This window comes from Oncorhynchus mykiss, chromosome 28 (genome assembly GCF_013265735.2).
Source record: "Oncorhynchus mykiss isolate Arlee chromosome 28, USDA_OmykA_1.1, whole genome shotgun sequence".
Lineage (NCBI taxonomy): Eukaryota > Metazoa > Chordata > Actinopteri > Salmoniformes > Salmonidae > Oncorhynchus > Oncorhynchus mykiss.
Genome location: NC_048592.1, coordinates 17167418 through 17440000, shown reverse-complemented (window position 1 = coordinate 17440000; position 272583 = coordinate 17167418). Strand labels below are relative to the sequence as shown.

Below are 272583 nucleotides of genomic sequence, written 5' to 3'. Positions count from 1 at the left end.
CATTGTCCATTTGTAAGACTCATTGGCGATCAAGCTTCAACTTCCTGACTGATGTCTTGCGATGTTGCTTGAATATATCCACATCATTTTCCTCCCTCATGATGCCATCTTTTTTTGTGAAGTGCACTAGTCCCTCCTGCAGCAAAGCACCCCCACAGCATGATGCTGCCACCCCGTGCTTCACGGTTGGGATGGTATTCTTCGGCTTGCAAGCCTCCCCCTTTTTCCTCCAAACATAACGATGGTCGTTATGGCCAAACAGTTCCATTTTTGTCCTCTGGTCTGATGACACATTTCTCCAAAAAGTATGATCTTTGTCCCCATGTGCAGTTGCAAACCGTAGTCTGGCTTTTTTATGGCAGTTTTGGGGCAGTGGCTTCTTCCTTGCTGAGCGGCCTCAGGTTATGTCGATATAGGCCTCGTTTTACTGTGGATATAGATACTTTTGTACCCGTTTCCTCCTGCATCTTCACAATGTCCTTTGCTGTTGTTCTGGGGTTGATTTGCACTTTTCGCACCTAAGTACGTTCATATCTAGGAGACAGAACGCATCTCCTTCCTGAGCAGTATGGCAGCTGCATGGTCCCATGGTGTTTATACTTTCATACTATTGTTTGTACAGCTGAACGTGGTACCTTCAGACATTTGGAAATTGCTCCCAAGGATGAACCAGACTTGTGGAGGTCTACAATTATTTTTCTGAGGTCTTGGCGGATTTCTTTTGATTTTTCCCATGATGTCAAGCAACGAGGCACGGAGTTTGAAGGTAGGCCTTGAAATACATCCACAGGTACACCTCCAATTGACTCAAATTATGTAAATTAGCCTATCAGAAGCTTCTGAAGCCATGACATAATTTTCTGGAATTTTCCAAGCTGTAAACTTCTGACCCACTGGAATTGTGAATCAATTAATTATAAGTGAAATAATCAGCCTGTAAACAATTGTTGGAAAAATGACTTGATTCATGCACAAAGTAGATGTCCTTAACCGACTGCCAAAACTATAGTATGTCAACAAGAAATGTGGTTGAAAAAAACGAGTTTTAATGACTCCAACCTAAGTGTACGTAAACTTCCGACTTCAACTGTATGTACTTGAAAATGTATAAATTGAGAAATACAATGGTTCCGAAGGAGATTGCTGCCGTTTTACGATCCTATAACAATTGTGCCATTGTGTATTTTTTCACATTGTTTGTAAATTATTTTGTATATAATTTTTCTGCCACTGTGTCTAATGACCGAAAAGTGCTTCTATATATCAGGACAGAGATTACTCACCCCATACTGGAGGAATCATTTTTCATCAACGAGTTGGAACGGGAAAGATTTACTTCAGACGCCCGACAAGGCCCTCATCCCCGTAATTCGCAGGAGAAAGAGACGGAGGTATTGTGGACAAAGATTTGGGTGCCTTGTTAGGATCCGTCGCCGAGAGGGTGATCTACCTTTACCATCGGTCCTATTAGCCAACGTACAATCAATCGATAATAAAATAGACAAACTATGATCATGTATATCCTACCAACGGGACATTACAAACTGTAATATCTTACGTTTCACCGAGTTGTGGCTGAACAACGACATGAATAACATACAGCTGGCAGGTTTGAAGCTTTTTCAGCAGGATAGCACAGCGGCATCTGCTAAGACAAGGGGTGGCGGTCTATGTGTATTTGTAAACAACAGCTGGTGCACGAAATCTAAGGAAGTCTCGATGTTTTGCTCACCTGAGGTAGAGTATCTCATGATAAGCTGCATACCACCACAAACCGATGCTGGCTATAAGACTACACTCAATGAGCTATATATGGCCATAAGTAAACAGGAAAATACTCACCCAGAGGCTGTGCTCCTAGTGGCCGGGGACTTTAATGCAGAAAAACTCATCCGTTTTACCTCATTTCTACCAGCATGTTAAATCTGCAACCAGAGGGGGAAAAAAACTTGAGACCACCTTTACTCCACACAGAGAGACGCATACAAAGCTCCCCCTCACCCTCCATTTGGCAAATCTGACCATAATTCTATCCTCCTGATTCTTGCTTACAAACAAAAACTAAAGCAGGAAGCACCAGTGACTCGGTCAATAAGAAAGTGGTCAGATGAAGCAGATGCTAAGCTACAGGGCCGTTTTGCTAGCACAGACTGGAATATGTTCTGGGATTCTTCAGATGGCATTGAGGAGTACACCACAGTCACTGGCTTCATCAATAAGTGCATCGATGATGTTGTCCCCACAGTGACTGTATGCACATATCCCAACCAGAAGCCATAGATTACAGGCAACATCTGCACCGAGCTAAAGGGTAGAGCTGCCGCTTTCAAGCAGCGGGACTCTAACCCGGAAGCTTATAAGAAATCCCACTATGCCCTCCGACGAACCATCAAACAGGCAAAGCATCAATACAGGGCAAAGATTGAATCGTACTACACTGGCTCCGATGCGCGTCGGATGTGGCAGGGCTTGCAGACTACAATGGGAAGCACAGCCGCGAGCTGCCCTGTGACACGAGCCTACCACACGAGCTAAATAACGTCTATGCTCGCTTCGAGGCAAGTAACACTGAAGCATGCATGAGAGCATCAGTTGTTCCAGATGACTGTGTGATCATGTTCTCCATAGCCAATGTGAGTAAGACCTTTAAACAGGTCAACATTCACAATGCCACAGGGCCAGACACATTACCAGGACGTGTACTCCAAGCATGCACTGACCAACTTGGATGTGTCTTCACTGAAATGTTTCATTCTGTCCCTGTCTACGTCTGTAATACTAACATGTTTCAAGCAGACCACCATATTCCCGGTGCCCAAAAAGACTAAGGTAACCTGCCTAAATGACTACAGACCCGTAGCACTCACATCTGTAACCATGGAGTACTTTGAAAGGCTGGTCATGGCTCACAACACCATTATCCCAGAAACCCTAGACCCACTCCAATTTGCATACTGCCCCTAGAGATCCACAGAAGACGCAATCTCTATTGCACTCCACTGCCCTTTCACACCTGGACAAAAGGAACACCTATGTGAGAATGCTATTCATTGACTGCAGCTCAGCGTTCAACACCAGTGTCCTCAAAGCTCATCAATAAGCTAAGGACACTGGGACTAAACACCTCCCTCTGCAACTTGATCCTGGACTTCCTGACCGGCCGCCACCAGGTGGTAAGGGCAGGTAACAACACATCCGCCACTCTGATCCTCAACACAGGGGCCTCTCAGTGGTGTGTGCTCGGTCCCCTCCTGTACTCCCTGTTCATTCATGACTGCATGGCCAGGCACAATTCCAACACCATCATTAAGTTTGCCAATGACACCACAGTGGTAGGCCTGATCAATGACAATGACGAGACAGCCTATAGGGAGGTCAGAGACCTGGCCATGTGGTGCCAGGACAACAACCTCTCAATGTGACCAAGACAAAGGAGATGATTGTGGACTACAGGAAAAGGAGGACTGAGCACGCCCCCTTTCCCATCAACCGGGCTGTAGTGGAGCAGGTTGAGAGCATCAAGTTCCTTGGTGTCCACATCAACAACAAACTAACATAATCATAGACAGTCGTGAAGAGAGAACAACAAAACCTAAGACTCCAGCCCCCCAGTCATAGATTATTCTCTCTACTACCGCCCAGCAAGCAGTACCGGAGCGCCAAGTATAGGTCCAAGAGGCTTCTAAACAGCTTCTATCCCCAAGTCATAAGATGCCTGAAAATCTAATAAAATGACTACCCAGACTATTTGCATTGCCTCCCCCCTCTTACACTGCTGCTACTCTGTTTATTATCTATGCATAATCACTTATTAACTCTACCTACGTGTACATATTACCTCAACTAACCGCTGCTTCTGCACATTGACTCTGTACCGGTACCCCCTGTATATAGCCTTGCTATTGTTATTTTACTGCTGCTTTTGAATTATTTGTTACTTTAATTTTTTTGAGGTATTTTTTCTTAAAACTGCATTATTGTTTAAGGGCTTGTAAATAAGCATTTCACTGTAAGGTATTTCACTGTAAGGTACCAGTTGTATTCGGCGCATGTGACAAATAAAATGTTATTTGATTGACCAATTCGGCACATTTGGGCAAACTCGTGAAGGACACCTGGCAGACTTGATGTAGTTCTTCAATGGATCAGTCTGAAACTTCTAAATTACACCTAGAATCCCACATCACTGTCTGGCCGCTCTCTTGCATTACAAATATGATCAAAAAAAATATAGAAAACGTATGCTTTTTTTGTTTGTATTATCTTTTACCAGATCTAATATGTTATATTCTCCTACATTAATTTCACATTTCCACAAATTCCAAAGTATTTCCTTTCATATAGTATCAAGAATAGGCATATTCTTGCTTCAGGTCTTGAGCTACAGGCAGTTAGATTTGGGTATGTCATTTTAGGCGAAAATTGAAAAAAAATGGTCCGATCCTTCAGAGGAGGATTGCATGCATCAATCATCGCATTTGCAGGCTAATGTAAGTATAGGCTACTATTCCTAATGTAATGAGTAGATTGCATAAGAACCCCTTTCACACGGTACTAGTGTAACAGTTGTTAAAGTACTGTGTGAATTTCACCAGGTTTATATATTAATATGTCATGTTGATTTGTTATTATGCATTCCTGCATCCTGGGAGTAGGGGAGTGTGTACTTACGTTTTGCACTACGTGCTCAAATCATTTTAATGCACTATGAGAGGTAGGCAGGCTTTTTCTGTCGCCTTCAGGAAAGTTGTATTATTTTAAGCACAAAGTCATACACACAGTGTTTTGTTCATGAACAATTTTGTATATTTAGAGGTTATTCATAAGTGGATGGTATGGTTAAGATGTAATTGTACTTTTTAGGATGATATTAACATTCTGAATTCAACATGTGGTCAATAGCTAGCTAAGAAATTAGCAGGCTATTGTATGTGTGAACGATGGCTAGCTCCTCGAATGATCCCAATCCCTTGTATTGTGCATCTGCCTTAGAAGGAGGCGACGATTCGCAGAATGTATGTGCTCTACAAATGTTTTATTTTCTTTTGGGTGTAGATGCAGGATGCAGAGTGAATTCTGCTTAATTAAAACTACCTGATCTCCAAAGTCCACGTCTATAGTTTCAATCAACCACACACAACGCAGAGTTACAGCGGTGCAGTACAGCACCGGTTACACTAGTATTACTAGAGCATTTTGGTTATGTAATTATTACGCCAGAATTGTCAGTTATTCCAGGGGATGATTCGGACAGTCTTAGTTTTGACCAAACTGCCTCGTTATTCTAGGCGACAAATCTACACTGACAACTCCAGCTAGTTTCCCAAGTATATGGAATAGTATTGTAACGAGCCTGGTTTTTATAAGCGCGGAAATCGACTCTGCGGCTTGAGCATGCTTTTGCGGCACAGTCGATAGCGCCCCGGACCTCGGGCTCGAAGATCGAGACCTGCTCCCTGCTGTTTCATTACAGTATCGCCATTATATTTGAATGGTGGAAGTGTGCTCATACTCATTAGGATATTTTAGCGATCCGCAGTAGAAGACGTCCTAAATGCCCCCCAGCCTTCAACCTTTTAAGGCTATGGATGAGAAAGTGGACTTGTCATTTCCAAACGTTTAACTCAGTTGTATGCTGCTTTGCGATCTATTAACAACAAGGGTTGCATTAAATAGCTAACTAAATCATGCAACAATATTGCGCCTATGTTCAATTCATTCGCACAAAACGTATTAAGCATCCATTGTGAAAGTAGGCCCTTCATATAACGGTATAGGCTTTGCGCAGCACTTCGTTAACTTGATCGAAACAGTTATTTTCTTACGCAAACCGCGAGTAACACCTGTTAAACTTTGACATGTCTCTCAAAACACATGAACATCGATTCGCACGGGACTAGTAGTCTATTATCAGAGGACTTTCGTTTTTTTTCTCTCCAAAAAACAGTAGGTTATTCTGTCTGGAATTGTTACTCTTCTGCCGTGTACAAATTACTGGCATGGCAGATCCGGACGGGACTAACATTACAGATGTGGTGTTTTGCTCGTGCACATAATTACATCCTCCGGCCTCCCCTAGTGAAACTAATCCCGTTCATCTAAAGGTGACATTTTATGGTGAAAAGTTACTTCTTCAAACTCACCTGCCGCCGATGTATGTCGGCATTTGAAGCCAGCCTTCTTGTTACTTGATTGCGTGTGTTATTTCATGATGCGCCGTATGAGCTTTCCATAAGTAAATTAGTACATTTATGATGACGTTGAGTAGTGGTTGACATTATGCCGTTCCACAGACCTTTAAACCTAATATTGTGGTGATAATTAATGGGTAATTTGTTTGTTTTTGGTGTGCCTACACATATACACACACACACACACACACACGCACCTAGGTTTAGCTGAACTGACGCCACTGATTGTTTCTACAGCAGATTTCCGAACTGACGCCACTGATTGTTTCTACAGCAGATTTCCGCTTTAACCTTACCTGTGTTGCTCGGAATTTTCCCGGTTTTCTTAACGGTCCTCGCCGGTTGAAGATTACGATGTCGGTGGAAATTTTCGGATGTCTCGGCAAACATAGAAAATAGTGAAGTGTAATTTTCGTCCTAAAAATGTAAATTGTGTATCATAATTTATTTCCTAAATCCCGTGAGTTTGTCAGTTAGGTCTCTAGTGCGTTGATACCCGTAACGACTGGGAACTCATCCAACAGCTCTTGCAGTCAGCTTCTACTTTATTGGGTGGAGACTGGCAGGAGCGTGGGCAGGGATGTGGTCGGATTATATGTGAGACAGAGTGGAGGCTGCTGAGGGGAGAGACAGCTATAATAATAATGTGCGGAACGGAGCAAATGGAATGGCATTAAACACCTGGAAACCATGTGTTTGATGATACCATTCCCCTGAACCCGCTCCTGTCATTACCTCGACCCTTTCTCCCCGAGTAAGGTAGCACCACCTCCTGTGGTGTGATGGGTGTCTTGCTGGTTCCCGGGATTGAATTCCTTCAGCGATAATTTCTTCAAAAATCCACAAGACAATAGAAACTCTGTGTATTTTACATGGTCAAGACAGACTCCACTAAAGACAGGCTGTGTTTCCAGACTCCCCCTCCTCCTGCCAAGAGGGTGGATGAAGTGGAGGTACATCAAAGATGGTGGATAAATAAGATTGAGTGATTTGATTAGCTCATGTGCAGCACCTGTGCACTGACTGTGAAATTGATGACTGATTACTTCTGATTGTTTGTTTGAGGAGGTAGTCTTGTTCTGACTAATCTGTAAGAGTTTTACAGTAAGGATATGTTTTATTGTTCTTTCAGAGCTTTGCCACGTGTTCCCTGCTACCACTTCAGTCATGGTGCTCTGCCTCTGATGTGGGATGTGGGTTCTGATATTCTCATATGCTTTGCTGATTCAAAGTGACTTGATTGTCGACTTTCTCTTGTGTTCCAGCACAAAGTTGGACGGAGTGCAAAACAATTCCCCCCCCTACTTTCATGTAAAACATTTGGAAATGGTTTTGCCCAGTGTTTAGCTGCTTTTTTGTTGGCAGATGAGATTGATTTCTGTTCATTGTACTGCCTATCAGCCATCATATTGTCACGTGAATATGCTGACAGGCCGGGGAAAACTTTGTTAACGTGGTTGGATTGGGCCTTTTTCAAAGGTAACAGTGCAGTAATAGGTCAAACCCGCTTTTGATTGGACCCTTTTATGTGCTAAAAGTGCAGGGATTGGTCAAAATTGCAAGCTCTTGCATAATATGCACTGATTGGTTGATTCTGCATTGAATTATGCGGTCGTGGTGTCCTGGAAGAACTGTATAATATTCAGTGTACTTCACAGAACTGGTCCGATATACTGTCTGTTTCTAAGAAATGTTTTGTCCAAGCAGGACTGACTTATCTGAATGGTGTTAGGTTCTGAACAAACTGAGTAGAAACTCAAACGGAGGACTAGCAAAATGCTGAAACCAAGGTGATTCACCTACTGGGTCATACAGCTGCATTGGAAATTACTCAGACCCCTGGACTTTTTCCACATTTTGTTACGTTACACCCTTATTCTAAAATTGATTCAATGTTTTTCTCTCCTTATCAATTTACACAAAGCAAAAAAAGGTTTTTAGAAATGTTTGCAATTTTATTTAAAAAATACACTGAAAATATCACATTTAAATAAGTATTAAGTCCCTTTACTTTGTTAATCATTCCCTAGATCCTGACTAGTCTCCCAGTCCCTGCCGCAAACCCCCCCCCCCCCTCTTTACGAGCCATGACATTTATCAATAGCATGTTTTGACATAATGTAATCTTTCTGCACTCCATTGTGTCAGTCAGTAACTGTCCATACACCTAGTTGTTATCCACCCTCCATTGGCCCTAACATATACATTCCTTATACATGTAAAGCACCAATAAGGTCTAGTATGGTAACGTGAATAAGTGTATTTCAAGCTAGAACCCTACAGCTAGAACCCAACAATGGGCAAGTAGAGCAGCCCACTTATTGCACTGCAATGAGCAGTAGGTACTGTGAGGTCTCATGTTTCAGACTGGTGTTAGAGGGACCACATTGGGATCTAGAACCTCCTATTTTACTAAACAGTTTAGTGACATTTCCAAGGAGCTGTAACACCTCTGTGTCCATGGAAACCACATGTACTATCTGTTTCTGAGAAATGTTTTGTTCAAGCTGGACTGACTCAGTTGAAAAGGGGAAGAGCAGTCAGCTGAATAACAGACACATTTCCGTAGCCTCACCTGCCCTGTTCTCCTCATACAGAACTCACATTTATTTTCTCTCTTTCACTCTCTCTCTCTCTCTCTCACACACACACACACACTCTCACACACACAGCAGCAACTTACCCGTGGGCCATCCTTGGGAGACTGTATGGGTTTCCTGGGTGTAGTCATGGAGCTCTCTCCACACCACACTTCCTGTTTGTCTCTATAAGCTACACATTCAGGATATTACCATGTTTATTTGTTCTGATATTCACAGCTGTCTGCTCATTGTTTCCCAACGTCTCTGGCAATGTGAAAGTTGTGAGTGTAACGTTTTAGATTATAGTGGTGATTGTGAAGTGTGTTGATTCTTCTTTAAGCATTCGGCTCAGACTGTAGGTATACTGTGAGGTCACATGTTTCAGGCTGGTGTCAGAGAGGAGATCCGGAACCTTCTACTTAATTAAACAGTCTGGTATGACCGACTTGCTATGCAAATATACACATTTCCAGTTTCCCGTCTCCTTTCTTTCAGCGGGCTGTAACGATAGAGGACAGGATGATCAGGTGGCGGGTGGGCTCAGAGTGTGGTATGACTGCTGATCACTTCTCAGGAGGAAGGGGGGCAGGGTAGGGTTTTTCTAATAATATAACAGTGACAGCATACATACGAATAGACAACCACAACGCAAAGAAATACCCCTGCTAATAGACCAGCCAGAAATCCCAGCATGTATTGTGCCTAATCAGATCAAACTAAGGATGACATTTTGGATGTTATAATGGAGGTAGCTGAGGACCAGTAGGATATTGTAATGGCCTTGTCTCGGTGGATTCTAGTGGTGGAGTCTCTTCAGAGTTAATATATCAAGATGGTAGTAGATCCCCTGTGTTCAAGTGAGCAGTGTTGCCAACTCCTTTTCAGGGTATGTTGCTCGAGGCAGGTTGATTTGTTGCTAAAAGTTGCTAAATGACGTTGTGATGTCATTGCGTGCTAACGTAAAACTGCGTCATTACGTAGAATACACAATAACGTTACTCAAATTCACTGGCCAGCTCAGCAAAAAATATGATTTGACATTTGTTCAGGTACAGACTCTCCCCCACTCTTTTCTGTACAATTTTGATTGAGACATGTTGATTGATGTTGTTGGTTCTGTTCAAGATTAAACATTCGTGACCAACTATACTCATTGGGTTTGGCCTGTCGAATCTGTACTACTGCTGCTGCAGTCAGCCAACAATGGTTTGAAATTTTCTGAAATTTCTGTTGGCCTGCTGCTGCCTGGGCACGGGCTCAGCGCCTGCTGCTGACGTCCCTCACAATGCACTTTTGCAGCCAGGCACGTGTCTTGTGACAGAGAAAATGTGTGTGTCATTTAGAGGGAAAATCCTCCCGCCTCTGCGCTCTGTCTCTCTCTGTGCTTCTTCCCCCTCCCCCCTCTCTCTCTCTGTGCTTCTCCCCCCCCCCCTGCGCTCTGTCTCTCTCTGTGTTTCTTCCCCCTCCCCCCTCTCTCTCTGTGCTTCTTCCCCCTCCCCCCTCTCTCTCTGTGCTTCTTCCCCATCCCCCCTCTCTCTCTCTCTGTGCTTCTTCCCCCTCCCCCTCTCTCTGTGCTTCTTCCCCCTCCCCCCTCTCTCTGTGCTTCTTCCCCCTCCCCCCTCTCTCTGTGCTTCTTCCCCCTCCCCCCTCTCTCTGTGCTTCTTCCCCCTCCCCCCTCTCTCTCTCTGTGCTTCTTCCCCCTCCCCACTCTCTCTCTGTGCTTCTTCCCCCTCCCCCCTCTCGCTCTGTGCTTCTTCCCCCTCCCCCTCTCTCTCTGTGCTTCTTCCCCCCCTGCGCTCTGTCTCTCTCTGTGCTTCTTCCCCCTCCCCCCTCTCTCTCTGTGCTTCTTCCCCCTCCCCCCTCTCTCTCTGTGCTTCTTCCCCCTCCCCCCTCTCTCTCTGTGCTTCTTCCCCCTCCCCCCTCTCTCTGTGTTTCTTCCCCCTCCCCCCTCTCTCTGTGCTTCTTCCCCCTCCCCCCTCTGTGCTCTGTGCTTCTTCCCCCTCCCCCCTCTGTGCTCTGCGCTTCTTCCCCCTCCCCCTCTGTCTCTCTATGTGCTTCTTCCCCCTCCCCCCTCTCTCTGTGTTTCTTCCCCCTCCCCCCTCTCTCTGTGTTTCTTCCCTCTCTCTCTCTGTGTTTCTTCCCCCTCCCCCCTCTCTCTGTGTTTCTTCCCCCTCCCCCCTCTCTCTCTGTGCTTCTTCCCCCTCCCCCCTCTGTGCTCTGTCTCTCTCTGTGTTTCTTCCCCCTCCCCCCTCTCTCTGTGTTTCTTCCCCCTCCCCCTCTCTCTCTCTGTGCTTCTTCCCCCTCCCCCCTCTGTGCTCTGTCTCTCTGTGCTTCTTCCCCCTCCCCCCTCTCTCTGTGCTTCTTCCCCCTCCCCCCTCTCTCTCTGTGCTTCTCCCCCCCCCCCTGCGCTCTCTCTCTCTGTGCTTCTTCCCCCTCTCTCTCTGTGCTTCTTCCCCCTCCCCCCTCTCTCTCTGTGTTTCTTCCCCCTCCCCCCTCCCCCCTCTCTCTCTGTGTTTCTTCCCCCTCCCCCCTCTCTCTGTGTTTCTTCCCCCTCCCCCCTCTCTCTGTGTTTCTTCCCCCTCCCCCCTCTCTCTGTGTTTCTTCCCCCTCCCCCTCTCTCTCTGTGCTTCTTCCCCCTCCCCCCTCTGTGCTCTGTCTCTCTGTGCTTCTTCCCCCTCCCCCCTCTCTCTCTGTGCTTCTTCCCCCCCCCCCCTGCGCTCTGTCTCTCTCTGTGCTTCTTCCCCCTCCCCCCTCTCTCTGTGTTTCTTCCCTCTCTCTCTCTGTGTTTCTTCCCCCCCCTCTCTCTGTGTTTCTTCCCCCCTCTCTCTCTGTGCTTCTTCCCCCCCTCTCTCTCTGTGCTTCTTCCCCCTCCCCCCTCTCTCTCTGTGTTTCTTCCCCCTCCCCCCCTCTCTCTGTGTTTCTTCCCCCTCTCTCTCTGTGCTTCTTCCCCCTCCCCCCTCTCTCTCTGTGTTTCTTCCCCCTCCCCCCTCTCTCTGTGTTTCTTCCCCCTCCCCCCCTCTCTGTGTTTCTTCCCTCTCTCTCTCTGTGTTTCTTCCCCCTCCCCCCTCTCTCTCTGTGTTTCTTCCCCCTCCCCCCTCTCTCTCTGTGCTTCTTCCCCCTCCCCCCTCTCTCTCTGTGCTTCTTCCCCCTCCCCCCTCTCTCTGTGCTTCTTCCCCCTCCCCCCTCTCTCTCTGTGCTTCTTCCCCCTCCCCCCTCTCTCTGTGTTTCTTCCCCCTCCCCCCTCTCTCTGTGCTTCTTCCCCCTCCCCCCTCTGTGCTCTGTGCTTCTTCCCCCTCCCCCCTCTGTGCTCTGTGCTTCTTCCCCCTCCCCCTCTGTCTCTCTCTGTGCTTCTTCCCCCTCCCCCCTCTCTCTGTGTTTCTTCCCCCTCCCCCCTCTCTCTGTGTTTCTTCCCTCTCTCTCTCTGTGTTTCTTCCCCCTCTCTCTGTGTTTCTTCCCCCTCCCCCCTCTCTCTCTGTGCTTCTTCCCCCTCCCCCCTCTGTGCTCTGTCTCTCTCTGTGTTTCTTCCCCCTCCCCCCTCTCTCTGTGTTTCTTCCCCCTCCCCCCTCTCTCTGTGTTTCTTCCCCCTCCCCCCTCTCTCTGTGTTTCTTCCCCCTCCCCCTCTCTCTCTGTGCTTCTTCCCCCTCCCCCCTCTGTGCTCTGTCTCTCTGTGCTTCTTCCCCCTCCCCCCTCTCTCTCTGTGCTTCTTCCCCCCCCCCCTGCGCTCTGTCTCTCTCTGTGCTTCTTCCCCCCCCCCCTCTCTCTGTGTTTCTTCCCTCTCTCTCTCTGTGTTTCTTCCCCCCCCTCTCTCTGTGTTTCTTCCCCCCCTCTCTCTCTGTGCTTCTTCCCCCCCTCTCTCTCTGTGCTTCTTCCCCCTCCCCCCTCTCTCTCTGTGTTTCTTCCCCCTCCCCCCCTCTCTGTGTTTCTTCCCTCTCTCTCTCTGTGTTTCTTCCCCCTCCCCCCTCTCTCTCTGTGTTTCTTCCCCCTCCCCCTCTCTCTGTGCTTCTTCCCCCTCCCCCCTCTCTCTGTGCTTCTTCCCCCTCCCCCCTCTCTCTGTGCTTCTTCCCCCTCCCCCCCTGCGCTCTGTCTCTCTCTGTGTTTCTTCCCCCTCCCCCCTCTCTCTCTGTGCTTCTTCCCCCTCCCCCCTCTCTCTGTGCTTCTTCCCCCTCCCCCCTGCGCTCTGTCTCTCTCTGTGCTTCTTCCCCCCCCCTCTCTCTCTGTGCTTCTTCCCCCCCTCTCTCTCTGTGCTTCTTCCCCCCCTCTCTCTCTGTGCTTCTTCCCCCTCCCCCCTCTGTCTCTCCCTGTGCTTCTTCCCCCTCCCCCTCTCTCTCTCTCTCTGTGTTTCTTCCCCCTCCCCCCTCTCTCTGTGTTTCTTCCCCCTCCCTCCCCCCTCTCTGTTTCTTCCCTCTCTCTCTCTGTGTTTCTTCCCCCTCCCCCCTCTCTCTGTGTGTTTCTTCCCCCTCCCCCCTCTCTCTGTGCTTCTTCCCCCTCCCCCCCTGCGCTCTGTCTCTCTCTGTGCTTCTTCCCCCTCCCCCCTCTCTCTCTGTGCTTCTTCCCCCTCCCCTCTCTCTCTGTGTTTCTTCCCCCTCCCCCCTCTCTCTGTGCTTCTTCCCCCTCCCCCCTCTCTCTCTGTGCTTCTTCCCCCTCTCTCTGTGCTTCTTCCCCCTCCCCCCTCTCTCTCTGTGCTTCTTCCCCCTCCCCCCTCTCTCTGTGCTTCTTCCCCCTCCCCCCCTGCGCTCTGTCTCTCTCTGTGCTTCTTCCCCCCCTCTCTCTCTGTGCTTCTTCCCCCTCCCCTCTCTCTCTGTGTTTCTTCCCCCTCCCCCCTCTCTCTGTGCTTCTTCCCCCTCCCCTCTCTCTCTGTGCTTCTTCCCCCTCCCCTCTGTGCTTCTTCCCCCTCCCCCCTCTCTCTGTGCTTCTTCCCCCTCCCCTCTGTGCTTCTTCCCCCTCCCCCCTCTCTCTGTGCTTCTTCCCCCTCCCCCCTCTCTCTGTGCTTCTTCCCCCTCCCCCCCGCGCTCTGTCTCTCTCTGTGCTTCTTCCCCCTCCCCCCCTCTCTCTGTGCTTCTTCCCCCTCCCCCCTCTGTCGCTCTCTGTGCTTCTTCCCCCTCCCCCCTCTGTCGCTCTCCGTGCTTCTTCCCCCTCCCCCCTCTCTCTCTCTCTGTGCTTCTTCCCCTTCCCCCCTCTCTCTCTCTGTGCTTCTTCCCCCTCCCCCCTCTATCTCTCTGTGCTTCTTCCCCCTCCCCCCTCTCTCTCTCTGTGCTTCTTCCCCCTCCCCCCTCTCTCTCTCTGTGTGCTTCTTCCCCCTCCCCCCTCTCTCCCTCTCTGTGCTTCTTCCCCCTCCCCCCTCTCTCTCTCTGTGTGCTTCTTCCCCCTCCCCCCTCTCTCTCTCTGTGTGCTTCTTCCCCCTCCCCCCTCTCTCTCTCTGTGTGCTTCTTCCCCCTCCCCCCTCTCTCTCTGTGTTCTTCTTCCCCCTCCCCCCTCTCTCTCTGTGTGCTTCTTCCCCCTCCCCCCTCTCTCTCTCTGTGTTCTTCTTCCCCCTCCCCCCTCTCTCTCTGTGATTCTTCCCCCTCCCCCCTCTCTGTGATTCTTCCCCCTCCCCCCTCTCTGTGCTTCTTCCCCCTCCCCCCTCTCTCTCTCTGTGCTTCTTCCCCCTCCCCCCTCTCTCTCTCTCTCTCTCTCTCTCTGTGCTTCTCCCCCCTCTCTCTCTCTCTCTCTCTGTGCTTCTTCCCCCTCCCCCCTCTCTCTCTCTGTGCTTCTTCCCCCTCCCCCCTCTCTCTCTCTGTGCTTCTTCCCCCTCCCCCCTCTCTGTGCTTCTTCCCCCTCCCCCCTCTCTCTCTGTGCTTCTTACCCCTCCCCCCTCTCTCTCTGTGCTTCTTACCCCTCCCCCCTCTCTCTCTGTGCTTCTTCCCCCTCCCCCCTCTCTCTCTGTGCTTCTTCCCCCTCCCCCCTCTCTCTCTGTGCTTCTTCCCCCTCCCTCTCTGTGCTTCTTCCCCCTCCCTCTCTGTGCTTCTTCCCCCTCTCTCTCTGTGCTTCTTCCCCCTCCCTCTCTGTGCTTCTTCCCCCCCCTCTCTCTGTGCTTCTTCCCCCTCCCCCCCCCTCTCTCTCTGTGCTTCTTCCCCCTCCCTCTCTGTGCTTCTTCCCCCTCCCCCCCCCTCTCTCTGTGCTTCTTCCCCCTCCCCCCTCTCTGTGCGTCTTCCCCCTCCCCCCTCTCTGTGCTTCTTCCCCCTCCCCCCTCTCTCTCTCTGTGCTTCTTCCCCCTCCCCCCTGTGCTTCTTCCCCCTCCCTCTGTTCTTCTTCCCCCTCCCCCCTCTGCGCTCTGTCAATTCAATTCAATTCAAGGGCTTTATTGGCATGGGAAACATGTGTTAACATTGCCAAAGCAAGTGAGGTAGATAATATATAAAGTGAATATATAAAGTGAAATAAACAATAAAAATTAACAGCAAACATTACACATACAGAAGTTTCAAAACAATAAAGACATTACAAATGTCATATTATATACAGTGCCTTGCGAAAGTATTCGGCCCCCTTTAACTTTGCGACCTTTTGCCACATTTCAGGCTTCAAACATAAAGATCTAAAACTGTATTTTTTTGTGAAGAATCAACAACAAGTGGGACACAATCATGAAGTGGAATGACATTTATTGGATATTTCAAACTTTTTTAACAAATCAAAAACTGAAAAATTGTGCGTGCAAAATTATTCAGCCCCTTTACTTTCAGTGCAGCAAACTCTCTCCAGAAGTTCAGTGAGGATCTCTGAATGATCCAATGTTGACCTAAATGACTAATGATGATAAATACAATCCACCTGAGTGTAATCAAGTCTCCGTATAAATGCACCTGCACTGTGATAGTCTCAGAGGTCCGTTAAAAGCGCAGAGAGCATCATGAAGAACAAGGAACACACCAGGCAGGTCCGAGATACTGTTATGAAGAAGTTTAAAGCCGGATTTGGATACAAAAAGATTTCCCAAGCTTTAAACATCCCAAGGAGAACTGTGCAAGCGATAATATTGAAATGGAAGGAGTATCAGACCACTGCAAATCTACCAAGACCTGGCTGTCCCTCTAAACTTTCAGCTCATACAAGGAGAAGACTGATCAGAGATGCAGCCAAGAGGCCCATGATCACTCTGGATGAACTGCAGAGATCTACAGCTGAGGTGGGAGACTCTGTCCATAGGACAACAATCAGTCGTATATTGCACAAATCTGGCCTTTATGGAAGAGTGGCAAGAAGAAAGCCATTTCTTAAAGATAACCATAAAAAGTGTTGTTTAAAGTTTGCCACAAGCCACCTGGGAGACACACCAAACATGTGGAAGAAGGTGCTCTGGTCAGATGAAACCAAAATTGAACTTTTTGGCAACAATGCAAAACGTTATGTTTGGCGTAAAAGCAACACAGCTGAACACACCATCCCCACTGTCAAACATGGTGGTGGCAGCATCATGGTTTGGGCCTGCTTTTCTTCAGCAGGGACAGGGAAGATGGTTAAAATTGATGGGAAGATGGATGGAGCCAAATACAGGACCATTCTGGAAGAAAACCTGATGGATTCTGCAAAAGACCTGAGACTGGGACGGAGATTTGTCTTCCAACAAGACAATGATCCAAAACATAAAGCAAAATCTACAATAGAATGGTTCAAAAATAAACCTATCCAGGTGTTAGAATGGCCAAGTCAAAGTCCAGACCTGAATCCAATCGAGAATCTGTGGAAAGAACTGAAAACTGCTGTTCACAAATGCTCTCCATCCAACCTCACTGAGCTCGAGCTGTTTTGCAAGGAGGAATGGGAAAAAAATTCAGTCTCTCGATGTGCAAAAATGATAGAGACATACCCCAAGCGACTTACAGCTGTAATCACAGCAAAAGGTGGCGCTACAAAGTATTAACTTAAGGGGGCTGAATAATTTTGCACGGCCAATTTTTCAGTTTTTGATTTGTTAAAAAAGTTTGAAATATCCAATAAATGTCGTTCCACTTCATGATTGTGTCCCACTTGTTGTTGATTCTTCACAAAAAAATACAGTTTTATATCTTTATGTTTGAAGCCTGAAATGTGGCAAAAGGTCGCAAAGTTCAAGGGGGCCGAATACTTTCGCAAGGCACTGTATATAGTGTTTTAACAATGTACAAATGGTTAAAGGACACAAAATAAATAAGCATAAATATGGGTTGTATTTACAATGGTGTTTGTTCTTCACTGGTTGCCCTTTTGCCCTTTTCTGGCAACAGGTCACAAATCTTGCTGCTGTGATGGCACACTGTGGAATTTCACCCAGTAGATATGGGAGTTTATCAAGATTGGATTTGTTTTTTAATTCTTTGTGGATCTGTGTAACCTGAGGGAAATATGTCTCTCTAATATGGTCATACATTGGGCAGGAGGTTAGGAAGTGCAGCTCAGTTTCCACCTCATTATGTGGGCAGTGTGCACATAGCCGTCTTCTCTTGAGAGCCATGTCTGCCTACGGCGGTCTTTCTCAATAGCAAGGCTATGCTCACTGAGTCTGTACATAGTCAAAGCTTTCTTTAATTTTGGGTCAGTCATAGTGGTCAGGTATTCTGCCACTGTGTACTCTCTGTTTAGGGCCAAATAGCATTCTAGTTTGCTCTGTTTTTTTGTTAATTCTTTCCAATGTGTCAAGTAATTATCTTTTTGTTTTCTCATGATTTGGTTGGGTCTAATTGTGCTGCTGTCCTGGGGCTCTGTAGGGTGTGTTTGTATTTGCGAACAGAGCCCCAGGATCAGCTTGCATAGGGGACTCTTCTCTTCTCTTCTCCAGGTTCATCTCTCTGTAGGTGATGGCTTTGTTATGGAAGGTTTGGGAATCGCTTCCTTTTAGGTGGTTATAGAATTTAACGGCTCTTTTCTGGATTTTGATAATTAGTGGGTATCGGCCTAGTTCTGCTCTGCATGCATTATTTGGTGTTCTACGTTGTACACGGAGGATATTTTTGCAGAATTCTGCGTGCAGAGTCTCAATTTGGTGTTTGTCCCATTTTGTGAAGTCTTGGTTGGTGAGTGGACCCCAGACCTCACAACCATAAAGGGCAATGGGCTCTATGACTGATTCAAGTATTTTTAGCCAAATCCTAATTGGTATGTTGAAATTTATGTTCCTTTTGATGGCATAGAATGCCCTTCTTGCCTTGTCTCTCAGATCGTTCACAGCTTTGTGGAAGTTACCTGTGGCGCTGATGTTTAGGCCAAGGTATGTATAGTTTTGTGTGCTCTAGGGCAACAGTGTCTAGATGGAATTTGTATTTGTAGTCCTGGTGACTGGACCTTTTTTGGAACACCATTATTTCGGTCTTACTGAGATTTACTGTCAGGGCCCAGGTCTGACAATCTGTGCATAAGATCTAGGTGCTGCTGTAGGCCCTCCTTGGTTGGTGACAGAGGCACCAGATCATCAGCAAACATCAGACATTTGACTTCGGATTCTAGTAGGGTGAGGCCGGGTGCTGCAGACTTTAGTGCCCGCGCCAATTCGTTGATATATATGTTGAAGAGGGTGGGGCTTAAGCTACATCCCTGTCTAACCCCACGACCCTGTGTGAAGAAATGTGTGTTTTTTGCCAATTTTAACCGCACACTTGTTGTTTGTGTACATGGATTTTATAATGTCGTATGTTTTACCCCCAACACCACTTTCCATCAGTGTTTTTCTTACTCTACTCTACTCTACTCCAGCCACCCTAGTCAAATTGTTCTCCCTGCTACCACACTGCAAACAGTACCCGAGTGCCAAGTCTAGGTCCAAGAGGTGTCTAAATAGCTTCTACGTCCAAGCCATAAGACTCCTGAACATCTAATCAAATGGCTACCCATACTATTTGCATTGCCAATTAACTTTAACTGCAAAAACTATCAATAGTAAAAACAAAACACAAATAACTTCATAATTTACTTCAAATGTTTCCGACTAGCGCCAGAAGCTGTAGACATGACAGTCTTTGACAGCTTTAACTGGGTCTGGTGTTCCTGAGTGGACTTCTGAAGTGGACACTAGACAATACCTGTAAAGACATCCACATGAAAGACATCACTCAAATACATCTGCCAAAAGAGAGCGCATCAACGATACTGTATATTTCAGTCATACATATAGTTGAAGTCGGAAGTTTACATACACCTTAGCCAAATACATTTAAACTCAGTTTTTCACAATTCCTGACATTTAATCCCAGTAAAAAGTCAGTCTTAGGTCAGGATCACCACTTTTTATCTTAAGAATGTGAAATGTATAATGAATAATAGAGATAATTATTTATTTATGCTTTTATTTCATCACATTCCAAGTGGGTCAGAAGTTTACATACACTCAATTAGTATTTGGTTGCATTGCCTTTAAAATTGTTTAACTTGGGTCAAACGTTTTGGGTAGTCTTCCACAAGCTTCCCACAATAAGTTGGGTGAATTTTGTCCCATTCCTCCTGACAAAGCTGGTGTAACGGAGTCAGGTTTGTAGGCCTCCTTGCTCGCACTCGCTTTTTCAGTTCTGCCCACACATTTTCTATGGGATTGAGGTCAGGGCTTTGTGATTGCCACTTCAGTACCTTGACTTTGTTGTCCTTAAGCCATTTTGCCACAACTTTGGAAGTATGCTTGGGGTCATTTTCCATTTGGAAGACCATTTTGCGACCAAGCTTTAACTTCCTGACTGACGTCTTGAGATGTTGCCTCAATATATCCACATAATTTTCCGCCCTCATGATGCCATCTATTTTGTGAAGTGCATCAGTCCCTTCTGCAGCAAAGCACCCACACAACATAATGCTGCCACCCTGTGCTTCATGGTTGGGATGGTGTTCTTCAGCTTGCAAGCCTCCTTTTTCCTCCAAACATAATGATGGTCATTATGGCCAAACAGTTCTATTTTTGTTTCATCGGACCAGAGGACATTTCTCCAAAAAGTACGATCTTTGTCCACATGTGCAGTTGCAAACCGTAGTCTGGCTTTTTTTTATGGCGGTTTTGGAGCAGTGGCTTCTTCCTTGCTGAGCGGCCTTTCACGTTATGTCGATATAGGACTCGTTTTTACTGTGGATATAGATACTTTTGTACCTGTTTCCTCCAGCACCTTCACAAGGTCCTTTGCTGTTGTTCTAGGATTGATTTGCACTTTTTGCACCAAAGTATGTTCATCTCTAGGAGTCAGAACGTGTCTCCTTCCTGAGCGGAATGACGGCTGCGTGGTCCCATGGTGTTTATACTTGCGTACTATTGTTTGAACAGATGAACGTGGTACCTTCAGGCATTTGGAAATTGCTCCCAAGGATGAACCAGACTTGTGGAGGTCTACAATTATTTTTCTGAGGTCTTGGCTGATTTCTTTTGATTTTCCTATGATGTCAAGCAAAGAGGCACTGAGTTTGAAGGTAGGCCTTGAAATACATCAACAGGTACACCTCCAATTGACACAAATGATGTCAATTAGCCTATCAGAAGTTTCTAAAGCCATGACATCATTTTCTGGAATTTTCCAAGCTGTTAAAAGGCACAGTCAACTTAGTGTATGTTCACTTCTGACCCACTGGAATTGTGATACAGTGAATTATAAGTGAAATAATCTGTCTGTAAACAATTGTTGGAAAAATTACTTGTCTTGTGCACAAAGTAGATGTCCTAACCGACTTGCCAAAACTATAGTTTGTTAGCAAGAAATTTGTGTTAACCCTGTATTCTCCAATATAAAAGGGACATTTGTTGAGCCAATAAACCCTGTATCACCCCTGCCTGCTTACTCACTTGATTTGGTCTGGCTTCTGTATTAAGCGACAATGACAGCAGCTGCTAACATGCCAATAGCGATCATTGCTCCTTTGTATAAGCTCCCAGTGCCATCAGAGATTGAAGTGGTGTGTTTGGATTTGTGTGGGAGAAGAGGACAGGGAGAGCAGTTAAACACATAGAAAATGAATCGTCCAACACCGATATACACTACTACCCATTGCTGATCTTCAGATTTGATTTGTAGAATGTTCTCGACGAACAACAAAGTCTCTCTTGCACACACCACCACATCAAAGTATTCAGAGTTTGTATCTTTATTCTCGGTGTACACGCTGAAGCTCGAGTTGAGCATTGCTGTTCTGTGGGTTTTCTTTACTCACCAGGATGCCCAGCAAGACCTCTGACTCCACCTGTTAAAGACAAACACACTGAGAACACCCAGACTGCTGATCTCGGTGTTATAGAATTTGCTAATGTCACGGAAAATAACCATGACACGTTTTCGTTAAAATACGGTTTGAATATTAAATTAAAACATTGCTGGAGCAATCTGTAATGACAGTACAGGAATTATTACATACAGTACCTTCAGAAAGTATTCACACACTTGGACTTTTTCAAGATTTAGTCGTGTTACAGTCACTGGCTTACACACAATACCCCATCATGTCAAAGTGGAATTTTGTTTAGAAATTGTTACAAATCAATAACAAATGAAAAGCTGAATTGTCTTGTCAATAAGTATTCAAGCCCTTTGTAATGGAAAGCCTAAATAAGTTCTGTAGTAAAGATGTGATTAACAAGTCCCATAAGTTGCATGGACTGTGTGCAATGATAATGTTACACATGATTTTTTAAATTACTACCTTGTCTTTGTACCCCACAAATAACATTTTCTGTGAGGCCCCTTAGTCAAGCAGTGAATTTCCTTTCTAACTCAGTTGCCGGAGAGGAAGGAAACCTCACAGGGATTTCCCCATGAGGTCAATGGTGACTTTAAAACAGATATATATATATATATATATCTCACACACACACACATTAATCCCTTTACATTTGTGTGTATAAGGTTGTCGTTGTGAATTTGTTAGATATTACTGCTCTGTCGGAACTAGAAGCACAAGCATTTCGCTACACATCTGCATGTGACCAATACAATTTGAGCTAACCATGTATATGTGACCAATAAAATGTGATTTGTCATGGGCATGCTTATTGGTTATGTTCATGTTTTAAGTATCCCTATATTTCTGTTATTACGGTAAGGACTCGGGAGTTATTCCTTTTATAAAAAGTAATGGAATAGAGCGAAGCCCTGGCAAAATCCTAGAGGAAAACCTGGTTCAGTCTGCTTTCCAACAGCCACAGACAAATTCACCTTCCAGCAGGACAATAGTGGCCTGGTTACAGTTTTGACTTAAATCTTGAAAATCTATGGCAAGACTTAAAAATAGCTGTCTTTCAATGATCAACAACCAACTTGACAAACCTTGAAGAATAAAAAAAAGTGTAAATTGTACAATCCAGGTGTGCAAAGCTCTTAGGGACTTACCCAGAAAGACTCACAGCTGTAGTCGCTGCTTCTAACATGTATTGAATCATTATGTAAATGTTTTATTTTTGTATTTAATTTTTAATACATTTGCAAAAAATATATTAACTTCTTCTGGCTGGGGGCAGTATTGAGTAGCTTGGATGAATAAGGTGCCCAGAGTAAATGGCCTACTACTCAGTCCCAGTTGCTAATATATGCATATTATTAGTATATTTAGATAGAAAACACTGAAGTTTCTAAAACTGTTTGAATGATGTCTCTGAGTATAACAGAACTCATATGGCAGGCAAAAACCTGAGAAAAAAAATTCAACCCGGAAGTGGGAAATCTGAGGTTGGTCAATTTTCAACTCAGCCCCTATTGAAGATAGTGGGATATTGGTCACTAGTGGGATATTGTTGCACTTCCTAAGGCTTCCACTAGATATCAACAGTCTTTAGAAACTTGTTTGAGGCTTCTACTGTAAAAGGAGGGGCTAATAAGGGCTCTTTGCGTCAGTGGTCTGGCAGAGTGCCACAGGCTCGTGACGCTCGTTCACGTGTTAGGGAGCTCCCATTCCATTGCTTTTCTACAGACAAAGGAATTCTCCGGTTGGAACCTTATTGAAGGTTTATGTTAAAAACATCCCAAAGATTGATTCTATACATCGTTTGACATGTTTCTACGGACTGTAACGGAACTTTGACATTTCGTCTGCTCCTAGTAAAAGCGCTTCGTGACTGGATTTGTTTACAAAACGCCTTTTGGTTGGTTTGGGCTCTGAGCATTGCATGGTTTGCTTTTTCCGTAAAGCTTTTTTGAAATCTGACACAGCGGTTGCATTAAGGAGAAGTGGATCTAAAATTCCATGTATAACACTTGTATCTTTGATCAATGTTTATTATGAGTATTTCTGTAAATTGATGTGGCTCTCTGCAAAATCACTAGATGTTTTTGGAACTACTGAACAGAACACGCCAATGTATATTGAGATTTGTTTATATAAATATGAACTTTACCGAACAAAACACACATGTATTGTGTAACATGAAGTCCTATGGAGTGTCATCTGATGAAGATCAAAGGTTTGTGATTGATTTTCTCTCTATTTCTGCTTTTTGTGACTCCCGTCTTTGGCTGGAGAAATGGCTGTGTTTTTCTGTGACCTAATATAATCGTTTGTGGTGCTTTCGCTGTAAAGCCTTTTTGAAATCGGACACTGTGGTGGGATTAACAACAAGATTACCTTTAAAAAGGTATAAAATAGTTGTATGTTTGAGGAATTTTAGATATGAGATTTCTGTTTGAATTTGGCGCCCTGCACTTTCACTGGCTGTTGTCATGTCGATCCTGTTAGCGGGATCTCAGCCATACATTTTTAAACATGTTTTAACCTTGTCATTATGGGGTATTTGTATGTAAATTGGTGAGAACTTTTTTTAAATCCATTTTGAATTCAGGCTGTAACAAAATGTGGAACAAGTCAAGAGATATGAATACTTCCTGAAGGCCCTGTACAACAGATCAGCTAGGAAAAGCTCAGGAGTGACTGGTTGGAGACACTGCTATAAAAATGGTTACATTATGCGCTAACCTTAGCATGATGTAAGTACAGTGTACCAATGGTTAATTACAATACTTGTTACAATATGATTAAAGTAATAATTAAACTGTAATAAGTGCACTATACACACACATTTGTTTACTTACTAGGAAACTCACAAACACTGAACTTACTGTTGTGTCCAGCTTGACCAACAGCTCCAGGCGTTTTAAGTCTAGGGCATGCTGAAATGAGAGTAAAGAAAGCTTAAAGGAGTGACCTGTTGTGCAGATGGTACAAATTATGTATTACCCCCTAATAATGTCTTCATACATGCTTATTATGAACTGGGTGGTTTGAGCCCTGGATGCTGATTGGCTGACAGCAGTGGTATATCAGACTGTATACCGCGGGTATAACAACATTTATTGTTACTGCTCTAAATAAATGGTAACCAGTTTATAATAACAGTAAGACACCTCGGGATTTGTGGTATACGGCCAATATACCACAGCTAAAGGTTTTATATACAGTTTCTTTGGAGAGTATTCAGACCCCTTGACTTTTTCCACATTTCGTTAAGTTAACCTCATTCTAACATGGATAAAATAAATAAAAATCCTCAGCAATGAACACACGATACCCCATATTGTTTGCCAATTTATTACAAATACCTTATTTTCATAAGTATTCAGATTCTTTGCTATGAGCTCAGGTGCATCCTGTTTCAATTGATCATCCAAGATGTTTCTGTAACTTGATTGGAGTCCACCTCTGGTAAATTCAATTGATTGAACATGATTTGGAAAGACACACACCTGTCTATGTAAGGTCCCACAGTTGACAGTGCATGTCAGAGCAAAAACCAAGCCATGAGGTCAAAGGAACTTTCCGTAGATCTCAGAAAAATGATTGTGTTGAGGCACAGATCTGGGGAAGGGTACCAAAACATTTCTGCAGCATTTAAGGTCCCCTAGAACACAGTGGCCTCCATTATTCTTAAATGGAAGAAGTTTGGAACCACCAAGATTCTTCCTAGAGCTGGCCACCAGGCCAAACTGAGCAATCAGGGGAGAAGGGCCTTGTTCAGGGAGATGACCAAGAACCCGATGGTCACTGACAGAACTCCAGAGTTCCTCTGTGGAGATGGGCGAATCTTCCAGAAGGACAACCATCTCTGCAGCAGGCCTTTATGGTAGAATGACCGGACAGTAGCCACTCTTCAGTAAAAGGCACCTAAAGGATCCTAAAGGATTCTGACCATAAGAAACAAGATTCTCTGGTCTGCATGATGCTGCCACCACCATGCTTCACCGTAGGGATGGTGCTAGGTTTCCTCCAGACGTGACACTTGGCATTCCGGCCAAAAAGTTTAATCTTGGTTTCATCAGGGACTGAGAGACTAGTCAGGATCAAGGGAAAGATCGGAGAAAAGTACAGAGAGATACTTGATGAAGTCCTGAGCGCTCTGGAGCAGGTTCTCAGACTGGGGTGAAGGTTCACCTTCTAACAGGATAATGACCCTAAGCACACAGCCAAAACAACGCAGGAGTGGCTTTGAGACAACTCTGAATGTCCTTGAGTGGCCGAGCAAGAGCCCGGACTGAATCCGATCAAACATCTCTGGAGAGACCTGATAATAGCTGTGTAGCGATGCTCCCCATCCAACCTGACAGAGCTTGAGAGGATCTGCAGAGAAGAATGGGAGAAACTCCCCAAATAAAGGTGTGCCAAGCCTGTAGCGTCATATCCAAGAAGACTTGATGCTGTAATCGCTGCCAAAGGTGCGTCAATGAAAGTACTGAGTAAACGGTCTGAATACTTGTATTAAAAATAACAAAAATGGAAATATTACATTTACACATTTGCAAAAATTGCTAGAAACCTGTGTTTGCTTTTTCATTATGGGGTATTGTGTGTAGATTGATAAGAAAAAAACTGATTATAGAATACGGCTGTAACATAACAAAATAAAGAAAAGTCAGGGGTCTGAATACTTTCTGAAAGCACTGCAAGAACAGCTCTTAGGTATGCCAAAGCCATGGCATATTGGCCCTATATCACACCCCCTCTTTCCTTATTGCTTAATTATAACAGCACCATGCATTAGACATTCAGTGTCACCAAAATATGGTGACAGTTCTGTCCCCCCCATGTCATCCTAAACCATCTCAAAGTTGTACTCACTAGCTTCAGTGTTGGAAAGGGAGATGCTAACACTGCCCCACTCCAGGTCCAGTTTTAGATCCTTGGGCATGTCAAGGCACACAACGTAGACCTTGCGGTCCTCAAAACATGGCACACACTTCCCAGAAGAGGGAGACGAGGTCAGGGAACAGTCAAGAAGGGCAGACGTTTCAGTACTTTGCATCCAAAGTTTGTCATCGCTCATGGAATTGAAAATCTTTTTTACATCTTGACACCTCTCAGTCATGCAGATGAAACACAGAGACAAGTTGTTCTGAGCTGTAGAGAGAGATGTATTCACACCACCTGGGGGAAGAGGGATTACTTTAACAGAGCATTTGGAGGCTTGGGCCTAGACTCATCAGGCAGATCATTACAACAAGAAACAAACAAAAAAAAAGTGTCAATTGTGAGGTTTTTGTTTTACATTTATAATAAAAATGTACACCACAATTAACAATACAACTGTATAATTTTAACTAAATGGTGAGATCTCTGGGTGCCCTATAGCAGAGGCCTTGTAAATATTCAGACAGAGGTATTTTTCCTTATTGACTAGCTAGAGCATACTGTCTGGCTGATGTTTCAAACGTCTTGCTTTTCAATATGGCCCCCCTTATATGGGCTTCCTGTGGAGAACATTACAGGAATGTTCCAGCTAGACAGTATGCTCTAGCTAGTCAATAAGGGAAAGACCTGTCTGAATATTTACAAGGCCTCTTCTATAGAGCACCCAGAGATATTACATTATAATATTATTACACTGGTTGAATATATTATGTCAAGAAAAGCTACTTCAATGTCAATAACCATGAGGACAGCTCACCTGTGGCATAAGACCGTGACACCAGTGAAACATGACATGCTACTGCACAGACAAATAGAACTGAAATAAAGCAAACAAGAGGTAATGCACGTGGGTTTATGGAGTTATTGAAACAAGCCCATTTCCAATAACAATGTCAGCTTACTGGTAAACATTATTGGTAAAAAAAAAAAGAAAGAAAATGCATGCAGTGCATTGAAATTAAATAAGAAAATAGGAAATGAATCTCAGGCTAGTGCTTTTTTTACTATAGATCACAACAAGTAGTAGGACAGGGATCAACTACAGTACATGCCATTTAGTCAGAGGTGATGATGCGTATTTAAAGCCCTGGTGAGAAATCTAAGATGGCAAAACAGGTCAAAATATTGAGAAGTGTGTTCACTTACGTCTACAATGCATTTTTGTTTGAGCTGTGGAGAAAAGGATAAACATTAATTTGTTATATAGAAGTAGCCTACTACATTATCCAGCAGGTGTTTCATACAGGGAATATTCTCTGTGTTACATATTAATTGCCATACACCTCTACGTATATCCAATACTATATCGTGGTTTCCGCCAGTGTTGCCAATTTAACGATTTGTCACTATATTTAGCGAGTATTCAGACCCCTCTAGCGACCTCCCCGTCCCGTCCCAAAGCACTCACAGGCGGCCCAGTCCTCGCGCAGCAGTCCCTCTCAGGTGCAGTCAGAGCAGATGCTCACCCCTCCACGTCCAGACTGCAAATGAATCGCTCATGCGCCTGCTGGCTGATCCCGCCCTGGTTTACATATTATTTTTTTTTACATGAATTAGGGCCAGACTAGTTACCATAATTTTCTCACATTGCCATTGACAGTTTTTTTTCCTATGATCTCTTTTTGGTCAATTTAGATTGTTAATGTAGATTGTATACAAAAAAAATAATAACATGTTATGGTTAAAAATGTTCATGTTGTACTGTGACTTGTTGTAGGCTCCTAAGTGGACCATAAGGTTAAAAACCAAACCAAATGAAGAAAAATTAATAATAAAAATAAAATTGATTTACTTTTTTTTTTTTTTTTTTTAACTAAGTAACTCCGCCAGTGTCTCTTGTGGGTCACTTTTGCCGGGCCCAAGCCTGGATAAAGGAGGTTTGGAATTGTTGACAAAAAAAACAATATAATCGACAGAAGAAAGTTAATTTGTAGTTCTAAACATATTTAGGGTGTTTCCTCACTTTGTCTCTCCCACGACGTTATTCCTCTCTCATACAGCGTCCATCACAATTACCTGTTACTTTTAGGACAGCCAATAGCTAGCTACTTTCCTTACTGAGTAGTTGGCAACACTGGACTTTCCACATCCCCCAAACCATATATTTCCCCTCATCTCTGCCCTAAAAAGCCCAACTCCACTCAAATCAGCACGTGGACCAGCCCAATTGAATTACATAAAACGCATCAAACCTTCTCACGCAAATTAACACAATGACATTTTCGAAGGTTGTTAGGGTTGCGTCAGTTCGAATCTGGTATCAGGATAAATATGACATTGAGTCACCCGATTGTATACTATGTATTTTTTATTAGCTAAGCAATAAGGGGTAAATGCAATCCCCCCCAACTCATTGCACAGTTACTGTCTTCATGTTATTCTGTATTTTTCCATCATGAGAAAGGCCCATGGCCCAGAAACTGTTAACCACGTCTCAAGTCAGCTATGTTGCATAACACATACATCCACACAAGCCAACAGCAGATAATATTCAATCACATATATGGTAATTCCCCTATAGTGCATAACACAGAATCCTCATAAGTTGCAGGACTATGCGATAATAAAATAACAAAATAGAAGAGGTCATTTGGTACGACCCCATGATATGATTCAAACACATTCATATGACAATTATATGGCCTATACTTTACTTTAAAGGGGCAATCAGCGGTTGCTACATCCATTTTTGGACTTATGAATGATTGTTAGGTTCTTGAACAATATAAACAGGGCGGCGATAACGTGTGGATATTGTTTCTACTGCCGACTGCAGCTTTAAGCTCACCGTGTTGCTTGGAATGATTCCTCCGGTGTCCCTCGGTCCTCGCAGGTTTTAGATTTTACTTTCTCCGCGCCAGGGAATTCTGTGGCTGTCCTCGGGTGTCTCGGAAAAAAACACAAAAATAGTTTGGTTTCTTTCCTAAACTGAAAATAATGTCGCCTAATTTCTTTCCTAAATCCCGTGAGTCAGCTAGGTCGCTAGTGCGTTTCTCCGAGGAAAAACTGTCTGTGTGGGCGCCGCTCTCACCTGACAGCTTTTATTTCAAAGAGCGCGGTAAACCACACCTTTTATGTACCTGGGACACCAGTTTTAGCTTTGTCAATATGGGGTATTGTTTTGATTGACGAGGAACATTTCTAAAATCCATTTTAGAATCAAACCGTAATGTAACAATGTGGAAAAAGTGAAGGGGTCTGAATAGGCTGTATATCACTGTGTCAAGGCACATGAAGTAACAGGATGTATAGAGCAAACAACTCAATTATCACAACACATAGGTTGTAATATGGCTTTTTTTCTGGCTTGGCTTCCCCAGTGATTTTTCCCATGCACCGCTACTGGCACACTTATTATACCTACATGACCTGACAATAAGAATAATTATATCCTCCTCATTGTTGTCAAGTGAGAGATTGACATTCGTGAAGATTCATTTGAATCCTCAACCTGGAACTTCAGACAATACTTTACAAATATGTCAAATCTTAATATTACTTTTATTTACATATGCACGGCAGAGGAATTCTGATGACTTTTCCACTCGCTGATATACTGTATCATTCTCTACAAGACATGTTATACAGTAAAGTGAAGACCACACCAAAGACGTACCCAACACCTTGAAATTCTTAAGAATGCCAACACTAAGAGCAGAGATATACAACCTTAAAGCCAGTTTACATGAAATGTGCAAATATATATTCCATAGCATCAATGACAAAATACACAATATAGCTGTCTTAATGGATATCAACTTCCAAATAAAAAAAACAAACCAAACAAAAAAACAATGTATATGATCTTGCTACTTGTTTGGAAGGCACATGGTGTGCATTGCCACTTAAAAATGGCCACATCTTAAAAGGTAATAACCAAGTACCTGCTTGGGACTGCATTCCAATGCAATAACAAAAAGGACATGATGCCATGAGGGTGTTCTTTTGTGCCTAAAATGTCAATTTCAGGCTACCCACAAAATTCCATTCACACCAACATATCAGTCGCGTTGTTTCTTCAACACTGTTAGACAGTTTGACTGGATCTCAGTACGGCATCATCTCTTTCTAGTTCTTGTTAGGAAGATCAGCAAAAGGGTTACATGTAGAGTGTGTGGATGGTCAGGGGGAAAAAAAGTATTGAATCTGTGACTATATTATAAAGGTTTTTCTGGTCCAGTAATGTTGATGATCCTGACAGTTTGAATCATAATGACAATGAACAGAGTAGCCTTTCTTCTGGAGGGGAAAAACAAATGTATATATAAAATATGTCCCAAAGCAACCTCCATCCAGAGTGTGTAAATTATTCTAACCGTAGCCGAAGCCCCACAAATGTCTGTATGTAGAATGACATACAGACGCAGGATCTTAATATGACCAGTTCTTCAGAGCAGGAAAATAATCCTGCAACAACAGGTGTTGATACATTTTTCCTTAGGGCAAATCAAGTCTGACATTTTAAAGTGGAAATTACAAACTTGAGAAGTATTTAAAAACCTTAAATACACCAGAAGTTTGCATTTCCTGCAGCAACAGAGTGATCAAATTAAGATCCTACACCTGTACATTTGCTGTGCTTCAAGTATCCAAACCCATGTAATTCTCTTCCCCTTGAGACTGTCATAAATTCCACCAATAATATTTGAAAAATATCCTGTACAAAAAGAAGTGGAATATATGGGTGCTCACACTAAAAAGTTAGGTGCAATTTGATTGAAGGAAATTGGATGGGTAATTGGAAAATTAGCTCAGATATTTATTGGGCAAGTTAAATAAGCACTCTACACAAAGAGAAGCATTCTGATTTTGTTAACATGCTTGTATCGGCAACTTCCAGATCAAACTCTCATTGACTTCAAAGCATGATGTATGCAAATGCTCGAGTTGAGCATTGTTTACATATTAGGATTCAGCCCAAGGTGCTGCACCAATGTTCCTAATTGCCATGTAGCTTTCCATTCACCAATCTAGTCTACCTCAGACATGTGAAGAGATCCATAATCCTTTGGACATGGGGAGCATCTAAGAAAATACCCGTCTTTGTTTAACCCCTTGTGGCCAATGGACCAAGCTCAGTCGAGCCAAAGAAATAGATTACTTAAATGGAGAGGTCCGTTCTAGTAATTATATTTCTATTAGTAGAGCAGTCATGTGATAAGCCAACAGAGCCTGAGGGGGAGAGTGGGAAAAAGACGGAGAGGAGAGAAGGAACACTTGACAATCAATAATATTTGCTTTGGTTTGGCTAAAATGACCCAATTTAGCCCTCCTGTCCAAAGTCCTCTGTGAATTTTCTCAGTTTGTCCAAATCCTGATCATTGACTGTTGGCTTTGTGCTGGTCAGGGATCTCAGCATATCAGACTGCAAAGAATAAAAAGAGACATGATCAAAAGGTTATTCAACAGTCTTGTTTTCCCAGAAACAGATTACCATTGAGGCGGGGAAACGGATAACTGAATAATATTAATAAAGTATTATTAATAACTTTTTTTTTATTTTTATTTTTTATTTTTTTTAACACTCACCATACAAACAACTGGCTCACATAGCTTTTCCCCAGGGACTTCCATCCATGTCATCTCGATGCCATTCGGGTCTCCTGGAGAGCATGGGGTCAAAAGGTCATCTACCACGATGTTGGGGTTGTCTCTCGATGGCCCTCTTACCTTCAATAACAATGCAATTTGCAGTGTTACAAATTAATCTCAACAGCTGCACCATTGAGAGCATCTTGAGTGGCTGTGTCACCACTTGGTATGGCAAATGCTTGGCATCCCACTGCAAGGCACTAGAGAGGGTAGTGCGTACGGCACTGGGGCAGAGCTCCCTGCCATCCAGGACCTCTATACCAGGCGGTGTCAGAGGCCCTAAAAAGCGTCAAAGACTCCAGCCACCCAAGTCTGACTGTTCTCTCTGCTACTGCACGGCAACGGTACTGATGCATCAAGTCTGGAACCAACAGGACCCTGAGCAGCTTCTAACCCCAGGCCATAACACTGCTTAATAGTTAACCAATAGCTACCCGACTATCTGCATGGACCCTCTTTTCACTCAGCACATATGCTGCTGCTACTGTTTATGATCTATCCCTACCTCAATCACCTCGTACCCCTGCACATGGACTCGGTACTGGTACCCCGTGTATATAGCCATGTTACTGTTACTCATTGTGTATTCATTCCTTGTGTCATTATTTTTATATTATTTATATTTTTTTCCTCACCGTGTTGTTGGGAAGTAAGAATTTCCCTGTTAGTCTACACCGGTTTGTTTACGAAGCATGTGACAAATAAAATTTTATATAAAGATTATCACTGAAAAATAAATAGACAACGTTATTCAATGGTCGTCATTATGGAGACGTACCCGCTTGAAGTGAGTGGCTGACTGAACTTTTCTGACTGGTTGCATAAGCGCGTCTCTGACGATGACGCTGACGTCAGCCCCTGAGTACCCGTCTGTCTTCTTTCCCAGGGTGACAAAGTCAGAGTCGTTGAGGCTGGTGGGGGTGGCGCCCAGGTGGAGCTTGAACATGAAGGTGCGGGCGTGTTCCTCGGGCAGGGGGATGTAGATCCTCTTCTCAAACCTGAGATAATTAAGGATGAGTTGTACTGAATGTATCACACATACTCTACAGGAAGAAGAATACATCTACAGGAAGAAGAACACATCTACAGGGTAGGTCTGAGCAGCAACAAAAAAGCGAAGAAGCAGTGCTGCCGAGTTTCCTAGCTTCAGTCCAGTGTGTTCACGGTATCACCAATCACGTTCAAGCTGAGTGGTAAAAGTGATCATACATTTTTATGGCTTTGGTGTCACAGTCAAGAATCATAAAGGACAAGTTATTTGTGTACACTGTTGAGATGGTAGGCTAAGCCAGTGTAAGAATGTGACATTACCGTCTTCTGATAGCAGAGTCCAACGTCCAAGGGATGTTGGTGGCCCCGAGCACCAGTACACCATCGTTGTCATTCCCAACCCCTGTGGAAAAATTATCATTAACTATTTACAACCATTTTCACTTAATATGAGCAAAACACCAATACAGTCCACTATAATATCCAGATACATATCGTTTTCTGGCTCTCTCACCCTGCATCTGAACTAGGAACTCTGTCTTGATGCGGCGAGCTGCCTCACTCTCATTCTCACTCCTGGAGCCGCACAGCGAGTCTATCTCATCTATGAAGATGATGGAGGGCTTGTGCTCCCGTGCAAGGGTGAACAAGTTCTTTACCAACCTGGAGAGGAGAAAGGAGCATCAACATCAAGGTGAGCAGTATCCGGGACACCGATTAAACCTAATACTGGCCTAAAATAATCTCTATTAAATTAGCTATTTAGTCCAGGACTAGGCTTAATATTATGTCTAAATTACAAACAGATTAAAACAGCAGCATTGGACTTTACGTCTCTCCACAATTAATCCCCCATGTTTCCCTGGATGAAGAGTAAAATCTCACTTTTCACTCTCTCCCAGCCACTTGGATACCAGGTCAGATGAGGAGATGGAAAAGAAGGTGGAGTTGTTGGCCTCTGTGGCCACAGCTTTAGCCAGGTAGGACTTTCCTGTTCCAGGAGGACCGAAGAGTAGGATCCCCCTCCACGGCGTTCTTTTGCCTGACAGACAGAGGTTGTTGGGAGAGGTCGTGAATAACATTGGGGCAGAAATAGACTAAGCTTTTCATTAACAAATGAATGAAGGGTAATAACCAATTGACTGTATACTATACAAGAATGAATGGATTCATTTATTTTCAGTATATTCCTAAGGCTGATCAAATGTTCCAACAGTGGAGGTTTCAGCATGTTTTTCATACATTCAAAATTGTTCTTTCCTCATTAATTCTGTGGCGATCTGAGGCAGTAACACTACGTTACCTGTGAAAAGATGTGGGAATTTGATTGGCAAAATAACAGCTTCCTTCAGGGCCTCTTTGGCTCCCTCTAATCCGGCAACATCATTCCACTTGATATTTGGCTTTTCCATAACGATAGCCCCTGAAAAACACATCCAGTATGATGGGAACATACAAATCATTTTACAGTGAAGGAAAATGATCAGTCACCTTCATGTGAAAATCTAAAAATACAGTGCCTTGCAAAAGTATTCACCCCCTTTGGCGTTTTTCCTATTTTTGTGACATTACAACATGTCATTTGAATTGATTTTTATGTGGATTTCATGTAATGGAAAAACACAAAATAGGTGAAGTGAAATAAAAAAAATTACTTGTTTCAAAAAAATTCAAAAAAACAGAAGTGGTGCCTGCATATGTATTCACCCCCTTGCTATGAAGCCGCTAAATAAGATCTGGTGCAACCAATTACCTTCAGAAGTCACATAATTAGTTAAATAAAGTCCACCTGTGTGCAATCTAAGTGTCACATGATCTCAGTGTATAGCTACACCTGTTCTGAAAGGCCCCAGTGTCTACAACACCACTAAGCGGCACTATGAAGACCAAGGAGCTCTCCAAACAGGTCAGGGACGAAGTTGTGAAGAAGTACAGCTCAGGGTTGGGTTATAAAACAATATCTGAAACTTTGAACATCCCACAGAGCACCATTAAAGCCATTATAAAGAAATGGAAAGGATATGGCACCACAACAAACCTGATAAGAGAGGGTCGCCCACCAAAACTCACAGACCAGGCAAGGAGGGCATTAATCAGAGGCAACAAAGAGACCAAAGATAACCCTGAAGAAGTTATCCCTCAAAGCCCAGACCTCAATCCAATTGAGAATCTGTGGTAGGACTTAGATTGCTGTACATCAGCAGAACCCATCCAACTTGAAGGAGCAGGAGTGGTTTTACCTTGAAGAATGGGCAAAAATCCCAGTGGCTAGATGTGCCAAGAGACATACCCCAAGATACTTGCAGCTGTAATTGCTGCAAAAGGTGGCTCTACAAAGTATTGACTTTTTTTTTGGGGGGGGGGGGGGTGAATAGTTATGCACACTCAAGTTCTGTTTTGTCTAGTTTCACAGAAAATATTTTGCATCTACAAAGTGGTAGGCATGTTGTGTAAATCAAATGATACAAACCCCCCAAAAATACATTTTAATTCCAGGTTGTATGGCAAAAAAAAAGGAAAAATGCCAAGGGGGTTGAATACTTTCACAAGCCAATGTAAATGAGTTAGACATCAACAGGATATGGGAAAACTGAAAGTAAAGTGGAAATGAGCCAAATAACCTTTGTCAATTCTATAGTATGTCAGTATTGTGATACATACTGTGGTAGTTTCACTTTGTAAGTGATAACTAACCTGAAAGTTGGTTCTGAAACTTCTTTTTTTCTGGGTTGTCTCCTTCATCGCTCTCATTCCTGCACAATAATAATCCAAATAGGTTGACTCATCACATTCAAAATAACAGGCTAAACCCTTCTCACACATAACAAAGCCTGCTCCTGCACACACCCTTTGTCATCAGCTTGGGACTCCTTCACAGGCTTGGTAGGTGGAGCCTTCTCTTTCTTCTTTAGGTATTCTTTGAGCTTCTCTGCTCTGTCCAGGTACTCGGCACACTTGGCCCTGATGCTCTGTTTGGCTTTATCGCCCTGGGATTCATCTGGCAGGAGAGAAATGGACAAATTCTATTAAATACCATATGAAGAATCTGTTTTTATTTAGAAAATGTATGAATAAATCACAATTACAGTAAACTCCCCTAGACTATGAAATTCTGTGAAATGGAAAAAAAAATGATGCATTCTGCTGATAAGTAGAAGTAGACACTGGACAGATTCATCTGATAGGTTCCAATAGTTGCCCAGATACCTTTGACAGGTCACTACTGTAGTGAGATTCTAAAATGTCCCCATTAGCCTATATGAGACAGAGGTGGTGATAAACAACCACACAAACCAATGGACTGAACAATCCAGAGACTATTACAACCCTAAAAGAGAAAAGAGCATTATGCAAATATCCCGTTGTCTTAAAGCATACATTTCACTACGTGTAGGAGGTACTGAACAGCTTGTTGGTATAAACGCAGGGCCTCGTCGTAATTCTGAGCTTTATCCTCCTGGGCCGCCTTGCTGGCCAGATCTATGGCTTTCTGAAAAAAGGGATGAGAACATTATGAAAAAACAAAGACAACAGTAAAAACAAATTGAAAGGATTCACTGCAAGATAAATTTGATCTGGTCAATCACAATTAAATAACTCTTCGATGCAATGGCATAACAAGCACGTAGTTCTAATTACAGTAACTAGAAGCAAGTATAGTAACTGTTCCTATATATCAAAAACATTGACCCCATATGCAAGGCTTTATGTAGAGCTACAGCTGTGTATGTACATGTTCCATTAAGTGCTACATGGCACATACATAGCTCAAAATGTGACCGACCACCTGTAAGACAGAGTATGTTGCAATTTCACTTCCTACAAAAAGTTTGACATGACTAAATTAAATAGGCTAATCCAATTAACTAGTTAATTAACATATTCAGACAGTAAGCTTAGCTAACGTTAGCTATATCAACAATCAGCTCACGACACTAGCTTTGCTAATGGTAGTTAGTTAATAACATTATCAAGGTACTTGGTTGCTATTCAAATTTCGGATTGTCTCGTCTTGGCCTTGTTGCGGAGGGGAGCACATTTAGAACTAAAAATGAACCGGTCAACTTTGCAACAAGGCCAAGACAGCTATCAAAGCAAGCTGATGTTAACTAACCATCTTCAATCAGGCTTAAAATAACTTGATAGTGACTACTGTCAACATTAACTGCTGTTCTTTCAAGTTGGCGACCTCGAAGCAACAAAAAAACAACAATTCCGCTAGCTAGCGTCCGAGCTAACAAGTTAGCGTATTACCGTAGCCAGATAGATAACAATCAGTTAGCTAACGACACTTAGAAAAAAATAATCACAGTAGATCTACAAATAATAGTTAGCTCGCAAACGTTCGCTAACTAGTGCCATGCTAACTGGGTGGTTTGCCCTTTTGCTAACTACTAGCTACTGTAGCTAGCCGACGTTAGCTTTCCCAATTTACCTGTAAATTGTTGTTGGCAGCCATATGATTACTTGTAAAAAAAAAAAAAAAAAAATGCAACGAACAGGCCCTTTATTTGTTAATACTTAAATTGCAGCCCGGCAAAGTCGATATCCAAGCCTTTTATTAGATCTTTGAATAACTATACATTAATAAATACAAAATAATACACTTCCGCGTTAACAGACACGGAGTTGATTCTCTTAGAATTCTCACGTGACCGGGAAATGTCCGCGTCATTCATAGACGCACCCATCTCTGGGTGGCAATACAATATTGTAGAGGGATGACATGTCAAATGTGTAGGGTTAGGATCATGTTGACATGTGAAGGATATGCAGAGTGCACATCTCCTATTAGCTATATCCTTACCTCCATAGAGTTGCCAGGAAGATTAATGGAAAACTGTCAATCCAATTAGACTGACATAGGTTTAGGCCTACACTGGCATTTACATCGGACCATAGAATTAGGAATTCGTAATATAATTTATTATATGCATTGGACAACGTTAATGACCGACATTTTAGCATAAATTGTTTATATAATGTTCCACTGTCTAATTACCTCTTTATTTTCGATATACTCCTGTAGTTCTTCCACTCTGTCCAGGTATAGTTTACACTTTTCCCTGATCTTCTGGTTGCCCTCTTTACCCTGTGGTTCACCTGAGGAGAGGAGTTTTAAGTTGTTGATGGTGACACAGGTTATTGTAGAGACCATAGTTTCGGCTTGCCTGATGACTCAAACGGAATTCTTCCACTGCTCTTTGTTTGCTACATACTTCAGGCTGAGACTGCCATCCTTGTTTAAAAATGGACCAACAGAAGTATAAAGAGGGGTTCCTGCAGATGCTGGAATACCTACGTGCAGGAACGATCCGAATTGCTGCCACAATTGCAACCATCTCCTAGAGCAAGGAGTTTGGGTAGCCAGGCAAAGGGTAGGCTGCACATCACATGGTAATCACTGACATGCCAATATCCATCCTTCCTCTCTGTGCAGGCTACTACTGCTAAATACTCCCCTTATGGCTAGCAACGTCTCCAGTTATTTTTGAATCTCCAGCTAAATTATTTTCTTCAGTTTAACATTAATTCTGATACTTTGTTGACTTCATGTTGGCCCTTCTCGAGCTCTGTTCCTACAGGTCCTTGCGTGCCCACCCCCGGATGCTTGAGAAGTGTGTACCTCTTTTTTCCCCATAGTCTTCTGTCATTTTGTTAATGTATTATCATTTTCAAATATTTTATTTAGATTTATCAAGGGGTGCTGCAGGACCCTCAGCAACCCTACTTCCCATGGCTATGAGCCTGTCTCTCGTGTTGAAAATGCACCTACCGGTCTGCTTGAGAAAGGCCTGTTAATATTGTGTGACGTTATGATAGTCTGCTTCTAGATGTTTGTATAGTCTTTAGCTTGTAAAGGAGGTTTCAACCAATTCATTGGTTATGTAGCCTACACCTCTGCTTGTACAGTCCGAAACATAGCAATGCAAAATTGTCAGAATGTTGAATAAAATAAAATTTGAACTTATACCGGTTTTCTGTGGGGTCGGTCCTTCAGCAGCATGACATTTGAGACAAAAGACACCCACAAGAACGTATTGTTTACCCGACTTCTTTTAGTGTTGGTTCTGCCGTTTACATTTCTATCACCTGGTACATACGATTTGATTTGATTTGAAACCATGTAAACTCTTGCAGGCTTCGGTTACATGAATGCCTCACATGCATGTACTTCCGTCTTGTGTACGTGCCTTTGCCACGTAAATGTGCGTGGCCTTGCCTACATAATTTGAAAGCATCGCCACGTTTCGTGCCTACCACTAGTCTTGCTCAACTAAAAATGTAATCTGTCTAATAAAATCAGTCCAACAAAATGATTGAGGTAAATTGATCTAATATTTAATAAATAAGAAAAAGTTATGCATAATCCAATGAAGTTAGATCTATAAACTGTATAGATCTATATTAGGGGAGCCTAAAGATAAATAATCAAATTGCTTAGAGAGAAACATTTTAATCAGTTTTTAATAAAGTGTTACGAAACCAATAACTAGCCTACTGATTTTGCTGCACTTGTCATGCCTGGGGGTCTTAAAGCCCGTTTATGCTTGCTCCACCAAAGCAAACAGGAGACTCCGTACAGAGGGAATTGCAGTGCCTCGGGAGGGTAATTGGAGCTCTGTACCGCATCGCCGTGTGCTGCTCAAAGTTTGTATCTTCGCGGAGGGCTCTGTATCGCTTCGCATTGACATGATTGGTTGACAGTAGGTGGGGGCGGGAGGTCCTTGTATAAACACAAACTACCTTTCTTGACAACAGCTCTGTTCCGTGAAGGATGGATGCTTTGATTTATGCGGAGGCCACATCGTAGTAAATGTGCTGCACGGCCACAGCAGCCATCGGATTGACCATCAGAGCCTTTTAGGCCAAGCTACATGGCCTGTAACCTGATTAGAAAATAAAGGTGAGAAGTAAGCGTATGCAATGAATGTACATGACATTTTAGTAATTTAGCAGACACTCTTATCCAGAGCAACTTAGAAAGAACAATTAGGGTTAAGTGTCTTGCTCAAGGGCACATTGACAGATTTTTCACCTAGTCAACTCCAGCATTCAAACCAGCAACCTTTCAGTTACTGGCCCAACGCTTTTAACCGCTAGGCTATCTGCCACCCAAGGAGACCGCAACCTTAAAAGCCAGAATGTTGAATACAATTACATTTAAACTTACTCTACCGGTAACTCTCTGTGCGGTTTGTCCTTCATCTGCTTGAAATTTGAGAAAATATCCACAGAAAAGTATTGTTTATCCTAATTTTGTCAAATGTTGAGCAGCTGAAGTACAAACCCCACAGACAACCGGTAAAGTACGTTTAAATGTAATTTTATTCAACATTCTGGCTTGTAAGGAACATTTACATGATTTTCAGCCATTCGTTTCAGGCTGTACATACACATGAATTGTGTATTACAGCCTGATTAATCAGACTAGTCCAGGGCCAACACAGTCATGACTTCCATGGTCAGCCAGTCCAAGCAGATTAGTATTCGATCCAAAATAAATATATAATAAAGGAAACTACAAAAATGCATGCTCAAACTAAAGATTCAAAATCAATTGAAAGGCCTCAAGGCCACCAAACAAACCAGCAGCCTCACGGCTCTCCCACGTGGGACACTGACTGACAACAGAGAGGAAGAGGCAAAGTGAGAGGGTCGACTCCGCCCACAATCTGTTCACGCAGATTAAGCATTATAGAGTTAAGCAGACCAAGTTTTTGTTTGGGGAGCAATGAGAGAGTGTTGAATTTGGTCAAGATGAAAGTGAATTGCTATTTTGATAGGTGAGGCTTATTTGATTGAATATAAGTTTTATAATGCTTAGGTTGTTACGGGTGTATTGATATATTTTTCTACAAAAGATCATTGGCTAGAATGTTCCCACCTGATCTTGCCTCCTTCCCGATAGCTGGATGCCCCTTTGATTTATTTATTAAATAAAAAGACGTGTCAACTGTAGCCATTTATATTCCTTCATAGTTTGTTTGCCCCGTCCTTCATGGCCAACATCCACATGCCACATTTGAACCAAACTAAGATTTTTTTGTGTGTCAGCAGTTAGACATTTTGCTAAAGGGGGTCTAGTTGCCCCAAATGACCATATGTGATGCTCCATACCCCTCACATCTTGGCTAGTGTAAAGTTTAGCAATACAAAACGTGTATTTAATATCTTTCCCGATTTTTCTCTGTTTTTTTGAGAACCACATGCAACTGGATACGAACATTTATAAAATATTATTCTTCCAAATTGAGAATTAAGAAAGTATTGCCAAGAACAGGTTAGTTGAAAAATTCCTTGCTGAACTTTACACTAGCCATGCTGTAACGGGTTTGCAGCATCAGATCCCTTTACAATTCTGCGGCTACTGAATTGCATGTCCTGTCCGTATGACATTTGGTCCATTTCTTCAGGAGTGATGGTTACATACGTTTTACAATGTGCAGGAAGTACTTGACAGCGTGTTGGTAAGATTTGATAGCCTCCGTGTAGTTCCCAGCCTGGTCCTCCTGGGAGGCTTTCTGTGCTACAGCTATAGCTTTCTGAAATGAGAGTGTGGGAGGGATGAGTTGGGCAGAAAGGAGTGGAAGTGGGAGGGATGAGTTGGGCAGAAAGGAGTGGAAGAGAGAGGGATGCGTTGGGAAGAAAAGTATAGGAGAGAGAGGGATGAGTTGGGCAGAAAAGTGTAGGAGAGAGAGGGATGAGTTGGGCAGAAAGGAGTGGGAGAGAGAGGGATGAGTTGGGCAGAAAGGAGTGGGAGAGAGAGGGATGAGTTGGGCAGAAAGGAGTGGGAGAGAGAGGGATGAATTGGGCAGAAAAGTGTAGGAGAGAGGGAGGAGTATGGCAGAAGAAAGTAGGAGGAGTTGGGCACTGCTGCTACTCAGTCACAGCATCATTCACTGTCACTGTTCATCACATAGTCTCTCCTATTATGTCTACATTCATTGCTTAATTTGAGTGAGACATGTTTGTCATTTAGCAGATGCTCTTATCCAGAGCAAGTTTGGTTAAGTGCCTTGCCCAAGGGCACATCAACAGATTTTTCACCTAGTTGGCTTGGGTATTCAATCTAGTGACCTTGCAGTTACTCGCCCAATGTTCTTAACCTTTAGGCTACCTGACAAGACAGACTCATAGCATTCTTATGCTCTGATTAGATCATGGAATACATGGAGATGGAGCATCAGCATCACAAGCCACTACTGAATTTCTCTTAGCTGTGTTAAAGTGAAACACTATTTTAAGTGGCTCACAATGGCTTTATTTGGCTCTGGAACAAGCTGTTGTCCAGCAGATATATCTCAAATGTGGGAGCTCATCTTCGTTAATGAAACCAATAGCTGTAGTGTAGCGATTGCACGTACAGTACAAATTCACAATAGACCTTCTCTTTATAACATACTGTACTATTTTAGTTTGTTTGAATGTAAGTAAACAAGTTGATCAGCTTCTCAAAAGTGACAACACAACACTAATACAAGAAACACACGCTTGACTACAGTTCTATGATGACACTAGCCCCAAGACGGCTTGACAGTCTCACTCTGACAAGTGGAATCAAACTCATAGGCCCATAAACATACATTACTCATTTACAAGAAAGCATAGATGTGTCTACCAAGATAAAGTGCTATTTACATTAATAGTCAGTCACTTTACCTGTATATTTGTTGGCTCCATTGGAAGTTTTCAGGCAGTCAGTTGCTACTGAGAACCAACACAGTCTGAGACCCTTGATTTTTCTGTTTCGTTTACCCACAGAGCCATTAACTTGTTGCTTATCTCACAGGCTCGTCACAGCACACATGCGTCTGAGAGACTTTCCTGTTGAAAAGAATGACAACAATGCTGAGGGCTGAGACTGAAACCCGCCTGCCTGTGAGTCATAATTTACAAACTTGTTATGCAAGTATAGTCAACAGCCCAGGAAAACATTCACAGTAGGATAATAGGCTAACATTATTAACCTTCAGCCGTATCTGTCCTTCATTTCTTCTCTCCTTTATTTAACTAGGCAAGTCAGTTAAGAACAAATTCTTATTTTCAATGACAGCCTAGGAACAGTTGGTTAACTGCCTGTTCAGGGGCAGAACGACAGATTTGTACCTTGTCAGCTCGGGGACTAGTCCAACGCTCTAACCACTAGGCAACCCTGCCGCCTCAAAGAGGAAGTTTCATGCAAAGAGGAAGTTTAAAACTCCCCTAGAGGGGATAAAACAGAGAAAAAAGTCTACATCAAATCCAAATAAAGTGCCAGGGTAAAGGAATGTAGTAAGCAGTGGTGTAAAGTACTTAAGTAAAAATACTTTAAAGTACTACTTAAGTAGTTTTTTGGTTGTATCTGTACTTTACTTTACTATTTATATTTTTGACAACTTTTACATTTACTTCACTACATTCCTAAAGAAAATAATGTGCCTTTTAATCCATACATTTTCCCTGACACCCAAAAGTACTTGTCTCATTTTAATGCTTTGCAGGACAGCAAAATGGTCCAATTCATGCACTTATCCCTGGTCATCCCTACTGCTTCTGATCTGGCGGACTCACTAAACACACATGCTTCGTTTGTAAATTATGTCTGAATGTTGGAGTGTGCCCCTGGCTATCCCTAAATTAAAAAAATCAAGAAAATGGTACTGTCTGGTTTGCTTAATATAAGGATTTATAAATGATTTATACTTTTACTTTTGATACTTAAGTATATTTTAGCAATTAAAATTACTTTTGAGTTTGAATTTATTATTTTTTTACAGGGACAGTGCACATTAATCAACGTTTCAGTGAAAGTGTCTGTTTTAGCCATCCAGCTAATTTTCAATCGCAGTCCCTGGGCAGGTTATTAAAAACAATTACAATATAGACAATCATTGAGCAGTGAGCACACGCAGAGCAACATAGGACAAGCAAGACATAGCACACAGACAGAGCAACATAGAACAAAAAGCAGCAAGACAAAATTCATAAAAGCAACAAAGTGTTTCCACACCTCACAAGCTATAGACAACAGACAACATGGAAAGCGGCATTACACAGCTAGGGATTATGTTCACAAATCTGATTGACCTTTAGCCATGTCTTCATGCATTTTGTGAAAGTGTGATATGTGGTGCAGTTATGTGTGTCTGATGGCAGTGTATTCCAGACATGGGAAGCTCTCACAGAGAAAACGGATTTACTCACGGTGCTTTTCCTTAAGGGAACCATATAGTCACCTCTCATGGCAGACCTTGTAGATCTGCTGCCATATGTTTGGGTTTTCTGTTTAACAAAAATACTGAGTGGAGGGGGAGCCAGGCCATTTAGGATCTTGAATACAAGACATGCGTCGGTGTATTGCACAAGATTTTCCCAACTCAGGAGCTCATGCTTTCTGAGGATGTAACAGTGATGATGGCTATTGGACTTCCTATCAAGCACTTTGAGAGCTTGTTTGTAGACAGACTGAATAGGTTTTAATGTTGTACAGCAAGCTTGGGCCCAACTAGTCAAGAAGTATGTTAAGTGGGGGAGTATCATAGATTTGAAGTACAGTTTTGCTACCTCTGTAGTCAAACAATTTCGTATAAATCGGAAATTAGCTAGGTTGAACTTGGTTATTTGAATGACCTTTTTCACAGGCTTTTTAAAAGAGAGGTTGGAATCAAGTATGATGCCAAGGTACTTAAAATCAGATACCACCTGGAGCTTCTCCCCTGACACATAGACATCTGGCTCATTAGCATCTGTTGCCCTCTTTGTGAAGAACATGCAAACAGTTTTTTTTCACATTGAGATGCAAACACGAGTCACTGAGCCACTTTGTAACCTGGACCATTACAGTAGTGAGTTCTTGTGCAGCTTGTTGTTTTCTCTTTCCATGCACATATATCACTGTATCATCTGCATACATTTGAACTTCAGACCCAGTACAGACAGAAGGCAGATCATTAATGTACAGGCTGAACAGGAGGGGCCCCAGTATTGACCCTTGGGACACGCCCATATTATAGCTAAGAGTGGGCGACAGCTCATTACTCACTCTGACACACTGAGTTCTGCCTTCAAGATATGATTTCATCCATCTCAAGGCATTGGGGGAAAGATGAACTTGGACAATTTTGTGATGAGAATCTCATGGTTAACAGTATCAAAAGCCTTCCTTAGGTTCAGAAACACAGCCCCAACAATGCCCCCTTTGTCCATATTGGACTTCACATTTTCCAGAAGAAAGCAGTTGGCCGTTTCTGTGCAGTGTTTCGCTCTGAAGCCAAACTGCATGGAGTGTAATGTGAAGGGGCTGTTGTTGAGGTGGGAAATCAGTTATTATGCTACACACTTGTCAACAACCTTTGACACCACAGGTAGTATACTAATGAGCCTGTAGTTACTCACGTCAGCAGGGTCGCCTGATTTAAAGATGGCCGTTATTATGGCCGACTTCCATACCCTTGGAAACACCCCGAGACCAATAGATGTGTTGGTGACCTTAGTAATGGGGCCAATGAGTGACTCTTTGTAGTTTATAAGAAAGGTAGAAAGAAAGGAGTCCAGCCCAAACACATCTTTGGTTTTAGAGTTCTTCAGTGAGTTAATCACCTTGTTCACCTTTGACTCAGAAACCTCCCTTATGATGAAGACAGGTTGAGCGTCATTTACTAGCACTGAGCCCAAGAAACCAGTGGAGTGGTTCTGTGTCAGTACCCTGACAGAGTCAATAAAGTAGGAATTGAAGGCTTTTGATTCTTAAGTATATTAAAAACCAAATACTTTTAGACTTACTCAAGTACTATTTTACTGGGTGACTTTCACTTTTACTTGAGTCATTTTCTATTAAGGTATCTTTACTTTTACTCAAGTATTACAATTGGGTACTTTTACCACCACTGGTAGTAAGTACATAATATCATTTTTTATTTTACCCTTATTTTACCAGATCTACTGGTGTGAGGTCATCAACAGCAACAGGATTAAACACAGCGAGTGTCCTGATCTAGAACATGATATAGAAGCTCCTGTTGCCCTGGGATGTCAGGGATGTGACACTGCAGCAGTGCTGTATGTTTTGTGCTTGGGAGTGCTGTAAATCCCCCTCTTGTGAGACTCTTGATGTAGATTGATGTAGATCTCCACAAGGTGTCGCTCTAGGACCAGTGTTTTGTGATAACGATGGGTAGACTACTGCCTGTCCTGTAGTCTGGGTAATACAGTTAGTGAATATTGTACTTGCAAAGAATAGTCCACAAAGGTGGGAGCAGATAGGACATATTATCTAAATAGCACATTATTTCTGTTGCCCAATTGAATAGATGAGCCACATTTGTAATTTGACTAATTCGGTAGAGGATATAATCTGTTGATAATCCACTATGTTCGGACCCTGCACATATTCACTAAACCTGGCACTGGAAATAGCAAAGGTATGCAGGAGAAGGGAGTGTGTCTCTGGATGAATCTGGGTTGGGTGTGGCTCAGTACGGCAGTCTGTTTTTAGATGGGATTGATGGATGTTTTTTTTTAACATTGCCAGTTACATTCCAGTTTTTCTCTCTGTCAATAATTGTTCATGCAGTCTATTTTATTTGAAGCAAATCAAATCAAGACTCAGTGGTTCCCTGCAACTTTCATATAACTGTTTTGCATTAGGCCACTATAATTAGACTATACAATCTCACATTTTATTGTGAAACAAATCAGTGGTCAGTTGAAGGTTGGCCATGATTCAGGAATCACAATGATTGGTTAACGACCGCTGTATTTTGAAATAATTGTACACAAAAAAATATCTGTGAGCTGGTGTCAAAACTTTGTCTCCAAAAATGTCTAGTGAAATATTTTCTTGCGTTACTGATACTTTTTCTACTTTGGCTTGAACGTGATTTAATACGGGATAATTTATAGAGAGACCTTGGCCCCAAATCAAGTAGAGCCTAGGCTATAACTCACTGGTGACACCCAATGACTGTATTGACACTTGATACGGCCCCGGGTGGCAGAGTTTGATTAGGGAGAAACCGGAGCAAGTGCTTATTTCACGAGGGAACATGTAGAGGGGAAGCACATAGACAGAGGCAACAGCAGCAGCAGAGACACAAGTGAAACTTTTACATCAGCACACTTGAACCGCGCCAGGCTCAAGGGGACTGGATTGTTTTATGCGTGGAGATTGCGTATTATTCCACGGGGATCTAGATAACTTGAACTGCGAGTTGCAATTCTATTTGAGCATCTACAGAGATTATAGAGGTGAAAGGAACATGGCGAGGGGGGTGAAGAGAGCTCACCCTGTTGCTTTATTATTTACTTTGATGCTCTTATTTTGGCGGGACGTTTACGCGCAGGTGTCTTTTAACGAAATAACCGGGTTTAGTTTGAGCCCCCCGTACTTCAACCTCGCGGAGGGGTCACGGATATCCGCCACCGCAACTTGCGGTGAAGATGAAGCAGGGAGACCGAGATCTGATTTGTACTGTAAACTTGTCGGAGGACCTACCTTTGGACTTCCTAGTCAAACGATACAGGTAATGAGTGAACGACATTTTCGGTTTCATTATTTGTTGTTTAATTTTTAAACGCTTCGATCGCCACCTTTCTGCCTTTAATAATAATGTTTACCGTTGAAATGTTTGTTTTAGCTACGCAAAAGGTTGGCTGGCATGAGTGCATGCGTAAAAGACACATGTAGCCTATTAATGTGCACGTCTTAATAGCATTGTTCTGAAGACATAACATGGACAGATACCAACAGAAACACAACCCATAGCACAGAATAAATCGTATTTGTATTATTCAATCAAAGTAAGGAAGTTGTTTCCTTGCATGCAAGTGATTTTCTTGTGATTTTTTTCGTCCCATACATACATATGTTCCCACGTGAAATACCATATTTACAGTTAAACTGGTATAACAGTTGAGTGGTCCTCCATGCTTCCTTGCTTTTGCAGCCCGGTTCCAGAATGAGTCACTATAGCCCCCATGGGGAACAGTGGCAATTCTGCCTGCTCTGACCAAGTTGTCCACCTGCCAGAAATAGTTTTCACCATTGTGTTTAACTCCTGAGCTCTCCAATGAGAATGCCCTCTCAACAGTATACTTGCCCCTTCAGGAGTTTCAATACCTTTGGAACACGAAGAGGTTTTAAAACCTACACAAAGAAGGACCCCAATAGGCCTATATATTGCTTGCTATCATTAATGTATATCTGGAAATTGGTTTACTGTATTTCCAGATATCGCTATTACCATTGTTGCTACAATTCAAATCAGATCAAATTTTCTTATTCACATGCGCCGAATACAACAGGTGTAGACTTTACAGTGAAATGCTTACTTACAAGCTTCTAACCAACAATGCAGTTTAAAAAATATTAATAATAATATGAAATAAAAGTAACAAGTAGTTAAATAGCAGTAGTAAAGTAACAATAGCAAGACTATATACAGGGGGTACCGGTACAGAGTCGATGTGTGGGGGCACCGGTTAGTTGAGGTAATTGAGGTAGTATGTAGGTAGAGTTATTAAAGTGACTATGCATAGATAATAACAGAGAGCAGCGTAAGAGAAGGGGAAGGGAGGGCAATGCAAATAGTCTGGGTAGCCATTTGATTAGATGTTCAGGAGTCTTATGGCTTGGGGGTAGAAGCTGTTTAGAAGCCTCTTGGACCTAGACTTGGCGCTCCAGTACTGCTTGCAGTGCGGTAGCAGAGAGAACAGTTTGACTAGGGTGGTTGGAGTCTTTGAGAATTTTTAGGGCCTTCCTCTGACACCGCCTGGTATAGAGGTCCTGGATGGCAGGAAGCTTGGCCCCAGTGATGTACTGGGCCGTACACACTACCCTCTGCAGTGCCTTGTTGTTGGAGGCCGAACAGTTGCCGTACCAGGCAGTGATGCAACCAGATGCTCTCGATGGTTGAACCTTTTAAGGATCTGAGGACCTATGCCAAATCAGTCTCCTGAGGGGGAATAGGTTTTGTTGTGCCCTCTTCACGACTGTCTTGGTGTGCTTGGACCATGTTAGTTTGTTGGTGATGTGGACACCAAGGAACTTGAAGCTTTCAACCTGCTCCACTACAGCCCCATCGATGAGAATGGAGGCATGCTCGGTCCTCATGTTCCTGTAGTCCACAATCATCTCCTTTGTCTTGATCACGTTGAGGGAGAGGTTGTTGTCCTGGCACCACACGGCCAGGTCTCTGACCTCCTCCCTATAGGCTGTCTTGTCGTTGATCAGGCCTACCACTGTTGTGTCATCTGCAAACTTAATGATGGTATTGGAGTCGTGCCTGGCCGTGCAGTCATGAGTGAACAGGGAGTACAGGAGGGGACTGAGAACGCACCCCTGAGGGGCCCCTGTGTTGAGGATCAGTGTGGCGGATGTGTTGTTAGCTACCCTTACCACCTGGGGCGGCCACTCTGGAAGTCCAGGATCCAGTTGCAGAGGGAGGTGTTTAGTCCCAGGGTTCTTAGCTTATTGATGAGCTTTGAGGGTACCATGGTGTTGAACGCTGAGCTGTAGTCAATAAACAGCATTCTCACATAGGTGTTCCTTTTGTCTCGTTTAAGGAAGAAAAAAAAGCTGCCAGTTTGTGGTGAGTAATCGCTGTTCTGATGTCCAGAATTTATTTTTGGTCATAAGAGACGGTAGCAGCAACATTATGTACAAGATGTAATTTTTATTTTTTTTACAAGCAACGCAAAAAAAACTATAAAAACACAATAGGTTAGGAGCAGGTAAAACGTCAGCCATCTTCTCCGGTGCCGCCTTCTTGATGCATGTGATTACTTGCACGGTCTGCAAATGTGTGACTGTGGCTTATTCATTCTCTTGAATACGAGTTTACTATGCACTGAATGTGTGGCTTTGTGTTGGTGGGACTCTATTTATATGTGGTTATATGTGTTTTGGGCTCAGAGTAACACCATTTCATTGGCCCTTACCCTGCAGGGACAGTATTGTGACAGATGCAACTCCAATGAGCCAAACAAGGCCCACCCGGTGAGTAACGCCATCGATGGCACTGAGCGCTGGTGGCAGAGCCCGCCTCTCTCCAGGGGGCCTATGTACAACGAGGTGAACGTCACTTTGGACCTGGGACAGGTGAGTGATCCAAACCTGGAGGGCTTTCATTGATTCCATCCTACTCAGCCAAGTGCTATACCTTCACGGTGGCTGTTGTTGAGAGTATGAAATAAAACAGTGGGATGTCACAGGGTGAATATAGCCAAGCCTCTAAGTTTTCCTTGTCTGAGACAGACAGGCAGCGCTAGTCATGTGAGTGATGTCCCGCATCTGGCTGCGTGCCAGGAATCAGCCTCAGATCATGCCCCTGTGGCTAGGGGATATGCATCTATTATGACCCGTGGCTGCAGTGGGGGCTGCTGTGGGAGTTTGGCTCACAGCCCATGAAATAGCACCATATGCTCAATTATCCAGTGAAGGGAAAGAGGGTGGGATTCTGTCCAGGGATTAGGGATCAGAGGGATGTTAAATATCTGGGGGGGGGGGGGGGGGTCTGGGTGGAGTGGATGAAGAGGGTTCAGAGCTGGACCCTTTGTGATTGAGAAACAGGTTTCGTCTGCGGATCAGGGGTCGGCATCAAGTGGAGATCCATAGAAAGTAAATCTTTCTAAAAGTGAGGACCACACCATGTTCCCTAGGAGGACTGTGGGAAGAAGAGAATGGGTGACGGTTGCAGATTCTCCCATCTCTGTTTTTAGCTGGGCTGAACTAAGCTGAACGGAGCAGAGGGGCTGTGAGAAAGGATAAATATAGTACCTGCTCAGCTCGTGGCGGCTTGAGGGACGTCTGAGTTTAAGACATGGTAATGCTCTGTTTATATGTACTCAGGGAAAGCGCCATTACTGCATTAAGGCGTACTATAGAGTATGAGGCTGAAGTATTCTCTGAAACTACCAACCACATGCCTCCCCCTCTCCCTTTGGCCCGCCCAGCCTATCAAACAGCTACTGTGATCCAGTGAGGCTCCAGACCAAGCTCACCTGGCCCCACCCCCCTTATGTCATCCATTTGTTTTTACCCCCCCCCCCCCCAAAGCTTTTGTCAATGCCAAGAATGTGTATATGAGGCTGTGTGGGCTTTCATTAGAAAGTGTGCAGGTTTATTGGAGTGTTACCTTCCACGGTTGTTATTTCACAAATTGGATCAGACTGATTTGGCAGCATTGACCTGAGTCTTATCAATTCAATGCAAGGCAATCAAATCAGACTAGATTGGCTGCCAATAGCTAATTGGTTAAACTGCATAGATATTATGCTCTGCACACGATGATCCTACCTTCTAGATGCAGAGAAACACAGCGAAACTGAAAAACAAACTTAAAGCAGTCTATCAGTCCACGATACAAGGGAAATACTGTATCCCATAGAATGATTAAGTTTGGTAAAGTAGTACAATGTTATTAACCCTCTGTGTATGCAATCTTGTGTAGGCCATGTCTTCTTATCAGAGGTGTGTGTAGATAAGGAAGGATGTTGTCGATGCCTCTGAAATAATTCAGTCAACCACACTTCCGTGTGCTTTCAGCACAGATGTCTGTCAAATAGTGTTGGTTCCTACAACCCTTTGATGATTTTACAGTCATAACAAAGCATTTGTCAAAATAATTTAATGTGGAGGTCAGGTTTATGTCAGACTAACTTGCCACATGCTTGGTCACACCCTTTCCCCGTTAACACAATCTATGCCTACTCCTACTCAGGTTTCTTTCATGCTTGGGAGGAATTTCTCTGATTCATCTTCCCCAATAGAAACAGTCCAAAGCCTTTGTAGATTCTGTTAATGCAACGAACAGATGATGCGGTCACTGAAATTTGTAAGGGCTGAATCCAGTTGAATGGTTTTTGTGGTCTCTTCTAAGACTAATACAGGTGCCTCCCTCCCTCTCTCTGCCAGTCTTATCTCTAGCTCTGCCAGGGGATATATTAGATAATGGCACCATCATTGTTCATGTTAAATCGGACCGGTTCAAAGAGAAGCCGGGTGGTTTTTGAAGTGGCCATTTCCGACGGTTCTGTAAAGTGCACGTTTTGAAGCAGCACCAATCCGTCAAGGGCTGATTCCCGCTTTTGTGGAACATTGAATGATAACTTCTCTGTGCTATAAATGATAACCGATTTCCTTTGTGGATTAACATGGCGTGTTTAGAACAGGAAACAGTCCGAATTAGCCGGGAACTTTGTATTAGACAAAATATGTATTTGTATGTACATGTCCTAAATCTCAGGCAGTCAGTCCATGTGAAGGAGTTTACAACTCCCTGGGGTGGAGCTCCTTGTGCAAATCAACCCAACCACACCTCTGCTGGATCATGTTGCCTGAAGCGAGCAGCTCTCACACCTAAGTAGCAGGCTAGCCGCCTGCCTGTGTTATCTTGTGGGCTTTTGACCTGTGACCCGTGACAAAGCCGGCCATAAGTCAGGAGATGACCTTGAACTCCCTCATACTACGGCGGGATCCAGGGTGTAGGGGGACTTCTTTGTGTACTCTACAGTAACTGGACATAGTGGTGGGTGTTGCCTCAGGCAATTTGTCTCCAGGGCATTGGAGCAGTTCACCCAGAAAGAAAGTCAACACATTGATTAGAGGCTTCTGCTGTGAGTTTCTTGATGTTATCCAATATCCTACATATGTGTTGAGATGTGTATATTTTATTTTACTAGAGACACACATTTTATTAATTACCTTAGAAATTCTAACTATTCAAAAAAGTTATAAGCGGCAAAGTTCAAATAGTTTTGCGTTTTCATATTTATTTCTATTCGTTTTCAGACCTGATTATCTAGTTTTTATTTACACTGAACAAAAATATAAACGCAACATTTAAAGTGTTTAATGAGCTTAAATAAAAGATCCCCGAAATGTTCCTTAAAAAATAAAGAAGCTTATTTCGCTCTCAAATTTTGTGCACATATTTGTTTACATCTCTGTTTCAGTGAGCATGTCTCCTTTGCCAAGATAATCCACCCACCTGACAGGTGTGGCATATCAAGAAGCTCATTAAACAGCATGATCATTACACAGGTGCACCTTGTGCTGGGGACAACAAAAGGCCACTCTAAAATGTACAGTTTTGTCACACAACACAATGCCACAGATGTCCCAAGTTTTGAGGGAGCGGGCAATTGGCACGCTGACTGCAGGAATGTCCACCAGAACTGTTGCCAGATCATTTAATGTTAATTTCTCAACCATAAGCTGCCTCCAACATCGTTTTATAGAATTTGGCTGTACGTCCAACCGGCCTCACAACTGCAGATCATGTGTAACGACGCCAGACCAGGACCTCCACATCCTGCTTCTTCACCTGCGGGATTGTCTGAGACAAGCCACCTGGACAGCTGATGAAACTGTGGGTTTGCACAACCAAAGAATTTCTCCACAAACTGTCAGAAACCGTCTCAGTGAAGCTTATCTGTGGGCTCGTCGTCCTCACCAGGGCCTTGATCTGACTGCAGTTCGGCGTCGTAACCATCTTCAGTGGGAAAATGCTCACCTTCAATAGCCACTGGGATGCTGGAGAAGTGTGCTCTTCACAGATGAATCCCAGTTTCAACTGCACCGGGCAGATGGCAGACTGATGTCAACATTGTGCACAGAGTGCCCCATGGTGGCAGTGGGGTCATTTGTATTTATTATGGATCCCCATTAGTTCCTGCCAAGGCAGCATCTACTCTTCCTGAGGTCCAGCAAAATTAAGGCAGTTCTACATCTTTTTAAACATTACAATACATTCGCAACAGATTTCACAACATATTAGTGTGTGCCCTCAGGCCCCTACTCTACTGCCACATATCTACAACACAAAATGTGTACGTGTGTATCGTGTGTTTGTATGCATGTGTCTGTGCCTATGTTTGTGTTGCTTCACAGTCCCTGCTGTTCTATAAGGTGTATTTTTATCTGTTTTTTAAATATAATTGTACTGCTTGCATGAGTTACTTGATGTGGAATAGAGTTCAATGTAGTACTGTGCACCTCCTATAGTCTGTTCTGGACTTGGGGACTGTGAAGAGACCTCTAGTGGCATGTCTTGTGGGGTATGCATGGGGGTCCGAGCTGTGCGCCAGTATTTACAGACAGTTCGGTGCATTCAACATGTGAATACCCCTCACAAATACAAGTAGTGATAAAGTCGATCTCTCCTCCACTTTGAGCAGGATAGATTGACATGCATATTATTAATGTTAGCTCTCTGTGTTCATCCAAGCGCCAGCCGTGCTGCCGGGTTCTGAACCAATTGCAATTTTCCTAAGTCCTAAAAGACTGCTGAACCGTTCAATGCCACAATTTAGGGAGGGCAGAGGGCCAGATATTATGGGGAGTTTTTTGGTGTCAACTAGTGACCCAATCAGTTCTTTAAAATACATATTAGGCTGTTCTGAGCTGCCCTTCATAATGTAATTCGGCCCCACATGAACCATGACAGTATCAGCCCCTGATGACTGACTCAGAGCCTCGGGAAACAGCCTGGAAATATCCTGAACTTTTGCCCCAGGAAAACCCGAAGTCTTTGCCCCAGGTACAGATATATGCCTCACTATCACAATTAGAGGTCGACCCATTATGATTTTTCAACGATGATACCGATTATTGGAGGACCAAAAAAAATGCGATACCGATTTAAAAAATCTATATATATAGATATTTGTAATAATGACAATTACAACAATATTGAATTAACACTTATTTTAACTTAATATAATACATCAATAAAATCAATTTAGTCTCAAGTAAATAATGAAACATGTTCAATTTGGTTAAAATAATGCAAAAACAAAGTGTTGGAGAAGAAAGTAAAAGTGCAATATGTGCCATGTAAAAAAAGCTAACATTTAAGTTCCTTGCTCAGAACATGTGAAAACTGGTGGTTCCTTTTAACATGAGTCTTCAATATTCCCAGGTAAGAAGTTTTAGGTTGTAGTTATTACAGGATGATTTCTCTCTATACCATTTGTATTTCATATACCTTTGACTACTGGATATTCTAATAGGTACTTCAGTTTGCCAGCCTAATCTCGGGAGTTGATAGGCTTGAAGTCATAAACAGTGCAATGCTTTTACGCATTGTGAAGAGCTGCTGGCAAAACGCAGTAAAGTGCTGTTTGAATGAATGCTTACGAGCCTGCTGCTGCCTACCACCGCTCAGTCAGACTGCTCTATCAAATCATAGACTTAATTATAATATAATGACATAGCCTTAGGTCATTAATATGGTCAAATCCGGAAACTATCATTTCGAAAACAAAACATTTGTTCTGTCAGTGAAATATGGAACCGTTCTGTATTTTATCTAACGGGTGGCATCCATATGTCTAAATATTGCTGTTACATTGCACAACCTTCAATGCTATGTCATATTTATGTACAATTCTGGCAAATTAATTACAGTCTTTGTTAGGAAGAAACAGTTCGCAACGAGCCAGGCGGCCCAAACTGCTGCATATACCCTGACTCTGTTGCACAGAATGCAAGAGAAGTGACACAATTTCCCTAGTTAAAAGAAATTCATGTTAGCAGGCAATATTAACTAAGTATGCAGGTTTAAAAATATATACTTGTGTATTGATTTTAAGAAAGGCATTGATGTTCATAGTTAGGTACACATTGGTTCAACGACAGTGCTTTCTTCACGAATGTGCTTGTTAAATCACCCGTTTGTCGAAGTAGGCTATGATTCAATGATAAATTAACAGGCACCGCATAGATTATATGCAACGCAGGACAAGCTATATAAACTAGTAATATCATCAACCATGTGTAGTTAACTAGTGATTATGTTAAGATTGATTGTTTTTTATAAGATACGTTTAATGCTAGCTAGCACCTGACCTTGGCTCCTTGCTGCACTCACATAACAGGTAGTCAGCCTGCCATGCAGTCTCCTCGTGGAGTGCAATGTAATCGGCCATGATCGGTGTCCAAAAATGCCGATTACCGATTTTTATGAAAACTTGAAATCGGCCCCAATTAATCGGCTATTCTGATTAATCGTTCGACCTCTAATCACAATAGCCGGAATTATCCTGTGTCTCAAAGCTGATTTGGAGGCCAGAGCCACAGAACTCACCTGAGAAGAGGGCTGCTGAGATGCCGGCTGCGTGCAGGACACAACAGCCAAAGGGACAGAGCTCTGATCCAGAGAGCCCGGCCCAGCAGAGGGGTGGTACAGGCTGTGCCCAAGCAGTTGATTGACTAGGAAAGGGTCAGGTAGCTAGAGGGACATCCACAGCCACGGAGGGAACACCCAAGTCCCCGGCAGAAGATAGCTGGTACAGGGCAGGCATAAGCTACGGACCATGAACACAATTGCATTTTATCGATGGCAGTTTGAATGCACAGAGATACCGTGACAAGATCCTGAGGTCCATTGTCGTGCCATTCATCCGCCGCCATCACCTCATGTTTCAGCATGATAATGCACGGCCCCATGTCGCAAGGATCTGCACACAATTTCTGGAAGCTGAAAATGTCAGTTCTTCCATGGCCTTCATACTCAACAGACATGTCACTCATTGAGCTTGTTTGGGATGCTCTGGATCGACGTGTACAACAGCGTATTCCAGTTCCCACCAATGTCCAGCAACTTCACACAACCATTGAAGAGGAGTGGAACAACATTCCACAGGCCACAATCAACAACCTGAACTCTATGCGAAGGAGATGTCACGCTACATGAGGCAAATGGTGGTCACACCAGATACTGACTGGTTTTCTGATCCACACCTCTACTTTAATTTTTTTTTATCTATGACCAACAGATGCATATGTTTTCCTAGTCATGTGAAATCCATAGATTAGGGCCTAATGAATATATTTCCTTAAATGCACTGTAACTAGGGTTGCACATTTTGGGGAATATTCAGAGGTGGAAACTTTCCATGGGAATTAATGGGAATATGGGAATTAACAGAAATATATGCAAATTAATATTAATACCATTTAAATGTAAATGTTTTTTGCATTGGATATATTTACCATATCATTGTAAGTCGGGAAGCAAGTTCAGGGAGTGAGTGTTTTTAATAAATAAACGCAACTAAATACAAAACAAGAAACACAAACAACGCACAGACATGACACTGGAACAGATACAGCAACAATGACGCCTGGGGAAGAAACCAAAGGGAGTGACATATAAATCAAGAAGGTAATCAGGAGGTGATGGAGTCCAGGTGAGTGTCATTATGTGCGTACCGCTGGTGACAGGTGTGCGCCATAACGAGCAGCCTGGTGACCTAGAGGGCGGAGAGGGAGCACACGTGACAGTATCCCCTCCCCGGCGCGCGGCCACATCCACAGGACGCCGACCAAGATGACGATCCCGGGGATCAGGAGCGGACTGGTCAATCAATCAAATGTATTTATATAGCCCCTCTTTCATCAGCTGATGTCACAAAGTGCTGTACAGAAACCCAGCCTAAAACCCCAAATAGCAAGCAATGCAGGTGTAGAAGCACCTGCATCGGTCACCTCTGTTCTGGTGCGGGAATCTGTCAATCCGGCTGAGGTGCTGGAGCATGACGACCTAGAGCGCTAGAGAGAGAGCATACTTGACAGTACCCCCACCCCGGCGCATTCGGCTCCAGCCGCAGGACGGCCAACCAAAGAGATGCTCCCGGGGATCCGGAGTGGAACGGTCGCCAGAAGCCTGATGAACCGGCTGAGGCGTGAGAGCCTGATGAGACGGCTGAGACCTCCCCGGTTGCCTCGGTTGAGGCACGGGAACCTGTTCACCAGCTGAGGCATGGGAGCCTATCGATCCCCCTGAGGTATGGAAATCCGTCGGGCCAGCTGAGGCAGGGGAACCCGACTAACCTAAATCCTTGTTCATGATTCATTTTAGTATTAGTTTCAGTTTTCATATTAGTTTAAGTTTTAGTTTACTATAATAACCTTGGTGGGTGCTATCCACTGAATGGGCACTAATTGGTTTGTGTGAAGTTCTCATTGAACCCTGTTGCCGTTGATTGCCGTTTCAGGGGGATAGGATTTTTTGTGTGATATTTGGGGGTTGTTTTTTTATGTCATACAGTATGATCATGTACAACACTGATGTGAGGTGGGCTACGATTGGCTAGGTGAGAAGTACTCATGGCTCTGAATGGTGAGCGTGGGCATCTGACTGGAGAGTGTTGTGTTCTGTGAAGTCTCTGATAGGTGGGTGTTTGCTCTGATAGGTGAGTTGTAATGCTGGGTGTCAGGTACTTATTCCTTACTCTGTGAGGTTTGATAATGAGTGTGTGGTACCTGTTGCTGGATGGCTGAGTGTCTTGATGATGAGAAAACACTAAATCTGGAGCTGTGCTAGTTTAGGATGACAGCATTTCTGAAACCTGCTTGTAGTGGTTCATTTATTATGAGTTATATTATCTATATGTCAGTCATGTTATCTTTTTTTTCAGCAGAAGAATTCCTGTGGAACTTAATCCGCTCTCTCTATCTTCAGGCCCTGCTGCTTCCCACTTAAGTTTTGTCTGAATGTTTTATGCTGAGCTGCTGCCCACTTTTGTCCTGGAATCGATAGTAGGCTGTATTGTGTGCCATCCTTTCTGTGCTCTGCTCTCAGATGTTCACAAACAGTTGGTTCTTTTCAAGGCTTTTTCTGAAAGTGACTTGACCTTTTCTTCTAAGTGGGTACATGGATTGAGGAGGTGCGGTGAATTGGGCAGACTGTGTAGAAAATACCCCCCCCCCCCACACACACACACACACTAGGGCTGGGTGATATTGCCCAAATGTGATGGTATTTTATGCTTTTTAATAATAAAAGTTCTCAATTTGCTTTATAAGTAGTGTGTGATCCTAGGGTGGACACACATACATTCTAAGTGATTTCAATGGGTCTTTCTCCATTCTGATTGTTTTATACTGTTCAATTAAACTTCAACCCCAAAAAAGTCATAATTTTCTGCACTGAGATCATTTCTACACTGCCACATAGGGCTACACGATATGGGCGGGCAAGCAATCTGGGCCTTATTTTTAGCCAAATGTTGCAATTTGACTTGCAATCGCAAGCAAAACACTTGGGTTAACTGTTGGAATCATGGAAAGAAAATGTATATTCTAATTATATAGTTAGAATATAATAGTGGGCACTTTTAATACAGTGCGGTTTGACATGACATTGAATGAAAATGCCAGGGAGGAGTTATTGTGACAGAGTAGGAACTAAAGTGTTGATAGGTGTTTCCTAGGGGACAATAATATTTGGCTACATTTAATGTTTTCTCTTAGCTAACATATTCTTGCTTTGCGTTTACCTCTTTAATTTAGAAGATACTGTTGCACAAACAACATGCTAATTTAGGTCTACACCATCACTGGTATTATCAGGCTGTATAGCTAATTATGCTTTCTCTTACTCAGTACATTTATTAGCTAACTAGTGATTAGCATTAGCGGCTAACAAGATTTAGGAACAACTTGCTTAGAAAATACAAACTAGCTGTTTGCAGATGTAAAAAACACAAGCTAATAGTGTAACTATAGAATGTTAGTAGATTTATATTAAGGAGCAAAGTGACAACTGCATCGATGTCATCAACATTGTTGCATGTGTTACATAGACCATACAGACTGAACGCAAGTGTCTCGTGGTCGAGGAAAAACAAATGCGCTCCTTGAGTGGCAGGAGCCGGAGCCAGGGCTAGGTCTGTGTGGAGAGGGAGATAGTGGCAAGAGTGGAGAGAGATGACTCAAGTAGCGAAGTAAACTATCCAAATGGACGTTACACACTGCGTATCACATTTAACAAACCAAACATTCAAATACCGTTATAGAAGGTAAAAACCCAAACCAGTCTGTGCATCAATACCGGTATATAGCAAAATACGGTATACTGCCCTGCCCTGCACTAGCACACACACAAAGACCCCCAGCTTCATAATGAATTCGCTATCCCCGCCCCACCCTGAATACCTACATACCTTTCATGACATCTGAATATGATCCAGTAAAATATGATTACCTGTGTATCTGGGCCTGTGTTTGTCTGTTCAAGGTGCAAATGCCTCCTAATGTGATGCAGTAGCAAACAGCTAAAGCTAACAGTCAATATTAGAGGTTGACCGATTAATCGGAATGGCCGATTAATTAGGGCCCATTTCAAGTTTTCAGAACAATCGGAAATCGGTATTTTTGGACAACGATTTGGCCAATTTTTATTCATTTATTTATTTAAATGTATTTTTTTTACACCTTTATTTAACTAGGCAAGTCAGTTAAGAACACATTCTTATTTTCAATAATGGCCTAGGAAATAGTCCTATAAATACTATAACTACAACCTAAAACCTCTTACCTTGGAATATTGAAGTCTCACGTTAAAAGGAACCACCAGCTTTCATATGTTCCTTAACTTACCTCATTTGTACTCACTGTATATAGACTTTTTGTTGTATTTTGTTCTACTGTATTATTGACTGTATGTTTTGTTTATTCCATGTGTAACTGTGTTGTTGTATGTGTCGAATTGCTACGCTTTATCTTGGCCAGGTCGCAGTTGCAAATGAGAACTTGTTCTCAACTAGCCTACCTGGTTAAATAAAGGTGAAATAAAAATGTTCTCATGTTCTGAGCAAGGAACTTAAACATTAGCTTTTTTACATAGCACATATTGCACTTTTACTTTCTTCTCCAACACTTTGTTTTGCATTATTTAAACCAAATTGAACATGTTTCATTATTTATTTGAGGCTAAATTGATTTTTATTGATGTATTAAATTAAGTTAAAATAAGTGTTCATTCAGTATTGTTGTAATTGACATTATTACAAATACATTTTTTTTTAATCGGCCAATTAATCGGTATCGACTTTTTTTGGGGGTCCGCCAATAATCGGTATCGGCATTGAAAAATCATAATCGGTCTACCTCTAGTCAATATGATACATCTACAGTAATAAAATGTATTGCCCAGAGGAATGTGCTATATAGCATGTATGCGTATAACAGTATTATCTTATGTTTTTGCTGTCTATTTCCCTGACCTCCCTGGCACTGATTCAGCATGCATGGATCAACAGCATAACGTCTCAAGCAGGCCCTGAAAAGGACCAGGTGCTTATCAAACCACAGAAAATACTTTTATGCACAAGTGCTGTATCATATTTGGAATGGATTCACATATTTCTAATGGAAACACATGGAATCAATATTATTTCACCACTTTTTCAAATACAGTGTAATCATTATTTGGTTCTTAACAATGTACATTTGTCAGTGTTGACTGTATAGCTGGCTTACTCTAACTCTTGGGACACGTTTGGCTTCCTAGCTGTTGCTGTGGTGATGAGGGAGGTGATGTAAGAAGCTGTGTTTAGCCAGTCGGCTCTGCTTGGCGGTGTGCTGGGTGGTGGGGTGCCCGGCCAGCTCCAGCCAGGTGTCTGGCGCTCATATTTACAGCCCTGTTCCCCACTCCCTCGCAGGGCAGGCAGACAGCCCACACAGCCTGGTTAGCAGCCTCAGCCTGGCTTCATGTCTAGATCACGGGTCATTGTTGGACCGGAGCACCTGTCAATGCCTCCTAAACCTGGCGCTCCATTGTGGAAAAGCAGAAGGGATTTAACATAGGCTCTACCCACCTTTTCAAGGCCCGGGAGGCGATATACATAGTGCTTCATAGAAATGCTAAGTAGTCGATAAAGGTCTACTGGCGTATTGATGCACGTGTCGACGTAGATTTGTCCTAGGTGTATTTTTGATATACAGTACCAGTCAAAGGTTTGGGCACGCCTACTCATTCCAGGGTTTTTCTTTATTTTTCACTATTTTCTACATTGCAGAATAATAGTGAAGATGCCAAAACTATGAAATAACACATATGGAATCATGTAGTAACCAAAAAAGTTTTAAACAAATTAAAATATATGTTATATTTTAGATTACTCAAAGTCCCCACCCTTTGCAACAACCTCTCCCTCAATGTGAGCAAGACAAAGGAGCTGATCGTGGACTATGGGGAAAGGAGGGCCGAACTGGCCCCCATTAACGTCGACGTGCTGAAGTGGATCGAGAGTTTCAAGTTCCTTGATATCCACATAGACACCTCCCCCCCTTTGTTGTGTATTATCTATGCATAGTCATTTTACAAATGACCTTGGCTAAACTGTACCCCTGCACATTGACTCAGTATCGGTACCCAAGTCGTCATATATTTTGTTTAAATTATTTAGCATTTTGCTATTTGCCTCATGACTCCTGCATGCTTTGTTGACTACGAATTTTCTTTACCCAACCGTGGGACAGACTGTTTGTTCCCACACTCGGGACTCTGACTCTATTGATAGCATGGACTCTTGGCCTCCCATCCTATTCTAACCACCTCTCACCAGCTTTGTATTCATGTTACCTGATGAAATTGCTGTACAATATGATCTTGTTGCCATCTGATGCACATTCAGATGTCATAAATCAGCACTGTAGAGCTCTCCCTGTCCTATGCCGTGCCTTGATGGTATTACTGTTGATGATATCTGGAAATGTGCATGTACACCCTGGCCCATCTACTGTTGCTAGTCCCAATTCTGACTTGTGCTCTGACGTCTGCTTCACTGATTTCTGCTCTGGGTTTTCTGCACGTTAACACTAGAAGCTTATTACCTAAAGTGGATAAATTGAAAGTGTGGGTTCACAGCTCCAATCCAGATGTGTTGGTCATTACTGAGACGTGGCTAAGGAAGAGTGTTTTGAATACTGATGTTAACATTTCTGGTTCTAACCTTTTTTGGCATGACAGAGGTGGAGGAGTGGCAATCTTTACCAAGGATCACCTTCAGTGCTCAGTTGTCTCCACCTAGTCTGTACCCAAACAATTTGATTTGCTGGTTTGAAGTATTCAACTTTCAAATAGCTCTCTGTTGACTGTTGTGTTATCGTCCTCCATCAGCACCGGCCTGTACCCTATTTGCCTTAAGCTCTCTCCTGGCCCCTTACACTAAGTCTGAATTTGTCCTGCTAGGTGACCTGGGACATGCTTAAACCACCTGACCAAGTCCTAAAGCAATGGGACTCCCTAAATATTTCTCAGATTATTACGAATCCCACAAGGTATGACTCCAAATACCCAGAAAAGGCTACTCTTCTTGATGTTATCCTCACAAATAATCCTGATAGGTATCAATCAGTCTGGTGTTTTCTGTAATGACCTTGGTGATCACTGTTTTACAGCCTGTGTTCGTATTGGCTGCTCAGTGAAATTACTTGGCCTGATTTGTCATAGACGCTTGCTAAAAAACTTTAATGATCAAGCCTTCCTTCAATGAACTGGACTCTGTAAAATGGTATAGAATAAGCTTGATCCCCTCTGTCAAAGACAGACTTCTTTTTTTTACATTAAAAACGGGTCCAGACGCTGGTTCAACCGTGATCTTGCAGAGTTACTCCACCTCAAGAATTGCATTTGGCGACAGGCTCGGCACACGCATACTCAGGCTGACTGGCTCTCGTTCAGGCAAATGAGAAATAAGTGCACTCAGGCTATCCGGAAGGCCAAAGTTAGTTACTTTAAGGGGCAGTTCTCTCTCTGTGGGTCTAACCCCAAGAAGTTCTGGAGAACGGTTCAAGACCTGGAGAATAAACCCTCCTCCTCACAGCTGCCCATGTCCCTTAAGGTTGATGTGGTTGTTACTGACAAGAAGCACATGGCTTTAATCACCACTTCATTAAGTCAGGATTCCTATTTGAATCAGCCATGCCTCCTTGCCCATCCAACAATTCCTCATCTCCCACCCCTTCTAATGCGTCTATCCCTGATGCTTCTCCCTCTTTTTCCCCTGCCCCGATACAAAGTTTCTCCCTGCAGGATGTCACTGAGTCCTAGGTGCTAGAGGAGCTCCTGAAACTTGACCCCAAAAAAAACATTTGGGTCAGATGGTTTAGACCCCTTCTCCTTTAAGGTTGCTGCCCCTATCATCACCAAGCCTGTCTGACCTTTTTAACCTGTCTCTCCTTTCTGGGGAGCTTCCCATTGCTTGGAAGGCAGCCACGGTCCATCCTTTATTTAAAGGGGGAGATCTAGCTGATTTTAACTGTTGTCAATAATAAAAACAAGTCAATAATCAACTGACTGGCTTTCTTGATGTCTATAGTATTCTCTCTGGTATGCAATCTGGTTTCCGCTCAGGTTATGGATGTGTTACTGCAACCTTAAAGGTCCTCAATGATGTCACCATTGCCCTTGATTCTAAGCAATGTTGTGCTGCTATTTTTATTGACTTGGCCAAATCTTTTGGTACGGTAGACCATGCCATTCTTGTGGGCCGGCTAAGGAGTATTGGTGTCAGAGGTCTTTGGCCTGGTTTGCTAACTACCTCTCTCAAAGAGTGTAGTGTAGTCATAACATCTGCTGTCTCGGCCACTGCCTGTCACCAAGGGAGTACCCCAAGGCTCAATCCTAGGCCGCATGCTCTTCTCAATTTACATCAACAACATAGCGCAGGCAGTAGGAAGCTTTCTCATCCATTTATATGCAGATGATAGTCTTACACTCAGACCCTTTCTCCTTTAAGGTTGCTTACACTAAATGCGCTACAACAAAGCTTTCTTAGTGTCCAAAAACTTTCTCTACCCTTAACCTTGTTCTGAACACCTCCAAAACAAAGGTCATGTGGTGTGATTACTACCTCTGAGGTTTAGAGCTTGAGGGAGTCACCTCATACAAGTACTTGGGAGTATGGCTAGATGACACATTGTCCTTCTCTCAGCACATATCAAAGCTGCAGGCTAAAGTTAAATCTAGACTTGGTTTCCTCTATCGTAATCGGCCCTCTTTCACCCCAGCTACCAAACGAACCCTGATTCAGATGACCATCCTACCCATGCTAGATTACGGAGACATAATTTATAGATCAGCAGGTAAGGGTGCTCTCGTGCGGCTAGATGTTCTTTACCATTTGGCCATCAGATTTGCCACCAATGCTCCTTTATATGACACATCACTGCACTCTATACTCCTCTGTAAACTGGTCATCTCTGTATACCCGTTGCAAGACCCACTGGTTGATGCCTATTTATAAAACCCTCTTAGGCCTCACTCCCTCCGATCTGAGATATCTACTGCAGCCCTCATCCTCCACATACAACACCGTTCTGCCAGTCACATTCTGTTAGGTCTCCAAAGCACACACATACCTGGGTAGCTCGTCTTTTCAGTTTGCTGCAGCTAGCGACTGGAACGAGCTGCAACAAACACTCGAACTGGACAGTTTTATTTCAGTCTCTTCATTCAAAGACTCAATCATGGACACTCTTACTGACAGTTGTAGCTGCTTTGCGTGATGTATTGTTGTCTCTACCTTTGTGCTGTTGTCTGTGCCCAATAATGTTTGTACCATGTTTTGTGCTGCTACCATGTTGTGTTTCTACCTTGTTGTTGTCTTAGGTCTCTTTTTATGTAGTGTTGTCTCTCTTTTCGTGATGTGTGCTTTGTCCACAGGAGGCTTTTTGCCTTTTCTGTAGGCCTTCATTGTAATTACAAATGTGTTCTTAACTGACTTGCCTAGTTAAATAAAGGTTCAAATAAAATACAATTTAAATAAATAAAGAGACGCAAGAGATTGAACGTCACTGATTTTCGCCCAATTCGTTTGCACTATATAGATCACCGTTTCTTCTGTGATCGAATCAACATTATATCAGCCTCTTTTCAATGCAACACGCCAAATCTAAATGTTCAAGGTTGAGTGAGTTTGTTGTAGGCAAAGCCAGAGCGCAACAAAGTCAAATTCTATTGGCTGGGGTAGCCCATAAGCGGTCTTTCAATCACCCGCAAGTGAATGCGCTTTTCAGATCAGAGCCGCGCGTGTGCACGTTTGTTGATATTCGTAGCTAGTTAGTTATTAGCCCAGTTATAGATATATACTGTAGGTCAGCAATGGGGAGTTACGGCTTCCTACATCAGCACAAAATGTGTAGGCTACATTTCAAGCTGTCTTTGAAAAGCCAGCCAGGTAAAAATATTTTGTCTTAATTAAAGAGGCTATGTTGATTTTTGAGACAGGCTTGAAAATGCGTATAAGCCAATAGTCCGAGGGGTAGTCTACATTGTCTAATTCGCTGTATGGTAATAATAATAATACATTTTTATTTTATAAAGTGGTTTCTTGCATCATACAATACAATGCAATTTACAGTCACCTATTTGGCCCATGGTGGAACAGACCACGTAACAAATCATTAATGAATTTCAAACCTTCATAATGTTAAAACGTTTTTAAAAGTATCATGCAATGTTGACCTGCATTGAACACCACATGTAAGCTTATCATAGAAATCAAAAGCGTGAAAATGTTCTGGGATTTGCGCCATTGGTTTTGTTGGTAGGCCTATATTATGCTCAAATAGCCACAATAGGCTATTGGCTACTGTCTAAAACTGTAAGGGGACAGCCTCATTGTGCTGCAACGGTCTCTGTTTGTCTGGCAGGCAGGCAGGGCCTGTTCCGCTTCCAACAGAAGGTGATGGCACCTAGCTCTGCTTCGGTGCATTCCTCTGTCCTAATACCTAATATCTATCTTTAAGGCTTCTGCTTTTTACAGTAGCCCACCTGAGCCGGCCTGGCTGACTGGCTCCTTCCTGCCTACGGTTTGGAGATTCTTTGTTTCTGACCTGCAACTGAACACCTTGTCTGCCCTACATTTTCAGAATAACGAGCACATGTTAATAATAACAAGCACAGACCATAGACAATATGAGTAACATTCAAACTCTGTTAGTCGAATAAAATGAATGCAAAATAGAATGGTGTGTGAATTGTGATGCCCAGTAGAAGACCTATTGGCAGCAGACATTGTAGGTGTACTAAGTATGAAACAAATGAAAGAGTATATCAATCTAGTTCACTGAGCTAATTTGATAGACATAGTTAGATTACACTATGACTGGACAGATCCATGTGGCAGCCAGGCATAGCATTAAGTCATCAAGTCCCGTTATCAGCCTAGTTCTCGTAGGCTCTAATAGTGTATTAGAGCATAGCAGCGTAGACTATTTGTTCAGTGGGAGTAAAACCCTGACTGCCAGGCTCCGTTACCTGAAGCACAGGCATGTGAAGTCGGGGCAGAAATTCTACATGGAGGCAACAACAACGCGGCAGTTCACGGCTTACTGAACACATTCATCACGCCTGGGCTGTCGCACACAGTGGGCATGACTTGCCGGTCAGAGAGCAACACTACTGGGGAGGGTGTGTGGAGAGGCGCGTGTTTGTGTGTGTGACAATAATAGTGTCAAGCTCTCTGTCTATCTTTATGTGTGTGTGTGTGTGTGTCTGTGGGTCATGGTGTCAATCTCTGCTGTGCATGTGGTAAGAACGCTGGGGCGTGAGGGTGAGAACTGTGTAATGGTGTGAGGTCGCTGAGGCCTCGGGCCTGCTCCGCTCTCTTGGGTGATAACTGGAGTTTACAGGAGAGAGCCGGACACTGCGCCCGGGGTATATGGCTTGTTTATGGGGATCACTGGCAGGAATTTGGACTGGTAGTATGAACCGGAGAGGTAAGGTGTTCGGTCCAAACCAGTGACAGCTCAACCTCAGACCCTTTTGACCCTCCACACCCACCATCCACCATAGATATGACTAACAGTCTGTTCCTGTGGCCCAGGCCTGTAGATTTAGGGTGGGTATCCATTCAAGTGTTCTGATGAGTAAGACATATATCCTCGTTGCGTTTTAGTGCCCACTGGGCTTGTCTCTTCAGTTCTGCTTCATGTATTTGACAGCACATACCAGAATTCCTGGACTGGCACTGTTATCATGTCACCAAGATATTTCAGGCTGTTCCAAACAAAAGGTGCTGGATATAAGTCAAGTCTGAATGTTTAGACTGGCAGGGATGAAAACACACCTCTGAGACAGAACAGTGCCAGGTCTCTCTCTCTCAATGCCAGGAGACAGTCGTATTCTTCTGACATGTTCTCAGTCATATTTTTTTCTCTATAGACTCTCTCCTTTTGTATTTGATTAATTATTAGTAGAGTCAGGCATGAATGAAGGGGAGAGAGACGGAGGGGAAATAGTGTTGAAGAATGCCGGTTGGGCTGGGATTCAATCCTACGCATGCAGGGAGACCATGTATGTGCTGGAGTTAGCAGCCTTAACCATTCAACCATCATAGTCATTCTGAAGGGCTGGGTTGTGAGGTTTAGTCATGGTTTTAATGTCAATAGCCAGAAGGGGTTGAATTTGGTTGGCTTTTATTCTATATGGTGTAATGTTTTATACCTGGACTGGAATTAAGAATGTCGAGGAAAGGAGATAACACTTTTTCTTTCTGATTAGATCATTTTGTGGATTTGTGGGACTTTGGCGAGGTTTAATGGGCAGTTACTAGAGAATCACTTTGTGGCGTCTTTTCAAAATGTCTCTCGTTGTTTATCGGTTTGGTGTCTGTTTTCTGTGTGAGCTGCATTCCTCTGGCCGAGGAGATTGTCACTGTTGTGTGTCACTTGTCAAATCAAATTTCAAATCAAATTGTATTTGTCACATGCTTTGTAAAAACAGGTGAAATGCATACTTACGGGTCCTTCCCAACAATGAAGAGAGAAAGAAATAGAAATAATAGAAAAGTAACAACAATAAAACTAATAATAGGTACATAATGAGTAACAATAACTTGGCTATATACAAAAGGTACCCCAATATGAAAATAGGCCACTGTCACTTTCAATTGTGAATGCTGTTTCTTCCAAGCTGCATCTGCATGCAAACCATTTGATCTCAATCAGTTAGATAGAGGGGGAGGGAGGAGGGTGGAGGAGAGGGGTGGCCGAGACGTGCCGACTGGCATGTGGGCCAGTCTCAGATTCCTGCCATGCCGTCACATTTCTCCCTCCTCTACCCCCATGTCCCCACGCCAGGGCATGCCATTGCTTTCAGGAACCTGTCCCTGACAAAAATAATGTCAGACTCCAGCCACCCAAGTCATAGACTGTTCTCTCTGCTACCACACGGCAAGTCTGGAACCAACAGGGCCCTGAACAGCTTCTATCCCCAAGCTAATGTATTAGACTGCTAAATAGTTAGTCCTATCTGAACTGACCCTTTTTGAACAAACATTTTTTCTCATCACATACGCTGCTGCTACTGTAGATCACTTTATTCCTAGTTATTTATTTATTTAACTAGGAAAGTCTGTTAAGAACAAATAGTTATTTTCAATGACGGCCTATGAACAGTGGGTTAACTGCCTTGTTCAGGGGCAGAAGGACAGATTTTGACCTTGTCGGCTCGGGGATTCGATTGCGCAACCTTTCGGTTACTGGCCCAACGCTCTAACCACTAGGCTACCTGCCGCCTGGTTATATGTAGTTATCTACCTCAATTACCTCATACGCCTGCATATTGACTCCCTACTTGGTACCTAGGTAGGCTTTTGTTATTTTAGGGTATTAAAAATGTAAACGTTTATTTGAGGCAATGTGTTTAGGCATAGGCAGATGTTGCATTTGGAGGATGCATTTTATTCAAATGTTTTCAATTGGCTACTTGTCGGGACATACTTGATGATGTCATTAAAAAAAAGAGCTCCGGCCCCCCAAGAAAATTGCGCCATACTACTGGATGGGTTTTTTTGGGCGCCTGAGCTCTTTTTATTTCTTATGACATCATCAAAACGCATCCTCCAAATGCAATGTCTGCCGATGCCTAAACATATTGGCTCAAATAAACGTTTCCATTTTTAATGCCCTCAAACACCATCACTGTCATTCGCGAATGATAATCCTTCCAAGCTCATGAATGATGTAAGTAACCTACTGTATTTTCCACATATTTTGCCTAGTGGCGCGCACTTTTGAGATTTGGCGCATGAGAAAAAAATGTGTTAATTCATTCTAAAATGTACAAGATTAAATTACGTAATTTTGGTCTAACAGTAATGTTATACCATGCTATTATATTCGGTTTGTTATGTAGAATAACAATCATTCAATTATGTTGCGAGACATTGATTCAGCTTTGATCTAAACTTTATTAAACAAGCATCATTGCATTCTAAAAAGTTGCGGGAGGCTCACTCCACTGCACTCCTGCAGCGCAACACCCCTAATCCAATCCCAAAGCGTGTGAACTAACATTTCCCCGCTCCTCCTCAGCAGTTCCAGTCCCATTCACAGGGTCTATTGATAGTAACCTCTCTGCTCTCAGCCAAAACTTTTTATTGTTTCTGTTTTTAGGTCTGACGGTCTGCAGCCTACATTTTGTTTGTGTGTACAGGTTATCATTTTTTAGTTCCCTATGCATCCTGCAGCATAGTGGGTGGAAGTGTTCTCTGATTAGCTTTGAGATCCACGATATATGGAGGTCAGAACAGGGCATTTGCCAACAGGGTTAAGACATGAGCTGTAAGATTTCTCACAAATCATTGTCTTCAAGAATTCCAGGCATTCCTTTTGCTTTTGTACTCAAATCTTTGCGCACTTATCTATGTAGGCTACTTGTTGAAAGCAGAGTTTCTGACCAGCACTTGGGAGCGTTCTTCTGTAATGGCTTTAGTGTGTTGACGAGTCTCCGACTCCTCGGCCAAGCATTTGACTAGGCTTTGATATCTTTGTTAGCATACTGTAGCTCTGCTTCATGCAAAGAGAGAGGAGGGGAGACGGAGAACTTGAATGCCAATCACAAAAGCCTGCTGGGGTTTTGAAGGCTCGATAGGAACCTTGACTAGTGTGGACCTGCCTTTATCCTTTTCAACTCTGTAACACACTGTAAGAACTACTTTATAGTTACTATGTTAGATGTGCATACAGTGTATTTAGGTTTGAAAAGGAGACTGGTATCTAAAGCAATGTCATCGAATAAGGCAAGGAAAAACATTCAATATCAAGGAAGGGTACTGCAAGGACTCCGTGATATACGTTTGAAAGTTTGTGGAAATATATCAACTTTTTTTTCTCCAATCAATGCACAACAACCGAGTATCACAACCGCAATGACCATTCATTCACAATAACACCATTTTGTCCATTACAGTAATCAAAACTAGTGATGCACTGATATTACATTTTTGGCTGATACCGATATTCAATATTTTTCTTGCCCCCCCAAAATTATACCGATAACCGATATTAAAATGTTTAGCAGCCTTTAAGAGTTCTAGTACAGTTAAATAGTTAACACACACACATGGACGCAGCGGTCTAAGGCACTGCATCTCAGTGCAAGAGGTGTCACTACAGTCCCTGGTTCGAATCCAGGCTGTATCACATCCGGCCGTGATTGCGAGTCCCATAGGGTGGTCCACAATTGGCCCAGCGTCATCCGGGGTAGGCCATCATTGTAAAAAATAATTTCTTATTAACTGACTTGTCTAGTTAAATAAAGGTTACACACACACCACACTGACCAAAAAGTTATTTTGTTGGCATTTACGTATGTCCCCATTATCAGTAAAACATAATCAAAACCAATTTTTTTCACTTACTTGCTGTGCTGATTCATTGTTCATTTGTTCAGTCGTTTCATTCTCAACCAGAATTTCTATGGAACACCGTTTGGTTCTTTTCTATGGAACACCGTTTGGTTCTTTTCTATGGAACACCGTTTGGTTCTTTGCTATGGAACACCGTTTGGTTCTTTGCTATGGAACACCGTTTGGTTCTTTTCTATGGAACACCGTTTGGTTCTTTTCTATGGAACACCGTTTGGTTCTTTGCTATGGAACACCGTTTGGTTCTTTTCTATGGAACACCGTTTGGTTCTTTTCTATGGAACACCGTTTGGTTCTTTGCTATGGAACACCGTTTGGTTCTTTTCTATGGAACGCCGTTTGGTTCTTTGCTATGGAACGCCGTTTGGTTCTTTGCTATGGAACGCCGTTTGGTTCTTTGCTATGGAACACCGTTTGGGTCTTTTCTATGGAACACCGTTTGGTTCTTTGCAATGGAACACCGTTAGGTTCTTTGCTATGGAACACCGTTTGGTTCTTTGCTATGGAACACCGTTTGGTTCTTTTCTATGGAACACCGTTTGGTTCTTTTCTATGGAACACCGTTTGGTTCTTTTCTATGGAACACCGTTTGGTTCTTTGCTATGGAACACCGTTTGGTTCTTTGCTATGGAACACCGTTTGGTTCTTTGCTATGGAACACCGTTTGGTTCTTTGCTATGGAACACCGTTTGGTTCTTTGCTATGGAACACCGTTTGGGTCTTTGCTATGGAACACCGTTTGGGTCTTTGCGTGTCAAAAATATACAATTTGACATGTAAATAACACTATTTGACGTATTAATTAAGCTTATTGACCAATCAGGACCTGAATATGACTGCATGTCACATAATAATTTAATGCGTTCATAATTTTTTTACGTAGTTATTACACATTGATTACACTATAACTCGTATTTCATATGTCATAACGATTCATCGATACGTATGCTGTGATGCTGGTAAAGTTGTCTCGTGCACCTACAGTGCTTGTCATAAAAGCTCATGGATGCAAACAATGTTCTTCCCCAAAAACATAGGGAAACAACAATCTGTTTCAGTAGCTATTGTTAGCTACCTAGTGATATAGCTAGGTGTCATCATCTAAAATAACCCTAATATATAAGATAGGTCCGACCACCATTAATCAAATAAGAACTATCTATGTGAAGCTAGCCACAATAAGGATTAGCCTTCAAAATAAAGGTATGGCATAATTCTACTATTTGTATTCATTTGCATCACTGTCAATGACATACCTTTTTATTTTGAAGGCAAACCGCAAATTCCACTATTGTGCCTAATCCTTATTGTGGCTAGTTTCACAACACATAACCTGGTCTGGTCGAGCCTCACTAGCCAGATGAAGCTAGCTGGCTGCTTATAACGTTAGCTTTGGGCAACAGGGTTAAGTAGCTGGCTAACTGTTTATTTTCATCAACTGAAGTTACATTTCAATAGGCGAACAACAAGTGGAAACCTAGCTAATACTTACTCCACAAGGATTCCTAAATCTTTGCTAAGATTAATGAAAATGACTGTAGTTTCTACTGGTCATTGTTTTCAGGCTGGTTGTATTGATGCTAGCTAGGTACCAAGCTAAAGCTAGCTGCACCAGAAGTTGCGGTTGAACAAATTATGCTTTATTACCAATCCGGTATTGAAAACACATTGTTCGTGGCCGGTGTTTGCAAACTTTTTTGTACAGATTTGACAGTGCTACTGTATCTTTTTTGACTCGCAAAGACCCAAACGGCATTCCACAATATGTATGTCGTGAAGCTAATAGCAGTGACGCTATTACTGTGTAACTCCGGTAGGGCAACATCTGAAAAATAGCACACTTGGTAGTGTGTACCGGTGCTTGACCAGTCGGCGAAAGCCAACATCACCCATGACAGAGAACGGTTGATTATCAAGGGCAATGAATTCCATTATCTTGACTTTAATGGATTTCGCGTTTGAGTTGTCTCGCTGAAATGTTGTTACTCTTTCAAATGACTGCTTGACTTGTTGACTGCTCGATCCACAGCAGACATTGTGGGCTAGGTTAGGAATGCTGTGTTGCACGTGTACCGCAACATTTTACGTGGCGTCATTACATCATGTACCTACGTTATATAGGTATGCACATCAGCTTTGACATCGGCTTTGCACATCGGCGTTAAACTAGACATTGGCCGATACCGATGTTGGCATGTTTAGCTAATATTAGCTGATTCCGATATGCTCACCGATATATCATGCATCCCTAATCAAAACAAATAAGAAACTGGGTGGTCAATAAAAAACAGTGAGTGCACGTAATTATCAGTCCAGTTTCTACCTCAATGTACCAGTCAAATGTCCCTCTATAGAGATGAGGCGACGATGATGATTGTAGCAGTTGTAGATTATGAGCAAAGTAGGAAAAAATTGTGAGATGAGTGACAGTAAAAGATATTGAGACTCTGAGGGTGGCCAACAAACTCCCAACCCATACAATTAATGTAAAGAGTTAGGGACTGTCATAAATAACATGGGCTACACCTACAAAAGGCAGACAGTTTTAAAGCAGGACCCTTTTTTTGTTAATTTAAAGATACAGTTTTCATGCAGTATGTAAAGCTAATGTTTGCATACTCTTTTCCATTTCTCACTCATGGTTTAGGATCTCTGCCAATTAATAAAATCTTTTGGAAATAATTTAATCTTAAAGCCTTAAAATTTAATCACCTATGTAGGTGACTTTGAGCGGTTCATGACTGGTTCCGACCAACATTTTTGTGTTTTCCCGAGTGCTCTGTGAATGGCGTAACATCAATTATTGTGGACTCCGTGACGGCTCTGGTTGTCCCGCTTCACATGACATCCTCACCTATTATCTGACATGCAGTATGGGAAATATAACACCTCATTTGCATAGAGAGCGACACATCACATTTTGTGGCCTATCCAGACAAAGGATCAAACTTACCTGGCTGTGAACCTCGCAGCTCCGCTTACAATATGGCATATCAAATCAAATCAAATCAAATGTAATATGTCACATGCACCAAATACAACAAGTGTATCACCTTACAGTGAAATGCTTACTTACGAGCCCCTAAATGACAGTGCAGTTAAAAAAAATATGGATAAAAGTAACAAGTAATTAAAGAGGAGCAGTAAAAAATAAGACCGAATCAATGTGCGGGGAGGTACAGGTTAGTCGAGGTAATTTGTACTTGTAGGTAGGGGTGAAGTTACGATTCATAGATAATAAACAGTGAGTAGCAGCAGTATACAAAACTAATGGGGGGGGGGGGGGGGGGGGTTGTCAATGTAAATAGTCCGGTGGCCATTTGATTAATTGTTCAGCAGTCTTAAGCCTTTGGGATAGAAGCTGTTAAGGAGCCTTTTGGTCCTAGACTTGGCTCTCTGGTACCGGTTGCCATGCGGTAGCAGAGAAAGAAATCTATGACTTGGGTGATTGGAGTCTCTGACAATTTTTTGGACTTTCCTCTGACACTGCCTATTATATAGGTCCTGGATCGCAGGAAGCTAACGGTCAGATGCCGAGCAGTTGCCATACCAGGCGGTGATGCAACCAGTCAGGATGCTCTTGATGGTGCAGCTGTAGAACTTTTTGAGGATCTGGGGACCCATGCCAAATATTTTCAGTCTCCTGAGGGGAAAAATGTGTTGTTGTGCCCTCTTCGACTGTCTTGGTGTGTTTGGACCATGATAGTTTGTTGGTGATGTGGACACCTAGGAACTTGCAACTCTCGACCTGCTCCACTACAGCTCCATCGATGTTAATGGGGGCCTGTTCGGACGGCTTTTCCTGTAGTCCACGATCAGCTCCTTCGTCTTGCTCACATTGAGGGAGAGGTTGTTGTCCTGGCACCACACTGCCAGATCTCTGACCTCCTCCCTATAGGCTGTCTCATTGTTGTCGGTGATCAGGCCTACACTGTTGTGTTGTCAACAAACTTAATGATGGTGTTGGAGTCGTGTTTGGCCTCGCAGTTGTTGGTGAACAAGGAGTACAGGAGGGGACTAAGTACACACCCCTGAGGGGCCCAAGTGTTGAGGATCAGAGTGGCAGACGTGTTGTTGCCTACCCTCACCACCTGGAGACGGTCCGTCAGGAAGTCCAGGATCCAGTTGCAGAGGGAGGTGTTTAGTCCCAGGATCCATAGCTTAGTGATGAGCTTCATGGGCACTATGGTGTTGAACGCTGAGCTGTAGTCAATGAACAGCATTCTCACATAGGTGTTCCTTTTGTCCAGGTGGGAAAGGGCAGTGTGGAGTGCGATTGAGATTGCATCATCTGTGGATCTGTTGGGGCGGTATGCGAATTGGAGTGGGTCTAGGGCATCCGGGAGAATACTGTTGATGTGAGCCATGACCAGCCTTTCAAAGCACTTCATGGCTATCAACATGAGTGCTACAGGGCGGTAATAATTTACACATCCTGGTAATCCATTTGGCCCCGTGGCTTTGTGAATGTTGAGGTCTTGCTCACATTGGCTACCGAGAGCGTTATCACACTGTCGTCCAGAACAGCTGGTGCTCTCATGCATCAGTGTTGCTTGCCTCGAAGCGAGCATAAACGGCATTTAGCTCGTCTGATAGGTTCGCATCACTGGGCATCTCGCGTCTGGGTTTCCCTTTGTAGTCCGTAATAGTTTTCAAGCCCTGCCTCATCCGACGAGCGTCAGAGCCGGTGTAGTATGATTCAATCTTAATCCTGTATTGATGCTTTGCTTGTTTTTATGGTTCGTCTGAGGGCATAGCGGGATTTCGTATAAGCGTCCGGATTAGCGTCCCTTCCTTGAAAGCGGTAGCTCTAGCCTTTAGCTCAATACGGATGTTGCCTGTAATCCATGGCTTCTGGTTGGGATATGTACGTACGGTCACTGTGGGGACGACGGCGTTGATGCACTTATTGATGAAGCCGGTGACTGAGGTGCTATACTCATCAATGCCATCAGATGAATCCCGGTACATATTCCAGTCTGTGCTAGCAAAACAGTCCTGTAGTGTAGCATCCACGTCATCTGACCACTTCCATATTGAGCGAGTCACTGATACTTCCTGCTTTAGTTTTTGCTTGTAAGCAGGAATCATGAGGATATAATTGTCAGATTTAGCAAATGGAGGGTGGGGGAGAGCTTTGTATGCATCTCTGTGTGGAGTTAAGGTGGTCTAGAGTTTTTTTTTTTTCCCCTCTGGTTGCACATGTTACGTGCTTGTAGAAATTAGGTAAGTTTGCCTGCATTAAAGTGCCCGGCCACTAGGCGCGCCATTTCTGGATGAGCATTTTCTTGTTTGCTTATGCCTTTTTGAGTTGGTTGAGGGGAGTCTTAGTGCCAGCATCGGTCTGTGGTATGCAGATGAGAACTCTCTTGGTAGATAGTGTGGTCTACAGCTTATCTTAAGGTACTCTACCTCAGGCGAGCAATACCTCGAGACTTCTTTAATATTAGACATCACGCACCAGTTGTTATTGACAAATAGACACACACCCCCACCGCTAGTCTTACCAGACTCTGTTCTGCTGGTGCATGGAAAATCCCGACAACTCTATAGTATTCGTGTTGTCGTTGGAATATAATTTGTACTGTGTACTTCAGTTTGTGTCCTCAAATGTGACTACACCTTAGTGTAGAAAAGTGATATTTTAATCTTTCTGGCAGTGTAAGCATTACTAGGTAATGTTTATGGCCCTCTCATGATAAATAATTACATTGGGGTATGCCTATTTCGGCAGAAATCTACATTTTGATATTACATTTAACAAATCACAGAAGTGGGGGTGGGGGTGGTCAGGTGTGTTTGTTTACACTGCGATTGTCACGTGCCGTGTGGTCTGATGTTGTAAGTTCTAATTCCAAACTGGGAAAAGGCAATGTCAACCACCACAAAGACCGCTTTGACTGTTGAAAAAAGCAGCTTTTAATTCTATTCAATCGAACTGAAGCAACCCGCTCTTGAGCCCTGATGATGATGATGAGATAGGAACATTGAGTGTGGAAACATAGCCGTGAGGGCCTTAGAGATAGGGTAGTGTACACTGGGGGAAGGATAAGTCATCTTCATCATCAGGTGCTCTTGTGTAGCCTGTGTTGTCTGATGGTAGAGATATCGTTTCGGATGGCCGGGAGGGTGGGTATCTCAGAAGCACCTGCAGCAGTTTCATCCACTCCACACAGGTCTTGTCTTGAGCCTTTGTAATATCCGACTGTTGTATTTTACTGTACCATACATACTACACTGAACAAAAATATCAACGCAACATGCAAAGTGTTGGTCCCATTTTTCATGAGCTAAAATAAAATATGCCAGAAATGTTCCATATGCACAAAAAGCTTATTTCTCTCAAATGTTGTGCACAAATTTGTTTACATCCCTGTTAGTGATCATTTTGCCTTTGCCAAGATGATCCATCCACCTGACAGGTGTGGCATATAAATAATCTGATTAAACAGCATGATCATTACACAGGTGCTCCTTGTGCTGGGGACTATAAAAGGCCACTCTAAAATGTGCAGTTTTGTCACACAACACAATGTCACAGATGTCTCAAGTTTTGAGGGAGCGTGCAATTGGCATGCTGACTACAGGCATGTCCACCAGAGCTGTTGCTAGAGGATTTAATGTTAATTTCTCTACCATAAGCTGCTTCCAACGTCATTTTAGAGAATTTAACAGTATTTCCAACGGCCTCACAATCATAGACCACGTGTAACCACGCGAGCCCAGGACCTCCACATCAGGATTCTTTACCTACGGGATTGTCTGAGACCAGCCACCCCGGACAGCTGAAGAAACTGTGGGTTTCCACAAAGAATTTCTGCACAAAATAACCAGTCATAAACCGTCTCAGGGAAGCCAATCTGCATGCTCGTCATCCTCATCTGCAGTTTGGCGTCGTAACCGACTTCAGTGAGAAAATGCTCACCTTTCATCGCCACTGGCTAGAGAAATGTGTTCTTCACGGACGAATCCCGGTTTGAACTGTACTGGGCAGATGGCAGACAGCGTGTATGGCGTCGTGTGGGTGAGCAGTTTGCTGATGTTAATGTTGTAAACAGAGTGCCCCATGGTGGCAGTGGGGTTATGGTATGGGCAGGCATAAGCTACGGACAATGAACACAATTGCATTTTGTCAATGGAAATTTGAATACACAAAGATACCGTGATGAGTTCCTGAGGCCTGTTGTCGTGTCATTCATCCGCAGCCGTCACCTCATGTTTCATTATGATAATGCACAGTCCCATGTCGCAAGGATCTGTACACAATTCCTGGAAGCTGAACATTTCCCAGCCCGCATACTCACCAGATGTCACCCATTGAGCATGTTTGGGATGCTCTGGATTGATGTGTACGACAGCACGTTCCAATTCCGGCCAATATCCATTGTTGCATTTTGCATCTTTGTATTTTTGCCGGAGGTACAGTAGAGTAGATTATTGTTGTTGACGTGATTGTGCTCTGGCCTTCATGTAAAAGGAAATGGAGTATTGTCTGTGGCTGAGGCTCAGTCTTCTGCCAGGTCTGAGCTGTGGTTAGTGGACCAAGGCCCAGGAAACCACAGCGTTTTGTACCAACCACATCTAATGCCAGAATCCATTAACAATATGGTTGTTTGTAGCCCTCTGTTTCACACTGATCTGATCTTTGTGCTAATATTGTTTTCAGCTCTTCCATGTGGCCTACATCCTCATCAAGTTTGCCAACGCCCCTCGACCTGACCTATGGGTCCTGGAGCGCTCCCTGGACCATGGGAAAACGTATGCTCCATGGCAGTACTTTGCACGTAAGTATGACTGTTTTATTTTCCCATTCACATTCACATTCCCATTTTCCCATTGTTGTGCTGGTGCTTCTCAAGGTTCTTGGTTGGGTCTGGTAGTCAGCTTTTGCAGGACTTGAAAACTGTTGAAACAGTTGAAAACTGTGTTGATATAAGAGTTAACCTGTCGTCCGGTACATGTCGAGATTGTGTTGCTGCTTAATGCAGCCTAGAGGGAATTGACAAACATTATAGATTGTGATAAAATACCTTCGAAGTGAAAAGGATTTGTGAAGTCCAATGACATGTGCTGTTCTCCAATACTGTAATCCTAATACTTACCATAATTGCAAAGAGCTTGGTTTATAAATAACTTATGATCCAGTCAGTAGGCCTGCCCTCTCCAATATACTGTACCTCCCAATAGACCAGCCTGCTCTTACAGTGAAGACATGCTCAGTCCCTGTGAGGCACCTTTCCAGCAGAAACAGCTGTGCCTTAGATCTCCTTTTGAATTTCAGTTGAGGCTTTTCTTTGTCTTCTCCTAAATCTCTCAGTCTCTCGATCTCTTGAACTCTCTCTCTTAATGTGTCTCTGGAAAATGTATACATTCCTGGCTCTCAATATTTTATGGTCTTTGATTCTTGGTATTCAGTATATTAATTTTCAAACAAATGGCACCAATATTTTTTACTTTTCCGGGTATAACTCAGTCAGTGTTTTGTAATACTGCTCAATGTCAAAGAGGGATAAACCGGATTGCATGTATTATACACTACCATTCAAAAGTTTGGGGTCACTTAGAAAAGCACACTTTGTTGTCCATTTAAATAACATAAAAATCATCAGAAATACAGTGTAGACATTGTTAATGTAGTAAATGACTATAGTAGCTGGAAACAGCAGATTTTTTAAATGGAATATCTACATAGGCCCATTATCAGCAACCATCACTCCTGTGTTCCAATGGCACGTTGTGTTAGCCTTTTAAAAGGCTAAACTTGGATTAGCTAATTCATCATTAGAACACCCTTTTGCAACTATGTTAGCACAGCTGAAAACTGTTGTCCTGATTTTAGAGGCAATAAAACTGGCCTTAAGACTAGTTGAGTATCTGGAGCATCAGCATTTGTGGGTTCGATTACAGGCTCAAAATGGCCAGAAACAAAGTACTTTCTTCTGAAACTCGTCAGTCTATTCTTGTTCTGATAAATGAGGGCTATTCCTTGTGAGAAATTGGCAAGAAACTGATGATCTCGTACAGCGCTGTGTACTACTCCCTTCACAGAACAGCGAAAACTAGCCCTAAACAGAATAGAAAGAGGAGTGGGAGGCCCCGGTGCACAACTGAGCAAGAGGACAAGTACATTAGAGTGTCATGTTTGAGAAACAGATGCCTCACAAGTCCTCAACTGGCAGCTTCATTTAATAGTACCCGCTAAACACCAGTCTCAACGTCAACAGTGAAGAGGCGACTCCGGGATGCTGGGCTTCTAGCTTCTGGCCAGTAAAAAGAAAATATTAAGATGGGCAAAAGAACACAGACACTGGACAGAGGAAGATTGGAAAAAAGTGTTATGGACAGACGATTCTAAGTTTGAGGGGTTCGGATCACAAAGAAGAACATTAGTTAGACGCAGAAAAAATGAAAAGATGCTGGAGGAGTGCTTGATGCCATTTGTCAAGCATGGTGGAGGCAATGTGATGGTCTGGGGGTGCTTTGGTGGGGGTAAAGTGGGAGATTTGAACAGGGTAAAGGGTATCTTGAAGAAGGAAGGCTATAACTCCATTTTGCAACACCATGCCATACCCTGTGGACGGCACTTAATTGGAGCCAATTTCCTCCCACACCAGGACAATAACCCAAAGTACACCTCCAAACTATGCAATAACTATTTAGGGAAGAAGCAGTCAGCAGGTATTTTGTCTATAATAGAGTGGCCAGCACAGTCACCAGATCCCAACTCTATTGAGCTGTTGTGGGAGCAGCTTGACCGTATGGTACATAAGAAGTGCCCATCAAGCCAATCCAACTTGTGGGAGGTGCTTCAGGAAGCATGGAGTGAAATCTCTTCAGATTACCTCAACAAATTGACAACTAGAATGCCAAAGGTCTGCAAGGCTGTAATTTCTGCAAAGGGAGGATTTTTTTTGACGAAAGCGAAGTTTAGAGGACACAATTATTATTTCATTATTTAGAACCTTGTTCACGTCTTGACTATATGTCCTATTCATTTTGCAACTCATCTCATGTATGTTTTCATGGAAAACAAGGACATTTCTAAGTGACCCCAAACTTTTGAACAGTGGTGTGTATATTATGCTTGAGGTCTTCATGCAGTTTCCACACCAAGTTGTTGCTGTCTTGTCGATAAAGGAGATCAGATTGTCTTATCAGTGGACAGGGTGGGAATAGGTCAGATAACCTAGTATCCACATGTGGAAATCAGCAGTCAGTAGAAGCTTGTAAAGGATGCTTAAACAATTGTTTTGCCAAATCTGATTTTGAAAAGAGGTTACTGTACTTACCATGACAGCAAGGTTGGGAGACGCCTCTGTAGCCACATGCATCGATAGGGCACAGGTTCAAATTGTGATTTAGTGAGACATGTGAACAGGGTAAAAGAGGACACCAAGACATTGATGAAGCATTGTTATGTACTGCTACAACAGAGCGCTACAAAGGGCCAGGGGGCTACAGTAATGGAAATAATCAGAAGAATTTGAATGAAGTCTCTTAGAAACATAGCTTTACGGTTGGCCCCTTATAAAGTGGTTGACATGTCATTCTGTTTGTTCTTTTCAGATTCTAAAAGGGAGTGCATTGAGAGGTTTGGCAAAGAACCAAATGGACGCGTAGTCCGAGATGATGACCAGATCTGCACCACAGAGTACTCTAAGATCGTTCCATTGGAGAATGGAGAGGTGAGAAACTCACTGAATGGGAACATAAGGTTGTCACTATGTTGAATCCTGTAAAATGTGCCAAAAGACTACTACTTCTAGAGTGATGGTGACATTTGTGTCTGAGTAATGTTGTTGTTGTCCAGATTGTGGTGTCCCTGGTCAACGGTCGCCCGGGCTCTAAGAACTTCACCTATTCTCCGGTGCTGAGAGATTTCACCAAGGCCACCAACATCCGCCTGCACTTCCTCAGGACCAGCACTCTGTTGGGGCACCTAATTACCAAGGCCCAGAGGGACCCCACTGTCACACGCAGGGTGAGTCACACAAAAGGCACCCAATTCAGTTAATTTCATTACAGTTCAGGTCAGTTCAATTCAATTTACTTCAACTTTACCACCCCCCTCAGGGGCAACCAGGAATGCGTCATTCACAGAGCACAAACCCACAATGACATGGTCTCACACCAACCTGTTCTGTTTAGCCTACCTTCTGCCTCATTGCCAAATGTGACAAGATGTAGCCCCTCTCAGCACCTTTCTGCTGACACAAACACACTGACCTGATTTCTCTCTCGCTGCACATTCCTTCCTCCTGGTCGGGGCTCCCTGCCAGAGGTGTCTGTCCAGTCTTCACCAGGGTAATTCCCTACACACACTGAGAGAGAATGTGAAGACTGGTCCAGACAGCTCCCTGGTGCTGCAGGAACACGCTTCCAGTAACACAGCCCAGTGTGGGACGACACACACACACGCGCAGACAGACAGGCGCACGCCTGTAGAAGCTGGCTGAAACAGTGGGGAAGGGGATACCTAGTCAGTTGCACAACTGAATGCATTCAACTGAAATGTGTCTTCCGCATTTAACCCAACCCCTCTGAACCAGAGACGTGCAGGGCGTTGCTTTAATCAATATCCACGTCATCGCCCAGGGAACCGTTCTTGTTAAGGGTTAACTGCCTTGCTCAATCTGCCTTGCAGATTCTTCCACCTTGCCGGCTCGGGGATTCAAACCAGCAACCTTTTGGTTACTGGCCCAATGCTCTTAACCGATAGACAACGTGCCGCCATATACTGTAGGCTACCTGCCGTTGATATACCGTATAAGATAGGCACACCTGTGTAACTCCAGCTTCAATTATGCTAGTGAGTGTCTGTGGCCTAGGCTCTGACTCAAACCAAAGAACCCAATGGAACTCACCTCGGCTGCATTGGCAGACAATGTCTGGGTTTGTTTAGGTGAGTTTGATATGAGGTGTTTCGGATAGAGCAGATGGTTGTTGGTCTTGCTACAGTGTTCTGACGCTGTTGTTCCCTCTGCGTTGTTGCCAGTATTACTACAGCATCAAAGACATCAGTGTCGGGGGACGTTGCGTTTGTCACGGCCACGCCGAGGTGTGTGGGGGGCGTAACCAAGGCAAACCCAATCGGTGAGTAGTTTACTGCTTTCATACTTGTTTTTACCTGCTTTGATGCTTTCATACTTGTTTTAACTGCTTTAATGCTTTCATACTTGTTTTAACTGCTTTAATGCTTTCATACTTGTTTTAACTGCTTTAATGCTTTCATACTTGTTTTAACTGCTTTAATGCTTTCATACTTGTTTTTACCTGCTTTAATGCTTTCATACTTGTTTTAACTGCTTTAATGCTTTCATACTTGTTTTAACTGCTTTAATGCTTTCATACTTGTTTTAACTGCTTTAATGCTTTCATACTTGTTTTAACTGCTTTAATGCTTTCATACTTGTTTTAACTGCTTTAATGCTTTCATACTTGTTTTAACTGCTTTAATGCTTTCATACTTGTTTTTACCTGCTTCTTTGTTTACTGTTTCATTCTCCAGAAACATATTCTTGTCTGTTGTTGTTTATACTTACAGTTGAATCCGTTATCTTTCATTAATTCATACTGTAGCCAATTGGACATGGGCTTTAATTATGTGTGTAAAAGTTCCCCAAAACAAAAACAGAGGATTCATTGAGTAGTTCAGTATGACAAATTATGACTTTAGTTTATTTGTCATTTACAGTGGTGAATGGATGTGCTGTGGTTACCGGGTTGTAAAGCATATGGAGGATGAGGTTAACTGAAAAAAGTGTTGTTTTAACTTAAGAGCACAGTGATAGCGTCTGTGTCTGAGGTTGAAAAGATAGCTCTGGATTTGATAGAAAGGAAATGACTTCATCTGTTTGTTTCCTGGCATTGCCATTGTGAAAGGCACCATGTTATTTTAGTTATCCTGATTAGTAGTGATTGTGATTGTGATGTAAACCATTGGCAAGCGGCCAAGATGATGTCCTTATAGAGTTGATGTATTCTATGGGCAATGAAAAACAATAAGGGTCGATGACATCATACTACAGTTTGACAGTGAATGATTGATCTAACCATAGTGGCTTCATTCACTTTGGAAGGGACTTTACTGTTTTACACCTTGCATCAAGGTCCATCTGAAATGGATCTTGATATGTTTTTGAGTCTTGAGTGAGCAGTCACACGATGCTTCTTATTGATGATATACTGTAGGCTACTCCCTTTCTTCAATTGAAAGTCGCAAACATGAAAGAATGATGCAGGAAACCCAGTCTCTTTACTCCTCCTGTCTTTAGGCTGCAGTGCGAGTGCAAACACAACACCTGTGGTGAGTCATGTGACCGCTGCTGTCCAGGGTTCAACCAGAAGCCATGGCGTGCTGCTTCGACAGACAGTCCCAACGAGTGCCAACGTGAGTACCACACTCCACCCTCCTCTCTTGGCCACCCTCGCCTTCCTCTCTTTGCTTTGTGCCAACGTGTTCCAAACCAAGCACAGCATGGTCGGGGGTTGGCATGAGACTGTGAAAAGGGCAGGGGGGGGGGGGGCAACTTTGGTTTTTGAAGTGGCGGGGACATAATTTTTTTATAATTTTTTTTAATCTAGTCGGATAAACTCTCCAAACAGCCTACCTGACCGCTCGGGAGACGTCCGCATGGTCCTAATGCACCACGTTGCCTCGTTTTGTATCACAAATGCAATTTCAGAATGTGGGGGGACATGAAAGTTGCGACCATGGAAAAGGGTATAACTGTTCTCTGCTTTCTCCTTTGTCATGAATGTGTTTCAATGACACTGCGCGAGAAAGTACAGCCCCAGAATGCCTTCATTACGGTTCTCCCACCACCTCCTCTACCACATTAGCTTCAGTGCTTAATGCCCTGATATGGTGTTGGAACTAGGAAGACGCCGAAGCAAACTGTTAAGAGAATTACTCATGTGGTATGTGTGTGATGTACTGCACTGCATGCAGTCTACTGTAGCTAGCCCAGCGCCAATACTGCTGTCCTCTACACAGCCACTCAGTCAGTCCCAATGCCAGCTGGTTCCTAATTGCCCTGGCCTGTTGACAAGATTCTCCCTCCCTCCCGAGCCCAGAGTCGGAGATGGTGAAACTGGACCCTGCAACTCTACAACCGCAGAACAAGAGAGAGAGAGATGGAAAGAGTGGAGAAGTCTGTAATCCAATCAGTGCAGTCACGTCTTAGAACACGCACCCTGACCATTCAGAAACATTAACGAGGCAGATTGAGGAGGAGGAAGTAGAGGATGTACTGTCCTGTTAGGGTTGACTGAATACTGAGCGCCTTTCCAGTGACTTTATAGTCACACCACTCTCCTTTGGGAAGGGATAGTAAGTAGATACACTGTAAGATATAAAATACAGAACTTGCTCTTACCTGTCTCCGTTTCGTTGTTTGTGTGTGTGTGTGTGCGCGCGCCTCTGCTTCATGTGTGTGTTTACTCTCTGACTGTTTCGGGGATTTCTCCCACAGCCTGCCAGTGCCATTCACATGCCACTGAGTGTTATTACGACCCAGAGGTGGAGCAGAGGAGAGCAAGTTTAGACACATTCGGCAGGTACGACGGCGGAGGAGTGTGCATCAACTGCCAGGTATGAAGCCCGTTACAAGTCCGAACGGGGGGTGTGTGTGTGTGTGTGTGTGTGTGTGTGTGTGTGTGTGTGTGTGACAAGCACCAAGACTGTTCATCATCTACATTTCGGATTTTATGTGTGACATGAATCATTGTAATTTGACATTATGTATGGTATGTATAGCATGTATGTGGGAGCATGTCTACACTAGAATAAGGGTAGTGTTCAGTAGGCACAAAACAGAAGCGAATGGAGTGAAACTAGGAGGTACTACCTGAACTTGTCCAATAAGAAACACTTGTTTTCGTTTGCCATCGCAAGACGTTTTGCTACGGTGTGCCCTAATAAACATGACCCAGATCTAGGAGCAGACATGGAGGTCTGTAATGGAAATTTCACTTCAGGTCCAAGTCAATGTACAAATGGTGGATATTCTCTGTATTAAACTCCTTGTGCAATTGGCATGCAGAGATATCCCTCTCCGTGCAGGGCTTGGCATGTGTTCCAAATCAAACAAGATGTCAGCCAGTTCATTTTGACTAAATCTCCCAAGGCAAAGTACTTTTCCTCAACACCAATTATGAGATGCACTGTTATCCTTTTGGACTAAAATACCCTTTTAGGAAGCATGTTGAAAAAGCCATCTTTCTAAACGGCATGCTCAGTGTGAAAGAGGATAAGGTACTGGTGGTACCACAAGCAGATGGATTAGCAACAGGAAGGTGTGTTTGATAAAACAAAAAACATTTATCTATAGGTTTTTAGAAAACACCCGTTTTGCAGTTTGTCTTCTTGCCTGAGAGGAACCTTAGTTGCCACTAGGCAACCAAAACATAGTGTCCCTCTGACCCAGTCACTCCATTGTGTGTTCCCCTCTCACTAGCACAACACAGCGGGAGCGAACTGTGAGCTTTGTGCGGATGGATTCTACAGACCCCATGGATCACCTCCAGAGTCTCACACTGGATGCATACGTGAGCTAGTCCCTTTCTTCTCTTCTTCAAACTGTCTTTCTCAGTTTCTCCTTTCTCCCATGGCCTTAGTGTCTAGCTTTGTTCCTAACGTGCCTTCTAATGATGACAATATATTTTTTATGATGTGAAAATATCATCTTTAGTTATATGTTACCAAACAGTATGGTTACTGGCAGAATTGTAGGCCTACATGTGCAGCGTTTTGTCGTGCAGCATATCAAATAGTTGGGGTACTAATGTTTAGTAAAGAGCTGCTGTAGCTTGCTTTCTGACCTAGGGATAATACGTGAGACCAAAATGGAAAAGAGACTTGACCCCAGAGACTTCGGTGTCGTTTGTATACAGAGTGGCACCAACCACTAGCTCTAGCCACTTGTAGTGTTGCTAAATTCGGCGCCACACTTGTTTACATTGCTAGCGTGGTACGTCGTTGGTCCTCCTCGCCACATACAGTGCCTTCAGAAAGTGGAATACGCCTTGACTTATTCCACATTTTGTTGTGTTACAGTCTGAATTCTTGACTTATTCCACATTTTGTTGTGTTACAGTCTGAATTCTTGACTTATTCCACATTTTGTTGTGTTACAGTCTGAATTCAAAAGGGATTCAATATTTTAAAAAAAGTTCAACCATCTACACACAATAACCCATAATGACAAAGTGAAAACATGTTTTTGGAAATTTGTGCAAATTTACTGAAAATGTAATGTAGAAATATCTAATTTACATAAGTATTCACACCCCTTGAGTCAATACATGTCAGAATCACATTTGGTCTTTCTGGGTAAATCTCTTAAGAGTTTTGCACACCTGGATTGTACAATAACGCACTGTAAATAGCTGCCGGTTGTGTTTGTGCTTTGACTGTGGATTAAATGAAAATGGTTGCCCTCAGGGCTTTGGAGAGACCAAAGAAGCTACAAATTAAATGAAGTAAGCTTAACAGCGGAAGGTGTTGACTTGGGAAAACACAGACAGTAAAAGCTGGTTAGTTCCATCATCATTTTCTTTGATTGTTGTTGTATGTCTCAAGAGCAGTATTTTGGTGTGTTTGCGTATGTGTGTGGGCATATTTCTGTTTGCGTGCGTGTGTGCGTGTACAGCCTGCAGGTGTGATGCCAGGACTACTGCTGGTTGTGATATGGGGACAGGACGTTGCCACTGCCGGCCAGAATTCACCGGAAACAACTGTGAACGCTGTGCAGACAGCTACTTCGGCTACCCACAGTGCATCAGTATGTAACCTTTCCTCATTTCTGAGATGATCTCCATATTACTTGTGTAAATCGATTATTTGGCATAGGAAATCTGTTGTAGCCAGAGAAATGAACAAACAAATGAATGAATAACAAGTAAGAAGCGATAGAAGAGTGCCAGGCCCTTGCTCGGTGTACATTTGGACCCAGTCCTGCATTTTACCTCAGGGGAAGCATGACTATAGTAAGACCCACGAGTGTATTGAAGAGTTGGGATCTGAAGAATGCAAATTGACCTCATTCCTACATATGCTGTTCATTGCAACATGATCAAATTTATGTTGAATTATTTAATGTTTTGGGTCGTTTTCCTTTGTGTGCTTGTCAAAAAGAGTTTCAGACACTTAGAGAGACTTGCCAAGATTGCTCCTCCAACGTGCCCAGAAATATGCAGGATATGTTTTCCGTGGAGCTGCATTACTGCTACAACGTACCTGCAGAGAAATTGAAATATCAATCCTTTACCACGCTCACCTCATTCTGTCATAGCATGTCAACACAGACACATACCATACCTTGTCTGTCTTTAGGTTGAGTTGTTGTCACATATTCTGACCATATACCTTTAGATATTGTGGCAGTTCGTGATGATGCACAAGGTCATGTGTCAACAGTCTGTATTTAGAGCATTCCTTGTTCTTCTTCTGGTGTCAGACCAAGAGCAATGACTGACAAGCCCTTATTTTAGGGCGTCTCTCCACACTGACTTGCCACAGCAATCATCATGTGTCACGCACAATGTGTTTAGAAGAATAGATCAGCATTACAGTATGCCTGCCAAACTCTCACAAAATGTCTATTTTCTGAAAGGATCCATGATAGGAGTACTTCATATTGGGACACATATTGAGTAAGAGATGTTGTACAGTTGCTATTTGAATGATGCCATGTTCATCTCCAAGGGGCCCTCTTCGTCATCGGCGCCAGTCCTTATTCCTCACTGTTTACTGAGATTCTAAATCTGGAATCTGTTTAACTGGTGTTCTCGGGAACAATCCAATCCCATAGAAAAGTGAAACTGGATGTCTTCCTGACTCCTGGCCTCATTCCACATCCACCCTACTCAACCCCATATAATACTTGAATCATGCCAACCACAGTAAAAACGGAAGGGTCTGTATATTATCTTGATTGTCCCGTTGGTTTAATGATGGAAGACACCAATCATTAACTAAACCTATCATGGCAACGTTTTATGCCGGAGGTTTAATCCAGAAAATGTAATGAGTGAATAATCGTACCCAGGTGGTTGGTTAGCTTTACGTTGTCATATAAACAGAAGATTTAATGTGGAATAAATAATTAGGGTTGGCATTTTATTAATACAAGACAGAGATTTATTACTGGATGTGATTATTAAAAACAGTTTAAAAAATATATATATATCTCTTGGAGCGCTCCAAGAGCAGTCTAAACATGTAGACCTCTACCAACTTTTGGGTGTGCGCCAGGCCAGTTCATACCTCTTATTAAACTCCCTGGAAGTAATGAAGGTTATTTGTTTGGGGTGGGCTGCTATCCATTGATGCCATCTCTATTTGCCAGGAGGTTTTCTTTTTGGTCTTTGAATTAAAGCTCATGAAGAGAGCTTTAGGGAAAAATCACTCTGATTCAAATCATGTTGCACCGTTTAGCATTTACATGGGGTTTTCAATGAAATGTATTTCTTACTAGCGCTTACCTTGTTCTTAGTACCACATACACTATATATAAAAAAGTATGTGGACACCCCTTCAAATTAGTGGATTCGGCTATTTCAGCCACGCCCGTTGCTGAGAGGTGTATACAGTCGAGCACACAGCCATGCGATCTCCATAGACAAACATTGACAGTAGAATGGCCTTACTGACGAGCTCAGTGACTTTCAACGTGGCACCGTCATAGGATTCCACATTTCCAACAAGTCAATTCGTCAAGTTTCTGTCCTGCTAGAGCTGCCCTGGTCAACTGTAAGTGCTGTTCTTTTGGAAACGTCTAAGATCAACAACGGCTCAGCTGCGAAGTGGTAGGCCACACAAGCTCACAGAACAGGACTGCCGAGTGCTGAAGCGAGTCTGTCCTCAGTTGCGACACTCACTACCTAGTTCCAAACTTCCTCTGGAAGCAAGGTCAGCAAATTAACTGTTAGTCCGGAGCTTCATGAAATGGGTTTCCATGGCCGAGCAGCCACACACAAGCCTAAGATCACAATGCACAGTGCCAAGGGTCGGCTGGAGTGGTGTAAAGCTCGCCGCATTTAGACTCCGCCATTGGACTCAGTGGAAACGCGTTCTCTGGAGTGATTAATCACGCTTCACCATCTTGCAGACAAATGACACATATGGGTTTGACGGATACCAGGAGAACGCTAACTGCCACTAGGCATAGGGCCAATTGTAAAGTCTGGTGGAGGAGGAATAATGATCATAGGCTGTTTTTCATGGTTTGGTTTAGGCCCCTTAGTTCCAGTGAAGGGAAATCTTAATACTACAGCATGCAACTTCCAACTTTGTGGTAACAGTTTGGGGAAGGCCCTTTCCTCTTTCAGCGTTACAATGCCTCCGTGCACAAAGCTAGATCCATACAGAAATGGTTTGTCGAGATCGGTGTGGAAGAACTTGACTGGCCTGCACAGAGCCCTGACCTTAACCCCATCGAAGACATTTAGGGATGAATTGGAACGCCGACTGCAAGCAAGGCCTAATCGCCCAACATCAGTGCCCGACCTCTCGAATACTCTTGTGGCTGAATGGAAGCAAGTCCCCGCAGCAATGTTCCAACATCTATTTCAAAGCCTTCCTAGAAGAGGCCATTATAGCAGCAAAAGGGGGACCAACTACATATTAATGCCCATGATTTTGGAATGAGATGTTCGACAAACAGGGGTCCACATACTTTTGGTCATGTAGTGTAGATTGCAACATTACTGGAGTAGAGCAATGCACTCTGAAGATATTCATGGTGTTGAAATTGATCATACGTTTTTCTTTGTAACCAGGATATCCAATCTACCAGCCCACCACCAAATCTCCTGCAGGCCATATAGTAGGTAAGTGCTGCTATAGTGGGTACGTGATGCTATAATTAACCACAGTGTAATGTAATCTAACAAACAGTTGGACGCAAAGGATTTACTTCTCATACCGGAACAGGCCCAAGACCGTGCACATGGATTACAGGCAACGTCCCCACTGAGCTAAATGGTAGAGCTGCTGCTTTCAAGGAGCGGGACTGTAACCTGGACACTTACAAGAAATCCCGCTGTGCCCTCGAACCATCAATCAAGCAAAGCGTCAATACAGGACTAAGATTGGATCATACTACACCAGCTCTGACGCCCGTCGGATGTGGCAGGGCTTGCAAACTACCACGGGCTGCATAAAGCCATAAGCAAACAAGAAAATACTCACCCAGAGGTGACGCTCTTAGTGGACGGGGACTTTAAATGCAGGAAAACTGAAATCCATTTTACCTTATTACTACCAGCATGTCACGTGCAACCAGAGGGAAAAAAACTGTAGGCCGCGTTTACTCCACATACAGAGTCTCGTGCAAAGCTCTCTCTCGCCCTCCATTTGGCAAATCTGACAACAATTCTATCCTCAACAATTCTATCCTCATGATTCCTGTTTACAAGCAGAAACAAAAGCAGGAAGTACCAGTGACTCGCTCAATATGGAAGTGGTCAGATGACGCAGATGCTAAGCTACAGGACTGTTTTGCAAGCACATACTGGAATATGTTCCGGGATTCATCTGATTGCATTGATGAGTACACCACATCAGTCACCGGCTTCATCAATAAGTGCATTGATGACGTCATCCCCACAGAGACCGTACGTACATACCTCAACCAGAAGCCATGGATTACAGGCAACATGCACACTGAGCTGAAGGGTAGAAGTGCCGCTTTCAAAAAGCGGGACACTAACCAGGACGCTTATAAGAATTCCCTACTTGCCCTACCATGAACCATCAAACAAGGAAAGCATCAATACAGGACTAAGATTGAGTCCTACTACACCGGCTCTGACACTCGTCAGATGTGGCAGGGCTTGCAAATTATTACAGACTACAAAGGGAGGACCAGCCGCAAGCTGCCCAGTGATACAAGCCTACCAGACAAGCTAAATGACTTATATGTGCGCTTCGAGGCAAGCAACACTGAAGCACTCTCCATAGCCGATGTGAGTAAGACCTTTAAACAGGTCAACAGACGGATTACCAGGACATACTGTATACTCAAGAGCATGTGCTGACAAACTGGCAAGTGTCTTCACTGACATTTTCAACCTTTCCCTGACCGAGTCTGTAGTACCTACATGTTTCAAGCAGATCACCATAGTCCCTGTGCCAGAGAACACCAAGGTAACCTGCCTAAATGACTACAACCCGTAGCACTCACATCTTTAGCCATGTGCTTTGAAAGGCTAGTTATGGCTCAGATCAACACCATCATCCTAGAAACCCTAGACCCCACTTCAATTCGCATACCGCCCCAAAAGATCCACAGACGACGCAATCTCTATTGCACTCCACACTACCCTTTCCCACCTGGACAAAAGGAAAACCTACGTTAGAATGCTGTTTATTGACTACAGCTCAGCGTTCAACACCATAGTGCCCTCAACGCTCATCACTAAGCTAAGTGGGTAGTGCGTACAGCCCAGTACATCACTGGGGCCAAACTTCCTGCCATTCAGGACTTCTATACCAGGTGGTGTCATAGGAATGCCCTAAAAATTGACAAAGACTCCAGCTCCCTAATCATAGACTTGTTCGCTCTGCTACAGCATGGCACGCAGTACCAGAACACCTTGACTAGGTCCAAAAGGCTCCTTAACAGCTTCTACCCCCAAGCCATAAGACTGCTGAACATCTAATCAAATGGCTACCTGGACTATTTACATTGACCCCCTTTTTTTTTTACACTGCTTCTACTCACTTTTTTATTATCTAGGCATAGTCACTTTACCCCAACCTACATGTACATATTACATCAATAACCTCAATTAACCTGTACCCCCCGCACGGTGTCTCGGTACCCCTGTAAATATAGCTTTGTAATTTAAAAAAAACGTTTCGTAAATATTTTTTTAACTCTTATTTTTCTTAACTGCATTATTGGTTAAGGGCTTTTAAGAAAGCATTTCACGGTGCATGTGCCAAATAACATTTGATTTGATGACCACATAAAGCGCAGCAGGTAGCCTAGCGGTTAGTGTTGTGCCAGTAACCAAAATGTCGCTGTATCGAATACTCAAGCCAACAAGGTCAAAAAGTCTGTTGATGTTTCCTTGAGCGAGTAACTTAACCCTAATTTGCTCTAGGGGCGCTATATTTCACTGCACCTATCTGTTATATGTGACAATTAAACATGTTTATTAACATAAACTGCCCATGTTCACTTGTTGTACAGTATGTTACTCTGATTATGCTCTTGTTTATCTGATCAGAAGTGATAGAGCTGATGAGTTTACCTTTGTAGTGTAACAACTGTGGCTTGGAATACAATATTATCATGATACTTAGCTCCCGATACGATATGTATTGCGATTCTCACTATTCTCTATGTATTGCGATTTGACACTTTGATTTTATTGCGATTCGACGTTCCAAACATATTGCTCACCATGTCTGCTGCAGAGGGACAAGAGAGAACCATGAGTGAATTCGTTTGGATCAGTCTTGTAAAAGAGCTGTAAACATGTTGGCTTAAAAAGAAGATGGATAACAAGCTAGAGAAGGAGAAATACCAGAGTTTTGGTGCAGTAACACATTCTTTTTTTTAATCGATACTTGCAGTCAGAATCGATTCAATATCGGGAAAAAATTATGCAATACTCTCTCTCTTTCTCTCTCTCCCTCCCTCACACTCTCTCGCTCTCTTCCTCTCTCCCTTCCTCTCTCTCCACAGAGCCCACTGCCTGTCCTGCTGGTTATTTCGGAGCACCCAGCTGTCAACGTGAGTGTGTTTAGGCTACACTTCACTACACTAACAGTTTTTATCGCGCCTCAGCTCTGACTCCTGTAAGGCAGTCGGACTCCTGATACCTCTACGGGAGTGAGGTTCTTGTTGGTCAGGTTGAGTTATATAGGGTTAGGATAGGTCATAAAATAGCTGATTACTAGACCTTTTAGCGGATCATTCAGTCCAAATGGGTTTAGGTGTCAAAGGGTTTTTATAGTTCATACTGTCTGCAGATGACAGAGGTTAGTTAATGTTTGTATACTGTGTCGATCCAGACAGTGAGAATATAACCATACGGTATTGGGTTTACAGTAATCCACAGTATGCCACGTTTAAGTTGATTAGACAAAAATGCTTGTATGTGATTTAAATTAAATGAGACTCTCCGTGTGACATAATAACTGTTTAACTTTGCCAACTGCACCGTGTACTCATCTGATTATTTCAAGATCTTGGGATATTTTACCCAGTAAATTGACTGAGAACACATACTCATTTACAGCAACGAACTGGGGAATAGTTACATGGGGGATGAATGAGCCAATTGGGAGCTGGGGATGATTAAGTGCCGATGATGGTGTGAGGGTCAGATTGGGAATTTACCCAGGACACCAGGGTTAACACCTCTACTGTTATGATAACTACCATGGGATCTTTAGTGACCACAGAGAGTCGAAACATCTGTTTAATGTCCCATCCGAAAGACAGCACCCTACAAAGGGAAATGTCCCCAACAACTGCCCTGGGGCACTGGTATAAATATATTTTTTTTGGGGGACCAGAAGAAAGAGTGCCTCCTACTGGCCCTCCAACACCATCTAGTCTCCCATCCAGGAACGAACCAGGACCATCCTTGTTTAGCTCCAGCGTCAAGCCAGCCGTGGGATGCAGGGTGGTATGCTGCTGGCTCCAGTGTCAGCATGTATTCTTTCATGGGGTTTTGACTGACGTCCCCAATAGTTGCCTTGTCTTCTTCCCATAATACCACTGGTCAGCTGGGATGGTTCAGGGAAAAACTAACATACATTTTTTAATAGCTACGGTCCCCTCCCTGTTCGTGGCTCTTTAAGCAATTTTATAGTATTTTGTTTGTTGTTGTTATTTCTCATATTATTAGCTCTGAAAGTTTTTTGTATTCTTACATACAGACAGAATTAACTTTTGGATATCAGAGCAGTGGTAACTCACCAGCATTTCAACTGACTTTCCTGAATTGGATCCTTTGTTCGTACCCCACAAGGCGATTCCACTTATTCCAGAGGCTGCTCCAAACCACCACCGGCAGAAAAGAGCTATTCGAAGTGGACTTTTAGTCCAACTTAGGAGGCATGCAAACCATCCACCACTTTCAAGTATATTTCTCACTAATGTTCAGTCCCTGGACAATAATGTAGACGAGCTCAGGGTGAGGATTTCCTTCTATAGAGGCATCAGGGACTGTAACATACTCTTTCATGGAATCATGTCTCTCTTGCCAGTACATCGCGCAGATAGCAATGAAGAACTCTCCGGGACAACGAAAGAGTTGTATGTTTCATGATTAACTACTCATGGTGTGATTGTGGTAACGTACAGGAACTCAAGTCATTTTGTTCACCCGACCTACAGTACCTCACAATCAAATGCAGACCGCATTACCTCCCTGGAAAATTCAGTCATCATCTTCAGTCATCATCACAGCCGCGTATATTCCTCATCAAGCCGATACCACGGCTGCTATCAAGGAACTACACTGGAATTTGTACAAACTGGAAACCACATGCTGAAAGCAACATTTATTGTAGCTGGGGACTTATAATAGAGCAAGTCTGAAGAAAATGCTACTAAAGTTTTACCAACACATTGACTGTGCTACTCGCGCATCAAAAACTCTGGTCTGCTCAATCAGAATCCATGCTTCATGCTGATTGTTTTGATCACGTGGACAGGGAAATGTTCCGGGTTGCCTCTGAGAATAACATTGATACATAACTGACACGGCGACTGAGTTTATCAGGAAGTGTATAGGAGATGTTGTTCCCACCGTGACAATTAAAACCTATCCAAACCAAAAACCGTGGATAGAAGGGCAGCATTCGTGCCAAACTGAAAGCGCAAACCACTGCATTTTAACCACTTCAAGGTGACTGGGAATATGGTCGAGTACAAATCTACCGTAAGGCAATCAAACATGTAAAATGTCAGTACAAAGACAGAGTGGAGTTGCAATTCAAAGGCTCGGACACAAGACCTATGTGGCAGGGACTCCATACAATCACCTATTATGAAGGGAAAACCAGCCACGTCGCGGACACCGACATCTTGCTTCCAGACAAGCTAAACATCTTCTTCACCCACTTCGATGAAAACACACTGCCGCCCCCGCCGCTTCCCGGGACTGCGAGCTCTCGTTCTCCTTGGCCAGCGTGAGTAAGACATTTAAGCATGTTAAACCTTGAAAGCCTACCAGCCCAGACGGCATCCCTAGCCGCATCCCTAGCATTTGCAGACCAGCTGGCTGGAGTGTTTACGGACATATTCAATCTCTCCCTATCCAACTCTGCTGTCCCCATTTGCTTCAAGATGTCCACCATTGTTCCTGTACCCAAGAAAGTGAAGGTAACTGAACTAAATTACTTGTCCCATAGCACTCACTTCTATCATCATGAAGTGCTTTAAGAGACTAGTTAAGGATCATATTACCTCCACCTTACCCAACACCCTTGACCCACTGCAATTTGCATACCGGCCCATTAGATACACGGATGATGCAATCGCCATCGCACTGCACACTGCCCAGTCCCATCTGGACAAGAGGAATACCTATGTAAGAATGCTTTTCATAGACTACAGCTCAGCTTTTAACACCATAGTACCTTCCAAGTTCATCATTAAGCTCGGAGCCCTGGGTCTGAACCCCGCCATGGGCAACTGCGTCCTGTACTTCCTGACAGGCCGCCCCCAGGTGGTGACGTTAGGCAACAACACTTCCATTTCGCTGATCCTCAACACAGGAGCCCCACAAGGGTACGTGCTCAGCCCCCTCATGTACTCCCTGTCCGTCCATGACTGTGTGGCCGTGCACGTCTCCAACTCAATCATCAAGTTTGCAGACAATACAACAGTGGTAGGCCCGATTACCAACAGCAACGAGATAGCCTACAGGGAGGAGGTGAGGGCCATGGCAGAGTTGTGCCAGGAAAAGAACCTCTCCCTCAACATTAACAAAACGAAGGAGCCGATTGTGAACTTCAGGAGACCTCAGAGGGAGCACGCCCTCATCCACATAGACGTGGAGAAAGTGAAAAGCTTCAATTTCCTTGGCGTACAGATCACTGACAATCTTAAAGGGTCCACCCACACAGACATTGCGGTGATGAAGGCGGAACAGCTCCTCTTCAACCTCAGGAGGCTGAAGAAATGTGGCTTGGCCCCTAAGACCCTCACACACTTTTACAGATGCACCATTGAGAGCATCCTGTTGGGCTGTATCACCGCATGGTACGGCAACTGCACCATTCACAACTGCAGGACTCTTCAGAGGGTGGTGCGCAACACTGGAGGCACATTGCCTGCCCTCCAGGACATCTACAGCACCTGGTGTCACAGGAAGGCCAAAAAGATCATCAAGGACTTGAGCCACGGCCTGTAAACCCGCTACCATCCAGAAGGCGAGGTCAGTACAGATCCAAGATACCGAAAAATAGCTTCAAATTCAAGACTCTTCCTAGAGCTGGCCGCCCGGCCAAACTGCGCAATCGGGGGAGAAGGGACTTGGCCAGTGAGGTGACCAAGAACCCAATGGTCACTCTGAAAGAGCTCTAGAATCCCTCTGTAGAGATGGTAGAACCTTCCAGAAGGACAACCATCTCTGAGGGACTCCACCAATCAGGCCTTTATGGTAGACTGGGCACGCCTTTATGGTAAAAAGGCACAGCCCGCTTGGAGTTTGCCAAAAGGCACCTATAGACTCTCAGACCATGAGAAACAAGATTCTCTGGTCTCATGAAACCAAGATTCTTTGGCCTGAATGCCAAGCGTCACATTTGGAGGAAACCTGGCACCATCCCTATGGTGAAGCATGGTGGTGGCAGCAGTGAATGGGAGACTAGTGATGATCGAGGGAAAGATGAACGGAGCAAAGCACAGAGAGATCCTTTATAAAAACCTGATCCAGAGGACAACAGGACAACGACCCTAAGCACACAGCCAAGACAACACAGGAGTGGCATCGGGACAAAGTCTCTGAATGTCCTTGAGTGGCCCAGCCAGAGCTCGGACTTGAACCCAATCAAACATCTCTGGAGAGACCTGAAAATAGCTGTGCAGCGACGCTCCCCATCCAACCTGACAGAGTTTGAGAGAGTCTGCAGAGAAGAATGGGAGAAACTCCCCAAATACAGGTGTGCCAAGCATGTGTCATACCGAAGAAGACAACCTTTGGCTGTAATCGCTGCCAGAGGTGCTTCAACAAAGTACTGATTAAAGGGTCTGAATACTTATGTAAATGTTATTTTTCAGTTTTCTTTTTTTTAAATAATTGTGCAATCATTTCGAAAAACTAGTTTTTCTTTGTCATTATGGGGTATTGTGTATAGATTGATGAGGGGAAAAAACGATTTAATCAATTTTAGAATATGGAAATAGTCAAGAGGTCTGAATACTTTCCGAATGCACTGTATACTGTATTCTAGTCAAGGCCTATCCTATTTAACTATATCTGTACATATACTATTCTATCCTACATATTCTTCGGGTATACTACATATTCTGTCCACACACTATCTATAATGTCTATAAATCTCACCATATACAGTGTATTGCGAAAGTATTCACCCCCTTGGCATTTTTCCTATTTTGTTGCCTTATAACCTGGAATTAAAATGTATTTTTGGGGGTTTGTATCATTTGATTTACACAAATGCCTACCACTTTGAAGATCCAAAATTATTTTTTGTGTGTGAAACAAACACGAAATAAGACAAAAAAAAAAAAACAGAAAAGTTGAGTGTGCATAACTATTCACCCCCCCCCCCCCCCCCAAAAAAAAAAAAGTCAATACTTTGTAGAGCCACCTTTTGCAGCAATTACAGCTGCTAGTTTCTTGGGGTATGTCTCTATAAGCTTGCCACATCTAGCCACTGGGATTTTTGCCCATTCTTCATGGCAAAACTGCTCCAGCTTCTTCAAGTTGGATGGGTTCCTGCTGGTGTTCAGCAATCTTTAAGTCATACCACAGATTCTCAATTGGATTGAGGTCTGGGCTTTGACTAGGCCATTCCAAGACATTTAAATGTTTCCCCTTAAACCACTCGAGTGTTGCTTTATCAGTATGCTTAGGGTCATTGTCCTGCTGGAAGGTGAACCTCCGTCCCAGTCTCAGATCTCTGGAAGACTGAAACAGGTTTCCCTCAAGAATTTCCCTGTATTTAGCGCCAGCCATCATTCCTTCAATTCTGACCAGTTTCCCAGTCCCTGCCGATGAAATACATCCCCACAGCATGATGCTGCCACCCTCATGCTTCACTGACTGGGTTTGTGCCAGACATAGCGTTTTCCTTGATGGCCAATAAGATACATTTTAGTCTCATCTGACCAAAGTACTTTCTTCCATATGTTTTGGGAGTCTCCCACATGCCCTTTGGCAAACACAACGTGTTTGCTTATTTTTTTCTTTAAGCAATGTCTTTTTTTCTGGGCACTCTTCCGTAAAGCCCAGCTCTATGGAGTGTACTGCTTAAAGTGGTCCTATGGACAGATACTCCAATCTCTGCTGTGGAGCTTTGTAGCTCCTTCAGGGTTATCTTTGGTCTCTTTGTTGCCTCTCTGATTAATGCCCTTCTTGCCTGGTCTGTGAGTTTTGGTGGGAGGCCCTCTCTTGGCAGGTTTTTGTGGTGCCATATTCTTTACATTTTTTAATAATGGATTTTCAAAGTTTCTGATATTTTTTAAATAACCTAACCCTGATCTATACTTCTCCACAACTTTGTCCTTGACCTGTTTGGAGAGCTCCTTGGTCTTCATGGTGCCGCTTGCTTGGCGGTGCCCCTTGCTTAGTGGTGTTGCCAACACTGGGGCCTTTCAGAACAGGTGTATGTATACTGAGATCATGTGACAGATCATATGACACTTAGATTGCACACAGGTGGACATTATTTGATTAATTATGTAATTGGTTGCACCAGATCTTATTTAGGGGCTTCATAGCAAAGGGGGTAGATACAAATGCACGCACCACTTCTCTGTTTTGTATTCTTTAGAATTTTTTGAAGTTGTTTTTTTTTATTTCACTTCACCAATTTGGACTATTTTGTGTATGTCCATTACATGAAATCCAAATTAAAAATCCATTTAAATTACAGGTTGTAATGCAACAAAATAGGAAAACGCCAAGTGGGTGAATACATTTGTAAGTGCCTTCAGAAAGTATTCACACCCCTTGACTTTTTCCATATTTTGTTGTGTTACAGCCTGAATGTAAAATGTATTATATGTAGATTTTTTTACACTGACTTACACACAATACCCCATAATGTCAAAGTGGAATTATGTTTTTTATTTTATTTGTACAAATTAATAAAAAATGAGAATTTGAAATGTATTGAGTCAATAAGTATTCAACCCCTTGATTATTGCAAGCCTAAATAACTTCAGGAGTAAAACAATCCTTAATATGTCACATAATAAGTTGCATGGACTCACTCTGTGTGCGGTAATAGTGTTTTGCATGATTTTTGCATGACTACCTCATCTCTGTACCCCACACGTACAATTGTCTGTAAGGCCCATCAGATTCAACCACAAAGACCAGGGAGATTTTCCGATGCCTTGCAAAGAAGGGCACCTATTGGTAGATAAGTAAAATAAAAATACATTGAATATCCCTATGAACATGTTGAAGTTATTAATTACACTTTGGATTGTGTTTCAATACACCCAGTCTCTACAAAGATACAGGAAACCGCTCAGGGATTTCACCATGAGGCCAATGGTGCAACGGTGACTTTAAAACAGTTACAGAGTTTAATGGCTGTGATAGGAGAAAACTGAGGATGGATCAACAACATTGTAGTTACTCCACAATTTTAACCTAAATGACAGAGGGAAAAGAAGGAAGCCTGTACAGAATTTAAGTACTCCAAGACATGAATCCTGAATGAATTTTGACTTAAATCTACTTCAAAATCTATGGCAAGTCTTGAAAATGGTTGTCTAGCAATGATCACCAACCAATTAATTCCATTCGTTTACTTTCTTAGATATGTGTGTATTGTTGTGTATTGAAGAGATATTATTGCACTGTTGGAGCTAGGAACACAAGCATTTTGCTACACCCACAACAACATCTGCCAAATATGTGTATGCGACCAATAGCGTTTGATTGGATTTTGTATTCCCACTTTGTTTTCTCTCTTGCTGGAATCAGCTTAAAGGAAAAAAGCCAGATTGGAAAGATATATATTTTTTAAAATTTGAAACCTGGATATAAATACCAGTTCTTTGATTCTGTCTGTCTCCGTATGTTATTTTCATTGTTTGTCTAGGAATGTGGGCAACAACAATCATTTATGTTCTTCCAGTGTTCATCCAGTGTTCATCCATTCCGAGAAGGAATTTCATCTTTAACCGTCTGAGGGCTGTTTTTATTTTTAAGGAGCGCGCTGGTAGGGGGAAATAAAACAATGGAGGTATTCTCTGACTCCCAATGCCCATGTGCCCAGTTCAACCACCAGCCAAGATCTTGCATGCTTCTCTCTGCCAGGCTTGACTTGACCAGTCTGTCACCCTTCGTGTCACCAGTGGCACAGTCAGTGCCAGTGTAAATATGTTTAAAAGAGATGCATTTGTCATATCCTGCTGTTAAACTGTGCCAAAGAAGGGCTCATTGGCCATGGCACATGCCGTGGGAAAGACTGTGGGGCTTCCCATTGTATGTTTGAGGCTAAATCTAACTTTTCGGCGTTGAAATGTGAGCCAAAAGGGGTATTTTGTGTATTCAGAGATTGTGTGCCATCTGACATGAGTCTTTTTGTGTATGTGTGTGTGTTCAGGGTGTGTGTGTGACCGCGGTGGATCAGTGCTGGAGTTGTGTGATGCGTCAGGGCGCTGCATCTGTCGTGATGGTGTGGAGGGTGAGAGATGTGACCGCTGTCAACCAGGGCACCACTCATTCCCTAACTGCCAAGGTGAGAAACCTGTCGCCCACCTCCCTCTCACCAAACCACACCTCAAATAGCATGTGTCTTCTGACTTGTATCTTTGTGTTTGTTCAGAGTGTGTGTGCGACGGCAGTGGTTCGGTGCTGGAGATGTGTGACGCATCAGGGCGCTGCGTATGTCGTGGAGGGGTGGAGGGCGAGAGATGTGACCGCTGTCGACCAGGTTACCACTCCTTTCCTAACTGCCAAGGTGAGAAACCTTTCCCTCTCATGAAACCACAACTGAAATAGATCAGCAATTGTCATCCTCTTTGAAGTTCATTTTACCACGTAACATGACCTCACGAAAGTTCAAGTTGTTTGAAAATCAATTGTTTTGTTTAATTGTTGACAAAAATCAATCAACCTGTAGTTGATGTAAACCGTAAAAACTTTCCCACCACTTCAGTGTGCCGCTGTGACGGTGCAGGTGTGACTGACAGGGTCTGTGGGCCCAACGGACAGTGCCGTTGCCGTGTCAACTACTTCGGAAGTCAATGTGACCAGTGTGCCCCTGGTTACTATGGATACCCTGACTGTGCCGGTATGTGTTTTAATCCTCTTGTTTTGGCCGCACCCATGGGAGGGCTACTGTATTGCAGAAACTGATATGCCCACAGTGACCTTTCCATGACCTTGCTGTTGCTGCTGTTTGAAAAACCGATGGGCATAATCTCACAGGGCTTAATGTAGCCTCCTCTTCAGCTCTGGAGAGCTACATACCATTGATTCACCCACAATAACATGTAAATCCCAACACTCATTCACACTCATTTACCCCATAGAAATATAATCTAATCTAGTCATTCTATTTCTATTCTTGACCCATGGTTGTTTGAACAAAACAATACTCAGAAAGCAACGGCAAACTTGGCCCACTCCAGTATTGAAAGGATTTAGTATGATCTGTGCCGTCTGAGACATTTGATTTGAATGCTAAGTCATATCATTCTCACCTGAGACATCTCACAGTCCCTCTCCATGTCTCTCTCTCCCTAGCCTGCCAGTGTTTAGGGGAGGGTTCCTATGACTCCATGTGTAACCAAGTATCAGGCCAGTGTCTGTGTCGCCCTGGGGTGGTGGGACAGCAGTGTGATCGCTGTGCCGGGTCAGGCCTCCGCTTCCCGCAGTGTTCAGGTAACCCCTCTGCCTCACTAGACACTTTCTTTCTTTTCTTTTTTATTATGCGTTCATATTATTGTGCTTTATTTAGACAGGTTAGAATTAGAGGGAGAGGGTGGACACAGAGATCGAAACCATGGTCTCTGGGGCCAGGACATACAGTCGGAAGTTTACATACACTTAGGTTGGAGTCATTAACACTCATTTTTCAACCACTCCACACATTTCTTGTTAACAAACCTATAGTTTTGGCAAGTCGGTTAGGACATCTACTTTGTGCATGACACAAGTCATTTTGCCAACAATTGTTTACAGATAGATTATTTCACTTATAATTTACTGTATCACAATTCCAGTGGGTCAGAGGTTTACATACACTAAGTTGACTGTGCCTTTAAACCGCTTGGAAAATTCCAGAAAATGTCATGGCTTTAGAAGCTTCTGATAGGCTAATTGACATAATTTGAGTCAATTGGAGGTGTACCTGTGGATGTATTTCAAGGCCTACCTTCAAACTCAGTGCCTCTTTGCTTGACATCATGGGAAAATCAAAATAAATCAGCCAAGACCTCAGAAAAATATTTGTAGACCTCCACAAGTCTGGTTCATCCTTAGGAGCAATTTCCAAATGCCTGAAGGTACCACGTTTATCTGTACAAACAATAGTACGCAAGTATAAACACCATGGGACCACGCAGCCATCATACTGCTCAGGAAGGAGACACGTTCTGACTCCTAGAGATGAACGTACTTTGTTGCGAAAAGTGCAAATCAATCCCAGAACAACAGCAAAGGACCTTGTGAAGATGCTGGAGGAAACGGGTACAAAAGTATCTACATCCACAGTACAACGAGTCCTATATCGACATAACCTGAAAGGCCGCTCAGCAAGGCAGAAGCCACTGCTCCAAAACAAAGTCAAGGTATTGGAGTGGCCATCACAAAGCCCTGACCTCAATCCCATAGAACATTTGTTGGCAGAACTGAAAAAGCATGTGCGAGCAAGGAGGCCTACAAACCTGACTCAGTTACACCAGCTCTGTTAGGAGGAATGGGCCAAAATTCACCCAACCTATTGTGGTAAGCTTCTGGAAGACTACCCAAAACATTTGACCCAAGTTAAACAATTTAAAGGCAATGCTACCAAATACTAACTCCGTGTATGTAAACTTCTGACCCACTGGGAATGTGATGAAAGAAATAAAAGCTGAAATGAATCATTCTCTCTACTAATGTTCTGACATTTAACAAAGTAAAGTGGTGATCCTAACTGACCTAAGACAGGGAATTTGTACTAGGATTAAATGTCAGGAATTGTGAAAAACTGAGTTTAAATGTATTTGGCTAAGATGTATGTAAACTTCTGACTTCAGCTGTATGTGGTAGAAACCGGGTGTGTTCCCAAAAGACCACGGGCTCTATACTCTAGACACTTTGATTGGCTACCTGTAACCTAAACCGTCTTTGTGATGTGGAGATAGAGGTGGTCCTAAGATGTGGCATCCCCACGGGAGATGGTTGTGTTTCACAGGGGGGTGTTGTCTCAATGTGGTTTATTCAATGTTTAAAATGTATTAGTGTGGAGATTGTTTTCATATCCAGCCTAGTGGTACAGGTTTACTTCAAGTCCAGACCTGGCTAACAAAGTACTGTTCTGTAAATGTATGCTTAGAGCATAGCTGTCTGTCCTCTTTATAAAATAAGAATTTGGGTGAAGTTTTACAGACCTGCAATTGATTGCTTTTGTGAGTGTACTGTACTTATTACATTAGCACACTTGCCACTTAGTTACATTTGGTGCCCAGTTGATACATATAGAGCAGGAGGTCAGGAGCACACACCTGGTGTCTTAGGTCTAAATCAGTCCCTGTGTTAGAGGGGAACAATGAAAACATTCAGTGGAACTGGCTTTGAGGTCCAGAGTGGAGTTTGAGGGATATCGATTCATGTCGTAGGTTGAGGGGAAAACATTTACATTGTTTCTTCCAGCCTCCATCACCCAGTGTAACCCAGCAGGGTCAGAGGTCAGCACAGCAGATCCACAAACGGTACGTAGCCTATGCCTCCCACAACATGGCTGACTGAGAAATCTTATCTTTACTTTATGAGATTTATTTGCCTTCCCCAACATGGCAAACTCTCAGCCTCTTTTATCTGGATTGTTTTAGTAGCTGAGGCAATGGGAGTACCTGCAGTCATAAAACAAGGGCCTGTGATCATCAGTTGGTGTGTTCACATGTGTCTATTCCACAGAAGGTTGGTGGCATCTTAATTGGGGAGGACGGACTCACAGTAATGGCTGGAATGGAATAAATGGAATGGTATCTAACTCATCAAAGACATGATCTCCATGTGTTTGATACCATTCCATTCAATCCATTCCAGCCATTATTATGCGCTGTCCTCCCCTCAGCAGCCTCCTGTGCTCTATTCACATTCCTACATCTGATAACAGTATTGCTAAACCCCGTATCTGGTAATGTTTACAAGGAAGTGTTTGTTTTTTTACTGCCCGCTGGAAATGACAATTAACTGTAATCAAAAGAGGAAAAGCGACTTCCTTCCATTAAAAGAAAATAACGAAACACGGCCTGGCTGTATCAATGCTCCAGTAACGCAGGATTTCCAGAAGCTGATTTGACCCTTTTTCTTCCTTGGGGGTTTGCTTTGTGTGAAATGTTGAGTTGGAAAGGAAACGTCATTAACATTGTGAATAGTTATTGAAATGTATTACACAACTGGAACAATTGGATTTAGGTCAAGTGTAATCTTTTGTTTTGGGGTTTTGTTCCACATTAAAGCTACTACTTTTTAAACAGTGTTCTCCAATATGCTGTAAGTAAGTAAACAGCATTGTCTCAGCCAGGACAGCCTGTAAGGTAGGAGCCTATCTCTGGTTTCTGAAGCTTGATACGCCAGTACAGCGCCTGGACAGGACACTAGTCCTTACACCAATCCTTCTCCTTAATGCTGAGTACCAAGCCAATACTGTGTCTCCATGTGATGCTGAGTCAAATATCCATCTCTAAATCATTCCAAGCTGTCTGCTTCATAACATACTGTTCCCGAGGCACCTCCAGTGCCAAAAGAAGGGACTGTTAGATTGTCTCTGAGGGAAAAGCATACTTGACATTTGCTGGCATTTAATCTGATGTTAGCATTTGCGTTGACTCTTTTCTTTATTACTGTGTCTGTCTGTCTATGTGGGTCGTCCTGACACAGGGTTCCTGTGGCTGCCTGCCCAACGTGGAGGGAACACTGTGTGACATGTGTAAACCTCTCTACTGGAACCTGGCGACAGAGAACCCCAGCGGCTGTATAGGTTGGTGACCTACATATGACCCCAACCGACTGAAGCCTCGTCCCATTCTATGTGTTGTAGCCAGTTTTTCTAGCGTTCATGAATAGAAGAGTTGGATACAGCACATACTGTATGGTACAGAACAATGGGCTAACATTACTTTACTGATATCTGCTGCATCAGACAACAGAAATCCTGATGTAAAATCAATATTTCATCCATCGCTAATTAGTCTGTTGGAAAAGGACAATTTGATATAGAGTACCAGTCAAAAGTTTGGACACACCTACTCATTCAAGGACGATTGTGGAGGCCAGGTCATCTGATGTAGCACTCCAACACTAGCCTTCTATGTCAAATAGCCCTTACACAGCCTGGAGGTGTGTTGGGGCCATTGTCATGTTTTAACACAAATGATAGTCCCACTAAGCATAAACCAGATGTTATGGAGTAATCGCTGCAGAATGCTGTGGTTGTCATGCTGGTTAAGTGTGCCTTGAATTCTAAATAAATCACTGACAGTCTCACAAGCAAAGCACCATCACACCTCCTCCATGCTTCACGATGGGAACCACACATGCAGAGATCATCCGTTCACCAACTCTGCGTCTCACACAGACATGACGGTTGAAACCAAAAATCTCTAATATGGACTCATCAGACCAAAGGACAGATTTCCACCAGTCTAATGTCCATTGCTCGTGTTTGTTGGCCTAAGCAAGTCTCTTCTTCTTATTTGTGTCCTTTAGTAGTGGTTTGTTTGCAGCAATTTGACCATGAATGCCTGATTCAGTCTCCTCTGAACAGTTGATGTTGAGATGTGTCTGTAACTTAAACTCTGAAGCATTTTTTGGGCTGCAATTTCTGAGGCTGGTATCTCTAATGAACTTCTCCTCTGCAGCAGGGGTAACTCTGGGTCTTCCTTTTCTGTGGCGGTCCTCATGAGAGCCAGTTGCGACTTGAAGAAACTTTCAAAGTTCTTGAAATGTTCCGTATTGACTGACCTTCATGTTTTAAAGTAATGATGGACTGTTGTTTCTCTTTGCTTATTTGAGCTGTTCTTGCCATAATATGGACTTGGTCTTTTACCAAGTAGGGCGATCTTCTGTATACCCACCCCTACCATGTCACAACATAACTGATTGGCTCAAACGCATTAAGAAGGAAAGAAATTCCACATATTGACTTTTAACAAGGCACACCTGTTAATTGAAATGCGTTTCTGGTGACTACCTCATGAAGCTCGTTGAGACAATTCCAAGAGTTTGAAAAGCTGTCATCAAGGCAAAGGGTGGCTACTTTGAAGAATCTAAAATATATTTAAATTTGTTTAACACTTTTTTGGTTACTACATGATGCCATACAGTATGTGTTATTTTATAGTTTTGATGCCTTCACCATTATTCTACAATGTAAGAAAATAGTAAAAAAATCAAGAAAAACCCTCGAATGAGTAGGTGTGTCCAAACCTTGGTACTGTACTTGACTGGTACTGTACTTGGTAACAGTATAGTGTTTCTTTTTGAGTGTCCCGGTCTGTTAAAACCTGAAAAGAAAGGAAAAACTCCAATCCCTCCAGAAATCTGGGTTGCACTGCACACCTGCGTGTGGAGAAGGCAGCAATCAGCAGTGTTTTCAGCAGTATTAGATAACCGGTGTTATTAAACCTGAGGAAGTGCTGACATCAGAAACCACTCTGCCTCTTCGCCCAGGAGACATGGCAGCATGTCAGAAACAACTCTTTCTTTCTGTCCCTCCTAAGGATGTTTTGGGAAAACATGGTAACACAGAGCGCCCAAGGGAAAAGTGTGGTTCTCTTCTCTCAGTGTGGTGCTCTGTTAACAGCAGTGTCACTAAAACTTTGTGGTTCCATGAGGTAAATGCTTTTTGATTGGAAAAGGAGTACATCTTTGCCAGTGCAACAATAACCTCCCAGTAGAGGTGGGATACAGGTGTCAGTTGTAGGAGGGAAAAGAAAATGAGAATACCCCTTGCTTAAAGAAATATGTGCCCTAAAATCGCCTTCGTCATCCTCATAATTCAGAGCTGACTTTCTTCTCAACCAGCCGGTGCAGTGTAGGAACAGCCGCAGGCTTTGTCTAGATACCTGTCTAGAGTTACAGCTCTACTCTGCAGCAAGAATGTTATCACCACCGCCTGCCTGCTGCCAGGAGACATATGGATGGAGGGAAGAAGAGATTTTAATATTCCAGAAATGCCTCGGGTTTTAATGTGGCTGAACGGATACTGAGTCTTGTCCTCTGAAAGAGGGAGAGAAAGAGAGAGCAGTGGCTCCCCTGGTCCCTTTGATGTGGATATGTGCAGCTCAGAAGATTTTTGTTGCTTCTGGAATCCTGTAATCAGAGTTTATCCCCCCCCCCCTCTTTTATCTCTCTCTCTCTCTCCCCCAACTTTTCATCTTCCCTTTTACAGCCCTTGTATTCTAGAATGTCTCTGATTCTGCGTTTATTGTATTGTCGTTGCATCACTGAACAATAATGTGTGACTCATTAGTTTGGAGGCTTTCTCACTTTATGCTTCCTGTCTCTCTCCCAGAGTGTCGCTGTGGCGTCAAAGGCACCCTGAGTGGGGTAGGAGAATGTCAACAGGTGTGTCTGTCTACCTCTGTCTGTTCATACCGCCTTATGATGCTGACACAGTATGTCCAGCACAACGGTACTAACTGATTGTAAATCATTTAACCATCAATTGCTTACTGTTTAACTAGGAGGTCCATTTGTCTTGGATATATTCCTTTATTGCATGACTAAATCCCAATTTACTTGGTAACATTCACCTATCACTGGCAGTTCCCCGTTAACTTCAACACTCCTTTTGTAGAAAAGTGGCCAGTGTTACTGCAAGCCCGACGTGTGCAGCCATACCTGTGACACGTGCAAGGAGGGCTACTACCTGCTGCAGAAGAGGAACTATTTTGGCTGTCAAGGTGAGTCAGCTGACCAAACATGAACCAGACGGGCTTCCTATGAACACACGGCCTTTATCTTATCCATCTAACTAATGTGTTGAGACTCCGCCTCTGAATGTTTCACAGTGCAGGGTGTGCCTTTCTTATTCTACAAAGATTGTCACTCTTGACCAAACATTGTTTGAGTAATAGATACGTAGTTAACCTCGGGTCACGGCTTGACCTCATGATCAGTTCTGGTTGTGTGTTAATCAGAAAGACCTGATTGACCTGCTGCTTCTCTCTGATAGGCTGCCAGTGTGATGTGGGAGGAGCCATAGGCAGAGGGTGTGATGAGATGTCTGGACAGTGCCAGTGTCGGAAGAACGTAGTGGGCCGCACCTGCACTGAGTAAGGACGGACGGAAACTAAACACAATGACATGTTTTTGACATGCTGCTTAAGTTCTCACAAGAATTGGAGCAAATGTTGTTAAATGCTGATGAATGGCAAAACACAAACAGAAAATCCTAAAACCTCAGATTTCATGCATTCTAAATCACCACTGCCATGATTATGTTCCAAACGTATGAAACATTGCTCAAGTGTTTTATTCTTACTCTCTCTCCCTCCACCCCTTCTCCCCCCTCCTGTCTGACTGTACCAGGCCAGTACCTAACTACTACTTCCCCAGCCTGCACCACCTGAGGTATGAGGTGGAGGATGGCATCACCCCCAACGCCAGGCCCGTACGCTTCGGCTACGACCCCCAGACGTTCCCAGGATTCAGCTGGAGAGGTTACGCCATCATGTCCCCAGCGCAGGTAAGACACATGATGATGCTGATAGGTTGACCTTAAACCTGTTCCTGCCTGACCTGCTTGACATCTTGATTATTTAATTGTGGCTTTTTTTCCCTTCTTCTCTAAGCCTCATTTCTGGTGTACATTCTTGGTAGAAGTGCTAGATGCTGCTACAGGCATTTCTTATGATGAATATGCTTGGTGGATGGTGTTGGCTTTTTGTGGTGATTGTTGTGGTGGTAGTGTATTTATTTTGAGTGTGTTGGAGTGATTGTCGGCTGTACAGTAGCAGGCCACTCTCCCTGTCAGTCCTAACCCTGGTGTGTGTCTGAAATGGCACCCTATTCCCTGTATAGTGCACTACTTTTGACAAGGCTCTGGTCAAAAGTAGTGCCCTATATAGGGAATAAGGTGCCACCCCTGTTTCTCCTCAGCCAGAGGTGATCCTATCGTTAGCTGTGGGTTTCCCCGGCCCCTTCCACATAATGGTTCGCTACGTCACCACTACCCCCCGCAGACCCACACAGGGGCGGCGGGATAGGGGGCGAGCTCGAGCCAGGATCTTGGTGGTGGACGAGCCTGATTTTCACACTTGCTGTGACTGTAAGTGATGGGTGTTTCCCCTTTGCTCGGCTATAGCCTGGTCCCGGATCTGTTTGTGCTGTCTTGCCTACTCCTGTGGTCGTGGGACCAGGCTAGCTCTGCTCTCCTCTGTTGTTCAGCTTACTGCTCCGTCTTCCCTTTCTAACCCCCTTCTATCCCTCTACCTTGTCTACCAGCATGGCCTTCTAGTCTACTAACAGTATAACTGTACCCCCCCCCTCCATCAGCTGTGTCTAACTCCTGTCCCTGCAGAGTGAAGTGAGAGTAACAGTGCATGTGGACGAGGCAAGGCGATCCTTGTTCCAACTTGTCCTGCGGTACGCTAACCCCAGCAGCCAGGACAGTGTGACTGGTGCTGTAACGGCTACCTATGTCCGAGGTGGCCAAGGTAAGGCTGCCTCTCTAACTCCTGCTTCACACATCGTCATATTCGTCTCCTATCAAGCAGAAACAGTTTTATCTCCCGTGCACCCCTCAAAAACACAGATGGAAGGATACACTTACAGTATAGGCTGTAAAAGTGTTTCATGCAAGTCTTTCCGTGATCTTTTGTTTGGCAATGCTTTACTACAGGGATGAGCAACTCCAGTCCTCTAATTCGCGCGTTCTAATCTGAAGATGAGCATTAGTTGATTATTGGAGTCAGGTGAGTTCGCTGGCTGGGACAGTGACCAAGGTGTGAACCCAATCAGGCCTCCGAGGACTGGAGTTGCCCATTCCTGCATTACTACCTTGAAATGGCATGGGGTGCCTAATCACACCGTTGATGTTATACCTCGGGCCCACCCAGACATTTTTGTTTTAACCCTAAACTGACACACCTCAATTCGTCAACAGCTTGGCGATTAGTTGACTAATTGAATCAGGTGTGTCAGTTAAATCAGGTGTCCCTGTGGAGAGGGTTGGGAAACCCTGTCTTAGACTACATTAATACACGTCAACCTTGGTGCTGTTAACTGTAAGGTCTTGTGTTGCTTTGTTTAACTGTATTTAACTGTATCCTGATTGGTTGATTGAATGATTAATTCATTGATTGGTTGATTATATCCTGCAGGGTCAGGTCAGAGTAAGGAAGTGGTGTTTCCTTCTAGCTCCTCCCCTGCCTACCTCACGGTCCCTGGGGACGGCTTCGCTGAGCCCTTCACACTGACCCCTGGGAAATGGATCATACGCATCCAGGCAGAGGGCCTTCTACTGGTGAGGCCAGGACTGTTAGTCTGTGATACCATCTGTCAGTGACCGAAGAGAAAAAAGCGGTAGAGGAATAGGTCATAAATGTGTTTTCCTCTCTCTCTGCTCTCCACCGCCATCCCAGGACTACTTGGTGCTGCTGCCCAGTGATTACTACGAGGCTCCCTTCCTCCAGGAGAAGATCACCCAGCCCTGCACGTACACATTCACCGCAGACAGAGACACAAAGTAATCCCCGTGTTCCCACAATGCTCTTTACCAAGGCATACAGTTCTGTCAGGTGCATGTTGGCCCCAGACAATATATATGTTCAATGTATGGACTGTACATACATGTAGTCTGTGCAAGGTTGTGTTGTTTAAATGCATGTTATCCCCAGACTCTGACCGCAGTTCTGTCTGTCCCTCCCTCCCTCCCTCCCTCCCTCCCTCCCTCCCTCCCTCCCTCCCTCCCTCCCTCCCTCCCTCCCTCCCTCCAGCTGTCTGCTGTATAAGCACATGGCGATGAACAGGTTCAGCTCTGTGCTGGGCTCTCAGGGTCAGTTCTCCAGCCAGTGGAGACGCAGGAGGAGACAGGCCCTCGTCCGCCGGCCAACCCCAGCCCACCCCGAGATGGCCTCGCTCACCGGGAAACAGGTAGGTCTGGGGCTCTGCTGCGCACACACACACACACACACACACACACACACACTAAAATACGCTCACAAACATACTTTTTGTCCCTCTGATTGTGATGGTTTATGGCTTTTATTTTATAGTTGGACAGTAAGACTCTGAGACACTGCATTTGCCTTCCCCCATGTCTGTGTGTGTGTCCTGTAGGCCCAGTTACAGCTGAGCCTGCGCGTGTCTCCACCCGGTCCCTACATCCTGGTCCTGGAGTATGCTAGCGAGGTAGACACGGTCCAGAACGTCAACCTCCTCATCGCTGGCCAATCAGAGAGTCATATCCAGGCCAGAGCCAACATCTACAGCTGCCATTACAGGTTTGTGTGTGTACTGTACGTTTACTGAGAGTGCAATGTTTCGTTTCTGTCCTTCAGTAGTGTTTATATACTCGAGAGGCAGGGTTGGCAACTAATTTGTGTGCATTTTGTGTAATAAACCTGTTTTAACGCAGCTCTCCAGCTCTGTAATACCGTTGGTCATTGAGGGTGTTCATCCAATACTTGTCCATGCAGCTTCCTTTGTCGCAGTGTGGCGGTTGACGGAACCAATCGCGCTGCAGTGTTCCAGTTTACCCACAAGGCCGAGCTTCTTCTACAGACCTCCACAGCCTCAATGCTGCTGGTGAGAAAGAACCCTTTTATTATCCCATTGCATAGCAGCAAGATCCTCACGTAATGCAGCCTCTTCTGCTTTGTCATCCTTTCTTATATTGCAGTGTGCATATTCTCTAGTAAATGGAAGGGTACCTACTGTATAAAAGTGAGTTCATGTTCAAATTAAATACTTGTATTTCCTGTTGCCATTTTGACTGTGTATTCCTCTGTAGTATAAAGTGTATGCAGTGCCCGCGGAGGAGTTCTCCATGGAGTACCTGGACCCCAAGGTGCTCTGCGTCTCTGTCCACGGACGCTTCACTGAGGACAGGTAAGCCGCCTTACCTCATAATACTATGTTGTAATGCCAGGGGATTTTAAGTGGCTTCTTCAAAATAGACCAGCTGGTGTTTTTGACAACTAGCAATCAGCAGCAATGAGCAAACATGGTAGTAATAGTCGTGCCTGTATTTTACAGGTCGAGGGCTTGTTGTGCAATCAGTAGCAGTGTCTCTGGGGGGGTAGATGCTGTTGTGGGGATACTTACCTTCCACACATCTGTTTTCCAGGTGTGATTCAATGCATTCCTCGGCCAGGGTCACTTAACTGAGGCTGTCTGATATCCAGGCCAACTTCTCCTCTCCACCTAGCACACCTGGGTTCAACTAGTACTTGTTTCCTTCCAAATACTTAAATTTGCACTTGATTGAGCTTTCCTGATGCAATGGAACCAATGGAATAGTCCCAAAAGTGCTAATTTGTACTCTGGGCAGGCATAATCACACCTTCAAAGTATATGAAAGAAAACAAATCCGATTTGAACACTGGTCTGACAGCCAGTGACCATGCCAGAATTTACTGCCATGGTTGCTGCTGATGACTAGTTGTCATTATTATACGGATAGTTTCTACAGGCTATTTTTACACCGCTTTCAGTGTAAACTCCACTATTGTTTAAGGTAATAATCAAGGTGATATCTCAGGGAAAATAAACAGTGAGGGGGAAAACCCTGGTCAAGACGGTAACGGTTTTCGTTGGTGGAAGAAGGAGTAGACCAAAGCGCTGCGTGGTAAGCGTTCATGTTGTAAATTTAATCAAAGCTGAACACTAAACAAAATAACAACGAGGAATGACGAGAACGAAACAGTTCTGTCAGGTGATCCACACAAAACAGAAAACAACTACCCACAGCTCAAGGGCGAAACCACGCTGCCTAAGTATGGTTCTCAAGCAGAGACAACGATTGACAGCTGCCTCTGATTGGGAACCACACCAGGCCAAACACATAGAAATACAAACATAGAACAAAACTTAGAATACCCACCCACATCACACCCTGACCAAACTAAAAATAGAAACATACAAAGCAATCTACGGTCAGGGCGTGACAAAGACACTTGTTGTTTGATGCTGATGGTTCAGGCACATTACAAAAGGCCTTTCCTTTCATGTTGTTCTGCTGTTTCCACAAAGCAAAATAAGGAGGGAAAGCATGAAAAGATCATCATCAGGCCTGAGAAAACACATAGCTTGCCAAGAATTGGTGATAAGAGGATTGATAAGGACTTAAAACCGAGAAAAGAAAGAGTGAGGTTTTGACTCGAAGGGACTTTTTTTTTAGATCGCGAAATGAGTCTTTGTTGGTCAGTGAGAGTGGATGAAGGAGAACGATAGAGAAAGTTAATGGGGTTAAGATCAAGTCTGAGGGCATAGGGGATTGAGGTTTGCTCCACTCAAGTGTGTGTGTGTGATTTAGGGGCTTCTATACATTGATGAGAGAGAATGTGATAGCTGTTTACTCCAGATCACAAACTTTATGTGGTCACTGCCCCTGCTAATAACACTAGGGGAGTGTGCTTAGCAAACACGTCAGAAGCTGCTTCTGAAATGGACCCTGGTCAAATATAGTGCACTATATATAGGGAATAGGGTGCCGTTTCAGACTTCCCAACCTTCCCCTCATGTGTTCCCCCTTTCCTTCTTCCCTCCAGTCAGTACTGTGTTCCCAGCCAGTACGACAGGCCCTCCACAGCGCTGGTTCTGGACGCAGCGCGGGACGCACGCCCCTCCTCCCCACTTGCCGTCCCCCAGCAGAGGGAGAGTGAAGAGTGGAGACGAAGACGACAGTCAGGGGCTGGGGGCTTCCCTTTCCCTGGAGCCCAGAGTGAAGGGGTACTACTCAAATCTCCCCAGGTACATGCATGGAGCTGGGCCTGTATAATTTATTTTACCTTTATTTAACTAGGCAAGTCAGTTAAGAACAAATTCTTACAAATTCTTATTTTCAATGACGGCCTAGTGGGTTAACTGCCTGTTCAGGGGCAGAACAACAGATTTGTACCTTGTCAGCTCGGGGATATGTACTTGCAACCTTTCGGTTACTAGTCCAACGCTCTAACCACTAGGCTACCTGCCGCCCCAACAAAGCTGCTGCTACTGCTGCTGCTTGGAGTGGGACCAAGCACTGGAAAGCATGTGGGGCTTGAGATATGAAGCCCACAGCTTCACTAACATTAATGGCAGTAACATCCCTACAGGGTTACAGTATATAGTTAATGAGCAGGTTTTTAAGTGGTACGAAGCACATTTCTGTGGAAACGGACAACAAAATCGAATTTAATCTTATTTCTGTGGCGTTTACACGTTTCTCCACATGTTGTGTTCCTTCTCTGTTCCTCTATTCCTCCAGACAGAGATCCGTTTCAGTGCCAGGGTGCCAGTTCCTGGCAGGTATGTGTTTGTGGTCCACTACTGTCAAGCTGAACACACCACCTTCCCTGTGGAGGTACGGGTGGATGCCGGACACACGTGGGCAGGTGAGTTTAGTGCGAAATGTAGTTGTGTGAAGCCGTTGATCCAGATTGATATGGTTGGATAGAGAGTGTATATGATCCAGGATCTTACTGACCCCGACATCGTCCTAGATGTAATGAAATGGATGTCTACTCAAAGAATGAATGCGATTATCAATTGTCATGAACATACAGTAGCAGCTAGTCCCCTATTCTATGGTAGTATTGTCTGGGAGAGCCTGTTGTGTGTTTTGGGGGTTCTAGTGGACTCTGGAGCTCGGGTGATTCCCTTTTAAGAGGGGATCACTTCTCCCTCCCCTCATCTCTCTCCTCCCCGCTCTCACCTCCCCTCTCTCACCCCCCCTCCTCTCTCCTCCCCTCTTTCACCTCTCTTCCCCTCTCTCACCTCCTCCTCTCTCCTCCCTTCTCTCACCTCCCCCTCCTCCCCACTCCCTCCTCTCTCCTTCCCTCTCACCTCACCTCATCTCTCCTCCCTTCTCTCTCCTCCTCTCTTCTCCCCTCTCACCTCCCCACTCCCTCCTCCCACTCCCACCTCCCCTCTCTCTTCTCTCCTCTCTCTCCTCCCCTCTCCTCCTCTCACCTCCCCTCTCCTCCTCTATCCTCCCCTCTATCTCTCCTCCCTGCTCCTCCTCTCACCTCCCCTCCCCTCTCCTCCTCTCACCTCCCCTCTCTCTTTTCCCCTCTCCTCCTCTATCCTCCCCTCTATCTCTCCTCCCCTCTCCTCCTCTCACCTCCCCTCTCTCTCTCCTCCCTGCTCTTCCTCTATCCTCCTCTCTCCTCCCCTCTCTATACCCGCTTCCCTCTTTTTACTCCTCCCTACTACTGCTCCACCCACCTAATACACACCCTCTCCTCTCATCACGCTTTCTCCTCTCCTCCTTCTACTACTTGCTCTCTCTCCTCCCCTCTATCTTTTTCCAAACGCTGGTCCTTCTCCCAATCCCCCTTCTTCCTCTACGACTACGCCTCCTTACACCCTGCTGCACCCCCACCTTCCTCTCTCTACCTCAGGCTCTGTGAATGCCTCTTTCTGCCCGGGGGTCTCCTGCTGCAGGGAGGTGGTCATCGCTGAGAGGCGCATCGCTCTGGACCTTCCCCAGCAAGACATGGCCATCTCTCTCAAGGTTCCAACCGGGAAGACCCTCACTCTGGTCGGTTTTTTCATGTCAGCCACTATTACTCTATCAATTAGCCTACTTACAGTTGATCATTATTGCCCATAATGTAAGGAGGAGAACACCTTCCTCAGGAAAACCTTCACTCTCGTCCTATGTGGTTATGCCTGTAGTGTAATTCAGGAGGATTTAGGAGTCTATGATATGCTGTACTAGACTTTTACCAGGTTTGCACGGGACTGCTCTTTGGCCTCCGTGTTTGATCATGTCCCAAACAACTACTAAACAACCGGCGGTCTGTATTCTACCTGGTAACCCCCACTCCGCCCAATTAGAGCTAAGCTCTCAAATCCAGTAAGCCAATAATGCTTACAGCTAAGTTTGTATTTGCTGTCGGCTGTTTATTATAGCATAATTATGATATCATAATTAACATACCCCACCTGGGTTGAGGTCAATCCCATTTAAATGTCAGTCTATTCAGAATGTAAACCAAATTCCAATTCCAGATGCTCCTAATTTAAAAGCATTGAAAATAATTCGTATTTGGAATTGAAATGGAATTGACCTCAACCCTGTACCCCACGTAGTCTCCCACTGCAGATAAGACCAACCACAAAACAGTTCAGTATCGCTGAAATACCCTGTGGTTTGTGTGTTTTTATAAATGTTATCATTGTTAAGTCTGTCAGGTAAAACCGTTTCTTACGCTACAGTAAGTCTCAAAGTGGGCGTTTCTGAGAGAGATAAGCCGACAACATTGTCGTTTGGTTTTGTACCGCTTCTTCAGGATTACATCTTGGTGGTTCCTGAAGATAGCTACACCCCTGATCTCCTGAAAGAGAAGCCGTTTGATAAGTCCTCTGATTTCACCAGGCAGTGTGGAGGACCAAGCTTTTCTATAGAGTGAGTATTCAGTTCAGTGATCGTGTGCCAGTGGGTTTCTCAAGACTTTGACCAAGCACAACCATGTGCCCTGTGGAATGAAGTCAACAGCTTTGCTGAGTGATATGAAGATTAGGTCATTCAGTATGATTGTAATTGCAGGATCATATCATGTTTATTTGAAACTTAAATTTCGACTTTGTGTGGTGAAATTAACGGGGGGGGGTGGATTATTATAATATTTTTTTAAGGGAGTAGTTGTTTTTAATGTGTAAACACAATCAATACTCAGAGAATTTCATAACTACTTTATTTTATTGACCCCTAACCCCGAATGTTTTCTTCCTGTTCCAACAGCCCCAGAACGTCCTCCCAGTTCTGCAGAGACTCAGCCCGCTCCCTGGTAGCAGCCTATAGTGACGGGGCCCTGCCCTGCTACTGTGACAAATCAGGGGCCACGGTGCCCACCTGTAACCCTGTAGGGGGCCAGTGTCCCTGTAGGCCCCATGTGATCGGTCGGCAGTGTACACGATGTGCCACAGGATACTATGGCTTCCCCTACTGTAGACGTAAGTAGATTTCAGATACTAAAATGACTCACACATAGTTTCTTACCCTAACCTGTCTATGTCCCCCCCCCCCAGCATGTGAGTGTGGCCAGCGGCTGTGCCACGAGGTGACAGGTCAGTGTATCTGCCCGCCCCAGACAGTGAAGCCAGTCTGTGATGTGTGTGAGAGCCAGACGTTCAGCTACCACCCTCTAGTGGGCTGTGAGGGCTGTGACTGCTCCCCCAATGGAGTCAGGTCCAACACAGGGAGAGACTGTGACCGTGACACGGGACAGTGCACGTGAGTAGAGCTCTGTGTAGAGACTAAATCCACATAAAAAATACTACAGTTTACTATAGAATACTACAGTACTTACTATATAATTGTGTAGTAAACTGTAATATACTGTATAATACTATACTACACACTGTAGTATCCCTCGATCATGTGTAGTACTTAGTATAGAATGGTATAGTATACTGTGGAATACTATAGTAAATACTTCAATATTTAATTAGCGTATATCCTGTCCATTCCCCTCCTCCATATCCCAATTTGTGCCACCCGTAAGTGAGAAACAAGTATTGACCATATATTGTGTTCCCTATGGTTATAGAAAAGAGCAGAAGTTCTGAACTGTCTGTTCAGAACCCAGTCCCACCTACCTACAGGTGAAAGAACATTTGCTGTAGTTTTCCTAAAGGAGAAAGCTCTCCGCTTCTATGTCAAAGATAATAAGAAAATGAGCACTACAGTAAATACGACAGTCCACAAACACACCACAGTAAATACTTAAGCAATGAGGCCCGAGGCGGTGTGGTATATGGCCAATATACCACAGGTAAGGGCTGTTCTTACACTCGTGCCTGGACACAGCCCTTACCTGTGGTATGTTGGCCATATACCACAAACCCCCAAGGTGCCTTATTGCTATTGTACACTGGTTACCAACGTAATTAGAGCAGTAAAAATAAATGTTTTCTCATACCCGTGGTATGCCAATCAGCATTCAGGGCTCGATCCACCCAGTTTATAATACAGTTTATACAACGGGTGGGACTAATCCTGAATGCTGATTGGTTAAAACCGCATTCCAGCCGGTGTTTATTCCACAAGTTACCACCGGCTAAATCTATGACATTAAAATGCTTATTTACTCTGTTCCATCTGACTGTAGAATCCACTGTCTCATCAGCAGAGTCAGAGAAGTTATAAACTTCATCTCCACTATAAAAAACATCTAGACATTATCTCACATTTCTTTTAGACTAACATTTAGTTTTCAGCAGTGGAGATTTGTATAAACCTTGCTGTCTATCTATCCGACAATTTAAACATTGTTTCAATATTCAAATTCGATCTCCTGCTGTCCCATAGTAATGAACGAGGCGAGGCGGGAGTCGGGACGAGACAGGCAGCGTTTCTCAGCCAGTCGAAATCATGAATCAGCATCATGTACAAAAAAAGGTCAAATGAAACGCAGCTAATTTGCGGTCTTTCCAGCTTCAATTTGAAGTGATTGTGTTACTGTAGCTGTGTTGTTGGCTAGCTCCTCTGAACAACAGTGTCCTAACGAGCGAGCGCCTTTTCTATGCCAGGCGAAATAAATGTCACTACAAAACAGATTAAACAAATGCAAAAATGCAGCTACTTTGCTGTTATTCTGGCTCCACTATTTGACGTGACTGTAAATTAGCCGTAGTTGGCTAGCTAGCAAGCAAGGGATAAGAACGTTGCCCGTCAGTATGGCAATGGAACATTTAGAAGGAATGACTGGGTCACATCCATAGATACAGAACAAAAAGACTGAACGACTGGGTCGCGACTCTGGCAACCAAACCAATAGAATGAACAACCAGCCGGATTGGGTGGCAACTCTAGATTTGTGTCGGGGCTATATCTTGTGGAATTAATAAAAAAAATAATGTTTTTAATGAAACATTATCACTTAAATATACTACTGTTATTTTACTACAGTATTTATACTATAGTAAACTGTAAATACTACAGTATACTGCAGTAAAGTCTGCAAATACACTACAGTGAATACTATTGTATTTCTTACCATAGTATACACCAGGGTTACCCACGTTTTCTGAGTAAAAAAAAAAAACGTCTTTTTTTTTCACCAGGAATTCAGCTGATTTTAAAAATCTGTTCCCAAGTATTCCCACTCATAATCGGGAGACAAGTCATCGTATACAAATATAAGCAAGATTTGAAATGATTATGTTTTTGTGAAATATTACATCTGTTTGGGCTTCTTGCGGTCAATTTGCAGTCTATTTGTAAATATGCTCCGGCCCCCAGAACAACCCGCTCAAGAAAGAAATCATCCCTTGGAGGAATCTAGTTGGTGATCCCTGGTAAACACTATAGTATTTCATATAGGAAACACCACACGGTAAAGGTTGTGGAGTGCTGAATGAGATTCTCTGTCATTTTTTAGCACCTTTCCTCTTATAAGACATGGCCAGTAGCTGAATATTTGAACATGCTGTGGATGAGATTTCCAAGTACAATCATGTTAATTGTATGTGTATTTGTTCTGTGTGTGTGAAGGTGTAAGCCCAGGATCGGTGGGCGGCAGTGTGACCGGTGTGCTGCAGGGTTCTACAGGTTCCCAGACTGTGTCCCATGTAGCTGTAACCAGGGAGGGGTCACACCTGATATATGTCACCCAGACACAGGACAGTGCCTCTGCAAGGTGACTTATAATGCTGTGTGCTTTTAAACAATCATTCGTAATATTAGGATTGTCTAAATGAAGTGTACATTCGCAAATAGTGTGTTAAATCTACGTCTTTAACATGTCGACCAGACTTTCTCAGGGTCGATCATCTAATTTAGCCTCAAATAGTCTCATCTGTAAAAAAAATAAACTAACATCTCTGAGGGCTTCTCTACTGGGAAACAATGTGATTGGTTATTAGCAGGGTCAGTGACCAGGAAAAGGTTGTGACCTGTGAAATCTGGAGGTAACAGTAAGCAGCCGTATGTCCTGTTGTTGTAGAGGAACGTGCAGGGTGCCCGCTGTGATGCCTGTAGAGACGGGTCCTTCCACTTTGACCCCTCCCACCCCAGAGGCTGCGTCAGCTGCTTCTGCTTTGGAGCCACCGACCAGTGCCAGAGCTCTGGCAAACGCAGGGGGAAGGTGTGTGCGTGTGCATGCGTATATGCTTGTGTATGTGTGTGTGTTTCTGAAATTTTATAGGCATTTTCATTGATACATACTTTCCGTGCCACAGAAATGTGTAATAAGTTGTAATTACACTGTACCTGTTCAGACACATGATCAAACCCTTATCTAGCTAAAGGATCCGTGTTGAAACAACCCACATTCCATGGAGTGGATATACCCACAGCTTTGCCACACCTGCAGAACATAACTCCATTGCACACAGCATGCTATTATATTCCTATGTACATAATGGCATTTTACCAAACCATAGGCCGATAGTATATAGTACAATCCTCTTTCCCTTCGCCTCCACTAGTTTATGGACATGCGTGGCTGGCGTCTGGAGAGGGCTGACCAGGAGGAGGTGGCATCAGTCCTCAACCCGTCCAGTAACACTGTGGTAGCAGACGTACAGGAGTTGCCTGGCACTACCCAGCTCCTCCACTGGGTGGCGCCACCATCCTACCTGGTAGACCGGGTGAGTAGAGAGTGGAACTTGAGAGGACATGTACTGTTGGAATAGAATAGCTCAGTTTAAAAAAAGAGGACATGTTTCCGTAATATTTGGAAGTTCTTTTTATATGAGACTTGAGCATTTTTAACATTTGATCAGTTGTTATTTAGCTGTGGATTCAGTGACAAGAACAGAAGGCAGGGCTTCAAGCAGCTGCCATTGAGCCTAAATACCAGTGCTTTAACAGTTCAACACTGGGTCCTGTACCAGTCCCATTGACTGTGACTGATAGTCAGGGTTGGGGAATAACTGATTACATGTAATCTGATTACAAAAAACGAAATGTAATCAGTTCTGTTACCATCAAAAATATTGTAATCAGATTACAGATATTTTTGAAAAACTAGATGATTAGTTCTTGAATTACCTTTAAATTCAGAAATTATGTTTGGAAAAAATAAATTATGACACCTTTCTGTTTTCTCACTGACATTCAATTCAGCATTGTTCCACCTGAGCTAGTCTGACCACAAGTCAGAGACCACTTTGATGACACACCAAATGCGTTTGATGGATCCTTTTTGTCTTCTTCTAATGTCTCTTAAGGGGAAAGTAATCCAAAAGTAATCAGATTAGGTCACTGGGTTGGGGTAATCAAAAATTGACGTTGCTGATTACAATTTTGGACAGGTAACTAGTAACTGTAACGCATTACATTTAGAAAGTATCCTACCCAACCCTGCTGATAGTATTCCGCTCCTGTCTCAGGTGTCGTCCTATGGGGGCTACCTCACCTACCAGGCTAAGTCCTTTGGGATTCCCAGTGAGGGGATGTCGCTGATGGACCGCAGACCTGATGTCTTGCTCAGTGTACGTACATTATGACACATTGTATCATCACTCACGGCTAATTATGACATCTCTCTAATTGGTGTATAAGTCATATATATATATATATATATATATATATATATATATATAAAGTCATGATGACTTCCTGTTTTGAGTAACCCAGTGTTATTTGTCTGCGAATTTCTCAGGGCCAGGAGATGACCCTGGTCCACATGTCCCCACATACCCCTCATCCTGACAGACTCCACCAGAGCAGAGTCCAGCTAGTAGAGGTACAACCGAGTCCTTATTCCATCTGTTGTGAACGCATATAATAACATTTGATCAGACCTCAACATTTACAATCCCTCACTAACCCCTGTCTGTTCTGTTTAGGGGAATTGGCGTCACTCCGGCACCAACCGTCCTGTGTCCAGAGAGGATCTGATGGAAGTCCTGGCAGGGCTGGTTGGTCTGAGGGTGCGGGCCCTCTACTTCACCCAGAGCCAGAGACTCAGCCTGGGGGAGGTGGGCCTGGAGGAGGCCACAGACACAGGGGCCGGGGGCCCTGCTAGCACCGTGGAGGAGTGTGCCTGTTCCCCTCTCTACAGAGGAGACTCCTGCCAGGTGAGACAGATCTCATTCACTCTTAGTCCCCTAGGTGCCTCATGTAGATCTACAGGGATCATATATAATACTTTTAAAGTAACTGCCCAGAGTTTCCAGATGTCTATGAATTACTTACACTAAGTGTACAAAACATTAAGAACACCTGCTCTTTCCATGACATAGACTGACCAGGTGATTCCAGGTGAACGCTATGATCCCTTATTGATATCACTTGATAAAGTCACTTCAATCAGTGTAGATGAAGGGGAGGAGACAGATTAAATAAGGATTTTAAACCTTGAGGCAATTGAGACATGTTTTGTGTATGTGTACCATGGGCAAGACAAAAGATTTAAGTGCCTTTGAACGGGGTGTGGTAGTGGGTACCAGGCGCATCGGTTTGTGTCAAGAACTGCAACGCTGCTGGGTTTTTCATGCTCAACAGCACCACCCAAAGGACATCCATCCATCTTCACAGAACTGTGGAAAGCATTGGAGTCAACATGGGCCAGCATCCCTGTGGAACGCTTTCGACACCTTGTAGAGCCCATGCCCTGACTAATTGAGGTGGTTTTGAGGGCAAAGGGGGGAGGGGGGGGGGGTAAAACTCAATATTAGGAAGTTGTTCTTAATGTTCTGTACATCCAGTGTACAATATGATTGAAATAGTTTTCCTTCCCAAAATGTTTAATTAGCTATGACAAAAATAAGCTTTTCTGTGTTGGAATGGTGTGGGCTTACCTGAACAACCGAATGGTGTGGGCTTACCTCAACAACAGAATGGTGTGGGCTTACCTCAACAACAGAATGGTGTGGGCTTACCTCAACAACAGAATGGTGTGGGCTTACCTCAACAACATAATGGTGTGGGCTTACCTCAACAACAGAATGGTGTGGGCTTAACTCAACAACAGAATGGTGTGGGCTTACCTCAACAACAGAATGGTGTGGGCTTACCTCAACAACAGAATGGTGTGGGCTTACCTCAACAACAGAATGGTGTGGGCATACCTCAACAACAGAATGGTGTGGGCATACCTCAACAACAGAATGGTGTGGGCTTACCTCAACAACAGAATGGTGTGGGCTTACCTCAACAACAGAATGGTGTGGGCTTACCTCAACAACAGAATGGTGTGGGCTTACCTCAACAACAGAATGGTGTGGGCTCACCTCAACAACAGAATGGTGTGGGCTTAACTCAACAACAGAATGGTGTGGGCTTACCTCAACAACAGAATGGTGTGGGCTTAACTCAACAACAGAATGGTGTGGGCTTACCTCAACAACAGAATGGTGTGGGCTCACCTCAACAACAGAATGGTGTGGGCTTACCTCAACAACAGAATGGTGTGGGCTCACCTCAACAACAGAATGGTGTGGGCTTACCTCAACAACAGAATGGTGTGGGCTTACCTCAACAACAGAATGGTGTGGGCTTAACTCAACAACAGAATGGTGTGGGTGTATACCGTCATTAAAAATATTGCAGGCAAGTAGATCGCTGATTGGCCAGCGCATCATCCTTTTAAAAGTGAGATTTTCACTGGGCAGTTACTGAGAGAGTACTCCAGAGTTGCCTTGGTGTTTTTGTTATTTTGGAGATGGTAATGAGTCCAAGGATAGGTGGACTTTTAGCTCTCAGATGCACATCAAGTGTGTAAGTGCTGGGGGCTATGTCCTAGGGGTCAGTTTGGGATTGGGAAAGAGAGGGGGCGAGACGGAGGGAGAAAGTAAGAGAGAGAAAGAGGACAGGAGGGGCTGAGAGGGAGAGATGTTGACCGACCAATCTAGTCATTTTGGAGAAGAGAAGAGCGAGAACTGCCCTCCCCGCTGTGGGCTTTTTGTCGTGACACGCCCTAACAATGGTGCCACGCCCAGCCTGGGGTGAGTGAGGTCACTGGCAGGCAGAGGAAAAATCCATCAGCTCGTTGAAGAGCCAGCGGCTTAAACAAGCCTTTGTGGAATGTCCCGGAATAAAGTGTGTGTGTTTCATCAGCCAAGCCCAGTAGCCCGAGGGAGAGGGATAAGATGCACAATCACGCAGACATAATATTAAAGATTATACCACTGCTGTAAACCGCTCCGTTGTCATAGTAACAGCAGTTCAATTAAAATACAATTTAAAAAAAACATACAGTACGACATTTAGAACGTTAGAACCAAATTCTTCCTTGAGGTTGTTTAGTACGCAGGTGGTTCTCCTACTCCAATTAGGAAGAGTTGGACGGAAGCATTTTCCCCCTCAGAATCCACGTATTCAATGGAACGACTGTAAATGTATGCATTTTCAGCTGAGACTCAGATTTTTTACAGAATGACGGCACAAACCACACAAATCGTCAGTCTGTTACTGAACTGAAATGTGGTTTTGTAAAAGGTGCAGTGAATTAAAAAGAAAAAGATCCACTATGCAGACATCACAATTTTCTGGTTGCTAAAATTGTAATAGTTTGCATAATTTCAATTTGTGACAACAACAAAAAAGCAAGTAAAGTGTTACTGAATCATTATACCATCTAAACCGCTGTGAGATATCTTTTCCATAACCAAAAACATTGTATTTTCAGCTGTTCCAAGCTGAAAGTAAAAGACACAAAAACCAAACGTAAAGAACGGGAAGCATAGAAATAGCGCTTCTTAGGCTTGTTGTCAATAAGAATGACAGATCTATAACTCACGTTTCTACGTGAATTTGGTCGGGTCTCCCAAATAGTTACATATTGCAGCCTTAAGTCGTCATTGTGCATAGAGTTGTATGGTTTGTTTAACATTGCAATCGTGGTTTCAGCATCACTTTGCCCGTGTGCATCACTTTGCCCGGGAGATGGACAAGCCAAGGAAGCTTTTTTTGTTTCACTGGCAATAGCTTATTAACAAAGTGAGACCCTAAGGCCCTGATGACTTTGTAGTAGATTTTCATTTGACTTTCTATATAATTGTGTAGTAAACTGTAGTATACTGAATAATACTATACTACACACTATAGTATCCCTAGATCATGTGTAATGCTTAGTATCGTATACTGTAGAATACTATAGTAAATACTACAGTAATACTATATTAATACTACAGCAAAAACACTACACTTTTTTAAACAGTATTAAAGGCATACCCTGCCCATTCCCCTCCACCTTATCCCAAATTGTGCCACCCATAAGTGAGATACCCACATGACAAATCTAGACCATATACTGTGTTCCCTATAGGTTATAGAAAAGAGCAGAACCTCTGAACGATCTGTTCAGACCCCAGTCCCACCTACTTACAGGTTATGGAAAATGTGCTTTTTCTTTTCTATTTCTCCAGTAGGTTTCCTTAAGGAGAATGCCGCCGTTTCTTTGTCAAAAGTAATAAAACAGTAAATACTACAGTAATGTCCTCAAAAACACTACATTAAATACTACAGTATACTGGAGTCAGCAAAAACAGTACAGTGAATACTACAGTATATTACAGTCCGCAAAAACACTACATTAAATACTACAGTATACTAGAGTCAGCAAAAACAGTACAGTAAATACTACAGTATATTACAGTCCGCAAAAACACTACATTAAATACTACAGTATACTAGAGTCAGCAAAAACAGTACAGTAAATACTACAGTATACTAGAGTCAGCAAAAACAGTACAGTAAATACTACAGTATACTAGAGTCTGCAAAAACTGTACAGTAAATACTACAGTATATTACAGTCCGCAAAAACACTACATTAAATACTACAGTATACTAGAGTCAGCAAAAACAGTACAGTAAATACTACAGTATATTACAGTCCGCAAAAACACTACATTAAATACTACAGTATACTAGAGTCAGCAAAAACAGTACAGTAAATACTACAGTATACTAGAGTCAGCAAAAACAGTACAGTAAATACTACAGTATACTAGAGTCTGCAAAAACTGTACAGTAAATACTACAGTATATTACAGTCCGCAAAAACACTACATTATTTCTATGGTATATACTAGTTTTCTTTTACTACAGTATTTATACTATATTTAACTGTAAATACTACAGTATACTGCAGTTTAGTCTGCAAAAACACTACAGTGTATACTATAGTATTTATACCATAGTATACTATAGTATTTGTTTCATGTGGGTTGATTGAGTTGTTTTCCCCATTTTGCGATTGTGCTCGAAGCCCTGTTACCATAGCGAGAGCATGATCTACCTGTGTGTGTGTGTGTGTACGTGTGTGGGAGACGTCAACATCCTCTAGTCAGGTGTGTTCAGAGGAAATGGATAATATGTACCCTGCGGCGCTAGAAAAAGGAGAGGCGCCCTGACACATAGCCGGGCGTGGCATCTGGCAACCTGGGACATTGTTACTCACTACCCGACACCAGATAGTACATACACAGATCCAACTAACTACCACGCCCAACTGTCTCCACTGCTATGTGTTTGGACTGCATGATTCAGGTGTGACTGCTGCTCCTGCACTGTCTGGAGATTTCCAACCATTATTCACAGAGCCACACAGTCACACTGGCATGCTCACACACATACCCTGTGAACACATCTATAGACACACTTCAACACAAACTCACTCAGGCTCCCAGGTGGAGCCCCACCCTAGCAACCTTTCTATATGTGGATGAGGCGGCTTATGTACATTCTGACGATTTTCCTGTCGACCCTTTGTGTGTAAGTGACATTGTATTGTCGGAAGTGGTTATAGTAACGAATGTGTATGGACGTTTTGATTTTGAATAAAGTAAAAAAAAAAAAAGAACCTATTTTCGAGGCTCTACATGTTGTCATGGAAAATATTGATGTTTTTTCCAACAACCAATGAGCAACTCCGCCATCAATCTAGCTCCATATTGAACATTGAGATTCCTGAAAGGACAGTCTCTCTGGCATGTTAGTTAAAAACACTGGTACGCAGACTAGACATATTCATCCCCTCCTGGATAAAGATCCCTGTTGCCTAAATAGTTTTGTGCACTTCCAGTAATACCGCACACCCCGGTATGGTACAGAAACGGTTTGACGGTATGAACATCTGGATAACGCCCAACCCTAACGTGCACGTTGGTCAGCGTGTGGGTGTGCGTGTTGCTACACTGCTCTGACTGCGCTGCTGACTAAGGTACTGTAGGTGAGTGGAGAAGGGGCGTGTCCTCTACATGTGGGAGTGTGTGTGTGTGTTTAAGAGGCAGAGGCAGGGCAGAGCAGGGAGTTATTCAGACAAAACGTGAGCAATGTCAGACACGTGTGTACACAGCCCCTGGAGAGCCAGAAGGACAGGCATGCTACTTCAGACCCTGCTGTGGGGGATCTTACTGGGACTATGCAGCGCAGGACACAGACCCATTACCAGGGAAGAGAGGAACCGCTATCCCAGACAGCATGACCGAGAGGCACAGAGGATACATTATCCTTCCCTACATGACCAGGGCGGACAGAGAGTACATTACCCCTCTGTGAATGACCAGGGTACACAGAGAGTCCAGTATTCTTCTGTGAATGACCGAGGACAGACTGTTCAGTACCCGTCTTTTGACGACCAAGATGCCAGCTCTCAGATCCAGGTAAAACAATGGATTTCTGTTGGGTTACAAATAAACTTACTGTAATGTATGCTTGGCTGCTCCATGTGAGAGGTAGACTTGTAGGATATCAGTGGACTTCCAGACCGTTATCCTATAGAGCGAAGGGTGTGTTTGGCTTCTGAGTGGCGGCGGTGCGTTAAGGATGAATACACACTCGTCTTGTGCTCAGCGTGGTGCTGGTGAACGACCCACTCGGGATTTGGGACATTGTGAGATCAATCATTCTCTGTCGCTAGGAAGGTTAGCTGACGTAAACTCTGATTGCCTGTATCTCCTCAAACACTGCCACTTTGAATGGCGAAGTGTTCTTCTGTGTGGGAGCGAAGTGTGTCGTTTTGAAATGTGTGTTTTAGGATTCTGTTCTGTTCGTGATAGAATTCACATTCACCCAGGAGGGTCCCATTGAGATAGAAATCACTTTCAAAATTCTGTTTTTCTGTATGATATTGTTGTATCTATGTATTTTGATGTACCTGTATTAATGTCTGTGTGTTTCTCTGTTCCAGAAATGTGCTCGTGGTTACTATAGGGACGGCAGTGGGCCTTTCCTGGGTCGCTGTGTGCCCTGCTTCTGTAACGGCCTCGCCAACGAGTGTGACGACAGGACTGGGAGGTGCCTGGTAAGAACACACCCTTTTTTGTATATTTGTATTATTGTCTTCTATTATTTGTTATTGTTGTCGCATGATCGCAAGGGAACCCGCAAGTATGTGTGTCCTGTACATACCACGAATCAACTTGAACTCGAACACACACAGTGCTTCTGAATTACAATCATTCAAAACCTGTGAGCCTAAAGAAGCCCTCAAGGAATTCAGTGATAACCACTTGGGCAACACCTGCTATGTCAGCCTATGTGACTCCATCAGGGTGAGCCACAGCCCAGTAGTCATAGTCTAGACCTCACACCCCACGCCACAGGGCATGGTGTGGCCATCCCACTCCGCCTTGGTGCCCACATACTGTTCTGTACCATGGACGGCTAACCACATGAAACTATTGGATGATGGTGATTATATATGATTGTGATATGGGTCTACATTAGCTGTCTCCCAGTGAAACTCTAGATCTCTAAAAGCACTCTATATTCTCCTTTCTCCCTCTCTCTCTCTTTCTCTCATCTCTCTCTCCCTCCCTCTCTTGTCTCCTCTCATCTTACGCATGCCACTCAAGACCAGGCCTGTGCCTCTATCTAGGCCTAAGGAGTCCAGGCTGAACACTCGTTCTCTCTGTACCATCAAAATCACTCTTTGGGATGAATTAGGACAGAAATGTTAGTCGTTTATGGTAGAGAGGGATGACAATCACCCTCCTTTTGAGATAAAAAAAAGGACATAATGTTGCCTGTTGTTGGATCTACTCTGGGCTGGAGTATGTTTGTGTGACTATGTCTACTGAAGGACAAAGTGTGTTTAGACTCACGGTGGTATTTGTTCAGGACTTTTCAACAACTTAGTGAGGCTATAGGTTTTCTATGTGACTTGGCTATTCACTCGTTTGAAGAATACACTGATTTACTGTACCTTGTGCTGTTCTTCCCTGGGTAAACTGAATGTCCATTATGAAGGACTAGTGCTTCATTCAAATACTGTTCTTTTGGTGCTCACGTGATACAGTCTAACGCATGTTTTCTACTCTTCCTCTGGACAGAACTGCCAGTACAACACAGCCGGGGACAGGTGTGAGCGCTGCAAAGAGGGTTACTATGGAGACGCTGCCCAGAGATCATGCCGGGTGTGCCCGTGCCCCTTTGGTGTGCCAGCTAACAGGTCAGTGTCACCAAAGAACCAACCGGTGGCAAGGTCACCCACAGTAGATGCTCCTTTGGTGAAATCAAACCCTTGTACTGTGTATCACTTACCGTGGTCGGCCCAGTATCTGCGGGTACCAAACTATCTCTTCTTTCTTCATCGTTCCACTATAGTTTTGCGGTGGGTTGCAGAGAGGTCGCTGGAGGGTTCCAGTGTGTTTGCCGACCAGGCTACGCAGGAGACCGTTGTGAACGATGCACCCCTGGTTACCACGGTGATCCATTGACAACCGGAGGAAGCTGTCGGCCTTGTGACTGTGGCGGCAACGGAAACAGCTGTGACTCCAGGACTGGTGGTGAGTGTGGATACCGTACTGAGACATGGCGGCACATTCTGCCTATTGGTAAAGCTTTACGCTGTAGATGTTTCATTTTCCTCGTCAAAATAAATGCAATGTATAATGTTGCTCTTTCTGCAGTGTGCAAGAATGCGTTGGAGCCGGGGGACACCAACACAGACGAGCAGTGTCAAGGTTAGTGTCTCTGTCGTGACAGCGTGACGGCCCCAATGAGAGTACAGTACATGAGGGTACCTACCTCATCATGATCAGCGGTTGATTACGTTTGTCTGTGTGGGCTTGTCAGAGTGTGACGACTGCGCCGAGACCTTACTAAACGATCTGGGGCGTCTGGATGAGGAGCTGGGCAGGATTAAGACTCAGCTGGATAACGCCAGTATCTCCGCCTCCTCTCAGGACCGACTCAGGATGCTGGAGAATGCCATCACAGAGACCAAGGTATTATATTGTATATATTAATGGCATATATGTACTGTTAAAAGCAGTGAAGTGTACCACCCTGCCCTCTGGCTATACAGGCCACAGAAAGGATGGGAGAGGACTTCAAAACATAGCAAATGACCTAAACGCAGATAGCGTGTGGATAGCTGTACGTCAATGCTCACACACACACACACACACACACACACACACAGAGAGAGCGGTAAAGGGTGTGTGCGTACTCGAACATTCCAGAATCATTCTGATAAGCGATCTCAGTCAGTTTGTCCCAGAGCTGTGTGTCAACACATGTCAGAGCTGAACTCCCACGCGTTTGGGATCTCAGCAACTCATACGCTCCGTTTTTAAACGCTGTAAGCATTTATCAAACCAACAGGAGGAAACAAGTCACTCAGTCAACCTCTCTGACAGCCTGAGGAGTCCACAACCAGCCATATCCCATTGAACTGTAGCTCACTCTCTCTCTCTCTCTCTCTCTCTCTCTCTCTCTCTCTCTCTCTCCTCTCTCTCTCTCTCTCTCTCTCTCTCTCTCTCTCTCTCTCTCTCTCTCTCTCTCTCTCTCTCTCTCTCTCTCTCTCTCTCTCTCTCTCTCTCTCTCTCTCTCTCTCTCTCTCTCCATCTCTCTCTCCATCTCTCTCTCCATCTCTCTCTCCATCCATCCATCCATCCATCCCATAATAAAGTGTTAAACAATAGACTGTGTGTTCCCTCCACAGAGTCTGGTGAGCAAGTTCAGTTCCAGTGTGAACAGCCAGAAGCCCAAGGTTAGCCAACTGGAGCAGGACACTCTCAGTGTCAACGAGGATATCAGCGCTCTGAAAGAAAAGGTACTGGACTGGAACTCTTCCTCCTCGCTGTCTTTTATTCCCGCCTGTCATGTGTGGGATTGTGTGTGCTGGCTTTGGAGAGCTAATGTTTGTGCTGGCTTTGGAGAGCTAATGTTTGTGTCTATTTCTGTGTTGTCCATCAGGCGGATGACAGGGCTGCGGATGCCCAGAAAGTGCTGAATGATGTGGGTAAAACCCATCTGAGAGCTAAAGACCTGGACACTGAGGCTAGGAACCTGCTCGAGAAGATCCTGGGTAAACCACCAAGTCCTTGTTCTCTAACTCGCCTGATCTCTTTGCCCCCCCCCCAGTCTATATATATCTCTCTCTCTAGCCAAATGATCCTCTTTCCTTTTTATTTTTCTGTTTTCTCACCCCTTCTCTCTCTCTCTCTCTCCCTATCTCCCTCTCTCTCTCTCTCCCTATCTCCCTCTCTCTCTCCCTCTCTCCCTCTCTCTCTATCTCCCTCTCTCTCTCTCCCTCTCTCCCTCTCTCTCCCTCTCCCACTCCCTCTCCCTCCCTTATATTTCTATATATCTCAACCTAAATGTGTGTGTTGTGTAGCCCTGCTGCTGCAGCTGAAAGAGTCTGGTTCCGGTGATGTGGTGCCCAGTGAGAGCCTGGCTAAGATGTTATCCGACGCTGAACGCATGGTGAAGGAGATGGAGAGGAGAAACTTCAACCCCCAGAAAGACGCAGCCGACAAAGAGAGAGACGAGGCCCAGAAACGTAAGTAGTCTGCTGTGGAACCAAAACTCTTCAAATCCCTCAAGGCTTTTCTTTCATAAGATTAGAAGCTCGTACGGTAACTCTGATGTTCTTGAACATTACTGGATTAGGTTGAGTTAAGATACAGATAAGAAGTATAATGTCACAATGGCGATGACTACTTTGTTTGATACCATCAGCAACCGAATAAAATAGTGAGACTTTTTTTTAAATTTCCGGTCGAGAATGACCATTTCTATTCTGTTGTATTCTCCCAGTGCTGGACTACATCAAGGCTAATGTGACCAAGCAGTATGATCAGAATGAGGCAGCAGCCAAGAGGGTGAAGGGTCTTCTGAAGGACTATGAGGCTAAACTGAAGGACCTGGAGGAGGCGCTGAAACAGGCTGGGGACATGGTGAAGAAAGCCAACTCACAGAACGGACTCAACTCAGAGGCACTGAAAGACATCCTGGTAATAATAAAACTCCCTGTATTTACTATTTTCTTTTAACATGATGGTACAATGCTATCACGTATAGGCAGCTACTGCGGTAACCATGATGTTTGGTCCGTTGCTATGGTTACTTTCATGGTTATGGTCATCGTCCCCCCCCCCCAAAATGGACGTCTTATGGCAGTAGTGCTAATGTGCTCTTAACCAAATGAATGTTTGTTCTTCAGAAACGTATGGAGGACCTGAAGAAGGAACGGAGGAAGGTCCAGGACCAGATAGCCATGGCAGAAAATCAGCTGAAGGCCACAGAGGACCTCCTGAGAATGCTGAAGGACAGCAAGACTGTGAGCACACAGACCGGCCGTGTCATCTCATGTTGCAACTGCATATTACCTCATGTGCATAGTCAAATTCAATATACCGAAGTCAGTGATGCATCTATCATCTCCGGTACACATATGATCCTAACCAGTGTAGTGATACAGCCGATGTACACAACACATTTTGACAATACTTGATTCTGAAACTGCAGTTGCTCTCGATTCTCAAATGTTAGTGGTTGAGTCCTAACTTGCCAGCCACTCAGATAACAATCGATGCTTGTGTTTGATAATATCATGACTTTAGGTAAAGAGGATGGTATGTCCTTGCCTGTATTTCCTGTGCCTACAGTGGTTCTTCTGTTCTCTTCATTAGGCATACGGTAACAAAACGTAGCCAAACAGTTTGCAACGGAAAGCAAACATTACCATTTGTTATTGGACAAGTTCAGGTAGTCCCTCCCTGTTTCAGTCATGTTTTCATCCATTTGGTGCCTAATGAATGTGACCCTGTTGTCTTTCTCCTCTCCAGGAGTATGAACAACTAGCTGCCCAACTGGACGGCGCCAGGACTGACCTCACCAAAAAGGTCAACGCCATCTCCCAGGCCGCGGCCAAGGAGGACATTGTGGAGCGAGCAGAGAGACACGCTGAGAACCTGGCCAAGCTGGCCAAGGAACTACAGGAGTGAGTTATAGGGACCTGGGATGTGGGGACATTTCCTCTTAAACCAGGGATAGGACGGGTCCTGGGTTATGACGACAAGGCAGTTTCTGCTGCTGGTTTGTGTAGTTTAAGCTAAATGGTCTCAAGACTGTATTGCCCATGTTAGTTTCAATGGGAAGCCATAATTTCTCAGCAGCACGTAATTCAAGATAAGAGTAGAGGATCAACTCAAAAGGTTCCCCAAGCATCAACGACATAGTATTGAAGTAATGTTAGTGGCGGTAGTTGTGGTTCTTTAACAGGGATGTTTATGCTGGGTGGTTTTCATCCTCAGTGGGTCGTTCCAGATAGATCTGCCATCCGCTAGATTCCCCTCAGGCTGCATGTTTGTTGTTCCATTTGGTTTATTGGCATTTCCCGTGTGTTTACCTTTACTCTCTCGCTCTTCTGTTCTCTCTTCTCCCTTCCTTCCTCTGTCTCTTTCTACCCCCCTCTCACACTCTCTCTCTCTCTCTCTCTCTTTCCTCCTCCCCCCGCGCCTCTCTCGTCTTCCTATGTCACAGTGCTGTAAGGGACTCGAGTGGCCGCTCGGATGTGCGTGATGCCATGGACGCCATTGAGGCCTACAAGAACATCACAGATGCGGTCAACGCTGCAGAGAAGGCAGCCAAGGAGGCCAAAGATGCAGCTGACAAAGCCCTGAAGGTGAGTCCACAGTCTAGCCACTAGACCCATACCAGGGAGATATTGACTCCACAGCACCTAACTCTAAGCTGATGTGTCTTTGGTCCACCTTCTGTTTCTGCAATATTCTTCAACTTGTTTTTTTTCTTATTTTCTTCATTATTTTTCAATCTAGGATGTGAAGAAAGAGGACCTGACAAAGAGAGCTAAGAATCTGAAAGAAAGCGGGAACGACCTACTGAGGGAAGCCAAGGACGCAGAAAAAGATCTCAAAGGTATGTTGCTATAAGTTGTAATAGTGTTTTTAGAGTGGGTAAGGAGCCAACCAAATACATGTGGCCTAAATGGAATGGCATAGTTAAGGCTTAACTAAGCTCTGTTTTGACTCGACAGAGGCCTCTGATGACCTCACAGCCCAGAAGAAGCGCCTGAATGACGCAGAGAATAAGAAGAAAGCATTGGAGACGGACCTGCTGGATGCCCAGGCTGAGCTGAACAACATCCAGAGAGGTACAGTGGCTCGGGTAGTAGGAGGACCAGAGGATGTCTGATAGACCATCTCAAATTATGGAAAATGTACTGATCAATGGAAGAGCGAAATATGAGTTATGAGAGTGCTTTGACTTAAGTGTCATCATCGCTAATCCCTCCCTCCCTCTCCGCTCCTTCCCCCTCTCCTCCTTCATTCCATCCCCCCTTCTCCTTCCCCCTCTCCTCCTTCCCTCCTTACCCCTCTCCTTCCTCCTTCCCTCCTTAACCCTCTCCTTCCCTCTCTCCTCCTTCATTCCTTCTCCTCCCTCCTTCCCTCCTTACCCCTCTCCTTCCCTCTCTCCTCCTTCATTCCTTCCCCCCTTCTCCTCCCTCCTTACCCCTCTCCTCCTTCCCCCTCTCCTCCTTCTCTCTCGCCTCTCCTTCTCTCAGATGATATAGGAGACATGCTAGATGAGGCGAAGAGGAAGGCAGCGGCTGCCAATGACACGGCCAGCACCACCATGGACAGACTGAACGCCATCAGAGAGGAAGTGGACAAGTTCAACGTCATGCCCTCCGACTCCAACCTCGGCAGCATCATGGACGATGTGGACAAGTCAGGTGAAGAATCACTCCACTAACCTGTGTCTGCAAAGGCTGGAGGGAATAGACACCCATAAAGAGGGCTTCCTTGTAAAAAAGAGATTTCTCTCTATTGAATAAATATGACGTATCTTATTAAAATGGTGTTAACCATGCATGAACTGTACTGTGATGATTGTCCACTCCTTTCCTGTTTTGTTCAGGTGTGAAATGGTTAAAAGGTCTAACTCCTCTCTCCCCCTCCCCCCATCCACAGTGAAGAATCTGTTGAACAGCATCCCGTCTCTGCAGGATAAGATCTCGGAGGTGGAGGAGCTCAGCTCTCAGCTCTCCCCCGTCACCAACGTCTCTGATAACATCAATAGGATCAAGGAGCTCATCGAGCAGGCTAGAGACGCAGCCAATAGGGTACGAATGCACCACCACACACACACACAACTCTATTCACACCCTGGGTCCACACCCCACCAGATATACCCACGGTGTATCACCTGTTACCCCTTCCACTGGCCATACAGTCTCTGCAGCAGTGAGTGCTGTTGAGAATTAAGACGTGAATATATGGAGTCAGACTCATTTCAGTTTGAAGGATTGCAGGTTTAGGTCTTGACAGAGCCCTTTGGGGAATTTGATGGACAGTTGTGAATCCCATAAAGGAGAACACTGATTTCTCTTTACACTGCTGGTCCCTTAGTAACCCTGTACAACCTCTCACCTCCTCCTGTCTCCAGATTGTGGTCCCTATGAAGTTCAGTGGGGAGGGCCACGTGGAGCTGCGTCCCCCACGGGATATTGAAGACCTGAAGGCATACACGTCCCTGTCCCTGTCCCTGCAGAGACCAGAGCTCCCCAGCAGCCGAGGGGACGGAGCACGCAGGCGGAGACAGGCCACCACGATCACAGACACGGGTGACATGTTCATACTCTACCTCGGCAACCAAGACGTGAGTAAACTGGACCTTGTAGTTCCTATTCTCCTAATGAAAGAAAAAAATGAATGACATAGATTTGACAGTTTTCTTTTGGTTCAGAAAAGCTCTCTGGCACTTCAGTCGGCATTCTGTGTATATTTCTGTATTGAAATAATGGCACGCATACATTTGACAGTTTGCACTGACTGTCCTCCCCTCTCTCTCTCCCACAGTCGTCTAAAAACTTCATCGGCATGGCCCTGAGGAATAACGTGCTGTTCTGTGTGTACAATCTGGATGGAGAAGAGTATGAGATCAAGACGGACTACATCACTAGGTCTCCCTCTGAGCCTTCCTTCTTTGACAAGGTGGACCTGCGCAGGTAAACCATACCTTCGGCCATTCAAAAGTCTTTGGAAATTAGATTTCAGTGAGTAACCCTGATTTTACAATTGACCTCTTACAATCTCTCAGAATTTACCAAGACGCAGAAGTGAACCTCACCAAGCTGTTCACATCCAATCAGCCGGACCCACCTCGGATCATCAGCAAGCAGGGAGAGCTGACCAGGAACCTTCTAAATCTGGACCCTAGTGACATTGTCTTCTATGTCGGGGGCTACCCCTCCAACTTCATTGTAAGCACCTGACTTCATAACATTTTGGTTTGACATTGACTGAAAATAACATTTTTCAGTGACTAACGGAGGTGGCATTACGATTCCCGATTGAAGCGTTTTCAACCTTGTATAACATCTGAAAATGTTGTTTCTATAGCCTCCAGCCTCCCTCAACTACCCCAACTATAAGGGATGCATCGAGCTGTCCACCTTCAATGACAGATTCATCAGCCTGTACAACTTTAAGAATGCTGTCAAGGTCAACCTGGAGACTCCATGCAAGAGGTATAAGCATCAAACAAAGAGATTGGTAGATGCATGTATGTAGTTCTGTCCTTGAGCTGTTCTTGTCTAATGATGTTCTGTATCATGTCATTCCGTATTATGTTTTGTGTGGACTCCGGAAGGAGTAGCTGCTGCTTTTGCAACAACTAATGGGGATTTTATTAAAATACCACCAAGCTGAATGAGGTTTTGATTGGAAATCATGCTCCTGGATCAGAGAACAACAAAGAATAACTGTCCCATAATCAATATTCCTCAGAGTCTTTGTTGTACAGTCAATCTCCCCTGTCTATCACTTGACTGATGGACATGTTACGTGGCTGGATTGACTACAAGCCTGCTAAACTGGACACTAAACTTTAGCACAGCGCGATTCGCTCCTATTCAGTTGAATGAAACCTTGGCTTTAGCAGCGTAGCTCTGTGAGCAGCAAAAGTACTCTCCAGTTCTATTTCTGCATTTTCTGTTTTCCCGACCACCCGAATGTAGCTCCCCAGTTAGCCTGGATCAAATCTTGAGTTTTACAGTCAACAACCTTAACCCTATTCTGATTGAATCCCTCTGTGCCCAGGTATAGCCAACCAGTGGTGTTTGAGTACTTTGAGGGGACTGGTTATGCCAAGGTGTCCACCCAAGGTGTCAATGTGCCCACTCTCCTCCTGGGCCAGACCATCTCCACTCGCTCAGAGAATGGGCTTTTCCTCTACATTGGAAATGAGGTAGGCTACTTACTCTGCTCACATTAAAACATTTGGTGTGGTGAAGTTGACGATGTGCCATCGTTGACACTTGAGTAGCTGTCAGTTTATCCCACTGACTGTGTCGCTCGTTTTCCTCTTTTCGCAGGAGAAGTACTACAGTGTGACGTTTGAGAGAGGCTACGTTGTCATCCATAGTAACCTGCTCAGAGAACCAGTACAAAGCGCTACCAAAGTCTTCCCAGTGGTAAGGCAGTTGGCGCTAGATAGATGATATTTCGTTATTTGTAGAACTCACATTGGTTTGCTCAAATAGTTAGATAGATTTGAGATTTTTTTGTTGTTGACCCTTCTCTTTAGAATTCAGACCAAGCAGAAGTGTTGATCATTATTGAGTCTCAAGGAAGCCAAGAGATAAAGATCCGTGTAGCAGGCAAGGAGGTGGTCAAGTCTGATGTCCAGTACACCCCAGGTGACTTCACAGACTACTACATCGGTGGCGTACCACCAGCCCTGAGAGAAAGGTGGGTGCTTTTCACCTGCTTTACTAGGAACATGATGATCATTATGTTTGACGCTACGATGTGAATGGTCAAACTCTGCCCATGTTTACCTGGGTGTTGAGTACGTTGTAAAGCCTTATTGGTAGTATACTGTTTCCTTAACCGTACATCACACCAGAGTCTAAATAACGTTGTGTTTGTGTGTTCTCGCTCACAGACACAACATCACCGCCCAGCCACTGAAGGCCTGCATGAACAACATCAAGCTCAACAGCAAGTACCCCACCTTCGAGGAAAAAGTGGGCATCAGCCGGGGCTGTCCCACGGACTTCCTGGTAAGTCTTCACCTTTTACTACACCTTTTTTCAAACATGGTCAATAACACGGCGCTATATTTTGATTTCTACCACTATAATCTTGACTCGCTGGAGACCTAGTTGTACTGTCAGGAAGACATTTCTGTGTGCCTCTACTGCGTATATTGATGCCACCAAGATGCTGTGACTGACTCCGGTCCACTGTTAGTAACCACATGACAATGTCTCGGTGTTCCAGGCGTCTCGTAAATCTGAGTTTAACGTGGGGAGTTCTCTGTCAGCTGCTCTCGAAGGCTTCAGCCTGGCAAGGGATGTCTCAGTCTCACTGGGATTCAGGAGCTCTGAGAAAAATGGGCTCCTACTGCAGAACACCGAGTCGGTTGGTAGACCACACCACCCCTTTTTCTCCCTCTCTCGCTCCACATTTCTTTCTTCAACTGTTGTTTTGACATTTGTACAGCAAGTGTGAGTGACCTGACTGTTTGAAATTATCTTTATCCCTACCCGGTTCTCCGACAGAGCGTTGGCGCCATCGAACTTGCCTTGGTCAACGGCTATGTGGTCCTGACGTTCAAAGACACAGCTTGGAAATCTTTGAAATCAAGCAAGCAGTACCAGGACGGCAAATGGCATTACCTGACTGCCACCAGAAGGGTGGCTTCCCAAAGGTAGAACATCAAACATTCAACATAGATTTGATAGAAAGCTATTAAATCCACCATATCAACTTTATCCAGTTCCATGATGGATTGGTGATGACTGAGACTTACCATAGACATTATTGTTGTGACGGTACAGCACATACTGGTTATACAGATTGGTAACCACTGACACATATACTGTAAATAAGTACTGTCCCGTGTTGCCCTACAGTATCGAGCTGCGGATAGATGACGAGGATGTGGGAGGGCAGATAACCTCAAGCTCCTTCAGTTCAAACCCAGACTCTGTGTTCCTGGGGAAAGACACCTTCAAAGGCTGCATCTCCAACCTCTACCTGAGAAGGTAAAGTCACATCACTGTTTACTATTATAATGTCTAACATTAGTCACAACACGGCAGTAGTAATAGTTGTTAGAAACAGTACATATGTAGTTATCATAATGGTTGTAGTAGTAGTTTTCTTTAGTCAACCTTTATTCAAGTAGGGAGTTATACTGAGAGCCTTTTGCAAATGAGCCTTGCAGAACACCAAGAAATACACACATCGAATATGAAATGCAACCAATCAATAATAACCTAGCCGAACTACTAGAAGTTTCTTTTTGTAGGAAAGGTTTCATGTTAACATCCGCGGTGCATTTATAGTTCACATTTCATAGTGCAAAGGTGTCCTGATATTGATATTAGATATTGGTGTTACTGTCCAGGTTTACCACCACCTGAAAGTTGTTGTGTGTGTTGTGTTGTGTTGCAGGCCTAACTTTCTGTACAGAGCAGAGGACCTGAGTCAGTTCAGCTCTACAGGAGATGTGCTGCTGGATAAGTGTAGCTCTGACAGACCTCCACAACTGATGCTCGACCACAACACCTCCAGGAAGGTGAGAAAGAACTTTGAACTCAGCTAAGCCCAGTGAACGATGATGAACATACAATAATGACCTACCTGACTGCCGACTACTCTTATAACCACACAACTTGTGACACCAACAGGAAAGCATGTGTTTTTTGTATGCCATACCCAATCACAATTGTATTCATTTATCCTTGTCCTAATGATGGAAGACTTCAATCCAAGTTTCCATTAACACTATACTATGATTACCTAGGAACAGGCCACTCATCACTTCCCATGCACGTTGTGTTGATCAGTTGTGCTGACTGTGTTTTGCTGCTTTGTTTCCAGAGATGAAGAGAAGGAAGACCTGCCGACTAATGAGGACAAATTGATATTGACATGAGCAATATTAGCATCTCGCACATTGTTTGCACAAGCCCATTGCTATTGTACGTGACTGATGAACACATTACTGCATGGACATCCACATCATCATGACTACTATTCTTAAATATAAACTATTAACTATTAAAAAAATATATTTTATAAGCATCGTTTCACTTTTGATTTGTACATTGTTCTATCTTAAGCATGTTTCACCACAATAAACCACTTATCTGACCAGTGACTGTTCAATCTTAAGCATGTTTCACCACAATAAACCACTTATCTGACTAGTGATTCACAAGTATCTATTAACCCACTCATTCACCATCATCATCAGTCCATCTGGTTACAGCCAGCCTGATAAGTAATTTCCTTGTCCCCACTCCTTCTCTGCTTTCCCTATTCACAATGACTTGGACTAATGAATGATCAATAGTCAAGAATGACTATTAGGATCAATACAAGAATGATCATAATATACTATCATAATATTATTATACTATGGAATGACTGAGGGTGTAGAATTGGAATGTTGCACTAGGAATGGATAATAATAGTTACGGCCTGTGAGTACCTGAAGTGGATACTGGAACATGACACAGGGAATGTCGGAGTATTGAATAAATACGCCGCATCGTTGTTATGCATAAGCAGTGTTGGAGTTTGTGTGCATCATTGGCATGCGTCTCTTACTGTATGCTCTCTCAAGCATTTGTACCTGAGGAACAACCTTGGCCTGCATCCATCCAGATCATTTGATCTCCTGTGGCCTCCTACAATAACTCAATCACGAAATGCACTCGGATTATCCGGCCAACTCTTCCAAGTGAAAACTTGCAATGAATAACAGATTAGCACAACTGTATGTCAGGATTACAATGACCACCATGAGCAATATAGGCTCCGTTCATTGCAAATTGTTGGTGGGATATTGCATGGTGCAAATTATGAGTGTCTGTTTTGATTGCATGTTTATAAGCCGAAAGTATTCACACCCCTTGACTTTTTCCACATTTTGTTGTGTTAAAGGTGGATTTAATGAATTTAATTGTATTTTGTTTTGTCAACGATCTACACAAAATACTCTAATGTCAAAGTGGAAGAACACAGTTTATTTTCCACACATTCAACAACAACAACAAAAATGAATCTTGATTTAGATAACTATTCTATCTCGAGTCAATACATGTTAGAATCACCTTTGGCAGCAATTACAGTCTTTCTGGGTAAGTCTTTAAGAGCTTTGCATACCTGGATTGTACAATATTTGCCCATTATTCTTACAAATATTCTTCAAGTCCTTTCAAGTTGGTTGTTGATAATTGCTAGACAGCTATGGTCAAGTCTTGCCATAGATTTTCAAGCCGATTTAAGTCAAAACTAGCTAATATACACTGCCACATCTACGCTGGAGTTGCTTACTGAGACGACATTTAATGTTCATGAGATGCCTAGTTACAAAACACAAAGCCTTGTGTTTTAGGAAATGTACCTGCTGAAATGTGAAATTGTCTCCAAGTGTCTGTTGGAAAGCAGACTGAACCAAGTTTTACTCTAGAATTTTGCCTGTGCTTAGCTCTAATCTGTTTATTTTTATATTTAAAAAAAACTCCCTAGTCCTTGCTGATGACAAGCATACCTGTAACATGATGCAGCTACCACCATGCTTGAATATATGAAGAGTGGTAGTCTGTGAAATGCTGTGTTGGCTATAACGCTTTTGTATTCAGACAAAAAGTTCATTTCTTTGCCACTTTTTTGCAGTATGACTTTAGTGTCTTGTTGCAATCAGGATGCATGTTTTGGAATATTTGTATTCTGTACAGGCTTCCTTCTTTTCACTCTGTCATTTAGGTTAGTATTGTGGAGTAACTACAATGTTGTTGATCCATCCTCAGTTATTAACAGCCATTCAACTCTAACTGTTTTAAAATTACCATTGACCTCATGTTGAAAGCAAGCCCTGACCGGTTTCCTTCCTCTCCAGCAACTGAGTTAGAAGGGCGCCTGTAACTTTGTAGTGACTGGATGTATTGATACACCATCCAAAATGTAATTAATATGCTGAAAGGGATTTTATTTTTTACCTATCTACCAATAGGTGCCCTTCTTTGCGAACCATTGGAAAACCTCCCTGTCTTTGTGGCTGAATCTGTGCTTGAAATTCCCTGCTAGACTGAGACCTTACAGATACTTTTATGTGTGGGGTACAGAGATGGAGTAGTCATTTAAAAATCATGTTAAACACCGTTATTCCACATAAACACCGTTATTCCACATAAACACCGTTATTCCACATGAACACCGTTATTCCACATAAACACCGTTATTCCACATAAACACCGTTATTCCACATAAACACTGTTATTCCACATAAACACTGTTATTCCACATGAACACCGTTATTCCACATAAACACCGTTATTCCACATAAACACCGTTATTCCACATAAACACTGTTATTCCACATAAACACCGTTATTCCACATGAACACCGTTATTCCACATGAACACCGTTATTCCACATGAACACCGTTATTCCACATAAACACCGTTATTCCACATAAACACCGTTATTCCACATGAACACCGTTATTCCACATAAACACCGTTATTCCACATAAACACCGTTATTCCACATAAACACCGTTATTCCACATAAACACCGTTATTCCACATAAACACCGTTATTCCACATAAACACCGTTATTCCACATGAACACCGTTATTCCACATAAACACCGTTATTCCACATAAACACCGTTATTCCACATGAACACCGTTATTCCACATGAACACCGTTATTCCACATGAACACCGTTATTCCACATAAACACCGTTATTCCACATAAACACCGTTATTCCACATAAACACCGTTATTCCACATAAACACCGTTATTCCACATAAACACCGTTATTCCACACTGTGAGTTCATGCAATTTATTATGTGACTTGTTAAGCACATTTTTACTGAACTTATTTAGGCTTGGCATAACAGAAGTGTTGTTTACTTTTTGACTCCTGACATTTCAGCTTTTCATTTATTTTATTTTTTTAATTTGTGAATATTTATATAAAACTATAATTCCACTTACAGGGTACTGTGTGTAGATCAGTGACACAAAATCTCAATTGAATCCATTTTAAATTCAGGCTGTAACAACAAAATGTGGAAAAAGTCAAGGGGTGTGAATACTTTCTGAAGGCACTGTATTTGTGTATATGCATTTGTATTCATGCAAATACACTAAAGGTAAACAGATATTTTAATGAGTGTACTGAGAACACACAGTTGCACACGCAGAGTCACTTACAGTCGGATTGTCCTCAAAGTATGTCAAATCAACAGCCACCCATACTGGCCCTGCCCTTCCATCTATTCCATTCCATTGTTTTGTTCTTTTGTTCTTTCTTTCTTTGAAATACCCCCTATCACACATACTGTATCTAAACTGAAACAAACAAACAACATTAAAGACATATCATGCCTCATTAGACAGAACTGGTATTAGCATGGCATGTTTGTGGAGGAAAGAGAGAGTATTATGAAATAGGCACTTGAACGTGGAAACATACAGGTAACTTCCAAAATAAAGGAACTATTTGAATTGCGGGATACAAAGTACATTGAAAGCAGGTGCTTCCACACAGCTGTGGGTTCTGAGTTAGGCAATTAACATCCCATCATGGTATTTCATGTCTGGGTCCGGGAACTGTAGTGGAGTCGCCAAATTTTCCTTATTGTTATTATTATTTTTAACAAACAATGAAGAGTACAGAAACGTACAGATTTTAAGGTTGCATCATGATTAGGTTTGGGGTGGGGTCGCGAGAAATTCTTGTGGACAAATGGGGTCCCCGCTGAAAAAGTTTGGCTTGGGGTAATGTATGAAAATGACCAGTTGACCATTATTTTGGCTACCATGGCTAGAAGAAGAGATCTCAGTGACTTTGAAAGAGGGGTCTCAAAGGAGAATAGGGGGTTTAAAAGATGTGTGTGTGTGTGTGTATGCGTCTGTGTGTGTGTGTCTCAGTCACCAGATCTCAACCCAAATGAACACTTATGGGAGATTCTGGAGCGGCGCCCGAGACAGCGTTTTCCACCACCATCAACAGAACACTTTTTGAAAAATGGTGTCGCATCCCTCCAATAGAGTTCCAGACACTTGTATAATCTATACCAAGGTGCATTGAAGCTGTTCTGGCGGCTCGCAGTGGCCTGCCGAACCCAAAATGGGAGTCATCTTTCTCAGTTTGTAACTCCCAGAGGCTTACAATTGATAACCAAAAGGACTGAGGAATGAGAATGGGCTCATACATGTTTACTATTGAACACTGAGACGAGACCTTGTTCAGTTTGCTGCATGATTGACTTGAGCTTTAATCATCAAACACAGTGTCATATTTACCATAGCTCTTTATCCTCCAACCTTTGTCTTTGCATTTCAGAACCACTTTTCTATTGACTGAGGCAAATCCTTCCAGAGTGCCTTGTTGGAGATCGGAAAACTATTTCCATAAATCCCATGTATTTAAGCCATTTTCTCTAATATTGAGTTCCTGTGTCTCTGTGCCTGTGTGTGTTGTATAGGGTGGTGGTATGGAGATGTCAGAGGACAGTCTCTCTGTGTGTGCACACTCTGTTCTAGACAAACATGCCTACCACATTGGGGGCACTGTGAGTAGCCTGAGCTACAGCCTCACTCCCCAGGTGCTCCAGCCCAGGTGAGTAGACACAGACAGACACACACACACACTCTTTCTTTCTCTCCCTGGCCTGACTCCTGTGTCTCTCCACTAGACCTCATTTCTCCCTGGACGTTAGGACCAAATCTGCTGAGGGCCTGCTGTTCTATGCAGCCACCAGAGGGGGGAGCTCTCACATGGCTCTCTACCTGTCCAAGGGCAGGATCAGGCTGTCAGTAGGCAAGGGGAAGGAGATCTTCAACAGGGAGAAGTACAACGATGGAAGATGGCACTCGGTCAGTGGGTTAAGATCTAAGAAAAATCTATAATCTGTGATGTTGTTTCACATATTATTCACAAACTATGGTAGTAGTTGATCAATGTTGGGGATTTTGAAAATGTTTCTTTGGAAATGTACCAAATCACTGTGTCACTACATTCAGTGACGCATGGTTGCACCAAGTCTCTGGTGTCCCAGGGTCAACATTTTCACCATGCCCATCAAAAAAACAGTCATCTTAGGTGACCTCATCCTCTGCAGGTAATATTCAGCCTAGAAAAGAAGAGGTTCCGTTTGGTAGTGAACGGTATTAGGGCTCAGGCTGGACAGCTGACCAGTGATGAGGCCACGTCCATGGAACTGATCTGTCCTCTTTACCTGGGAAGTGCTCCTGATTCCTTGAACACAGAACTTAAGGTAAGCAACACACGAACACACACACACGCAAACACACATACAGTACAGCATACACTCACACCCCAAAATTGTATTGTGTTTTCTCTTTACTTTCAGTGGAAGCTCCTCCCAAAGCAAAGTGTGATTGGCTGTGTGCGTAACTTCAAGATGAATGGCACTCCCATGCCAGAGCCAACCACCAATCATGGTGCTGGCCCCTGCTTTGAAGGACAGACACAGAGTGGGGCCTACTTCTCAGGGAGAGGGGCATATGTCATTATTAGTGAGTAGAAAGTTAAATATTGAGATTGTCATCATCATCTTCATCATGAACCATATTACCAATCACAACAATGATGAGGCTGATGATGATAATGATGTTTGTTCCAGATGATTCCTTTGTGGTGGGCTCCAGCTTTGAGGTGGTGTTTGACATCCGTCCCAGGAGTCTGACTGGTGTTCTGCTCCATGTGGGGGACTCCAGCAGGACTCGCCGTGGGCCCAACACTGGACACCACCTCAGCCTCTACATGCACAGAGGAGAGGTGAGCCTGTCCTGCACTGGGCTGATAAGACTGGGCCTGTCACAGCCCTAGTAATAGTGTTTCTCTAGTGCATGGTTGCTAGATTTGACATTTAAAACATGATTCCAGTTGAGGCTGATTTTAGGCTGAATTTCCTTGCAGACTCGTCTGTTGTGCAGTGTTGTGATGCGCATGTGTTTTTCAAGGTGGTGGCACGTGTGAACAACGGAGCTGGTGAATTCAGTGTTTCCGTTCGGCCCAAGCAGCCCTTGTGTGATGGAATGTTCCACAGAGTTGCAGGTACACTTTTGTTATAACATGCCTCTGTCCTACACATGTTATAACTTGCCTCTCTCCTACACATATTATAACTTGCCTCTGTCCTACACATGTTATAACTTGCCTCTGTCCTACATATGTTATAACTTGCCTCTGTCCTACATGTTATAACTTGCCTCTGTCCTACACATGTTATAACTTGCCTCTGTCCTACACATGTTATAACTGGCCTCTGTCATACATGTTATAACTTGCCTCTGTCCTACACATGTTATAACTGGCCTCTGTCCTACATATGTTATACTGGCCTCTGTCCTACATATGTTATAACTTGCCTCTGTCCTACACATGTTATAACTTGCCTCTGTCCTACACATGTTATAACTTGCCTCTGTCCTACACATGTTATAACTGGCCTCTGTTCTACACATGTTATAACTTGCCTCTGTCCTACATATTTTATAACTTGCCTCTGTCCTACATATGTTATAACTTGCCTCTACCCAACTAGCTAGCTACAAACACAGTAAGAAGTGTCTTTAATACGTAATTGGTGACGCACATGGGGAATGTGTGTGTGTGTTTCTCGCCTCAGTGATCAAGAGGAACAACGTTGTGGAGATGCATGTGGACACTGAGGGCGACCACAAAATAGGACCTCCTTCCTCCTCCCCCACTCTGACCAAAGACCCACTTTATGTGGGCGGCATTCCAGGTTGGTACATTGAAGGAGAGGTCAATGAATTTACAGATACATTAAAACCCTATCAGGTCTGGAGTCCATTGTAATAGAGTACCCCTTGTATTTTGCACAAATAATAACCTATAGATCCCATTGGACAGTGAATGCTGGATGAATCAAAGTCACACTGAATGTAGACTCCATCATTATTATGCCTCTTGAATACAGTACTGTATCTGTCTCTTCCTTGGGCAGAAACGTCCATGCACCCATCCCTCCCAGTCACAGGGTCCTTTGAGGGCTGCATCCAGAACATGAAGATCAATGAGGACCCGATCTCCTTCGAGAGGCTCTCTGGGGTATTCGGGCCACTCAACCTCAGAGAGTGTCCAGCTGGCTGAGTAGAATCTACTCCATGACCACATCCTGGGACCACATCCACTCTCCACTAGCCGCTGCGTGCAATCTGTTCCAAAAACAGAGAATGTGTATGTATGTGTGTGAGAGATAGTGTTGAGTGTCTGTGTGAGAGAGAGAGAGAAGTGTGTGTGTATGCGTGCATGTGTGTCACAAGGATAGTAAAACGAGGACCATTTGGACAAGTGGGGGACATTTTGACAGTCCCCACGAGGAAAAATGCTATTTTAGGCTCAGGGGTTAGGTTTAGGGTTATAATTAAATTTAGGGTTAGTGGTTAATTAAGGTTAGGAGTTAGGTACAGTTTTAGGGTTTGGGGTTAGGGCTAGATTTAGGGGCTAAGGAAAATAGTATTTTGGAGGGGAATCATTTTTTTGGTCCCCACGAGGATAGCAATACGAAACTGAGAGCTAGAGAGATAAAATAATAAAAGAAAACATTTGTAGAGCACATACGGTCTGCGAATCGTCGCCTCTTTCTACAGCAGATGCACAATACAAGGAACTGGGATAATTTGAGGAGCTAGCCATCGTTCACACATACAATAGCCTGCTAATTCCTTAGCTAGCTATTGTAACGACCCTGGGTTTATAAGCGCGGAAATCGACCCTGCCGCACGAGCATGCTTTTGCCGCACAGTCGATAGCGCGCCGGAGCTCGGGCTCGAAGGTCGAGGATTCGAGACCTGCTCCCTGCTGTTTCATTACACTATTAACCACATGTTGAATTCAGAATGTTAATATCATCCTAAAAAGAACAATTACATCTTAACAATACCATCCACTTATGAGTAACCTCTAAATATACAACATTATTCATGAACAAAACACTGTATGACTTTGTGCTTAAACGAATCAAACTTTTCTGAAGGCGACAGAAAAAGCCTGCCTACCTCTCATAGTGCATCAAAATGATTTGAGCACGCAGGGCAAAACGTAAGTACACACTCCCCTACTCCCAGGATGCAGGAATGCATAATAACAAATCAACATGACATATTAATATATAAACCTGGTGAAATTCACACAGTACTTGAAAAACTGTTACATAGGCATGGATAATCCTCCAAACACCGGCTTCGAGGGCATTATCAATTTTATACAACGGGTTACGAACATATTCAAATAACGATTGACATATTTTCATAAATGCGTAATTTTTATTTATTTATTCATACTGTTTCATCCTTCCACAAGATATAGCCCGGACACAAATCTAGGGTTGCCACCCAATCCGGCTGGTTGTTCATTCTATTGGTTTGGTTGCCAGAGTCGCGACCCAGTCATTCCTTCTAAATGTTCCATTGCCATACTGACGGGCAACGTTCTTATCCCTTGCTTGCTAGCTAGCCAACTACGGCTAACTTACAGTCACGTCAAATAGTGGAGCCAGAATAACAGCAAAGTAGCTGCATTTTTGCATTTGTTTAATCTGTTTTGTAGTGACATTTATTTCGCCTGGCATAGAAAAGGCGCTCACTCGTCAGGACACTGTTGTTCAGAGGAGCTAGCCAACAACACAGCTACAGTAACACAATCACTTCAAATTGAAGCTGGAAAGACCGCAAACTACAGTAACTGCTCTTCGTTTCTTCTTACCTTTTTCCAATTGACACCGGCTGGAATGCACCTTTAACCACCATTCTGGATTAGACCCACCCTTGTATAATTAACAATACGGCCCGAGGGGGTGTGGTATATGGTCAATATAGAATGCTAAGGGCTGTTCTTAGGCTAGATGCAAAGCCTGGACACAGCCCTTAGCCGTGATATATTAGCCATATACTACAAACCCCCAAGGTGCCTTATTGCTATTATAAACTGGTTACCAACATAATTATACCAGGAAAAACAAACGTTTTGACATACCCGTGGTATAAGGTCTGATATACCACGACTGTCAGCCAATCAGAATTCAGGGTTTCAACCACCCAGTTTATAATATTCAATAACCTATTAATTGCATTAATTCTTGCACCGTGCGATCAATTATTAGTTCTAAACATACCTTTTTCTTCTCTGCTAATTATCATTTTTTTTCCGGGCACATAGTACAGACAGTTGGTGCTTGGTGGTTGGAGCATGTTGCTGAACCGGAGGGTTGTGTACTTCTTAGGTATAGGCGTTCCATCAACGGGACATTTGTAAATCATGTATCAAATCGCCGTGTATCATGATCGCACATTTAGAGAAACAACAAATGTCGGTACATATAAGTGTCTTATATCGGCTGAAAGCTTAAATTATTATTAATATAACTGTCCAATTTACAGTAGCTATTACTGCGAACAAATGCCATGCTATTGTTTGAGGAGAGCTCCTAACAACAAAACACCTTTTCACCGCGATAGGTTTGATAAATTCACATCTGAAGGTGAAATGTGTACTTACAATTTGAAATCTTGCTCTGATTTATCATCCCAAGGGTCCCAGGGATAACATGAAGTGTAGTTTTGTTAGATAAAGTCATTTTTCATATCCTAAAAAGGTCCATATAGCATGCACGATTGATTTTGTATTTCCACTCGCTCAATTTGAAAAGATAGGAATCTGTGAAAATGTAACCCTAAACGTTGTTTCAACCAGTCAAATTACATTCGTACGTTCGCCTCCCGGGTGGCACAGTGGTCTAGGGCACTGCATCGCAGTGTGCCACTAGAGACTCTGGGTTGGCGCCCAGGCTCTGTCGCAGCCGGCTTCCAGGTTAGATGCGCGCCCTTCGTGTCTCCCAAGCCCGTACGGGAGTTGTAGCAATGAGACAAGATAGTAACTACTAACAATTGGATACCACGAAATTGGGGAGAAAAGGGGGTAAATTCAAATAAAATAAATTAAGTTTGTATTTATTCCTCAGAGGTCCTAGAACGTAACCAGACTTCACTATATTATATCCTATAGGACACCAAATGTGGTCAGAGAGCGACGCCTCCATGGCGATGACACGGATGGTCTTCTCTTGATTGACTGTAACTTTGTCAAATAAGCACCAATCGGGGTCAATCAAAGCTAGCTAGATAGCCAATGAGCCAACCCTGTATCTGTTAAACAATTTCGCTGCTCTCCTTGTGCGACAGCAAGCCTTTTCTTTTTGGACAAAAACTGCAAGAATATGGGGACTTATGAAGTTATGAAAACTGGGTGTTTTGCCAATTGTGAACTTACAATATGGCTACTAATACTGGAAAAACTAAATCAAAGTCCAATTATACAGATTTGACGATATTACTGCAGAAAAATGTAATATAAATGTAAACGTCCACGATTTGCCCAAATGTACCTGGGTGGCTTCACACTAAATGTAACGTAGCTTGCTCATACTTCAAGTTATTAGTCTAAAACTTTGTACATACACTGCTGCCCTCTTGTGGACACCATCGGAATTACAACCAGAGTGATGGCTAGATTTGGGACCTTTCTGTTGCATTTCAAAGATGGTGGTAGAATCATTTTTTTTAAACGGTTGTTTTTTTATTTGTATTTTCTTATACCAGATCTATTGTGTTATATTCTCCTACATTCAATTCACATTTCCACAAACTTCAAAGTGTTTCCATTCAAATGGTACCAAGAATATACATATCCTTGCTTCAGGGCCTGAGTTACAGGCAGTTAGATTTGGGTATGTCATTTTAAGCGAAAATTGAAAAAAAAGGGTCTATCCATTAAACCTGTTGTAGGACTCTTTGCGGCCAGCAGGTCAAACGAATGACTAAAGTGAAACAGTCACTCAGAAAAACGAATCATGATTCCTGAGTCAGTAAAACGAGTCGTTCAAAAATAACAAATTGTTTGCAAACTGCACGTTGTGTATGCGTGCTTGCGCTTGCATGCATGTATGTTGTGACGTACAAGCGGCACAGACATAATTGTATGTTACTCTGTATGGAAAATGAAGATAAAGAGAGGTGGGGCTAGTCTGTAGTGTAGTATATTTATTTTGTGATAAATGTGTTTACTATTACCATCTTGTTATTGAATATATTATGATGTTGTAATGCTGTACCATGGGTTAGAAATGTCTGTTTTTCCCCAATTATGCTCTTCCTTTGTATTTCCTCATCCCCCTTCACACTATGGCTCCCAAGTGGCGCAGTGGTCTAAGGAACTGCATCTCAGTGCTAGAGGCGTCACTGTAGACCCTGGTTCGATTACAGGCTGTTATTGGGAGTCCCAAAGGGCTGCGCACAATTGGCCCAGCGTTGTCCAGTTTGGCTTGTCATTGTAAATAAGAATTTTTAAATAAAGGTTACATTTTTTTTTAAAATAAAAATAGTATACAAACACTTTCTTTAGAGTGGATGTGGCGTTTGTTTGGTCAGTATTGCATCATGGCTAAGCAACTCTGCACATGAAAAAAATGAAATGCACATGAAAAAAATAAATGCCATGTTGACCAGTTTAACAACAAAAATATCAGTCACAGCAATTAACTCTACATTGGTATTACCATTTGAATTACCATTCTGTGTCTCTAGCGACATGTATGAACTCATATAAAATGTTTGGGCCTACTATAATTACATTGGGATTTTTTATTTATGTGTATGTTGTCTGTTAACAGAATAATTTATAATCATCGATATGGATACGGAGTAGTCAATTATTGGTAAAAAGCGAGACATTTTCTCTCAATGGCGTCAAATTATATTCAACTGAACTGGGACCACAGAGAAATGTACACAAAATATATATTGACTGTTTTCTCACATACAAGTATACTGAACAAAAATATAAACGCAACATGCAACAATTAATGATTTTACTGACTTACAGTTGATATAAGAGAATCTGTCAGTTAATTGAAATAAACAAATTAGGCTCTGTCTATTGATTTCACATGATTGGGCAGGGGCACAGCCATGGGTGGGCCTGGGAGGTCATAAGCCCACTGACTTGGAAGCCAGGCCCAGCCAATCAGAATGAGTTTTTCCTAACAAAAGGGCTTTATTTGAGAGAAATATTTTAATCGGCTGTCCGGCTGGTATCAGGTGAAGAAGCCGGATGTGGAGGTCCTGGGCTGGTGTGGCTACACAGGGTCTGCGGTTGTGAGGCCGGTTGGACGTACAGCCAAATTCTCTTAAAACAAAGTTGGAGGCGGCTTTTGGTAGAGAAATTAACATGAAATGATCTGGCAACAGTTCTGGTGGACATTCCTGCAGTCAACATGCCAATTGCACGCTCCCTCAAAGCTTAAAACATCTGTGGCATTGTGTTGTGGGGCAAAACTGCACATTTTAGTCTGGCCTTTTATTGTCCCCAGCACAAGGTGCACCTGTGTAATGATCATGCTGTTTAATCAGCTTCTCCACCTGTCAGGTGGATGGATTATCTTGGCAAAGGAGAAATGCAGGGATGTACAAATTTGTGCACAATATTTTAGAGAAATAAGCTTTTTGTGTGTATGGAAAATTCCTTGGATCTTTTATTTCAGCTCAAGAAACATGGGACCAACACTTTACATTGCATTTATATTTTTGTTCAGTATAGATATACTGTACCTCAGACTAAGCTTTGTATATAATTTTGTATAATTCTTGATGACCTTTTTCCATTATTAAACACTTTGTTGCAGATGTATTCACTTTTGACGGTTACATCAGCTATCATTTACTTTACATGTATGCATTCCTGCCTTTTGACCACTGATAACATTCAACATTTGTGAGTGGGTTAATCATGTCTGTCTATCTGTCCGTCCGTCTGTTTTTTTGTTGCCTATTGTTGTCAGTTGTAAATGCTTGTTTTTGTTTTGAACTTGGTGTTTATCTTTCATGTGCAACTGTTGAATACAATAGCCTGCAGCCCTCAACTCAACTCTGGACCTTGAAGCCAGTACTACTGCATTTTTCATTGTTCCCCTCTAATCAGGGACTGCATTAGACCTGGGACACCAGGGGTGTGCAATGCATTATTACGTAGAACAGAAAACCAGCAGGCTCTGGACCTCCAGTGGTAACCCTGGCCTACAGTATAAAAGCAATATTAGTGTTGCATCTTTTGGATATTAGTCTGTTAATTTTGACATTGCAACGTAGTTGATATATAGAAACTAGGGCATATTTCCCACTCCCTAATATTTTATTAAAAACATATGCTTCATTTTCACATGTGAAATCTTTGATAATATCTAGCGCCTCAACACTATTTTCAACATACTATACGCTCATTGGATGAATCACTGGCGGCAAGAAGACCATCGCATTTCCATTTCCTCTATTATTTGGGAACGCACCCCAACACAGAGCGGAAGACAAGACACAACGCTGAAGAAAACAATGTAAACCAATTATATTATTGGAGCTACCTCAAGCACCTTTGATCAAATTAAACTATAATTTATGATAAGACCATGCGATAGTGTCAGTAGTTCGAAGTGGGCGGTGAGCTACTGTAGAAGCCCACTGTAGCGGCAGCGAGACGAGGTGCACCGCCTCTCGACCAGTCTAGACTACCGCTGTCGCTTCCGTTTCTCCGGTGTGTTGTGGTTCGAAAGGCGAAGCGCGCTGCCTCGGAACTTGGTTAACTGTTCTTGAGACTAAACGTACGGGTTGTGATCGATGGCGGACCCAGAACCATCACAACAACAAGAGGAGACGGAACAGATTGACGATGCAGAGTTGGCATTTAAAGGAATAAACATGCTGCTCAACAACGGATTCAAGGAGAGCGATGAACTTTTCAGAAAATACAGGTTAGACGGTGCTGTGCCATAAACAATTAACTTAAAATACTATTTCATTGGTTAATTGATGTGGGGAAGGTTTGAATTCAAAGAGTTATCCTATAAGTATTTAGGCTGTGTAGTTTATTTCCGGGCTTGGTTTATTTTTTCAGATTGAGGAAGCCACGTGAAACTGATTAGTAGGCCAATTTGCACTGCTGGAAAAAGTAGAAAATGAACAGTAAAATACTACTTGAGTGAAAGTATTTCGTTTGAAATGTAATTAAGTATCGAAAGTAAATGAAATTGCTAAAACAATTTCAGTGTCAAAAGTAAAAGTGAATCATTTCAATCATTCATTTTTTTTTACATTTACTGATAGCCAGGGACATACTCAGACATGATTTACAAACGAAGCATTTGTGTTTAGTGAGACCGACAGATCAGAGGCAGTAGGATGACCCGGCATGTTCTCTTTATAAGTGCGTGAATTTGACTATTTTATTGTCCTGCTAAGCAATCAACATGTAACGAGTACTTTTGGGTGTCAGGGAAAATGTATGGAGTAGAAAGCACATTACGCGTTTTTAGATAATTGACGTTAACTTTCTTTTTCTTCATATATGCATATGTTGTAGTTTTTAAATCCTATTTTACATCTATAATTTTTGTGTTGTGTTCGCCATCAGTTGAGACATGCTATTGAATACAGGATGGGTGTCATGTTTTGGCTGATAAATGTACTAAAATGGGTTTACAATTGAAATGTAAACTAACAAATGGTACCACAAAGATGGTTGAAGGTCCGCACAGAATGTTGACTTGAATGGGAATATCTGTTTTAAATTTTACTGTCAATCCTCCTTGGGAAACCTATTGAAATATAGATAAGAGAATAGACATGACCATTTAAGTTGACTTTCGACTGTAGGTGAACCGGTGAAATTCTTTGTGGTAGTAATTAGAAGTAAAAATGTATATTACAATTTTAATGATGTACCAGCTCAATTGAAGTGGTCTGAAGAGATAGGTCCATTCTATGAAGTATATTTATATGTTTGAAATGACAACCACCCTGTATTCAAAAGCATGTTGTCTCCACCTGTGGCTGGCGCAACAACAAAAAAAACTCAGAAGATGTATTCCCAAACTGGGGAAGTAAATGCCGTCGGGGATACGGCAAATACAAACGTGATTATTAACATGTCAAAAAAAAAAAAAAAAAATGCACAGTTTCAAACAGTTTATTTATATTTTCCAAAGGAGCAATACATTTGGGTGAGGTTTTTTTCTCGCCTGAGTAGCCTCGTTTCACTGCCCAAAATAAAATTAAACCATCTTGTGAAATAACAACACAATGTCAAATACAGATAGCCTAGTCAAATAATTAACGTCCAATCACATTAACCGTTACTCTCTCGCAGGAATTCCACTAATGGTCCGTATGTAGCCAAACGTAGCTGCTGCTCATGTTGGTATCTGTACTGATGGCTTAAAAGCCATGACAGCGAGACATAGTGGAGTGGTAACGCGCGTGCAAGCAGTTGCTCCCAATGCCACTTGGGTACACTGCAGCATCCACGAGAGACCCTTGCTGCCAAGGGAATGCCTGACCGCTTGAAAGACGTGTTGGACACTACAGTGAAAATGGGTAACTTTGTTAAAACAAGGCCCCTGAACTCTTGTGTATTTTCTGCATTATTTAATGAAACGCTTTTACAACATACAGCAGTGTGCTGGTTATCAAGGGGCAAAGTATTGACATGTTGTTTTTTTAAATTGAGAGATGAGCTTAAAGTTTCTTTACTGACCATAGTTTTTACTTGCCTGACCGCTTTGCATGATGACGAGTTTATCACACGACTGGCCTGTCTGGGTGATGTTTTTTCTCGCCTGAATGATCTGAATCTAGGATTACAGGGACTCTCCGCAACTATATTCAACGTGAGGGACAAAATAGAGGCTATGATGAAGTTGGAGCTCATCTCTGTCTGCATTAACAAGGACAACACACAGGTATTTCCATCATTGTATGATTTTTTGTGTGCAAATGAACTCAGGCTTACAGACAATGTCAAATGTGATATGGCGAAGCACCTGAGTGAGCTGGGGGCGCAATTACACGGGTACTTTCCCAAAACGGATGACACAAACAACTGGATATATTATCCCTTTCATGCCCTGCCTCCAGTCCACTTACTGATATCTGAACAAGAGAGTCTCAGCGAAATTGCAACAAGCGGTTCTGTGAATAAAACATTTAAAAAATCAGAAGCCACTGCCAGATTTATGGATTTGGCTGCGCTTAGAGTATCCTGCCTTGGCAAATCGCACTGTTAAGAAACTGATTCCCTTTGCAACCACGTACCTATGTGAGAGTGGATTCTTGGCCCTCACTAGCATGATAACTAAATACAGGCACAGACTGTGTGTGGAAATGATTTAATACTGAGACTCTCTAATACAACCCAACATTGCAGAGTTATGTGCATCCTTTCAAGCATACTCTTCTCATTAACCTGTGGTGTGTTATTCACACTTTTTGATGAAAAATAAGATTTTATATGTAAGATGGTTAATAAACATTAAAATGATTGATTATTATTTTTTTGTGCCCTGGTCCTATAAGAGCTCTTTGTCACTTCCCACGAGACGGGTTGTGACAACTCACATTTATAAAACATAAGAATGAATGTATCGTGTTGTGTGTGTGTGTGTGTGGCAGGCTTACAATGATGGCAAAATTTTTTTTAGAGTGCGCTGACCCTGGTGCTAGAGGGGGTAAGCAGCTGGAGGTTGAATGTTTGAAGGGGTACGGGACTATAAGAAGTTGGAACAACTGAATTATAGTCAAAGCTGCAACATATGTGAATATGAAGAGAGAAAAAAAGTGTGTATAATTTAGTTAATTGACATTAAAGGTTTAAAAATATATTTTTAAATAAATAATGAAATAGATTGACAACATTGTTTGTAAGCTTTGAAATGATATAAAACTCAACCTTTTCCTTTTCCAGTGATGACATGGATATCTCATGGTATGGTGGTGTATACAACATGGTCCAACTAAGGGTTTTGGCATTCAGGTCCAAAATGTAACTTTCTGACCACTTCTTCCATGGGTAAACATGTATGTAAAGTTATGTTTAAATCAGAAGGGATACTGTCAATGTGATTCAGTGGTGATTTTAGCATGTAAATCTTGGTGGGGCAAAAAAACAAAATGTGGGATGCATGCCAGCAAAGCCACTACACAACACTAAACAATACATTAATTGCACTGTAATGGTGACAAACGGTTCCCAGAAAGGGCCTTTTCAACCACTCCACAAATTTCCTGTTAACAAACTATAGTTTTGGCAAGTCAGTTAGGACTTCTACTTTGTGCATGATACGTAGTTTTTCCCAACAATTGTTTACAGGCAGATTATTTCACTTATAATTCACTGTATCACAATTCCAGTGAGTCAGAAGTTTACATACACTAAGTTGACTTTGCCTTTAAACAGCTTGGAAAATTCCAGAAAATGTCATGGTTTTAGAAGCTTCTGATAGGCTAATTGACATAATTTGAGTCAATTGGAGGTGTACATGTGGATGTATTTCAAGGCCTACCTTCAAACGCAGTGCCTCATTGCTTGAGATCATGGGAAAATCAAAATAAATCAGCCAAAACATCAGAAAACAATTGTAGACCTCCACAAGTCTGGTTCATCCTTGGGAGCTATTTTCCAAACGCCTGAAGGTACCACATTCATCTGTACAAACAATAGTACGCAAGTTTAAACACCATGGGAACACACAGCCGTCATACCGCTCAGGAAGGAGACGCGTTCTGTCTCCTAGAGATGAATGTACTTTAGTGCGAAAAGTGCAAATCAATCCCAGAACAACAGCAAAGGATCTTGTGAAGATGCTGGAGGAAACGGGTACAAAAGTATCTATATCGACATAACCTGAAAGTCCGCACAGCAAGGAAGAAGCCACTGCTCCAAAACCACCATACAAAAGCCAAACCACAGGTTGCAACTGCACATGGGGACAAAGATCATACTTTTTGGAGAAATGTCCTCTGGTCTGATGAAACAAAAATAGAACTGTTTGGCCATAATGACCATCGTTATGTTTGGAGGAAAAAGGGGGAGGCTTGCAAGCCGAAGAACACCATCCCAACCATGAAGCACAGGGGTGCTTTGCTGCAGGAGGGACTGGTGCACTTCACAAAATAGATGGCATCATGAGAAGGAAAATCCTGTGGATATATTGAAGCAACATCTCAAGACATCAGTCAGGAAGTTAAAGCTTGGTTACAAATGGGTCTTCCAAATGGACAATGACCCCAAGCATACTTCCACAGTTGTGGCAAAATAGCTTAAGGACAACAAAGTCAAGGTATTGGAGTGGCCATCACAAAGCCCTGACCTCAATCCTATAGAACATTTTATACGCAGAACTGAAAAAGCATGTGCGAGCACGGAGGCCTTACAATCCTGACTCAGTTACACCGGCCCATTCCTCCTGACAGAGCTAAATTCACCCAATTTATTGTGGGAAGCTTGTGGAAGGCTACCGGAAACCCAAGTTAAACAATTTTAAAGGCAATGCTACCAAATACTAATTGAGTGTATGTAAACTTCTGACGCACTGGGAATGTGATGAAAGAAATAAAAGCTGAAATAAATTATTCTCTCTACTATTATTCTGGCATTTCACATTCTTAAAATAAGGTGGTGATCCTAACTGACATAAAACAGGGAAGTTTTACTGGGATTAAAAGTCAGGAATTGTGAAAAACTGAGTTTCTGTCTGTCCGTTCGTTTATTATTAGTTTAATGTTTATTTTTGCTGAAAATGTGGGCCTCAAAACAGATGAGACTTCTGTCACATTTTAGTCACTTTAAACTCCTCCACATTTTTATTGCTATGTATCCTTAGCTGAACCAGATCAGGAGGAGAGTGCCACTGAGGGAATATGTACATCTAATGTCATATCGTGGTCATAACTCTAATGTGTGAAAGTCAGCCATTACACAGCCGAAAGCAGAATTTTGCCGTCACCCCTGCAAGCTCTTTCGCTCTCTTCCACAACTGTGTCATAGTTTGTAGACACCTCTTTCCCTGCTCACTGGCTCTATAAAGCTGTTTAATACACTGCTTTGTTTCTCCCTGCAGCTAACTAGCTACAGATCTCTCTTGTATTGTATGGAGGCCAGGGCCAAAAACATCTCATTTGAATCCATTTTAAATTCAGGCTGTAACACAACAAAATGTGGAAAAAGTCAATGGGTCTGAGTACTTTCTGTAGCCACTGTAAATGAAATGTTGGGTTTCCAGGCTACTGGCGCTTTCTAATGGAGTACAATCAAATCCAATGTTATTTGTCACATGGGCCGAATACAACAGGTGAAATGCTTACTTTACAAGCCCTTAATCAACAATGCAGTTTTAAGAAAATATTTACTAAATAAACTAACACAATAAAATAACAATAATGAGGCTAAATACTGGGGGTACTGATACCAGGTTAGTTGAGGTCATTTGTACAGTGCATGTGTAAAGTATTCAGACCCCTTGACTTTTTCCACATTTTGCTACGTTACAGCCTTATTCTAAAATGGATTAAAAACAAATCTGCGTCAATCTACGCACAATACGGTGACGATGCAAAAACTATTTTTAGACATTTTGCAAATGTATTAAAAATAAAAAGCTGAAATATCACATTTACATAATTATTCCGACCCTTTTACTCAGTACTTTCTTGAAGCACCTTTGGTAGTGATTACAGCCTCGAGTCTTCTTGGGTATGACGCTACAAGCTTGGCACACCTGTATTTAGAGAGTCTCTCTCATTCTTCTCTGCAGATCATCTCAAGCTCTGTCAGGTTGGATGGGGAGCGTCGCTGCACAGCGATTTTCAGGTCTCTCCAGAGATGTTCGATCGGGTTCAAGTTCCGTCTCTGGCTGGGCCACTCAAGGACATTCAGACTTGTCCCGAAGCCACTCTTGCATTGTCTTGGCTGTGTGCTTAGGGTCGTTGTCCTGTTGGAAGGTGAACCTTCACCCCAGTCTGAGAACCTGCACCAGAGTGCTCAGGACTTGATCAAGTATCTGTCTGTACTTTGCTCCGATGATCTTTCCCTTGATCCTGACTTGTCTCTCAGTCCCTGCCACTGAAAAACATCACCACAGCATGCTGCTGCCGCCACCATGCTTCACCCTAGGGACAGTACCAGGTTTCCTCCAAACGTGACACTTGGCATTCAGGCCAAAGAGTTAAATCTTGGTTTCATTAGAACAGAGAATCTTTTTTCTCAGTGTCTGAGAGTCCTTTAGGTGCCTTTTGGCAAATTCCAAGCGGGCTGTCATGTGCCTTTTACTGCCTTTACATAAAGGCCTGATTGGTGGAGTGCTGCAGCAATTTTTGTCCTTCTCCTGTCTCCACAGAGGAACTCTGGAACTCTGTCAGAGTGACCTTCGGTTTCTCAGTCACCTACCTGACCAAGGCCCTTCTCCCCCGATTGCTCAGTTTTGCCGGCAGCCAGCTCTAGGAAGAGTCTTGGTGGTTCCAAATTCTTCCAAAGTTGGAGACCACTGTTTTCTTGGGGACCTTCAATGCTGCAGACATTTTTTGGTACCCTTTCCCAGATATGTGCCTCGACACAATCCTGTCCCGGAGCTCTACAGACAATTCCTTCATCTTCATGGCTTTGTTTTTGCTCTGACATTCACTGTCAACTGTGGACCTTATATAGACGGGTGTGTGCTTTTCCAAATCATGTCCAATCAATTGAATTTACCACAGGTGAAGAAGTTGTAGAAACATCTCAAGGATGATCAATGGAATCACCTGAGCTCAATTTCGAGTCTGAATACTTGTGTTTTTTAATACATTTTCAAAAATGTCTAAACCTGTTTTCACTTTGTCATTATGGGGTATTGTGTGTAGATTGATGAGGAAAAACATTAATTTAATCCATTTTAGAATAAGGCTTTAATGAAACAAAATGTGGAAAACAACAAGGGCTCTAGTCTTAACGAGTAGCAGCAGTGTAAAACAAAAGAGAGGGTGTCAATGCAGATAGTCTGGGTGGCCATTTTAATGAATTGTTCAGCAGTCTTATGGCTTGGGGGTAGAAGCTGTTAACGAGTCTTTTGGGCCTAAAATGTTCTCTTTTCAAAACTGGTTGAATGACTATTTTTACTCTGTAGGCACCTTCTACTTCCACAGGTGAGAGAAATGACTTGGTAATTTACTATCACCTGCCTCTAACCAAATACATTTGAATTCTTCTGAATTCTGAATAATTTGGAGCAGGCCATTTTTGGGACTTGAAAGTGAAAAATACAGAGTAAACGCAACCGGCTTAGTTAGATCCTCAAACACACACACACACACAGCGTTGTCTCCTGCTGATACCCCAAATGTCACCTCTCCCACTAATTATGTTGAGCTCTGAGCTGTCATAAGAGATGAAGGGAACTGAATGTTGACACCTTCATCCTCCAATAATTCTATACTGTCATCTTGAATGAAATGTTTAGGATTTCGGCTTCTACATTCTTGGAAGTGAATAACCATCCAGACTTTGAGGCATGAATGCGATGACTATTAAACGTTCTCATGGAGCCGTCTTACGAATCACATTTGAAGTAATTACTTTAGCCCGACTCTGCCGCCTTTTTGAGCGCCGTCTTCAGACGCTCTGCACAATGAAGAGATCCAGGTGGTATTGCTGGAGGATATCGAAGTTTGACTTGGAACAACTCTACAGCTCTCACCCATCTTCACCTGTCCTGGCTGTCTCTCTTAAGAAACCAACCCATTTTAGCCTTACTGCAACCATCTCTCTGTCTCCCTCTCTCTTCTAGGACCCACAGTCCACTGATGAGTTTTGGAGCCAGTTTTGTCAGCTTCCTGGTGAGTAGGGGTGGAGAGGTCAGAGGAGGTCAACTTCTTACTGAATTACTGTACGTCCCCCAAATTCCACTGATATTCTCATTTGATACTCTGCAATGCAGACAATTGGATTCTATTGGAGTGAAGAACAGGAAGAGGTCTGTATTACAGTCTGTTGTGTTGTTCGTTGTGTTGAATGACAACCTTTTTTAGTTCAATAGTTTGATTTTCACAGTACATCTCTATTTCATACATAGACCTTGTCATAGTGCATTTGCGGTGCAGATTGACTGAATGAATTGAAGGTCACACAAATAATAGCACACCCGGGATATCCTCAGCACTAATCTGGCTGTGCATCACACGCTGCTGGCGGGTGATTCACCAACCTGATATAATTGGCTCACGGTGGGTTTGAATACTGACAGGGAATAAACTATTTGTGCACGTCTTTGGAAATGATCACGGCAGATGTTAGAAATGTTAGTCTGGTAAATCCAGAATGAATAGTTGATTGGCCAGCTGTGCTTTTTCATTGTTCTACAGTTGAGGGCAAATATATTGGCATTCTTGCCATGAAATGTAAAATGATGAAATGTAAAACATGTTTAGTGTTCATACGTGTAATTATTTGATTTACAACTGCAACAGGAGCCCAACGTAGAAATTAATTAGATTTTGTTTACCGTGTAGTTTCTTACCTGTGGTAATATAAGTTTCAGGTACCTAAGGGGTGAAAAAATGTACTTGTATAGTGCAAGGGTGCCAATATATTTGACCGCGTGTCTGTTGCTGACAGGATAATTGTTTTGCCTACTTTAAAACAATGGTGTTGGTACATGTTAAGGCATTACGCCAAGACTACCATACTGTCTAGGTTGAGAGCAATGCCCTGACTGGCACTGTATGAATCTGCCTGTGTGTGTAGAATGCCATGATGACGTTTGAGGAGGAGAAGATGCAGACAGCCTTTGATGACCTCAGAGCCACGGAGAGACTTTGTGAGCGAGACAATGCCGGGGTCATCGAGACGATCAAAAACAAGATCAGGAGGAGTGTAAGTGAAAAGACAATGTGTTCACGCACACCTAATTAACCTCGGAGAAGCTCATACCTGTATGATACATCTCATGCATCTCATCTATCCACACACGCCTGACTTGTCTTGCGGTCTGCCAATGTCAAGTTGACGTCATCTTTTCTCGCGGTGCTGTGTTTGTCCTTGCTACAGATGTATGTTTGGCCTTGCTACAGATGTATGTTTGGCCTTGCTACAGATGTATGTTTGGCCTTGCTACAGATGTGTGTTTGGCCTTGCTACAGATGTGTGTTTGGCCTTGCTACAGATGTGTGCTTGGCCTTGCTACAGATGTGTGCTTGGCCTTGCTACAGATGTGTGTTTGGCCTTGCTACAGATGTGTGTTTGGCCTTGCTACAGATGTGTGTTTGGCATTGCTCTACAATTTAGACGTTGACCTCACCGTACTCTTGTGTGTTTGGCCTTCCTCCAGGACCCCCAGAGGTCAGGGGTGGCTATAGTAGACCGCCTCCAGAGACAGATCCTTGTGGCAGACTGCCAGGTGTACCTCGCTGTCCTCTCCTTCATCAAACAGGAACTGTCAGGTGAGACGCCTCATCACTTCGACCTTGACCTGCGTGTAGGCTTATAGCTGACTGACGGATCGGCTGTGCTGCTACTACTAGACAATGACTGCACTGTGTTGTGGCTACTCACTGGTACGGTTAAGAAGATCGTAGGTCTGTTTCAATATCTTGCGTGCTGATTATAATGCATGCTCAATAAGTGATTTGCTGTAATGGGCCTTGGTATCTAGACCATGTCTCTCAGTACTCTAACATCCCGCTGCTTGATGTTAATCATGTCTCATGGACTTCCCCTCTCCCAAACCCACCCAGCATACATCAGAGGAGGCTGGATCCTCCGCAAAGCCTGGAAGATGTACAACAAATGTTACAGCGACATCAGCCAGCTGCAGGATTGCAGCAAGAGGAGGTCCTCCGACCAGCAGGTGTCTCCCTCTCCATCCACTGACCAGGCCAACCACGGCGCGACCAAGCTCCCAACCCAGAGGACCAATGGGGTGAGCCCGGAGGCCCTAGCCCGGCTTAAGGGCTCGGTCAGTTTTGGCTATGGCCTGTTCCACCTGTGCATCTCCATGATACCGCCGCACCTGCTGAAGATCGTCAACCTTCTGGGTTTCCCCGGCGACCGTCACCAGGGGCTGTCCGCCCTTGCGTATGCCAGTGAAAGTAAGGACATGAAGGCCCCCTTAGCTACGTGAGTAGGTGTACCACTACCGACCATGGGGTGTCTTTTTTTTTTTGTCTCGTGTTGGTTTATTTTACTTTATTGACTTGAACTGTGTTTGGGGTCATTGCGGTGTAATAATTTATCTCATTCAACATATTTCATATGGACATGGTGACCATGTATTTAGTGATAGAAAATATATGTAGTAATCCGACGTAATGTAGCCTTATACATGGACTAGACAGAGTAGTGTGATTATTTGGGAAGAGAAAAGAACCAGCAAGCCTGAGAGCAGGATGCAGCTTAGCTGGCTCTGAATATTTATTTATATATTTTTACCTTTATTTAACTAGGCATGTTGGTTAAGAACAAATTGTTATTTACGATGACTGCCTACTGCCAAACCCTAACCCGGACGACGCTGGGCCAATTGTGTTCCGCCCTATGGGACTCCCAATCGCGGCCGGTTGTGATACAACCTGGAATCGAACCAGGACCTGTAGTGACGCCTCTAGCACTGAGATGCAGTGCCTTAGACCGCTGCGCCACTCGGGAATATCAGTGATTCATATTGAACAGCTTATTTATTACTGTCACCACCATACTGATTAGAAAGTCTGCTATTTGATTCTGCCCACACATCCACAACAGGAGGCAGAAGACACAGGGTGTGTCCCACATGGCACCCTATTCCTTCCGTAGTGCAATGCATTTGACCAGGACCCGCAGGGCCCAAGTTGTACACTATATAGGTAATAGGTTGTCATTTGGGATAAAAACAGAGCCTTCACCAGACCTGAAACCCATTAGCTCTCTGCCACTCTGCCAGGGGCCAAGATGATCTGCTTTAATAATAGAGAGAAGCTGGCTGAGGCCCCTGTCCTGGTTGAACTTCAATGCCTTGGCAGAGAACAAAGATTGTATTTATTTTAGGAAGACACATGTTTAACATTTTAAGCTAAGATTAACTTTTTTGTGCCTGAAGGGAAATTTGTCTTGAACTTTCAAGTGCTGTTGCTTCCACATCTAAGCTGCATGTGACGGTTTATTCTGCAGAATATTGATAGATTTTGTTTTCAGCTGACGTCTCTGCTGAGTGTGGTAGCAGCAGTCATATGTTTACCGACCGCTGTGATATGTCTTGGTTTCTCGACTGACTCTCTGAACGCTGACGTTCACCGGTATTCCTCTCACTGTTGTCAATAACAGTGGTTTCTCTCCCCCTGTGGCAGGTTGGCCCTCTTGTGGTACCATACGGTAGTGCAACCCTTCTTTACCCTGGACGGCTCAGACACACAGGCCGGTCTGATGGAGGCGAAGGCTATCCTCCAGAGAAAGGAGCCCGTATACCCTAACTCCTCCCTCTTCATATTCTTCAAGGGCAGGGTGCAGCGTCTGGAGGTAAGGGCCTGGGCCATGTTCAGTAGAGAGAAAAACATTTAAAACACAATTTATATGAATTAGTTCAACCTAAATGTCGCCAATAATAACACCTATTTTCTTGTGCTGCAGTGTACACTACTTGACACAACCTAGACAGAAGTAGACAGATACCACAAGGAAACCTGTGTCTACAACTGTGGCTGTAGTGTGTTCCTTGTCCTAATCTTCCCCTCTCCTCAACTCATCCAGTGCCAGATCAACAGTGCAGTGACGTCCTTCCAAAATGCCTTAGAGCTGGCTACAGACCAGAGGGAGATCCAGCATGTTTGTTTGTATGAAATAGGTACTTCCTCACTTCTACCTCAACTCTTAACGTATAGAACACCATTACCTTGTTGTTCCTGAGTGACACTTCATTCTCTCTGCTCTCAGGCTGGTGCAGTATGATGGAGCTGAAGTGCGGTGATGCCTACAAGGCCTTTCAGCGTCTGGCGACCGAGTCACGCTGGTCCCAGTGTTACTACACCTACCTAACTGGAGGTGAGAGGGCAGAGGTTAGAAGTAATGGAATTCGAGGCGGGGTTAGAAGAACGCCCTATTGTTTTTTTCTTCTAAAGTAAAATAAGTTCCGTAACTGGGAACGCTAACTCACCTGAATGAAAAGCTTCTGAACTATTAGCAATAATGGCTTACATCCTCTGATAACGGTTATATGTTGCTGTTGAGATACCCTGCAGACTCTAACGCCTGGACATCGCTCTGTGTTTGTGGTATAGTGTGCCAGGGAGCGTCAGGAGATCTGGAGGGAGCGGCCGCTGTCTTCAAGGACGTACACAAGCTTTTGAAACGGAACAACAATCAGATAGAACAGTTCTCTATGCAGAGGGTGAGCGTGGGGCTGGCAACAGCAGACTTCTATAGATATCCAGGTGAACCATTACTTCCAGTGAGGAGAAATCCTTTTGCGAGTCACACAGTTTCAAGGTGATCTGTAGTCATTGTATGGAGGAAAATTGGCAGTTGATTGGGTAGCGAGTAATTGGTAAATGTGCGCCTGTGTGTGTGCAGGCGGAGAGGCTCAGCAAACACGCCCCATCCAGAGAGCTGTGTATCCTGGCTGTGATCGAGGTGCTCTACCTGTGGAAGGCCCTGCCTAACTGCTCCACCTCTAAGCTGCAGACCATGAGCCAAGGTACGCTGTGAAAACGTACAGTAAACACAGACCACATCAACACAAACAGACAGACCCCTCATACATAGGGCTGTGGCGTTGATGACATTTTATCAGCCGGTAACTCATGTTACTGCCTGTCTCTCGGTAAATGAACGTAAACATTTTCAGCATCTCCAGGCCTCCACGCATACAAGTCGCTGATGAACACCTTTGAAATATATATTTTTTTAAAGTCTGAATCCATTTAATATATACCATCACAATGAATCCATTATTTGTTTTAGGCAAGTCTAATGAAACATTATGATATGGAGAAAATGTATTTCAGAAGAACAGAATATCATCAAATCAAATGTATTTATATAGCCCTTCGTACATCAGCTGATATCTCAAAGTGCTGTACAGAAACACAGCCTAAAACCACAAACAGCAAGCAATGCAGGTGTAGAAGCACGGTGGCTAGGAAAAACTCCCTAGAAAGGCCAAAACCTAGGAAGAAACCAGGCTATGTGGGGTGGCCAGTCCTCTTCTGGCTGTGCCGGGTGTAGATTATAACAGAACATGGCCAAGATGTTCAAATGTTCATAAATGACCAGCATGGTCGAATAATAATAAGGCAGAACAGTTGAAACTGGAGCAGCAGCACGGTCAGGTGGACTGGGGACAGCAAGGAGTCATCATGTCAGGTAGTCCTGGGTCATGGTCCTAGGGCTCAGGTCCTCCGAGAGAGCGAAAGAAAGAGAGAATTAGAGAGAGCATATGTGGGGTGGCCAGTCCTCTTCTGCCTGTGCCGGGTGGAGATTATAACAGAACATGGCCAAGATGTTCATACATGACCAGCATGGTCGAATAATAATAAGGCAGAACAGTTGAAACTGGAGTCGGCCAACTGGAGAGCCATCTTCTGAGTCGGCCTGTATGTTATCTGGCTATGTGCCATGCCAATGGCAGCCGAAGCTGTATGCTAGTTTATTTAGCAGACAAGATGTGCTGATAAACCCCATGCCATTATTTTATATCATATGATTTTATAGGAAGAAGAATATAATTGAGCTTAGCTGAATAAAATGGAAAGGATGTTTTTCTCCTCCCTGAACGAGGGCACATATGAAGTGGCTATGTTGAGCATAAAAGTGATCATTTGAGGCGGGTCCTATACGCCAGATTTAGAGAGAATAACCTTAGAATGTCTTAGAAATCAAGCCAGAAATGCGCTGTGTGATGCGCTCTGTTCCTTGCCTCAGGCGGCACACGCTGTTCTCTCATGAAGTGATCATATTCTCACCCATCAGACTTTTCTCAATTTAATGTTGGCTTGAAAAATATTAAAGTCATTTCGATTTAGAATGGCCCATTTTATCAAACGGGCAGGGGAAAAAAGACCTGTCATCCATTTGCACTCCCAATAGCGAATGGAGGCTCCTGCGGTTCCTTTATCAAGCATGCCAGGTAGGCTACTCTGGTTCTGCATCGGAGAAATGTGCTTCATATTAATAGCTGAGAAATAATTGTAGTAGCAGCTGGGATCCTCTTTATAGTGGCCACCATCAGAACTCTGCTTTCACTGGGTCGCATATAGAAATGTCTGGACTTATCAGAACACTTACTTCACTCCACGCATCAACCACTGTTTGCGGAGCAGCCTCTCACTGCGCGACAGGTGATATTCTGCCCAAACTCTGTATGCCATGGGCTCCCCAACCCTGTTCTTGAAGCTACCCAGTCTTTAATATGGGAAACCTAGTGTAATCTGTGCGGGAACATTTGATCATAACATATTTTCACAACGAAATGTATTTGATTAAACAGTTGACAGCCCCTCTGTGCTCTCGAGAAAGGAATGAAGGCGAGCGAGGAGGAGAGGGAAACGCACAGTGGTGAGAGATTCTGTAGCTAAATGTTAGCCTATTAATTATGAAGAGGGGAAAAAACTATTTAATTTTGGAGTATAGGCTAGAATAATGATGTAGCAAAGTGTGTTTCTGCCGTGCGTAATATGCTGTGTAGGTTATTAACCACTATTTTAATGGCTTTTTTTCAGGCTTGGGCTCAGGCCTATGCATATACTGTAAGCTCTAATATGCGTATCGTGATCTACATGCAACATCTTAAATGCTTTTAATTAATCTTCACCTTAGAAAGTGCTGTCCATTTTGTTGTTTAGCTTTGAAACAAGATCCACAATGACCATGTTTTCCACTGTTTTGATCTGTTGTTGAACTTCTTTCTTCAAATTGATCATCACAGTGATGTCAAACATTTTCCGTCAAGATAGAACTGCCAAAGGGGGAGGAGTTGCAATCTACTGCAGAGAGAGCCTGCAAAGTTCTGTCATACCTTCTAGGTCTATACCCAAACAGTTTGAACTTCTAATTTTAAAAATTAACCTCTCCAGAAATAAGTCTCTTACTGTTGCCGCCTGCTATCGACCCCCCCTTCACTCCCAGCTGTGCCCTGGACACCATTTGTGAATTGATCGCCCCCCATCTAGCTTCAGAGTTCGTTCTGTTAGGTGACCTAAACTGGGATATGCTTAACACCCCGGCAGTCCTACAATCTAAGCTAGATGCCCTCAATCTCAAACAAATCATCAAGGAACCCACCAGGTACAACCCTATATCTGTAAACATGGGCACCTTCATAGACATTATCTTGACCAACTTGCCCTCCAAATACACCTCCGCTGTTTTCAATCAGGATCTCAGCGGTCACTGCCTCCTTGCCTGTATCTGCTATGGGTCCGCGGTCAAACCACCACCCCTCATCACTGTCAAACGCTCCCTAAAACACTTCTGCAAGCAGGCCTTTCTAATCGACCTGGCCCGGGTATCCTAGAAGGATATTGACCTCATCCCGTCAGTCGAGGATGCCTGGTCATTCTTTAAAAGTAATTTAAAAGTAATTTCCTCACCATCTTAAATAGGCATGCCCCATTCAAAAAATGCAGGACTAAGAACAGATATAGCCCATCTTAGATAGGCATGCCCCCTTCACTCCAGACCTGACTGCCCTTGACCAGCACAAAAACATCCTGTGGTGGGCTGGAATAGCATTGAATAGTCCCCACGATATGCAACTGTTCAGGGAAGTCAGGAACCAATACACGCAGTCAGTCAGGAAAGCAAAGGCTAGCTTTTTCAAGCAGAAATTCGCATCCTGTAGCTCTAACTCCCTAAAGTTTTGGGACACTGTAAAGTCCATGGAGAACAAGAGCACCTCCTCCCAGCTGCCCACTGCACCGAGGCTAGGTAACACGGTCACCACTGATAAATCCATGATAATCGAAAATTTCAATAAGCATTTCTCAACGGCTGGCCATGCCTTCCTCCTGGCTACTCCAACCCCGGCCAACAGCTCCGCCCCCCCCGCAGCTACTCGCCCAAGCCTCCCCAGCTTCTCCTTCATCCATATCCAGACATAAGATGTTCTGAAAGAGCTGCAAAACCTGGACCAGTACAAATCAGCTGGGCTAGACAATCTGGACCCTCTCTTTCTAAAACTATCTGCCGCCATTGTTGCAACCCCTATTACCAGCCTGTTCAACCTCTCATTCATATCGTCCGAAATCCCTAAAATTGGAAAGCTGCTTTCTTCAAAGGGGGTGACACCCTAGACCCAAACTGTTACAGACCTATATCCATCCTGCCCTGCCTATCTAAAGTCTTTGAAAGCCAAGTTAATAAACAGATCACTGACCATTTCGGATCACACCGTACCTCCTCCGCTGTGCAATCTGGCTTCCGAGCCGGTCACGGGTACACCTCAGCCACACTCAAGGTACTAAACGATATCATAACCGCCATCGATAAAAGACAGTACTGTGCAGTCGTCTTCATCGACCTGGCCAAGGCATTCGACTCTGTCAATCACCGTATTCTTATCGGCAGACTCAATAGCCTTGGTTTTTCTGACGACTGCCTCGCCTGGTTCACCAACTACTTTGCAGACAGAGTTCAGTGTTTCAAATCGGAGGGCATGTTGTCCGGACATCTGGCAGTCTCTATGGGGGTACCACAGGGTTCAATTCTCAGGCTGACTCTTTTCTCTGTATATATCAATGACGTTGCTCTTGCTGCTGATCCACCTCTACGCAGACGACACCATTCTGTATACTTCTGGCCCTTCCTTGGACACTGTGTTAACTAACCTCCAAACGAGCTTCAATGCCATACAACACTCCTTCGGTGGCCTCCAACTGCTCTTAAACGGTAGTAAAACAAAATGCATGCTTTTCAACCGTTCGCTACCCGCCCGCCCGACTAGCATCACCACCCTGGACGGTTCCGACCTAGAATATGTGGACAACTATAAATACCTAGGTGTCTGGCTAGACTGTAAACTCTCCTTCCAGACTCTTATTAAACATCTCCAATCCAAAATCAAATCTAGAATCGGCTTTCTATTTCGCAACAAAGCCTCCTTCACTCACGCTGCCAAATTTACCCTAGTAAAACTGACTATCCTACCGATCCTTGACTTCGGCGGTGTCATCTACAAAATAGCTTCAAGCACTCTACTCAGCAAACTGGATGCAGTCTATCACAGTGCCATCCGTTTTGTTACCAAATCACCTTATACCACCCACCACTGCGACCTGTATGCTCTAGTCGGCTGGCCCTCGCTACATATTCGTCGCCAGACCCACTGGCTCCAGGTCATCATAAGTCTATGCTAGGTAAAGCTCCGCCTTATCTCAGTTCACTGGTCACGATAACAACACCCACCCGTAGCACACGTTCCGGCAGGTATATCTCACTGATCATCCCCATAGCAACACCTAATTTGGCCGCCTTTCCTTCCAGTTCTCTGCTGCCAGTGATTGGAACGAATTGCAAAAATGGCTGAAGTTGGAGACTTTTATTTCCCTCGCCAACTTTAAACATCAACTATCTGAGCAGCTAACTAATCACTGCAGCTGTACATAGTCCATCTGTAAATAGCCCACCCAATCTACCTACCTCATCCCCATACTGTTTTTATTTGATTTACTTTTCTGCTCTTTTGCACACCAGTATCTCTACTTGCACATCATCATCTGCTCATTTATCACTCCAGTGTTAATCTGCTAAATTGTAATTATTCACTCCTATGGCCTATTTATTGCCTACCTCCTCATGCCTTTTGCACACACTGTATATATACTTTATTTTCTCTACTGTGTCATTGACATGTTTGTTATTGGCTTGTTTATTGTTTTCTCCATGTGTAACTCTGTGTTGTTCTCTGTGTCACACTGCTTTGCTTTATCTTGGCCAGGTTGCAGTTGAAAATGAGAACTTGTCATCTAGCCTACCTGGTTAAATAAAGGTGAAATAAATACAAAATAATAATAAACAATGTAGTCTAATGGTGCATGGTACTGTTTTTCATGGGATGTGATTTCCTGTGGTATTTGCATTGATGTCAGAGTGATTAGAGGGACAACAGAGTGCTCAGCACTAGGCCCTTAGAACCTGATGGAGGGACAACATAGTGCTGAGCACTAGGCCATTAGGGCCTGATGGAGGGACAACATAGTGCTGAGCACTAGGCCATTAGGGCCTGAAGGAGGGACAACAGAGTGCTGAGCACTAGGCCCTTAGGACCTTATGGAGGGACAACAGAGTGCTGAGCACTAGGCCATTAGGGCCTGATGGAGGGACAACAGAGTGCTGAGCACTAGGCCATTAGCGACCTGACGGCCGTTACCAAGTTGGGTACTACAAACGCATCAGCGCCATTCATGTACAGATCGCATTAGGAGGCGATTACCACGACTCAACGGTCCCGTGGAATTTGACTTAATATGGTCTCCGCAATAGCCATGCACATGATCAAACTCCCAGTCCCAACCACCATCGTTGCTGCACATTCAATTATAGCCTATTCTCTTTTGGCTATGCAGGACATCACACACACACACTTCCAGGATCTGCTACAATCTCAGTCAGCGTGGTTTTTGTGCTTTCACTGAGTACTTGTGGTGGTGCCGTGAAAGTGATTTCCTGTGAATCTGGAAGGAAATTCAGTGGGGGTTTTTCTGTCTCTTCTTAGTTCTGCAGGAACTAGATGACATCTCATTTGCTGGCCTGAAAAACCTGCTCCTTGGTGACATACACAGATGTCTCGGCAACATGAACGACTCCATTCAGGTTCTGTCTCCTCACCATATTTATATGTATTGAAAACAAAGTACTCATAGTATTTACCGACAAATATTAATGTAGTCAGAATAGTGAATGTTTACTACTCTTTATTATGTCATTGAATATTGCAGTGCTTCGATCTGGCTGCCAGAGATGAGATGGGCCATCAAAACAACTCCTATGTGCAGCCCTACTCCATCTACGAGTTAGGCTGCGTCTTACTGGACAGCCCTGAGGTGAGCTGTGCATATGGTGTATCGCGCAACGTGTCAACCCCGAGGAGAGAAAGTGTATGTTGCTTAATGCGGTAGTTGATTGAGATTGTGGTTCTTCTCTTCTCAGTCTGAAGCGAAGGGCAGAGCTCTGATGCTCCAGGCCAAGGTACAGTAGAACTTCACTTCTACATTATGGGCCAAGAGTGTATCCTCGTTTTTGAAAACGTGTAGCTTTCGGCTGCAGTATTTGGAATGATCAATCAAGTCTGACAGTCATCCATAATATGCATTTTATATTATTTGATATTTCCTTTCCGGTATGTGCACGTGTGAATATTTCTATGTGATGCAGTAATGTCGTGTGTGTTTGTACAGGAGAACTATGCTGGCTATGACTTTGAGAACAGGCTCCATGTGCGCATTCATTCAGCTCTGGCTTCCATGAGAGAGATGACCCCACCCTGACCGCACCCTTTCTCGACCATACATCCACCCTAGCTTGTGTTGGGGGTAGGAGGAGCAGGAAACGGCTCCCTTTAGAGAAGCCATCTTGATCTCCACAGCACTGTGATGGTTCACTGCATTGTGTTTTTCAGTTGACTTGTGTTTTTATAATGAATGTGCCATCAAGTTTGCAATGTATAGTTTACAGTAAGAGTTTCCTGGAGCGATAATGCAGGAATAGTTAAGACTACTGGAGTGTATTAGTGTGTTTTCAACCAGATCAAATATGTACAGTAGTTGCAGCTGGGAGGCAAATGCAACTTTTTACCAGGGAAGTGTCTTTATGGGGGAAAATCTATTTAAATTGTACAATCACATCTTTATTCTTTCCCATGTGTTGGGAAAAGGTTCAGATGCAGAACTGGGTATGCCATTGGGTAAGCCACACTCCATTATAAATTAAGCCGTGCCTAGGTTGCTGCCATTATGACCTGAATGTCCAAAGTCCTGTTGCTGTTACAGTAGTAGACCATCTGAATGCACAAATCCTATGCTACTACTCATCACGTGGCCTTGTGGCACTGTAAATTGGGGAGATTTTTTTTTTATTGTTTTAAAGTTAATTTCCTGCAATTCTACACATTTTGCCATGGGTTGCAGAGAACATTCTGCAGTTTTAAAGGCCCAGTGCAGTCAACATTTTTATTTTCCTGTGTTTTATATATATTTCTACACTGGGAGGTTGGAATAAGGTTGACTGTAACGTCTCTTCACAATCCTCAAGTCAAGAACAGACTATGGGAGGCGCACAGTACTACATGGAGCCATGGCTACATGGAACTCTATTCCACATCAGGTAACTGATGCAAGCAGTAGAATCCAATAAAAATACACGGTATGGAACAGCGGGTACTGTGAAGAGACACACACACACAGGCACACATACATATGATAAGGCATGCACTCTACACACCTACAGATGGATGTTGTATTAGATGTGATAGTAGAGTAGTAGCCTGAGGGAACACACTTAATGTGTTGTGAAAGGATTTATTAAATGTAATATTTTAAATTGTATATAAAAATGAATGTTGAATGTTTTTGGACCCCAGCAAGGCAGCAGCTAATGGGGATCCTTAATACAAATAATACTGTGAACATGAAGATGATGATGATGATAATACCCTTTTAGTGTAAGAGCTGTTTGAGTTTTTGGCCTTCCATGGTTACCTCACCATGCGGTAAATGAGTTGATAAACCAATAAGAAAGGGTTCCAAGTCTGCCAATAACAGCTCATGGTCAGATTTCCCCTCCCCACTCAGACCACTCCCAGACAGTACTAATGAAATTCTTTCTTGACAAATTGCTCTTTAAGAAGCCATTTTTAATTTAAAACAATCACAGTAAGGTACTTGTTACCCAGAAATGATTTGATATTGAGATTAAAAATGGCTGCAATGGATATTTTTAAAGCAAGTTTTCTGAAATTCTACACATTTTGCCATGGGGCGGTGAGAACTTTGCAATTGTAGGAAAAAAAATCAGTTTTACAGCTAATTTCCTGCAATTCTACTGATTTTTGCCGTGGGGTGGAGTGACATTTTTGCAGTTTTAAAGCTAATTTCCTGGAATTCTACACATTTTGTAATGACTTATGCCATGTTAATATAATATCTGAGTGAGAATGACTAACAAAATCATTGTGTGCCCCCTGGAGGTCAGGGCCCCTGGGCATGTGCCTGGCCGCTATTCGGACAGGTTTAGATAGCTGGCTAGACTAACAAGCAATAATTTAGTGACTGGAAGTGTCTTACATAACGAGAACAATTGCTGATGCACAATGAAATTTCCAAATTGAACGTGGTGTATTCTATTATTCTTACTTTCAATAGTAAGTTGAGACCCCGACTGAGTTCTTTAAAAAATATATACAGTGCCTTCATAAAGTATCGACACCCCTTGAACATATTTTGTTGTTATATAGCCTGAATTCAAAATGAATTCAATTAAATTAAAATTCTCAGCTATCTTTTTTCTAATTTATTGAAAATGAAATATAGAAATATAGCATTTCCACAAGTATTTCCACCCCTGCGTCAATGCATGTTAGAATCACCTTTGGCAGTGATTACAGCTGTGAGTCTTTCTGGGTAAATCTCCAAGAGCTTTGGATACCTGGATTGTACAATATTTGCACAAGCTCTATCAAGTTGGTTGTTGATCATTGCTAGACAGGCATTTTCAAGTCTTCCCATAGATTGTCGAGCGGATTTAAGTCAAAACTGCAACTAGGCCACTCAGAAACATTCAATGTCGTCTTGGTTAGCAACTCCAGTGTATATTTGGCCTTGTTTTAGGTAATTGTCCTGCTGAAAGGTGAATTTGTCTCCCAGTCTCTGTTGGATAGCAGACTGAACCAGGTTTTCCTCTAGGATTTAGCCTGTGCTTAGCTCTATTCAGTTTATTTTCATCCTAAAAAAACTCCACAGTTCTTGATGAGGAAAAGCATAACCATAACATGATGCAGCCACCACCATGCCTGAAAATATGAAGTGGTACTAAGTGATGTGTGGTGTTGGATTTGCCCCAAACATAACGCTTTATATTCAGGACATGCATGTTTAGGAATATTTTTTTTAAATTCTGTACAGGCTTCCTTATTTTCACTCTGTCATTTGGGTTAGTATTGTGGAGTAAGTACAATGTTGTTGATCCATCCTCAGTTTTCTCTTATCACAGCCATTGAACTCTGTAACAGGTTTAATATCACCATTGGCCTCATGGTGAAATCCCTGAGCGGTTTTATTCCTCTCTGTCAACTGAGTTAGGAAGGACACCTGCATCTATGTAGTTACTGGGTATATTGATGCACTATCCAAAGTGTAATTCATAACTTCACAATGCTCAAAGGGATATTCAATGACTTATTTTTATTTTTTTACCTATGTACCAATAGGTCCACTTCTTAGCGAGACATTGGAGACCCTCCCTGGACTTTGGTTGAATGTGTGTTTGAAATGCACTGCTCAGCTGAGGGACTTTACAGATAATTGAATGTGTGGTGTACAGAAATGAGGTAGTCATTAAAGAATCATGTTAAACACTATTATTGCACACAGAGTCCATACAACTTATTATGTGACTTGTTAACCAATTTTTTATCCTGATCTTATTCTGGCTTTCCATAACAGATTGAATACTTATTGACTCGAGGCAGTTCAGGTTTTCATTTCTAAAAACATCATTCCACTTTGACATAATGGGGTATTGTGTGTAGGTCAGTGACACAAAATCTAAGTTTAATCCATTTTAAATTCGGGCTGTAACTCGTCAAAATGTGGAAAATAGGTGTGAACTTTCTGAAGGCACTATTTCTTTTTTGGGGGTCTGGGGCCCCCTGGCTGACAGGTGCCCTAAGCGACTGCTTATGTCTCTTATGCCTGGAACCGGTCCTGTTGATGGTCATTGGCTGATTTTCTCAAACTTAAATATGTTACAACATTGTTACTAGTTTTTAATCAGTGTATATATATTTAAAGGGAAACATACAAATAGGTTTGTATCAGTGTACTTTCATTCAATATTACTAGATAAATTACATTTTCCTTTTGGCACTTACTTGTGGGTACAGAGTAGGTCTACTCTGCTGTATCTTTATAAACTGAAAACTGGTTTTCCTGTGTTGAATAGCAGTTTTCTTGTATGTGTATATTTTAAACTGATGGTATGTTATTTCCTAGATGTGTTTAAGATGCATGTACTGTTTGTAACCTTGTGATTTATTAATGATTTTTGGGGGAAAGTGACAATGCACATCAATTAGTTTTCATCTGTAGACTACTTCAGTCCCTGGGCAGATATATACAAACATTTAGCTTCACAAACATTTCACATAAACATTTTAAAAAGACAGGCCTACAGTTAGCTATTAAAAATATTGACTAGTCAGACCATTACTCTGTTCCAGCTGGCTGATAGGCATTAGATTGCTACTGTTTGGCATCGCACAGATCATTTCCGACTAATTGTCTCAATCAATGGGAGAAGATTTCAAATAGATTAATGGAGCAAAAATTGATTTAATTTAATAACAAACACTTTCTAAATTCAAACGAACCCCTTGCAACTAGACATGGACGTTTAGAAGACATTGGTTGTCTTCCAAGTCGTGAATTGAGGAGTATTGGCAAGTTAATTCTTTGGGATCGATGTCCCTTCCACAGGACGGTTGAGCTAACAAGAAATCTGATATTGGCAGAAAGCTTAAATTCTTGTTAATCTAACAGCACTGCCCAATTTACAGTAGCCATTACAGTGAAATGATACCATGCTATTGTTTGAGGAGAGTGCACAATTTTGAGCATAAAGTTATTAATAAACAAATTAGGCATATTTGGGCAGTCCTGATACAACATTTTGAACAGAAATGCAGTGGTTTATTGGATCAGTCTAAAACTTTGCACATGCACTGCTGCCATCTAGTGGCCCAAATGGGCAGGAATAACACATTATGGCCTTTCTCTTGCATTTAAAAGATGATGGTACAAAAAAAATACAAAAGAACGGTTGTTCTTTTTCTTTGTATTATCTTTTACCAGATCTATTGTTATATTCTCCTACATTCCTTTCAAATGGTGCCAAGAATATGCATATTCTTGCTTCAGGTCCTGAGCTACAGGCAGTTAGATTTGGGTATGTCATTTTAGGTGAAAATTGACAAAAAAGGGGCGGATCCTTATTAAGTTTGGTCGAAAACTCTGTGCTATGCCAAACAGTAAACTACTTGTAACTACGAATGGAGCATCACATTAGCCCGTTACAGTTTGTTAGCTAGCCTACAGATGCTTTACAGTTAAAAGTTAAATACACCTTTGTCGCACTAAGCCAATAGTGATGGGAATTTCCGTTATATTATTTGATGTAGAAATACCGGCATGATATACTGTCAGATGAGCTATCTGGTAGTTGGATCAAATGCTACATAGTAGCAGGCCAACTGTACGTGTGCGTGACAACATTATTTCGCAGCAACAATACCCCTCCATTATGACGCAATTATTGAGTGATCATGTTATCGCTAGTAGCCTTCATTACTGCTCTCAGCGCATTGGACAATTATTGGAGTCCATCAATAATGCATTGGACGAGCGCGTTCATTACATTTAGTCAGTAAATAAATATTTGAACGACTTTACTCTTGTGATTTGGAATTTCGTGCGTCTACGCTTGTGTTCATAAGCAGCAAGATGCCTTATCCACATAGAGTGGTGAATATTCCCACGGGATTCAAGGACTTGCTTGAGGGAGTGAGCAAGGCTGTGATGAAGTATCAACCGGAGAGTATCCCCGCCTTCGCAGCGGGCTTCTTCAATGCGCTTCTTATCTTCAGAGACGGTAGGCAATGCTGTGCCTGATTCCCCTGTAGTAGACTACACTAGACTGATGCATGTTAATAGTTCTAGACACCTTTTGTTAAATGACCTAATCACGTTGCATTGTGTTTCACAGAGAAGCCAGGCATGCCTATCCATGAGCTTATTAAAGAATTCAGGGCTACAAAAGGCTCTCATTGTAAGTTACTTAATTTTTCTCATCTCTGTTTGTTGTTTAACAAAACAGGCCAATCAATTCTCATCCTATCGGTTGTTGTTTTCATATTGTAAATCATAATGTGCACTTTTGCTTGTTTGCAGTCTACAGGAAGAAGAATAAAGCTGTACAACCACAAGTACAGCCGCAGGTCACTGTCCAAGGTCCTGAAAGGTCCCCCCATCCCAAGCCAATCCCGGAGTGGGAGGCAGGCCCGTTGCTAATGGAAGCTAGATGTGAGGATGTCAGGGAGCCTTTCTCCTTCATCTCTAGTGACCAGCCCTGCAGCAGCCGAGACATCCAGGCTATGGATGCAGTGGCAGGAGCTTCTACTGACGGTGGCCAGAACGAGTTTGGCCTGCAGGTCTCTGCCACCACCATCACACTGTCCCCAGGGCCCATCCCAGCAGACGTTGCCCAGGGCCTGGCCCTGTACCGACGCAAGATTGACCTAGAGTCATCCCCCCGGGACTCTCCTCCACTCGGGGCTTCCGCCAACAACTCCTGTGCGCGTGTCCGTTCGGCCCTCTTCGAGCGGGTCTCCATCAGTGAGATCAGCCAGGAGTTGGATGCGGTGCTGATCCGGACTGGCGTGCTCCCATCAGAGTCCCTGATCATCGTGCAGACAGAGCATGTACCCAAGATGATTGTGTTCCAGGCTCATCCCCTATTGGCTGAGAACGCAGCAGTGGCTCCGCCTCCGTGTGACGCCCCTGTCAGGTATAAGTGCAGCTGTGCCTCAATGGTGGGCGCCATCGAAGACGTGGTGGCACCATTGGAGATGGCCGGTGCATCTCAGCCCAGCTATCCCATCTGTGAGAGAGCAGGTCCCGTGGTGGAGAGACCAGCTGCTATGGTCGCTGAGCCTGAGGAGTCTCCAGCCCTTGGAGACAAGGTTGTACCCCTTGAGGTCCACTCTGCACCAGTCGAACCCCAGGAGATGACACCCTCAAGGCCCTCCATCCCAGTTGGAACACTGGAGCTCCCTGTTTCAGCCCCTGCTGTGTCTGACTCCCCTGCTGTGTCTGACTCCCCTGCTATGGCTGTCCAAGAGGTGCAGATTAGTTTGACCGATCGTCCTCTCTCAGTCATCCTACACTCCCTCTCTGGTGCAACTTCACCATCCGAGACAGCAGAGGATGTGATGCTGGTTCCTATGGTAGTGTCCCCTCCTGAATCAGTCAAAAGGGTGGTGAGAGAGTCCTCTGATCTTCTGTGTCCTCTTCCTGCAGCGACATTGGAGACTGAGTCTGTTAGTGTGATTTGTCCCCCTCCTTCTCCAGTGACTGTGCAGATCCAGTCTTCCATTCTGGCTTCTCCCCTTACTGCTGCAACCGTGGAGACAGAATCCTCCAATCGGATTTGTCCTTCTTCTGTGGTCAGCGTGGAGACTGAATTGGCCGATATGCTATCTCCTTCTGCTGCAGAGACAGCGGAGGCCGAATGTTCTGTTTTGACCTGCCCCCATACTGCAGTGACCGACGACTTTGTGGCCCCTGTTTCTGTGTACCTTCCTGTTGTGGCACCAGAAGAGACCGGTGTCCCCAGTGTGCAGCTCCCAGCTCCCGCGCCTGCCTTGACAGAGGAAACTCAGTGCCAGTCTGCTTCACCATGCCTACCCACCCTCACGGCCGCAGGAGAGTCCAGAACCCCCTTCTTGGTCTACCTCCCACTGCCTGCTCCAGAGCTGGCTAAGACCCCTGGTCTGTTGTGCCAACTGGGCCTGGGACCAGAGGAAGCCAAGAGCTTCCCTTTCCTGTGTCTCCCTATTTCTGACATCCCCAGGACCCCAAGTCTTGTGACTGCCAGTCTGGCTCCAGCTCAGACTGCGGCTGTGGCTCCTGCTGCTGCTCCGGATTTACCAAGGACCAACCTCCCTGGAGTGACAGATATCCCCAGGACCCTGAGTTATGTGGCGGCTGGAGCTCAGGAGCTACCACGGCTCCAGAGCTATGCGGCTAACACCGCTGAAGTCCAGGAGCCACTGAGGACCCTCAGCTATCTGGCTAACACCCCTGGAGTTCAGGAAATACCACACAACCCCAGCTATCTGAAAAACTCAGCTGTCTTCCAAGATATGTGCTTTATGTGCCCCTCCGTTACCGCCTCCAATCTGTCCAGGAACAATAGCTTTGTGCACTCTCCGGCTGCCATGGCTCCACAGCAGCTGATTAGGGGCCCGTGTATGATGTCTCTGTACCCCCAGGGAGGGCCTGTGATGGGCCACTGTACCCACTCCCCAGGACAGTGTCCTGCGTCTTTGCAGCAGCAGGCTGGCATGGCTCCGCTCAACCACGGACAGCAGACCAACACCAACTTCATGCCCATTTGTTCTCAAGGGCCAAGTAAGATATTTACATGTATTCATTTCACGTTCAAACCATTGCACTGAAGTCAATAGATTTTAGATTTTGTTGTGAAATTAGCTGTACATTTGTTGGGTTCATAGCTGTGAACTTGGAAAAGGAATCCGCATAAGGGGAAACTGTCCGCCTCAGCACCATTGTTATTGTTGTGGTTTTGTGGACGGGGATTTGCGTCGAGCAGTGCAAAATAAAATAATTGCAGTACATATTCTGCTGTTCTATTGCGCTTACAATGTCTGAGGGGGAAAAACTGTTTGTTGTTGTAATATCCCAAAAGGACGTGTCAGTTTCACCATTAAGGATTCCAGCTTTAATTCATCTATAGGTTTTACCTTTACATTACAGACATAACACTGTGGGATTTTTGTGAGACTGCCATCATGCCTTATAATGTATTTTACTTCTCCCCCTCCATCTCCTCAGGCCTGTGTAGCTGCCTCGGCAGAACTGGCAGTCACTGGCGCCTCTGTCACCTGACGCGACCCGAGTCCCAGGGCAGGGTGGGCGGCATGATCTGCCCCTACCAGAACTCCCAGACCATGATGCACTGCAACAGCCTGGATCACATGGCCAACATCCCCATGTACCAGGACTGTGGCCACTACTCTAGCAGCTGCCACCTGCTGCCACCGTGCTCCCAGTCGTCCCACAGCAGCCTGCACACCCACCACGTGGCCGAGCCCCGTTGCTCTGCTCACAACCTGGGCACCTCCTTCGTCCAGCCCCAGAACTGCTCCTCCGACCCCCTCTTCCACTACCCCCAGCAGTACCACCTGGTGGCCACCCCCTCCCAGGAGAGGCAGCAGGCCCTGTGCCCTCTCCAGTGCCCACTGCTGCAGCAGCGCCACAGCTCCCTGCTCTTCTGTGGGCACCAGGGGGAGCTGAGCAGGCTGGGCTCCTCCAGCTGTGTCCCTGCCACCAACCAGAGACAGAACCAGGGAGGGGTGGAGCAGAAGAACAACAACCCCAGCTGCGTATCGCTTCATAACAAAAGATTAGACACGAGCGCAAACAACAATCAAGGTAGCTAAACATGTTGCCACTATGAAATGTATGGTTGTGTTTTAGATTTCACTTGGACTTTTTTTGTTTATTTCTGGATGAATGTCAGGGCTAGCATCCATGCCTACCATGTGGTTATTATTACAAGTTGAACATATGGCATTAAGTGGTTGAAGAAGCTATGTGTTTTGATGTTATAGATGAAACTATGCTCTCTCTTTTTCTTGTCACAGGCTGCGTCATGAACTGCAATCCCCAGGGCAACTAATCCTGTCTTCACATGAGAAGGACCTTATTTTTGCAGTTGCCAATGTCTCTTTTGCATTCTTTTAAACTGATAATGAGGAATAAATATACTTACATTGCATGAATTTCGATAGTGCACCGACCCTCAATCAATCACTACAAAAACATACAACTTAAGGTAATTGCAGCTATGTAAAGGCAGTAGATGGAGGGTAAACTTCCACATTGATACAAAAGTTTGACAAAGATTCGGTATTGGGCTGTTTAAAGATAGAATCCTTAGTCGCTATATCAATTTTTGGACTCTAACTTATAAATCCCTCTCGAGCTTAGTTCAACTGTCGTACCCCATCAGAAACCAAAATATAAGCTTGTTTTACTCCAATGTTTGTAAACAATGTAAACAAACACTTTATACCCTCCAAACATGGTTCAAACTATAATTTTGATATCACTGATGGTCAGTCCTTACGTCAATGGCTCTGTCTATGAATTTGAGAGAGGCATGGAGAAATGTAACCAATCTCTCAACTTTTTACCAAAACAGTGGCGAGGTGTCACTTTGTTCTATTTTTAAACTAAGGATTCTAGCTTTAGGACCACTGTTTCTATGGAATGAATAGAACCATTGCAACACTCACAAAATGAGTCATAATGTCACATCCATGTTGCATAGTAACAGATTCCATGGGTGGAAGTGGGAGTAAAACAAGAAGAAATAGAAAATCACCATCAAACTTTAAAATCTGACTTAGACAGTCTGGACTGACTGAGCCTAAGGCCATGTCATCCTTCTAACATCTGCTCAGTTACTCGTCAGAACTCAAAATGACCTGTTCGCCAGGTTGTTAGGACATAGATCCAAATGTTGCATGGGGTAAGGAATGCATTAAATAGAAAAGCTCAATTAGCTTGCAGGTAATGTTAGCTATTATACATGTTGTTTGTTTCCCTGCTATTGAAGCTCATCACAACATTATTTGACTATCTAATGAGAAGATGTTAGAGCAACTACACCATATTATTTAAAAAGTACAACCATACGGTATACAGAAAGTGATACATTGTTACTTTTGGCTTTGTTGTGGTGGATGAGCTAAACAATGGAACATTGCCCGTGTCTGTCGATTGCCACCAACAACAACAAGCAAAACTCTCTATGCAAGTGCCCACTACCAGTTACCAACAACAAGCAATACTATCATTACCAGTGCCTACTGCCAGTTCAATGAAAAAGGATTTCAACTCTACAGTCTGACCTTCAACTCTCACTGAGCCAAAGTACAGTCCACTCAATCCAACTGGGACAACAGCTGGTTCAGAACCAAAGGAGAGAGTCAAATCTCCCCAAACATGACAACAGAGAAAATAAATAAAGAGGTCAATCGAACTCAACCTAAAAAATGGAATCACCAAGGAAATGTGTGGGGTAAAGATCCCAAACATATTCTTATTCATTCCTTTACACTTGTGTGTTTTAAGGTAGTTGTTGTGAAACTGTTAGATTACTTGTTAGATATTACTGCACGGTTGGAACTAGAAGTACAAGCATTTCGCTACACTTGCATTAACATCTGCTAACCCTGTGTATGTGACCAATAAAATTTGATTTGATTTAATAATGTTTAATTCATGTTTACATACTGCTTTACTCGTCTCATATGTTTATACTGTATTGTATTCTACTGTATTTTAGTCGATGTCACTCCGACATTGCTCAATCTAATATTTATATATTTCTTAACTCCATTCTTTTACTTTTAGATTTGTGTGTATTGTTGTGAATTATTAGATACTGCTGCACTGTTGGAGCTAGGAACACAAGCATTTCGCTACACCATAACATCTGCTAAATATGTGTATGTGACCAATACAATTTGATTTGTATTTCTATAGTCATTGATGCACACAAAACACAATATTTTACAGTCACATCCCCAAAATGTCTTTCTTTTTCCGCCAAAGCCGAAAGACTGTGGCAAAGTCTATGATGAGGAACTGCTGAAGTATGGATACAAAGTTACCTCCAAGGAGGATGGTACTTCTAATGCCCATGTGGACAACAAGTGAACAATGTTACAGCTCCGTCAGCCATGGAGCAGCAGGTGAACCAAACCCTAGAGGCTGCAGCTATGGAGCTAGGGGCACTGGTTGGCAACATGGTCCCCACCTGTTCAACTAAACAACAATAATGCCAACAACACCAAACACGTGGCACAGGCATCCCCCCAGGCAGTAGCAGGTCTGGCATCCACTGAAAGTACAGTGCCTTGCGAAAGTATTCGGCCCCCTTGAACTTTGCGACCTTTTGCCACATTTCAGGCTTCAAACATTTTTTGTGGGACACAATCATGAAGTGGAACTACATTTATTGGATATTTCAAACTTTTTTAACAAATCAAAAACTGAAAAATTGGGCGTGCAAAATTATTCAGCCCCTTTACTTTCAGTGCAGCAAACTCTCTCCAGAAGTTCAGTGAGGATCTCTGAATGATCCAATGTTGACCTAAATGACTAATGATGATAAATACAATCCACCTCTGTGTAATCAAGTCTCCGTATAAATGCACCTGCACTGTGATAGTCTCAGAGGTCCGTTAAAAGCGCAGAGAGCATCATGAAGAACAAGGAACACACCAGGCAGGTTCGAGATACTGTTGTGGAGAAGTTTAAAGCCGGATTTGGATACAAAAAGATTTCCCAAGCTTTAAACATCCCAAGGAGCACTGTGCAAGCGATAATATTGAAATGGAAAGAGTATCAGACCACTGCAAATCTACCAAGACCTGGCCGTCCCTCTAAACTTTCAGCTCATACAAGGAGAAGACTGATCAGAGATGCAGCCAAGAGGCCCATGATCACTCTGGATGAACTGCAGAGATCTACAGCTGAGGTGGGAGACTCTGTCCATAGGACAACAATCAGTCGTATATTGCACAAATCTGGCCTTTATGGAAGAGTGGCAAGAAGAAAGCCATTTCTTAAAGATATCCATAAAAAAGTGTCGTTTAAAGTTTGCCACAAGCCACCTGGGAGACACACCAAACATGTGGAAGAAGGTGCTCTGGTCAGATGAAACCAAAATTGAACTTTCTGGCAACAATGCAAAACGTTATGTTTGGCGTAAAAGCAACACAGCTCACACCATCCCCACTGTCAAACATGGTGGTGGCAGCATCATGGTTTTGGGTCTGCTTTTCTTCAGCAGGGACAGGGAAGATGGTTAAAATTGATGGGAAGATGGATGGAGCCAAATACAGGACCATTCTGGAAGAAAACCTGATGGAGTCTGCAAAAGACCTGAGACTGGGATGGAGATTTGTCTTCCAACAAGACAATGATCCAAACATAAAGCAAAATCTACAATGGAATGGTTCAATAGCATATCCAGGTGTTAGAATGGCCAAGTCAAAGTCCAGACCTGAATCCAATCGAGAATCTGTGGAAAGAACTGAAAACTGCTGTTCACAAATGCTCTCCATCCAACCTCACTGAGCTCGAGCTGTTTTGCAAGGAGGAATGGGAAAAAATGTCAGTCTCTCGATGTGCAAAACTGATAGAGACATACCCCAAGAGACTTACAGCTGTAATCGCAGCAAAAGGTGGCGCTACAAAGTATTAACTTAAGGGGGCTGAATAATTTTGCAAGCCCAATTTTTCAGTTTTTGATTTGTTAAAAAAGTTTGAAATATCCAATAAATGTCGTTCCACTTCATGATTGTGTCCCACTTGTTGTTGATTCTTCACAAAAAAATACAGTTTTATATCTTTATGTTTGAAGCCTGAAATGTGGCAAAAGTTCGCAAAGTTCAAGGGGGCCGAATACTTTCGCAAGGCACTGTATGTGTCATCTCAGACTCAGAAACCCAACTATCTATGGCAAACTTACATCTGCTTTGCACTAGTGATCTGTGTTCCTCCCCCGCACTGTTTTCCCCACAGTTGTTCCACAAGTCAAACCTGGCTCAGCAGCGATGTTGGCCAGCAGCAGCAGTGAGGCCAATATTTCTGGACAGGCCTGTGCTCCCCAGCATTACGCACACACCAACCAGGAGGTGGGATATGTCTGTGCTACCATACCCCCAGAGATGCCCTGCTACCCCAGATGCCCCAGAATTACCAGGCATACCCTCCACCATCATCACCCTACTTCCCAGGCCAGTCCTACATATGCCAACTATATGGCAAAGTGGTATATTGTCCCCCCGGTCAGCCAACGCTGCCCTGGTGCCATCATCAGCTCCGCTGCCACTACCCCAGTGCACTCACCAGCACCTCAGCCCTTCTAACAGCTGCATGCAATTGGCACCAACAATGGGGTGCTCTTGCCAATATGGAGGGCAGAGCCCTTCCTCACTGTGCATCCCTGTGCTTGTCCTCTCCAGACAGTTTGGCTCCCTTCACTACAGGTCCAGGCAGAGACCCAGGATGGCCACAGGTGTGCGCGGATGCAGGAGCAAGTGCCAGCCCACATCCAGACAGGTCCACTGCACTTCCTCTTCCTGCAACGTGAATGACAGCTCCGGCTGGGCTCCAGAGCTTGCTATCCAGGTCTCCTACAGTATGGGAGTGTCACAAACCACAGCCCGGTCCCTGCCGGGGAACTGAGGTCCATGTATGTCCCTGTCCCGTGCCCCATTGAACAGCAGAGAACGGATTCCCCAGCACAGCGTCCATAATGTAGCGCCCCGACAAGGAGGGTTGTTCCATTGAAGGGGCAGAAGGAGAATAGTCCATTCTCGTCCAAATAAGGCAGAAGTATGGAACCAGTTATTCTAAGAATGGATGGCTGAGAGTTATTTGATTTAATCTCCTTAATTAAGAAAACATGAATACAGTATATTTGGTGCATATTCATAAGAGGATAAGTCTTCAGTTTGATTACATTTGGCCTGGAAGCTTTTGTTAATTGGTAGTATAATTAAGCTAGTGAAGATTTTTTCGTTTAAGGCACACAGAATATTGTTCCTCAGTTAGCATAAAAGAAACATTTCTCAGGTGGCTACATTTCAGTAATTTTTCTCATTACAGACACCCAGACATGGACTGAACACAAAGCCCTACAACCTTACTTTGCAAATAATTGTTCACTCCTCTTTAACTGAAAATGAAAGAGAGTGTGTTAAAAGTGTGGGTTTTGTATGCTGAAAGAGTGCCAGGAAAATAATGGCTGTGCTTATGCATAATTACATAGGCATGATTTCTTCTTTTTTTTGCTGCTGCTGATATGGCGTGGCAATTTGAATTTATTTGAATATGTTATTTGGTTTAAATGGATTCGGCTAATATTTTGTTAAAGCTAGTATACTGAACAAAATGCGCAAATGTTGCTTTCATTTTCAAGTTAGCCAAGGCTTTAGGGGAATGCCATTGTGACGTCATGAAGCCGCGGAGTTTTACAGCTTGGCTTTGAAATGGATTGTAGTCCTCGTTGTTGGCTCAAGAGGTCATCTGCCATGGTACATAGTCTATGTTTTTACTATTCTTAAATATCTGATTCAGTTTCGAATAATCTGAATATATATCTAGTTATACTTGTGTGGGATAATAATAGGCTTAACCAACTGGCTGTAGACACATGAATGTACAGTAGGCTATGCATGACACATTATTATCAGGTAAACAACTACCGCAGCTAAATCATAAACGGTACTTTTCCAGATGGCTTCTAGGAGTACGCTTCACTTCAAGCCCCCATTGACAATCATCATCACATACGGGCTGAAGAGTTGGCTAGAATGTCTTTGCAGAGCCATACTCATTGAGGGACCAAGGCAGATACCGGAATTTATTGCTGCCTATTGCGATGAGCTGCTGGAATTTAGAGAACGTGAGTCCTGCGGATACTTAAAGGGGCAATCAGCAGTTTAAACAACAATAAACAGTTAACCCCGCCTCTATTCGGTCAAAAGTTTAGGGATAGGGCTAGAGAAATGTAACCACTCTCAAATTCATAAACAGAGCTATGGATGCAAGGCCTAACCAGCCATGATATCCAAAGTATAGTTTAAATCATGGTTTGAGGCTATATAGTGTTTGTTTACATCGACTTTGTTTCCGAACTTTGGAGTAAAAAAAAATGGGTTCTGATGGAGTGCAACAGTTGAACTAATCTCATGAGGCATTTATTCTTCAAGAATCAATAGGTACATACACTCCCCTACATATTTATTTGGACAGTGAAGCTAAAAGTTATTATTTGGCTCAACGTTTTAAATATGTACAGTACAGAATGTCACCTTTTTATTTGAGGGTATTTTCCTACATATCTGTTTAACCATTTAGAAATTGAAGGTCTTTATGTATCTGGTCCCCCCATTTGAAGGTGTTATAAGTATTTGGACAAATTCACAAACAGTATATGTGTATTAAAGTAGTAAAACGTTTTGTATTTGGTCCCATATTCCCAGCACACAATGTCTACATCAAGATTGTGACCCTACAAACTTGGATGCATTTGCAGTTCGTTTTAGTTGTGTTTGGGATTATGCTGTGCCCAATAGAAATTAATGGTACATAATGTAATCTCAGAAACCTTCTACATTAATGTGGATGCTACCATGAGTATGGATCATCATGAATGAATTGTGAGTAATGATGAGTGAGACAGTTAGAGGTACAAAGATCATACCCCCAAGACATGCTAACCTCTCACTATTACAATAACAGGGGAGGGTAGCATTTTATATCATACCCCCAAGACATGCTAACCTCTCACTATTACAATAACAGGGGAGGGTAGCATTTTATATCATACCCCCAAGACATGCTAACCTCTCACCATTACAATAACAGGGGAGGTTAGCATTCTTTTTTTTTGGGGGGGGGGGGGGGGGGGGGGGGGGGGGGCTGTGATATTTATACCTCTATAACTTTCTCACTCATTATTCATTCATGATTATCTGTAATCATGGTAGCATCCACATTAATGTAGAAGTTTTCAGAAACATACAGTACCAGTCAAAAGTTTGGACACATCTACTCATTCAAGGGTTTTTCTTTATTTTTTTAAAACTCTTTTCTACATTGTAGAATAATAGTGAAGACATCAAAACTATGAAATAACACATATGGAATCATGTAGCAACCAAACACGTGTTAAACAAGTCCAAATATATTTTATGTTTGAGATTCTTCAAAGTAGCCACCCTTTGCCTTGATGACAGCTTTGCACACTCTTGGCATTCTCTCAACCAGCTTCATGAGGTAGTCAACTGGAATGCATTTCAATTAACAGGTGTGCCTTGTTAAAAGTTAATTTGTGGAATTTCTTTCCTTCTTAATGCGTTTGAGCCAATCAGTTGTGTTGTGACAAGGTAGGGGTGAGTATATAGAAGATTTGATAAAAGACCATTTTATAGCAAGAACAGCTCAAATAAACAAGGAGAAACAGCAGTCCCACTTTAAGACATGAAGGTCAGTCAATCTTGAACATTTAAAGAATTAAGCGCTATGATGAAACTGGCTCTCATGAGGACCGCCACAGAAAAGAAAGACCCAAAGTTACCTCTGCTGCAGAGGAGAAGTTCATTAGAGTTAACTGCTCCTCAGAAATTGCAGCCCAAATAAATGCTTCAAGTGACAGACACATTCAACATCAACTGTTCAGAGGAGACTGTGTGAATCAGGCCATCATGGTTCAATTGCTGCAAAGAAACCACTACTAGAGGACACCAATAAGAAGAAGAGACTTGCTTGGGCCAAGAAACACGAGCAATGGACAATAGACCAGTGGAAATCTGTCCAAATTTGAGATTTTTGGTTCCAACCGCCATGTCTTTGTGAGACACAGAGCAGGTGAACGGATGATCTCCGCATGTGGGGTTCCCACCGTGAAGCATGGAGGAGGAGTGATGGTGTGGGGGTGCTTTGTGACACTGTGATTTATTTAGAATTCAAGGCGCACTTAATCAACATGGCTACCACAGCATTCTGCAGGGATACGCCATCCCATCTGGTTTGCACTTAGTGGGACTATAATTCGTTATTTTAACAGGACAATGACCCAACATACCTCCAGGCTGTGTAAGGGCTATTTGACCAAGAAGGAGAGTGATGGAGTTGGTTGGAGGCTGGTTGGAGGTGCTGTCAATTTCTCCAAAATGATGTTGGAGGCAACTTATGGAAGAGAAATAAACATTCAACTCTCTGGCAACAGCTCTGGTGGACATTCTTGCAGTCAGCATGCCAATTGCACTCTCCCTCAAAACGTTGGCATTGTGTTGTGTGACACCATTTTAGAGTGGCCTTTTGTCCCCAGCACAAGGTACCCCTGTGTAATAATCATGCTGTTTAATCAGCTTCTTAATATGCCAGACCTGTCAGGTGGATGGATTATCTTGGCAAATGAGAAATGCTCACTAACAGGGATATAAACAAATTTGTGCACAAAATTTGAGAGAAATAAGCTTTTTGTGCCTATGGAACATTTCTGAGATCTTTTATTTCAGCTCATGAAACAACACTTCACATGTTGTGTTTATATTTTTGTTCAGTCTTCTTTGTATCCCTTATTTATTCAAGTGTTTCCATTATTTTGCCAGTTATCCGTACAAACAGTGTACTGTACATTTACTGTACATTTCTAAATGGTAAAACATATGTCTGAATATACCCTCAAATAAAAGGTGATATTCTGTACTGTTGCCTCATATGTAGCAACTGAATATTGTCCCTTTAACATGTGGACTAATGTAGATGCCTACATTATATTTACAAACACATAAAAGTAGTCCATGTTTAAAAATGTAGCCTAGCTTTTTTTGTAGACCCTAATATAACTTTTGAGCCTGGTTCCTCTCTAGGTTTCTTCGTAGGTTCCTACCTTTCTAGGGTGTTTTTCCTAGCCACGGTGCTTCTACATCTGCATTGCTTGCTGTTTGGAGTTTTAGGCTGGGTTTCTGTATAGCACTTTGTGACATCGGCTTTATAAATACATTTGATTGATTGAAACAGTGGGATAAATTTGGAATTCATATATGCTATGCCCCTAGTTCATTCTAACATTTTAAAGGCTGACGTTACCTAATTAGAGTGGAACAAGGAATGAACTGTATTTCCTTTTGCTCAGGTAATCCTTTGATGGATACCAAGGATGTTACACATCTGTACCAAGAGATACGCGGTAAGGACTTTAAAATGTTTTAAAATGAATACAGTTGAATGTCTTGCACACATGCCTCACAATTTCCTAAATTTGTATTTTTTCAATAGAGGCAAATTATGTCGAAGACTGGAAAGCTGCCATAGACTTAATGCACAGGCAGCTCGGCCCACAGTATTCACTCGGAGAGCCTGCACCTGTGCACTGCGACCAGATGTCAGTCCTCCTGGCTGAGGAGAACCTGTCAGTCAGCCAGAGGGTCAGCCCAAGGTCCACCCAGGAGTCCAATGTCCCCTCCAGTGAGCCCATGGGTGGGCCAGATAAGCAGGCTCAGTCGCTGAGCAGTCCCCCTGGAGGAACCCACAATGGAGATGACGTTGGAGGTCAATCCAGCCCAACCAAGCTTGGAGATCAACCCAGTCCAGCTGTGGAAGAGGAGGAGGCCCAGACTGGGCTGGGTTCTGCCGTGCAGTCAGCCGTGTTCCAGAGATCTCCGTCAGGGGACAGTCTACTGGAGGCCAACCACTCTGCGGTCCTGATCAGCACCGCCAGAGCCCCGACCAACAACACCGCCATTGTCCGCTCTAAGAATCTTCCGGAGACCATTATCTTCCACAGCGACAGCCATCTAGCCTCAGGTGTATCTTCCAGGGGTAGTTTGACCTGGACTCTTTCGGGTGGTGAGGGGAATAAGGTTTGGGTAAATGACCCAACAGACGGGATGTCTGATGATATGGTGGGGTTCCACAAAGTGCCCTCAATGGACAGCCTGTCTCGCATGCCGTCTGCCTTGAGTAATACCTCTTTAGCTGCTGAGGAAAAAGTGGATCAAGTGATTTCAAAAAGCAGCATAGAATTCTCACTGGAGAATGTATTGTCTGGCTCTCCATCCTTTGGAGAAGTGGCTACAGCTGCAGCTTTGCAGCAGGCAGAAACTGATCAGATAAGATCTACCATTGAACTTACAGAGAAAGTATCCTCCTCAGAGATAGTGAGAGCCAGAGCAGCATGGATAGAGTCGTCAGTCGGGATATCTAGTAGAAAAGAGAGTGTAGGGAGAACAGCAGAGACACCAGAGAGACACACATCTCCCAGAGATTCACCCAGAGTATATTCTCTTCTGTCAAGTATGCTATTAATCTATACTATAATGTATTGCCAGTTTGGTACAAACTGTTTAGGGACAAGATATGACAAGATACATAGTAATGTTTAAACCCTATGCCATTGCATCCTCTATCCTCACAGCTCATTCTGATGAATCTCTGAAGGGTAGAGACAAATCATCCATCTCCAGCTTGACCAGTGAGAGAGGGAAAGAATTAGCCATTTCACCTCAATCCAGTCTGGCCAGGCTCTCCTCTGCCTCTGTAGATGAGAGAGCAGCTGAATCAACTTCAAGAGAAGTCTTCAGTAATGTGGAGGAGCTACTGGTGCCTCCAACTGCTTCTGTTGGCAGGGCTTCAGCATTAGTGACTGCTGCAAGACATTCTGAAAGTGCTTTATCAGGAAGAGCTTTCTCTGAAACGGAACTAGTGGATGCAGCACACAGAGTGTCCTCAGTCAGGATACCCAGTAGAGAGGAGAGTGTAAGGAGAACAGCAGAGATATCAGAGAGACACACTTCCTCAGTATCCCCACATGCATCTTATGTGTCAGGTAACAGAATACATTTTAGTCATTTAGCAGATGCTCTTATCCAGAGCAACTTACAGGAGCAATGAGGGTTAAGTGCCTTGCTCAAGGGCAGATCAACAGATTTTTCACCTAGTCGGCTCGGGATTTGAACCAGCAACCTTTTGATTACTGGCCCAATGCGCTTAATCACTAGGTTACCTGCCGCCCAGAGAACAATGTCTCTATATCACAGTTCTAAAAGGAACATAGTCACACATGCATTACAGCTTCTCTATATCGCCGTATCTTCTGTTGATTTGAAAATAAATGTCTGTGTTTTATAGAGTGCCCAGTGATGTTTGAAAAAGAGGACTGGCGTGTAATCACCATTCCCTCTGCTCCAGTGAAGAAAGCAGTCAAATTCAACCCCTCCGAAGAGATCTCACCTATTACTTCACCCAGCATAGATTTAGCCTGGGAGGAGCTTCTACAGACATCAGAATCCATCGTTGATAAAGTAGCCTTCAAGACTTTAGAGATTGTAAATAAACAATTACAATGCTCATGGAGGGAGATCTCTGAAATGGCCCCATCAGACCCTGTGGTTGTCTCACAGTCTCAAAACGCACTTTCTTATGATGATCTCTCTTACTCGCCTTCAGCTATGGAGGAATTCTCTACTGCCTCAGCAAGATGCTCAGAAGGTGATGTCACTGAAGGATTCTCTACTGCCTCGGCAAGATGCTCGGAAGGTGATGTCACTGAAGGATCTCGCTCTGGAACAGCAGTAGAGAGTGAAGCAAGCTCTGTGAGAGAGATTTCACCGGCAGTGACTGCGAGGTGTTCTGCCAGTGACGTATCAGATCGAGTTCCCTCTGAAACAGCAGTTTTGGGAGCAGCAGCGTCATCAATGGAGGAGTTATCAGAGTCACCAACTGCATTAGTCTTTGAGGGTGGGATTTCACCAGCGGTGTTGGCCAATGATGTATCAGAAAGAGCTCCCTCTGAAACATCAGTAGCGGGAGCAGAGGCTTCAGAGAGACACGCATCTCTCAGTGTATCTCCACAGACTTCATTTGTGTCAGGTATGTGTCACTTCCTCTCAAGGTAACTTCCAAGCACAATTTTCTTCAATGTTGTTAGAGGAACAAAGTCAATTACTTTATTTAACATAATTTATTTTGTCTCTATCCATAGCGCATTCTGAAGAATCACTGAAGGCTACAGACTTGTCACCTCCATCCAGCCTGGCCAGGATTCCCTCTGCTTATCTCAGTGATGGCGTGTCACCAGCAGTGTCTGCAAGATGTTCTGCTAGTGCCTTACTAGAAAGAGCTTCCTCTGCAACAACAGAGCTCAGAGTGATCCCCTCTGCACCACGAATGGATGCGCTTTTGGTATTACCAACTGCTTCTGTTGTTGGGATTTCTGCAAGATCTTCAAGAGGGAGTTTTGCAGAAAGAGCTCCCCCAGAAACAGCAGTGGAGGGGGTAAAATATTCTGAAAGTGGTTTATCAGGAAGAGCCTTCTCTAAATCAGAACTAGTGGATGCAGCACACAGCGTGTCCTCAGTCAGGATACCCAGTAGAGAGGAGAGTGTGAGGAGAACAGCAGAGACACCAGAGAGACACACATCTCCCAGAGTATCTCCACAGACATCTTCAGTGTCCGGTACAGTAGTCATCCAATCTCTATGATATACTTCTAATGAGGTCCATGTTACTATTCCTGGTAAAATGTTTAAGAAAATGTCAGTGTAACATCACAACATACAACAACAACACAAAATCTGTCTTTCCTCAACTCAATTGTGATGCTTGTCACAGGCTTGTCATCTAAGTCCAGCCTGTCTAGGGTCCCCTCTGTGTCTCTCAGTGATGGTGCAGCAGAGTCCGTCTCTATGGAAGTCGTCTCTCATGTGGAGGATATTTATAGAGCAACATCAGTGGAGCAGATTGTTTCTTCAACTGCTGCTGTGGTCTGCATTTCACCAGCAGTGTCTGCTCGATGCTCCTCAAATGACATGTCTGGAAGAACTTGTTTCAAAACAGCAGTAGTGGGAGCAGAGATACCAGAGAAACACGCCTCTCCAAACGTTTCTCCACAGACATCGTTAATGTCAGGTAAAAGTAATTCATGATTTATTAAATACATTAATATTGCTGCATTAGTAAGGTCCATATCACCTTTTCGGTAAAAGTGGGAAGTTTAAAATAGTGTTCAAATGATTTACTTTGTCTCCCCCGTCTCTAGCTCATGTTGGTGAGTCTATGAGAGGTACAGACATTTCACCTAAATCTAGTCTGGACAGGATTTCCTCTATTGGTGAAAGAGCAGCAGAAACATCTTCTAGAGAAGTGATGTATATGGAGGAGATGCATAAAGCATCAATGGCAGAACTACCAGGGCCTCCAGCTGCTGTTGGAGATATTTTACAAACAGTGTCTGCTAGATGTTCACTAAGTCACATGGCAGAAAGAGTCCCCTCAGAAACAGTAGTAGAGAGAGACACATCTTCCAGTGTTCCTCCTAGGGTTTCTCCACAAACATCTGTGAGCTCAGGTAACATTTTGAACTATCTTGAATGAAATATAAGGTTGTTATGTCAGTATTGTGGGCAAAATGAATTGTGACATACCACAGAATACTTCAATCAGTCTTTTCGCAACTCATGTTGACGTTACTCCAACAGCTACAGGCTTGTCATCCAAGTTCAGTCTGGCCAGGGTTCCCTCTGTGTCTCTCAGCGATGGTGCAACAGAACCAGCTCAGATAGACAACGAAACACTGTCAATGGAGGAGCTTATGACGTCTCCATTGTATTCTCATTGGTCACCAGCCGGTTCGGAAAGTGACTCATTAGGCTTAAGAGGAGCTCCCTCTGAAACAGCAGTGGATGGAGCACACAGAGGGTTCTTGGTAAGGAGACCCAGTAGAGAGGAGCGTGTGACGAGAACAGCAGAGACACCAGAGAGAGACACATCTCCCAGTGTTTCTCCACAGACTTCGTTTACAGGTGTTGTTTCTGATGTGACAGTTTTCTACAGAGATTCATCTGTGGGAGAATTACATCTTTCTCCATCTGTTGGCGAGGAACTTGTGGTGGAGGCTTACGAAGTACCATCACCCGAGAAGGAGACTCCATCTGCTTCAGTTGGTGGACCTTCATCAGTAGTGTCTGCAATATATACTGGAAGTGGTTTAACAAGAAGAGCTTTCTCTGAAAAAGAAGTAACGAGACCAGAGACACCAGATAGACACACGTCTCCCAGACTTTCAGCTAGAGTTTCTCCACAGTCCAGTCTGACCAGGATTTCCTCTGCACCATCAATGGAGGAGCCACAGATGTCTCCAACTGCTTCTGTTGGTAGACTTTCACCAGCAGTGTCTTCTGTAAGATATTATGGAAGGGGTTTATCAGGAAGAGCTTTCTCTGAAACAGAACTAGTTGATGCAGCACACAGTGCCCCCTCAGTCAGGATACCCAGTAGAGAGGAGAGTGTGAGGAGAAGAGCAGAGACACCAGAGAGAGACACATCTCCCAGAGTGTTTCCTAGATCTTCGCAAAGAGTTTCTCCACAAACCTCTCTCCTATCAGGTACAATTGTCATCCATACTCTGCAGAAAGGTCTACTAATAAGATATTATAAGATTGTAGGGGGGAGGGCCTCCCGGGTGGCGCAGTGGTTAAGGGTGCGGTACTGCAGCGCCAGCTGTGCCACCAGAGACTCTGGGTTTGCGCCCAGGCTCTGACTCCTGTGGCGGGCCGGGCACAGGGCACGCTAAGGTTGCCAGGTGCACTGTGTTTCCTCCGACACATTGGTGCGGCTGGCTTCCGGGTTGGATGCTCGCTGTGTTAAGAAGCAGTGCGGTGTATCGGAGGACGCATGACTTTCAACCTTCGTCTCTCCCGAGCCCGTACGGGAGTTGTAGCAATGAGACAAGATAGTAGCTACTAACAATTGGATACCACAAAATTGGGGAGAAAAAGGGGTAAAAAAAAAAAAATATGAAAAAAATTGTTAGGGGTAAAAATGGTTCAAACTTGTAAGGTGAAATGTAAACAATATGTGCTTAGTTTTGTGTCTCTATCCACAGCTCATGCTGGTGAATCTCTGTCTGGTACAGATATTTCTCCACAATTCAGTCTGCCTAGGATTCCCTTTGCACCATCAATGGACAGACCCACATCTCCCATAGTTTCTCAAAGAGTTTCTCTACAATCCAGTCTGTCCAGAATTCCATCTGCACCATCAATGGAGGAGCTACTGGTTTCTCCATCTACTTCTGTTGGAAGAATGTCACCAGCAGTTTCAAGATCTTCAAAAAGTAGTTTATCAGAAAGAGCTCCTTCTGAAACAATCATAAGATATTCTGAAAGTTGTTTATCAGGAAGAGCTTTCTCTGAAACAAAACTAGTTGATGCAGCACACAGTGTCCCCTCAGTCAGGATACCCAGTAGAGAGGAGAGTGTGAGGACAAGAAGAGCAGAGACACACACATCTCCCAGAGTTTCTCCTAGAATGTCTCCCAGAACTTCTCCTCGATCCAGTCTGGCCAGGATTCCATCAGCCCCATCAATGGAGGAGCCACTGGTGTCTTCAACTGCTTCTGTTTGCAGGATACCACCTGCAGCAACAGTGGAAGCAGCACACAGAGGAGAGAGTGTAGCGAGAACAGCAGAGGCACCAGAGAGTCACACAACTCACAGAGTTTCTTTCAGAATATATCCACAGACATCTAAGACAGGCGTCCTTTCTGATGTAGCAGTTTTGTACAGACCATCCATGACTGCAGGGTTTTGTCTTGAGGTTTTAGACACGGAGTCTGACCAGGTGAATACGTCGGTGAGTGACATCACAGCACAATTTCCCTCTGACACTGCTGCAATGAAGACAGTACACAGAGAGTCCTCAGGGAGGATACCTAGTAGAGAGGAGGTTGTGAGGAGAACAGCAGAAACGCAAACATCTCATGCAAATGGTAAATATCAACTTTCTGAAATATTATTAACAGAAACCAGACTATTTTCTAAACATTTATCTTCCTAATCGCATAGCAGTATTGGACAACAGCACACAGGTTTCACAAACTGCAATCCGCCTTTGTGAAGAGGTGAGTGCCTACCCTATAGAAGTGCAGCAGGGGACCCTGGGACTTGAAGTTTATCTAGGAGCATCTCCAGCCAACGTTGTTGGGCCTCAAAACACGAGAACTCAAAACACACGTTCACAGGGTGTGCAGACTAGTCGAGGTAAATTTATCCTCAGAATACAATAATTAATCTTTAATAATTGTTCAATCATTGTGTGTGCATTGAAGTTATTAGGGGATTTTTTCCCCCTCCAATATATTTGTGGAAATTAGGATGTTCACTTTTGATGTTGCATTCTATTCTCATATTAGATTATCATGGCGCGCCCTCACAGAGCGTTCCTATTGGCGCAGGACGCGTCACTCCTGATGCTCAGCCTGCACGTGAAAATTACACCAATCAGGTCTGGACACTTTACCACTTGGCCAATGAGACAGAGGAGGGCACACTGTCCGCTAAAGTTATCTCCCAGCCTCCTTACAATGGTAGTGCTTATATTCGCAACTTTGGGGCTGGACATGTGTTACTGGCTGAGAGGTCCCCTTCTCCTCAGAAATCTGACGCCCAGTCCTGGAATGGCCAACCCAGACAACAGCCCCAGCCACCACCCTTCCTAATGAGCCCAAGAAGGGCCTTCATACACAGGGCACAGTCCTCCACCCTACCTCCTCCTTCTCTACCCCAGCCTCCAACCGTCCACAACCAGGAGATCAACATCCCCAACTTCTTCATGCATCCCCAACTTCTTCCTGTGTCCCCAGGCAAGATCGTTCGTAGCATTCCGACCGCGGTGCAGACCAGGTCGAGGTCTGCTGCGGTCCGGGCAGGTGACCCCCCGGGGTACCTGTCATTCTCCGTTCCCATGGAGACGGTGAGCAGAGGATCTGGTCAGGGCGGTCAGGACCAGTTCTTTCAGGTCATCAGTGATGAAGGGAACACTGTTTACTCTCCTGCTCTCATGCACATTTTCACCACAGAGGAAGAGGAACAGGAAGGAGACAGGAGGCAGCCAACTAGTGCCACATTTAATTGGTAGGGGACTGTTTGGTACAGGGTTTCTCAAACTCGGTTTTTGCCCGAACACTACTAAGCTGATTCAAATAACCAACAAGTTTTGATTATTTGAATCAGCTGTGCAGGGCAAAACTGAGTTTGGGAAACCCTGGTCTAGTGAGCATCAATAAATACATTTGCATATCATAACAAATGTTCTCCCTCTTCATATCATAACAAATGTTCTCCCTCTTCATATCATAACAAATGTTCTCCCTCTTCATATCATAACAAATGTTCTCCCTCTTCATATCATAACAAATGTTCTCCCTCTTCACGTATTAAACAAACAGAAAAACGTGTTTTAAGTGAGCAGTTAGGCTGATCTGAAGCTGAGAAATTAAGGACATTCAAATCAAATGTGTGTCACATGCTTCGTAAACAACAGGTATAGAATAACAGTGAAATGCTTACTTACGAGCCCTTTCCAACAATGCATTTTTTCTTGTTATCTTTCTATAATTTATTTTAGAAAGATAACAAGGGAAAAATAAACAATAAGTAACAATAACTTGGCTATACAGTCAAGGTACCAGTAGTACCAAGTCGATGTGCAGGGGTACGAGGTAGTTGAGGAAGTATATACAGTGGATTCGGAAAGGATTCAGATCCCTCAACTTTTTCCAGGTTACAGTCTTATTCCAAAATGGATTACATTGTTTTTTCCCTCAGTCTATACACAATATCCCATAATGACAAAGCAAAAATGTTGACATTTTAGCTCATTTATTTAAAAAACTAAAAACATTTCACATTTACATAGGTTCAGACCCTTTACTTAGTACTTTGTTGAAGCACCTTTGACAGCGATTACAGCCTTGAGTCTTCTTGGGTATGTCGATACAAGCTTGGCACACCTGTATTTGGAGAGATTATCCCATTCTTCTCTGCAGATCCTCTCTCTTTCTGTTAGGTTGGATGGGGAGCGTCATTGCACAGCTATTTTCAAGTCTCTCCAGAGATGTTAGATCGGCTTCAAGTCCGGGCTCTGGTTGGACCACTCAAGGACATTCACAGACTTGTCTTAGAGCCACTCCTGCCTTGTCTTGGCAGTCTGCTTAGGGTGGTTGTCCTGTTAGAAGGTGAACCTTCATCCCAGTCTGAGGTCCTGAGCAGGTTTTCATCAAGGATCTCTCTGTACTTTGCACTGTTCATCTTTCCCTCGATCCAGACTTGTCTCCCAGTCCCTGCCACTGAAAAACATCCCCACAGCATGATGCTGCCACCACCATACATCACCATAGGGATGGTGCCAGGTTTCCTCCAGACGTGACATTGGGCATTCAGGCAAGAGAGTTCAATCTTGGTTTCATCAGATCAGAGAATCTTGTTTCTCATGGTCTATGTGCCTTTTGGCAAACTCCAAGCGGGCTGTCATGTGGCTTTTACTGAATGGCTTCCATATCATGTCCAGTCAATTTAATTTCCCACAGGTGGACTCCAATCAAGTTGTAGAAACAGCTCAAGGATGATCAATGGAAACAGGATGCACCTGAGCTCAATTTCAAGTCTCATAGCAAAGGGTCTGAATACTTATGTAAATAAGTATGAATTTTTAATACGTTTGCAAAATGTTAAAAAAAAAAAAACGTTTTTGCTTTGTCATTATGGGGTATTGTGTGAAGATTACTGAGATATATATATATATTTAATCCATTTTAGAATAAAATGGTGCACCGTACACACTACCCTCTTTTATGCCTTGCGGTCAGATGCCAAGCAGTTCCCATACCAAGCGGTGATGTAGCCAGTCAAGATGCTCTCAGTGGTGCAGCTGTAGAACTTGTAGATTTTCTGAGGGACCATGGCAAATTTTTTCAGGCTCCTGAAGGCGAAGAGACGTTGTTGTGCCTTCTTCACGACTGTGTTGGTGTGTGTGGACACCGAGGAACTCTAAAGTCTCGACTTGCTCCACTACAGCACCGTCGATGTGGATAGAGGTATACTCTGCCCTCCGTTTCCTGTAGTCCATGATCAGCACCTTTGTCTTGCTGACATTGAGGGTAAGGTTATTGTCCTGGCACCACGCTACCAGGTCACTGACCTCCTCCCTATAGGCTGTCTCATCATCGTTGGTGATCAGGTGAGTGAACAGGGAGTACAGGAGGGGACTGAGCAAGCACTCACGAGGGCCCCTCGTGTTGAGGGTCAGCTTGGTGGATGTGCTGTTGCCTACCCCTCACCACCTGGGGACTGCCTGTCAGGAAGTCCAGGATCAAGTTGCTTAACATTAGAGATTGCGCACCAGCTGCTGTTAACAAAGAGACACACCTCCACCCTAGCCTTACCCACATGAGGAATCACTAGGCCTACCTCCAGTCCACAACTTACATAATGCTACAAGGATGCACAGTGAGTGAGGGTGGTGGCAATAAGAAACTGGACACAAACACCCAAGGTAACATTACGTTTTTATTTAGCAACATTAGAAATTATCTTTATTCTGTAATGTGCTATACACAAAGGGAGAGTAGCCTCTAGGAAAAAACGTGCATTCAGAGGGGGCGACAGGCCCAGTCTACTGTACTGTCATGTATTACATGATAATCCTACCTACCTACCAATTTAAAGAGGTTACAGCAGCAGCTGTTCACAACAAGGGAGATGAATATTATGCTGTGCATGAGTGTGTTGAACAGTGTCCGTCTCCCACATGGCACCCTATTCCCCCATAGGGCTCAAGTCAAAAGTAGTGTGCTATGTAGGAAATAGGGTGTCATTTGGACAGCCTTACTGTGCCTCTGTGGGTGTAGTGCAGCTAATGCTTGCATAGTCAAAGTGGTGCATGTGCAGTATGTGTATTCAGTGTGTGAGGGCTACCTCTCAGAATATCCTGAATGACATTTTTACTATAGAGGAAACTTTTGCATACAGATAAAGATATCTTCATATAGAGCCAAGTGGTCAAACTTGGATTAAATAAGTTCTCTCAAGTGTCATTGAAGAAAGCCTTACTAAGTTATTCTCCTCTATACATCTTCAATTCATAAAGAACTCCATTGTATTACAGCTCAGAAGAACGGAAGACCTCTATCCAATAATATGTACAAACATGTATAATCTTCCCAGGCATAGTTAGAGGTTGAAGCAGATAAAATGTGTCATTATGACAGCTTAGTTTGGTAGCCTATAGCAGAGACCGCAGGAAGTTGGAACACGCCTATTTCACACACTATTTGAAAGCTCTATTTTTCCACAAATTGATACTGTATCAGAAGGATAATGTAGCTGCACACATTCGTAAGTAATTGCACTGAGCGCAACGTCTTTTTGAGAAGAAACATTTCTGGAGACATACTGCATTCAATTCACGCCGTTCAAAACACTCCCATTCGTTAAAATGAAAGGCAGGTTACACCCTATAGTTTTATTGTCATTCTATACACTAGTCAATGACCATAGCTTACATGCTCATGAGGACTTCACCCTTGTGCTTTGAGTGAGACATAGGCTGCGATAAGAGATAACATTTGGGGACTACTGAATGGTTGTTGCCTTTGCCGTCAGTCAATTCCCAATAATAGCCTTACCATATATAGGACCAGAGCAGGTTAGGGACTTGAAGTGCCAACCTGAATATGAAAAACAGCAGAGACAGTTGAGATGAGTACAGATAGAGATGTGTGTCTTGTAGGTCAGTAAATATCAGGCAGCAGGGAGTAGTTCCGCTCCCAGTAGCCATTGGAGTAGAGCCAGTCCTGAGCTTTGATGTGGGGGTTGGAGCCTTGGTGGAACCACCTATATGAGAGGAACCGAGTCAGACAAACATAGAAATTAGTGTTCAGGCACAGATGTATCCAGACACAGGCACGAGTGTTTGACATGATTGTGATAAATACAAAGCCACACAAACAGAACACAGTACAGTTGACTCCTGATACAAACCAAGATTCCATTGAAAATGTTATTTTTCTCTATATAGCTTAGGTCTTTCGTGAATTCATGCAAACTATAGCATGAAAATATCCAGGTAAGGTGAATTTCACTGCAATTATTTTAGCTTTTTCGATATGTACTTATCAGGAGTCAACTGTACTCAGGTAGTACAGGTGTATGATCAGTGTTTGAATCAATGCATTTGCTGCAGTTCCAAAGCGGTCTTGAGGAAGCCGGTATAGGGCAGCACTCAAACAGTGAACCACAACCAAAAGCCACAGCAGACAAGCAGAGCCAAACCTGGGGCCAAGAGCTGGGTTCCTTCTCAATGACAACACAGGGGAAGAGCATAACATAGCACAGGATGACACAAATGGGTGACAATTAGCAAAGCAGATCTAGCATAAGCGCTAGCATACATCCAATGAGAGTAGTGTTGAGCGATTAACTGAAATGTTGTTATTTTGTGTTATTTTTCAATGATTTAACCAACATCTGTTCAATTATTTGAATTCCACTTGGTAAAATTTTTGCTCAGTTTCTCTGGAGATAAATAAGATCAAGTCTGAACTGTGCGATGTAGTAAAGAGTTGTAGTTTCCAACAGGCCAATATTCTATATAGTTTAGCACAGAAAATGTGGTAATTAACTACAATGACCATAATCCATTGCGCGCCTACTTGTGGGTCTGCAGGTTTTTTCTACGCCTGCTATGTTAGGTTAGTGTGGGGCAGAAACGGAGAGAGAAGAGACAGAAGAACGCAAGATCGAGAGGGACAGCGAGCAGTTGCTTCTCTACCTGAAAATACTGTACATGATCTAAGTGATTGATAGTTGGTTTTCAGCAGTCATAACAGTATGCCTTATTTAATGTACTTTGAAGCATTAATAAAACAGTGATTTTGTCAGATAGCAGCTCTATAGAGATGAGATGAAGACTTGGAATTAAATAATAGTCATCAAATAAAACTATCTATGTAACGTAATATACACAACAACTGAAATGTTTTATTAAAGTCAATGATGGGACTTGTTAATTGTTTATTCTGTGTTACAGCATTCAACCCACATAATGCATAGTGCATTTTTTGTCAAATAAATTATAATCGAAACCCGAAATTGTAAGCCGTGATTATTTTTAAATAATCGAATGGAAACCGAACCGACCTCAAAAAGCACTAATTGTTCAGCACAGCAGAACCAGAGGGGAGTTCCATGGGGGAAGAGAGAAGACCCAATCACTCACCTTGTTTTCCATTCCTCTGTTGATTTGGAGCGATTTTTCCGGGCCAGTCTTTGTTTCTCCTCTACCCTCTTCTTCTCTGCACTTGCCAAATCTGAGAAACACAGAAATATTTCAATGTATCAAAATATTTAGATTCATTGACAAAATGCTCATTGAATTTGCTGGACACCAGATGTGGATCATTGACAAAAACACAATGCCTCTATATAACTATATCACCATACCTATGTCTCCTTTCTCCATGGCTCTGATGTCAGGTCTGAGCCGACAGTCTGTAGGGGGCAGGACCCCCTTCATGCCCCCCTCCAGCTCATTCAGCTGCATGGCAAACGTGGAGAAGGCGTAGAACTACCAAAGAGAGAGAGAGAGAGAGAGAGAGAGAGAGAGGGAAGGGCCTACAAATCAATGACTGACAACCAGTTCAATCACTCCAGAAGGCTAAAAATGTCAACAGTAAATCCCAGATTTCTGCCTCTTAATAATTCCTCCAATACAGTACTCTCTCATCCCTGTGATCCCTGCAGTTGTCTGGTCGGGGAGCTATCCTCCAGACCTGCATTCCCTCCCCTTCCGCCCTCGCCTCACCTCTCCCCCGACCCCCTGCCTCCCCCTGCCTCCCCTCGACCCCCTGCCTCCCCTCGACCCCCTGCCTCCCCTCGACCCCCTGCCTCCCCTCGACCCCATGCCTCCCCTCGACCCCCTGCCTCCCCTCGACCCCCTGCCTCCCCTCGACCCCCTGCCTCCCCTCGACCCCATGCCTCCCCTCGACCCCATGCCTCCCCTCGACCCCATGCCTCCTCCCCTCTCACCTCTGCAGAGTTGTCTGGTCGGGGGACTATCCTCCAGATGAGCTCACTTCCTGGGATGACCTGGACCGTGTCTCCATCAGGCAGGGGCATCTCCTCTGGCTCTTCGTCTACACTGGTCTGGAGGGACAGACAGGGGGACACGCAACCTTCAAACAGGTATGCAACTACAATAGCTACTTGCGTCATATCAAGGGTCCTCACTCCAAAACGAGTGTAATGGTAGATAAAATAAATCAAATCAAATGTTATTTGTCACATGCACCGAATACAACAGGTGCAACAATGCAGTTAAGGAAAATACACCCCCCCCCCCCGCCCCCCCAAAAAAGGAAAAGTAACAAATAATTCAAGAGCAGCAGTAAAATAACAATAGTGAGACTATATACTGGGGGTACCAGTACAGAGTCAATGTATGGGGTCGCCGGTTAGTCAATGTAATTGAGGTGATATGTACATGTAGGTAGGGTTATTAAAGTGACTATGCATAGATAATAACAGAGAGCAGCGTAAGAGAAGGGCAATGCAAATAGTCTGGGTAGCCATTTGATTAGATGTTCAGGAGTCTTATGGCTTGGGGGTAGAAGCTGTTTAGAAGCCTCTTGGACCTGGACTTGGCGCTCCGGTACTGCTTGCCGTGCGGTAGCAGCGAGAACAGTCTATGACTAGGGTGGCTGGCGTCTTTGACAGTTTTTAGGGCCTTCCTCTGACACGGCCTGGTATAGAGGTCCTGGATGGCAGGAAGCTTGGCCTCAGTGATGTACTGGGCTGTAAGTACTACCTTCTGTAGTGCCTTGGTGTCAGAGGCTAAGCAGTTGCCATACCAGGCAGTGATGCACCCCGTCAGGATGCTCTTGATGGTGCAGCTGTAGAACCTTTTGAAGATCTGAGGACCCATGACAAATCTTTTCAGTCTCCTGAGGGGGAATAGGTTTTGTTGTGCCCTCTTCACAACTGTCTTGGTGTGCTTGGACGATGTTAGTTTGTTGGTGATGTGGACGCCAAGGAACTGAAAGCTCTCAACCTGCTCCACTGCAGCCCCGTCGATGAGAATGGGGGCGTGCTCGGTCCTCCTTTTCCTGTAGTCCACAATCTTCTCCTTTGTCTTGATCACGTTGAGGGAGAGGTTGTTGTCCTGGTACTACATGGACAGGTCTCTGACCTCCTCCCTATAGGCTGTCTCGTTGTTGTCGGTGATCAGGCCTACCACTGTTGTGTCATCGGCAAATTGAATGATGTTGTCGTGCAATCATGAGTGAACAGGGAGTACAGGAGGGGACTGAGCACACACCCCTGGGGAGCTCCAGTGTTGAGGATCAGCGTGGCAGATGTGTTGCTACCTACTCTCACCACCTGGCGGTGGCCCGTCAGGAAGTCCTGTATCCAGTTGCAGAGGGAGGTGTTTAGTCCCAGGGTCCTTAGCTTAATGATGAGCTTTGAGGGCACTATGGTATTGAAGGCTGAGCTGTAGTCAATGAACAGTATTCTCACATAGGTGTTCCTTTTGTCCAGGTGTGAAACGGCAGTGTGGAGTATCTGTTGGAGGTATGCAAATTGGAGTGGGTCTAGTGTTTCTGGGATAATGGTGTTGATGTGACCCATGACCAGCCTTTCAAAGCACTTCATGGCTACAGGCATGAGTGCTACGTGTCGGTAGTCATTTAGGCAAGTTACCTTAGTGTTCTTGGGCACAGGGACTATGGTGGTCTGCTTGAAACATAGAATTAGGAGGATAGAATTATGCTCAGATTAGATATCGTGCACCAGCTGTTGTTTACAAATATACAGTGCCTTGCGAAAGTATTCGGCCCCCTTGAACTTTGCGACCTTTTGCCACATTTCAGGTTTCAAACATAAAGATATAAAACTGTATTTTTTTGTGAAGAATCAACAACAAGTGGGACACAATCATGAAGTGGAACTACATTTATTGGATATTTCAAACTTTTTTAACAAATCAAAAACTGAAAAATTGGGCGTGCAAAATTATTCAGCCCCTTTACTTTCAGTGCAGCAAACTCTCTCCAGAAGTTCAGTGAGGATCTCTGAATGATCCAATGTTGACCTAAATGACTAATGATGATAAATACAATCCACCTCTGTGTAATCAAGTCTCCGTATAAATGCACCTGCACTGTGATAGTCTCAGAGGTCCGTTAAAAGCGCAGAGAGCATCATGAAGAACAAGGAACACACCAGGCAGGTTCGAGATACTGTTGTGGAGAAGTTTAAAGCCGGATTTGGATACAAAAAGATTTCCCAAGCTTTAAACATCCCAAGGAGCACTGTGCAAGCGATAATATTGAAATGGAAAGAGTATCAGACCACTGCAAATCTACCAAGACCTGGCCGTCCCTCTAAACTTTCAGCTCATACAAGGAGAAGACTGATCAGAGATGCAGCCAAGAGGCCCATGATCACTCTGGATGAACTGCAGAGATCTACAGCTGAGGTGGGAGACTCTGTCCATGGGACAACAATCAGTCGTATATTGCACAAATCTGGCCTTTATGGGAGAGTGGCAAGAAGAAAGCCATTTCTTAAAGATATCCATAAAAAGTGTTGTTTAAAGTTTGCCACAAGCCACCTGGGAGACACACCAAACATGTGGAAGAAGGTGCTCTGGTCAGATGAAACCAAAATTGAACTTTTTGGCAACAATGCAAAACGTTATGTTTGGCGTAAAAGCAACACAGCTCATCACCCTGAACACACCATCCCCACTGTCAAACATGGTGGTGGCAGCATCATGGTTTGGGCCTGCTTTTCTTCAGCAGGGACAGTCAAGATGGTTAAAATTGATGGGAAGATGGATGGAGCCAAATACAGGACCATTCTGGAAGAAAACCTGATGGAGTCTGCAAAAGACCTGAGACTGGGACGGAGATTTGTCTTCCAACAAGACAATGATCCAAAACATAAAGCAAAATCTACATTGGAATGGTTCAAAAATAAACATATCCAGGTGTTAGAATGGCCAAGTCAAAGTCCAGACCTGAATCCAATCGAGAATCTGTGGAAAGAACTGAAAACTGCTGTTCACAAATGCTCTCCATCCAACCTCACTGAGCTCGAGTTGTTTTGCAAGGAGGAATGGGAAAAAAATTCAGTCTCTCGATGTGCAAAACTGATAGAGACATACCCCAAGCGACTTACAGCTGTAATCGCAGCAAAAGGTGGCGCTAAAAAGTATTAACTTAAGGGGGCTGAATAATTTTGCACGCCCAATTTTTCAGTTTTTGATTTGTTAAAAAAGTTTGAAATATCCAATAAATGTCGTTCCACTTCATGATTGTGTCCCACTTGTTGTTGATTCTTCACAAAAAAAATACAGTTTTATATCTTTATGTTTGAAGCCTGAAATGTGGCAAAAGGTCGCAAAGTTCAAGGGGGCCGAATACTTTCGCAAGGCACTGTACATAACCACCCTGGTGGGGCTGAAGGCACTACCTTGTTTTTTATATGGAATGTTTTTGATTAGTGCACATACAGTACCTGCGTGTTGCTTTTCTTCTCCTCTGAGTTCTTCTTGTCAGATTTCTTGTGAGCATCAAAGGTGGCGGCGTCCACAGTGTATAAGCACTCGGTCCATTTACCATATATGGCGCAGAGCTTCTTTTTGCTGCAAACACACAGTCAAAACGAGCGGTTCGGCTTTTCTGATTGCTAACATACAAATCATCTTGATACAGTAAAACAGTTGGTGGAAAGAAAACTAACAAACAAGTACCTTTTATCCAGAATATAGCCCTCCACTTTGTGCAGCTCCTTGCCAAACATACCGCATGGTTTGAACGTCAGGCTGCATCTCTCGCCGGTCCTGTCACCGAAAGACAAGCCTTCTAGTTACATATTCTCTTTCACTATTCCCCACAGCCAGACAATGCTTTCAAACAACGCTTTCAAACAACCACCATTTTGCTGCTCAGTCTGTCGGCTTTGTAAAGGCAAGTATCTGTCCCAGTTCCGTTACATTACTCAATCAACTGGATACAAACGTGGATCCAGACCACTGCACACACACAGACACACGTGTAGGCACACATGGCGAGGGAGTCTCCCTTACTTGTGGTTGATCACTTCCACATTGCCATACTGCTCGATCCACAGCTGGCCCACGATGATGTTGTGGACACAACAGGTGGGGTTTGTCCAGGTGTATGCTTCATTACATCTGCAGAGAAAGAGAGAGCGAACATGTCACAGCAGATAACCGATCACCAACTACGTCAACTTAGTGATGCCAACTCATACCAAACTACTTCAGAGATTCAAATGTCCTTCAAACTTCAACATGAATTAACTAGTTTCATCCAGGCTTAAGAAAAAAGCTCCCAGAATAGCTCTATTGCTAGAATATGCACTACTGTTCAAGTTTGAGGAGTGGGAGGCCTCAGACTGGCCAATTTTAAATAAAATATTATTCCTTGTTCTCTTGCTCAGTTGTGCACCTGGGCCTCCCACTCCTTTTTCTTTTCTGGTTAGCCAGTTTGCTCTGTTCTGTGAAGGGAGTAGTACACAGCGTGTATTTACTGGGAGATAAAGGCCAAATCAAGGACACTCCAAGGCAAACTCTCAGGGAGGGAAAGCTATACTGAACAAAAATGTAAAAAGCAACATGCAACAATTTCACTGAGTTACAGTTCATATAAGGAAATCAGTACATTTTTATAAATTCATTAGGCCCTAATCTATGGATTTCACATGCATGGAATACAGATATGCATCTGTTGGTAACAGATACCTTTAAAAAAAGTCAGGGCGTGGATCAGAAACCCAGTCAGTATCTGGTGTGACCACCATTTGCCTCCTACAGCGCGACACAGCTCTTTCGCATAGAGTTGATCAGGCTGTTGTTTGTGGCCTGTAGAATGTTGTCCCACTCCTCTTCAATGGCTGTGTGAAGTTGCTGGATAATGACGGGAACTAGAACACGCTGTCGTACATGTTGATCCATAGCATCCCAAACATTCTAAACGGGTGACATGTCTGGTGAGTATGAAGGCCATGGAAGAACTGACATTTTCAGCTTCGAGGAATTGTGTACAGATCCTTTCGACATGGAGCTGTGCATTATCATGCTGAAACATGAGGTGATGGCAGCAGATGAATGGCACGACAATGGGCATCAGGATCTCGTCACAAAGCAATTGTGTTCGGTGTTTGTAACTTATGCCTGCCAAATTCTCAACAACGACATTGGAGGCGGCTTCTGGTAGAGAAATTAACATTAAAATGATCTGCTAACAGCTCTGGTGGACATTCCTGCAGTTATCATGCCAAATTGAACACTCGTTCAAAACCTGAGACATCTGTGGCATTGTGCTGTGTGACAAAACTGCACATTTCAGAGTGGCCTTTTATTGTCCCCATCATAAGGCGCACCAGTGTAATGATCATGCTGTTTAATCAGCTTCTTGATATGCCACACCTGTCTGGTGGATGCATTATCTTGGCAAAGGAGAAATGCTCATTAAAAGGGATGTTAACAAATTTGTGCAAAACAATTTTGAGAAACAAGCTTTTTGTGTATATGGAACATTTCTGGAGTATTTTATTTCAGCTCATGAAACAGGGGACCAACACGTTACATGTTGGGTTTATATTTATGTTCAGTGTACATGTACACTGTGGAGGGAATCTCAGCTCCAGACTTACTTGGGCAGCTCCAGGGTGATGATGCCTTTAGGCTCTGCCTCCACGCTCTTTCCCCAGAACTTGAGTTTGGGGTAGATGGAGCCGTGGAACAGGAAGTCCTCCTGCAGGCCCTCGGCGTGGAAGGCGCTGACAGGGGGGTGGTGGCTCACCTGCTCAGACATCCACCTGAACCCTAGGTCCTCTCTAAGGGGACAGGAGGGAGGGAGTTAATGGTACATACTTAGCCATCACCTTCCATCTTCAGATGTCTTGAGACATCTGACTTAAGGATTCAAATGTATTTTGGTGACGTCTTGAGTCAATCTAGTACCCCTAGTAGTAACCACCATCTCACAACACATACAGAACAGTCAACCTAAACATCAACCACAGTAATATATGTCTAACCTGATTAGCTCATAGGTTTCTCCTAGAAGTGGATTGAAGGGTTTTCCAGTCCTCTCCCACTGTGATGCTACAGCAGACACAGCAAATGCTGCCACACACTGAAACCATCATAGATGAACAGAAATGTGTAACGTCAGAAGCTGTCGATGAGCACAGCCAAAAGAGTATGTACTACAACGGTGATTGTGAGTGAAAACTCATGCGCATGTCTATACGAGAGAGGATGATGAAGACGTGGGCAAAATACCTTCATCCTCTCCATGGAGTCTGCGGCAGCGTTAGCCTGGTGGATGAGATATGTGTGCTCCATGTACTCTGTCAGCCGCTGAAGAAAACTCAGGGGCTCGTTGAAGATTACTGGCATGGCTATCTTAGACAGCTCCTGGGAGAGGAGAGAAAAAGAGGAGACGAGTCATAGAGAGAGAGAGAGAGGTAAGGTAACACACAAGCAAAGAAGTTCATCCACAGCCCACACAGACATACCTGTATTATATTATACAGTAATATCAGACAATGATAGGACATTGGGAATATAGTGATTAGAGAGTGCAATAGACTGAAAGTACTTGAGACAATTACAGGACATTGGTAATAGAGTGGAAGTCCCTATAAAGCTCACATAGTTGTGTTTCAATGACAGAGGTGTGATAACATCAGCAATAAGCTCTAGTCTAGATCCCAGTCCGGAACAGTTTGACACGTCTCTGCAGTGTCAGTAAAAAGGCCCACATTTCAGTAGCAACCCTGAGTTAAAACAATGGTTTGCCATGGATCTAACTCATTTTAACCCACAGAGTACACACACATAGTTATGGTAGTTTCTCCATTGCCATTAGTGTCTGCCCTTACACCAGGGCTGTGTCCCAAATGGCACCACATTTCCTATGTAGGGCACTACTTTTTACCAGGGCCCATTAGGGCTCTGGTCAAGGGGCCCTAGTCAAAGTATTGCACTGATGTGGTTCCACCAATTCGGTGCCTTGAGAAGTGTAACTTGGTCAACAACAAAAAAACAAGCATTCTTTCATAAAGAGCACATTAAACTTCATAAAAACATGTTTCCCTTCTCATAAAAAAATGACTATAGTAAGTGCCTATTAAGTGCCAAATAAAGTAACGATTGACGATTGACGATTTAATCTTAAAAATCAGCCATAAATCCCCTTTTGAGATGGGGAATGGAAGCTTGTTGTGTGCAACAGGGACTGAATGCAAGCTTCCAAAAATATTTCAGGGTTAATGTGTTATGCTCGACCCAGTCAGTTTTCCACCACAAAATGGCCAAAAAGAGAAGAACCAGTTCATTCGCCTGCTTTTACACTATGATTTATTTGACTATTAGATGTTCAATGTTTCATTCGAAAAAAATATTTAAAAGAAAAAAATGTAACACGGTTGACCTTAAAATGAGGGACAGACGTAAATGATTCACTAATCACATGAAATAAATAATCATCTTCAGAAATGACTGACAAAGCAACAAAATAACTAGGGCTTTACAATGATGGTGAAAATGGGATTTTGGCACTTTAGCATGTCTTTATTCATATTTTAAAATCAGATGGATTTAATTCTCCATAACCGGCTTTTAAAATGCAATATTGGTGCACAATTTATTTTCAAAATATCAAAAGGGATGCAAAAGGCACTCTTTTCGTGGAACAACCACCCTACATAGAGAACAGGTTGCCATTTGAGCCACAGATGGGAATCATTACACCGCTTTAATTAGAGGAAGTACAGGAAGTGTAGAGCTTATATCATCCAATTAAAAATCATCCAGGAAGTGGAAAAGTGGGATTAGGATCCCTACAGACCACTACTGATGACAGGGTCTTTCACATCATAGACCTGTGCTTAGATGGTCACAAATATATACAAGCTATAACAAGGCAAGTAAATCTCTCCATAGCTACAGTAACTACAGTAACTCATTAGCCGGTATGTCGGCCCAAGGACACATTCTCAGGTCAGCAGTATTTCCCACTAACACAGCACAAATCCACATTAAAGAAGCGTCAGATTGAACAAAGTATAAAGAGAAAATACAGAGGGGGAAAAAACAGCAGAAAATACATCTATCCCGTGTGGTTTAGTTAGTAGAGCCATGGTTCTTGCAACGCCAGGGTTGTGGGTTTGATTCCCATGGGGGACCAGCACGCATCAGCTAAATGACAAATGTAAATGTAATGTTTGTGGCTGAATTCTTGGCAGACAGAGAGAAAGGCATGTTTGCTCACTGTTTGCTTTCAACGTTTTGGGGGGGGGGGGGGGGGTGGGGGGGGTGGGGTGCAGGAAACAGTGAACTAACATCCCTGTCTTTCTTTGCCCAGCCAGATTAATTTTCATCCAGCTCCTGTGCCTTTGGGTTGTGCCAATGCAGTACCCTTCTTTAAATGAATACTGAGTGTGAGTGTGAATTCTCACCATGCCGATGCATTTCTTCAGGATGCTCCAGACGCTGACATCATTCCTGGAGAACATGGGCGCCGGCAAAGACGTTCTGTCGAATAGAAACAGACAAACAATTAGGTCAGATCTAAATGGGGTGATCCCACTGAATATATATGGATGCAGACATGGTCCCAGAGAATTGAACCAGATTAAAAAAAGGGACTTTGGTGACAGGGTAATTAATGAGGGGTTTAAGCCAGATTCTCTTACAGTAATATATATATATATATATATATATATATATAGCTACTTTATAGATAAGGCACAGCTCTCTTCCTCCTACGTCTCAGCAATGCTCTAAGGCGAGGCTATCATTAAATCAGATAGTAGGTATCATGTTGTTGGTGAGGCGTGTTTACTTTCTAAGTATTTGCAATTAAGCAAGTACCCTTGGTTTTGTGTGATGCTCTTGGCCATCTTTGTTCATGGAGAGGAACTATCTTTGGAATACACAAAAGTAAGCCATTGTTTAGTTATGCAGAGAGTACAGCCATACATGAACCTTATCTGGAACATCAGTGATGGCTTGACCTACTATTTCGAAACAGAGTAACCTGACAGCTAATTAGCCAACTGTAGCTGCTGCGGTCAAGCCTCAGGCAACGCCCATGAATGATTGGGAGAGTGTTTGCATGTTCCCGTCGGTGTTTGTGTGTGCATTGCGACCCGCCCGTGGACCAGGTGTGTATGCCTCAGGGAGGCGGCGTGTTTACTTAGCGATAAGCAGTGAAGCAGCTACACACAGCGAACGCAGCAGGAGATGAAGGGAGAGGAAAGAGGAGGCCTGTGGGGCTAAATCCTAACCCTTCTCTCTTAACAGTGGAATGAGCAGGCCAATGGAGCATGGTGGAGCAGTACTTCTGCCGGCTCCACAACACGCCATAACCTGTTACGCTAAAGAAACTGATTCGTACTTTAACTCGCTATGCTTACTCACTCTACAGCTTCATTCAGTTCCCATAGACATATACATTTTCGCTTGACTCAAATCAAGCCTTTACAACACATAATCAAGGATTTATCGTACGCTTCTGGGATTACAAATTGAGGTATCAATTAAAAAATGAGTTATCTTTAACATACTGAGGTAGACAATGACTGAATCCCATCTCCTTTATGAGAGCATGTCTGACTGCACCATGATTAATAGTGGGCCCACGAGTGTGAAGCACTGTTGATATCAATTAGCTTATTTGGTTGGAGTGAGTCCAGAATCCTGGAAGGAGAATGTGAGCATTCCAAATGGCACCCTATCCTCAATTTAGTGCACTAGGTGAAGAGTGGTGAAGTTGAACCATTTTGTACATTCAGCATCACTCCGTCAAGGGAAATATAGTATAGTTTCAGGTTTCATGCACATGGTATACACCAGCCAACGAAATGCTTACTTGCAGGTTCCTTCTCGACAATGCAATAATAAGAAATAATAAAAGTTAAGAAAACGAACAAAGTAAATGGCCCAGTAGAATAGATTTTTTGGGTTTTTTGCATAAGTATAATACAGGAATGTACAATTTATAGTCCAATTTTGACATGAGCTTTGGGGAAGGGGGATTAGGGGGAAAGTGTTTAAATTGTTCAGTATTTAGCTAAGAAGAATAAGTCTGAATAAGTCTGGTAGTAGCAGTTGTGATGTGTGTGTAGCATGATGTGTGTGTGTAAGGTGCAGAGAATGTAGTATTCTTTCTAACAAATATATATACATATATTTCAGGATGTTGTGTATCCCTGGAAATAATCAGAATTCATGTAAAACATTACAGTTTTGAAAACATAGCTTGTCCCAAAACAGTGGTCTCTAGGCATAACTTACACCGGTTATGGGGTAAGTTGAGCCACAGGATAGGGTCAATTAAGCAGCCTTCAAATGTCTGTACTGATTTAAATATTACTACTTTCTTTTTAAAACCATGTCAATCTTAATTTCCCAAACACAAATGCTTTTTGGTCTTTTAATAACTTTAAGCATATTTTATCAGAGGCTTATTAACAAACAAACACTTTATACTTTTAAAACACTTTTAACATAGGCCAGGCCGTGTTGATACCTCATATCCCAGCGATAATGCCTTGCATTACACCTGGGAAGAAAACACTTTAATTTGCTCAATTTACCCCAAGGCCAACATTTTGACTATATTAGCCCACACAGCTACAAGGTTGCACTTTCATGCTGAGTTAAGGGCCTCTTTGAAGCTTATAGAGACCCCAAACTGATGTATAGAACCATCTTAAAATTGGTGAAAAACTGTTTCTTGCTTACCACTTTTTCCATTTGGTTTCTTTCTTCAGACTCCATGAAATGACGACCTCTTCCTAAATATTTGGTCAGATGATTCGTTGTGTGTGTGGTTTACTAGAATCAAGGGTGGCTCAACTCACTCCTTCGGTTCAACTTACCCCAATCTCCCCTACTTTTGACCAGGGCCCATAGGGCTCCTTCATTCCATCACACAACAGAGATGTATCTACACATACATAGCCAGAGAAGCTATAACTCTGAATGACAGCTATAGCGTATAAACAAGCTCCTCATCAATCTTTTACAACACACACACAGGCGCGCGCGCACACACACACACACACACACACCCCTTTCCTCTCACTCAGTATTCCGTGCTCTAAACTGGCAAGCACTAAATTATTCACGGGTCAATTGTTTGGATTAAGAAAGAGAGGGCATGCAACCATCTTTCGTCCACAGAAATAAAGTAGACTGACCAATCTTCAAAAAGCCTTCTGCTCTGACCCAGTGTACCAAGCACCAAGAAGCCACTAGCCTGCTGAATCTGAATGACATAACTGTGGATGGAAAAACAAGAGAGACCCGTCTATGGGGCTAGGGTGCCCAAACAAACACAGGAATAAAAACCTAGACGTACTGGGGTATATCACATTATATGCCGTTGGCTCTATTGCATACAAAGTAATTTCCTACAAAATGTCACGTGATAAAAACACATTTCGAAACAATAAAACAATATAAATAATGATAGAATATACTAGAATAAATTAACCGCACAGTTAAAAGCCTTGCTTTAATAGGAGCTGGAGAAGGGGACAAGAAAAACAAGCAGGAAACCAAGTTGAAAACAAGCCGTTTACATCACATATTAACTGCACCCTGACCCCACCTGTGCTTCTTCACTCCGTTGCATTGGGCCTTCTTGTCGCCATGGTTAACCTCCCCAGACATGTCGCAGGCGGCAGCGGGTCCCCTGAGGGTGCTGCTGCTGAACAGAGAGGGCTCCCTCTCCTCTTCCTTCACCTCCCCTTCTTCCTCCTCTTCACACGAGTGTCCGGCCACAGACAGGAAGCCGCTCAGAGAGAGAGAATGCTCGTCGTCGGACTCTGCAGGGGGAGGGGGGTGCCAGGGGCCAGAGACAGAGAGGGAGTCATGTCACCTTTGAGCCTAGCAAAGCAAACAAAAACAAAAAAACTTTATTTCTGCAGCCTGCCTTCACACACCTCCACCCGGTAGTGACTGACAGAACTCCCTCCCTCCCTGCAGCCAGCGAAACCACACCTGGGAGATAGGGTTCCTATGAGAGGCCACAAAGACGTTCCCCTTCCTCTGGGTGCTGTGTCTGCTGTGGTTAGTACAGTACTCTGGCTCTGTCTCTAACTTAGACTGCATGTAACCGCTACTAGGGACAACACAGGTAGTAACACCCAGGAAAAAGGGGAGGGGAAACAGAACAAAGAGGAGGAGCTGAGAGACTGAATCATAGAATATTGTATAATAGTTTTGTAGTTCTTTGTGTGAGGCAGGGTCACAGAGCTGATATTACCAATAAGTTTTTTTTCGGGCATGCCAATAATGCGGTTATGGGAACAAGCTTCAAAATCTCTCGTAAGTAGAGCAATGGTATTGATAGATGTAGGTCATGTGGCTTCATCCAATAATAACAAATGGACATGATGCATCTTTATTATGTAAACAAGGAAGAGTGAAGATGTCTAACGTGCTGATCGATTTTCTCTCTCTTACATTGAACGTAAACATTGTATTATAGATTGCTGTAAGCAGGGTATATTTATAAGAGTAGGGAGAGAGAAAGCACTGACCAGTAGATCACTGTGGATGGATGAATGATGCAACAACAAATCCCAGAGAACCAGGGATCACTCTAAAAATGCACAAGCATACTGTATAGCAAAGCAGCACGCTCCTATTTTAGCCAGCATACAGTATCAATCACTACTCTACTGCAAGGCTCTAAGGTATAGGCTACACTGTGCTGGAGAAGCCCACTACAGAGTTCGACATCTATTTCAGTACTAAAGCATTGTTAGCCAAGCATAGAGTAATTACTGGAGCTAACAATTCCATTTAATCTGGTCATATCATATTCTTAAAAAGGTTTCACTTAACCAGCTCCTTTTGAATTGAGTTGGAATTTTAGAGCCTAGCTACAGCGAGAGATATTTCCAGCTGAAATGAGAGAATATTTCAGCCTTAAGAAGAAGCGCTTGCTAGCTGTCTCATTAGCCTTGGGATTCATCAGCAGTGGCCATTTTGAGATTGTTACTTCTCTGCAACACTAGTTGTAAGGGCCATTATCCCAACATGGAGACAATTAGCCGGTGTAGCTGATCGTTGGGTAACCAGCCGTGTAACACAGCGCTGGGATTGGTCATTAGACAGGAAGACATGGAGGGAGGCTGGGGTGCCCTGGGGACCTTCTGGGCACCTCAGCCACCCCGTTAGCATGTGTAGTGAATCATGTTCCGTGCACACAGACAGCGACACATGCTGAAATTGATTACTGCGTTGTTGGGAAAGATCAAGAATGAAAGGCAATTTCACTGTACTTGTGCAAGTGACAATAAAAACGTGAAAACTAAAAGGAGATGTTTTCGTAAATCTGTTACCAAAAGTTTTTTTTCCAGTAAATTTTTCCAATATTTTTTTATATTTTGCATATACTCTGTAAATTGTTTGAAGCAGTCATTGTGCATAGAGTTGCATGGTTTGTTAAACTTTGAAATCAACGGTTTTTGTTTGGCATACCTTTTAAACTGACAAATCGTAGAGCGCATAATTCCATTACCGTGGAATTTCCCTAGGTCATACATCATTCAGCACACTGCACAATTATCAAGTCAGTCTCTGCAAACTGTGTGAAGAAATAACCATTACCGTGGAATTTCCCTAGGTCATACATCATTCAGCACACTGCACAATTATCAAGTCAGTCTCTGCAAACTGTATGAAGAAAGAACCATTACCGTGGAATTTCCCTAGGTCATACATCATTCATCACACTGCACAATTATCAAGTCAGTCTCTGCAAACTGTATAAAGAAAGAACCAAATAAAGAGTGAAATCTTCCTCAGCCTCAGAGGCTACCGTCTGCTGGAGAGAGATGTGTTGCTGGATCCTAGAGGTGTCTATGCTGCTGATAAAAATAAACAAGGTGTCTGTAAACCACAGCCTATTCTTCAACACAGAAACAACTCCACAGGGGAAGTGGTTTTCATTACTGACAACAGTGTGGAGGAGCTTTAAGGTTAGGGAGCCAGGTAGGGTCAATGAAAAATTTAGACTGAAGGAATCAACTCAGCTTTATCGTTCAGAGCTGCAGAGCCACGATAGTCAGCCGGCTCATTTTTTATTACAGATTTACAAGGCTCATTTAATTGGTTCTTATCTAGGTGTAGCTTGTTGCTGTGTACTCTGGAAGTGTTAATACATCACTTTGTATAGAGGTGCTTATAGAGGTCTTTCAAACATGTTCTGAGGTACAGGTCAATGAAAAACAGAATAGCCTGAAACAAAAATATGTTAATGGTATAATTAATGTCAATTTTTGCGATCTTAAACAGCACCCTATTCTCTATATGCCTACACACACACACACACACACACGCACACACACCACGGTCCAGATTCAGACCCAGAATGGGATGAGTACGTACCACAGTCCAGATTCAGACCCAGAAAGGGGTGAATACAGACCACGGACCAGATTTTAGGAACTCAGTCGGGCTTTCAATTGAATGCTGTTGAGAATTGTAATAGTAGAATGCACAAGGTGCAATTCAGACATTTGGTAGTGCATGGGCAGTTTCCCTAGTTATGTAATTCAGACATTTGGTAGTGCATGGGCAGTTTCCCTAGTTATGCAATTCAGACATTTGGTAGTGCATGGGCAGTTTCCCTAGTTATGCAATTTAGACATTTGGTAGTGCATGGGCAGTTTCCCTAGTTATGCAATTTAGACATTTGGTAGTGCATGGGCAGTTTCCCTAGTTATGTAATTCAGACATTTGGTAGTGCATGGGCAGTTTCCCTAGTTATGCAATTCAGACATTTGGTAGTGCATTAGCAGTTTCCCTTGTTATGTAATTCAGACATTTGGTAGTGCATGGGCAGTTTCCCTAGTTATGTAATTCAGACATTTGGTAGTGCATGGGCAGTTTCCCTAGTTATGCAATTTAGACATTTGGTAGTGCATGGGCAGTTTCCCTAGTTATGCAATTTAGACATTTGGTAGTGCATGGGCAGTTTCCCTAGTTATGCAATTTAGACATTTGGTAGTGCATGGGCAGTTTCCCTAGTTATGCAATTTAGACATTTGGTAGTGCATGGGCAGTTTCCCTAGTTATGTAATTCAGACATTTGGTAGTGCATGGGCAGTTTCCCTAGTTATGCAATTCAGACATTTGGTAGTGCATGGGCAGTTTCCCTTGTTATGTAATTCAGACATTTGGTAGTGCATGGGCAGTTTCCCTAGTTATGTAATTCAGACATTTGGTAGTGCATGGGCAGTTTCCCTAGTTATGCAATTCAGACATTTGGTAGTGCATGGGCAGTTTCCCTAGTTATGCAATTCAGACATTTGGTAGTGCATGGGCAGTTTCCCTAGTTATGCAATTTAGACATTTGGTAGTGCATGGGCAGTTTCCCTAGTTATGTAATTCAGACATTTGGTAGTGCATGGGCAGTTTCCCTAGTTATGTAATTCAGACATTTGGTAGTGCATGGGCAGTTTCCCTAGTTATGTAATTCAGACATTTGGTAGTGCATGGGCAGTTTCCCTAGTTATGTGATTCACTGACAGATCTTAGAGAGCTATTTATAACCAGAAATGTCCAGTTGACCAAGTAGCCCATGTTAGCTAGGTAAGTCAGTTAGCCAATCTAAAACCTGTAGTTATCATGGCCAGATTGTGCGCACATGGGTGCCTTGAAGTCACTCAGGTATCACATAAACACACATACAGTACGATATGGCAAAATGTGTAGAATGGCAGGAAATTAGCTTTAAAACAGCTAAATGTTCTCACCACCCCATGGCTCAATGTGTAGAATCGCTGAATAATTATCTTAACTACTATCTGTTCTTTCTGCCAAAAAGAGGAATGTGAACAGTTTGGGGTCGCGAGGTGGGGGTTTGTTACTACCGATAAATGAATATATTCATCCGGACATTTGCCACCTAGGAAACTTGTGTAACCGGAACTTCTCAAATACTAGTTGAGTATCCCCGCCCTATATAGAATACTTCTAGAGCTCTGGTCAGTATGGCGCACTATGTAGGGAATAGGGTGCCATTTACGATGCACTCCAAGGGTTTAATGAAGACAGTTGGGGTTGACTGACCGGACAGGGCATCATAGAAGTCATCCTCTGTGAGTGTGCTTAGCGTGGAGGACCTCCTCCCTTTACAGAGGGACTGCTGGTCTAGATCCTGGTGCTCTGTAGCTAAGGTCTGGAGAGCCTCTGTTAGCAGCTTGTTCTTCTCTACTTCCTGCTCCAACTTCAGGCTCCACACCTGGGACACACACACACACACACGGTATATTAGACATGCCACAGTGTGCGGAACATATGCACAACACACTTGTTGGCACATTAGACAAGACATGGCACAACATGCCATTACAAACACTCACACGGATAAACATTTGACATTTGTTTTAATGCATTTCTAACAGATGATGTGAAAAGCAGACTATGATAGGTGTGTTTGTGGTATTGATCTCTTCCTCTGGAGAGTTCTGTGGTTGATAATGCTCCTGACGGGACGGCAGGTCATTGTTCTAACCCACGGCCCTTCAGATCCAGTTTCCTCCACTCTGAACCAAACACCCCAGTCTCAGACAGCACCGTGGCCCAGGATTGAGTGTCTCTCCTGGGCAACCTGAGCTCGGCTGGACTGGGGTGTTTGACTGGATAGCCATTCCCCCCTCTCTGATGCTGGTGCTGTGGATCCTCCACTAACCCCAGGAGGAAGAGACTAATAAACAGCAATCTGACAAAACAACACTCTTACCAAGCAACAGCCTACATACAGTATGTCATAACCTGGGGATTTGATCACTCAAGAGACAGCTGGAAAGAAAGTCAACCTACTTCAAGTTATATTAATACAGTTCATTTTTATGTGTTTCCAGAGAAAATAAGTACTGTGGTAAATACAGTAAATAAATGTGTAAAAACTAAGTGTCGATTTACCCTACTGAGAGGAGAAGTCAATTGAATTCTGTAAGAAAAGAAAGCTCAGTGACTGACGACAAAAACAGAGTGAGCCAAGACTCCACAGAGTGAGAAGATGCCAAAGTCACCTTGGGGAAGGAAGGAAGGCGGCCTGAGCCGACAGTCTCCGTCAGAAACTGGAGCCTGTAAATCAACTGTAAATCTGAGATAGCGAAGAGAAACCACCGTCCCTATAGTATTACTGTGCATACATTGTCGAGCCTGTACTGAGAGTCAAAAGCAATCAATAACACAACCTCAACAAAACACCTCTAATGTAAAAATCATACTGTAGTCAGTGAGAGGGGTAGGGGACGGACTGGGAGAGCGTACTTGCTATCTATTCTATATGATTATTTAAAGACAGAAATACCTAGGAATGAATTGGTGAATAAAATGACTCGTTTACATAACTATATTATAAAAACAAGGATGAAAGGGCCTCCCGAGTGGCACATCGGTCTAAGGAACTGGGGAGAAAAAAAAGGGGTAAAATACAAAAAACAACAACAAAAAGGACAAAAACAACAACTTCAAAATCAGATGATTTTGTTTTGATAAAAACTACAAAAAGAGAACACTTCAACAGCAGAAGAACATCTGGAGAGTGCAGTCACTATGACATGGTGAACTATGCTCTTTCTTTGAAGTCAGAAAACTTACAGATAGAGATAGTAAACAAAACTCAAAGTAATTGCCTTGTAAGTTTACAGTGTCAGCCATAGCAGGTGCTGAGCTTTGGTGGGCTAAAACCTTCATACAAAATACTCTTCATCCCCTCAAACCCAGACGATGGAGGAGAAACTACTGCAACATTATAATAATATACACTCAACCTTTCCTCTCTGGCTTCTAGCCCAACGCTAATTACCCAAGCCTGCTCCAGTGCTGCGTCTGAGGTCAGAGAGGTGAGGATGACTCCTGTGAATCAATATACTGATGCAGGTTGTGCCGAGCTTCTTTAAAAACAGCTCTTCTCTCTGCTCAATCAGGTTGGCAGGATCATTACTTTACCTTGGCTTTGATTGAACAACAACACATCAAACAGGAAGCAAGGCAAGGCAAACACGCTGCTGTATGTGCCTGAAACAACATCAAAAGGGAATCCTGAACCCAATAAAACAGGATGTATTTTGTCAAACCCTAACCTACATTAGGCCCCTATAAAATCTGTAATGGTTTTGCCTGACCCCCATTTCGTTTTTTCCCAAATTCCGTTTTCTTCATTTTGTTTTTCCAGGTTTCTGTTTTCCCGTTTCTTCTAGTTTTCGCTCTCAAAATCACACCTTTCTAAATTTTAACATAAAGTGTTGGTCCCATGTTATGAGCTGAAATAAAATATCCCAGAAATGTTCCATATGCATGAAAAGCTTATTTCTCTCAAATTTTGTTTACATCCCTGTTAGTGAGCATTTCTTATTTGCCAAGATAATCCATCCACCTGGCAGGTGTGCCATATCAAGAATCTGATTAAACAGCACGATCATTACACTTGTGCTGGGGACAATAAAAGGCCACTCTAAAATGTGCAGTTTTGTCACACAACACAATGCCACAGATGTCTCAAGTTGAGGGAGCTTGTAATTGCCATGCTGACTGCAGGAATGTCCAACAGAGCTGTTGCCAGAGAATTACACAGACGGGGAATTCTCCTTGCCTCTTCAGAAATATGCATTCTGTTCATGTCTTAAAATAAACCTGGGAAAATTAATAAACATTCAATACATTTAGTTGATTCCCTATTAAGTTAAATACATTTTTGAATACTGTTGAATTCCGTTATGTCTGGATTGCGTCCGCGTTCTCCATATCGCTCCACTAACCTACTAACAAAAAGACTAGTATAAACGTACTGTATATATATATATGTACTGCATCTTCTTCACTTTCTGAAGGGCGGCAACATCAATTTCCTTTGTGAAATGCTGGTGATTTATTGCCATACTCTAAATTCCTTGGCATTTGCTTCAGCTGTCTGGCACCTAGCGTCAGAAACAGTCTATCTAGCCTTCCTTCTTTTCCCTAATACAGTTACAGTACAGTAGGCCTGTCAACATTTGACATTTTAGTCATTTAGCAGACACTCTTATCAAGAGCAAGCAGAGTTAAGTGCCTTGCTCAATGGCAAAATCGACAGATGTTTTACCTAGTTGACTCTGGGATTTGTACCAGCGAGCTTTCAGTTACTGGTACAATGCTCTTAACTGCTAGGCATATGAACACCAGCTAAGAAGACATCCTCTAGAGATCTCAATGGAGGTTATGTACTGGTTATGTCTTAATGGAGAGTTGGTATTGTAGCGAGAGGGAGAACATAAGATACGCTCTGGTCATAGGTCAGGCACAGTCTGTATGCTCTGGAGGGGGATTTCTTTAGATATATACTGAACGCAACATGTAAAGTGTTGGTCCCATTACACATGTGCACCTTGTGCTGGAGACAATAAAAGGCAACTCTAAAATGTGCTGTTTTGTCACACAATACAATTCCACGCGCAATTGGAATGGACTGCAGGAATGTCCACCAGATCTTTCGCCAGAGAATTGAATGTTAATTTCTCTTCCATAAGCCGCCTCCAACGTTGTTTTAGAGAATTTTTAATAAAGCCCTTGTGTAGGGAAAAACTCCCCATGGCTATGCCCCTGCCCAGTCGTGAAATCTATAGATTAGGGTCTAATGAATTCATTTCAATTGACGGATTTCCTTAAATAAAACTAACTCAGTTAAATCTGTGAAATTGTTGCATGTTGCGTTTATATTTTTGTTCAGTATAATATCATAAATAAATGAATAGATCAGATATAATAGACATTCAAATTTAGAAACCAACCTACACTACTGTTCAAGAGTTTGGGGTCACTTAGAAATGTCCTTGTTTTTGAAAGAAAAGCATATTTTTGTCCATTAAAATATCCTAGCCTTCATTTCTCAGAACAAGAATAGACTGACGGGTTTCAGAAGAAAGTTCTTTGTTTCTAGACATTTTGAGCCTGTAATCGAACCCACAAATGCTGATGCTCAAGATACTCAACTAGTCTAAAGGCCAGTTTTATTGCTTCTTTAAATCAGCATAGTTTTCAGCTCTGCAAACATAATTGCAAAAGGGTTTTCTAATGATCCATGAGCTAATCCAAGTTGATCATTTTAAAAAGGCTAACACTACGTGCCATTGGAAAACAGGAGTGATGGTTGCTGATAATGGGCCTCTGTACGCTTATGTATATATTCCATAACAAAATCAGCCGTTTCCAGGTACAATAGTAATTTACAATATTAACAATGTCTACACTATATTTCTGAAAAATGTGATGTTATTTTAAAATGGACACTTTGTTGTCGTTTTTCTTTTAAAAACAAGGACAATTCTAAGTGACCCCAAACTTTGAAGGGTAGTGTATCTACTGATTAAGTGTTGTCTGATACTGAAAGATGCTTTGTTCACATCTTTACCCCTCTCCATTTCCCACTTAGATCACAATACGCAAGGAATATCTACTGGCCAGTAGAACATTCCAATCTAGGACATAATTATGAGAACCTTCCATTTTATGAGCATAACATAGGCTGGCTTTAAGATCTACCAGACAGACCATCCTTATAAATAGTACATTCGTTCTCACTCTGCCCGTGAAATAAAACAAGCACTTGTCACCACAATGTTCACTATTCCACTCAGAATAAAGTAGTCGTCCTATTTGACAAGATGGCGCCAACAGACTTGGGTCACCCTGATTCCAGCTCCTAGCCATCTTTACAGTGTATATTTTTTGGCGTGTTATTTCGTACATTATTTGCTCAAAACGTTTCTTGCATTATTACCGACGGCCAAAAATATATTTTGAATATTAGATTGGTGGTCATTCACCAGAATTTCAACACCTATACACACACACACACACACACACCTTTTCTATTCATATACTATCCATACACTCCAGGGGTTGGAACCAAAATCATTTTCCAATGGTTTCGTTCGGATCAGAACTATCATTTTTTCCCCGTTCTGTTCCACTCTTTCGACCAGCAAAATAAAGTTCTGAAACGGCTCGAACCCCCAAAAAGTACTGGTTTATAATTGTTCCTTTTTAAACCTCTGAAACATACAGTACCAGTAAAAAGTCTGGACACACCTACTCATTCAAGGATTTTCTTTAGTTTTACTATTTTCTACATTGTTGAATAATAGTGAAGACAACAAAACTATGAAAAAAACACATGGAATCATGTAACAAAAAGCGTTATACAAATCAAAATATATTTTATATTTGAGATTCTTCAAATAGCCTTTGCCTTGATGACAGCTTTGCACACTCTTGTCATTATCTCAACCAGCTTCACCTGGAATGCTTTTTCAAAAGTCTTGAAGGAGTTCCCACATATGCTGAGCACTTGTTAGCTGCTTTTCTTTCACTCTGCGGTCCAACTCATTTCAAACCATCTCAATTGGGTTGAGGTCAAGGGATTGTGGAGGCCAGGTCATCTGATGCAGCACTCCATCACTCTCCTTGGTCAATTAGTACTTACACAGCCTGGAGGTGTGTTGGGTCATTGTCCTGTTGAAAACCAAATGACAGCCCCACTAAGCGCAAACCAGATGGGATGGCATATTGCTGCAGAATGCTGTGGTAGCTATGCTGGTTAAGTTTGCCTTGAATTCTAAATAAATCACTGACAGTGTCACTAGCAAAGCATCCCCACACCACCTCCTCCATGCTTCACGGTGGGAACCACACATGCAGAGATCATCCGTTCACCTACACTGCATCTCACAAAGACAAGGCGGTTGGAACCAAAAATCTCAAACTTGGACTCATCAGACCAAAGGACAGATTTCCGCCGGTCTAATGTCCATTGCTCATGTTTCTTGGCCTAAGCAAGTCTCTTATTATTATTGGTGTCCTTCAGTAGTGGTTTCTCTGCAGTAATTCGACCATGAAGGCCTGATTCACACAGTCTCCTCTGAACAGTTGATGTTGAGATGTGTCTGTTACTTGAACTCTGAACTATTTATTTGGACTGAAATTTCTGAGGCTGCAGCAGAGGTAACTCTGGGTCTTCCTTTCCTGTGGCGGTCCTCGTGAGAGGACCACCATGGATTGACTGACCTTCAAGTCTCAAAGAAATTATGAACTGTTGTTTCTCTTTGCTTATTTGAGCTGTTTTTGCCATAATATGGACTTGGTATTTTATCAAATAGGGCTATCTTCTGTATACCACCCCTACCTTGTCACAACACAACTGATTAGTTCAAACTCATGAAGAAGGAAAGAAATTCTACAAATTAACAAGGCACACCTGTTAAATTAAATGCGTTCCTGGTGACTACCTCATGAAGCTGGTTGAGAGAATGCCAAGAGTGTGCAAAGCTGTCAACAAGGCAATGGGAGGCTACTTTGAAGACCTCAATTGAGTCTAATAGCAAAGGGTCTGAATAATTATGTTATTAAGGTTGTTTTTTTATTTGTAATACATTTGCTAACATTTCAAAAACCTGTTTTGGCTTTGTCATTATAGGGTATTGTGTGTAGATTGATGAGGATGTTTTTTGATGTAACATAACAAAATGTGGAAAAAGTGAAGGGGTCTGAATACTTTTCGAATGCACTGGACACACATACAGTACATACATACAATACACTACATTACCAAAAGTATGTAGACACCTCTTCGAACATCTCATTCCAAAATCATGGGCATTAATATGGAGTTGGTCCCCCCTTTGCTGCTATAACAGCCTCTATTCTCCTGGGAAGGTCTGTACTTCTGTGCAGGTCAATCAAGTTCTTCCACACCGATCTCGACAAACAATTTCTCTATGGACCTTGCTTTGTGCACGGGGGCATTGTCATGCTGAAACAGGAAAGGGCCTTCCCCAAACTGTTGCCACAAAGTTGGAAGCACAGAATTGTCAAGAATTTGTGTGCTGTAACATTAAGATTTCCCTTCACTGGAACCAAGGGGCCTAACATGAAAAACATGAAAAACAGACCCAGACCATTATTCCTACTCCAAACTTCACAGTTGGCACTATACATTGGAGCAGCCTTCTCCTGACATCCAGCCTTCTCCTGACATCCGCCAAACCCAGACTACCAGATTGTGAAGCGTGATTCATCACACCAGAGAACGCGTTTCCACTGCTCCAGAGTCCAATGGCGGCGAGCTTTACACCACTCCAGCCGACGCTTGGCATTGCACATGTTGATCTTAAGCTTGTGTGCGGCTGCTCGGCCATGGAAACCCATTTCATGAAGCTCCCGATTAACAGTTTTCTGTGCTGACGTCGCTTCCAGAGGCAGTTTAGAACTCGGCATTGAGTGTTGCAACTGAGGACAGACGATTTTTCAGCATTCGGCGGTCCCGTTCTGTGAGTTTGGCCTACCACTTCACGGCAGAGCTGTTGTTGCTCCTAGGCGTTTCCACTTCACAGTTGACCGGACAGCTCTAGCATGGCAGAAATTTGTTGGAAAGATGGCATCCTATGATAGTATCACGTTGAAAGTCACTGAGCTCTTCAGTACAGGCCATTCTAATGACAATGTTTGTCTATAGAGATTGCATGGCTGTGTTCTCGATTTTATACACCTTGTCAGCAACGGGTGTGGCTGAAATAGCCAAATCCACAAATTTGAAGGGGTGGCCACCTACTTTTGGCCATGTAGTGTATTACTGCACTGTTAGAGCTAGAAACATAAGAATTATGCTGCACCTGCGATAAAATCTGCAAAATGTGTACACGATCAATACAATTTTATTTGACTCGTCTTTGAAGCTTGTCCTACTTGTCTTTGAAGCTACTGAAACTAAATGAACTCACGTTGCAGCAGGAGCCCGAGCCAAGGAGACCCATCTGGGAATACTTTGTTGTGTAACGTGCCCCAGTGCTATTTCTCTCCTCCTCACTCCCCCCATCCCTCCATCCTCTCGCCTCAGCACACAAAGCTCTATTTTAGGCTCTACTGAGACCGAGGCTCTGTGGCTGTACTGGAAACACCTGGGACAAATCACAGCACTCTGCCTTCCTACCCGGGAGCATGAAGCTGCTTTAACTTTGTTTTCACGCAAGACGGGAAAGAGATTATGGGGCAAATGGCCCCCATCAAGGCTGTACATAAATTATTCATCAAAATGGGGTCATAGCTTCTTTACCACTAAGCATTTTAGTCTCTCCACTCCCTCCCAGTTGTGCATTTAATTAAACATCTACATAATGTAGAAACTGCCATCAAAATTACTAAAAGTTTTAAAAACAATTCTAATAACATGCACAGTTAGACAATGGATGCAAACACAGATTTTTTTTAATCCATCAGATATTCACTGAAATATAGCACATAAAACATTTGATTGGCACAGAAATAATTTGGGTGGGAATTCAGGTATTCAATTTGCCAATTTAAATTTTGTGAAAGCATTGAGACCCCTTGATTTTTTCCACATTTTGTTACGTTACAGCCTTGTTCTAAAATTAATTAAATATTTTTTCCCCCTCACCAATCTACACACAATACCAAAGCAATACCAAAGCAATATCGAAGCAAAAACATTAGTTTTTTTGTGTGCAAATTTATAAGAAATTTAAAACAGAAGTAACTTATTTACATAAGTGTTCAGACCCTTTGCTACAGTATGAGACTCGAATTGAGCTCAGGTGCATCCTGTTTCTACAACTTGATTGGACACGATTTGGAAAGGCACACCTGTCTATATAAAAGGTCCCACAGTTGAGCAAAAACCAAGCCATGACGTCCAAGGAATTGTCCGTAGAGCATTTCGCTACACCCGTAATAACATCTGCTAAACATGTGTACGTGACCTATAAAATGTGAGACAGGATTGTGATCAGGCACAGATCTGGGAAGGGTAGCAAAGAAATGTCTGCAACATTGAAGGTCCCCAAGAACAAAGAGGCCTCCATCAGTCTTAAATGGAAGAAGTTTGGTACCACCAAGACTCTTCCTAGAACTGGCTGCCAGGTCAAACTGAGCATTTGGGGGAGAAGGGCCTTGGTCAGGGAGGTGACGAAGAACCTGATGGTCACTCTGACAGAGTGAATGCCAAGCATCACATTTGGAGGAAACCTGGCACCATCCCTACAGTGATGCATTTATTTATTTGTTATTTTACCAGGTAAGTTGACTGAGAACACGTTCTCATTTGCACCACCATTAGTAACAGGGATCACCAACTCCATGCTCTGGGGATGCTAGTCAGGATGGAGGAAAAGATGAACGGAGCAAAGTACAGAGAGATCCTTGATGACAACCTGCTCCAGAGCACTCAGGACCTCAGACTGGGATGAAGGTTCACCTTCCAACAGGACAACAACCCTAAGCACACAGCTTTTTTTTTAGCAATATTTTTTTCTTCTTCTATTTCATGTGATGTACGTGTCGAGACGATGCGTTAAAATCCAGACAATGTATTCTCCTTTAAGCCCATTTCAGCCATTAACGGGGTGTGTTTAAACAGGTCATTACAAACATTTCCATGGTCGTAACATTAAAAGGGGGGGAGGGGGGGGGGGGGGGGGGGGGGGGAAGACAGGCACAAGCAAGCGTATGAAAGAATCGCAGGAGTAAAATGAAAGCAATCAATCTAGCGATATTTAAGTGACAAGTGGATTTTGCACCCTTCAAACACAGGAAATAGATGGCTGATAAAGACAGATCCTCAGGTGGGCAGGGGGATGCTCGTTGTTAACATAATGGAGTAGCATCAACTAAACTTGGCAAAAAAATGGTCCTGGGGCCTGTTCAGGAGAATGCAATGTTACAGAACATTCACATCAGATGGAGCTGTAGTGGATAGCAGCCGTATTACAGGCTCCTGACTAATTATACTATTTTTTTATGCTGATCCTATTTATTATTATTTATTTTCTTACATGTCGTCTCAACCATCATTTCCTATGACCGAGAACAACGATCACTAACTTCAATTAATGTCTACTTCGACAAGTCGGCCAATTGCGATCTTGTCTCATCGCTGCAACTCCCCAACGAGCTCAGGCGAGTCGAAGGTCAAGTCGTGCGTCCTGTGAAACGTGACCCACCAAACTGAGCTTGGGCCAATTGTGAGTCGCCCTATGGGATTCCCGGTCACGGCCGGTTGTGACACAGCCTGTAATCAAACCCGGGTCTGTAGTGACGCCTCAAGCACTGAGATGCAGTGCCTTAGACCGCTGCGCCACTTGGGAGCCCTGAAATTGTTTCTGTTGTTATAAACAGATAAGATTAGCATTTCTGTAATATTATTTTGTTTAAATATAATTTAGTCTCTGAGAAATTAAGGTAATTGATTGCATCTAAAGTGAGCATTTTTATTTCTAGGATTAGTATAATTTTCAATAAATATAGTACCCAACATCCGATTTGGACCAAACTTTTTTCTAACAAGCAGTTAGAAATGAGGAATCCAAAGGAATGTTCAAAAGCGACCCATGGACCCTCCACACCCCACACCAATCCCACCCCAAGAACGAGTATATAGTATCAGTTCTCTGTGTCTGACAAATATTATGTAGCTGCGGCTCTGAGTATTGTTTCTTTATCCTATGTAATGTACTCCCAGTGAAATTGGTAGTCCCCCCCCCCCCCCCCGACAAATTAGTAATTGAAGTTATGTTTATGTCCCATTCTACATCCTGATATTACCAGGTTCTGACCACTAGATGGTGCTGTTCCTGCTGGAATGTGAAAAAAAGATTGAAGTCCCCTCAACGTTAAAGGGATAGTTCAGCCAAATTACAAAATTCCATTGGTTTGCACTCCACACTGCCCCCACCCATCTGGACAAAAGGAATATCTATGTAAAAATGCTGTTCATTGACTACAGCTCATCACCAAGCTCAGGACCATGGGACTGAACACCTCCCTCTGCAACTGGATCCTGGACTTCCTGATGGGCCGCCCCCAGGTAGTGAGGGTAGCCAACAACACATCTGCCATGATGACCATCAACACAGGGGCCCCTCAGGGTGTGTGCCTAGTACCCTCCTGTACGCCCTGTTCATCCACGACTGTGTGGCCGTGCATGACTCCAACACCATCATCAAGTTTGCTGACGACACGACGGCGGTAGGATTGATCACCGACGACGATGAGGCTGCTTATAGGAAGGTCACCAGAGACCTGGCAGTGTGGCGCCAGGACAACAACCTTTCCCTCAATGTCAGCAAGCTAAATGAGCTGATAATGGACTACAGGAAATGGAGAGGCGAGCTTCAAGGTCTTCGGTGTCCACATCACTAAGGAATTAACATGGTCCACAGACACCCATAGAGTTGTGAAGAGGGTACAACAGCATCTCTTCCCCCTCAGGAGGCTGAAAAGATTTAGCATGGGTCCTCAGCTCCTCAAAAGGTTCTACAGATGCATCATTGAGAGCTGGCTGCACCACCGCTTGGTACGGCAACAGCAAGGCACGCCACCGCAAGATGCTCCAGAGGGTGGTGATAAGGCCCAGTACATCACTGGGGCCAAGCACCCTGCCATCCAGGACCTGCATACTAGGTGGTGTCAGACAAAGGCCCACAATATTTTCAAAGACTTCAGCCACCCAAGCCAAGGTTCAGAGTTTTCCCTTGTAGTGGGGCAGCTTGTTTCCTGGCCCTACCGGTAAACAATGACTGTGGCCAGGAGTTTTTCCTAATCTGAGTCACGCAGTCTGGAGAAACTACTGGCTCTACCTAGATTACATGACTGTGGCCCTGAGTTTTCCCTGGTCAGGTCAGGTTTCCTAGTCCAGAAAAAGTCAGGGCCCTATTAATCATGACGTGAAGAATGGCTAGGTAGGCAGAATCTGCAGCAGTAGTGACAGCTGTGTCTGTGGCAGGAACAGTGGAATGAAGATGAATGGAAGGATTAGGTTTGATACTGTCCATCTCTCCCTCCTTGATACTCTGCTAGGTGTCTTAATCCCATCAGTCTGATCTAACACATCCGACTCAGAGAGAGAGCCGACACATCGTAGTACTGGTTCAGACTTATCATGTGATTCTTGTCAAAGCATCTAATCCCCTGGTGGTCGGCTGTCGAGCCCGTTTGACACTCACTTTGCATCTCTCACTGTGGACAGAATCTTCCAGAACACTATAGTCTTAACCGAGATATTCGGAGATCTATCAGACAGAACTAGCCCAGGACCAGCAACAGAAGGCAACGTATCCAACCACTGTGGGGTCATTCAAATACCAACTCAAACTGTTATTTTTAAACAGTGATCTACTTTTTCCAGGCATATTTGTTTCTTACAATGAAGCTGATGAAAGATACTGGTATATGAATACAGTCATACCATCAATGACTTACTGCATTCAAACCGTATTTCAGAGGAAGTCTGTCATACAACCTTCCCTCTGGGTATGCCATTACAGCACCAGATGTCCAAGTTCACTGAACACAGTATTAAGGTAATCACTGTTTGTCCTTACTGTATTGCTAAATCTCTTCTCCAGGTACTTTTCCTAATGCTCTAACGAAATGACAGAGTACACTACAATAAACCCCAATGTCATAAAATAACTCAGAATTCCAGATAAAAGTCAGAAATGCACTGAACACTATGCGAACCCCTCTTCGTGTGTACTCAATGCCCCACATCACCATCAGGGCAGTCAAGACAACTTGTTCTGAATGTAAAACGCCTGTTTAGAATAATCTCCTACCTACAACATTGAAAAACTACACACCTGAACAATCTTTAATTACAAAGCCCCACAATGGAACAAGCAGGGTCTACAGAGACCAGTCTATTGCAAATAGACCCAGTAGAAAATGAAAACAAAGAGAGGAGGTTTGTCTGTACCTGTGCGGTTGGAGGGCACTGCTGTCACCGATCCTCCTTTCTCCTGTCCGGGATGCTCTGCTGGGTGGTGGAAGTGTGCCTGCTTGTGTGTGTGTGTGTGTGTGTGTCTCAGCCTCAGTGTTAATATGCATACGCTTTAGTTCTGTCTATAAACAAGCAGCATTTCCCTTGACTGAGTGAGTGTGTGCTTGGAGGAGTGTGCAGGTTTGTGTGCGCGCGCGAGTGCCTGTGCTGATCTGCGGGCCGAGTGCAGAGCTCAGCATAAAAGCGGATCTTGCTCAGCTCTGTCCTTGCTGCAGGCTCGCGCCAGTGATTAATAAACTGTTGTAATTATGTCCCAAGGGCATGGCCCGGCCACTAGGACACACACCCCTCCATACTACACACATACACAGCCATCAGCCCTTCCCAATCCACTACCCCCAGTCACACTCCGCTACTGGCCAGTCACAACAGGGGGATGGGCTAGAGGCTTCTATAACCCATTCACCATGAATGAATCAGCCAATAAGAACACAGCACGTAAACAATTGTGTAAGCATAAATACGAGTGAACGGGCTAGATGCTTTTCATCAATTAATTTTGAATCGCATAATATCACAGCCTGTTTGGTCTTTTTAGGACCAATCCCCCCCTTTTTAACAGAGGCATAGCGTGTCCTCTGGTTGGAAAGATGATAGATGCTCCACATAAAACGGCCCTCTGAGTAAAAAAAAAGCAATGTGACCAACAAATTGTTTAAAAATAGCCTGGGTCGCATACAATTCAAACCACATCTTAGGGGGAGTTTTGCTGATCTAGGATCCTTTTAGATTATAATGAATATGATTATATGTACAGGAGGGACCTGATTCTAGATCAGCACTGAGATGCTTTATGACTGAGGTGGAGGTGAGGTTGGAGGGGTGTGGTAGAGGTGGGGTTGGAGAAGTGAGGTAGAAGTGAGGTTGGAGGGGTGAGCTAGGAGGTGAGGGAGCTATAGTAGTTACCGTACCTCCTGTTGTTTGGAAAACAGGCTCAGACAGAAGTGTAGGGCAGAGCTGGTCTCCCTGGAGAGGTCACTGGTCTCCCTGGCCTTCAGCAGGAGAGGAGTAGCCAATGCTGGAACACAGAGGAAAGAGTTAGGGCGAGGAGAGGAAAGAGTTAGGGCGAGGAGAGGAAAGAGTTAGGGCGAGGAGAGGAAAGAGTTAGGGCGAGGAGAGGAAAGAGTTAGGGCGAGGAGAGGAAAGAGTTAGGGCGAGGAGAGGAAAGAGTTAGGGCGAGGAGAGGAAAGAGTTAGGGCGAGGAGAGGAAAGAGTTAGGGCCACAGAGATATACAGTCAACACTATACAGTTCTATCTAATTCTGTGGCTAGGCCTTTCACACCATCCGACAGTTACACACATTACATAAATGTTTATTTTAACCAAAGGTTAATCATATCCCAAACTCCTCATTGAATAGTGGTCCTTGCTGAGGCTTGTTCTATAGAATTTACAGGGTTAATACAAGCCAATATCAGTAAAAGGGGCACTGTGATTGAATGACAAGATCATTTAACTGACTTTAACATGTGGTCAGATTGTGTTCAGATCTGTCTGTATGCATTCTCTGCAGCTTTCTTCTCAGTCTGGATGCAATCAGACTACCGAAAGCACATACAGTAGTCGACGTCATCAGCACTCCTCCCACAAGTGTCCAGAAAACGTGTGTTTTGGGACCGAGAGGCATTTTTTCGTTATATTGTAGGAGGAAATAAGTCCATCCTCAAATGCTAATCAGATAGCTAATATAAAACATGTTTTAAAAAGAGTTATGCTATCCCTTTAGCATTGCATGCTAGCTAGCTACAGAGGTTAGCTGGCTAGTTAGCTAATGCCATCAGTTGTTGTTATTTTTCTATTTTGCTTATTTCCCCGTTTGTAGAATGCATACTGGCATTTGAATATAGTGCGGGAAAAAGGAATCCGGACACGGTAACCACATTTAAATGTAGGCGTAGATGCATGGCGCGTTCGGAATTCCATGATCAGAACTCTATGATCCAAATACTAAAGCTGCATGAACTGTCAAGTCTAGACACGGCCATAGACCGACAGACAGTAGATGAGAGAGACTGGCAGAAGCTGTGAAGGTGAGTGCAGTGAGAACATTAATAGGAGATCTCTTACTGTTGTTCTCCTCATTCTTCACCATGGACAGAAAAATAGACACTTGAGTCTCCAATTTCTGCTGGCAGGCTTCAGCAGCCTGCAAAGGAGCGAGAGACACTTTACCTTGTGTAAGTACACACTGGCCGCACACGGCTTTGATAGGACGCTATTCACTTGCCTTTAAAAGTCTATTGTAGTGCGGATGTTAATCTGTGTTGGTTTGAATCCCAGTCTGATTATGTGTGTGTACGTGTGGCATTGGGTGGAAAATATACTGCTGGTGGGAAAGAATTGCGCCGACCTGGAGGGAGTCTGTTAGGTCTCCCAGTGTAGCTCCATCCCCCTCCTCATCCTCAGTGGTCTGCTCCTGAGTAGTGTTACAGCTGCTGTAGGCCGTATGCTCCTCCAGGGCATCCAGCCATCTCTGCACGCACACACAAATAAATAAATCTCACCAACAAAAAAAATAGGTCTATGTGTTGTAAACTATGAAGTGCGGTGTCCCAAATCACATAATATCTATCCTAGGAGAACTTCACTTTTCTGATAGCCTCTGGATCCGTCTTAGATGACACCTTGAAGTGATGGAGACTGTGATCAAAGCACCGGAGGCTGAAGAAACACTTGTCCCATGCTTTTACCTGGAGGAATATGAATCAAATTCAGTGAAACAAACAATAGTCAATATAGATATGAAAATAGGTATTTCTAATATGATTAAAATGCATTCCAAGAACAGAGGTGTTGGGTTTTGGAGGGTAGGCCTATAAGTGACAGTAAAGGGTTACTGTATTTTGTGCTGTCCACGTCTCAATGTTTGGTAAAGCATTGAACACAGAACCCTGGCCTGGTGCCTACCTACCCTGCAGTGAGCTTTCATCAGAGCCTTCGCGCCTTGCTTCCGGACATCGGCCACGGCATCAGCTCTAGAAACAAACAGACAGAAAGATGAAGCTATCAAGAGCTTTTCACTGTACTACCTCAAGCTCTTCAGGGGAAAACAGGAGGAGCAAGGGGCTGTGTATGCAATAGGGAGGAGAGAGAGAGAGATGAGGAGGGGGAAGAAGGTTGGAGGACTCACTGTCTAGGGTACCAGGACAGGACCCCCTCTTGAATGACCACCCAATGGGAACGCCATGCCAGGAACCTGGAACTCTGTATTGGACAGGACCAAAGACAGCATCGCTATACTATACTGAAGGATGTCAGTTTTCAGAAGTTTCAGAGTAACACTAAACACCACTGGTCTATACTGTACACATTTTACAGTAGGTACTGTATGAAATCATTGAATTACATTCAAGAATGTACAGAATATTTCAGAATATAGAATACCTTCCATAGGAGGCCTTCAAACTTCTGCACACCACCAACTGTATCCTTAAGGGAAGAAAAAACATTTCTGTTTCATGAGTATTTTGATTTCATTGAAAACTAGAGCACTAGACCGATGCTTTTAACAGTATCTGCAGCTTTTCACTGCAGTGTTCTTCTGGCACCTCACCTGGTCACGACTGCCCTCCAGAATCTGCTTAATCTCCTCACTGCAGGCCAGGTCAAACACTGTTTGGTCTGCAACAGAACCAAGCCATTTATCAGACTATTATCAATTACCTCCATCTAAAAATCTCCTTTAACTGTACAGTATATGAGAATATGATATATGAACCGTGTAAATAGTATTTTTGTTGTCTCTTGGTGTCTTTCCAATATATAAAACTATTTTATTTTTATTTTTATTGAATGTAATATCTTATGTTGTTCATGTCTATAACTGTTCTGTACCTTGTCATGTATTTGTACGTTCTATGTGGACCCCAGGAAGAGTTGCTGCTGCATGGGCAGATGCTAATGGGGTTCCAAATCAACTAAACTAAACCTCCTACCAGCTGACAGGGAGGGAGGTAGTGAATACACCACATAGGATGTTCCCAAATGGCAACCTACACCCTATATGGTGGACTACTTTTGATCAGGGCCCATAGAGATAGGGAAGAAGGTGCCATTCGGGACGCAGTCAGACACCAGCTAAGTAGGCGTATCGTTTGTTTCAAAAATGTGGTAATCTATTCACCTCTTTTCTTTTTCTACACATTATGAAACTTAAGTGATGATGATTTCAAACTACATCCAGGCTCTATCAAATGTAATATCCATGCAAACAAAGTCCCACTTACAAAAAATATCATGTTTTTCCATACAAAGGATGTGCATGGTGAGGATAGGTCAATTATGGTTTACCCCAAATTCTGTTTTTATTTCCTCAGTGGACATATCAGTAGGGAAACATACCACTCTTGTTCTTCATGCTGGAGCTAGCTCCACACTTGAGCAGCTTTCCAACACACTGCTTCTGCCCCCTGTAGGCAGCACAGTGTAAAGGCGTGTTCCCCTGCAGGTCTCTACAATCGATGTCAGGAGGCCGCTTCCTGCTGAGCTGAAAAAGGAACATCTAAAGTGAATGAATTAAGCACATGGTGTCTTAACATGCATGCATGTAAGTCAAATCTGCATGTAAGCAATCAATATATCTATGTGCAAACTACATGGGTCCTCAGATCTTCAAAAGGTTCTACAGCTGCACCATCGAGAGCATCCTGCCTGACTGGTTGCATCACTGCCTGGTATGGCAACTGCTCGGCCTCCAGAGGGTAGTGCGTACGGCCCAGTACACCATTGGGGCCACGCCTCCTGCAATCCAGGACCTCTATACCAGGCGGTGTCAGAGGAAGACCCTAAAAATTGTCAAAGACCCCAGCCACCCTAGACATAGACGGTTCTCTCTGCTACCGCACAGCAAGAGGTACCGGAGCACCAAGTCTAGGTCCAAGAGGCTTCTAAACAGCTTCTACCCCCAAGCCATAAGACTAATCAAATGCATTGCCCCCCCCCCCCCCTCTTCTAACACCACTGCTACTCTGTTATCTATGCATTGCCATTTTAGTAACTCTACATATGTGTACATATTACCTCGACTAGCTGGTGCCACACATTGGCTCTGTACCGGTACCCCCTGTATATAGTCTCACTATTGTTATTTTCCTGCTGCTCTTTAACTACTTGTTACTTTTATTCATTTTTTTAAACTGCATTGTTGGTGAGGGGCTTGTAAGTAAGCACTTCACCGTAAAGTGAACACCTGTTGTATTCAGCGCATGTGACTAATACAATTTGATATGAATAGAACCAAACAGGTTTGTTGCATAATCTTGGTTCCTCAATGGAAGGACTAGGTTGACCTCTTCAGTAACCAAGCTGAATACAATAACATGAAAGCTCAAGTCATGTGTACAGTGCTTAATCATCAAGAAGACCAAAGCCACGCTTCTACTACCCCATTCTGAGGTAAAGAGGCTTTGCCCTCAAGGGCACCCTATTCCCATATAGTGCACTACCTTTTACCCAAGTCCTATGGGCCCGATAGATCTCTGGTCAAAAGTAGTTCACTTTTTAGGGAATAGGGCGCCATTTGGGAAGTAACCAGAGGTTCAGTGGAGGGTCAGAGATGATCAGATGCTGACCAGCTCAGACAGGGTGAAGACGTCTCCCTCTCTGGCCGCCTCCAGAAGTTTCTCCTCCTGTCTCCTCTCAGCTCTTCTCTCTGCAGCTGCACAACATTAAACAGAGATTGTGAACCAGGGTAGTGTTCAGTAGGGCACACTGAAGCAAAACATTATGCAAAGGGGGAAAAAAATGCTTAATATTTGACCTACTGAACAGAATCTAGTGCAGCGATGAAGAGTCCATCAATCATTCCTCTATTATAATCCCTAATCACAACCTACCCTCCAGCATGGTGTTGATTTCATCATCCTCAGTGACAGCTTTAGGGATCTGTGCTTTCCCGTTGATGATAGTGGAACTGGCATCATATCGCAGCAGCAACAGAACTACCTCCTGTGAGAGAAAATAGGATTACGTTCTCCATAGAAATGCACCACTGAGTAGCCGTGCACACTGCATACCTGAACAGACATGATCTTGTACACACGTGTATTTCTGTAAAAAGCCCATGAAAAGTTTACCTTTCTTCCTGCTAAGGCAGCTTTGTGTAGAGGCGTGTCACCCATGCTATTCTGCAAATTCACATCAGCACCAGCCTAACAAACAGACACATACTGATGCTCACACATATATTTTAGGAAAATACACTAGGTCAAACATACATAATATAGTCTGTATTATTCTCACCTTGAGCAACTCCTCCACAACATCTTTGTGTCCATAGTAGCAGGCCAGATGTAGAGGTGTCCAACCTGCACTGGTCTTGGTCTTTCCTGGGCCATCACACCAGTCATTTAACAGTAGACTGATTACCAGAACAGCAACAGGCTTCTCAACATAAGATGATGATACATTAGACTACATTTAGTTAAAGGATACCTCTGCAATTGATGTTGAGTCTGAGATCTTGCTCAATCCGTAGCTGCAGAAGACACTGGGTGAGAGAGAGGCTTCCAGTCTTGGCATAGTGGAGTAACTGCTCCTCGGGGTCTGACAGGTCCATCACTGAAACGCAGAACTTCGTTATTGAGGAAAAATATACTTACATGTGGATGTCTCACTGAGCTAGCTTAATAAATTAACTTAAAAAAAACATGTATGTCGCTCTGGAGCGTCTGCTAATTGACTCAAATGTAAAACAAAAATGTACAACTATAATTAAACAACAATACATAGCTCAATAATTACAGATAGACACTTACTAAATCTGCATTACTGTTAGAATTTCTGATGTAACTTTAAATTACTTCTGGGTTAGTTGCCAGAGTCGCTCTCCTCGCCAGGAGTGTATTCATTATTGAAACTGTTTAAGAACCAAACGGAAGCAAATAGGGCAAACGGAACGAAACCTACGTTAATTTGTCCAATAGAAACTATCGTTTTCGTTGCAAAACAGTTTCTGTTGCAAAACGTACTGCAAAAAACAAAACGTTTTGCAACAGAATCGGCGTAATGAATATAACCCTGGACAAACTGGTATTGATGGATTAGACTCAACGTGTAACGTACGAAAATGTTTACAAGCACCGACATTCACTTCAAGTCAACCCCGAGCAATAAAAACACAATATTCAGCATTGATATTCGGGACATTTGGCTATGTTCTCGCGCTTGAAATTAACATTTGGTGGTTGCAAGAGTACAGAAAAGTGTCGGCAAGTGTTCATGTCGTTTTTGGTAAGCTACACAAGACTGTATTGCTTCTAATCCTTGGTAATTAAATGAATTAGCAGTCCAGATATTATAACTCACATACGTTCCGCAGTAAACAGCGTGGACTATATTAAAGGTTGTGTTGACGTTCAGACATTGACAGTGCATAATGGTGAAATTGGATATGGATGTCAGCTGACAAGGACTGGAACGTGAACTGTGGACGCACGTGACCAATTTAAACAGCTCAACATTTTAGCATCGATCTAAGAAACAATATTTGTTTTAAAATATGTTTAAATCAGATTTCAAAATCACTGGGAGTTAAGACAATTTATTAAACGGAGCAGGCTGTTGCTCATTTCAACATGTGTAGTTCTTATATTATAGACAAGATGGAAGTATTGCAATGAACCATCCCCCCAGATTTGTAGGCTATGTAGTACTATTTATTATTTAGTAATTCGGCTATTAGACTAGAAACAAAACATCATTCCTTTGTGATGTGCAGTGACATATACATGTTCACCCCCACACCAAAACACAAACACAAGCCTACCTGGGAAAAAAATATTAAAGAAATGCCAATTCTCCAGGGACATTGACCTGCAAATTCTACCTTTATCACTAGAAGTTCAGGCCATCACCCTCCTCTAATGGAAGCTAGAGCCAATAGAGACCAGGCAGGCCACTCAGACAGAGAGTGGTCTTGTTAGTAGTGATGATGTGAGTTCCGGAAGACCCAGTATGCAGCCATTGGGACTAATGAGGGTCATCTCTGTGTCTGCCGCAGGGGGCCAAACATTCTCCTCCTGGGGCTTGAAAGCCAGGCGCATTGCAACGCATGGCAGGCCATTAAGGCCCACACTAAGGGGGTAACCAGAGGCCACTCAGGAAATGAGGTGGCAGGCAGAGATGTGTGTAGTCTAAACGTATTATTCAGGGAGGGACAGAGAATTAGAGAGATATTTATATACACAGTGTTCAAAACATTATGAACACCTGCTCTTTTCATGACATAGACTGACCAGGTGAAAGCTACTGTATGATCCCTTATTGAAGTCACTCCACTTCAATCAGTGTAGATGAAGGGGAGGAGACAGATTAAGAGACATATTAAATAAGGAATGTTAAGCCTTGAGAAAACTGAGACATGGATTGTGTATGTGTGCCATTCAGAGGGTGAGTATTAGGTCAACAAATCAAATCAAATGTTATTGGTCACATACACATGGTTAGCAGATATAAATGCAAGTGTAGTGAAATGCTTGTGCTTCTAGTTCCGACCATGCAGTAATATCTAACAAGTAATCTAACAATTTCACAACAACTACCTTATACACACAAGTGTAAAGGAATGAATAAGAATATGTACATATAAATATATGGATGAGCGATGGCCCGAATGGCATAGGCAAGATGCAGTAGATGGTATAGAGTACAGTATATACATATGAGATGAGTAATGTAGGGTATGTAAACATGATATAAAGTGGCATTGTTTAAAGTGACTAGTGATACATTTATTACATCCCATTTTTAATTATTAAGTGGCTAGAGATTTGAGTCAGTATGTTGGCAGCAGCCACTCAATGTTAGTGATGGCTGTTTAACAGTCTGATGGCCTTGAGATAGAAGCTGTTTTTCAGTCTCTCGGTCCCAGCTTTAATGCACCTGTACTGACCTCGCCTTCTGGATGATAGCGGGGTGAACAGGCAGTGGCTTGGGTGGTTGATGTCCTTGATGATCTTTAAGGCCTTCCTGTAACATCAGGTGGTGTAGGTGTCCTGGAGGGCAGGTAGTTTGACCCCGGTGATGTGTTGTGCAAACCTCACTACCCTCTGGAGAGCCTTACGGTTGTGGGCGGAGCAGTTGCCGTACCAGGCGGTGATACAGCCCGACAGGATGCTCTCGATTGTGCATCTGTTAAAGTGAGTGTTTTTGGTGACAAGCCTAATTTCTTCAGCCCCCTGAGGTTGAAGAGGCGCTGTTGCACCTTATTCACCATGCTATCAATTTTTTTGCTATGTAGATTGCATGGCTACGTACTCGATTTTATACACCTGTCAGCAACGGGTGTGGTTGAAATAGCCGAATCCACTAATTTGAAGGGGTGTCCACATACTTTTGTAAATATAGTATTTGTTGGAAAGTATTCAGACAACTTGATTTTTTACACAATTTGTTACATTACAGCCTTATTCTAAAGTGTATTAAATCGTTTTTTCCTCATCAATCTACACACAATACCCCATAATGACAAAGCAATAATAGTTTTTTGGGAAATAGCTGTGCAGCAACGCTCCCCATACAATCTGACAGAGTTTGAGAGGAGAGAAGAATGGGATTAACTCCCCAAATACAGGCATGCCAAGCTTGTAGCCTTATACCCAAGAAGACTCAAGGCTGTAATCGCTGCCAAAGGTGCTTCAACAAAGTACTCCATTTTGAATTTTTTATACATTTGCAAAAAATTCTAAAAAGCTGTTGTTGTTTTGTCATTAAGTGGTATTGTGTGTAGATTGATGAGGGGGAAAACTATTTAATCCATTTTAGAACAAGGCTGTAACGTAACAAAATATGAAAAAAGGGAAGGGGTCTGAATACCTTCCGAATGCACTGTACCGAGAGAGAGAGAGAGAGAGAGAGAGAGAGAGAAATTTACACTCTTCGGCTGTCTCCATACTGTAGGAGAACCCTCTTTGGTTCCAGGTAGAACCCTTTTGGGTTTGTTGTAGAGTCCTCTGTGGAAATGTATTCTATGAGCACAGCCAAAGAGCCCTTTTAAAATATAAATGGAACATGCAACACTTTTAAATCAGTCAATTTAAGTAAATTCATTAGGCCCTGATTTATGGATTTCACATAAATGGGCAGAGTTGCACCCACTGGGGAGCCAGCCCCACCCACTGGGGAGCCAGGCCCAGACAATCAGTATTTGTTTTTTCCCCCACTAAAGGGCTTGATTACAGACAGAAATACTCAGACAAAAAAACGCACATTTTAGAGTAGCCTTTTATTGTTGTCAGCACAAGGTGTATTTGTGTAATTATGATAATGTTTTATCAGCTTGTTGATATGCCACAACTGTCAGCTGGATGGATTATCTTGGTAATGAAGGAATGCTCACTAACATGTAAACACATTTGTGCACAACATTTTAGAGAAATACACTTTTAGTGCGTATGGAACATTTCTGGTATCTTTTATTTCAGCTCATGAAACATGGGACCAATACTTTACATGTCGCGTTTATATTTTTGTTCAGTATAGATTCTAGATATAACCTTTTTTTATAAGAGTGTACAGTACTAGTGGCTGAATAGTGACCTATGTGGACATTTGATTTGCTTACATGGCTCATCACCCTAGAATGGTATTGTTAAATGTTCCATTTATATCCTGAGGCTGCATTTATTGTAGCTAAATTCTATCAGCATATTGATTGCACTACATGCAGTCGTAATACACTGCTACTCTAACTTCCGCGATGCATACAAAGCCCTCCCTTTGGTAAATCCGACCACGACGCCATCTTGCCCCTACCGTCTTATAGGCAGAAACTCAAACAGGATGTACCAGTGACTAGAACTATTCAACGCTGGTCTGACCAATCGGAATCTACACTTCAAAATTGTTTTGATCTCGTAGACTGGGATATGTTCCGGTCAGCCATAGAGAATAACATTAACCTATACGCTGACTCGGTGAGGGAATTTATAAGGAAGTGCATTGGAGATGTTGCACCCACTGTGACTATTAAAACCTACCTTAACCAGAAACCGTGGATGGATGGCAGGATTCGCGCAAAACTGAAAGTGAGAACCACCGCATTTAACCATGGAAAGAGGTCTGGGAATATGGCTGAATATAAACAGTGTAGTTATTAAATCAAACAAGCGAAATGCAGGTACAGGGACAAAGTGGAGTCACAATTCAACGGCTCAGACACGGAACGTACGAGGCAGGGTCTACAGGAAATCACTGACTTCAAAAAGAAAACCAGCCATGTCACGGACACCGACGTCACACTTCCAGATACCTTCTTACTAAACTAAACACCTTCTTTGCCCGCTTTGAGGATAATACATTGTCACCGTCGTGGCCAGCTAACAAGAATTGCGCCCCCCCCTCTCCTTCTCCGTGGCCGACGTGAGTAAAACATTTAAACGTGTTAATCCTCGCAAGTCTGCTGGCCCAGACGGCATCCCTAGCCGAGTCCTCAGAGCATACGCAGACCAGCTGGCTGGTATGTTTACGGACATATCCCAGTCTGCTGTCCCCACATGCTTCAAGATAGCCACCATCGTTCCTGTACCCAAGAAGGCAAAAATAACTGAACTAAATGACTACCGCACCGTAGCACTCACTTCTGTCATCATGAAGTGCTTTGAGAGACTAGTCAAGGATCATATCACCTCCACCTTACCGGCCACCCTAGACCCACTTCAGTTTGCATACCGCCCCAACAGGTCCACAGACGATGCAATCGCCATCACACAGCACACTGCCCTATCCCATCTGGACAATAGGAATACCTATGTAAGAATGCTGTTCATTGACTACAGCTCAGCATTCAACACCATAGTACCCTCCAAGATCATCATCAAGCTGGAGGCCCTGGGCCTCAACCCCGCCCTGTGCAATTGGGTCCTGGACTTTCTGATGGGCCACCCCCAGTTGGCGAAGTTAGGAAACAACATCTCCACCTCGCTGACTCTCAACACTGGGGCCCCACAAGGATACGTGCTAAACCGCCTCGTGTACTCCCTGTTCACCCAACGACTGCCTGGCCATGCACGCCTCCAACTCAATCATCAAGTTTGTAGACGACACAACAGTAGTAGGCTTGATTACCAACAATGACTAGACGGCCTACAGGGAGGATGTGAGGGCCCTCGGAATGTGGTGTCAGGTAAATAACCTCACACTCAACGTCAACAAAACAAAGGAGATGATCGTGCACCAGGAAACAGCAGAGGGTACACCCCCCTATCCACATTGACGGGACAGTAGTGGAGAAGGTGGAAAGTTTTAAGTTCCCCGGAGTACACATCACTGACAAACTGAAATGGTCCACCCACACAGACAGCGTGGTGAAGAAGGCGCAACAGTGCCTCTTCAATCTCAGGAGCTGAGGAAATCTGGCTTGTCACCCAAAACCCTGACTAACTTTTACAGATCCACAATCTAGAGTATCCTGTCGGGCTGTATCACAGCCGTGTACGGCAACTGCTCCTCCCTCAACCTTCAAGGCTCTCCTGAGGGTGGTGCGGTCTGCACAATGCATCACCAGTGGCAAACTACCTGCCCTCCATGAAACCTACAGCACCCGATGTCACAGGAAGGCAAAAAAGATCATCAAAGACATCAACCACCCGAGCCACTGCCTGTTCACACCGCTACCATCCAGAAGGCGAGGTCAGTACAGGTGCATCAAAGCTGGGACCAAGACACTGAAGAACAGAGTCTATCTCAAGGCCATCAGACTGCTAAACAGCAATCACTAACTCAGAGAGGCTGCTGCCTACATGGAGACCTAATGACTGGCCACTTTAACAATTGGATCACTAATCACTTTAATGGCACTTTAATAATGTTTACATATCTTACATTACTCACATCATATGTACAGTTGAAGTCAGAAGTTTACATACACCTTAGCCAAATACATGTAAACTCAGTTTTTCACTATTTAATCCTAGTAAAAATTCCCTGTCTTAGGTCAGTAAGGATCACCACTTTATTTTAAGAATGTGAAATGTCAGAATAATAGTATAATAATTCAGCTTTTATTTCTTTCATCACATTCCCAGTGGGTCAGAAGTTTACATACACTCAATTAGTATTTGGTAGCATTGCCTTTAAATTGTTTAACTTGGGTCAAACGTTTCAGGTAGCCTTCCACAGGCTTCCTCCAATAAGTTGGGTGAATTTTGGCCCATTCCTCATAACAGAGCTGGTGTAACTGAGTCAGGTTTGTGGGCCTCCTTGCTCACACACGCCTTTTCAGTTCTGCCAACAAATTGTCTGTAGAATTAAGGTCAAAAAGGCAGTGTGTTTGAAGGTAGGCCTTGAAATAGATCCACAGTACTCCAATTAGCCTATCAGAAGCTTCTAAAGCCATGACATAATTTTCTGGAATTTTCCAAGTTTTTTAAAGGCACAGTTAACTTAGTGTATGTAAACTTCTGATCCACTGGAATTGTGAGACGGTGAAATAATCGGTCTGTAAACAATTGTTGGAAAAATTACTTGTGTCATGCACAAAGTAGATGTCCTAACAGACTTGCAAAAACTATAGTTTGTTAACAAGAAATTTGTGGAGTGGTTGAAAAATGAGTTTTAATGAATCCATCCTACGTCTATGTAAACTTCAGACTTCATCTGTATATACTGTATTTTATACCATCTATTGCACCTTCCATCGCTCGTCCATATATTTATATGTACATATTCTCATTCACCCCTATTAGATTTGTGTGTATTAGGTAGTTGTTGCTGAACTGTTAGATTACTTGTTAGATATTACTGCACGGTCGGAACCAGAAGCACAAGCATTTCGCTACACTCACATTAACATCTGCTATGGCAAATACAATTTGATTAGATTTGATTTGACTAATTTCCCTACATAATCATTTCCATTAGTTATTTCCCCCTATTAGAAGTCTATGCCCCAGGTGTTTTTCCCATCAGAATTACTCCATTCAAACGAACTCAGTGTATTCTAATCAGACAGAAGTGTCATATAGGCCATTACGATGGCTTTGAACTTGTTTCAGTGAAAAAGAACGTGCCAAAAATATCCACCCCTCCACTGCATGCATTAATCAAACCATATTCATCAGTTCAGGCCTGATCAGGGAGAACAGGGAGAAGGGTGATGCTGAGCTCGTTCCCACTAATTAGCTTAGCAATTATTGTAAGCTGTCACAGTTCTTTAGCCCCCGTCTGGACCGCGTGTGCTCCAGAACATAATCCTCCTCAAATGACAAGATAATGGAGGCAGAGAGAGGCCACCGCTTCTAAAGGAACCTGCAGATATAATCCTCTACAGGGACCTTTTAGGGAGAGAGAGAGAGAGAGAGAGAGAGAGAGAGAGAGAGGGAGGGAGGGATAGAGGGATAGAGGGAGAGAGCGAGAGAGGGAGAGAGCGAGAGAGGGAGAGAGCGAGAGAGGGAGGGAGATTTCAGCTTTTATGCTGAAATCTCCCAATTGTGTTTTCACAGTAGTTACTTCACCTCGTCATAGTTTTGTTCATTTAAATATTCCAACGTGCATATAAAGATAAGCCAGTTCAGAAAGGGAACCCGAGTGCCCACCTCAGCTGAGCATCAGCTTAGAAAGCACAATTAGATGCTAGTAACAATCACGCCTACCTTATTTGGCGGTCTACTTAAGCTGACGGGTTCTGCTCACACATCCTGCTGCCGCTTGCTGCTTCCTGCTGGTATGTAGCTTGACTTCAGAACGTCTAAGAAAATATACAGCCATGAGCAAGATGTGCTTACAGGTATACAATGTTGCTATACTGTGACAATTTTACTACCGCTATACTGTGAACGCGTAGATACATGTATATGCTCTAAAAGTTTCTATACAGTTGCTTAACAATGTCATTTAATCATAAAGAATTCTTCCAACAACAGTAAACGCACCCTTCCTCTTGTTAATCTTCTGTTGTTCACTTCCTGATGTGAGACAGGAGAGGAGAACCTATTAAAACCTAATTTAGCAGACAAACAAACAGACAGATACACACAAACACACACACAATACAATCTTACAGAGCGAGAAATAAATAAATAAATAAATAAAGAGATTTAGTCATAGATCAATAACCCTTCTGCATGGATCCTTTCCCCCTGCCACAGTGTGAACACATCACTGGTACCTACTTTGATCAAAGCGTCCTGCTTAGGCATATGCCACTCCTTACTGCTGGATGTGCAAAGCATACTGTGTAAAGCATCAGTCTGAATTGGAAATACACAATTAGATTTATTCTGTTTGGTACCAGAGTTTCTGAAGACCACATGGTTGTCTGGGAAACAATGATTTGTTGGCAGGAATCTAATAAGCCATCGGGCGTACTGTGAGTCGCCTCCTGAGTGTTCGAAATCTGGGCAGGGAATTCCAGTACCTGGTTGACTGGGAGGGTTATGGCCCGGAGGAGAAGTGCTGGGTCCCCTATAGGAACATCCTGGACCCAACCCTGATCGCTGAGTACTGGTACCCCGTTCAATCAGGTATGGGCCCAGGTAGGATGCCAGGTGGTGCCCCTGGGGGGGGGGGGGGGGGGGGGGGGGGGGGACTGTCACACCCTGATCTGTTTCACCGGCCTTGTGCTTGTCTCCACACCCCACCAGGTGTCTCCTATTATCCCCTGTGTATTTATACCTGCGTTTTATGTCTGTCAGACAGTTTGTCTTGTTTTGTCAGGTCTTACCAGTGTGTTTCCCGTTGCTCTAGTTCTTGTTTTCTAGTCTTCCCGTTTCTCGACCTTTCTGACTGGCCTGAGCCTGCCTGCCGTCATGTCCCTTTTTGACTCTGCCTTGGATTACGAGCCTCTGCCTGCCCTCGACCTGCCCTTTTGCCTGACCCTTTGTTATAACTATTTAGAGAACCAAACCATCCGCTTCCTGTGTCTGCATCTGGGTCATATCCTGAGTCGTGATAATCAAAATGAAAGCATTTTGAACAGATTCATATTTCTTTAGGCTAGTAGTATCGGTTTATTGCAGCCATAGACAGAATTGTACACCAATTTACAATCAGATTATTATCAAAGAGTAAAATCATACACTATCAAAATCCTTTCAATATAAATACAAAAATATAATACCCTCAACTAACACAGTTCTTCGTGATCAGTTACTTGATTGACAACACTGTTTGAGACAAAATAATCTGTGGGTGTGGTGGTGGTGGTACACTGCTATGGGATTAGCCAACAGGCTACGCTGGTATTTAACCCTTCTAAAATAAATAAGAACTGTTCAAAGTGTAATCACAACTTGACATGCCCTTTGGCATCTAAATGAGCTCTGAAATACCAGCAGGGAAATGTAATAATGTGCATCTTCATTCGGTCTGCTCTGAATTTGACTATCTGAACAAAAAAGGTCCAAAATGTGAATGGCTGGAAATGATATATTAATATTTGTTGAGTACGACTGAGCTGCAGTATTAACCCAATCTGAAAGACAAACTCAAGCCAAGAGACGAAAATACATGCAGTGCCTTTCGAAAGTATTCACCTCCTTGGTATTTTTCCTGTTTTGTTGCCTTACAACCTGGAATTAAAAATTATTTTTGGGGGGAGTTTGTATCATTTGATGTACACAACATGCCTACTGGCGAACAGCATTTTTTTCTTTAAACAATGACTTTTTTTCTGGCCACTCTTCTGTATAGCCCAGCTCTGCTGTGGAGCTTTGCAGCTCTTTCTGGATTATCTTTGGTCTCTTTGTTGCCTCTTTGATTAATGCCCTCCTTGCCTGGTCTGTGAGTTTTGGTGGGCGGCCCTCTATTTGAAGGTTTGTGGTGCCATATTCTTTCCATTTTTTAATAATGGATTTAACGGTGCTTTGTGGGATGTTCAAAGTTTCTGATATTTTTTTATAACCCAACCCTGATCTGTACTTCTCCACAACTTTGTCCCTGACCTGTTTGGAGAGCTGCTTGGTCTTCATGGTGCCGCTTGCTTGGTGGTGCCCCTTGCTTAGTGGTGTTGTAGACTCTGGGGCCTTTCAGAAAAGGTGTGTGTATGTACAGTTGAAGTCGGAAGTTTACATTAACCTTAGCCAAATACATTTAAACTCAGTTTTTCACAATTCCTGACATTCAATTCTAGTAAATAATTCCCTGTCTTAGATCAGTTAGGATCACCACTTTATTTAAAGAATGTGAAATGTCAGAATAATGGTAGAGAGAATGATTTATTTCAGCTTTTATTTCTTTCATCACATTCCCAGTGGGTCAGAGCTTTACACACACTCAATTAGTATTTGGTAGCATTGCCTTTAAATTGTTTAACTTGGGTCAAACATTTCGGGTAGCCTTCCACAAGCTTCCCACAATAAATTGGGTGAATTTTGGTTCATTCCTCCTGACAGAGCTGATGAGTCAGCCTCCTTGCTCGCACACACCTTTTTAGTTCTGCCCACAAATGTTCTATACGATCGAGGTCAGGACTTTGTGATGGCCACTCCAATACCTTGACTTTGTTGTCCTTAAAGCATTTTGCCACAACTTTGGAAGTATGCTTGGGGTCATTGTCCATTTGGAAGACCCATTTGCGACCAAGCTTTAACTTCCTGGCTGATATCTTGAGATGTTGCTTCAATATATCCACATCATTTTCCTGCCTCATGATGCTATCTATTTTGTGAAGTGCACCAGTCCCTCCTGCAGCAAAGCACCCCCGCAACATGATCCTACCACCCCCGTGCTTCATGGTTGGGATGGGGTTCTTTGGCTTGCAAGCCTCCCCCTTTTTCCTCCAAACATAACAAGGGTCATTATGGCCAAACAGTTCTATTTTTGTTTCCTCAGACCAGAGGACATTTCTCCAAAAAGTACGATCTTTGTCCCCATGTGCAGTTGTAAACCGTAGTCTGGCTTTCATATGGCGGTTATGGAGCAGTGGCTTCTTCCTTGCTGAGCGGCCTTTCAGGTTAAGTCGATATAGGACTCATTTTACTGTGTATATAGATACTTTTGGACCTGTTTCCTCCAGCATCTTCACAAGGTCCTTTGCTGTTGTTCTGGGATTGATTTGCACTTTTCGCACCAAAGTATATTCATCTCTCGGAGACAGAACACGTCTCCTTCCTGAGCAGTATGACGGCTGTGTGTTCCCATGGTGTTTATACTTGCATACTATTGTTCGTACAGATGAACGTGGTACCTTCAGGAGTTTGGAAATTGTTCCCAAAGACGAACCAGACTTGTGGAGGTCTAAACTTTTTTCTTGGCTGATTTCATGATGTCAAGCATAGAGGCACTGAGTTTGAAGGGAGGCCTTGAAATAGATCCACCTCCAATTGACTCAAAGGATGTCAATTAGCCTATCAGAAGCTTTTAAAGCATAATTTCTGGAATTATCCAAGTTGTTTAAAGGCATAGTCAACCTAGTGTATGTAAACTTCTGACCCACTAGAATTGCGATAAAATGAAGTTTTGACAGCCTCTCTCCTTGCTTCCGGTATGCGGTAGGGTCTCAACTTCACCTTTTTCCCAGGTTCGGTGATGATGCAGTGCTGTACCAAATCTGTGTGTCCTGGTTCACTGGAGAACACATCCTGGTTTCGGCTGACCAACTCCCTCAGCTCCTGCTTCTAGGCTTGGCTCAGCTGCTCCCCCATTGTCACCTCCGCCGGCTCGGTCTCTGTGGTAGCCTTCTTCGGGGAAATAGAGTAAAGTACATCATGTGCATTCGATTTCTTTAGCAGATTCACATGGTATATCTGGGTCAGATGCCTACGTCCAGGCTGTCTGACCCTGTAGTTAACTTCACCAACTGTCTCAATGACTTCGTATGACCCGTTCCATCAGGCCAAAAACTTACATTCTGAGTTGTGGACCAACACTTTGTCTCCAGGCTGAAAGTCCCTTCGTTGTGCCCCTCTGTTGTACACCTTCACTTTTATAGCCAATGTACCCAGTGTAACTTCACGTCATTGACCATTTGTTATTGAGAAGAGTTCTATTGGAGTGGACAAACTGTGAATGTCACCAAAAGGCCTTAAGCAAGAGTTTTTCTTAGTTATCTAAGACATTTTCATATTTATCTATGTTGCATTGATACAGTATGTCTTGCCATCCATATTGTATATGCAGTATGTATGTTTAGTATTTTGTCTATAATGACTGTGGTACACAAATTGCTTTGAAGTAGTACACAATAAAAATATAATTAAACATGTACAAATATAATATGATAGTGAATGTGAATGAATAAGCCTTTACATAATTGATCTAATGTACAATAAGTTTGAAACAGCTACCCACAACATATTTCACCTCTATTACTGTGCAAAACATATTATGACATTGGTGCTATTGAAAATGTGTTCATTTGTGAACATCTATCAACGTTTTGGCCATTTAAACAGTGTGCGTCCTGCCTTGCCTACCGATAATGGTAGAAGGGCTGTGAAAAAGGCTATTTTCCTTTGTTCTGAACATATGCCATGTGTCTGCCTCTGACATAAAACGGTGAGAAATGAACAAAAATAAGTAATACAAACATATCAGAAATTATAATGACTGTTTTCTAAGAACCAAAGAAAGTCAATGGCTGAATTACTAGGGAAAGGTTCAAGAGTCTCTGCTCCCATCAGGCCCTGACATTGGTCAACCATTGACCTTCTGTCCCTTTTTGTGTAACTCACCTGGGTCATCATCAGCAAGGACTGTGCCACTCTGCTACTGTCCTGAAAGGGCCCATCTGGACAGGTTAATCATTCATGACCTCGCCATAGAGATAGATAGAAGACTCTAGTGCCCATTTGGCAGTATATTGCCAACCTCGGGTTCATACATGTTCAAACAAAATACACTAGGTGGTAGTGTGCACCCTTTCAGTATGTTTGTCAGCTCAAGTAGTAGAAGAAAAACATTTACTACTTCAAAATGGAGATGGCCTTAATGGTGCTGCTCATGCTCTCACAGACGCCATAATGGGACAGATGAAATTATGCAATGTCTATCTATGTCTATGGACAAAGGAGGGAGTGCTGCTGCATACAATGTACTATTTTGTTTGACAAGCACAACACTTAACATGTAAGAGAGTATATTGAAGAACCTCACTGACTCGTTAAACATCATGAAGCAGCCTAGGCTGAGGGGACGTACCAAGGCACCTCAATAGAAAGCCCTCCCCTTTTCCTGACCATGTGAAATGACCAGGAAAGACTCTTTCACTCCAACCCCTAGTTACAGTTGAAGTCGGAAGTTTACATACACTTAGGTTGGAGTCATTAAAAGTCGTTTTTCAACCACTCCACACATTTCTTGTTAACAAACTATAGTTTTGGCAAGTCGGTTAGGACATCTACTTTGTGCATGACACAAGTCATTTTTCCAACAATTTTTTACAGGCAGATTATTTCACTCATAAAACACTGTATCACAATTCCAGTGGGTCAGAAGTTTACATGCACTAAGTTGACTTTGCCTTTAAACATCTTGGAAAATTCCAGTAATAATATCATGGCTTTAGAAGCTTCTGATAGGCTAATTGAAATAATTTGAGTCAATTGGAGGTGTACATGTGGATGTATTTCAAGGCCTACCTTCAAAGTCAGTGCCTCTTTGCTTGACATCATGGGAAAATCAAAAGAAATCAGCCAAGACCCCAGAAAAACTATTTGTAGACCTCCACAAGTCTGGTTCATCCTTGGGAGCAATTTCCAAACTCCTGAAGGTACCACGTTCATCGGTACGAACAATAGTATGCAAGTATAAACACCATGGGACCACACAGCCGTCATACCGCTCAGGAAGGAGACGCATTCTGTGTCCTAGAGATGAACGTACTTTGGTGCGAAAAGTGCATTTCAATCCTAGAACAACAGCAAAGGACCTTATGAAGATATTGGAGGAAACAGGTCCAAAAGTATCTATATCCACAGTACAACGAGTCCTATATTGACATAACCTGAAAGGCCACTCAGCAAGGAAGAAGCCACTGCTCCATAACCTCCATAAGAAAGCCAGACTACGGTTTACAACTGCACATGGGGACAAAGATCGTACTTTTTGGAGAAATGTCCTCTGGTCTGATGAAACAAAAATAAAACTGTTTGGCCATAATGACCATTGTTATGTTTGGAGGAAAAAGGGGGAGGCTTGCAAGCCAAAGAACCCCATCCCAACCGTGAAGCACGGGGGTGGCAGCATCATGTTGTGGGGATGCTTTGCTGCAGGAGGGACTGTTGCACTTCACAAAATAGATGGCGTCATGAGGCAGGAAAATGACGTGTATACATTTAAGCAACATCTCATGACATCAGTCAGGAAGTTAAAGCTTGGTCGCAAAATGGGTATTCCAAATGGACAATGACCACAAGCATACTTCCAAAGTTGTGGCAAAATGGTTTAAGGACAACAAAGTCAAGGTATTGGAGTGGCCATCACAAAGCCCTGACCTCAATCATATAGAAAATGTGTGTGTAGAACTGAAAACCGTGTGCGAGCAAGGAGGCCTACAAACCTGACTCAGTTACACCAGCTCTGTCAGGAGGAATGGGCCAAAATTCACCCAATTTATTGTGGGAAGCTTGTGGAAGGCTACCCAAAATGTTTGACCCAAGTTAAACAATTTAAAGGCAATGCTACCAAATACTAATTGAGTGTATGTAAAGCTCTGACCCACTGGGAATGTGATGAAAGAAATAAAAGCTGAAATAAATCATTCTCTCTACTCTTATTCTGACATTTCACATTCTTAAAATAAAGTGCTGATCCTAACTGACCTAAGACAGGTAATTTTTACTAGGATTAAGCGTCAGGAATCATGAAAAACTGAGTTTAAATGCACATGGCTAAGGTGTATGTAAACTTCCGACTTCAACTGTACATACTACCTGGTACGTCGTCACATGGTACTGGTCACTCCCTAATATTAGCAAGCCCCTAAGGGTTCAAATCCCAAATCGAATGATGGACTGTAATCTGTTTACACATAACAAATTTGCCATATATTGCACAGTGTATTTTTACATTGAGGTGTGGTTTTGTCCTCAATTTTTTTTTGTAAAAGAAAAGAAATGTAACCTTTATTTTTTACAGGGATTGAATGCTGAGACCAAGGTCTCATTCCCAGATGAGCCCTGTATGTGTGTACAATCCCACTGCACCAGGAAAAATACTAGCTGAGAGAACCTCTGTAGGAGCCTGTGGAAAGGGCAGTGAGGGAGTATTTTAGACAGGGACATAGTGTTTTGATTGCAGACAGTTTCTATTAGAGACACTCTGGCACCTGTCAGTCCTTTCAGGAAGGCTCCACATTGATTTTATCAACAAAATAATACTTCATTGTTAATGCTCTTATATTAATCTTCTGAGCTCCAATTCATGCCGCCCCCTCACTTTGCCTATTTCACAGCTCATGGTAATGTATAATTACAGTCCACCTAATTCCATATTTTGTATAGCTTTTGAACCAACATCTAGACAGAATGACAAATAATAACAAATAATAACTCTTGTTCCATGGTTTTCACCAGGTGAGCTATAATGCCAGACAGGGCAAGACCCATCGAGCCATCATGAAGACGATAGCACTCTGGGTCCTGGCCTTCGTCCTCTATGGCCCTGTCATTATCTTCTGGCAGCTGGGGGAAGAGAAGAGCCGCATCCCGGAGGACGAGTGCTTCGCTGAGTTCTACTACACTTGGTACTTCCTCAGTGCCTCCATGTTGGAGTTCTTCTCCCCCTTTATCTCTGTAACATTCTTCAACCTCAGCATCTACCTCAATATCCATAGGAGGTGGCTCCGGAACAGAGATGAGGCCTGTGGACAGGCCCACATGCCCTGGGGATAGGGAAAGGCATCCGCCACACCTCCCACTTCTCCCAGAACATGGTGGTGGTTAAAAAGTTGACTAGGGCTGTGTCTGTCCAGTGGAAGGGATCATGCTCAGGGTCCATCCACTCCCAGATGTCCCCTCCCCCCATGGAGTAGCAGGACACCTCTTCCACCAGGAGCACCCAACACCTCCGGCTTTCCAGGGACAAGAATATGGCCAAGTCGCTGGACCTCAGAGTGTGTGTCTTTGCTGGGCGCCCGTCACTCTACTGACGATCATCAGTATATATCGCCCTATAGGGGGCGATGCATGCAGCACCGCTGGTATGAGGTCACCTTCTGGCTGGTGTGGCTCAACTCAGCTATTAAAACCCTTTCCTGTATCCACTCTGCCACAGCGGCTCCACAGGGCCTTCGGCAGGATCCTGTATCCCAGTAAGAGGTCGACTCAGCTTGCTGCCAACTGACCTTCAGCATGACAGGCCTCGACTGTGACAGGCCTCGACTGTATGTGACGGATGGGCCATTGACCAATGACAGGCTTCTACGGCATGTGACAGATGGGACAGTGTCCAAAGAGATGGTCACACATACGCACATAAAGCACTTCACTGTACATAGATTCAAAGGAGAATCTCATGACCAAATCTGATACTTTACCAATGTAAAAATTGGATAGAACATCTTTCCTTTATTTCGTGTATCTCCTTTCTCCTCACCTCCTTCACATAGACTCAAATGAGATACTCCCCACTAGGCACAGACGTCAGTTCAATGTCCATTTATGATTTACATTTGTGTCACGTGAGTTGGGGTGGGCATTTCTATGTTTTGTGTTTCTATGATTTTCCATCTCTATGTTTTGGCCGGGTATGGTTCTCAATCAGGGACAGCTGTCTATCGTTGTCTCTGATTGGGAACCATACTTAGGTACCCTTTTCCCCCCACCTGTGTTTTTGGGAAGTTGACTTTCTTTATGGCACTTAGCCTTAAGCGTCACGGTTTTGTTTTGTAGTGTGTATTGTTTTGTTCGGCGTCTTTTTTCTTAATTAAAGAACATGTACGCTCACCACGCTGCACCTTGGTCCGCCCCTTTCATCAGCCGTGACAATTTGGTTGAGTTTTCAACGTGAAATCTACAAAAGATTACACCATTCCATTGGATTTTGGTTCAAATTTAAGTGAAAAATATGAAACTCCCTTACATTGATTACTTTTAGCAAATCCAATCAGTTTTCCACGTTTATTCAACATCATCACATTGAAGGTTTTTGTTGTTGAAATTACGTGGAAACAATGTTGATTCAACCCATTTTTGCATAGTTGGGTCAGTACCAAATCTGATCATTTACCAATTAAAATGTATGATGGAACAAAATATATTGTCATATTGAATGCTGTTTACAGCCCTGAAGTGTATATGAATGTATTATGAGCATGTGTATGACAATGTTCGTTTTCTGTGAAGTCTGAATGTATTCATTATGAAGATCACAAAGAGATGTTCATTTAAATGATAGAAATGGAGAAAGAAACACAAGTGTCATGTTTAGTTTGCCTCTCAAACACAAGTCACTATCTCTGCTGTCAGAATTCTTCCCCTACAGACCTTTTACAGAAATTATATATTTGTTTCAGGATTTTTACTCATCAAACATTGACCATCAAGATTTAGACTGGATTATTCAACAATTCTTATCAGCAATTGACATATGTGCTGGATTCGGTTGTGTTATATCACAAGGCATTGTATTGTCTGACAAACAAGTATTAGTTTCTTTTGAACCTTCTGAATAATGAACTTGGTGTACGGGAGTAAATGTACCACTAGATGTCCCTGTTCATCTTCCTAGCTTTAGTTTGCACCTGAACGCCCTCTGTGCACTCAGACGTACTACATCAAGACCTGGATTGAAGGAGAAAAAAGAAGCCCAGATCAAATTATTAATTTCAGTCGTTTAGTTTCTTACCATTTGGTTAGGCTTTATTCATTCAAGCAACCCTTGTGTCAATTTTTTTACCTTGTCATTTTGATAATTGAATGCAGTGCTGTGTATCATTGATCTAAAAAAACGTCACCAACATTGGTCTACTTAGAATGGACCACACGCTGAGATGCTGCCTTGTTCTGAGTACTTTGTTTGGCCTCAATGAGACACAGTGCCTGACGAGTTACAAGATATATCCCAGCTAGCACATTTTGTTCCTTGGAAGTTGTAGGAACGTACGTTTTTGGGTTCCCGTTGGTTCTGACAACGTTTTACTATGGCCCCCTGAACGTTTTCCTGGGAGGTTTTATTTAACCGTCTCTGAACGGAAATTAAATTAAATACAATCTAATTTTATTTGTCACATGCGTCGTAAACAACAGGGGTAGACTAAGAGTGAAATGCTTACTTACGGGTCCTTCCCAACAATGCAAAGAGAAAGAAAATAGAGAAATCATAGAAAAGTAACAACATGTAATAATAGTAGAATAAAATGAGTAACAATAATTTGGCTATGTACATGGGGTACCAGTACTGAGTCGACGTGCAGGGGTACAAGGTAATTTAGGAAGATATGTACATATAACTAGGAATAAAGTGACTAGGCAACATGATAGATCATAAACAGTAGCAGCAGCGTATGTGATGAATCAAAAATAGTTAGTATAAAAAGGGTCAATGCAGATAGTTTGGGTAGCTATTTGGTTAACTATTTTACAAACGATTTAGAAGTCTTACGGCGTGGGGGCAGAAGTTGTTCAGGGTCTTGTTGGATTCCAGACTGGATGCATTCATACAGGTTGCTGTGCGGTAGCAGAGATAACAGTCTATGACTTGGGTGGCTGGAGTCTTAGAATTTTTTCCTTCCTCTGACGCTGCCTGGTATATTGGTCCTTAATGGCAGGAAGCTCGGCCACAGTGATGTGCTGGGCCGGGCCGTACGCAGTACCTTCTGTAGCGCTATGCGGTCGAATGCCAAGCAGTTGCCATACCAGGCGGTGATGCAGCCAGTCAAGATCTCAATGGTGCAGCTGTAGAACTTTTTGAGGATCTGTGGGCAAATCCTTTTCAAATTTTAATGTCACATTGACAAATACAGTGAAATGTTTATCTTGCAAACTCAAAAGCCAACAATGCAATAATCAACAACTATGTATTACTAGAAAAAAAACACTAGAGAAATAAGAGGAATAAGAAGGGGGGAAAGGTGTTGTCGTGCCCTCTTCACAACTGTGTTGGTGTGTGTGGACCATGATAGATCCCCAGTGATGTGGACACCGAAAAACATGAAGCTCTTGATCCGCTCTAATACAACCTCGTTTCCTGTAGTCCACGATCAGCTCCTTTGTCTTGTCGACGTTGAGGTAGAGGTTGTTGTCGTGTCATCAGCAAACTTAATGAATGGTTATGAGTAACTAGCTTAAAACATTCACTGAATGCTTCAATAAGACCTTAAATAACCCTGCAAACTTATTTTGGGTTCACTTTTTTTTACTCCAATCACAGATATTAATAATGGAAATGTATTACATTAATCATACAAACACATTCACTTTTTGTTGTGACACAGCATCAGTGAGATTTGAACCTAGAGTCTTCTATTCTCTGTCTATGGAATTAGTCAACCGCACCACCAGGATGGAGCTTGCATGCACTCATCAATATCAGGTGTGGACAGTTGATGGGCACGGCCTACACACCAAAACACACTTAACAAAATAGGATAGTTTTGTTGATGCTGAGATATAAAGTCCCCTGTTTTGAGGACCTGCATGGTTCTGGTACCCGGTTCCGACTGACATTTTGTCTTGCATTGAGCGATAGACCTGATTCTCACGGACACTGGAGTGTGTTTCTTCTGCCTGTGTGAAGCGGGATGTGAAATCTGAAACCACTTGAAGCTGGGATGTCCCTCCTAGCATTTCATTGGCTCTTCTGACTGTCCATCGACTTCTGTCTGAACCCTACATCGCAGCCACTAACAATGCATACAGTATGCCTGGAATCCTTACATCGCACATTCAGAGATCGATTTCTATCAAGTAATCAAAAATAATCCATAGATTTGAAAGAAAAACACTTTCTGTTCATCATAGAAGTACAGTAATATGAGATGAAAGACGATTTCCTAACTAGTTCAGGACACCAAGCTAGAGCTCTGTGAGACGTTCACATCGATGGGGGCAGACGTTTTGATCAAGAGAGACCTTTAGAAAATATTACAATTTTCTCTAACACTAAACCCAACTAGCGATACTGAATCGGCCCAGAAGCAGCCCTCTTCCGGGGGGTCGGAAATATGCCCGATGCAATTTTAAATAAATGTATACAAAATTACCCTATTTAGTCATTTTCAATATTACTATTTTATACATACAAATGATACCCATCCACATTTAAAAGAAAAAAAAACTTTATTTTTTACCACCTTTTCGTAGTTTCCAATTGTCTTGTCCCATCACAGCAATTCCTGTACGGCCTCCGGAGAGGCCAATGTCTTCGGAAACACAACCCCGCCAAGCCGCACTGCTTCTTGACACAATGCACCACTGTGTTGGTGGACACCACACCACTGTGTTGGTGGAAACACCGTACACCTCGTGACCGTGTCAGTGTGCTTGCGACGGTCCGCCACTGCAGTCGCTACAGTGTGATGGGACAAGAACATCCCTACTGGCCAAACCCTCCCCTAACTCGTACAACGCTGGGCCAATTGTGCGTCGCCTCATGGGTCTCCCGGTCGCAGCCATCACAGGTATCGAACCAGCATCTGTAGCAATGCAGTTTGTACTGCGATGCAGTGTCTTAGACCTTTGAGCCACTCGGGAGGCCCCACCCACAAAGTTCTTAATGCTTATCAATTGTTTTGCACAAAGTATCTAAATATTAAAATATGACTTGAACAGGACTATTAAAGAATTTCATTTAAATGTTAATACATTTTTTGGATTGCAGAAACAATGAAAAAAAATATGAAGAAAAAAATAAATAATAAAATGTTAATTATATAAAGCAGCCTGCGTAATCATCTGCCAGAGAGTAGCCACAATCAGCCCGAGTCCCAAGTAATACATTTGGGACAGAACTCACACCGGAATCGGCCCAAGCTCAATCCTAGTCAAAAGTAATACTGCCAAAGGTGGCCCAGACTCTCAGCCAGAATCAGCCCAGATCCACTGTGTTAAGGAAGGTGAAATATTGTAGTTGGCCATTTTTATAAATTGATTCTACTATATTTTGAAAAAAATTGAAGTAATTTCAAGCGTTATTCATACAGTTTTGTTGAATATGAAATCAATTATATGAAATATTTAATATCTTCATATTTGTTATCATATTTGTACTGTGTACTTGAGCTTGTGTCCTCAAAAGTGAATATATAACTATTTTATTTTTACCGGAAAGATGAGATTTGAATGTTTCTTGGAGTATGCAGCACTACTAGTGTTTATGGTCCACTCATGATAAATAATAACTTTGGGGGATTACGTAGATTACATTTTCGATTACATTTAGTTATATTTATTAAATAACATTATTTGAATGCTCTCTGAACGTTCCAAAAGTTTTTCTTTTGTTTTTTATGACAAGTGGAATGCATGTTTTTAAATCAAATTCTTAGAACATTTTCTGAACAATACTAAAGTTTTGTGGTTTAATGGAAATTTTTCTTAATGTTCTCGGAACGTTCAAGGAACATTTTGAGAACATTCCTATTGTCAAACCTGTTGGAGAACGTTTCGAGAACATTACCAACATTGAAATGAAATGTAACCATTTTTTTTACTTTTAGGAAACGTTCTGTTAAAGTAATGAAATACCAAGAAAATATATATTTTATATCAAGTTCTCACCTTTTACAACTGTGGGCTAAATCAGGGTCACACAGAACGTTTCTTGTAGTCTTAAACAAATCTACTTTAAAACAAAAGTATAGACCTTACACACAAGGTTACGGGCTTGAAAAAGAAGACCCCTGTACCATGTCAGATATAGAGTTTAAATGTATTACATTTTGTGTTTGCATCCCTAAATTACACTTTATATACATCACTGAAGACGGAAATATTTTTAAAAAACTGTTTGACATAGAAACACCGGATTTTCAGCGTTTAATTGTTTTTATTGCTATTAATGATGAGATTATATTAATAATATTCCAGCCATGAGGCCACTAGGTCATTTGACTGAAGGAAAGGGCTACATGTACTGATAATGTTCCAAAGCCAAGCAACTGTCCTGCACCATTACCAGAAAGTTGTGGGAAGGTTGTACGCAGAATAAGCATAAGACAACCATGATCACACCAAGCTCAAATAAATATATGGTTCTCAGAACGTTATGTGCTAGCTGGGATGTCGTTTTTGTAGAACTTTCCAGACGAAAACCAAGTAAATTCCACAAATTGGGTCCCTGCTGTGGAGACTGGAGAGCACTTCTGGGTCAAGTACAGTAGTACCATTATTTATTCTACACACCACAATTGTTTGGTAATATGTGCAAAAAACACTGAGTGTCAGAGTCACTCCTGTGTTATGATATAGATTAGTGGGGTTATCTCAGGGTGATGGTGAGTTATTAGATGTGTATTTACAACGTCATGCTAGATAGTGAGAAGGGCCTTTGGTTTGCAGGTAGGTGCCTGGGGTCCCAGAGGGGAGCTGCATTGCTCAAAGTGTTGCCACTGTCTATGTGCACATCTGGGCCGGCTGGCCTGCATGGTCAGGTGTTGTCCGCCCGCCTGCCCACCTGCCTGGGAATAAGGCCACAGCTGCAGGGTGCACAGTTCCTCTCTTCTCCTTCCCCTGCATGGTGGGGAGAGAAAACAGACCTGGGTTCAAATAGAATTCAAAATCTTTCAAATGCTTAAATTGTGCTTCATTGACCTTGCCTGGCACAGAGGAATTAATCAAATATGGCACCCCAGATAGGCTCAAACAAATGCTCAAAGTATTTGAAAGATTACAAACACTATTTGAACCCAGGTCTGGGAGACTGAGACACACTTGTGACCAGAGGCAAGGGATGCAGCAGTAGCAATAGTAGGAAGATCATTTCCCTAGGCGAGGGATGGATTACTGCACACATCAGCAAAACCCCAAACCTCAGCTCGTGCTCCACGTTGCTAAATGCTAAAAGAAGCTGCACTAAGGGATATCTGTTCTGCACTAGGTCAATTGATGTTAAGAAAGATAGTGTGATTGATAGCACTGATAGACTAAAATGTCATGGGGTTTGTGCCAATATGTTTCTAATTAAATGTGGCCTTCGTAGGTTTTTCATTCTTAATTTCCAAAGTAAGTTGATGTTGTGAGAGATGGACATGATCATCACAGTGATCTGTAGCCTACAGCGGAATATGTTAACTGTGAGTGGCTTTGAGCATGTGTATGTGTGCGTGTGTGTCAGTATGTGGGCTCAAGGGCCGTGTACAGATCATTCACGGAGCAGGTGCTCCAAATTCATAATTCACATCTCAAATTCATGACATAATAACTGCCTCTGTAGCAATTTGTGTTGTTGTTGTTGGAGCATAGGCCTTTTTAATGCTGCAACAGCAAACTCACTCATCACAAATTGTAAGCAAGCTACACTGAACAAAAATATAAACGCAACATGCAGCAATTTCTAAGAGTTCATATAAGGAAATCAGCCAATTTAAATGAGTTCATTGGGCTCTAATCTATGGATTTCTCATGAGGTTGGGGTGTGGATCAGAAATCCAGTCAGTATCTGGTGTGTCCACCACTTGCCTCATGCAGCACGACACATCTCCTTCGCGTTGATAAGGCTGTTGATTGTGGTCTGTGGAATGTTGTCCCACTCCTCTTCAATGGCTGTGCAAAGTTGCTGGATAGTGGTGGAACTGGATCGCGCTGTCGTACAAGTCAATCCAGAGCATCCCAAACATGCTCAATGGGTGACATGTCCGGTGAGTATGAAGGCCATGGAAGAACTGGGACATTTTCAGCTTCCAGGAATTGTGTACAGATCCATTATGCATTATCATGCTGAAACATGAGGTGATGGCGGCAGATGAATGACACGACAATGGGCCTCAATTGCCATCGATAACAAATACAGTTGCATTTTGTCTGTAGCTTATGCCTGCCCATTCCATAACCCCACCATCACCACGTGGCACTCTATTCACAACGTTGTCAAACCGCTTGCCCATACAGTGCCATCTGCCTGGTACAGTTGAAACCGGGATTCATCAGTGAAGAGCACACTTATCCAGCGTGCCAGTGGCCATCAAAGGTGAGCATTTTCCCACTGAAGTCGATTACGACTCCGAACTGCAGTCAGGTCAAGACCCTGGTGAGGATGACGAGCACGCAAATGAGTTTCTCTGAGACGGTATCTGCAGAAATCTTTGCTTAAGCAAACCCACAGTTTCATCAGCTGTCTGGGTGGCTGGTATCAGACGATCCTACAGGTGAAGAAGCCAGAGGTCATAGGCTGGCATGGTTACACGTGGTCTGCGGTTGTGAGACCGGTTGGACGTTCTGCCAAATTCTCTAAAATGTCAACCGCTCTGGTGCACGTTCCATCAAAACTTGCACATTTTAGAGTGGCCTTTTATTGTCCCCAGTAGAAGGTGCACCTGTGTAATGATCATGCTGTTTCATCAGGTTCTTGATACGCCACACCTGTCAGGTGGATGGATTATCTTGGCAAAGGAGAAATGCTCAAAAACAGGGATGTAAACAAATTTGTGCACAAGATTTGAGAGAAATAAGATTGTTGTAAGTATCGGACATTTTTGGTATCTTTAATTTCAGCTCATGAAACATGGGACCAACACTTTAACCTACATTTTGCATTTATATTTTTTTGTTCAGTGTAGTTACAGTGCCTCCTCAAGTCTTGATTAACATCTGAAAAAGACGGTGGGCTATCAGCTGATCACTGACGTTGATGATTGATGTAAAGCTAGCGCAATCATTTTTTAAAACTAATTGAGATATATCTTTAACGCTCTTAAATACTAACTTCATAATATGGCCTAATTATATTTAGAATCTGCATGATATATGGGTGAGTTGCAGGTGGCTAGTGTGGACATTTTTGTAGTCTATGCATATGGTGGTTAGCCGCCTGTGTTCAGCGCTTAATTTGTAAATCAGGAGGTGCAAGAGGGTGACCTGAAGAGCTCTGAGGTAATGTACCGCAGGGTTTCCTAAACTTGGTCCGGGCCCTGGGTGCACCTTTTTTTTCTTTCTCCCCCTGACACTACATTGCGGAATCAAATAATGAAACTTGATGATGAATTGGTTATTTTAATCAGCTGTGTAGTGCTAGGGGGGGAAAAAACGAAATGTGTGCAAGACCGACTCTGGGAAACCTTGGCCTACCGGAATACATGAGAGGGAAAAATGTACCTTTATCATAATCCTCACGCTTGTTTTGTGGCATAAAGTTGGTTTCCCAGAGTCGGTCTTGCACACATTTCGTTTTTTTCTTCACTGACAGTTTTGCCATGTGTTCCCGACTGTGGGCTTTGCCTTGTTATTGGGCTACACACAATCCACAGCTAGCCCAATAAAAATAAACTAAGCTATTGATCCTCTGTGGCTAAATTATAGGCCTACTCATGGTGTAGTAGGCTATTCTGAATTATTTCATTTCTTTCTGAACAGACAGCAGTAGTTCTATAACTTTGGCAAATGTATTTCAATTGATCAGGGGTGCTGCAGCACTGGGCGACACCCTTCCAACTATGATTCTATAAGGAAATACATGATGAAGTGTTGCTGCGCATAGGCTATTAGCCAACCAAACCGAATATTGATGATGATGTAAATCAAGAGTTAAAGCTGCAATATGCAACTTTTTAGGATCGACCTGACCAAATTCACATAGAGAAATGTGAGTTATCGATCTGTCATTATCATGGAAGAAAGTTGACGAAGCTGTATATCTGCTCTATGTGCTCTGTTTCTATGCGTACATAACCCCTTTCCCGAGAACGTTTCAGGAGTTAACCCCTCAGAAGCCTTTCCACACAAGCGTAAGACATTGGATACAATGACTTCATGCTGAACACTTCTGTCCAATGACCAACATATTCAGTCCTGACACCAGCAAAAGCAGGAATTGTACCTGTAAATGAAGTATAACTTACCTGTGATTCAAGGTAACATAATTATTGATGGTGAATTCCTTAAGAGACATCTAAGTACACAGACGTAGTTAAAATGTCAATAGATATAGTATGAAAGCCAAAGCACCTTGAGGTGGACAGTGAAAAGGGAAAATAAAATACAGCGGAATGGCCAGACTCAAGAGGGAAACGAGGCCTTCCTCCTTCACCCTACACATGGCCTGTGTGACCTGTCCTCCTTTGAGTTTGGTGATTGGCCAGAGTCGCTGATGTGCATTGTTGCTCCCAGGCTGTTCACGTATCGTCCAACTGAAAGTTAAACCACAGTCAATATTTCTTCGGCAGGAAAAAACTGAAATAATTTAATCCTCCATTTTTTTTCTGCCATTTTTCCCCTTTTCCGTATTCCTTCCTTCCTCTTTTCCTGGACACAGTATTTCTTGACTGGAGCTTAAATAATTCCATTGGAATCCTCTTAGGATGGGTTCCCAGCACTTGGCAATTAAACAATTACATTTAATCAGCATGGGGCGACGCTTCCAGTCACCCTCATTTCAGACGTTGATTAAAAGCAATTCTGCTGTGGTTATTGCAGACGACTTTATAACACTGCGGTTCACATAGGTTTACTGCATGGTGATGTGAGGGGTCAGATTGAATGGCATTACGGCAGGTTTACTTCACTGGTAGGTGAAACAAGAGGAGAGCTGTTTTTTTCTCTCCTGATAACTAGAGGTGAAATGACAGATTCACAGTCAGTAGACGTGCATGGATCATCCTGTCCCTAATCAGACATGGTTAAAGAGCGACTGCCTTTAAAAAGCAACGAATCCCTTTAAAAATGGCCTATGTGGCATCGATATGAGTCAGAAACAGCTATTCTAGTGTCATAAAGTCTGTCTCTTCTAAAACAGAGTTTGGAACATCCGTGCGTCACAATGGGTAAATTACGTTTGGGTTTTGATTTGATGATGTACATGTGATTTGATGATGTACACGCCCACTAAATGGGGTGAACAGCTGCAGTGATTTCTTTCTATCCAGTAGCATAGACAGTGAGACAGACCTGCCCAGTAATTTGACATAAGACAACACATCACACATTTTTTAACATGAGAAATACTGCACCATACTCCTTGGTTAAATGTAAAATTGTGCAACTAAAACGTTCTCGGCAAAACTGTCAAAATGAATTACAGATTTCTTGAGTTATCTAAGATTAACTCTGTGGATTTTGAGGAAGTGAAATAGGCTTCCACGTCTACAGTGTCACATTGGGGACAAACATCATTAACCAAATGCGGAATCGGTGTCACGTATTCTCCCTCTCCGGCCTCTAGGTCATCAGGCTGCTGATTATCCCGCACACCTGTCACCAACGTCAAGCACACCAGCGCCTCATGACACTCACCTGGACTCCATCACCCTCTTGATTATCTTCCCTATATCTTTAACTCCCCTTGGTTCTTTCCTCAGGTGTTATAAATGTTTGCAAATGTGTAAATATATATATATAAAAAATGAAATACCTTATTTAAATAAGAACTCAGGCCTTTTGCTCGATGCTCGAAATTTAGCTCAGATGCATCATGTTTCCATTGATCTTCCTTGAGATGTTTCTACAACTTCATTGGAGTCCACCTGTAGTAAATTCAATTGATAGGATATGATTTGGAAAGGTACACACCTGTATATATAAGGTCCCACAGTTGACAGTGCATATCAGAGCAAAAACCAAGCCATGAGGTCGAAGGAATTGTCCCTAGAGCGCCGAGACAGGATTGTGTCGAGACCTCAGATTGGGACGAAGGTTCACCTTCCAACAGAACAACGACCCTCAGCACACAGCCAAGACAACGCAGGAGAGGCTTCGGGACACGTCTCTGAATGTTCTTGAGTGGCCCAGCCAGAGCCCCAAAACTTGAGAGACCTGAAAATAGCTGTGCAGCGACGCTCCCCAATCCAACCTGACAGAGCTTGAGAGGATCTGCAGAGAAAAATGGGAGAAACTCCCCAAATACAAGCTTGTAGCGCCATATGAGAAGACTCAAAGCTGTGATTGCTGCCAACGTTTCTTAAACAAAGTACTGAGTAAAGGGTCTGAATACTTATGTAAATGTGATATTTAAGTTTTTATTTGAGACATTTGCAAAAATGTATAAGAACCTGTTTTTGCTTTGTCATTATGGGGTAATGTGTGCAAATTAATGAGGGCAATCTTTTAGATGAGGCTGTAACGTAACAAAATGTGGAAAAAGTCAAGGGGTCTGAATACTTTCCGAATGCACTGTATTCCTTGATTCTTCACCTGCTTCTCAAACTGGCAGAGAGAAGTAGCCGATGGAAGCATTGCAGGAGAAGGAACCTCAGATCTCCTTGAGAAATAGCCCCTTTCTCCATGTCTCCCTTCTCTCCTGTCTCCTACATCCCCTCTCCTCTGACTCCCCACTCCTGTCTCTCCTGTCTTCCCGCTCCCCTCCTCCCTCTCCCCTGTCTCCCCTCCATCAATCAATCAATCAATATAATGTATTTATAAAGCCCTTTTAACATCAGCAGATGTCACAAAGTGCTTATATGGAAACCCAGTCTAAAACCCCAAACAGCAAGCAGTGAAGATGTAGAAGCACGGTGGCTAGGAAAAACACCCTAGAAAGGCAGGAAACTAGGAAGAAACCTAGAGAGGGACTAGGCTCTGAGGGGTGGCCAGCCCTCTTCTTGCTGTGCTGGGTAGAGATTATAAGAGTACATGGCCATTAAGGCCAGAACCTTCTTCAAGATGTTCAAACGTTCATAGATGACCAGCAGGGTCAAATAATACACAGCACCATTGAGTTGTAAAAGAGGTCCAGACCCATCGTACTCTACTCTAGTGTCTCCCCTGTCATCTGTCTCCCTTCTCCCCTGTCTCCTCTCCACAGCACCATTGTTATGAGTTGTGATAGGGTCCAGGCCCAGCGTCCTACTCTAGAGCAACACGGGGGCCTGTAGTGTTAAGACAGTTGCCCCACTGGCTCTCCGGCCCTCTTAATTAGCAGCTTCCATCAGCTGGCAGTTGCAGACAGACAGAGGGCTTCAAGCATGATGGAGCCAATGTATAGCTTTCGTTGTAGGAGCTAGTTCACAGTGCACTAGATCTCTGTTCTTTATAGGTGGATATATCATGTGTGAGGTGATGGGTCCGCTGGTTTTATTTGATTAGTCAATTGAGGATAGGTTAAAGTTATTTGTAGGACATTTACCATTTGTTTCAGATGGAGAAATTCAGTCTGTTGTTGTAAAGGGACAGATTAGTGAATTGAGCTTGAGTCCCGTGCCAGACAGAGAGACAGAGATATGAGTCAGATACAAAAGTATTTATCTCAAATATAGGTAAAAACCTTCCTCTGTGAGTCCGGGAATGTAGCCAAACGTATACTCAATAGCAGTATAATATCAGCGCTGTAACAATACTCTCTTCTAATGACATTCTCCCAGTAACTCCTTGCCTCTACATGTCACGGGGGAGAGGCGCTACAAAAATGATAATTACATGAAATATACATAGAGAATAAAGGGAGCATGTTTACATAACCAGGCCCATAAATATCTGACATTGTTCTCCGACTCCTTTTAAGCTGATCTCAGAGGGATGCCATTTTAATGACATGATGGTTTAAAGAGATGCTGCTCCGTCTCGTTCCATATTTAATTAACTTTTGCTTTTCTGACGAGGCGGAGAGAAGAAAAAAAAGAAGAATGAAGAAAAGCGCGATAGAGACAAACACGATAGCGGAGGATCGACAATAACAAATAGCTGGGAGAACAGAGAGTGAAGCGGAGGGAGCACGGAGACCTTGTCACGCTTTTGTGAGCTGTTTACAATACAAGATATGCAAGAGAGGAGAGCGACGGAGGGAGAGAGAGAGAGGGGTTAGGAAAAGGGGAG

General features: G+C 43.3%; 5 protein-coding genes across 22 annotated transcripts; 3 read left to right on the top strand and 2 right to left on the bottom strand.

Moving 5' to 3' along the window:
* Nucleotides 1-29337: 29337 nt before the first annotated feature.
* On the bottom strand, nucleotides 29338-42604 carry LOC110508649 (vacuolar protein sorting-associated protein 4B). 4 transcript variants are annotated; one of them, XM_021589332.2, is made up of 14 exons: nucleotides 42409-42604; nucleotides 42101-42265; nucleotides 40872-40983; nucleotides 37440-37540; nucleotides 35816-35927; nucleotides 35285-35435; nucleotides 35132-35190; nucleotides 33741-33860; nucleotides 33323-33479; nucleotides 32952-33100; nucleotides 32759-32840; nucleotides 32226-32445; nucleotides 31385-31525; nucleotides 29338-31220 (listed from the first exon to the last, which is right to left on the bottom strand). In XM_021589332.2, the coding sequence occupies exons 2-14, from the start codon at nucleotides 42119-42121 to the stop codon at nucleotides 31119-31121; spliced, it is 1527 nt and encodes a 508-aa protein (XP_021445007.2). In that variant the 5' UTR covers nucleotides 42122-42265; nucleotides 42409-42604; the 3' UTR covers nucleotides 29338-31118. The 4 variants fall into 4 exon arrangements, with proteins under 4 accessions (XP_021445007.2, XP_036822037.1, XP_021445009.2 ...); XM_036966142.1 differs by lacking the exons at nucleotides 40872-40983; nucleotides 42101-42265; nucleotides 42409-42604 and adding an exon at nucleotides 37740-37884; XM_021589334.2 differs by lacking the exons at nucleotides 37440-37540; nucleotides 40872-40983; nucleotides 42101-42265; nucleotides 42409-42604 and adding an exon at nucleotides 36873-37105.
* LOC110508648 (laminin subunit alpha-3) lies at nucleotides 38972-153045 on the top strand. Of its 5 annotated transcripts, XM_036966140.1 has the most exons (78): nucleotides 38972-39344; nucleotides 42231-42319; nucleotides 49365-49517; nucleotides 78531-78648; nucleotides 81431-81549; nucleotides 81675-81845; nucleotides 82860-82957; nucleotides 84139-84254; nucleotides 85339-85457; nucleotides 86323-86413; nucleotides 87517-87648; nucleotides 90647-90697; nucleotides 93565-93612; nucleotides 101649-101783; nucleotides 101871-102005; nucleotides 102204-102338; nucleotides 102794-102931; nucleotides 104906-104964; nucleotides 106139-106238; nucleotides 108774-108826; nucleotides 109059-109164; nucleotides 109437-109536; nucleotides 109793-109949; nucleotides 110363-110531; nucleotides 111586-111728; nucleotides 111847-111950; nucleotides 112201-112357; nucleotides 112544-112707; nucleotides 112903-113011; nucleotides 113217-113314; nucleotides 114976-115177; nucleotides 115674-115800; nucleotides 116809-116948; nucleotides 117703-117818; nucleotides 118155-118366; nucleotides 118442-118646; nucleotides 120909-121053; nucleotides 121360-121500; nucleotides 121844-122005; nucleotides 122750-122851; nucleotides 123022-123105; nucleotides 123209-123439; nucleotides 129499-129612; nucleotides 130643-130761; nucleotides 130917-131098; nucleotides 131222-131275; nucleotides 131388-131539; nucleotides 132259-132369; nucleotides 132513-132624; nucleotides 132934-133098; nucleotides 133356-133552; nucleotides 133762-133878; nucleotides 134387-134541; nucleotides 135084-135225; nucleotides 135380-135479; nucleotides 135598-135714; nucleotides 136126-136296; nucleotides 136535-136686; nucleotides 137010-137222; nucleotides 137423-137571; nucleotides 137664-137826; nucleotides 137966-138093; nucleotides 138665-138812; nucleotides 138940-139038; nucleotides 139152-139315; nucleotides 139512-139629; nucleotides 139850-139990; nucleotides 140131-140279; nucleotides 140485-140616; nucleotides 141029-141152; nucleotides 146090-146223; nucleotides 146300-146480; nucleotides 146726-146881; nucleotides 146978-147143; nucleotides 147251-147405; nucleotides 147591-147684; nucleotides 148259-148378; nucleotides 148601-153045. In XM_036966140.1, exons 2-78 carry the CDS (start codon nucleotides 42278-42280, stop codon nucleotides 148744-148746), a joined length of 10227 nt encoding a protein of 3408 aa, XP_036822035.1. In that variant the 5' UTR covers nucleotides 38972-39344; nucleotides 42231-42277; the 3' UTR covers nucleotides 148747-153045. The 5 variants fall into 5 exon arrangements, with proteins under 5 accessions (XP_036822035.1, XP_021445003.2, XP_021445005.2 ...); XM_021589328.2 differs by lacking the exons at nucleotides 38972-39344; nucleotides 42231-42319 and adding an exon at nucleotides 46416-46941; XM_021589329.2 differs by lacking the exons at nucleotides 38972-39344; nucleotides 42231-42319; nucleotides 110363-110531 and adding exons at nucleotides 46417-46941; nucleotides 110784-110919.
* A 1891-nt stretch (nucleotides 153046-154936) lies between these two features.
* Nucleotides 154937-176778, top strand: LOC110508647 (tetratricopeptide repeat protein 39C). Of its 5 annotated transcripts, none has more exons than XM_021589324.2 (15): nucleotides 154937-155452; nucleotides 163295-163343; nucleotides 163445-163480; nucleotides 164251-164379; nucleotides 164834-164945; nucleotides 165240-165621; nucleotides 166827-166995; nucleotides 167227-167320; nucleotides 167410-167517; nucleotides 167754-167863; nucleotides 168046-168169; nucleotides 174185-174282; nucleotides 174408-174512; nucleotides 174619-174657; nucleotides 174867-176778. In XM_021589324.2, the coding sequence occupies exons 1-15, from the start codon at nucleotides 155319-155321 to the stop codon at nucleotides 174954-174956; spliced, it is 1779 nt and encodes a 592-aa protein (XP_021444999.2). In that variant the 5' UTR covers nucleotides 154937-155318; the 3' UTR covers nucleotides 174957-176778. The 5 variants fall into 5 exon arrangements, with proteins under 5 accessions (XP_021444999.2, XP_021445001.2, XP_036822472.1 ...); XM_036966576.1 differs by having other exon boundaries at nucleotides 154985-155038; XM_021589326.2 differs by lacking the exon at nucleotides 163445-163480 and having other exon boundaries at nucleotides 154938-155452.
* Nucleotides 176779-179580: 2802 nt separating this feature from the next.
* Nucleotides 179581-185682, top strand: LOC110508646. The gene is made up of 5 exons (XM_021589323.2): nucleotides 179581-180330; nucleotides 180445-180507; nucleotides 180630-182870; nucleotides 183315-183914; nucleotides 184127-185682. The coding sequence occupies exons 1-5, from the start codon at nucleotides 180183-180185 to the stop codon at nucleotides 184159-184161; spliced, it is 3087 nt and encodes a 1028-aa protein (XP_021444998.2). The 5' UTR covers nucleotides 179581-180182; the 3' UTR covers nucleotides 184162-185682.
* Nucleotides 185683-203402: 17720 nt separating this feature from the next.
* On the bottom strand, nucleotides 203403-243267 carry LOC110508175 (oxysterol-binding protein-related protein 1). Of its 7 annotated transcripts, none has more exons than XM_036966631.1 (29): nucleotides 243119-243216; nucleotides 242569-242669; nucleotides 242246-242384; nucleotides 242054-242139; nucleotides 241888-241962; nucleotides 241648-241759; nucleotides 241384-241469; nucleotides 240155-240299; nucleotides 239367-239434; nucleotides 239198-239242; nucleotides 238944-239017; nucleotides 238725-238788; nucleotides 238402-238503; nucleotides 238164-238286; nucleotides 237881-237959; nucleotides 236724-236830; nucleotides 223044-223215; nucleotides 218569-218785; nucleotides 215408-215483; nucleotides 213228-213362; nucleotides 212981-213078; nucleotides 212594-212776; nucleotides 211002-211109; nucleotides 210666-210755; nucleotides 210431-210557; nucleotides 206939-207055; nucleotides 206354-206477; nucleotides 206130-206220; nucleotides 203403-204745 (listed from the first exon to the last, which is right to left on the bottom strand). In XM_036966631.1, the coding sequence occupies exons 3-29, from the start codon at nucleotides 242367-242369 to the stop codon at nucleotides 204643-204645; spliced, it is 2931 nt and encodes a 976-aa protein (XP_036822526.1). In that variant the 5' UTR covers nucleotides 242370-242384; nucleotides 242569-242669; nucleotides 243119-243216; the 3' UTR covers nucleotides 203403-204642. The 7 variants fall into 7 exon arrangements, with proteins under 7 accessions (XP_036822526.1, XP_036822524.1, XP_036822525.1 ...); XM_036966629.1 differs by having other exon boundaries at nucleotides 242246-242371; nucleotides 243119-243215; XM_036966630.1 differs by lacking the exon at nucleotides 242569-242669 and having other exon boundaries at nucleotides 242246-242371; nucleotides 243119-243267.
* Between the last annotated feature and the right edge of the window lie 29316 nt (nucleotides 243268-272583).

Excerpts from the sequence above, each read along its gene's own strand:
- LOC110508649 (XM_021589332.2), bottom strand. The coding sequence starts at position 42,121 with ATGGAGCCAACAAATATACAG. Across the intron at positions 33,861-35,131 it reads GTTTCAGAACCAACTTTCAG|GGGCTATCGTTATGGAAAAG; the intron begins GTTAGTTATCAC and ends TGTGTTTTTCAG. Across the intron at positions 31,526-32,225 it reads CAGCCACTCACTTCAAGCGG|GTAAGAGGGCCATCGAGAGA; the intron begins GTACGTCTCCAT and ends TTGTTATTGAAG.
- LOC110508648 (XM_021589328.2), top strand. The coding sequence starts at position 46,576 with ATGCGTGGAGATTGCGTATTATTCCACGGGGATCTAGATAACTTGAAC. Across the intron at positions 78,649-81,430 it reads TCCATGGCAGTACTTTGCAC|ATTCTAAAAGGGAGTGCATT; the intron begins GTAAGTATGACT and ends TGTTCTTTTCAG. Across the intron at positions 146,224-146,299 it reads CCCCAGGTGCTCCAGCCCAG|ACCTCATTTCTCCCTGGACG; the intron begins GTGAGTAGACAC and ends TCTCTCCACTAG.
- LOC110508647 (XM_021589324.2), top strand. The coding sequence starts at position 155,319 with ATGGCGGACCCAGAACCATCACAACAACAAGAGGAGACGGAACAGATT. Across the intron at positions 163,344-163,444 it reads CCAGTTTTGTCAGCTTCCTG|ACAATTGGATTCTATTGGAG; the intron begins GTGAGTAGGGGT and ends TCTGCAATGCAG. Across the intron at positions 165,622-166,826 it reads ATGAAGGCCCCCTTAGCTAC|GTTGGCCCTCTTGTGGTACC; the intron begins GTGAGTAGGTGT and ends CCCCTGTGGCAG.
- LOC110508646 (XM_021589323.2), top strand. The coding sequence starts at position 180,183 with ATGCCTTATCCACATAGAGTGGTGAATATTCCCACGGGATTCAAGGAC. Across the intron at positions 180,331-180,444 it reads GCTTCTTATCTTCAGAGACG|AGAAGCCAGGCATGCCTATC; the intron begins GTAGGCAATGCT and ends TGTGTTTCACAG. Across the intron at positions 180,508-180,629 it reads GGCTACAAAAGGCTCTCATT|TCTACAGGAAGAAGAATAAA; the intron begins GTAAGTTACTTA and ends GCTTGTTTGCAG.
- LOC110508175 (XM_036966629.1), bottom strand. Across the intron at positions 207,056-210,430 it reads AGAAGAAAAGCAACACGCAG|ACCAGTGTAGACGAAGAGCC; the intron begins GTACTGTATGTG and ends CTGTCCCTCCAG. Across the intron at positions 204,746-206,129 it reads ACAGAGGAATGGAAAACAAG|GTGGTTCCACCAAGGCTCCA; the intron begins GTGAGTGATTGG and ends CCTCTCATATAG.